The sequence below is a fragment of the Misgurnus anguillicaudatus genome, chromosome 5 (genome assembly GCF_027580225.2).
Source record: "Misgurnus anguillicaudatus chromosome 5, ASM2758022v2, whole genome shotgun sequence".
Lineage (NCBI taxonomy): Eukaryota > Metazoa > Chordata > Actinopteri > Cypriniformes > Cobitidae > Misgurnus > Misgurnus anguillicaudatus.
This window is the reverse complement of record NC_073341.2, coordinates 2044090-2315378: the sequence shown is the minus strand read 5'-3', so window position 1 is coordinate 2315378 and position 271289 is coordinate 2044090. Positions and strand designations below refer to the sequence as shown.

General features: G+C 38.3%; 3 protein-coding genes and 3 long non-coding RNA genes across 12 annotated transcripts; 1 reads left to right on the top strand and 5 right to left on the bottom strand.

The window, feature by feature from the left end:
• Nucleotides 1–6413: 6413 nt before the first annotated feature.
• Nucleotides 6414–7473, bottom strand: LOC129414395 (uncharacterized). The gene is made up of 3 exons (XR_012369381.1): nucleotides 7453–7473; nucleotides 6792–7072; nucleotides 6414–6538 (listed from the first exon to the last, which is right to left on the bottom strand). It is a non-coding gene; the product is annotated as an uncharacterized lncRNA (long non-coding RNA).
• A 19541-nt stretch (nucleotides 7474–27014) lies between these two features.
• Nucleotides 27015–30372, bottom strand: LOC129413401 (uncharacterized). Its single transcript, XM_055167108.2, has 2 exons — nucleotides 27892–30372; nucleotides 27015–27597 (listed from the first exon to the last, which is right to left on the bottom strand). Exons 1-2 carry the CDS (start codon nucleotides 28118–28120, stop codon nucleotides 27017–27019), a joined length of 810 nt encoding a protein of 269 aa, XP_055023083.2. The 5' UTR covers nucleotides 28121–30372; the 3' UTR covers nucleotides 27015–27016.
• Nucleotides 30373–58595: 28223 nt separating this feature from the next.
• Nucleotides 58596–63063, top strand: LOC129414772 (uncharacterized). The gene is made up of 4 exons (XR_012369483.1): nucleotides 58596–58806; nucleotides 58936–59004; nucleotides 59100–59212; nucleotides 62537–63063. It is a non-coding gene; the product is annotated as an uncharacterized lncRNA (long non-coding RNA).
• LOC129414773 (uncharacterized) lies at nucleotides 63054–65181 on the bottom strand. The gene is made up of 2 exons (XR_012369484.1): nucleotides 64177–65181; nucleotides 63054–63840 (listed from the first exon to the last, which is right to left on the bottom strand). It is a non-coding gene; the product is annotated as an uncharacterized lncRNA (long non-coding RNA).
• Nucleotides 65182–85642: 20461 nt separating this feature from the next.
• LOC129415025 (serine/threonine-protein kinase WNK2) lies at nucleotides 85643–205843 on the bottom strand. 7 transcript variants are annotated; one of them, XM_055169191.2, is made up of 31 exons: nucleotides 205416–205843; nucleotides 201890–202599; nucleotides 181978–182150; nucleotides 181550–181770; nucleotides 180664–180821; nucleotides 176020–176108; nucleotides 175441–175660; nucleotides 163280–163532; nucleotides 158788–158894; nucleotides 157218–157805; nucleotides 148689–148781; nucleotides 148232–148498; nucleotides 142054–142437; nucleotides 141690–141742; nucleotides 141439–141595; nucleotides 141087–141203; nucleotides 140348–140518; nucleotides 133716–133767; nucleotides 132134–132214; nucleotides 131362–131999; nucleotides 126133–126190; nucleotides 117665–117738; nucleotides 117378–117572; nucleotides 109358–109466; nucleotides 109075–109294; nucleotides 108763–108980; nucleotides 107674–107874; nucleotides 102467–102565; nucleotides 93130–93168; nucleotides 91334–91641; nucleotides 85643–88610 (listed from the first exon to the last, which is right to left on the bottom strand). In XM_055169191.2, the coding sequence occupies exons 2-31, from the start codon at nucleotides 202508–202510 to the stop codon at nucleotides 88257–88259; spliced, it is 6318 nt and encodes a 2105-aa protein (XP_055025166.2). In that variant the 5' UTR covers nucleotides 202511–202599; nucleotides 205416–205843; the 3' UTR covers nucleotides 85643–88256. The 7 variants fall into 7 exon arrangements, with proteins under 7 accessions (XP_055025166.2, XP_055025169.2, XP_055025165.2 ...); XM_055169194.2 differs by having other exon boundaries at nucleotides 85644–88610; nucleotides 109075–109466; nucleotides 157218–157385; nucleotides 157500–157805; XM_055169190.2 differs by having other exon boundaries at nucleotides 85644–88610; nucleotides 109075–109466.
• Nucleotides 205844–254446: 48603 nt separating this feature from the next.
• Nucleotides 254447–262651, bottom strand: LOC129414073 (T-cell-specific surface glycoprotein CD28 homolog). Its single transcript, XM_055167978.2, has 4 exons — nucleotides 262326–262651; nucleotides 260016–260360; nucleotides 259346–259452; nucleotides 254447–254989 (listed from the first exon to the last, which is right to left on the bottom strand). Exons 1-4 carry the CDS (start codon nucleotides 262408–262410, stop codon nucleotides 254807–254809), a joined length of 720 nt encoding a protein of 239 aa, XP_055023953.2. The 5' UTR covers nucleotides 262411–262651; the 3' UTR covers nucleotides 254447–254806.
• Between the last annotated feature and the right edge of the window lie 8638 nt (nucleotides 262652–271289).

Below are 271289 nucleotides of genomic sequence, written 5' to 3'. Positions count from 1 at the left end.
ACATATTATTTACCATTTTATTTGTAGTTGTTGACGCAATTTAATGTAAAGTGTAAGAGCTTAAGAGCTTAAAGACAACTATTAGGACTGAAACTAAAAACCCTCGTATTAGCTGTGTACATTATGAAACTGATTTTATTTCACGTGTTTTACAAGTTAAGAAAAATGTAAGCGTTCCAAATAAGAAGCAAGAATTCCTTTTCCTACGGGTGCGTAGAGCGGAGAGGATGATAGAGAAAATATGGGGAAAGACTTTTCCCACTGACACTTTAATATTCTATAGCTTCATAACTCACACCACTGACTACGTGATGAGGGGCGTGTGAATTGCTGTGTTTAGAGGGGACGGGTCAGGATTTTTAGGTTTCAAATCAGAGCCTGAAACTTGGAGCTCTCACTACTCAGACGACACTCTGGCATGTTCGTTTAGCGGCAAATTTGAAGGCTACTTTCAGGAATTCTCCAATAAATTGTTTAAAGCAAAGTTTTGAACACGGCATAGCTCAACTGTGCGGGATTCAAGGAGTTGCAGACGCTATTTTGAGGACGCTACAAGGACGACCGGAAGCTTAACAAAATTAGGGAGAGACTTGTAGACGTACATTGTGTAAAGTTGTCTACGACGCTGTGGATTCTTGAAAAGAGAGCACAAATGTCACTTGAGCGTGATCGCCAACGCAAGATGCCGTACGTGCGCGGTCCTCCAGTTTTTAAAGAAATGCTTTCAGAACACTGCAGAAGTGAGCTTGTTAATTTTTTGTGTGCGGTAATATCTGCAAATGCTGATGTGTGCTTGCCGCAAAATTACTGCGAAACTGATGCTGAGCGTGCAACCAACCCCAAGAAAAAAACAGACGTCGTGAAAAGTCCGGACAAGTCCCCCGACAAGAAGGCTCAAGTGTCTGCCAACGCAGATGAACCGATCAACGTGCCCATCAAAAAAGCTCCAGATGCTCTGCACGAATTTGGCGATGAGGAGTTTGAAATTGCTAACATCCTCCACATGTCTGCATATGTAATAGATGTATGTGTTGCCATAGCGACAAAGAAGGACCAAACCAATGTGTGTGAAATTGTTGAAGTTGCTGCTGACTTTATGATCGACAAGGGTCTTGGCACATGCACACACCCTCCACTGCATCCAGACAACATCACAACCTCCGGTGATGACCGAAAACAATGCGAGCCCCCGGGACACCCCGCACACCCGAAAACACATTCACTTTTTTTCACGACCGACCTTTAAACATTTGAACATGGTCTTTTAATTTTTCTTCACCATCTTTCCATCTATAGGCTGTTTATTGATAAGTTCTGGTTTCTGCTCTTAGAAAGTTTGTGATAAATGTTTGTCTGAAATGTTACCACTACATTCGATCATTTGGACATGTAGACATCTTGTTCATACAAAGTGTGACTCTTGTTATATTATGTAAAAATAAAAGTGAATTGCATCAGTATGAAAAGCTAAATCTGCATGCATGACCTGATACAAATTTGGTGATTTTGTTACTTAGAGATTTTTACATAGACAAGTCAGAAAACTATACTCTCAGTTAACTTATTCAGTAGGTTGCTTCAGAGGCATAATGTATTGAGAGAACTACGTACAAAAATGCTACATCGATTAAACATAACCGTTGTTAAAGGATTTTTTTCTCTAGAAAATAATAAAGTACAGATACCAAAACACGGCACTCACAGTAAGTACAGTACTCAAGTTAATGTGCAGCTTACCTCTAAAATGGCACTAAAACAACTCCAAAACATAGGGAAGTATATTTTAGATATCCTTACTAAATCTGTTATTGTGAAACAGTGGAGACGGTGAAAAGTAGAGTATAAATTGTTATGAAAATGTAAAATGTGTAAAATCAGTACCAAGTGATTAAAACATTACAACGTGTACTGAGTAATCTTTCAACATTAAGTGCAGTGCATGCTAAGTGTAACGATATCAATGCAAGACTAAACCAGACAGTGTTTGTTAAGTGCTTGTAAATTGTGATGCAAACATAGTGAATTGTAACTTTGAATTTGTTTGAAAATGTATTATGTGATATCAGTACCATGTGATTAAACACTTTAGTGCAGGGGTCACCAACGTGGTGCCCACGGGCACCAGGTAGCCCGCACAGAGTCTGTGAGGTGCCCGCCAAAGCACATTCTATTAATAGTCTCAACTGTAATATTTATTAATTACATATTTTTTTATATTAGCTTGGCTTGGTTTACGATTGTTACAATTTTAAACAATAGTCAAACATATAAACAAGTCAAATAAAATAAACAAGTAAAACAAAAAAGTTTTAAGTAGACTATATCAAAAAGTAGCCCTCCAGATTGTTTTATCCATTGTGGTAGCTTTTGCTCATAAAAAGGTTGGAGACCCCTGCTTTACAGCATCTTCAGTATATTGTGGTGAGGATGGTTTTGTATATTTTTTTATACATTTACAGTGCGGTGCTGTAGATTACATGCTTAATGTCGCTTCAGACAAAGACAAAAAACTTTTGTCATGTGTGGCTGATTAAAGATTGGAATAAAATACTTCAACAAACACTTGAAAGATGAAACATCATATCATCATCATCATATGACAAAACTATGAGTGACGATTGTACTAGTTAAACATTATTAGTTTTCTTACTACTGTTTTTATAATTTGAACTCGTCTGTACATCATTTTACAGTTTTTCAGTTAAACGAAATCCGTATGGTGTGAGGTGTTGAAGGACTCTTGTTTGACTTATAAACCTTCAGGATTGTGGCATGATAACAGTTCACCCCTGCCAAACCAGCACTCACTCCTGGAGACAATCAAAAGCAAAATGCACCACAATTCCATGCAAATGTGAGCCTCTGAAACTCCCTATAAAAACGAATGGCGCAAACCCAAAAATATGACATACAGCACAACAAACAATGGACAAGCAACAAATACATTGATGGCATCAAGACAAAGAAGGTTTCAAAGGTTTATGAAATCTGAGAAAACCCAAGGACAATGACCATATTTATCTTTAGAAGATATACAGAAGAAATTTAACATGAACAGATCAAAACTATGAAAACAAAAGATTGTCTAAATAAATACAACAAAGACATAGGATTGGTGAAAGTGTTGAGATGAATAATGTTCCTGGTTTGTTTGCAAGTAAAAATGTAAACTTTCGTAAACTAAAAAACTAGCAACGTTTTGACGATTCACTGTTGCTTTCTGTAAATCATGTCAGAAAATCAAAGTGCTTAACTACACTTGTTTGCAAACGTTGGTATTCCTGTTTGCCATTGTTAAGATACACTTAGGTGTAGTGTGTTGTCTGTAAATATAAGCAACCTTTGAGAAAAAAACACAGTCTAGAAATGTAAAGTCTAACTGAATGGTAGTGTTGCAACTACGCATGTTTTACGAATGATAAATAAATGAAGGTATATTGTAATGTGCTTAAAATGGTCCTGATAAGTATTGAAATTCTTGAGTAAAAATGTTGGCATGATTCAGTTATTGAAGCACAGGTTTCATAGAGTTATATAGGTTATGCAAAGTAACTGACATGTCTATGTAAAAATCACTAAGTAACAAAATCACCAAATTTGTATCAGGTCATGCATGCAGATTTAGCTTTTCATACTGATGCAAGTCACTTTTATTTTTACATAATATAACAAGGGTCACACTTTGTATGAACAAGATGTCTACATGTCCAAATGACCGAATGTAGTGGTAACATTTCCCACAAACATTTATCACAAACTTTCTAAGAGCAGAAACCAGACTGGCCGACCAGCCTGGGATGCTGGTTGCTGGTGTGCTGGCCGACCAGCCTGGGGTGCTGTAAGGTTTTGTCTTGTATTTTTTTGTATTTTGTGTGTTTTTGTTATTTGTACTTGTATTTTGATATCCTGCTCTGTTCTGACTTTTATTTTGAAAATCATCATGCCATGTCACGCTTCACACTTCCTGTTTGTTTTGTATATAAGTCACTTCCTGTTCACCTGTTCCTGGCTGATTAATGCTTAGCCCAACCATCCTGTTTACCTGTACTCTGTATCTGTTATTTGTTATCTGTATTCTGCCTGTATATCTGCCTGTGTTTTACCCGTGCCTGTTTACTTGGATTTTTGATTAAACTCTGCCTGCCTTGACCTTGTGCCTGATTTGGATTACGTTTTTGGATCACCCTTTATGGATATGTTTGCTGGCCCTTTTTGGGATTTTTCAAATAAACACCTTTTGCAAATGGATTCACTTTCTTCATCGCTTTCTTCAAAGCACCACCCGTTACAGGTGCTGGTTGCTGGTGTGCTGGCCGACCAGCCTGGGGTGCTGTGTGCTGGCCGACCAGCCTGGGGTGCTGGTTGCTGGCCGACCAGCCTGGAGTGCTGGTTGCTGGTGTGCTGGCCGACCAGCCTGGGGTGCTGTGTGCTGGCCGACCAGCCTGGGGTGCTGGTTGCTGGTGTGCTGGCCGACCAGCCTGGGGTGCTGGTTGCTGGTGTGCTGGCCGACCAGCCTGGGGTGCTGGTTGCTGGTGTGCTGGCCGACCAGCCTGGGGTCTAAATATTCCCCGCTTCACATGGCTTTCTTTTTTGTTTGTTAATGTCCATTATTTTTTCGGTTATGTAACGGCCAGACTTTGACACCCTGGCTTCCAGTTCCTCCTTTGGAATTTTTTTATTCTCTAGCCATTCACGAAAGGTGGCTGAAAAACAAAAACAAATATAACCATCACATACTTAACACAGTGTCCAAAAAAACAGCTTATTTATTTTTAAATTAACAAAAGACCCAACCTAACAATTTTTACTTCTGTAGTGTGACAGTTCTTGGTGATGTGGTTTGAATAGACAAAGAGAAATGAGATATTATGCTGACTAGAAAAGTGCCTCTGTTCACACGCAATTTTTGCAAACCACATATGACTTAAGTGCAATTAAAACATTTGAAAGATGTACATGCCATCACTACTGTCCACAATTTTTCATGCTGATTGACAATATTGTGTATAGTATTTCCTAGCTACAGTGACATATCTTTTACTATTTTCACTTTTTTTGGAGTCAGGGGCTGTCGACTAGATTTTGTGGTGGGACACTCCTTGCCTGTAAGACTGCGCTCCCCAAGGGTTTTGGTTCCCCAGACGGCCACTGCCAGTTCTTTAATGAATAAAGAGTCCCTGGTGCTGCTTCTTATTTTCTCCCAGACTTCCTTTCTTAAATGTATAGTCCCACCCAAGACAATCTGAGAACACCAAAAATAAGTAAAGAAAAAGTTAAACTGGACACAGCATTGAACTATACATGTGTTCATAGAAGGCAATAAAAGTTGGCAGCACATCTTGATATATTCAGGTGCATTTTTAATCATTTAAGCATTTTTCCTATTTAGATTATCTGTTAGTTTGAAAACAATTACTTAATTTTCCATTACCATCAATCAACTATTAGCTAGCGGCCTAGTAACACCTTAGAAACTGACCAATCATGAGACTACATGTCACTAAACTGTTTTACCAGTAGAGATGCATAACGATTAATCTATAGCAGAAAAAAGGTTTTTGTTTACACCATATATGTGTGTGTGAACTGTGTGTAACAACTTTGTATAGATAAATGCACACACATGCATGTATACATTTAAGAATGTTTACATGTATAAATATGCACACAGGCATTTATAATTTTAAGAAAAAACTATATTTATATATATATATATATATATATATATATATATATATATACACACATTCCTTCCACTGGAAAAAATTTTTTCCCTGACCGTGAACAACAAGGTTCCAATGTGTAATGCAATATGTAAAAAGCTCAAATAAAAAAAACTTCTCAAACTGATGTGTGTGGTTGCTAAGGGTGGAGTGATAAATAGAACCGTTGGGTGAAGCGGTCATAGCCGTGTTTTATCGTGAAAATCGTTATGCATCCTTATTTACCAGGCCTACTGTTGGAAATTCACCTTTTCATATTGAATAAAATAGTTATAAAAGGAACATTACAAAGAACAATTCCCGCACACTATCTGCTTGCTGAAAAAATTGTATTTAATGACAGTTGCGTTGCAACGTTTTAATCAACTGATCTTCATCAGGCAACGTTGACTGATGACGATCAGTTGATCGAAACGTTGCAACGCAACTGTCATTAAATACATTTTTTTCAGCAAGCAGATAGTGTGCGGGAATTGTTCTTTGTAATTTTGAGACTTTTTGTCGTCTTATCCTACGCGCCTATTGCCTTCAGGTGTGCGACGCTAATTTGTTTGAATAAAAGGAACATTACCTCATCTCTAACCACATTTATTATTGACTGCTCCACTGTAGATGACATGTATTTATTAGAAAAAAAAAAAAAACATTTAACCAAAGTTCATTAGTTCAGTGTAAAAATGCATGTTTTACCTAAAGAGGTCTCTCTGATTTCGCTGCATACAGGGGTTGAAGAGGACAAAGTCAGTAGTTTATTCTGGAGTTCAATGTTTAATTTTCTCAAGGCTGTTATTTCTGCCTTTTCAATCTCTTCCAGCCTACAAAGAAAAATAAATAATTTTGACAGTGTCCGTAGTTAAATTGAGTCTAATACAAGCATGCAGTTTACAGGTTTTGCAAAACACCTACACTCACACCAATAATCTCCCTAACCATTATCTTGTTGATAAAGGAACCGTTGGAGTATTTCATGATTAAGCACTTATGAAGTTTTGATCACTGGATGCATGTAAATTGCAACGTACAACTAATTACCTTATCAACATAGCATTTGTTGGCCTAATCTCTTACTTTGTTTGGGTTTTCTCAAGTTGGAGAGTAACATCATTCAGCTTTTCCTGGTAAAACTGGAGTTGCTTTTGTGACTCTTCGAATACTTTGCAGGGAACAACATCTGCACCAACGGCATCTTCTTCATCTGTTGCCAGATGTGATGATGGGGTCTGCTCCTTAGGCTTTTTAGTTTGTGCTGTTGAACAGAGTGGAGCCTGTCGTTTCTGGGCTTTGCGCTCATGTAATATATTGAGAAGCGATTGTTTTTTCCCTTCATCTGAGGCAGTTTTCTGGTTTGTCTGTTTTGATAAAAAACAGAGAACAGCAAAATCAATTCAGCATACTTTGAGCATTGTATCATTAATAAAACCAGACAGAGCAGTTCATGCGTTTCTAAATAGACGGGAGAAGTTTTAATAGAAAACATTTCTCCATACATACATAATACTGATATATTTAGTTTTAATATATATTTAATATTAATATATTATCATTTAAATATTACACTGTGTTTATCGTTTATTGTCACTGTCCAATAAATATATTTAACACACTAATATTGTATTATAATATACAGAAATTACTACATATATACACATAGGTTTGTTTAAAATATTTACTGGACAATATATACACACGCGCACAACTAACGTTACACAATATAACCTTTACAACATACATTTTTGGTCTTGGCTTCCGCCAAGTTTTAAGAGGTGCTACCCGGAGTCGTTTGCCCTTAGACAACTCCTCCTCTATGTCTTCTTTATTCTCTAAAAATTATAGAAACAAAATAGGAAGCAAAACTATATAGCACTTATTTGTTTACATTGTGCAATGAACGAGTTACTATAAAACAGCTACTGCTTACATACCTTTAAGCATCAGTATTTGTGCCTGAAGAAGTCTTGCTTCCATCGTACCCATACCCAATAAATCTGTGTTTGGTCAAACTTGTTAAAGTTAAAGTCCTTAATTTCGCATGTTGAAACAACCATAGATATGTATAAAGGCTAGATGGCGTACCGGCGCTGAGAGCCAATGGGACCCGACGACGTCACACGGCGGCCATCTTAGGACAGGACCGCTCGTCCAGTTATAACATTAAAGTCTTTTGTGCATGTAGTGCTGAAATAACTATATTTTGCTCAATTTTCAACCGATTTTCAAACGGCTTGGTGTGTCATAAACGTCAGGGATGCGACTATTTAACTGCATACTTGTGAAAAATTATACATCAAAACATCGGCATCAGCACAAATCATAGCCACGTAAATAAGGTTTGTAATACACCAAACTGTTTGTAAATCCGTCAAGAATTCAGCAAGTTACGAGCATTTTAGTTGGCATATGTCATTCACCTTCCGTCCACAGCAGCAGGGAGCAGCACTGACCTAAGATGGCCGCCAAGTGACGACACAGCTGACTCCGCCTTGAGCCATCTAGCCTTTATACATATCTATGGAAACAACTGCCGTGCAGCCGTCATCCAGGTACCTCACGTATGCAAACATTCTCATTCGCAGCGATCGGCAGATTCGTCGTGTAGAAGCTGAAACTTTTTATTTACCCCAAATCAAAATCGTAATTACGGTGGCGCAAACAAGATAATTTGGAACACGTGCACTTGTACTAATTTTGATAAACACTGTAAGGGATATAATGTAGTCGAAAACATTGCAAGATTTATTTTGGGAAAGTGCTGGAACTACATTTACTCTTCGTGAACATAGTTGCTTTAAAGGTTGCATAGCAACGCCGATGCTGGGTATATCCTACTGTCTATGGTAATATCTCTTCACATTACCGCTTTACTGAAAAATAAAACTGAACTACATCTTAATTGAGACAAAGGCATTTTAACATTGTTTGACTCCAAACTCCTGTTGGATTACACTGAAAAATATATATATATATATACATATGTGTGTAAAATTCCATTAAATTAATTGAATCATACTAAAGTATTTTAATTGAGTAATCTTTACATATTTTTTACAAAGAGATTATCAATTCAGTTTGACATAATTTTACTACTAAATGAAATAAATAAAATTTGAAAAAAAAAACGTTTGCAGTGTATCTATGCTGGGATAGAACCCATAATCTTTACTAAACCATCATCAGATAATTCATTTTAACTATCGCCTCATATAGCCTAACTATAATAAAAAAATATTTTGGAATCATGGCCCCCAAAAAATATAAATTGTATCTCGAGCCAGAAAGCACAGATGAAGTACCCCTTCCAAAACGCAGAACAAGCGGTGGATGCTCTACTGTATGTAATTACATTTAAGATTTTACATTGTACATATATTATGATTTGCTCAGTTGGTTGTTTAACTATATTGTTTATATTTTTTGGCTATACTCAAAATCAGATGTAAGCTTTTTTAACATTTATGCTGTTTCCTTTAAGAGGATCATTATGCAGTTATCTGTAAATTTTCAAATGGTTCTGTAATACATGTTAACATGCTATTACAGACCGTACCCATTTATGATGATTACACTGTGCATCACTACAACATTCAAGGTTCCAGTATTGCATATGTGGCGAGTTTACAGTCTATCACCACACTACAATTATGTAATGCAACATCAGACTATCACAACATGTTTTGAATGTTGTTTAAATAATGTTTTTTTTTAGACTACTTTAGTGGCTCTATCTTACACCCGGCGCAATGCAGCGCAATGTGCGACGCAAGTGTCTTTCGCTAGTTTCCAACCTAATTTTCACGTTTAGCGCCGCGTTGTTTAAATAGCAAATGCATTTGCGCCCCCTTTTGCGCCCATTGGCGTTCTGTTCTGTAAATGAGGTGTGTTCAGGCGCATTGTTGACGCGTTGCTATTTTGAGGCAACTAAAATAGACTACGCCATTGACCAACAAAAACCTGGTCTAAAGGCAATGGCGCAATGTGTTTTATGTTATTTAAAGAGCGCATTAGTAATATGCGCTTATAAACGGGAGGACAACGCTTGCTTATCACAAAGTACATGAATGCGCAGCATCACAAAAATGCTTTTAAATATGAAAGATTAAAGGATTGAATGTAAAAGATTATTATTATGTTGGCTTGACAAAGCCAACATACTGATATTGTATTTAAACTTATTATTATTATTCTTCTTCTTCTTCTTCTTCTTCTTCTTCTTCTGAGACTAAAATTTCTGCGGCTAACTCGTCCGACAGCTTTCAAGCTACATCCACGAAATTTTCCACGGACATTCTGACTGGTCTAAAGAAGTGTGCTATATCTTTTTGACGGGATCCGACTTACAGAATTCCTAAAACGGGACATAAAACTTCCGAAAAGTCCCATTTACTTAACATTGCAACAAACTTTGACAGGTCATAGCTCCGAGTGAGAAATTTGTAGAAACTTGTGGCTTACCATATTTAAGGAGGCTGACAGGCACTGTGAGAACATACCTCACATTGGGGTGTAAGTTTCACCCCTGGGGTGTAGGAGGCCCCCAAAATTCCTCATTGACTTATAACGGGGCAGGAAACACGCCCATATAAGGGAATAAAAACGTTCCAGATGGAATATCTTCGCTTTACAGTGTCATAGAGACATGGGGGTGGGCTCATTTTACTCAGGCATCCAATCAGTCTCTCTGGATCATCCCATAGCAATTAAGCCACGCCCCTAGCAACCATTTTTGGGCACCCTAGCAACATCTTCCATAGACTGCCCTTATAAAATGCCCAGATGGATATCTTTGCAGCACAGTGTCACAGAGACATGGGGGTGGGCTCATTTTACTCAGGCATCCAATCAGTCTCTAAGGATTCTTATTAAGCTATTAAGCCACGCCCCTAGCAACCAAATATGAGCACCCTAGCAACATAATAAACAAAGCCTTATATCTCTGGATCCGAACATCATAGAGACATGGGGGTTGGGTCTTTTGGTCATGTTAGCTTCATGTTAGCTGCAAGCTAAGTCATACTAGCTTCATGCTAGTTTCATGCTAGCTTTATGCTAATTTCATAATTAATCTTGCTAACTTCATGCTTATTCATGTTAGCATCATGCTAGCTTCATGCTAATTCATGTTAGCATCATGCTAGCTTCATGCTAATTCATGTTAGCATCATGCTAGCTTCATGCTAATTCATGTTAGCATCATGCTAGCTTCATGCTAATTCATGTTAGCTTCATGCTAATTCATGTTAGCTTCATGCTAGCTTCATGCTAATTCATGTTAGCATCATGCTAGCTTCATGCTAATTCATGTAAGCATCATGCTAGCTTCATGCTAATTCATGTTAGCATCATGCTAGCTTCATGCTAATTCATGTTAGCATCATGCTAGCTTCATGCTAATTCATGTTAGCTTCATGCTAATTCATGTTAGCTTCATGCTAGCTTCATGCTAATTCATGTTAGCATCATGCTAGTTTCATGCTAATTCATGTTAGCATCATGCTAGCTTCATGCTAATTCATGTTAGCATCATGCTAGCTTCATGCTAATTCATGTTAGCATCATGCTAGCTTCATGCTAATTCATGTTAGCATCATGTTAGCTTCATGCTAATTCATGTTAGCATCATGCTAGCTTCATGCTAATTCATGTTAGCATCATGCTAGCTTCATGCTAATTCATGTTAGCATCATGCTAGCTTCATGCTAATTCATGTTAGCATCATGCTAGCTTCATGCTAACTTCATGCTAATTCATGTTAGCATCATGCTAGCTTCATGCTAATTCATGTTAGCATCATGCTAGCTTCATGTTAATTCATGTTAGCATCATGCTAGCTTCATGCTAATTCATGTTAGCATCATGCTAGCTTCATGCTAGCTTCATGCTAATTCATGTTATCATCATGCTAGCTTCATGCTAATTCATGTTAGCATCATGCTAGCTTCATGCTAATTCATGTTAGCATCATGTTAGCTTCATGCTAATCATGCTAACTTGATGCTAGCTTCATGCTAATCATGTTAGCTTCATGCTAGCTTCATGCTAATTCATGTTAGCATCATGCTAGCTTCATGCTAATTCATGTTAGCATCATGCTAGCTTCATGCTAACTTCATGCTAATTCATGTTAGCATCATGCTAGCTTCATGCTTATCATGCTAACTTGATGCTAGCTTCATGCTAATCATGTTAGCTTCAGGCTAATCATGCTAACTTTATGTTAAATCAGGCTAGCTTCATACTTAAACATACTAACAGCCAGATAGCCTACTAAACTAAACTTCTGTCAAACCGTTTTTAACGTTCAGGCCAGGCTTTGTCAAGCCAACATAAAGTTTGTCAACAAACTTTTCTATCTAGTTGTTGATTATTATTTGTGAGGACACAAATGAGGACTAATTATGAGACGTTAGAAGGCGCAAAGAGCTGCTTCACCTGCAGCCTGGTAAGTAAATAAATGCTTTGCTTTGAACATATGCATCTGTTTTTAAATGTTTTTTTTTTAATGCTACCTCACGGATTTATTGTATATGATGACTCTGTACCTGCGGATATGTTGAGATGAGAAACATTTTTAAGTAATGCTTAAAAAAACTCTTAGCTAAAAAAACGCTGTCTAAAGTGCTGAAACGTGAGGAGAGCCGTTTGTAAATTCTTTATCTCCTGTTTGTTACAAATAAAGTATTTTTAGAGTACAAACCTTATCTTACATACTTGTAAATTATTTTTTGATGATATTGGATAGCCATACATTTAAAGCAATTACAAGCCTGCTTTTTACTTCCATGACTAAAAGAAAACGGGTTTTAAAGGTTTTAATAAAAAATAACAATTTCAATACAAGTGAAAAACAACACAATTATTTAACATTAATCTTAAACCGGGGATCGTCTTCCTCCACTTAGTTTTTCAGTTTACAAAATCCGTCATCTAAATAGGGATTAGACATAGCGCCGGCGCAACTTGCTTTTAAAGGGGATGAGAGCTGAGTCTCTCATTGGTTTACTGCACGTTATGCCCAAAATACTCCCATTACAATAAGACCAACCCTTTTCGACCATGCGCTCGGCGCACAAACCATTTGTCCCGTCGTTAAATTAGCAAAAGTGGATTCGGACACGCCCATTTAGACGTTGCGCTGTGCGCTTTAGACAATGTGCTTAGGACGTTAAAATAGGGCCCTAGATCATGAAACGGATGACTCTGATGACAACTACGATAGCGTTTCCATTTTTGCAAGTGACACAGAAAGTGAAGTTGACACTGAGGCATTTAGACAGACTGTCCCTGATGACCCTGACCCAGAAATGGACTCCATACTTACATCTGTAGGTACTACCACAAAAGCAGAGGCAGTGTTGATGATAATGACATATGCGCCTAGACTTAACATATCTGGGACTCAACTACACCATTTGTTAAAACTTATAAATACACTTTTTGGCAAAGAGGTGTACCTGTATCTAAATATCTGTTCAACAAAGCATTTAAAAATAATTCAGAAATGCTTGAATTTCACTTTTATTGTAAGTCATGAAGATCATACATTGGTACCCAACAAAATATTGAAGACAAAAATATTACACAGTGCCTCCAGTTTAGCGATCCCTTGGAAATCAGTACCCTGAACAGCGGTAGTTTTTTCATCAATGTACCAATTGCACCTCAAATCTAGGCACTACTACAAAATCCTGAAATTTCAAACAACATTGCCTACAGATATGAAAGGTCAAAAAATGAACACATTGGCCCTCATTTATCATTCTTGCGTATAAACGGGCGTATATGTTGGCGTAAGATTATGCTTACACTCCTCTCACCGCCTGATTTATGAAACTGTGTGTACCGTTGATATTCAGGTGTACGCAATATCTGCCCTTCATAAATGCCGCGGCTGAAAACGATCGTCATTAGAATAACAAGCCCATATAAATTCAAGTCTCCGCCTCCCCCATGCCCTCATTTTACGCCATTGACACACGAAAGACGGCAAAGAAGAGAATCCGGGGAAGTGAAAAGAAACAAAATTGTTTTATTTGGGAGTTTAAAGTGTGGGATTAAAGACACATTAATAATTGGATGACAATTTGTAATATTCTTATTATTATTTTTATTATTATTATTGATATTTAGAAGAATAATTATTTATTATTATTATTATTTACTGTTGCCTACATCTAAATTCTATGTCTGCTTAATGGTTAAGTTAATTTTTTTTAAATAATATTTTAAAATGATGTAGTAACTTTTGTAGTGTGTTGTTCTGTATTTACATACAGTTGTTTGTTAGCTGTATCTTAGATCCAGTTTGATACGGAGCTCCGGATATAATTCAAATTAACAATTTGTTTCCACGAAATCCACATGTTTTACTAAGCTAATTCATAATTTGAAGTAATAATAATTGTAATAGTAATTACGAAATATTATAATAATTAATTACAAGGAGCAAACTGTTGAATATTGGGAACAAATTCTAAATTTATGGCCATACTTTAGACTAAATAAGAAAAAATTGTGTCCATAATGTAGCATAAAAAATTATTCGTGGCCATAATTTTGTCCGCATGTCATCATGATTGGATTTACGGCTCCATTCAACACAAGCATTTTACCTTACCTCATATGTATTTATTTATCATCGAATGGTATGTAACTACCTTTTATTGCATTACCATGTTTTCGTAGCACATCCTTGTGCTTTCTTGCAATGTGCCGCTTCAGATTCCAGGATTACTAAACTTTTACAGTCTCTCCGCAGTCCCTTTCAATTTTTCTTCCTGCTCAATCTTAACTTTGATTTTTACTTTACATTTATGTATTAGGCTTGAATTCCATAACTTATTGCTAGACGTTTTTACAGATTCTCGAACTAGCAAATTATCAAAGGGCGTTCTGGGTTCAACGACCGGTGCTGAGGGAGCGGAATTTTCGGAAAAGCGCTTTTATGGTAATATTATCGCTCCGCTCCCACTAAGCTCCGTTCACATGCTCGCTGTTAAACGTCAGGCAAAGCGCACAGGCTCTCGACTGAAGGAATACATATGCATACAAATCAAATGCTTTGGTAAAGTATCACAAATTAAACATTGAACATTGTTGCATAAAAATAAACATTGAAGTTTATAATTACTTTTTTTTTACAGTGGGTCATAATATATCATATATTTTAGTTTGTCAGTGCGTTTTGTGGTGTTAGGAAGTGTTTGCGCATTTCTGCACTAACTCAAAATGTGCGTACACCACCTCCTGAGCTGGCGTAGGATTTGAGCGTGCTGTACGCCAACGTCCATATTGATAAATCTCAAATTCACCGTGGTTTTGGGTGTACTCAAGGTGTACGCTAGAAATTTGGTGCACGCACTTTTGATAAATGAGGGCCAATATCTCTGACATATATGATGGTGACATGTATGCACAACTTTCAAAAGCTGGTGAACTTCTGTCAGATCCAAACAATTTCTCATTTAATTTCAATTCTGATGGCTCACCCCTGTACAAATCCTCCAAATTTTCAATATGGCCTATACAACTCCACTTGAATGAGCTGCCTCCCAAAATTCGATTCCAGAATGTGATGTTGGCAGGGCTTTGGTTTGGTGCACGGGAACCAGTTATGCACATTTTTCTTAAACCATTTGTTGATCAGGCCAAAGATCTTGTGTACAAAGGTGTGACATGGAGAAAAAACAGAGAATGCATAACTAGTAAAATTGTGGGGCTATGTTGTTGTGTAGATTCAAAAGCCAGACCAGCCATTCAGAACACCACACAATTTAATGGATACTTTGGTTGTGGATTTTGTCTGCATCCTGTTACCCTAGTAGACCGCCAGGTGAAATATACAGTAACAACAACTGAATATGCAGACAGAGATGCTGAAGGAATGTTGTCTGATATGGAGCTTGCATTAGCTAACAACAGTAGTGTAAGAGGAGTAAAGGGTCCCTCTCCTCTTATAAACATGCCATACTTTGATATAGTTTGGGGCTTTGTTCCAGACTACATGCATGCGGTCTTAATTGGTGTCATTAGACAGCTCACAGAGCTTCTTTTGAATAATAGTGACCAACAATACTACATTGGAAGCCCCAACATTACGAGAGTCATAGAAAACAGATTAAGGAACATGAAACCACCACATCTCATTACACGACTACCCAGGCTCCTAACAGATCTGAAGTTTTGGAAAGCCTCAGAATGGCGAGCATGGCTTCTGTTCTACAGCCTCCCTGTCTTAAACGGACTGCTCCAAACATGCTACATAAAGCACCTTAGCCTTTTGGTGTCTGCTGTATTTCTTCTTCTTAAAGAGCAGGTCTCCTTTCAAGATGTCAACCTAGCAGATGAGATGCTTTTAGAATTTGTGGTATGATTTCAGTTGCTCTATGGGGAAGCATCAATGACATTTAATGTGCATCTCCTTACACATCTTGCTAAGTCTGTAAAATTGTGGGGTACATTGTGGGCACACTCGGCATTTGTATTTGAAAATGCAAATGGTGAGCTGTTAAAACTAGTCCACGGAACCAAATGTGTAGCTCTACAGATTGTTAACAGATTTCTATCACACAGTGCTATACCACACTTTACAGCAAACTATACCATCAGTGAGCATGTTCAGAAGTTCTGTTTAGAACTGACAGAACACCCCAAAGTGAAAAAATTCTCAACATGGCAAGACACAACTGTTCTGGATGGTGGCAGGGTGCAGGATGTAACTGATGCCATAAGAGTTACATTTCTTTCTGCCGAGAGGCATGTACCCGATGAAGTTGTTGTACACAGGAGAATGGTGCATACGGGTCTAATGTATACTAGCAGTAGCTACACCCTAAGTAAAAGAAGGAAAGATTGCTATGGTAAATTAAATGATGGATGTAATGGAGAAATCCTCCACATTATATCATTTACCTCTAATGGCAACAGAGAAATCGCTTTGATTTTCAGAAAGATTCATTCACAGCCATCTTTCCCACTTTCACAGGGCATAGCTTTTGTTCCACATATCAAACAAGCAGGAAATGATTTTGCACCAGTATGTCTAATTTCAGTGGACAGCTTAGAATAGAAATGCTTGATTTTGCACACCACTGATCATACTTTCATAAGTGAGTTCCCAAATGTGTATGAAAGGGACTAGTCTTTTATTAAGCATTTTTCTCTGATTTTGAATCTTTAATTGTTTTTGTTTTGCACAAGCTAATGATTTGTGTACAGTTTTTTTTTTAAACATTATGACATATTTATGTATAAAATATTGTATGATGTATGTATGTGCAGTAAAACAGAAACTGGTTGTATTGCACAGTAAGTACATAATTGACAACTGAGAATGGTATGTTAATGAGAAATTCAAGATAAAAATTGTAATAATATATTACTGATGTATATTATTTAGAAAAAAGTCAGCTTCATGTTTTACCAGTGTTATTTTTGTATTGTTTTTTATTCAAAGCTTTTTGAGCTTTGTTATTTCAGAAAGACGGAGCGAAAAAACAAACACACTTATAATTAAATATAATCCAATATATTATGTTTTAATCTTATATTAATGTGTTACATACAGACATACACAAGCAAAAATAAAGCTTGTTCCCCTTAAGCTCAATCCAGCAAAATCATACTGGTGAACCAGCTACACCAGCTCTGTTTTGCTTGAGAACACCGTGACTATGCTGGCCACCCAGCTATACCAGCACTATACCAGCACAAACCAGTAAAAAACAGCCTAGACCAGCATGAAATTCATGCTGGTTTATGCTGGATTTTTCAGCAGGGTTATCAATAAAAAGCCTATAGATGGAAAGAAGGTGAAGAAAAATTAAAAGACCATGTTCAAATGTTTAAAGAAGGTAGGTCGTGAAAAAAGTGAATGTGTTTTAAGGTGTACGAGGTGTCCCAGGAACTCGCATTGTTTTCAATCATCACCAAAGGTTATGATGTTGTCTAGATACAATAGAAAGTGTATGCATGCGCCAAGACCCTTGTCGATCATAAAGTCAGCAGCAACTTCAACAATTTCACGCACATTGGTTTGGTCCTTCTTTGTCGCTACGGCAACACATACATTTATTACATATGCAGACATGTGGAGGATGTTAGCAATTTCAAACTACTCATCACCACATTCGTACAAAGCATCTATAGCTTTTTTGATGAACACATTGATCGGTTCATCTGCGTTAACAGACACTTGAACCATCTTATCAAAAGACTTGTCCAGACTTTTCACGACATCTGTTTTTTTCTTGAGGTTGGTTACACGCTCAGCATCAGTTTCGCAGTAATTTTGCGGCAAGCACACATCAGCATTTGCAGATATTACCGCACACAAAAGATTAACAAGCTCACTTCTGCAGTGTTCTGAAAGCATTTCTTTAAAAACTGGAGGACCGTGCACGTACGGCATCTTGCGTTGGTGATCACGCTCAAGTGACATTTGTGCTCTCTTTTCAAGAACCCACAGCGTCGTAGACAACTTTACACAATGTACGTCCACAAATCTCTCCCTGATTTTGTTAAGCTTCCGGTCGTCCTTGTAGCGTCCTCAAAATAGCGTCTGCAACTCCTTGAATCCTGCACAGTTGTGCTATGCCGTGTTAAAAACTTTGCTTTAAACAATTTACTGGAGAATTCCTGAAAGTAGCCTTCAAATTTGCCGCTAAACGAACATGCCAGAGTGTCGTCTGAGTAGTGAGAGCTCCAAGTGTCAGGCTCTGATTTGAAACCTAAAAATCCTGTCCTGTCCCCTCTAAACACAGCAATTCACACACCCCGCATCACGTAGTCAGCGGTGTGAGTTATGAAGCTATAGAATATTAAAGGGATAGTTCGGCCAAAAACGATATTAAACCCATGATTTACTGACCCCCAAGCTGTCCGAGTTGCATATGTCCATCGTATTTCAGACAAACACATTTTCGGATATTTTAGAAAATATTTTAGATCTTTCAGTTGATTAAATGTAATATTACGGGGTCCAGCCATAGTCCACAACCTTCAAGTCCAAAAAAGTGCGTATAAAATTAAAATAAAAAAAATAAAATTTTTTAGTATGGATATTTCCACAACAACACCGCACGGACCACCCTCAGAAGACCTTAGTTTATCATCCTGGAGCCGTTTGGATTTAATTTGTGAAGGATGGACGCACTTTTTTTGGACTTGAAGGTCGTGAACTATGGCTGGACCCCGTGACATTGCATTTGATCAGCTGAAAGATCTAAAATGTTTTCTGGAATATCCGAGGATGTGTTTGTCTGAAAAACGATCGACATATGCAACTCGGACAGCTTGGGGGTGAGTAAATCATGGGTTTAATATCGTTTTTGGCGAACTATCCCTTTAAAGTGTCAGTGGGAAAAGTCTTTCCCCGTATTTTCTCTATCATCCTCTCCGCTCTACGCACCCGTAGGAAAAGGAATTCTTGCTTCTTATTTGGAACGCTTACATTTTTCCTAACTTGTAAAACACGTGAAATAAAATCAGTTTCATAATGTACACAGCTAATACGAGGGTTTTTAGTTTCAGTCCCAATTGTTGTCTTTAAGCTTTTATTTTGTATAAATGAATAAGATCTTACACTTTACATTAAATTGCGTCAACAACTACAAATAAAATGGTAAATAATATGTCTCACTATGTAGTCTCTCTCCCAGTGCGATGGCTTAGATCGTAATGGATCTTGGAAACAGTAACCAGTTAAAGGTGGTGTGTGTAGAATTTAGCAGTATCTAGTGGTGAGATTGCCACAGACAACTCACTTTTAAATTTTAAAACTCATATGGTAGCTGTCGCAGGACAAACATGTCATCGTCTGAGACAACGTAGGGAAGAAACGTGCTCTGTAGAGCAGTTTGTACGTTTAGGGCTACTGTAGAGATATGATGGCGACTTCCATATAAGGGGGTGTATGGAGATGAAAATGGGTCAATCTTAGGTAATAAAAACAATTCAGTTCATTATGTAAGGTCCTTATACACCACTGATAACATACTTATTTATATTATTGTCAAGGTCCCTTTTAAAAGTAACACAATGCACCTTTAACATATACAGCATTCGATTCGCCTTAAAAAATGACTACATTTCCCATAATGCCTCTAGTGCACTAAAGCAGAGGTCCCCAACCACCGGGTCGCGACCCAGTACTGGGTCGTGGACAAGTTGCCACTGGGTCACAAGAACGTCCCGATTTTTTTTTGTAATAGCTTAATCTGGTATTTTGTCCTTTAAGAGCCGACTTCAAATAACATCAATCATTTCCACTTTTGAACAGAGCCGCGCTCTCTCTCTCTTTTTCTCCGCCTCTCTCTCTCTCTACCAGTGCATCAGCATTGCTGTCATTAGAGTATGAGCATACAGTACTTCTAAAACACAATCGATCAAAGAATTGCGGAGGTATGACTTTATGAATCATTTGCAAATGTACGTCGCAAATGATGTACATACGCGGAGACGTTCAATTGTGTGACAGCGCAAATGACTGAAAAGTAATTATTTTATTCTTCTTTAAAACAACTTTAGAATTGTCCATCAATCGTAGCACCATGATCAAAATAAACTATTAGGCTAATAATATTTTAACGGCTACACTTTTAACGTAGGTTTGAAAGGAACCTAAACTTGTCAATCATCATTAATCATGATAAACGTGAGTCTCTGTGCCTCTGTGCCCAGCCGCAATTCTTCTGGCATCTCTCCTCCTTCACTGCATTTTTCTTCTCTTCTGTTACTTGGAAGTGGGTCTCGAGCCCGACCAAGATTCGAGCTGCCTTTGAGAACAGCAAGCCAAGTTCGTTTAGGTTCCATTAATTATTAAGACTAAATGGGCAAGCAAACTAGTAAAAAGAATGAAAGTAAAAAACAGTCCGCCAAAATATGGTTTTATATCTATAGAAAATATACTATAGCCTAAATAAAGCAATTATTATCCTAATAATTTTCCTAATGCATGGTTGTTATCTTTACTTCCGTTTAAAAAGTACATTTCGAAAAGGAGGATTTTCAGCACATTTGAACAGTAACTCAGCGACCCCCAAACCCCCCCCCATCTCACCCCCGGTCCGCGAAATTTTTTAAAGCATAACGGAAGCGAAGGAATGTCTCTCCTGACCTATGGAGACCTCCACTAATGACTTTAGGATGGAGGGTCTTGAGATGAAAAAAAGGTTGGGGACCTCTGCACTAAAGGATACGGAAGTCACGATAATCAAACTGCCGGTGTAACATGATGGACTACGTGAGATCTTTGATTTGTCTTGTGGAGCTGTATATAATAAAGTGAAGTATTTTTTATCTGAACTAACACTTAGATTTCACTCGTTGTTATACAACACACGATTTACCAGATTGTTTGTTTCTGTTTTCTGTGATGTCATTTTTTGTTTTTATGCTGTAAGTACTATTATATTCTCTGTTGTCATTTAAAGCTAAACATAACGGCTAGCATGCCGATTTACAGTGAACCAAGCATCATGTATAGGTAAGGGTTAAAAATCAACTAGGTATTGAAATCTTTCAAAATCAACTAGATGTTGGAATCTTTTAAAATAAATGAATAAGGTCAGATGTTTTGCGTACAACACAATAAATCAACATTAGTTGGTAATAATAGCAAAGTGTATCTTTATAGTATATACTGATTTATATGTCTTCTATTATGGTGCAACAAAACCAACTTCGCTTCAAGAATATACCTAGATGCTTCTGTGAGGGTATTTTATATGTAAGAATCATCAGTTATGTCTTTAGTGGTTGTCTTACTCTTCTATTTGACCATTTTACAATAAAAAGTTTACTTATGTTTTTATACATTGAAGAAATCATTTACCTCGCTTTGTCACCACAAAAGAAGTAGATGTTATTCTGGGTAAAGAGTACTGCAAGTTTAATACACTTTATAAAAATAAAATAAAAAATAACAGTTTACATAGCCGACAAATGTGTAACTGATTTGATTTTTTACTTCTGTCTTATAGACATTACTAACTGAAAACAGCAGAGACGGTAACATTAGGGCATCAAAGCATGTAATGAAGTAAGATTGTGTGTGTTCATTGAATGTATCTAATTTGTTTGTCTTAATTATTAAATATTAAATTAAATACAAAAGCACTAAAAGTTTCAGTGTTTCGGCTAAGGAGTGTGAGCATGTTTTAAAATGTTTTAGGTACTTGTATTTCAGGTACAATAATAAATACTAGAGTTAATAAGTTCTTTCTGGAAGTCTGAAAACTATACTAAACCTAATAACCTAAAGTTAAAAGTCTCAGTTTTTAGACAGGCAATGTTTTGTAATATGTGTCTTTTTGTCTTTACTTATGCTGTACTTATTAGTATGATGAAAGCAACGCTCCATGGAGCGACTGACTAAGGCATAACGGAAGCGAAGGAATGTCTCTCCTGACCTATGGAGACCTCCACTAATGACTTTAGGATGGAGGGTCTTGAGATAATCGTATTAAGACGCTAATGATTTGCGAGTTAAAACAAAAACATTTCATCTTTGTTCAAATAACCCCGGCCAACCAGCGGACATCTCTCTCTCAGGACTGCAGCTTGAAGGAAAGGACCACACTCTGGGTATGTATCAGTATTATCACAGAGTGTATTGAACAATTTATTTGAAAAACATAATTTCTGTTTTGAGAATCAGGTCATCTTCACAAAAATGCAGAATTGGACATTTAAAATGACGCATTGTTTTTTACTCTCTGGAGAAAATACACCAAAAATGTTTATCTTGACAGAATTCATTGTTCATTATTCTTCTAGATTGTATTTCATCTACCGCCGTGAAAAAACTTTTTTATTCTTTTGATACTTTTGAAAATGTTTTTTAATCAGACATAGTGCTAAGATTTTTAGAGGAATTTAATTTTAAACATCTTTTCTAGTCTTACTTTATTTAATTACAGTTTAATTTTACCATGAATATAGCTTAAGAAACCGGTATGGCTTTTTAAAGAAAAGAAGAACACTTTATTTCTTTGAACATTTTACCTAAAAATTTGTGTTTAATGAAACTATTCAATGAGAGGATTTCACAATATATATTGCGAGCCGCATTGGGCTATCCATGTTTGTGATTTTCGTAACTCTGATTTTCCCGGCTTTTATTATACATATTGGGGCCCCAACTTATATAATTTATGATGGGAGCACGGAATGTGGTTTTAATAATGGCCACTTGTGTAAACACTGTTTTTATTGTTTCAGCATAGGAGGACATGAAGGGGCCCCGGAGATAACCCAGGTCATAAAAATGTCAACGCTATGTGACCGTTCCGGTTAAAAGATCAACGCGTCGATTAACCCTGTCAGAGGCCGGAAGCTTTGTAATGTTCCAGCTTGGATTAATAGGGTAGGAGTACATGATTTAACGTGCCCCAGAGATAACCCCGGTCATAAACATGTCAATGCTATGTGACTGTTCCGGTTAAAAGTTCAACGCTTCGTGGGCGGTCCGGTCAAAAGTTCAACGCTTCGTGGGCGGTCCGGTCAAAAGTTCACGACATGGGCAGTCCGGTCAAAAGTTCATGACGTGGGTGGTCTGGTCAAAAGGTTAGCCCCTCCCTTAGAGGTCAAAGGTTAACCCCTCCCTCGCAGGTCAAAGGTTAGCCCCTCCCCTGAGGTCAAAGGTCATCATCAATCATTTTGACAGTATGTCCCCCATATTTACTACTGGGCACTTCTCTTAGGCCTAATTCTTTTTTAAACAAAAGATTAAATATATCGACACAACTTCCTTATTTTAATTCCTTCACACACACCCAACTGTTTCATACTGATTTCTACAAAATACAAAATAATCAGTTCACACAAAGTGTGTATCACAAGAACAGAAGACAGCAAATGATACTGCCAACAATGTGCATGTTTTCTGTTCTACTAGTTTCAAATATATTTAGAATAAATGACTGCGCCAAGGAGAGGGTACAGTTTCACTAATAATGTGTTTGTTTATTTTGCACGTGGTAGTAAATCTTTTTAATTCTTTTGGTGTTAAAATAACACATCTTTACACTAAACTAAAAAAGGAGGGTTGCTGCTATATTGTTAATTTCACAGGAAAAATGCTGCAAAAAAGTGGGGAAAAAAATACAGATAGATTGACAAAATAAAAATAAAGCAACTGAAACTGATTAAAAAAGTATTGAACTTTAAACTCAAACCTGTTGCTATTGGCTTATCTACACTTTAGAAAACGTATTATGAGTCATGTTAGCAAGACAACAATTGTTTTTTGGATGATGAGCTGTAAAACTGAGGTACTGGTAGTTATGTCATTTGATGTCCACTGACTTCCCCACAAGTCAAGAAAAACACAGCTGGAATACGACCTGTGTGAAGAGCTCCTGCCTACCTGTCTGTCTGTTGGCGATGTGTGTTTCACTGTTGCGCACAGATGCAGAAGAGGAAGGGCAATCTGGGCAAATACGACAAACTTTCCCCGTCTGTCTTTGTCGCGCGCGCGTTCCCGCGCAGCTTCCAAACCACGGACAATCGCGGACGGCTCCGTTCGACACATACGCAGTACAAATGATTTCTTATACAAATGATTACTTTACCAGGCTGTCAGAGCAGCACTGGTTCGCGTCATTTACAGGACATTCACATATTCAGGATAAATGAAGAAAAGTAATGGATTGTCTGATAAATCAACTGTGCACTGCTGCTTTTCTCACTCATTCCGAACTTAAACTTTGAAGACTACTGCCACCCACAGTCCGCTCGATTCAGCGCGGGATTATTTGCGCCTAAATAGTTAATCTAAATAATTAACAATTAGATTTTAGATTTTATTTTCTCCCGTCGCTTGGGCCCTGACTGCGCGTGGGCCCCTGGGCACGTGCCCATAATGCCCATTGGATAATCCGGCCCTGATTGTAGGTGACTTGCAATAAATCTAAATGCAAAATGGGCTCTAAGGCATAACAGGGTCATATTATCTTTGATTGTACTAAGAATCCCATGGCAACAGGTAAATCTAGACATTTACATTTGCATATACATGAATGAATAGGTGTGCAACTTAATGCAAGTCTAATTTTTACTCTCTCTCTCTCTCTCTCTCTGTACTTTGACGTCATCTGCCTAACAGTACTTACAGCGCTGCATTGAGTTACACCTATTAATTCAGTGGTTCTCAACTCCAGTCCTCAGGACCCACTGCTCTGCATATTGTGCATGTCTCCCTTATTTAACACACCTGATTCAGATCATCAGCTCGATAGGATAGATTCCATGAACTGAACTGAGTGTGTCAGATATGAGAGACATCCAAAATGTGCAGAGCAGTGGGTCCCGAACTCTGGAGTTGAGAACCACTGTATTAATTTATGTATATGCCGACTGCACATTTAGCTTTAAAAATAGCCTGACTCACAATAAACAACTTTATTCAGTGTTGTCCATTAATTCATCATTTACCAGACTTACATTTCTTTGTGATGTTTGTAGAACAAAGTATAGGAACAGATGAAATACAGCATGCTAAGGAAGGTTACGTTTTAACTTAACTCCAGAAATTCTACACCATATACACAGGGGTTAAAGCAAAAATAAATCCTGAGCCTGAACTTTTTTGTTGGGTTGCGAGGGTGGACACAAACTCAGGGTTTTTTGGCAAACAAAAAATAACATTAACTTAAAATGATTTTCCTTGAAACTATCCCTTTCATTGACAACTTCATTATTTTTATAATAATTTGCTATTTACATTATATTATTTTATTTTGGATATTTATAGAAAGAACATGGCATCCAGGTGCGCGTCAAAGAAAGTTATAAAACTTTTCAACTTTTCAAAGTAAAATCTATTAAAATGTTGACCGTAATAATCCAATTAGAATATCAAGATTTTTGTCATAATCATGCAGTCCTTCTAGGAAATTAATATGAAGTACAATAAGTCAGTTTATTAAAGAAAACTATGTTGCGTTATATTAACAACAAAAACATTACAATGCTCCGAGATCTTGTAACTTAAATAATGGGAAATAAATACAAAACAGAAAATACATAAATAGTTTACAAAAAACTACTGTTCCATTCAATAAACAAAAAACTAAAACAACATTAAAGTGCTTAGATCACTTTAAGATTCAGCTTAACAGTAACTTTATTTCTTCTTTCTTTTTTGTTTGGGTTTTGAGTCATCAGAAATCTGATGATGTCTTTTCAACATATTTGCAGATGCAGTTGATGAGGCTGGTGCAGTGGAGGTAGGTGAGGCATAAAAGAGAGGAAAGAACCTGGCTGGTCCAGAGGAGGAGGTGGCTGGACCAGAGATGGAAGTTAGTGGCCCAGAGGATGCTGTGGGTGGCCCACAGGAGGTAGAGGCTGGCTGAGACGAGGGTGGTTTTTTAGCTGGCCCAGATGAGCTGGTGGCTGGCTTAGAAGAAGGAGGTTTTCTTGCTGGCCCAGATGAGGTGGTGGCTGTGCCAAAAGAGTGAGGTTGTTTACTTGTCCCAGAGGAGGTAGAGGCTGGCATGGAAGGAGGTTTTCTGGCTGGCCCAGATGAGGTGGTGGCTGTCCCAAAAGAGTGAGGTTGTTTACCTGTCCAAGAGGAGGTAGAGGCTGGCATAGAAGGAGGTTTTCTGGCTGGCCCAGATGAGGTGGTGGCTGTCACAAAAGAGGGAGGTCGTTTGACTGTCCCAGAGGAGGTAGAGGCTGGTGTAGAAGAGGGAGGTTTTCTGGCTAGCCCAGATGATGTGGTGGCTGTCCCAAAAGAGGGAGGACGTTTGACTGTCCCAGAGGAGGTAGAACCTGGCTGAGAAGAGGGAGTTTTTCTAGCTGGCCCAGATGAGGTGGTGGCTGTCCCAAAAGAGGGAAGTTGTTTTACTGTCCCAGAGGAGGTAGAGGTGGCATTGGATGGTTCAGCAGAGGTGGCATTGGATGGTTCAGCAGAGGAGGCTTTGGCTGGCCTTTTGTTTTTTCTGGCCTGTTGCACTAGTTTGTTTGCTGCCTCAGATGACAGCATCTTTGTTGCATCACTTATCCTTTTCTGCTTTATTGCCTGTTCTCTATCATTCTTTTTTTTAAGTGTAATTGGTAGTTTTGGTATGATGACAGGCAGGACCGCCTCAAAGGCTGGTCTATGGTGATAGTTGAGGCTGTCCAGTCCCTGGCTTTCATTGTGGACTTAACAACTGCAAGGCTCTCATAAGTTTCCACATTCAATGAACACCTGTCTGTTTCGAGGATATCATCCATTAAATTGAATGATCCCTCTACCAGGGGGCCTGTGAAAATAGAAAGAAGGGCTTTAACCAGCTAAATCAGAGTGGGATACCTCACACCACTAGTTTCCACCAGTCAATATTGACTCTGCTGTCCTCTTCAACGTAGGTCTTGGCTTGAGGTATAAGGTCCGAATCAATCTGATATGCCCGAACTTCCTCCTCTAGTTGACCGACCTCTTCCGATGGAACAACATGAGGCAAAGCCTCTTCTAATGCCATAAAAGCTCCACAAACAGAGTCACATTGAATAAGACATGGAGTCAGAGCAGAGAGTGAGGTGATTGTTTTGTTGTCCAGGGGTAGATTTTTGAGTAGGAACTCAGCTGATTTGATGTACCCTTCTCTGAGTGACTTATAGAGATTCCCAACCCATATTTTCCTTTCCACACGGGCCTTGTTCATGGCAGAATAGCAGAACCTTCCAACACAAAGTCTCTTGTTTGAAAGCTGTAAATCTCTACTCTGGACATCAACCTTGAGGATCTCCTTAACACTTAAAGGGATAGCCTCTGGCTTCATAAATTTGCTAAGCAGCTCTCGCACAAGAGCCACCATTTCGACATGCAACAAGTGCACCATGGGCTTTTCATGTTGCAGTTTTTTGACAAACACTTGAAATGTTGGCAGGACACCTGTAAACACAAATAAAATAACTTTAGATTTTTTTCAAGAGCAATTTAAACCTCACAACGAGATGAGAGTTATTAACAAACAATACTGTGTTAGAAACTCTCAACGCTGCTTATTTTTGTTGTAAAAGAGACCTGACTGTTCCATTTGTACCTTATCTAAACAACAACTTTTGTCATCAGTCAGAAATGAACCATAACCACTGTTGTTACTCTTATTACATTTACATCAAAGGGAAAGTTCACCCAAAAATGAAAATTCTGTCATCATTTACTCACTCTCATGTTGTTACAAACCTGTATAAATTTCTTTGTTCTGATGAACACAAAGGATCATGACCTTCAGTCTTTCGAACTCTGTGAAGAGCACAGAGATCCGAGCCTTACGTTTCTGGTTAACTTGTGTTCTGGATGCTGTGGCCTGCTCTTGTTGAAGAACATCTAGTCTGGCCTTTTCCTCGGCTGTAACCTCATTTCTTTCAAGCACCTGATTAAGAAGCCATCTATTGCATGCACACGCACACATGCACACACATACACAGGTAAGCACCTACCCACACACATACATATTGTACTGTGCAGAAGTCTTAGGCACATAAGTATTTTCTATCCACATGGGATTAAGCTAGTTATTTACATCATTTGCTGCAGTGTGTCAAAAGGAAATATCAGTTTACATTTTTTGACATGTCTTTGCATTGTATTAATACAGTAAGATTTTATATGCCTAAAGAGTCTGACAGCAGTCAGTGCTACACACAGAGATCTGATCTCATCATCATCAAGTCTGTCGGTTATTACATAAAGAAAAAGGAGAAAATTGAGACAAACCAAATCCAAAAGAAATGTTGCAATTGCTGCAAAGCTGCAGTACTGTGAAAGTTTAGGCACTTGTGTAAAAAATCTGTGAAGTGGAAATTATTTGAAAAATAATATCATAAATAGATTTTCTTTATCAATTAATTTCTAAATTAATTAAACTAAATTAAAACAAATTAAATCAACATTTGGTGTGACTATCCTTTGCATTTAGGGTAGCCTTTGTCCTCAATGCACTTGCACCTAGTTTTTCAGGTAGCTGTGCATGTAGGTGTCTTCTGGCATCTTCGAGACATTGTTACAATTCTTTTGGATTTAGTTCGTCTCAGCCCTCTTCCCCTTCTTCATGTAATAATTCAATTCAATTCAATTTTATTTATATAGCGCTTTTCACAATTGGTGATTTGTTTCAAAGCAGCTTTACATTAATAGAAGCAGTGGAAAGCACAGAAAAACGACAGATAGCACAACATAATACACGATAGCACAAGCAGCTAAATTTGCTGCGGGTATGAATCAACATTATAAGCGTGGGTATTGCTAATGTAACGTAAAGAAGAGGGTGCTAAGTTAAGCCCAAGAAGGCTGCCTCCCCGGGTTGAAAAACCCCCTAGGAGAAAAAACCCCCCAGGCTCAGCCGGGGAAGTAAAAAAAAGTCATAGGAGGGAAAAACCCTTGGGAGATATATTTGAAGAGTTTGGTTCCAAAACGCAATAAACGCCATTTTTGAAAAAAATGAGTTACTGCCAGAATCAGTATTATATCAGGTCAGTATTATAAAGTAAATTCTTAATTTTATGCAAAATCCAATTTCCGCAGTGTTATTCTGTCATCTTTTCTCCCTTTTTTCCCAAAATGCAATAAACGCCACTCCCCCTTTTCTACAGAATGCCATAAATCCACTCCTCCACAGATTACAGCGCACCATTCACGCAATGTAAACAAAGAATGGCGGCGCGCTGAGTACACGGAATCCTAGTTTTCCTCATCTACTATGTACTTCGTGATCACCAAACAAACAAAAACAAAATAATACTTTAATAGCATTGATAAACCTGTGATGGTTTTCTGGGTCGGGAAAGAAACGTAAGCTATCAACATGTAATAATTTACGCAGAGGAACTCGGGAGACCGGTGCTTGTTTGGCCGGGCTGACAGCATCAAGTTACTGTTATGATAACATTGACCCCAGCGGATCTTATGAGAAACTTTCCATAATTTTACTCAAAGTCAACGAAAATCCAGCAGGACCAAAACATTTTACAGCTGATCGCTTTGAAAAACGTTAAGCGAGGACGTCAAGTATAACCGATGACTTCTTAATATCACAAAGTAAGTGTTTTGATTAATGACAATAATGTTTATATTTTTAATTAGTGTGTACAACTAGTCAACTAAATGAATATAACATGGCAAAGATGAATGCACATTTATATAGGCGATTGATTCATTAGATTTATAGCATTTTTAATAAAAACTTGTCATGGATTTATTGCATTTTGTGGAAAAAATAATCCGTTTTTATAATAAATCTTTGAAAATCAAGTTATGGATTTGAATTTTTTTATGTTTTTATAACCTAAAGATGCTATGTGAAAGTTTGAAACAGAAAATAGTGGTTTTCATCTTGTCACTTTCTTGGTATAGAAAACACGTTTTTACCGAAATTTGTCAAAATGGATTTATTGCGTTTTGGAACCAAACTCTTCATTTATATGTACATTGAAACGATTAAGGAGATTAGGCGGAGGTTAAGCGGGTTCTGCCGGTGGTCGTTGGTCATGCATCAGCTGGGCATCACGTTGAAGGTCTGCCGGTGGGTCAGAGGTGTGCCGACTTTCACATTTACCGGAACTGGGTCTGTTTGTCTCATTGTCCTCGGAGACAAGGACGAGACATGAAGAAAGAAAAACAAAACCCAATTAGCTTAGGGGCCATTCATATGTATACACATGTACATATACAAAAACATATATATATATATATATATATATATATATATATATATATATATATATATATATATATATATACACACACACATACACACACATGTACATATACGTATTGAAGATATAATGTCATGCCAGTGACAGACTCTGCACAGTTTGGTTTAGGGAGAACGAGAAAAATGCACGGGACGGCGAATGTTTTTTGGAAATGGATGCAGTGACACCCTTTTAAGGACTGAAGTCCCGCCCCCGACTAGTTGGCTTAACACCACAAATCTATACCCACCGAGCTTTATTGAAATCCGGACGAGCAAGGGAGTAAAGGGGAGACGGGGACGTGACTGCGCCAGCCATCTCCCTGATGCCTGTATGGGCTTCACAGTACTCCCCTACTCGACTCAGAAACCTCAGGACAGACTTGATGATGATGATGAGATCAGATCTCTGTGTGTAGCACCGCCTGTTGTCAGGCTCCTTGTGCATCCATAAATTACAAATAATGACAAAATAAATGTTTGGAAATGTAAACTGAAAATGACTGGCACAATACAGCAAAGGAAAAACTTACTAACTTAAAACCTCATCTGGGGGGTAAAATACTAGTGTGCCTAAGACTTTTACACAGTACCATACATACAGTCATGGCCAAAAGTGTTGGCACCCTTGGTAAATATGAGCAAAGAAAGTCACTTAAAAGAATCCACAATGCTTTCTTCCTTAAAGCTTTAATTAAAAATTAAATAAATAAATATGATGTTTCATTGAAGTAAGAAAATTGAAAGTGGGGGGAAATTACATTTTGAAATAAATATTTCTTTATAATACACACTGGACAGTGGACACAATTATTGGCACCCATAGAAATTTTTATGAGTAAAATATATATATAAGCTTACATTGATATTACCATTTTCTTAGCAAATCATGGTGAACCATGGTTTGCTAAGAACCATGGTTTGCAACGGAAACATGATGTTGTCCAGTCATGGGTTCCAGTTTCACAAGAGAATAAATATTAAGTAACACAAACACCAAGTCATCCAGTGTGTATAAGAGAAAAACATTTATTTCGTAATGTAATTCCCCCCACTTGTAATTGTTTTACTTCAAACAAATATCATATTTTTGCATTTTTTAAAAGCTTAAAAGAAGAAACATTGTAGATTCTTTTTTATAGCTTTCTTTGCTCATATTTACCATATTTACGTTTGGCCATGAATGTCATATAAGGCTGAATAATTAATTGAAAAACGATTTAGGATTACAATTACAGGTGAAACAATAAGACAATTGCCACAACCCTCATACCGCTGTCAATTGAGTGTGCTTTGGCAGTGTTTGGGCACTGAATACAGTGGCAAACCAGAGACTTTAAAATTAATATGTTGATGTGCAATTTAACCATTCGTTTTCATCATTATTAATTTTTTACATTAGATTTTTTAGTTTTGGATGTTTATAGAAAAAATTTGGTATGCGCTGCTTCAAAGAAAGTAATAAAACTTCAATGTAAAATCTATTAAATTATCGTTATTATTATTATTATTGCAATTACAAAGTAAATAATCAACAATTCAGATTTTTGTCATAATGGTTCAGCCCTGCATGCATGCATTGTTTCACTGCTGATCTGCTCCTTCTTAAATAAAACCTAACTATTCAAATTTGTGAATTGAAGGAAGCACATCATTACACATAGCATTATAGCCCACAACAATGTAAATTAACAAAGGCAGTACATTTAAAATAAGTAACAAATTAGTTTAAATTGCATGATTTGTATTACAGTACAGTACCTGTATTTATGTTCTTCACTCGGATCCAGCACATGATAATAGTGTACCACCAGTACATCCTGAAGTTCACTCAGCCTGATGCATACCTCCAGCATCTGAAGAAATCTGTTGCTGATCGGTCTGATCAAGCTCTTAGGAGGGAGATGGAGCAGACTCCGAAACTCTGCAAAAATCTCCTTCTGTTTTGGTGACTTCTCAATATCATAGTATACGTCAGAGCAGAAATCTTCAACTTCTGTGCTGAATGGGCTCATGAGGGCCTTGGCAGCATTGGACACCATATGGACAGTGTCTCTAGATACGTCTAAGAGGTAAGGGTTCTTCTTTCTAGCTTGCGTCTCAAGTCCAGTCTTTTTTCCTCTCATGACTGCACAATTGTCTAGAAGAATACTAATAACTTGTTTCCACTCAAGTCCATAAGACTGCAGAACATCTTTTAGTTCCACCATAAGGGCTGAGGCCTTGGCAATATTAACTTTTCAACTTGCCAGATGTTGAGTTGTTACTCTGGTCAAATCATCATCAAAAAATCGAACAAGGACATTTAGAATTTTGTCCATGTTTTGGCTAGTGGCTTCACTATATTCAGTGAAAACATGCATTTTTTTAGCTTCTCAGACAGACGTTTTTTAAACTCTGATGCTATACCATGTGTATTTAGATAACTGGCATGCTGATTTGAAACTGACAGTTTCGTCAAAGCATTTTTGTCTTCCGCTACTTTTTTACACAGATTTACTAGCAGTTGAGAGATTCTGAATGATATATCGTGTTCTGCGATGAACGTGCACACGCGTATTTTTAGGTCACAAACATGGTCAGTCATTGAGGCCTGGTTCCCTTATTGTTTTACACCAGCTAACAAAAGGCTTGCCATCTCTGCCTGTTTCTTCTATCCACGCAAAGCGCCATTTATTTTTAAGACCTTTGGTCGATTGTAACGGCTTCATAAATTTACTCTCCATCCTGTTGCCGGTTTACACATTCACGTCTCCGCTGCGACATACGGAGGAATCTGTTGCAGATGATCTCACCCACACTCCAAGACCCTCCCATTCAACTTCCGATTGGCTAGTAATGTTGTTTGGTTGTGACTGAAAGGTGTGTGGCTCTCATAGTATTGCTAGGCAAACCCACAAACTCGAATATGATATCAACAAGTTTTTTAATATATTTTTTTTGCGCAGCCAATTATGCTGCGCGCCGGAAATCCGGCACGGTGCCGGAAAACTTTAAGCCCTGTATACACTAAATTTAAACCCTTATCTCAAGAAAACATTAACTTATTTGACTTAATGCGCTGCTACAGGAACTGACATGGGGGTGACATCGAGAAATCAAATCAAGTTTACATTTGAATCGTTCCCGATGTAATCTGACGTCAACTGCCTGTCAGTTCCTGTGGCCCATCATTAAGTTAAGCGGCCATCTTGCATCTCATCTTGACATCTCGCATGGTTCTGTGTGATTTGGACAACTTAAAGTTACGCCCCCTACTATAAGTTACACCCCTTTGTGTTACGCCCCTCTCTTGCAGACTGCAGATAGACACTATTTTTTTATGAGGCAAGAGACATCATTACCGTCTATAGCCGCAAGAGTCCGCTATATGCTGGTCCTGTATTTATGTAATTCAATGAATTCAGTGATGCGGAATGACGAGTCTGCGAACTTCACGCTAGTTGGCTTGTTTGGTTAATTTAGACTATTCAACCTTCCAGGTAAGTTCTGTATGCTATGGTTTATCATTTAAATAACTGATAATATTACTTTAACTTACAGACATCTTTTCAACCTGCTTTTCTGTCTGCTATTGTTTATGTAACACTTCACACAACCTCTGGACTAATACATTTAGAAATATCTCTGATGCCCGAGAATTAACACAAATATATGTATAAGGTAAGTTAATGATAATGATAATAATAACCAAAAATGTATAATTATATCAGGTGAGTAAAACTCTATTTACAAGGCATCAATTATAACTCCTTTGGACTCTACAGGCCAATTGCACCTCAGAAAATTATAGGAACGGCTCTCTGGAGATGGGTAATCACTGGAAACGCTATCAAAGGAATATGGTAAGAAAACACTTTTAATACAATTTCCCCAGTTTAAGAAAAAGGCTTTGGATAAATAAAAAAATAAAAGCAAAAATACCAAATAACCCAATAAAATAAATCAATGAATAAAAGAAAATTAATAAAAGATCTCTTTAGAGTACTCAATCCTCACTGGTATACACCATCACAGTGAGCTATAACCCTTATGCATTGACTCAAATTCAAAGTACAAATTGAACAATGACATTCAAACGTTCACATTAGGATATGAATCACAGTTCAGGAATCATAACTCAGTGTTCAGTTCAAATCAGTTCAGTTCTGATATCAGATATTCGTTACTTATCTCAAGTCCAACGATGCAAATGAGCTGTTAGCCACAGTCCTTACTGAAATCCTCTCCTATATTTTAGAAAAAGTCTCAGTCTATATGAATCCTTGCATTAACTGGTTTCCTTTTCTCCTTTACAGAATTCACCTGGGTAGCTCGCCATCAAAGGAACATCCAATGGAATCCACAAAAAAACCTGACATATTTAAAATGAGCCAGAGATTCAATACAAATTTTTATCTTAAATTATTCATTAACAAAACCACCTCAATGTTAACAAACTTTTGGATAAGTATTTTTTTTTTCATCACAATAACCTTATTGTAACCAAAATGTAACATCATTATCATCCTTTAACTGATAAATGTTAATTTCTGTTCATTACAGGCTCACGTGTATAAGACCATATAGCCACGTGAGTCACAGGCTCACGTGCATTAAATATTGCATCCTCAAATAACACATATGGTACAAAATACATGACAAATATTACATACATACACCAAACATTTGACATTTAAACAATTGTTTTGTGATTATTTTTCAATAAACAGCAATTAAGCATTTACTCACCACATCCAATGCTTCAACACGGTAAAAAATGAAAATCCACTCAAATTAGGTCTCCCCTCATAGATTACAAAAGGATTTCAATTATATTTAACATTTTAAGTCTTATTTTCTCAAGTTATAAACAGACACACTCAAGTTCAGCGCTCTTCTCTCTGTATGACCCGGATTCTGCTGACTCACGCGACACAGAGCGTCTGAACTCGTCTGATTGGTCAATTCTCGGCTATGTCATATTAAACATTTTTTTCTTTTTATACAATTTTTCCCACTTTACAAATGTATTTACAACTTATTTAATGCAACGAACATTTATAAAACATGAACATATAAATAGAACAACCATATGAAAAAGAATTACTTAACTTGAGCTAAATTGGGTCAGGGTTACACTCTCCCCTACTAACAAGGTATACGTCCTCGTATCCTAAGTTAAGATATGTAAATCCTTACACAACTTTTATTTGAGACTCTTCAATTAACTCACTAGGATCTTTAATACCACTCAAGGCAGTAACAAATGCATTATTTAATCCTTGAAACAAACATTGTGCAACTTGAATTAAGGGATTTCCAAAACTTGGATAGGTAAGTATCTTAGGTTTAGTTTTTTCCCTAGTAGAACGTCTACACTTTTGAGTTTCAGTGAAAACATTATCATCTTCATCTGAAGCATGACTAACTTCATTACACTCTTTTCCAGGACAGTCTACCTCATTACCACTCACTGGAATTTCAGGAGAACAAGTCAACTCATCAGATTCTGCAACATCAGGTAAGTTTTCAACAGGAACTTCAACCGGTAAGTATTCTTTATTCTTTTCAGGTGAAAGTACTTCTTCTGGATTACTCACAGGTAAGGGTCTTTCTAAAGTTACATCAGGTAAGATACTGTCTGGTCTAGGCAAGTCATTATAAGTTATAAACCTCGTTTTCCTAACTGGACAAATTCTGAACACAGGATCAGAGGTTTCATCATCAATGTCTGGGTTAAGGGTCAGTTCTTCTGACTCTTGCATCTCAATTCTTGACCTAGTCTTAGATTTAGAAACGGTTCTTGGTTTGATTGAACTTTCAGCTTCAGATACTGGCAAAAAACCACAAGGAAGTAACAGGTCTCTATGAAGAGTACGAAGCGGACCGTCCTTAGTCTCTGGACGAACAATATAGACAGGCAAGTTGTCTATTCGCTTCACCACGACATAGACCTTAGACTCCCACTTATCAGCAAGTTTATGTTTCCCACGTATTCTGACATTTCACACCAACACATGATCTCCAACCTCTAGCACAGACTCACTCACACACTTGTCAAAGCGGGCTTTGTTTCTCTCTGCAAGTTTCTGTGCATTACGCATAGCAACATCATAGCTCTCTTTTAGGTGAGACTTCAGTTGTTGCACATACTGTGAGTGTGAGATCTGCAAATTACTCTCTGTAGGCAACCCAAATGCTAAATCAAATGGCAGTCGGGGTTGACGGCCAAACATCAGCTCATATGGGGAAAATCCTGTACTTTCATGCTTTGTACAGTTGTCCCCATGAACCAAGGGCCTAACAAACTCTCTCCAACAACTCTTATCTTTTTCCTCCAGGGTTCCCAGCATAGTTAGCAGTGTGCGATTAAATCGCTCCACTGGGTTTCCCTGGGGATGATAGGGTGTAGTACGGACTTTCTGGATGCCAGCTATCGCACAAAGCTCTTTAATCGTATGCGATTCAAAATCTGGTCCCTGATCAGAGTGTAAGCGTTCTGTGAAACCATAGTGCACAATAAACTGTTCCCATAAGCTTTTAGCAACTGTTTTAGCTTTTTGGTTGGCCATCGGTATAGCAAACGCGTATCTGGTAAAGTAATCGGTAATCACAAGGATATCCCGGGTGTTGCTCTTATCTGGCTCGAGAGATAGAAAATCCATACAGACAAGTCCAAGTGGCCTTGTTGCTTGGATATTTACCAACGGTGCTGCTTTTTGAGGTAAGGCTTTTCTCCGAACGCATCGGTTGCAAGTCTTTACTTTGTGTTCTACCTCAGAACTCATCCTCGGCCAGTAAAACCGCAACCGAACCAAATCCAGGGTCCTCTCTATGCCCATGTGTCCCATCTGGTCATGCAACTGGCTCATTACAAGGGATCTGAGCTCTTCAGGCTGGACCAGCTGGTAAGTAATACAGTCCCCATCTTGTCGTCTTCGGTACAGAATTCATTCTTTTATCAAGAGACGATCCCACTCCCTTAAGTAGAAAATGAAATCAGGCACTTCCTTTCTGACAACAGGTGGTGGTTTCTCTCCAGATTCCAAGTATATAAAAACTTCCCTGATAATTGGATCGGACTTCTGCTTTTCAGACAACTCTTCTTGTGTTAAGTGAGGTAAGACTGAAGATCCAGTTAAAATGTCTTCCTGCTCATAGTAGCTGGATATTGCATTTGGGTGAATGGAAAGAGACAAAACTAAAGAATCAGCAGGATCGTTGTTCTGCTGTACCAAGTGTCTTTCGCAGACAGCCTTCACCACGTCAGTATCAGTGATACCAGGAACATCAGTTTCAGATGTGTGATACTGCACAAATTTCTCAATCCTCTCCATTTCTTTTGTTGACAGATGGTCATCAGACAGCCCTTCTTGTGGCCTGCGTGACAAGCTGTCAGCATCTGTGTTCTGCTTTCCAGCTCTGTACTGTAGTTTAAACGAAAAAGTAGACAAAGCGGCAAGCCATCTGTAACTAACTGCATCCAGCTTGGCTGTTGTCAGCAGTACGTCAGGGGATTGCTATCAGAAACAACCGTGAAAGAAGTACCATAAAGGTAATCATGAAATTTTTCCGTTACAGCCCACTTGAGAGCTAAGAATTCGAGTTTGTGGGGTGGGTAACGGGATTCACTGTGCGATAACCCCCTGCTAGCATACGCAATTACACGCTGCTGCCCATCGTGTTCTTGGTACAGAGCAGCCCCCAGTCCAGAGGTGCTGGCATCTGTATGAAGAGTATAAGGCAGTTTTGGGTCAGCGAACCCCAAGACAGGAGCAGTAGAGAGATTGTTGATTAAGGTTCTACGCTTTTTGGCAAGATGACGTCCAACGTCCACCAAATGGCTCTTTGGGGTTGTGGTATTTACCTTCCTTCGCTGACTTTTTTTTCCCTTTTCTCAAAGGAGGATAACCAGAGGTCAATTCATTCAACGGTTTCACAATCTGAGCGTAGTCTTTTATAAATCTCCGGTAATAACCGGAAAACCCCAAGAATGATCTTAGTTCCTTAAGGTTTTTAGGACATGGCCAGGTTTTAATGGCTTCAATTTTCTCAGGATCGGTTTCGACTCCATGTTCGGACACTATATGTCCCAGATACTTCACAGAAGTTTGGAAAAAGCGACACTTTTCTGGTGAAAGTTTCAACCCGTATTCCTTCAACCGAGTGAGCACTTGCTATAACCGCCTTTCATGTTCTTCTATGTTTTGTGAAAACACGATCAAGTCATCAAGAAATACAAGTACTTCAGGTTGATGTCTCCCATACATCTCTCCATCAAACGTTGGAAAGTACTTGGTGCGTTGGTGACCCCCTGAGGCATACGGTTGAATTCCCAGAAGCCCAGGGGGCACACAAAGGCAGTTTTTGGTTTATCTGCCTCCTCTACTTCTATTTGGTAATACCCTGACTTTAAGTCAAGTACGGTGAACCATTTAGAACCATTCAGGGCTGCAAATGTCTCTTCAAGCTTAGGCAGGGCGTATGCATCCTTTATCGTCTGCAAATTCAATTTCCTGTAATCGATGCAAAGACAGACATCACCATTCTTTTTTCTAACCACCACAATGGGTGAAGAGAAAGGGGATTCTGATTCCCGGATAACACCACTTGACAGGAGTTCTTGGAGATGTTTACGTACGGCGCCAAGGTCTTGTGGGTGAATTGGTCTGGCTCTTTGCTTACAAGGGGTTTCATCTTTCAACTTGATACTATGCTTCACCTTTTGAGTCTGACCAAAGTCCAAGTCATGCTGAGCAAAGACTTCAGGCATTTCGTTAAGTAACTTTGTAATCCGATCTCTCCACTCTTGAGGAAATGGTGAATCACCAAAGTTCACAGTGACTCTTGATTCTCTAACCATTTTAGGTTCAACACTGAGGGAATCAGGTTTTGATGTACCTCCTTTAGTTGAAAGCAGAGACTCCATCGCATGAACCTCAGCAAGGACACATCTTCTTGGAATAATCACATCATGGTCAGTCTCGTTAGTGAGGACTACAGGAAGGCATCCTGATTTCTCAGTGAGAAGACTAAGTAAACAACTCTTCACTACCACTCCACCCAGTAAAGATGATACAGTAGGGTGTTCCACTACTACCCATTTGTCAAGTAAGGCTCTTGGTGCATGAAAAGTACCCTCTAAAACAACAGTTTGACCAGCGGCCATGACTTCAGGCACCTGGCTCTACATCTTGACAAAGCCAAGAGTACCTGTTTCACTCTGTCTGTGCCTCAGCTCAAGAGTACATAGTATAGCCCTATACCCATACAGTGCAGGTAAGAAGGACAAGGGTCTTGCTTTCAAATGTTCCTCGTACAAATTGTCCAGAGTATTCGTTCCAATAAGAATTAAGGGCTCTGTATGAGACTTGATGTCCGGCACAACCAAAGCAACGGTGGGAATTTCAGTTTCAGCACCAACGAATTCTGCTGGAAAAGTCATATTCAAATGCACGTACCCAAGATAGGGCACAGTAAGACCATTTGCTCCTTCTACCTCTAAAAGATCAGCAAGAGGATGAATGGGGTGCTCTGAAAGATACTGCTCGTGAAAAGAAAAGGGAATAGTAGTGACTTGCGAACCAGTATCGATTAAGCAGCGACATTCCTGCCCTGATATGCCAACTATTGCAATGGACTTAGCACCAATTAATCTTTTTGGCAGCTTAGTTTTTAAGTTTGAACATTTAGAATTCTGTCTGCAAGTAAAAACTCTAGTCTTTATGGGACTTTTCAGTTCCAATTCGTCCCTCAAAAGGAACTGGCTCTAGTTTAAAACCTCTTTTGCAGTGTTCTGAGACTCCCATTGGGACTGTCTTTCTCTTAGCAGCTTACGTTTCTCAGCCATAAGTTTTGGATTCGGCTCAGCAGTGCAAGAGGCTGCTATGTGGCAGTCTTCGCCGCACCTAAAACAGTACCAGGGTCTGGGTTTTCCAACTTGTTTGTTCATATCAGCTGCAGCGGCTTCAACATTTGAATTCTTAGGTTTGTTTTCTGCTACAGTGCTTTTACGAGCTTTGGTCTGCGAAATGGATTTCTTGGGAACCTCAGCTCTGGGAGTAAGTTTTGCCAGCTGACTCTGCAAAATGGCTATTTGTTTCCTTAACTCTTTGGTCTCCATTGCGATTGACAACATATCAGCATTTTTTGGCTGCATAGACTCATCAACGACCCAAGTTCTCTGTGTATGTACATGAACTCGTTGCTTTGTACCAGCTAAATGCTGTCTCATGCACTTTTCTTTGGCGGCAAATTTGTCTTTCTCTGTGCGCAACATCAATAACAACTGTGCAAAGGAAGGGGGATTGTCACGTTTCTGTTCTAAAGCCAAGTCTGCAATCAGATTATTATCCCAGCAGCCCCGACAAAACTGTTTTAATAGTTGACGGTCTGCCTCACTGGACAAGATACCACCTCTCTTAATTGCTACAGTCAAAGCAGCTTGAAATCTGGATAGATAAACTGAAGGCTTTTCACCTGCATTCTGTAAGGTATTCATGAACTTGACCAAAAGTTCATCACCATCCTCCATAGTGCCAAACGCTGAATCAAGCAACTGCAGGTATTCTGATGGAAGAGCTTCAGGACCTAAGTGCCTCACAATATCAGATGCTGGGGGTAGCAGGCTGTCAAGAATCTTTCGTGATCCATGAACCATTTAGTTGAATAACCATTTAGTTGAATAACTCGCCTTTCCAGATTAAATGTCTGTTCTTCGGCTTGGATTTTGTGAAATAATTTTCTAAATAAATGCAAAGTATGGTCCACTGCCACTTATATAAGTTATTTTGTCTTGATGCATTTTTGAAAGATGCGTCTTATACTCTGGTGCGGTTTATTTGTCCTCTTATAGACCTTAAAGCTAGACAAATAGTTTAAACTTATTCAGTTTATTAAAAGGATTTCTACTTTTTTTACTTAATAGTCGGCAATCCAGTGCGTATCAAATTCATTTCTTCATCTTTGTCAGTTACCCTTAGTAAAGACTGCAGTTAGTTTAAATCATAACAGGAGCATGGTTTCTCATGCAGAAACTCAGGTTTCTGCAACGTCCGGAAGTGATACCAAATTCCACTTGTTCATTCACACCACGTCGAAAGTGATATGACAAATATACTTTTCATTCACTCAAAGGACACCAGTTAGGTAAGTTTGGTTTAGTTACACTCAAATATTATCGTTTTCAAATGTACTTAATGCAACAGTGAGGGTTTCTTCACTCAAGTTAGGTGGCATAAAATAAGTTTAGTGAATATTAAATTATTTCTTTGCTTTTATAATGTCACTATTAACCCCCTGGGGTCCAAAAACGCGGGGCCGCGTTTTGATGCATTTTTTCCTGTTTCCTGTGACATCCGCTTAAAATACTCCGTCATTCATAATCATACACATACATGTAATACATCATTCGAAACTGTGAAGTCTCTACTTTAATGTGAGTGCCTTCATAATAACAACAAAACCGTGTTCTTTTGGCAAATAAAGAAAATAAACAGGGAGTGCATTCAGACATCTCTGTCTCATTGACCATCTTCCTCAAACACGTTACAAACATGAACTGATAACTCCGCCAATACTTGTCACACGAACATGATACATATGTCTAAAGAAAGCCTGAAATGTCTACTTTTACATGATGTAATTAAAATCTGAAGAAATCATTGTCTGTTTGTGTAATCGACATGTAAGTAAAGAGAGGTACAGTTTTTCGGGCTCGACCTCATTAGCGCTAATGTGATCCCACCTACCTTGTGCGCGCCATTCATATGGAAATTACCTGATGCGGGCTATGCAAACAAGGTCAACGCCCCCAAACAATGCTTTAAGAAGCAGCGAGTTTTGACAGTTTCATTCACTTATCAACGCGCGTGTCATGGGAAGATGACACGCTTTACAGGTGAGGAAGCTCTACAGATGCTCCTGGACAGCGAGGAAGAGTTCACCGTTTCTTCAGACGAAGAGCAGGACTCCGACGATGAACGTTTGTATTTTGAAGAGCGACTTGATCCAGCTGAGGATATAATTTCTGAAGAGTAAGTTTTACATACATTTGTTGAAATGTTGTGTGATGTAAACTTGTTTATATACTGTATACTGACTATTTGCACGCAGATATTCATAATGACTTTATAGAAACGTCTCGTAAATGGCAACTTGTATTTAGGCTACATTAAAATGATAGTTCTTACATTAAACAGTATGCTGATTAGTGTAATGTGAATATGTTATAAAGCAATATCACTAATATAACTACAGTGTTCATGCCGACTTATCAATTACACGATTATTTCCTCGGGTGTAACATTGTGCTGTAAATGAGCCCGGAGATATCATGCGTTAAACAGTATGATTGTATGGTGTAATGTAAATATACAATATATCATAAAACAATATCACTACTTAGAATATATTTTGACTAGTGTTTATGCCTCAACAAGTCTTGTTTACGCGACTATCTGTTCGGGTGTAAATGTATCGATGTAGTATCGATGTGCTGTAAATGTGTCCGGAGATATGTAATGTGTTAATGTTTAGCCATAAATATGTCCGGTAATGGCCCATTAACAAAGATATACAGCGCATCTCTGTGCCAAATTATGTTATCTCAACTATGCTTTCCTTTGTATTGCTTTATAAGTTTGTTACTGTGGAGAATACATGATATTAATTATTAAAAACTTTTGTAGGAATGCTGCATCATTGTCCTCTTCAGCGGGCATCTGCAGAAATGCGACGGACATTCATACAGGGTAAGTCACATTTGCGGGATTTTCTGTTTCATTAGTAGACTATTACTGATGTTTTGCTTAGTATTTTGGAAAGTACAAGATGGTAATAATGTTTTATGTATATATATAAAGTAAACATATCTGTATTTTCCGAAAATACATGATACAAATAATGTTTTTTTTTTTTTAGTAATGTGGCTTCGCCGTCATTTACTCGCACGGGGCATCCAGAAACGAACCCGAAATTCATAAAGTGCAAGTTACATTTACCGGCTTTTGTGTTCTCAATATTAGTATTACTGATGTGTTGCTTGATTTTTTTATGCATAAAACTATGATTGATTTTTTAGGAATGTTGCTGCATCACTTTCACCTTCGTTTGATACTCGCATTGGGAGGGCACACAGAAGCGCAATTGAGAACAAGAAAGGGTACGTCCACATGTAACCTTTTTTTTCTTTTATGCATTCACAATATTTGTATTACTGACATGTTGCTTATATGATAACAGTAAATGTTCATTATGCGCAAATATGCATGTATCTGTTCGGGTGTAAATGTTTCGATGTAGCCTAGTATTGATGTGCTGTAAATATGCCCGGAGATATGTAATGTGTTAATGTTTAGCCATAAATATGTCCGGTAATGCCCCGTTAACAAACATATACAACGCATCTCTGTACCCAATCTTATCTCAGCTCTTTACTGCCTTAGTTATTGCTTTTGTTACTGTGCAGAATACATTATTAAAAAAAGTTCTCAATATTAGTAATACTGATGTGTTGCTTTGTACTTTGAAAATACATTATATTAATTAAGATATGTTTTCAGGAATGTGTCTGCAACACCAACTTCGTCTGGTACTCGCACGAGGGCACGCAGCTGCGCAACTGGGAACAATAAAGAGTACGTCAACATGTACCCATTTTTCTGTTATGCCTGCACTATATTAGTATTACTGATTTGTTGCTTAGTACTTTGGAAAATACACGATGATACTAATTATGATGATTTTTTTTTTAGGAATATGGCTGCAACAATTTCGCTTTCATTTCCTCGCACGAGATCACACAGCAACGCGACCGATACTCATCCAATGTAAGCCACATTTACCAATGTTTCTGTTATGCGTGTACTATATTAGTATTAGTAATGTGCTGCTTTAGTGCTTTGGAAAATACATGATGATGATTTGTTTTGTTTTTTTTAGGAATGTTGCTGCATCACTTTCACTTTTACCCGGTACTCATAATACTCGTTGTAGAGCTCTGTGGCATAACACATAGAGCAGAACCAAAACAGACAATGAGTACCCATGTGCCAGTTCCAGTAGCTCAGCTGACCTCAGATGTAAGCAATACTGCCACTGATGGTCGCCGGAACTGTGTGCGCTGCAAGACAGTGCATGGTAAAAGACAGGACACACCTTGGAAATGCAAAACATAGAATAGAATAGAGAATAGAGCTTTATTGTCATTATATAAAAATACAATGAAATTTGTTTAGAAGCTCTCCGAAACAGCAGAAACATCAAAAACAACAAATACAAGATCCACGTAATATAGATAGCTACAAAATACTATCATCATCTGCAGTGGAATTAAATAGTGAAAATAACAGTGCAAAAAAACACACATATGGTCAAGTATCAGTACGTATAGCAGCAACATTTGGGTCATTTTGAGTCTACCACAACTATGTGTGTGTATGGGAAAAGGGTGTGATACATGCTACCGCTCTGGGAAAGAAACTATTTCTCAGTCTGTTTGTGCGAGTTATTATTGCTCTGTATCTTTTTCCTGATGGAAGTGGTTCAAACAGTCTATGACCTGGGTGAGTTGAATCCTTAATGATGTTACTGGCCCTTTTAAACAAATGGCTAGCATAAACCGTGTCCAGATTGGGAAGCTGGATCCCCACGATCCTTTGTGCGGTCTTGACTATCCGAGCCAGATCTCTTCGATTCTGTGTAGTGCAGCTGGTATACCACACTGTCACACAGTGGCAAAGAATGCTTTCTATTGTACTCCTGTAGAAATTTTCCAAAAGCTGAGAAGGTATTTTAGCTTTTTTAAGCTTCCTCAGGAAGAAAAGCCTCTGTTGAGCTTTTTTTATTACATACCGTGTGTTAACAGTCCATGTTAGATCATTTGTGATATACAGGCCCAGGAATTTGATGTTTGTAACTTGTCCAACCTCTGTTCCATTTATATAAAGAGGTGAGGGGGTTGTTTTCCTGGTTTTTCTGTAGTCTGTGATAATTTCCTTTGTTTTGGTGGTGTTCAAAACCAGTTCATTATCAAAGCACCACTCGACTAGATGTTGAACCTCTTCTCTATAGTGCTTCTCGTCATTTCCAGAAATCAACCCCACTATAGTGGTGTCTTCAGCAAACTTCACTATAGTGTTAGAGGAGTGGATGGGTGTACAGTCATGTGTAAACAGAGTGAAAAGGGCTGGGCTAAGAACACAACCCTGCGGAACTCCTGTATTCAGGGTGAGAGTGGATGATGTATAGTTACCCACCCTGACGTTCTGTGGTCTGTTTGTAAAAAAGTCCAGAATCCATGAACAAAGTGAATTAATCAGTCCAAGGTTGCGAAGTTTCTTCACTAGTTTATGAGGCGCTATCGTATTGAACGCAGAACTAAAATCAACAAATAACATCCTAACATATGTGTTGGGATGTTCCAGATGGGACAGGCTTGTGTGGAGCGTGATTGAAATTGCATCCTCTGTTGATCTGTTCTGGCAGTAAGCAAACTGATAGCTATCCAAATCAGCGGGAATATTGGTTTTGATGTAAGATAAAACCAGTCTCTCAAAACACTTCATAACAATTGGTGTCAAGGCAACAGGACGATAGTCGTTGAGACACTTAACTGCTTGCTTTTTGGGCACAGGAACAATAGTGGTGGATTTAAGACATGTGGGGACTACAGCCTGCTGCAGAGACAGATTGAAAATATTGGTGAAAACCTCCGCTAGTTGGTCAGCGCATGACTTCAGCGTACGACCCGACACCATGTCTGGTCCTGCTGCTTTGTTGCTTTCGATTTTCTTGAGGATGGATCTTACCTGATGACACTCAAAAGCAAGTACTGGCTCCTCCTTAGATGGTGGTACAGTCTTAGGTTCTACACCCCCATTCTGGTTATCAAAGCGTGCAAAAAACTGATTCAAGGTGTCAGGAAGTGTGGCATCGTAGCTGGTCTGTTTTACCCCGCTCTTATAATCCGTAACAGTTTTAATACCTTTCCACATGCTGCGTGAGTTATTATTTTTAAAGTGACCCTCTATGCGTTGCTGGTATCTTTGCTTGGCTTCTTTAATGCCCTTTCTCAGCTCCCTCCGGGCATTTCTATAAGCCAGCTTGTCCCCTGACTTATAGGCAATGTTTTTTGCCTTCAGTAAGGATCGCACATGGCTATTTAACCATGTAATGTTCCATTGTGTGTTCAGTTAAATAGGAACTGTTTTGAGCAATGGCACGACAACATTTAACTCCATTCTCAAAGATTTACAGATGGTTTACAAATTTATATCTTATTTTTTATATTGTTATATAAGTATTTTTAGAAGCACACCAAACTGTACATTCACAGCTGACATTTAGAATAATTTTCTTTTAATTAGAGCCATATTGTACTGGTCATATAAAATATTGTTATATGTATACATATTGTTACTTTATTGTTTATAATTACAATGAAGCTTCTTTTATTTATAATTACAATAAAGCTTCTTAACTCTATTGTATTGTTCATGTTTTTAGCATTTTTTGCAACCCTATAAGACTCTTATATTACTAATTTCAGATAAAAATAAAGTCTTAAGTTTTTTGTATTTTATTGTAACCTGTTTTTTTTTTAACTACAAGCAAAAGATTTTCTATTTAAGTCTCCCCACATTCATTCTTTTGTCCCAACATTCCTCACTGAGCCATTAGGGGGTTGGGTCTCCTCAGGTGTGAAACACATCAATATTCATGACCATTGACCCTCCCTTGCATATTGCCTTTACACAGCAAAAAGTGTCTTACAAAAGTTAAATCAATGTATTGTATCATGTGAATGAGTGGGTAAAATGGTTTTTACATCTTTTTGTAGCAAATTCTCTACTCTACAAGAGTAGACAACTTTTTTGCTTGTTCACAAATGTTTAGGATGTGTTCCTTGGCCTTATTTCAGCAACTTTTTGTTTTGATTTTTTTACTAACCACGCATAAACATCATTAACTTAAAAATACAAACATGTACCTACATTTAACTTACATATTATTATAGCACAGTTTGTGCTGAATACAGTGTTATGTGATACTAGCCATTAATGTGTTTTAAAGCCACTGAAAAAAGACCAAATGTGAGAACATGTCAGAACCTCTGACAGTGTCCAAAAAGGGTCCGACCCCAGAGGGTTAAAGTTATAAACTGCAGTTACTAAGTTTATTAACAATGACTGGGCCTTCTCAGTAAGAAGACTGAGGGATGTCAAAGGTGTGAAAAAGGGGGATGGTTCTACCTTTTCATTCACACAAAAGAAACCAGTTCAGTTGGTAACTTGGTTTAGTTGCAGGTAATCATACAGTCAGGAATGATGGGAAAATAACCCAAGCTCAGACATAGACGTAACAATGAAATTTTTATTAACAAAAACAGTAAAACAAAAACCCATGATGGGGCAAACAAGACAAAACTCTGACAGGTTAAACTATGGACTGATACAAAACTAGACTAAACCGAGTGCTTTAAGTGGGCCGGAACGCCCCGGTACTCAGTACCGCCACTTCTAAAAATAGCTCTTGAGCGTACCACCACCTCTACGTGCGCCCAGAACGTGCTTTTAGCGTACCGGAACGCTCATCTGTTTAAAAATCAGAGGTTTAATTTAATCATTTGGCTGCGCTGCCGCTTTTCAGAGCGCCCTTAATGTACGCTTCCTAATTCGTTCCACCGAGAGCAGAGACTACATTACCCATACACCCTTGCGTTTACAAGTTAAAAGCGCATGCGTCCTTCAGTCAGTGGTGTCAACGTGCTCTGGAGAGGTGTGTGTGTTTGTGTGTGAAACGCGCAACCATAGCTGCTCGGTTAAAATGAAAATACAATGAACACGTAATATGCCCTCCTTGTTTTAGACTCTGAGTAGTAAAAGAACGCCGTTAGAATCAGAGGACTCGCTGACATCCCACCAAGCCAGAATGATAGCTGCAGGTCAGACGCAAGCCTTGTAGGTACGTGATAATCTCCGCTGTCGCGGCTTTCAGTGTGGTTCCCCTCGACGCAACTTCGGATTTCCTCAGGCGATGTGCAGAAAACATTCTTGAAATTGTAATATACATTTAGTTTAATTGCTAAACTAAAAGTAAACGAAATTTCAATGAATTTGAACGACGTGCACAGTAGTTTTACCACCCGCAAAATGGAAAACAATGGGACAAAATAAATGACTTTAATAAGAGTTTCAAATGGCCAGTATTTTGTTATTCTTGACCCCATATACATGGTCTTGGTGTCATTTTAAAGTTTTTTTTCAAGCTTTTTCTATCTGAACCACTAGTTTTAGCATTTAACCATGCTGAAAATTTTACTCACATATCTACCTTTTGCACATTTTATTTATGTTCAAAAACTCTTTCTACAGTAGCTCTTTCTAATGGTATTTTTTCAAAATCCTTTTGCACATTTTATTTATGTTCAGTAGCTATTTCTAGCTCAAGCAAATCCACAAATTTATAAAAGGATTAATAATTTTTTAAAAGGTCGTCTGTTGACTGCTAAATATAAAACCCCTTCAATATAGGAGTCGAGTCAGCAAAAAAAAAAAAAAAAAAAAAAACAGAGTACCGGCACCTCTTTTGGGCCACTTAAAGCACTGACTAAACCTCACAATAAACAGATAACACTAAACTTTCACAATAAACAGAAAGTTTAGGCTAGACTTGATATATGTGACTCAGTACTCACGGGTAACATCCAAAACGAACCAGTACAGAACACCAACAGAGGTGGGTAGAGTACCCAAAATCTGTACTCAAGTAAAAGTACAAGTACTTATACAAAAATGTACTCAAGTAAAAGTAAAAGTATCAATCTAATTATTTACTTGAGTAAGAGTAAAAAAGTATCAGATGAAAAAACTACTCAAGTAGTTAGTTACTCGTTACTTCTGATCTGATAGAGAAGTAGCGCAAAAGCACTGAATTTCAGACTACTTGGAGGGTTTTCACAAACCTCTCCTTAAAAGTCTCATTGTTCTGCTTATATACAAGTAAAGCAGCCTATCTCAGTCCTGCAATGGGTACATTAATATCACATAAGGTGTCATTTGAGAAAAAAATCTCAAACACACACACACACACACACACACACACACACACACACACACACACACACAGATGTTTTTCTGACGGTTAACTCTGTATTTATTTTCATCTTCACAACACAAACTTGTCAGCGTCTGCCTTTAAACATGCAAACAGTAAACAAAAAAGAACGTGTGTGTCTGTTTGTTATGATGTTTTTATATGAATAGGTTATTTTCATTGCCATTAAAGTGCAATTACTGAACATAAACAGGAGCTTAATAACAATGATAATTTTAGAATTTCATATGGAACTTATCTGTTTGTGCAAATCAACTCTACATTTATTATAATATATAATACATGTTTCTTTAAAATCAAACTTTATTCTTTTATTTTTATTCATTCATTCTTTAGGAAGGATTTAAATAAAATACAATCCCGTTTTTATTTGAATCTATTTTCTACACATTAGTGAGGTGTCCGGATATGTGTATAAATGCAAGACGTCCTTACATTATGCTGTTCAGTTTGTTTAGTTGTGGGGAAATGATATGGAAATGTGTAGATGTGAACGTGCTGTTTGGTTTAACTTACACTTGTTTTGGTCATCGCTTGCACAAGAGTGCATATGGCAAAAAAACTCAGTGTGTGAAATGACCATTAATAGTGTTCAAATAGACATTACTGTGACTTACCACTTCAGGTTGGATCTTGAATTCCTGTACGCTGAGATGTCAGCTCGTGTATTGAACAAAGCATGCATCGCATTATGAAACTATTCTTTTTGACCTCTTGGAGTGAAAACATAGACCGAACTTGAAGCCGCCATGCATGATCTGCCTCCGATATCTCGCACACGTGCCCTCATTTGCTTCTCCTATCATCTACGCGCAGTCGCGCGGGCTAAAGCATGACGCAGCCTGTCTCGCGAAACTTTCGAACACGGCCTATAAACTTTTTTTAAATATACTCATTAATTAATACCATTTGACAGGAGCGCAGTAATGCGGCCGAATGTAGCGAAGTAAAAGTACAGTTTTTTCACTAGAAATGTACTTGAGTAAGAGTAAAAAGTACCCATCCTTAAATTTACTCTAAAAGTACTAGTTACTCAAAAAAATTACTCAAGTACATGTAACGAAGTAAATGTAATTCGTTACTACCCACCTCTGAACACCAAACACAAGGACTATAAATAGGTAAAACTAATGAGGGGAACAGGTGAAAATAATAACAAGCATGGGAATGGGTAAAAAGTGACGAGACAAGGAAAATATGTGGCTGGGTAAAAACAACTAAGGCCACATGTTCACACACAAAACATGGTACTCTCAGAACCCTGCCACAAAGAACTAGATATAATACAAGACAGATTCTGACAGGATCCTGACATATCAGAGTATGTGAACGGTGCGGAGTAGGAGCGGAGCGAGGAGTGGAGTGGGATGATTTTGCCAGGAGCGAGGAGCGGATTTTTTGAATGTCGGACATCGTGATTTTCTCTCGCTCTGAAAAAGCTCCACTATTGCTCAGTCACGAGCAAGAACCAAAAACACTGTTGGACAAGGGAGGGACACTAAAAATGTCTCTAAACATATATTTTGGCCTCAATTGCATTTGTTTTGTATTGTTTAACTACACAAAATTAATATAATATCATGTTATTTATTATGTTTTTAATTATGTCTTACTGACCCCCTTGCGATCTCCGCCTTTGCATTATATGATGGACGAATTCATAAGTTATTAATAAGCACAGTTTAAGAAAGACAGAAATAAAGAGTTTCTGAAATACTACAGTGCAATGAGGGCAAAATACAAATGTATTTTAAAAGGTAATGATGGCAAAGAAGAACACGAGTGCGGGGAGGTGATTACAACATCAAAAGATTCCTTGTGTAATCTTAAAAGGCCCGTGTCAAGAAAACACAAGTTTTCTGCTTACACTTGGAAAGAAAAAAGGTCGGTATTAATACAGCTTTAACAACCTAAATCACCAACACAGAATAAAAGAAAAAGCCATTTAAATTTGTAAATAATTTGCGGCATTTGCCTTGCTACAGCGTGGCCCGTGACACACTTATGCCAAATGCTTTATTAGAGTTGGACAATAAATTGCGCATTGCGCTACAGAACTGCAATGGACTCTGATATTTTAACGAGCCAACGAGGTTGGTGTTGTTTCAAAAGAGAATAAAAATTTACAATGGAGCGAACATGGAGCGAGGAGTTAATAAGGAGGGTGTGGGGAGGGAGCGAGGAGCGGAATATTGTACACCCAGAGCGTAGCTTGAGCGGAGTTATTATGAAATTCTTTCCACTTACATACTCTGTGACATATACATAATAAAATCCATGAATTTTAACAAAGTCTGATCAAACACAAAGTGTTAAACTTGCCCGTATTCCTAACACTATAATATGTAGCCATTTTAGTGGGGTTTAGAACAGTGTTGTTCAAAACAACTTTTATATCATTTTAATAATGATGAGTTAATAATTAATCATTACAATTATTAATTAAATATTATAAAACGGCTTGTTCTGGTTCTTCATTCTGATAGGTTGAAAAGCCTTGATAAAATACCCCGGTAACCCCACGGTTCAGACCGGTTTACAGAAGTATCACTGCGCCAATGTTGCTACATGTAATGTATTGTCATGTTGACAATGCTTCTTTAAGTGATGCACCGGCCTCCGTAGCTGATGCTGTGACTCCTCCTACCTTGTATATTGTGCACTGCAGTTCTAAGTAAACTCAGTCTCTCTCGTTACTGAAGCCCTGTGTCAGTCTCTTTATTTTACTGGGTGTCAGAAGTCTGTCAGGAACATATAATTAGCAAAGTATGGCATCATCAAAATTTGATTACCCCAAAATCGACTGGGATGCTCCAGATTTGTATCAAGAGTTCGAAAGATTTCGAAGCCACGTCCAATTCGTCTTTGACGGTCCGCTATCTGAGCAAACAGCGAAACAGCGTGCAGGTTGGCTGGGCACGTGGATCGGTGAGCAGGGCAGAGAGATATACAAGACGCTTCAGTGGGGTGAAGGTGAGAAAGATGACCCGTCTAAAGTCCTTGATAAGTTTGCCAACTATATAAGGCCAAGGAAAAATAAAAGAATAGCCAGACACCGCTTTAAGCAAAGAAAACAAGGAGTCACGGAAGGTTTCGATCATTTTGTGAAGGATTTGAGACTCCTTTTAATGGATTGCGAGTACGCAGATTCAGATGATATGTTGATCGACGCGATAATAGCGGGTGTAAGAGAAAAACGCGTCCAGGAGAGACTGTTAGACAAAGGGGAAGATCTAACACTACCCAAAGCAATTGAAATCGCCCAGCAGTTTGAACTGTCGCAGAAGCAAATTAAAATAGTCAGAGAGGAAGAGTCTCAAGTGCAAGCAGTACACGTAAAAACAAAATACCAAATTGAAAACAAGAAAACTTATCAGAAAAAACAGACGAAATTTGTGCAGAAAGAAAGGCATGAAAATCGACCAAAAACCTGTCCAAGTTGCGGTAAGGACCCACAACATAAATGGAATCAGGGGAAATGTCCAGCAAAAGGCTCAGTATGCTCATACTGTCACAAGCCAAACCACTGGGTGGCAGTATGCCACAAAAGATTAGTCAACACAGACAGTGTGCAGTTGCAATCTGAAACAGAAGATGAGGAAATGCTGAACATAAATGTCACACAAACAACTGAACAAAGTGATGATAAATGGACAGCAGACATTGAAATCCTGTGTCAGAAGGTGCCATTTAGAATAGATACAGGTGCAAAATGTAACACATTGACATTAAGTAGTTATCAAGCACTTCTTCATGATGGTGAGCTTAAATGTTCTAATAGAGTGCTGAAGTCTTACTCAAACCATAAGCTAAAGCCTGTAGCTGCGGTTGATCTTCTGACTAAATACAAGGATGCTAAGATGGTAACAGAATTTGAGATTGTGGACATTTCTCAAGAAAATGTGCTCAGTGGTGCAACATCTGAAGCCTTAGGCTTAGTTATGCGGCTTGATGCATTGCAGCCTACAAAGAAAGAAAATAAGACACATTCTGGTCACCTGACAAACAAACAAAATGTGCCAGCAGGACTAGATGGTTACCCAGAGCTGATTCACACTACTGTAACCTTACCAGGCAAATACACGATTAAAATCGACCTGGAAGCAAAAGGTGTAGTCCATCCTGTCCGCCGTCAACCAGCTGCACTGAAAAAGAAAATAATAGAGAAATTACATGAGATGATTAAAGATGGATACATCACAAAAGTCAGCCAACCGACAGAGTGGGTGAGTTCGATGGTAGCAGCTGTCCGCAATGGCAAGGTAAGGATCTGCATTGACCCGAGCGACTTGAATAAAGTCATAAAAAGGGAACATTACCCAATGCGCACCATCGAAGAGGTTGTCTCCACAATGCCTGGTGCTAAAGTCTTCTCAGTCTTGGATGCAAAATCTGGCTTCCTGCAAATAGAACTAGATGAAGCATCATCATTTTTGACAACCTTTAATACGCCTATTGGCAGATTTAGGTGGCTTAGGCTTCCTTTTGGTCTAAAATGCTCACCGGAAATCTTTCAGCGTATAATGGATGAGATGCTTGAAGGCATCAGCGGAGCGATAAGTGTCATGGATGACATTCTCATTGCAGCACCCTCAGTAAAGGAACATGATGAGATACTCCGAAAAGTAATTCAGAAAGCAACAAGCTACAATCTGAGCCTCAATTTCGACAAATGCCACATCAAGCAATCTTCTGTGCCCTACCTAGGACACCTGATAACATCAGATGGTCTGAAAGCAGACCCAGCATAAAATAGAGGCTGTCAAATCCATGCAAACGCCAACAGACAAGGACGGTGTTCGTCGTTTTCTTGGTTTCGTCACATATCTGTCAAAGTTTCTGCCAAACCTCAGTGAAGTCGATGCACCTCTAAGACAGCTCCTGAAAGCTGATGTTGAATTTGTATGGCAACCAGCCCAACAACAAGCCTTTGACAAACTTAAAGACTTGTGCACAAAGTCCCCAGTGCTGCAGTTTTTTGATCCATCCAAGCCGGTTGAGATCTTCTGTAATGCCAGCAGCAACGGCCTTGGCGCTGTCTTACTACAGGACAGTCATCCAATTGCTTTCTCATCCAGGTCACTAACAGATACAGAAATGCGCTATGCGCAAATTGAGAAAGAGATGCTCTCAATAGTGCATGCATGTGTCAAGTTCCATAATTACATACTTGGAAACCATGTCACAGTTTACAATGACCACAAACCTTTGGAAGACATTTTCAAAAAGCCACTGCTTTCTACTCCAATGCGCATACAGAGAATGCGCATCCGTCTCCAGTGGAATGACCTGACTGTTAAGTACAGATGAGGAAAGGACATGGAACTGCCTGACACACTATCTAGAGCTCAGTTACCAGAAAACAAGCCAGAGATGGAAGGCTTCGAGTGTGTCTCCATGCTAAATTTCGTTTCAGTCAGTGAGCATAAATATTCCGAGCTCCAGGACTGCACAAAGAAGGAGCTCAGCTGTCTTCAGCAAACAATCCGACAAGGCTGGCCAGACCACAAGCGTGAGGTGCCGGATGTTGTACAGCCATTTTGGGACTCACGAAGCCAACTTGTCATTTCTGATGGTATTGTCTATAAAGGCCTGCGTATAGTTGTACCCCCTTCCATGCAAGGTCATATGCTGAAACTTATACATCAGTCTCACTTAGGAATAGTGAAGAGCAAGCAGAGAGCTCGCGAGGTCCTATACTGGCCAGGCATGAGTGCGGAAATCGAGCAAATTGTGAAGAACTGCGGTAAGTGTGCAGACTTTCAGAATCGCTTACCAAGACAGCCACTCAGACCAACAGAAACCCCCGATTTTCCATTCGAAGAAGTAGCTTCTGACCTGTTTGAGTTTGAAGGAAACCATTATGTTCTGCTGGTGGATTACTACTCAAAATTTATTGAGGTGGATAAGCTGAAGGGCTTACATTGTCGTGCTATCATAGAAAAGCTCAAGGCTCAATTCAGTAGGCATGGAATCCCCACCATCCTTCGAACAGACAATGGTCCTCAATATTCAGCGGATGAGTTTAAGGTTTTCTGTCAAAGTTATGGAATCAATCACAAAACGTCGTCCCCGCATACGCCACACTCCAACGGTGAAGCAGAGTGCGCAGTCCAGACTGTCAAGAAACTTTGGTGTAAGGCACCAGACAAACACCTTGCACTGCTTGACTACAGAACAACGCCACTGGAGTCAGTAGGCCTTTCACCAGCTCAGCTGCTGTTGGGCAGGCGCCCCCGCAACAACCTGCCTGCTGCCCGTCTGCTGCTCACACCAACAGCGTATGACCCCTTTAAAGTTAAACGGCAACTAGATGAAAGTAAAAGCATTCAGAAGTTTTACTATGATCGCAAGAGGGCAAGCGGTACTCGTCCTGCGCTGAAGCCTGGAGATGAAGTAAGGATGCAGCCACATCCTGGCAGTCCCAAATGGTCTCCTGGAGTGGTTGTGAGATCACATTGTGCCCCAAGATCTTATGTTGTTGACTGTGGGAATAGAGAGTACCGTCGCAACATTCAGCATCTTCGCAAGAGTATGCCAATGCCAATGAGTCCCGTCACAGGCTTAATGATGATCAGTGGGCTGAGATATCTGAGACTGTGAGTATCGAGGAGCCAAAGACTGTGGAACATCCGGGCTCATCCCAAGCATCACCTGCAGAACTCGGATCTGCTAAGCAGACAACGTCATCGGGACAGTACACTACCAGACGAGGCAGAGTTGTGAAGCCTCCTGACAGGCTCTGCTTGTAGTCAGGGTCAGGCGTGGTAAAGACGCCTTGTGGAAGTGATGTGCTAGAAACCTCTCCTTCCTAGTTACACAAGTTTGTGTTCAGAAGTTTATTGTTGTGATAATTGATATCATTGATTAGGTTGCGTGTGAGTTGTGCCAACATCTCTTTAATATTTGTACATGCAAGTTTAAGGTGAATTCTTGAATTAAAGAGCAAATGCAGTAATGTTTATTAACTGTAATAATAATTTAATATGTATACAAAGTGATTTTGATAGCATGGTTTTTGTTTCATGCTTAGGAGGGGAGATATAATGTATTGTCATGTTGACAATGCTTCTTTAAGTGATGCACCGGCCTCCGTAGCTGATGCTGTGACTCCTCCTACCTTGTATATTGTGCACTGCAGTTCTAAGTAAACTCAGTCTCTCTCGTTACTGAAGCCCTGTGTCAGTCTCATTATTTTACACTACATACTGATTTATAAAAATAAACACCACAGTCTTTAATAATTTTTTTTATTTTTCTACATATGCACAATTATGGCGGTATCCGGATAAATGTCAATAAACATTGTTGAGTAATCTTGTCAATAAAGAGAAAACGTTCTCTGAGATGTTTTTGTCTTAAATTGATATTTCCGCTATTATCCACTAGATGGCCATCTTACCCAACTTAAACACTGACGCATTCACTCGACACAACAGCGTTGGAGTGGATTTAGCGTGACGTGTAAGTTTTGATGGCTCTGAATCTGATCTCTTACAAAAGTTCTTCACAAAAATGGAATTATCTCCGCTTTTAGCTGAAAATTTGAGAGGTGATAACTTATAAGAGAACAAATGAAGGTAGGATGAAACAGGTTTTTTTGTTTGTTGTTGTTTGAAAGCGGATGGTCTTTTCTTTCATTTGATATTTTATGTTTATTTAAAGAAGATAATTTTTCTGTAAGGCATTAAACTAAAACTGGGTGGAAAAAAAAACGCTGAAGGGGAAACATGCACGCACGCAGACACAGACACACACACACACATTAGGGTTTTATGTTTTTTTTTGTCGAAACACCAGATGGACGAATTCAATGTAACACAATATAAAACCTCACTCTATTCAAGGTTTTGAAAACAAACTAAGATATCATGTTGTTTTAATAAGTTTTTTTGCATGTAAGGTTTTTGCATTTAAAAATAGCATGAGCTATTTTTAAAATTATTATCATTGACTTTGACATTCTTCCCGTGAAACATTTTGCTTTGTTTTTTTTTAAGGAGCAAAACAATATTCACACTTTGATTTGATTTTATTACCTTTATTGTTTGTTCAGATTCACTGGACAGAAATGCATCTTTGACACTGGCTTCTACAACCACATTACACACCACATGAAGTTTTATTCTAACAAAGTTCTGGAGGCACATGTTCAGGGAATCAACCAATCAATAAAAGAGAAGGCCGGTATATAAAGCCGTCTCTCACCTCTATCCCGCGACAAGTTACACAGCATCCCTCCGCCACCCCCTCACCTCACTCTAGCCTGGGTTCTTCTCCCAGTGATTTGGGGGGGGGTTCTCTGGGTTCGGGCCATATTCCGAGCTCGGAGCCAGAGCGTCTGACATTAGATCCAAACTTAAAGTGCTGGCTAATGCTAACCGTAAGTTTTCTAAGATTGTTATTCACGCCGGCACGAATGACACCAGACTCCGCCAGTCGGAGATCACCAAAGATAATATTAAAGAGATATGTGAAATTGCTAAAACAATGTCAGACAATGTAATATGCTCTGGTCCCCTCCCCGCCTACCGGGGGGATGAAACTTACAGTAGATTATTCTCTTCACGACTGGATGTCAAAATGGTGCCCTCAGCATAACGTAGGGTTTATAGACAATTGGAAGCATTTTCGGGGGAGACCTGACCTGCTAAAGAGTGATGGCCTCCATCCATCTCAGAAAGGAAGGGCGATTCTCTCTATAAATCTGACCAATAGTCTTACTTCGAATACAGTCTGACTATCCAGGGTACAAGTCAGGCAACAGACGGATCAGCTTAACCGTCCATCTGTAAGCTGCCGTGATATGTCAAGATCACTTATATCACAGCACTTCGAGTCAATCTTATGGCTCGTACAGACTACATGACTTTGAAACGTAGGTCCGAACTGTGCGGTTCACACTACATGACTTGCTCTCTGTGAAATCAGGAGTGTTCACGTTGTTGAGCAGTTCACACCACACGACACAACGTGAATGCCCCACAACAGGATGTAACGCACTACACGAGATCAGAACAACTCTATTACCCAACGATTCTATCTATTCTACAAACCCCCTACTGTCACGAAAAATCACGCGATAAAACAAACCGGAAATGACGCGAAAGTACACGCGCGCCGGTAAAAACCCACAGAAGAAGAAACAGGACGCGCAAAACTTTTGTTTGTATATATAGACTTCAGACAGAAATAAGTGCTGCAAACCGTTTGCGCGATGCAAAGCCGCAAAAGAAAAAAATTATAGAGATGTGATGTGGAGCGGTGGATCAGAACCACACGCGGACAGCAGGGATTAAAGATTTGAGGTGAGTAACTGTTACAGCTTGTTTAATATAGCTGCATGCTTATGTTTGGCTATGATCACATTTAAATATCAAAGTGTTGTCTACTGTGCTTAAAAGCTGTGTTTCTTGATTTAATTATCGTTCAAATAGAATAGGACAGGCTTCGCAAAACATGATTTGGAGAGCGTTTGTCTTTGACCCTGCGATTCTATGCAACAGGTTTGTGTGATTTCATTTCAAACGAATATGAACGGAATATTTTCATAACGTTTTTTCTGTCTGGGTATGTTTTTGAACTTTTTTGTGTCTTACAGGTGACACGTTCAAGTTCATCAGGTTCAAGTCCAGGATGGGAGACCAGCACCATCTCACAAATAGTTTTGGATGTTCTGCTCTGTACCAGGTTATAAAGGACGATTTCTTGAAGGTAGGGTTATTACAAAATATAAAGATATATGTAAAATCTACTATTCAATTCAATTCAATTCAATTTTATTTATATAGCGCTTTTCACAATTGGTGATTGTTTCAAAGCAGCTTTACATCAATAGAAGCAGTGGAAAGCACAGAAAAACGACAGATAGCACAACATAATACACGATAGCACAAGCAGCTAAATTTGATGCGACTATGAATCAACATTATAAGCGTGCGTATTGCTAATGTAACGTAAAGAAGAGGGTGCTAAGTTAAGCCCAAGAGGGCTGCCTCCCCGGGTTGAAAAACCCCCTAGGAGAAAAAAAACCCCAGGCTCAGCCGGGGAAGTAAAAAAAAGTCATAGGAGGGAAAAACCCTTGGGAGATATATTTATATTGAAACGATTAAGGAGATTAGGCGGAGGTTAAGCGGGTTCTGCCGGTGGTCGTTGGTCATGCATCAGCTGGGCATCACGTTGAAGGTCTGCCGGTGGGTCAGAGATGTGCCGACTTTCACATTTACCGGAACTGGGTCTGTTTGTCTCATTGTCCTCGGAGAGGAGGACGAGACATAAAGAAAGAAAAACAAAACCCAATTAGCGTAGGGGCCATTCATATGTATACACCTGTATATATATACAAACATATATCCATATATATCCACACATATCTATATATACATATATACACATATATATACATACACATACACACACATACACATATACATATACACATATATATACACACACATACATACATATATATATATATATATATATATATATATATATATATATATATATATATATATATATATATATATATATATACATACATACATATACACATATATATACATACATATACATATACACATACACATACATACACACATATACACATACATACACACACATGTACATATACGTATTGAAGATACAATGTCATCCTAGTGAAAGACTCTGCACAGTTTGGCTTAGGGAGAATGAGAAAAATGCACGGGACGGCGAATGTTTTGGAAATGGGTGCAGTGACACCCTTTTAAGGACTGAAGTCCCGCCCCCGACTAGTGGGCTTAACACCACAAATCTATACCCATCGTGCTTTATTGAAGTCCGGACGAGCAAGGGAGTAAAGGGGAGACGGGGACGTGACTGCGCCAGCCATCTCCCTGATGCCTGTCTGGGCTTCACAGTACTCCCCTACTCGACTCAGAAACCTCAGGAGAAGGGCCAAGCAAGTGAACATAATTCCATACATAGCTTTCAATCACTCCTCTGCGCTTGGCAATTAATGGCCCGATTCGGGGATTTATTGGTGTAGTTTTGAAGTTTTGGCCTTGTATTGTGGTTTGTATGTGCACAGAGTAGCGTTTCTTTTCCTTGTATGTAGCCTTTTCTATTTTATACGTGACCTTTGTTTTTAAAAGTTTATGCCCGGCTCATGGTTTGCTGCACATATGTAAACGAGCAAGGAGAGATTAAACATTTTCTTAAGAATATTTAGTTTATTTATTTATTAGGTTGTTCAATCTATCTATTGTGAGATGAGTACCATTAATAAAACAATTATGTGAATGCCTTGTTGAAGAGAAAAGTTTTAAGTCTAGATTTAAAATTATCGACTGTGTCTGATTCTCGGACATCGGTTGGTAAATCATTCCAGAGCTTAGGGGCTAAGTAGGAAAATGACCTTCCACTTTTAGACACTTTTGATAGTCTAGGGATAATCAAGAGACCAGAATTTTGCGACCGTAGTGTGCGTGATGGATTGTATTCTGATAGTAATTCTCTAAGATATGAGGGTGCTAGGCCATTTAAAGCTTTGTAGGTGATTAGTGATATTTTAAATTGTATGCGATATTTAACTGGTAGCCAGTGTAAAGATGCCAGAATTGGGCTTATGTGGTCATACTTTTTAGATCGAGTAAGTACCCTTGCGGAAGCGTTTTGAACTAGCTGAAGCTTGTTTACTTGATTTGCATGGCATCCCCCGAGTAGCGAGTTACAATAGTCTATTCTAGAGGTCATAAAAGCATGGATAAGCTTCTCTGCGTCAGATGTAAACAGTATATGCCGTATTTTCGAGATATTTCTAAGATGGAAGAATGCTGTGCGGCAGACGTTGGCGATATGACTATCGAAGGATAAGTTGCTGTCGAACATCACACCTAAGTTCCTAACCGTGGAAGATGGCACCACAGCGCAGCCGTCTATGTGCAACTTGTAATCTGACATATTATGTTTGTAGCGATTCGGTTCAATAATAAGTATCTCTGTCTTATTGGAGTTCAGCTTAAGAAAGTTATGTGCCATCCAGTCACTAACATCGCTAAGGCAGTCTGTTAGCTTAGAAAACGTGTGTGTTTCGCTGGGATGTGAGGAGATGTAAAGCTGGGTATCATCCGCATAGCAGTGAAAACTTATGTTATGTTTCCTGATAATGTCTCCTAGAGGTAACATGTATAACGAGAACAGGATAGGACCTAAAACCGATCCCTGCGGTACACCGTATTTAACCAGGGAGTGATATGACTCTTCCTCGTTTACATAAACAAAGTGATAGCGATTGGTTAGATACGACCTACTTCATTTTAAAAAAAGAACACCCATAACATTGTGGACATCAGCAGTTGACTGTCTTTGATAAAAGTATTTTAGTAAAAAGTATTATTAGAAACAGGGATATAGTTCTGAAAAGCATAAGTAATTCTATTTTTATGTCTATACATACCTGTATACATTAATTTCATATTTTTATCTGAGCTTACACTATGTGTATAATAAAGTATTTTGTGTAGAAACATGAATTGTGGAACTAACACAACAATAAATATAAAATTACTTCTAAACCTAATATTGTAATATTTGTTATTCTACATGTTGTTTAGTTTATCGTTATACTTATTTATATGGATTAAGTAAGAGGGGGTCTCATTTATAAAGCATGCGTACGCACAAAACAGGTCTGGAAACATGCGTACGCCAGTTCCCACGCAAAGGTTGTGATCTATAAAAAAAACTTAATGGGAGAATGGGCTTGCATGGTGGGATCTGAAGATCATTCATGTACGCACACTTTCAGAAAGGGAACATTGCTTTGTCTGTCTTAATAATTTTTGGCATATGCCTTTTTGGCTTTTGTGCATACGTAGACTTTTAGTAAGGATCCTACGCACAGTTTTATAAATGAGACCCAAGGTGTTTGACTCACAAAAGCATGGCTATCCAACTTTGTTCTGCATATAACTATGCAAATAAATCCATTTTTTACTGTAGTCTTGAATATATAATAATTTAATCACTGACATTTGGTGTGTCCTATTGTTTTAGACACCATCAACGGAAGGAGAGTGGCATACAATAGCCATGGACTTCGAAAGGAAGTGGCAGTTTCCACATTGCTTTGGTGTACTTGCCACCACTCCAGCTGTAGCAGACTGCTGACCACAACATGGATGATGGGCAGTGGAAGATTCACGGGATGTGTGCTTTTCAACCGATGAAATACACCTCACATCGCAATTGTATGGCAATAGCAAAAGTGCAACGCAATCTGATGCATGACTACTTTGCCTCACCAGCGGGTAGTGTTTATTGGCAAGTTCATCACATTTTAAAAGGAACTGATGTAGAGTTATCCCTGCAAACAGCAGATTAAAGCCAGTTATTGTCAGTTTAGGACATTCGTTTTCTTGTGTGTTCTAAAGTCCTGTATTTGTAAAGAACACACACGTGGTTCACTTATTCACTGTTTTAAGGATTCTGTTTATTGTTGTGTTATTATTGAATACATTTTAATTGCATACAAATCAAAAGGTGCAGGAATGTAATAAAGGCAATCTGCATGTTGCAATTAAGTGCCTTATACAAACTTTATTTCTTGATCCACACTCATTATTCACAGAACATTAACAATGTTTCTATACTAGGGCGATTAAACATCAACATATCTGATCATGATAAAATTTATGGCGATTGTGATGATAAGCTCTGGGCATTTTTACTCAATGTGGATTAATCTAACAGCCAATCACACACAATTATATTATGATATTTATATATCACCCAGCCCTTAAAGGAGCTCTACACAGGGAGTTTTGTAATGTTTAATTGTGTTAATGTGGCGCACTGCATGTGTTCTAACAATGTATATTTTGTCTGTTCACATAATATCCATTCTAATGTACTACATTGCACTAAAGCACTATTCATATTGCCTGTTTTTGTAAAATATGACTCAATGTGTTTAATACTTTTATACTTTGTAGCATTAAATGTATTACTTTTGATAGACCATTTATTTCATGAAACACCACTGGGAAATTCAATCTAAACCCTTTAACAAGTTTAATCACCTTATTGATAAATGTAATACATAGTAAAGTCAATAGTTTGTAAACAAAAACACATCGGGACCGCACATGTCATGTATGATATATGCATAAGGTAGGTTGTTCAGGTGACAACATTGATCCACTTTTGTCAGTCTCCTGGGCGTTGTATATCATCACCATTATGCTTCTTTTGAGATGTGATGAAAGAACTGGGTCTACAATATCCCTCAATTCCAAAGCCATGGTTCCCAAATGAAGTTGATGTAGTTGTTTGTGAGTCCACTTGTGCAAAAGTAAAGTCTAAAATCAATAAAGAAATGCATTTTTTCAGTTAATATTTACATTCACACTTTCATTTATTTTATTTGTTTATTCAAACTAAATATGAGAATTTATTCCTTGGTTTAAGCTCTTTCGACTGGTACAAAAGGCAGATTGTAATGTAGCTGAATATCCTTTAATACACAATATATAACAATAAACAGAATTACAGTAAAAATAATTATACACTTTATAATGTTTTACAGACATCCCAAAAATAGGATTACAATAATATCCATGTATATGGAAATATGACCAATCAATTTACATTTGACCCTATAACATTTAGATAATGTAATAATAACATTTGCTCACCTGGCTGTTTTACAGCGTTTGCTATTTCTCTCCACCGTTTCTTTTTCTCAGCGCAGTTGTAGTACATATATGTGAAACGTCATACAGGCATTCATAACTGTGACATGCTACTCATCTTTCCGTGGACCTCAACCCCTGGTCGGATTGGCTGTAGCTCGTGACATCACAGGAGGTTGAGTCGCGCGACAGCTCCAGATATCTAGCATGCTAGATATTTTTCTGGTGTCGGCGACGCGTCTGCGAGCGTCTTTGATGCGTTGTTGGCTCTTTCATACCAACAGATTCGCGAACGTCGATCGCCCGCTAATCCCCCGCGATTTGCACCCGATCACACCTCGACCTGTCGGCGAGCGAACGACTTGCAAATCGGGCTTAAATCTGGCTTAAAATCATGTAGTGTGAACTTAACTTTACCAGAATATCAACACATTTCAACTGTATCTGTTCCCCGAACAAATAAATACAGAGCACCGCTTGCCACATCTGGTACAAATCTGATTAATATAAAATTAGAAAACAATACATTAACAGATGAACCTTGAATGTTAAAATTCGGCCTTCTTAACATTAGATCGCTTACCAATAAAGAACCTATTGTCAATGAAATAGTTACAGACCAAAACTTAGATGCACTCTGTTTAACAGAAACCTGGCTTAAAGCAGACGACTACATTAGTTTAAACGAATCCACCCCACAAGACTATTATTATAAACATGAACCTCGATTAAAGGGGAGAGGGGGTGGTGTAGCTACAATATACAACAACATTTTTAAAGTAAACCAAAAATCTGAAGTAAAATTTAAATCATTCGAACTAATGTTGTTAAATATGGAAATAACCGATCGTAACCACAAACAGCTCTCTTTTGCCTTAGCTAAAATCTATAGACCTCCGGGCCACCATGCAGATTTCCTTAAAGAAATAGCAGATTTCCTGTCTGAGCTTGTAGTCACTGTAGATAAAGCTCTTATCGTTGGTGATTTTAATATTCATGTGGATAACCCAAAAGATGCACTAGGACGTGCATTTATGGAGCTTCTAAATTCTCTCAATATTAGCCAAACGTGACACATACTCGTAAGCACACATTAGACTTAATTCTGTCACTCGGGCTCAATATTAATGACATCAAAATATCACCTCAGAGTGATGCAGTTTCTGACCATTACCTTGTGTCATACACTGTACTTCTAGATAGGATCACTCAATCCACAACATGCTACAGATTAGCCAGAACAATAATTTCCACCACTAAAGATAGATTTATTAGCACCCTTCCAGACCTGTCCCAAATTAAACATGTAGCAGATAACTGTGACGATCTAGATATTGTAATAGAAAACCTAAACAATGTCTGTTCTAACACATTGGATGCCGTTGCTCCCATTCGAAAAAAGAGAATCAAAGAAAAACAGCCAGCTCCATGGTATGATCATCACACCGCAGCACTCAAAAAGGCAACTAGGAAAATGGAAAGAAATAATAGAAGCACAAAGTTAGAGGTATGGCGTGCAGCATGGAAAGAGAGTGTTAAACAATACAGACAGGCTATTAAAACCGCCAGATCTACCTATCTTAGCAAGCTTATAAATGAGAATCATAATAACCCTCGTTTCCTCTTCAGCACCGTTGCAAAACTGACTAGAAATAAAGAACAAACAGAAACCAATAGTAAACTTCAACACAATAGTAACGACTTCATGAACTTCTTTTCTAACAAAATTACGGCTATAAGGGAAAACATCGTAGCTACCCAGGCAGCCACCACTCTACCCGTTAGTTCACTTAACACTAGACTACCATACGAACATCTTGATTCATTTAAACCTACTACAATAGATGAGCTCTCTAGACTAGTTACATCATCCAAATCATCATCCTGTATATTAGACCCCGTTCCCACAAAACTGCTTAAAGAGGTATTCCCTGTAGTGTCAACCCCGGTTCTAAATATCTTTAACTCATCGCTAGAAATAGGATACGTTCCAACAGCTTTCAAAATAGCAGTTATTAAACCGCTGATTAAAAAACCGCAGCTTGGTCAGGGAGAGCTTAATAACTTTAGACCAATCTCAAATCTCCCTTTTCTTTCGAAAATATTAGAAAAGGTAGTGGCAGGCCAGTTACGCACATTCTTGACAAATAATAGTACATATGAAAAGTTCCAATCAGGATTCAGGCCCCACCATAGCACAGAGACAGCGTTGCTTAGAGTTACAAATGACCTCCTATTAACATCCGATCGTGGTGAAATCTCAATTCTTATATTATTAGACCTTAGTGCAGCCTTTGACACAATAGATCATACAATCTTACTCAATAGACTAGAAAACTATGTTGGTATCAGTGGTCAGGCGCTAGCCTGGTTTAGGTCGTATCTAACCAATCGCTATCACTTTGTTTATGTAAACGAGGAAGAGTCATATCACTCCCTGGTTAAATACGGTGTACCGCAGGGTTCGGTTTTAGGTCCTATCCTGTTCTCGTTATACATGTTACCTCTAGGAGACATTTTCAGGAAACATCAAAAAATGAAGCAAACGCACTCCGTCCGAGGTGCAAGTCAAAAAGAATATATCTGAATTTATAGCAAAAAATAGTGACTGCACACTCACTTGTAAAATAATTTTATTATGACCAACGTTTCGGCAAATAGCCTTCCTCAAGGTATGTGTTCGTTCAAGGTAAGGCGAGCTTAAATACAGCCCTACACAGGTGCATACAATTATTCTTAATTTGAAACAATCAGTTAATCAAGCTAAAAACCACAGAATCAATTACAAATACATGATAAGAGTAAATACAAGAAAAACAACAGTATACAAACATCACCCACCATGAAATACAAAGCACGCTCATAAAAACAGCTCAGATCAAAGTCAACATTTAAACCATAAGGAACAAGAGTTCTTAATGTATGTATCCAATATGCTTCACGTCTAAGCAGGATACATTCAAGATCACCACCTCTCCTCGGAAAAGCAACTCGTTCAATTCCTACATATCGTAGGGAGGCAATAGAGTGGTTAAATTCAACAAAATGAGCAGCTAAGGGATAATTCATATTTCTGCATCGGATTGTACTGCGATGCTCTGAAATACGTGTTTTTAATTCACGCGATGTTTTGCCAACATAAGATTTACCGCAAGGACATGTTATGAGGTAGATAACTGCTTTTGTTTTACAACTTATAATCCCTTTAATAGGAATCGGTGTCCCAGTATGTGGATGTTTAAATGAAGTACAGCGGTAAGTGTAGCTGCATTGACTACATGAGCCACATCGGTAGTTACCTTCAGGAATTGGTGTTAATGTCATTTGTGTTGTGACAGGTGGAGGAGACAAATATGATCTCACCAGATGATCTTTCAGATTACGTCCGCGCTTGAACACCGTGAGCGGGGGATCCTGAAAAGATTCAAGCCTTCTATCAGTTTTTAAAATGTGCCAATGTTTGTTAATTGTTTTCTTGATTTGTTCCGATTTTTTGGTGTATTTGGTGGTAGAGACCACAGAGGGTCTTTTTTGATGTTTTTCTTTCTTTCTTAACAAATCAAGTCGAGATCGTCCCTCAATTTTTCCTCAGCTATTTGAATTTGCTTCTTAGTATAGCCTCTACAGTGAAAAGATTCTTTTAAAACGTTAAAATTCCTATTAAGATCGTCTGGTTTGCTGCAAATTCTCTTTATCCGACACATTTGGCTATAAGGTAGGCTGTTCTTTAAAGGTAAAGAATGATAGGAATCAGCTCTCAAAAAAGTGTTACGTGCTGTAGGTTTTCTGTAAAGATCTGTGTGCAAATAGTTGCCTTCTTTGATTATCCACAAATCCAGAAAACTAACCTTATTTGCATCAAACTCCATAGTAAATGTCAAAAACTTTGAACAGCCATTTAGATATTGAAAAAAGGAATGGAGTTGTGTAACATCACCTTTAAAGAGACAGAAACAATCATCCAAATATCTCTTCCAAATCAATATATTGGTAGAAAACACATGGTTGGAGTAAATAAATTTCTCCTCAAAAAGAGCCATATAGAGATTCGCAAAAGAGGGTGCAAATGTACTACCCATTGCCACGCCTCTCTTTTGAATATAAAAGTCATTCTGAAATATAAAATAATTATAGGAAAGTACAATTTCCGATAGTGTCTTAATACATTCATTAGAAGGAATTAAATCAGTACGCTCAGATATAAAGTGGACCATAGCCTCAACACCCTCGACTTGATTTGTTAAGAAAGAAAGAAAAACATCAAAAAAGATTTTCTGTGGTTTTTACTACAAAATATACTAAAAAATCGGAACAAATTAAGAAAATAATTAACAAACATTGGCACATTTTAAAAACTGATAGAAGGCTTGAATCTTTTCAGGATCCCCCGCTCACGGTGTTCAAGCGCGGACGTAATCTGAAAGATCATCTGGTGAGATCATATTTGTCTCCTCCACCTGTCACAACACAAATGACAATATAGCTGCAAGCAGCAATTGCGGGGCCAAGCACCTTCAGCGCAATGAGCACCCAAAGCACAGCAAAAACCACACGATGCAGCAAATGTGCAAAGCGCAGAAAGCGCGCAATACAGAGGCCGAACCCAAAGCAAAGCAAATGCAGAGCAGAACCACTGCAGTGCGGAGCAACAACAGTAAAGATGGCAAAAATATAACACGTGTGGAAAACCAGACAGGTCGAGAAGAACGTGTTAAAGTGAACACAAAAGGAAATCTCAATAAGTGAAAGTAAGAGTTGGGATTTGAACCCACGACCTCAGGTTCCCAAAGCACAGCAGTTACCGCATGCACCACTGAGTAAACAATTAAACCACTGAGTTGGTGTGTCCAAGCTATAGAATAGAGATTTAGAGCTGTAAACATTGATATCCAGCAATTACCAAAAGTGCAGAAATGACAACAGAGAGCACAAATAACTGAAATACAATGTATAGTATGAGATTCACAAAACTTAAGTGAGAAAAAAGTTAAGACAAAATATCACTGCACATGGGATTCGAACCCATGACCTCAGAATCTCATGGCATGTGGTTAACCAGATGCACAATTCAGGTAACACAGCTCAAAGGGCAGCAAAAAAACAGCTTAGGTGCTGCAAGGATTGACATGTGCCAATCAACACAGATGCAGAACTGACAGTGCAGAGCAGAACTAACAGAAATACAATGTATATGAGAATCAAAAAGCTCAAGTGAGATTGAAGACAAGAAGATCATTCTGTATAGTAATGCTATACAATAATAATATACAGTCACATTAATTTACTATGACAAATAGACAATGTCACAGGCACGGTCAACTTTGGAGTGGTATTTCTAAGAAAGAGAACAGAATATCAAAAATCTGTTCGGTCATTTCTGTGTGGATTGCTCCAAACATTATACGAGCAGTACCTGGCATAAAATAAACAAAATTTGTAAAAGGAGTAGCGAAAAAATCATCTACCATATGCTTTACAATAACACATGAACAGAATGTTGGAAAATGACAAACGAGGTATCGTTGCAATCGGCAGAAACCAGTGAATACAATTTCACAAATAAATTAATATCAGACAAAGTATTCAGAAGTTATAAGCAGTTCCATAAGAACTGTTATAGTTTATAAACCCTAGGTGGCGCTGTACTCTGACTTCCCAGGTACCTTCAGGACATCATGTCGAAGCTCCTTACTAATTTTTACGCGGATATGTCCAATAGTTCAAAAAATATAACAAATTATGTGAAATTTCAAAATGGCGGACAGGCGGTTCGGTCAAACCCGGCATAATACACATCGGCAGATGCGGCATGAGGTAAGCAATCCATAGACATCAAGATCATAATTTTCTGACAAACAGTTCAGAAGTTATGGGCAAAAATAGCCTATTTTCATATCTCATGACCCATAGGTGGCGCTGTCACCAAATTTGGCATGAACCCCAAGTTCATGGTCCACATGAAGTGTACCAAATTTCATTTCAATTGATCAAAGAATGACCGAGTTACAGCTTCAGAACCATTTTTGCGTCAACCTCGTTAAGTTTGCGCATTTATTACTTTTGAACAAAGATAAATATCAAAATTCTGTTCGGTCATTTCTGTGCGGCTCACTCCAAAGTTCACCTGTGCCAAATTTCATAACAATTGAACCAAATTTGAAGGAGGAGTAGCGAATAAACGGAATACTGTACATTTCAAAATGGCCGCTACTGTAATGGATGGAGTTTTACTGTAAGGTATTAAAAACAACAAGCATGAGGAGAGCAATCACGTGTACTAAGTAGAATTTTCATAGATCAAGCGGATCAGCAGTTATAACCATTTGAACATTGAATTTTTGCACTGCTGGTGGCGCTATAGAGTTAGGACTAGAGACCCCATTTTTGGTCACATGACTTTTTAAGACCACCACTACAACTGTGCCAAATTTCATCATTTTCCTACGTACGGTTCATAGGGCTGCCATAGACTCCCATTGGGGAAGAAGATGAAGAATAATATACCGACAGTTCCAATAGGTGCCTCAGCACCTTCGGTGCTTGGCCCCTAATTAACACCAATTCCTGAAGGTAACTACCGATGTGGCTCATGTAGTCAATGCAGCTACACTTACCGCTGTACTTCATTTAAACATCCACATACTGGGACACCGATTCCTATTAAAGGGATTATAAGTTGTAAAACAAAAGCAGTTATCTACCTCATAACATGTCCTTGCGGTAAATCTTATGTTGGCAAAACATTGCGTGAATTAAAAACACGTGTTTCGGAGCGTCGCGGTGCAATCCGATGCAGAGGTGTGAGTTGTCCCTTGGCTGCCCATTTTGTTGAGTTTGACCACTCTGTTGCCTCCCTGCGATGTGTGGGAGTTGAACGGGTTGCTTTTCCGAGGAGAGGTGGTGATCTTGAATGTATCCTGCTTAGACGTGAAGCATATTGGATACATACATTAAGAACTCTTGTTCCTTGTGGTTTGAATGTTGGCTTTGATCTGGGCTGTTTTTTGTGAGTGTGCTTTGTATTCAATGGTGGGTGATGTTTGTGTGCTGTTGTTTTTCTTGTATTTGCTCTTGTCGTGTGTTTGTGGTTGATTCTGTGGTTTTTAGCTTGATTAACTGATTGTTTCAAATTAAGAATAATTGTATGCACCTGTGTAGGGCTGTATTTAAGCTCGCCTTACCTTGAACGAACACATACCTTGACGAAGGCTATTTGCCGAAACGTTGGTCATAATAAAATTATTTTGCAAGTGAGTGTGCAGTCACTATTTTTTGCTCTATATTATCAGGAAACATAACATAAGTTTTCACTGCTATGCGGATGATACCCAGCTTTACATCTCCTCACATCCCAGCGAAACACACACGTTTTCTAAGCTAACAGACTGCCATAGCGATGTTAGTGACTGGATGGCACATAACTTTCTTAAGCTGAACTCCAATAAGACAGAGATACTTATTATTGAACCGAATCGCTACAAACATAATATGTCAGATTACAAGTTGCACATAGATGGCTGCACTGTGGTGCCATCTTCCACGGTTAGGAACTTAGGTGTGATGTTCGACAGCAACTTATCCTTCGATAGTCATATCGCCAACGTCTGCCTCACAGCATTCTTCCATCTTAGAAATATCTCGAAAATACGGCATATACTGTCTACATCTGACGCAGAGAAGCTTATCCATGCTTTTATGACCTCTAGAATAGACTATTGTAACTCGCTACTCGGGGGATGCCATGCAAATCAAGTAAACAAGCTTCAGCTAGTTCAAAACGCTTCCGCAAGGGTACTTACTCGATCTAAAAAGTATGACCACATAAGCCCAATTCTGGCATCTTTACACTGGCTACCAGTTAAATATCGCATACAATTTAAAATATCACTAATCACCTACAAAGCTTTAAATGGCCTAGCACCCTCATATCTTAGAGAATTACTATCAGAATACAATCCATCACGCACACTACGGTCGCAAAATTCTGGTCTCTTGATTATCCCTAGACTATCAAAAGTGTCTAAAAGTGGAAGGTCATTTTCCTACTTAGCCCCTAAGCTCTGGAATGATTTACCAACCGATGTCCGAGAATCAGACACAGTCGATAATTTTAAATCTAGACTTAAAACTTTTCTCTTCAACAAAGCATTCGCATAATTTGTCTAGTAAAAGTACTTAACTCGAAATAGTTATCTGTACGGAACAAAGCACTCGCGGTCATAACACAGACCAACCAAATAAATAAATAAAAACCTTATCTTAACCTATAGTCGGATTGCGATTTTGGAACTTTCGTGTTCATGTGAATAGTATGCCATACAAACCCGTTTGCCACTGAACCTGCATTAACGACGACAGTGGGGCTTTTGGCCTTAGTCAAACGGGTTGGCACGTATGGTTGGGTTGTGATTTTGGCGCTTTCTTTGTATTGCAAATAGTATGCCATACAGACCCGTTTGCCACTGAACCTGCATTAACGACGACAGTGGGGCTTTTGCCCTTAGTCAAACGGGTTGACACGTATGGTCAGGTTGCGATGTTGGCGTTTTTTTCGTGATCTTGTAAATAGTATGCAATATAGACCCATTTGCCACTGAACCTGCATTAACGACGACAGTGGGGTTACAGGCCTTAGTCAAACGGGTCGACAGGTTTCATTTTCTCTTAAAAATCGGAAGGTGACCCTTAGTTACCTATATACCGTCGCAGTGGGCCCCCAATTTGCAAAATCCTCAACTGTGGATAAAAAAATTATGCCTCAATAGTTAGTCTGTCTGAAACTAAGCTGATTAAACCACATCACTGTGTGACACTTGCATTACATGTGAACGGCCCCTACGCTAATATGATTTTGTTTTTCTCTCCCTGTCTCGTCCCTGGGTCCCATTGACCCTGAGGACAATGGGACAAACAGACCCAGTTCCGGTAGATGTGAAAGTCGGCACACCTCTGATCTACTGATCGTCCTTCAATGTGATGCCCAGTTGATGCCTGACCAACGACCACCGGCAGGACCCGCTTAATATCCGCTTAATCTCTGCTTAATCTCTGCTTAATCTCCGCTTAAGCTCCTTATCCGTTTATATGTGTGTGTATATACATGTATATCTCCCAAGGGTTTTTCCCTCCTAGGACTTTTATTTTTATTTCCTCGGCTAAACAACCCGGGGTTTTGTTTTTTTTCTCCTAGGGGGTTTTTTATCCCGGGGAGGTAGCCTGCTTTGGCTTAACTTAGCTTCTTCTTCTAGACGTTACATTAGTAATATGCTCGCTCATAATGTTGCGTCATAGCCGCAGCAAATTTGACTGCTTATGCTATTGTGTATTATGTTATGCTTTCTGTCGTTTTTCTGTGCTTTTACTGCTTCTATTAATGTAAAGCTGCTTTGAAACAATTGAGTATTGTGAAAAGCGCTATATAAATAAAATTGAATTTAATTTAGGCCTATGTTTTATTACTCTGAGTTTGGGAAATAGAATTTGTGGAATTATATGAAAAATATTAAAATATATTTCAATAATAAATATATAATATATAAGTTTACTATATTTAAAAAAATTGTTATTATTCGAAGGTTTATGGAGAAATATAAAAAGGTTGGCCTACTCTCTATTATATCTGCAAGAGTCATATTTGCAGGGGTGGAAATACTGAAAAATCTACTTACGTAAAAGCATTGTTACTTCCCAAACATGCGTGACTGTCCTCAATACAAACATGTGACTAAAAACAAGCCATTTTAGTCATGTACTCATACAGCCAGTAGCAAATATTGCACTGTGAATATTATTCTGCCTTGCTAAAAACTAGAGATCTGCCCGAAGCCGAATACGTTAATATATAGGTTATTATATAGGCTATAATATAAAATAGATAAAGAGCTTAAATAGATAAAAAATATTAAAATGTACATTTTTATGAGCAAAAATTTAAACTGTAGGCAGTTACTATAGCCCTATTTCAACGAAATTGTTTTCATGAGGATGTCTGTGGAAATATGTATGCATCCTGCATCCTTCGTGATAAATCTAGTACGTTTGGATGAAGATTTCGCGGTGGATATGGGAGTTTATAATTCGAAACACGCAAATTTTGCGCTGCACATTCATGTTGTTAATGATCATTCACATTGCTTAAAAAAAAGAAAGACACTTCACTGTTTCAGTGTAAACGCAAAGCCCGTGACCATACGCTGTTGATCTAAAAGGATGCGCTCTGTACCAACAAAAATCCTGCAATGTTCGACGGTATGAGCTTGATAAATTTAGCCAAGCCAATGCGGGTGATCTCCGACAATAAAAAAACGTGAAGCTCAATCAGGAGCAATTCCGCAGAACTGTTTCGGTCTGGATATTTTAAGTTTCTCGGTTTTTAGAAATTGGTTAGTTATTATTTACTATCAGGTCCAAATTATTTTCTTTGTGTGTTTATTAAATTTGTGTACTGTATATGGTAAGAGACGGTAAGATTATGTACACATCAATTATTTATCACATCAAATATAATAAATAAATCCGGACAATCCTGTATTTTATGTGATATGTGGCAACGCTAGCTGCTGCTGCAAGCATCCATAAAACTTTTCACTTTTACCTCCGTGGTTTTAAGAAGTTTAAGAAATAACATAATAACATTAAACAGTCCAGGTGCAGATTAATATTTCTGAAATAAATATTTATTCAAAACTTAGGTTACACAGAAGATAGCTCAATCTAGGACCTGTACAGCAGCGGAGGACTTTTATTTTGTTGAACAGACTTGAGGAACAACGGATGATGTCATATATTCACATTTTGGTTGACCAATTGGCGGAGAGGTGCGTCTAGCGACCGCCCACATGTCACAACGAATTTAAGAGTGGTTTATTCGTTTTGTACCAAAAAACAAAAAAAAAAACGAAAAATCAACCCGAAATCTCGTTTTTCGTCTTTCGGTAAAAACCAAAAAAAGGGGCCGTTTTCTCGTTTCTGCTTATTTCATTTGAAGTTGAAAAACAAACTATCAAAAGGTACACGGACCGACCTTACATCATCAATCTCCTCCGTTAGCCATGTTTCAGTGATGCAAAGCAGATTCATTTTTTATAGTCTCTATTATATTTAATTAATGCTTCAAGTTCAGGCATTTTGTTCTTAAGTGATCGAGCATTAGTTCGAGTAATAGAGTAGTACATTTTAAAATATCAGCCTTTGAAACATGACACAAAACCACAGTAGTTTTTCAGCAAAAAAATATTTATTTTTAATTCAACTTGTACACATTGTCTTTGTGTTTGAGTGCAGATTAGTTGGAGTAATGCAGATCATTCAGCAGTCATTCACATATGCCAAGGGAGGAAAAACCAAATCAACACATTAGGCCACGAGGTCAAGATAAAACATTACACCGTGTGCAGAATTATTAGGCAAGTTGTATTTTTGAGGATTACTTTTGTTATTGTACAACTACAGTGCTCTTGCTCAATTCAAAATGTTAACAAACCCTCAAACCTGAACATTTAAGTAGTAAAAGTGAAATTTTGGCTTTCTTAAGAGAACACTTCCATGTGCATCACCACCAGGCAACCACTAGTGTGCAGAACCACCAGGCAACCAAACTAAAAACAAAGATTTTACCATCTCCCCTGCTTTCTCTCACCTGCTAAAGTGAGAACAACAAACAAACTCTACATCCACAAATAAACATGTAATAAAAAAAATTAAAAATAAAAAAATATATAAACTCAGTGACCAACACAGCCACCCTTCTTTTCGATAACAGTCACAAGCCTTCCATTCACGGATTCAGTCAGTTTCTTGATCTGAACCAACATTTTGTGCAGACGCAACCACAGCCTCCCAGACACTGTCCAGAGACGCGCACTGCCCACCCCCAATACAAATGTCCCGATCAAGAAGGGCTCAAAAGTTCTCAATAGGGTCCAAGTCAGGTGAAGAAGGGGGCCACGGCACCAGTCCCCCATCTCCAAGGCCTCCACTGGCCAGCCACGCAGCGGAGCACCCCGATGCATGCGATGGAGCGCCGTCCTGCAAATTAATCAGTCTTCATGAAAGATGCAAACCCCCCCCCGCACCACTGCTTGAAGAAAGTGCCCTCTACACTATACAGGCAGGCAGGCACAGGCAGGTATTATTAAAGATGAGCTAGTTGGACCTTTTTGGGTTGAAAATGGAAATAAAAAACAACTCTCAGACTTACTGACAATTTTTAGAATACACTTTCTTCAAGCAGTGGCACAGGAAAAAGTCTGCATCCCCCATGAAGACTTTTTTATGCAAGACAACGCTCCATCACATGCACCACAGCACTCCACCGCATGGCCGGCCAGCAAAGGCCCCAGAGACGAAAAACCAATGCCATGGCCCCCCTCCTCACCCGACCCAAACCCCACCGAGAACCCCCGAGCCCCTCCCAAGCAGGACACCCACAGTGAAGGCAAACAGCACACATCTCCGAACAGTGTCCGGGAGGCCGCGGCCGCGTCCGCACAAAATCAAGAAACTGACCGAATCCGCGAATGGAAGGCCCGCGACTGCCACCGAAAAGAAGGGCGGCCACATCGGTCACCGAGTTCATACACTTCTCCACTTTTTATCTTTTTAGTACATGTTTATTTGTAAATGGAGAGCCCGTCTACCACTCTCACCTCAACAGGTGAAAAAAAAACAAGTGAGATGGCAAATCCCCGCTCCCCATTCAGTTGCCCAACAATTCTGCACACCAACAGCTGCCCAACAATGATGCACATAGAAACACTCTCCCCAGAAAGCACACTGTGTATTGCCAGATACAGCATTTAACAGAAACAACAGAATATCACAAACATCTTCCTACTAGAAGGCATAACATTCAACATAACATCATGTGTAAATATCCTGTTCAAACTGAAATGAAGTGTAGGGTAGATAATGCACCAAAACAAAGCATTCAGAAAACACGATGACTGTACAATTCACAACTTAGCAGTTCTGTGGGTCACAACCTTTTCCAAAGATTAAAATAAACTCTTTTTAGAATAAAAAAATTGTTTTTCGAATAATCAGCATATGGGGAGTAATAGCCTTATAGTTTAGAGACTTCCCTTAAACCTTAAATATAAATTGACCTGATTTTAAATTAGAAAAAAATGTCAATGCTGTGCAAGAAGTCATTACCACACAGTACAAAAAAATGTTATTTGTACATTTTCTTATCTTTCACATCTACGGAAGGGTAGCCATAGCGGCTGCAGTTTGTTAAGGAGGTCGAATTGCAAGTTCAGTATGTAACATCCTGCCGTGGCATTTACACCACTCACGATTAATGTGTTATGGTATCTGGGACACTTCCATTGCATGCATTGTATAAGATCCCTTTGTAAACACGTCAATCATTTTGGCAAATATAATACTTTAATTGACTCAGTAGTACAGTACAGTATTGCTTTTTAAAGGAGTTACAATGTTCATAACAAAAACCAAAAGGCTAAAAGTTCAAACCACATTACTTTTTATTGATATATAAAATATGAACTTTTGTTCAATTTAGTATAAGCAAACATTGTTTTTCATCAAGGCACTACAAAACTGATCTCTGCTGTGAATTTCTTAATTTTTTTGAATACAAAATTAACACCATCTATAGGCAACTTCAATTGCACCCCACATCTGATGTACTCAGTGATACCTCCATCACCCCTGTATTACCAGTCCAGTCCTTCTCTGCTTTTACACCTGTGGATGAGCACTATGTCCTTGACCTTGCCACTAAGGCTAAGTCCTCTACATGCCTCCTGGACCCTATGCCTACCCCATTGGTCAAGGCCTGCCTACCGGTGCTGTGTCCCCTCATTGTTCACATTCTATCACTCCTGTACTCAAAAAGTCTGAAACAGCTAATTATGAACTTCAAAATTATCATCCCATCTCAAATCTGCCATTTATTTCTAAACTCCTTGAGCGCACTGTAGCCACACAACTTCAAGAGCACTTGACTGTTTATGGCTTATGGGCTCAGCACAGCACAGAGACTGCCCTAGTCAAGGTCATAAATGACCTATTCGTTGCGGCTGATACAGGCCATGTTAGCATTTTATTACTACTGGACCTCACAGCTGCTTTCGACACGGTCTGTCACAACACACTGCTCACCCGGTTGGAAACACTTTTGGGTATCACTAGCATTCCACTCTCCTGGTATAAGTCATATCTCACAGCCAGGGAACAGTTTGTCTCCATAGGTAATTTTAGGTCCCCCAGTTCACCCCTATCACATGGTGTTCCCCAGGGTTCTGTCCTAGGTCCCCTGCTCTTTGTCATCTACATCCTACTCCTTGGTCATATTCTGCGTCAGTATGGTTTAACCCCCTGTGGTCCAAAAACGCGGCGTCGCGTTTTGACATGTTTTCTCCTTATCATGGCAGAATCAACTTAAAATACTCCATCATTAATAATCATACACTTACGTGTTTGACATAATTTGAAACTGTAAAGGGTCTTCTTTAATATGTATACATTCACAATAACAACAGATCTTTGTGTTTTTGTCAAATAAAGAAAATAAACAGGGTGTGCATCCAGACATTTCTGTCTCCGTCAGTTGTCTCTCAAAACACGTTACAAAAATCAATTGAAACTCTGTGAATACTCGTCATACAAACATGATACACATATCCAAAGAAAGCTTGAAATGTCTACTTTTAAACAAGCTAATTATAATCGAAAAGAAATAATGGCTGTTTATATAATCTGCATTGAAGTAAAGAGAGCACCGTTTTTCCTGGCTGACTTCATTATCTTTAATATGGTCACGCCCACAGGCGGTACACGCTGTTGACATGGTAATGAAGAGCAGCTCAAACATTACAAAGTAAAGTTTGATTTAAGTTCAGATTTAAAGACTTTACCGCATGTCTGGATTATAAACTTTATACACACACACGTGAAGATCTTCATTTATGTCTGGACATTGAGGAAGAGAAGCATTTATCTTTAACGTTACCTAAGAAGAAGAACAATGGAGGACGCACTGCAGGAGGATATTGGAAGTAAGTAACAGTTAATTTATACTATTTATATTTGCTATCATGTAATATGCTCATGGCTTGTGCAGTTCAGCCTACACACAGTAAGCATCAGCAGACTGCACGCTTCGGATGGAAAAAGTTTTGCATTGTTTACAAACGAGGACGCGATCTCACGTAATGGCGGATTTCACTGTTGCATGCTGTACAGTGTTAAACACAGTTATTCACTTATATCCTCCATGGCAACTTTCAGTAAGCCTGCACTGCTGTATCTTTTAAGTGTGTGCTATAATATGATTCCATGTTTACATGCTTATTTACAAAAGAGGACGCGATCTCACGTAATGGCGGATTTCACTGTTGCATGCTGTACAGTGTTAAACACAGTTATTCACTTATAACCTTCATGGCAACTTTCAGTAAGGATGCACTGTATCTTTTAAGTGTATGCTGTAATATGATTCCATGTTTACATGCTTATTTACAAACGAGTACGCGTGACCTCCTGTAATGGCGGATATCTGTTACATGTTGTACAGTGTTAGACACAGTTATTCACTTTCGTATCCTTCATGGCAACTTTGAGTAATGCTGCACTGCGGGATTTGCTGTAAAATGATTCCATATTGTTTACATGCAAGGCAATTCCATACAGACACCGTTTTTATGAGCGCCGTGTTACACGGAGACGCGAGCTCGCCCACATGGACGCCATATGCGATGTGTTTTTAAAGTTCATACATGCTTACAGAAACGCGTTTAAAACAGAAGCTAGACGATAAGAGGATGTGCATCTGAAAACAGCTTTTTAGATATGAGATGTTCTGAATTTAGTTTATGTACATCAGTGGTTCTTAACCAGTGGGGTGCTGACACTATCGCGGGGGGGGGGGGGGGGGGGCGAGTGACTACAGGATGGGAGGCAAAAAATAAAATCTGAAAAAAATTCATCTTTTATCACTAAACTACTGTCATCAAAAGTTATCATTTTGTATATACATAACTCCTGAAAAAAAAATTAAAATGTGTTTGCACTGGTGAGCGCGAAAATACAGGCCAATTCATCAAGAATAAGACGGATATTTGTGAATGGGACATTGAATCTTTGACTCAACCGATTCGTTCAAATCACTGAATCATTCAAACCACGATTGAGTGTTCTTATGAAGTTATTTACTATGTTTGCTGTCTTGTAACCATATCGAAATGTGACTGAAAAGACAAGATCAGGGGCCTATACCATGAAGCCGGTTTAAGTGGATAGCCAGGTAAGTTTAAGATTAGTTTGCGCCAACCCTGGGTTTTAGGTACCATGAAAGTAGCGCGGCTTTAATCGGTGTTCGTCGCCATGGTATCTTACGCTGCACAGCTAACCTGCCCCGGGGCAGGTTATGTTCTGGATTCGAGATCTGAGACTGCAGTTTGACCAATCAGCTGCTAGCAAAGAAATATATAGGTGACGTAACTACTAGCGTCTCCGCGCAAATTTTATTTATTTGTATTTTTTTATTGAACATATTAAAATACAAACATTAAGGCATATTCAACAATCACTATTTCCGTGTTGATACCACATTTTTAAAAAAAAAGAAGAAAAAAAAGAAAAGGAGGGTGAGAGTCTTAATCTTAAACAGAGAGAAAGAAGCAGAAAGAAGTCTCAGGGGTCTCCGCGCAAATTGTTAGAAGAGCACTTCGTAGAGAGAGTTTTTAGTTTTCCCTTGCCCAGTCATTTGTATGAAATATATAGATTTTCCACGGAAGGAATCTCTTATCTTTGCAAACTTCTTGCCTCACATAAGAAATGTATCACGTTAAATCTGTGCCCTTACTGTACCGTAAATGATGTGTATTGCGTTGCGCTTTTTTGGAAGTGGTACATACTTGTATATGCGGTCGGTGGGGAAAACACGGTTTGTCAAACCATGTGCAAGGTGGTCCTCACACTGTAGGGCTACATTAACAGCTTCATAGTGTTCCACGGACATTTCCTGACCATGTCTTTAAAAGAGGGCTTTTATAAAATTCCCTGTAAGATTATTAACAAATTTAACAATGTAAATTAACTTAAAAAAACATGTTTCACTTTGGGTACCTAAATAAATTATACAATGAAGTACATGTTAATGCACATGTTATATTAAAAAGCGTAGAGGCAGTATTATTTCACTCTTGAAAAACATTTTTATAATCTTCATAATTTTGTATAATTAGCTCATGCTCCCCCGCTAAAAAAATACACTGCTCGTACGTGCTCTCTCTATTTTCTATTCCGATTGGTTGTTTCGGTGCCGACGTCACTCTTTTATGTGCACGCGCGGGTGGAGTAAGATCAAAGCCTGAGTTGACAGAGAAAGTTGATAACCCGCTTCATGGGACCACTAAAGCCTGATTGCATCGGTTTGGTTTTGTCAACTCAAAACCAATCCTGTAACCCCGAGTTTGTTCAGCTACCTTCATGGTATAGGCCCCAGGGCTGTTTTCTTGGTTGTTTAACATCTAGATGCAATTGTTGTACACCATCTTAACAAACTTCAAGACTATTAAGTTTATTAAAGACCAACTTCTAAAAAGAAAATGTCTTTGTAAAGAATACGCACGCACGCAGCCGCGCCCACACAAACATGTTTAACAACGGCCTGTTTACATTTTTAACAGAACCATCAAGCCATTGCTTTGTATATGCATTTTCCTTTAAGAAGAATTTTCTTTCTACATTTTTATTTGATGCTGCATCATTTGTGACATGTGCTGTCAAATTTAGTCGAAATTAGCAAATTTTCAAAAAAATAGTTGTTCATATTTTGACATTCTCTATTAAAACATAGAACAATGCATGATTTGGTGGAATATAACAAAATATGACAGAACTACACCTGTTTGAAGTTGAAAGAGTCAGCAAAGTTAAATTACCACATCCATACATTAAATTACCCATCAATACCTTAAAATCACTGATAAAACTATAAGATTTAGCACACACAAAGCAAAAACATCATCAATATATGTTAAACTTTTTTTCTTTTGTTTGATTGACATTGTGACAGACTGCTTAAAATCTAAGTGATCTAATATAATGTTACACATCAGATATTTTTACCCAACATTTAACCAAACATTTACTTAAGACATAACAGATTATAGATCCTACCTGCGTGAATTCTTATGAAAGCAGATATTTGTAAAACTTTAATTTTGTTTAGATGTCTATATATCTGGGTCGCGCACTCGCGCGTCTGTGTGCACGCGCTTCAGATGTCAGTCAGTCAGCGTGAGGAGATCGCTTTTGAGTCTTGTCGCTCTTAATAACTCTTTAACAATAATCAGGTACCGAACTTTATCTCTCTTAATGACTCTTTTAACATCAAGCAAGTCGTGCAGTCTATTTTCTAAGTCATGCATAAAAGCGAAACCAAAATGAATTGAGACGCATCTTTGCATTAGATTAAGCATTAGGAGGACGGGAACGTTACACCTCAGACGTATAAATATTCATTTCAGATGTCCAACAAGCATTTAGAGCATTGGATTTGCTAGACGATTTGGTTAATGTTCTTATTTCTATGAAAACCTTTGAATCATTTAGACATGATCCCATTTGTTTGCGTCTCTGTTCATTCAACTATGGGCTGGACCAAGGGTCAAACAGAAATTACGCGTTGCGTTAATCGGCGTTAATGAAATTAGTTGCGTTAAAATGAATTTGCGTTAACGCGTTATTTACGCATTAATTTTGACAGCCCTATTAAATACATTTATATTGTTAATTAATAACAATAAAGTTGTTGTTTTTCACTGTAAAAATGTCATGATTTGACAATGCAAAGAGAGTACCTCCACCTTTTCCCCCCATTTCAAGCACTGATTATAACACAAACATAACCTTTTTTTGTCAAAATTGAGACAAATCCAGCGACTTTTACTGGTGTTTTTGAGACATTTGTGGTGTTTGGATACTTGAAAGCCTAAATCACTCTGCAGTTAGACCTGCGAGTGCCGTGAGCCCCTCCGTCCAAAACTCGCAGGCGGCCGCGTCAGTTTCTCAATGTACTGTAAATGTCGCCAAACCAGTGCTGCCCTGACAGCCTGTTAGACTAATAATTTGAATAAGAAATAATTTGTATTGCTTATATTGGCGAACTTGGCCATCCACGTGTAGCCGCGGGGAGTATACTTGAAAAGCTGCAATCAGAGCAGAGAGGAGACACACACCCCTCCGCGTCCAGGCAGCAAATAAAGATTTTGCTGGCCGCCGCCGTTCCCGTCCTTTACAACAAAACCCGAACAGTCTTTTTAAAGACTAATCCCACATTTTTTTTTAAGATTAGATCAAATCTCAGCCCTAGCCAGCATTTTTTTTAAAGTGCTACACGAAAGACTACAATCGTTATGTATTAAAATAAAATCTGAATTGTCTGCAAAATAATTATTTTGTTGGTTTTATTATAGATTGTGCCTAAGTCCCGCTGATTAGCCCCTGTCCCCCGATACGTCTCTCAACATAGCCACACACACAAACACTTACATAATGCCTAAACTTTAATATTGAAAACACATAACAAAAATGGATGAGGCATTCCTGCAGTTTAGGTTTACAGTCACGGCTGAAATGAGACCTCAGTGTGCCGTGTGTGCCGAGGTGCTGGCAAACAACAGTATGAAGCTCTATCTATCTATCTATCTATCTATCTATCTATCTATAAAAGGTTGAGAACCCCTGATGTACATGATAGTTTATATGAATGTACTATCAGCGATATTTACCCATCAGTTATATATGTAAGGGTATTTCTGTGGACAATTTATGCTAACAGCTGTCCATAACTCTCTTACAGGTCTGCATCCCTCTCATCAGTACAAAACTATGAAGTGGAAAAACACTTTTTTGACATAAAGTTATATGGTAACATGAGCCACATGAGCAGCACTGTTGTGTATCAGTTTCTTATACAAGTTAAGTTTTTGAATTGAGTTTGTTTCTTAATAAACTGAAAATGTCCTACTGACCTTCATCTCTATTTTTATTATATTGGTAACTTCTTAATAAACCCCAAACAAACATGTATAGATTTGTCCTCACATTCTTTACTGTAGTTCCCAACATTCCTCCCTCATTATGCAGCTCATTATGCGAGCCTTTGTTTGCTAGCTGTCAATCAATCCTTCTCGCATACGGCCCCTCTAAACAAAAACTGTCTTACAATTTCTAAATCAATATATTGGTTTATGTGAATGAGTAAGCAGAATGATTTTCACATCATTTTAAAGAAAAAACTCTAGACTACTAGATTCTGTTTAGAAAAGTCTTGTTAAAACATGTTTAGTATGGGTTTTGTGAACTTATATCAGTGACTTTTAAAGTTTGCTTTTTTTAAAATCACGCATAAACATTTTTCTCTCAAAAATACAAAAATGTACATACATGTAGCTCATATAATATTTTAGCCCAGTTTGTGCTGAACACAGTGGTATGAGACACTTGCCATTAATTTGTTTAAAGCAACTGAAAAAAGACCAAATGTAAGAGCATGTCAGAACCTCTGACAGTGTCCCAAAATGGTCGGACCCCAGAGGGTTAAATTTTCACTGCTATGCTTGACGACACACAAATCTATATTCATACTAAGCCCTCCCATACACTCCCCCCCCCCCCTCCAATCTGGTCGCTTGTCTCGATGCCATAAGTAACTGGATGACACAGAACTTTCTTAGATTAAATCCAGTGCTTTAAGTGGGCCGGAACGCCCTGGTACTCAGTACTGCCACTTCCAAAAATAGCTCTTGAGCGTACCACCACCTCTCCATGCGCCCAGAACGTGCTTTTAGCGTACCGGAACGCTCATTTGCACATCTGTTTAAAAATCAGAGGTTTAATTTAATCCTTTGGCTGCGCTGCGGCTTTTCAGAGCGCCTTAATGTACCTTTCCTAATTCGTCCCACCGAGAGCAAAGACTGCATTACCCATACACCCTTGCGTTTACAAGTTAAAAGCGCACGCGTCGGTCAGTCAGTGTCAACGTGCTCTGGACTGGAGAGGTGTGTGTTTGTGTGTGAAACGCGCAACCATAGCCAACCCGGTCTCACCCCATGGCGTCAGTGTTTGACGGCACTTGACCATGCGTCGGTGTGTTGGCGCGGGGGGTATGCCTTTCGCGTCATTTTTTGACGAGCTGGGGACTTCAATACTATTAGGTCCGTTGCATTCTCTTTCCTATTTTCTTACCATTTTCTACCATTTTCGCGTCGGTTTAGGGTTAGATTTACATAATGACATCCCTACCCAACCCTTTCCCTAACCCCAATGCCAGGCGACAACTGTTTAATTTCGCGTACCTGGTAGTGTTGAGGTCCCCAGTTCGTCGGGGAATGGCGCGAGGGGTATGCCCTCCGCGTCAGCGTGTTGGCGCATGGTCGGGTGTCGTCAAGTGTTGACGCCATGGGTGTGAGACCGTGTTACCATAGCTGCTCGGTTAAAATGAAAATACAATAAACACTTAATATGCCCTCCTTGTTTTAGACTCTAGGACTAGCTGGCTGACATCCCACCCAGCCAGAATGATCGCAGGTCAGACACAAGCTTTATTCAATACCCTTTGGTAGGTACGTAATAATCTCCACTGTCGCGGCTGTCAGTTTGGTTCCTCTTGACGCAACTTCGGATTTCCTCAGGCGATGTGCAAAAAACATTCTTGAAATTGTAATATACATTTAGTTTAATTGCTAAACTACAAGTGAACGAAATTTCAATTAATTTGAACGACGTGCACAGTAGTTTTACCACCCGCAAAATGGAAAACAATGGGACAAAATAAATGACTTTCGAGTTTCAAATGGCCAGTATTTTGTACCGGCACCTCTTTTGGGCCACTTAAAGCACTGATTAAATCATGACAAAACCGAAGCCATACTCATTGCCACCCCATCTGTTCTGAAAAAGCTAAAACAATCTCAGTTATCCATCCCTGGCTATTTCACCACCACAACCTCTGAAGTCAAAAACCTAGGTGTCATAATTGACTTTACCCTTTCCTTTGACTCCCATATCAAATACATCACTAAAACGGCTTTCTTCCACCTCAAAAACATTTCGAAACTTCGCCCATCCCTAAATCATTCCACTGCTGAAACTCTCATACATGCCTTCATAACCTCCAGACTTGACTACTGTAATGCCCTGCTTTTTGGTGTCTCAGCTAAGAGATTAGACCGGTTACAATACATACAAAATTCCGCTGCAAGAGTTCTTACCCATACCAGGCCCTGGCAACATATCACTCCCATCCTCCATCAATTACATTGGCTCCCTGTAAACTACCGTATTCAATTCAAAATCATCCTTCTTGTTTTCAAAGCCCAACATAATCTTGCACCCTGTTATCTTTCAAACCTCTTGACCCCTTACCAACCAACACGTAACCTACGCTCTGCTGATGCCCATCTCCTATCCACTCCTACTTCCCACCTCCGTTCCATGGGTGACGGGGCTTTTAGTGTGGCTGGTCCCAAACTCTGGAATTCCCTCCCACTGGCATTACGGCAAAGCACTTCATTGTCCACATTTAAATCCATGCTAAAACATCATCTTTTCACTCTTGCTTTTTCTACATACTCATAGTGGCACCACTACCTTCTTTCTTGTTCCTCTAATTCACATCTTAATATCTATATTTTATTTTTATTTCATTACCAAGCTTGTCTCTTTTTGTATGTATTAGTTATGTTACTAAGTGTATAGTATACATGTACTGTCTCTGTATTCTGCTTTCTTTGTTGAATCTATCACTTATGTTATTGTCATTTTATCTGCTTTTATAATTTTCTCATGTTGTTTTATGTCTTAATTTTATCTTACTGTACAGTGTCCTTGGGTGACTTTAAAGGCGCTTTAAATAAAATGTATTAAAACTCCAGAATGAATTTTTACTATGCAGGGCATTTGCATTTGTCTTGTCGTCTAAAAGTTATTCAATAATAGCAAATGAACATAAAAAGTTACTGGGCTGCAGTTTTTGAAAGTAGGATCTACACTGTATATTTCAGACTTCAAATGCTGATGACAATCTAATTCTTGTTTGTGCAGATAGCCCATTGATACATAAGTTGCCCATTGAATGCAACAATTTATGGATTCATGTACACAGATTTGTCCTGATAGGCCTGAGAGCCTCCTGTTCATTGTTTGCATGCTAAGTCAATCAGGGGCAAACTGAATTATGGGTAAATCATTCTGGTTTATGGCAGTAACATTTAAAAAAGTCACAAACTTGGATCATTTACAACCACACTTCCACACCGATTTATAGACTAAGAGCTGACAGGTCTCTTTTTTTGGAAAAAGAAATGTGCAAGCAGTGGCCACAGGACTGATCTGCGACATAAAAACACACTCCTCATGCTCAGTGTTATGCTCAGTTTAAACCCACTCCTCATGCTTACACACACACACACACACACACACACACACACACACACATTCTGGTTTCCATGTTTTGTGGGGACATTCCATAGACTTAATGCGTTTTATACTGTACAAACTGTATATTCTATTCCCCTAACCTACCCCATTCCCTAACCCCAACCATCACAGAAACCCTTCTACTACTTCACATTTTCAAGAAACATCATTTTGTTTAATTTATAAGCTTGTTTCCTCATGGGGACATCAAAATGTCCCCACAAGGTCACAAAAACACTTGTATTCCTATCTTTGTGGGGACAATTGGTCCCCACAACGTGATAATTACCAGGTACACACACACACACACACACACACACACACACACACACACACACACACACACACACACACACACACACACACACACACACACATTATATTTATTGGCGTACGTGTGTCAATAATCAAGCTACAATCAAGAGGACACCTGGATGTGACACTTCATTGTAGTTTCAGCTTGAAGCTAAAATCTTTGTAAACGTGGGAGACAATCCAGGGGCAGCTAGGTGACAGTGTCCTGTTTGTGTCAATAAGTAGTTGTGATAGGGCTAGCGTGATAATCTGGTTGCACATGTGCATTGATTAGCCCCACACAAAAAAAATTTAAATGTAGGGTGGCGCTCTCATGCAGTCCTTGTTTTACTGGGGCTTTTATCTGGGCTTTTTACCACCGAAGGAAAAGCCTGAAGTGCTGGGTTCACCATGGCAGTGTATGGTACAAAACCAGCTGTGGCAAACATGCCCAATGAATTGATCATGCCAACTGGACTGGGTATAGTAGACCACTGGTTTGGATACAGAGGGACTGGCATCATGCCAGCGAAGGGGGCGGTGGGCATCAGGTAACTACCCCGCTGGAAGATGGGTGATGGAGTGCTGGCAATGCCATGAGGCATAATTGGACCCAAAGCTGCTGTGAGTGGACAGGAGAGTGGCAGATGGATCTTGACACCTGCATGAGGGACGGAGCTCCTTATCTAAAAGAAGAGCAATTTTGAGGAAGTCAAGTTAGGATTGTAGAAAGGTACAGAAAAATAAATTAAAAGAGAGCAGAAAAAGGGTTCTTGTTAAATCCTATATATATATATCCAGGGATTAAAACAAAAAACAGAACCTAATCAAAAGTAGGAACAAAATCCATTTCAACTGATTTTCAAACTTATTTTTATAAAGGCTTAAACTATGAAGATTACATACAGCAGCACTTTTTAATTATAACTTCATATATATATATATTTCAGTATATATATATATATATATATATATATATATATATATATATATATATATATATATATATATATATATATATATATATATATATATATATAGACCACCTGCCTAATATAGTGTAGCTCCCCCATTTGCCACCAAAACAGTCCTGACCCATCGAGGCATGGACTCCACTAGACTTTTAATCAAAACCAGCATTCACATTTTCAGTAAGTTCAGCTACAGTAGCTTGTCTGTTGGATGGGACTACATGGGCCAGCCTTCGCTCCCCATGTGCATCAATGAGCCTTGGCCACCTATGACCCTGTCAAAGTATCACAACCTGTAATATTAATATTGGTTCGTTTTAAGTTTAAACTCAGCTTTAAGCTAAGCGGCTAACTCGCGTTTATCGTTCTGCTAATCTGCAATCGGCCCACTATAGTCTACAAATGTGTTGATTAATATAGAATGTCTGGAGTTTTTATTACTTGAAGTCACAATGAAATATGGAAAGAGCAATATGTTGGTTTACTGCAAGACATACTCAAGTCCACTTCATTTATGCTTTTAGTCCTTACATAATTCCAGCATCCATCAAAATGCATAAAAATGTATCTACTGATAAACTTCTCCCAGTCCCCACCAATGCATGCTTTTAGACTGGTTATACTGGCTGTTCTCCATACAGGTCTTCATTTACATGTACAGTTTTGAAATGACACGAGGGAGAGGAAATAAAGACGATTTCATATACTTTAGCATATACTTTAGAGCAGTGGTTCCCAACCTTTTTAGCCCTAAGTACCCCCACGGCCCTATCAGTAAGTCTCAAGTACCCCTTCATCGAAACTAAACCAAAGTTCTGTTTTAAAGTCAAATAATTAGTAATATTAATTAGAGTAAAAAACACTGACTGATGAAGCATGTTTATTTCAACAAACCACAATCATTGCGATCAGTGTTTGCATTTTATCAGCTCATTTGCATTTTAAAAGACACACCCATATGGCACATTTTTGCTCAGGCCTACAAAATGGCAATTTTGACATGCTATAATCAATTATCTGTAGGGTGTTTTGAAATAAAACTTCACATACAGACTCTGGGAACGCCAAATACTTATTTTACAAATTAAAAAATTTCATCATATGACCCCTTTAAGGGCCAGCTTTACTAACAGCTGCGCAAACCATCAATTTGGCGTTAAATAACGACTGAACTTACTGAGACACGCAGTATATTTAGCTCTGAAAAGGTGATATTTTTGCAAGCTTATTGCATATGCATTTGTAGAAGTTTGATTTTTAGAAGCAACATTAATGGAAGGAGAGTATTAAATTTTGACAGAGGAACATACTTTTAAAAAAATATATATAGTTTGCCAAGCCATGCGATGTCGAAGTTGCTGGAGAATAGAGGAGGAGAAGTCACAAGGAGATGTCAAATCAGGTGTTTTAAAACTTCTTTTACCTTTCATCTTTCGTCCTCCGGTTCTTCTTAGTTTACATAGCTGGAATTTCACACTCCGCAGTCCGCATTTTCATTGCGATGTCCTGCTGAGGTCTCTTATTTGCGACCCTGTACTAATTTGCGTTGCTCTTAATAGATTGCAATGGTCATTATGGAAATGTGCTTATGTCATTATTGTGCTTGTGTATTTTATTTGCGCCTTTGTAGTATATTCCACTCGGCGCTTGTTTGGAATTGAGCTCTAACGTCCTTTTTAGTAAATGCCCTAAATTTAGTAAAATCTCAATTTAAGTTACTGATAATTAAAGTGTGCAAATAAGGTAAATTATTCTGTTCAAATATAAAGAGAAACAAAATGTGTTAAGACATTCACTTTAAATACAAAATACATCATACGGGACAAAATATGTTAGCCAAAAACAATGTAAATCGTTTTGTTTGCGTCATCTGAAAATGCAATGGCAGGCAGCAGGAATGAATATCATTAGGCCTATTTAAACATTATTTATAGTTAATAAAATTTGTGTCTTTAGAAACTATTCAGGTTCATTGAAAATAGTCAGATCGTTTGTGAGTTGGACATCGTTATTGCGTTTTGGAGCATGCAGCGCATTTACTCACGACGGCCAATAATATTAATGATAGGATTAAAATTACATTTAAAGTAGTCCTTTTTACAATGCTTTCCTCACAAAAATCAATCTTAGGTCAGTGACTGGACAAACGAAATACATTTTTATTAAAAGTAAATGAGATCAAAGCAAAATCTAAATCTTTTCGCGCACCCCCTGAAAACTCTTCACGTTCCCCCTGGGGTACGCGTACCCCCGGTTGGGAATCACTGCTTTAGAGTATATATATATATATATATATATATATATATATATATATATATATATATATATATATATATATATATATATATATATATATATATATATATATATATATATATATATATATATAGGTATATACAGTACATGTAGGTATATAGTAGGAGAATGTAAGACTGTACCTGATTAGAGACTCTTCTTATTGGAGTGGGGTTGGTCTGGAAGTTCTGATGAAATCTCTGCTGTCTGATCCGACCCGGAGAGGGGCGGCACTGAGAGCCAGAGGCAAGTGTTTCTTTTGCCCAATCATCAACCAGCTTGTGCAGGTCATCAGTAAACGTACCGGTCTTATTGTTGCTGTTGTTGGCCTGAGCCTGAACGAGTTTTGTGATTGGCAGAGGGGATGGAGAGGGTGTGGATGCAGGAGGCAAATGCTGACTGGAATGTGGGCAGGTTGAAGTTATGTAAGCAGCATTAGTATTGTGAGACCCTGAGAAAGACAAAGAGAACCAAGTCAGAAATCAACTCACTCTGGTAAAATCTTATGTAATCATTCCGCTGCTTACAGTCACAGAATTACATGAAAGCCAATTGTATTAGGTAATTGTAAAGACAATTGGGGCGTTTTCCCCGACAGGGTCTATATTAATCCAGGACTAGGCCTTAGTTATATTAGGACACTTAAGTAGTTTTTCCAAACAAACCTAACAAAAACAATGCAGGTGTGCATCTTGAGAAAAAGCAATGGCACGGATATATGTTAAGATATGTAAGTACAAGGTGTTTTTAAATTAAGGCAGCTCAAGCATGCATTTTAGTCTGGGACTAGGGTAAGCTCTGTCCAGACAACTGCCCCATAGAGTTTTAGAAATCCAGACCTAAAGGGGATAGTTCACCCCAAAATAAAAATTCTCATAATTTGCTCACCCTCATGTTGTCGTAAACCTGTATGAGTTTTTTTATTCTGTTGTACACAAAAAAGATATTTTGATACATGATACATAAGCACACAGTCTACTGTATTTACTTCAATAGTATTTGTTTTCCTACTATTATGTCAATGGGTACCGTCAACTGAGTGATTCCCACTGTATTCATAGAGGTTTAGAACCACATGAAGGTGAGTAAATGATGAGAGAATTTCATCATTGTCAATGCTTCATAAAATTTCTAATTTGGTTGCGAAATTATTTTAAATATTATGCTGGAGATATAAAATATGCAGAATGTACAGTAGCTGAAAAGACAATTACACCTAGGGTGGAAATAGATTATATATATCTACATTTAGTGCTGTAATTTTATAATAACTGTAACAGATTGTGAAATTATTCTGTTAAATAATAAAAATAAATGGTCTGTAATAATAATAATAATAATAATAATAATAATAATTAAAAAATTTGGTCTGAATTAAAAAAAATTAATATGAGGACAACAACCTCCCTGTTCTTGTTCTCAAAAAGGCTAGATTTGGAAGCTTGATTGTAATTTGTTCCACTTTGTGCAATTTCTGGTGAATTATAAGGTTTGTATCGGTAATCTATTTGCTCCTTGAGTCCTGAGGTTTCTTACGGCCCCAGTAAGGCACAATACTGTACGCATGTACCAGTACAATAAGACATTGTGATTTCAATGGTTTGGCCAGTTGTTCACATCTGCATTTGCGTGGGTATCCTTCTGGCCTTAGATTATGCAGCTAGAGGATTATACATATACACACACACACACAGTAATCTGAACTGCAGAAAATTAAAAAAGAAAAGGTTTGGAAAGAGCATTACATTGTATTGTACATTTTTATCACCATGCACTAGGCAATTTTTTTACAAACATTTAAAAATATATATATACAAGGTGCTATATAAGGTAATAATTACAAAGATGTTCATGCAAAACAACAAAAATGAAAATTAATAGCAAAACGAGCAAGTGGAGAAAGGAGAGGGACAAGATAAGAAAGAAATGGGATAGTTACTGCGCTCTTTGCCTAGACATAGTCGTTTCAGAGTGGACCCTACAGGAGCAAAACAACACAAAAACGTTAGGGGGTACAGAAATACGCAGTACAGCCCATTGGACAAGCTGCTGGACAACAAAACACAGAGACCGATTAGTGAATAGATAAAGGATCAGAAGGTGTGAGGAGGCTTCATCTGTGATATGATGAGATGGGTGGCTGGGTGGTGTTACGGTTGAATGGCTTGTGAACTAAAAAGCAACCTTTATATAAAGGCCCCTTCCTATTTCTACCCTGTAGACCAGGGGTTCTCAAAGTTTACATTCAAAGGTCCAAATCTGAATTCTCATAATTTTCATAGGTCCGAAAAAACTTTATGTAAATCATTTGTTTACATAACAAATCAACACAAATAGTTTGGGAAAAACATAAGTGTATTTTGCATTTAAAGTAAAAACATTAGATGCATAAACCATGGCAAAAAAGGTGTGGTTGGTAGGCAGAGACACTGACCAAAATTAGGGGTGCACCTATAAATTGGCTGATGATGCTTGCTATGCTTCTCAATGAAGTACGGTGAAATGCCGCTACATCCAAAAGCCAGGGGGCGCTCTCGGGCAGAAACTTAATATGCGCTGCAGACGAAGAACCAGAAACACGCAGCTCCAGGAAATGTCTTAAGGATATATTTATATTGCTGTTCTTCAAACCTTTTCAGGTATTTTCATGATAATAAAGAATATATATAATGATTATGTTTGACGAGTGTTTTTAAATGCATGTTTTAAACGAATCAAACCAACAGTGATTTCAAATTGATAAGGACTTACTGATCAAAAGCCGTAGTGCATGAAGTAGCTGTGTATAATATCTGGGTGTGATGGCTACAGCGTCACACAGGAAATGTTTAAATAACTCGTTTTATATTCGGACCAGGAATACTCTTAAATCTAAAAAAAAAACGAATGGTTTACAAGATTAATATGAATTTGTAAAGTAGCAAATGCACACATTTAATCAATCACATAGGAATTAATGCACTTGTAATATGAAGTGGACGCTGGTCCGGGTCAAGTTCCCGTCGGGTCCGGATCCGGACCGGAGTCCGGACTTTGAGAACCCCTGCTGTAGACCTACACTTTCCCATCGTTATTTTAGTTAGGAGAATGGCCAGATAGTCCTTCAAACAAGTATATTTCGGATCCTCATTTCAAACTAAGGGGTAAGAAATTTTCCAATATGGCTGCTCATGCGAGTATAATTCAAGTATTTTTTTGCATTAAAGAGCACCTATTGTCCGATTCACGTTTTTGTGTATTAGTACATGTTAATGATATGCAAAAGGTACAAACCCCAAAGTAAACGATGATGCGAGTTATCAATGTAAATCTCTTTTCTTGGACTACAAACATTGTTGGCAACAGTTTACTTCTTGGGATTGGTGATGTAGACAAGGCAGACATTATCATAATTTCTCCCTTTTCAGACTTACAGTCTATAAGTTAACTCCTGTTAGCAACTGAATCTTTCAAACATGGTAAGGAGTGTCATGTACAGATTAGCTGGCCAATCAGAGACATAGAGCTTTTCAAATCCGTGCGTTTCAGGAAGAAAGTGAAATCTGGAGCTACAAAAATGTATAGTATGTGGAAAATAATGTATTTTTTAAACATAAACCACACAAAAACACTATTCGGACGGGATTAGTTCTCCAGACGACGTTTAAATTTCAACGTGTCCCCCACAACGTCTGTGATTTTATGTACCGATTCGGACGGGATTAAAATTTTCAGGCTATTCCAGAGACGGGAGTGTCTGCTTCATGCATTTGGCCATTGCAGAAGATCACGTGCTCTGGATACGCGTGTTTGTAATGTTTGATATTTTGCTAAATTATTGCAGAACATGTAATTCATTAATTTAACTTTAACAAATCAAATTAATTTATACAAATCCTACTGAAGTAGTCTACGTTTTTGCATTAACGGACTGCTTATAATAAACCCAAAGAAATGAAGAAATAATGATTAATAACAATTTATTATGTTTATTAATTAACATTATTATTCCGGTTTGAGTTTACTTTATACTGATATTACAGTGGCCAGTCTTAACACCAGTGTTTAATATTTAGCTCGTCTTGATTCAATTATTTTATTTCTGCAAATGGAAAAAAAAACATCCATATCTGAATGAATGGGACTCAGTCAGGAAGTACAATATAAGCGCGTTAGTAAGACCTTACGGCAGACCGCGTTGGCCAAAACACGACAAGAACCGCGTTTTCAAAAGATATTGTGGGCAAACACAGACATTCGCATCCGGAAGGGATTACATTTCTCAGAGGACCTCTGAGTTCGGCGAAAAACAGTAAGTAAATTGCTCTGGAATTCTTACGGAGGTCGTCAGAGAAAAACACAGACATGGCCGATTCGTACGGGATTAAAAACACAGACGACCTTCGAGAAGCAGGATTTTCTCAGAGGTCCCCCTGTAAAACTAATCCCATCCGAATAGGGCTAAGAATGAGCAGTTTCTATCTACAGTACATACACCGTGGGGTCCTCTTACATGGAAGTTGCCATTTCACACGGCCATGTTTCTACAGTAGCCTTAAACAGTAGTGTTGTAGTTCTCAAGACCACTTTTTAAAGGTCTTGGTCTCGTCTTGGAATCGACCACATTTTTACTCTGTCTCGTCTCGGTCTCAGACAAAGAGGACTCTGATTTCAAGACCGGTCAAGACCACAACTGATGGCACACCACAAATTCATTTTTTATCATTAATTTTATGCAGTTTATTCAGGTTTGGCATATGATGTTGACATTGTTTAAGCATTGTTTAAGTTTCTCCCAATGACAATTTTTCTAATTTTATTACTAAAAACACCTGCATTGTGTTAAGTGGATGGCAAGTCATGGAAAGACAGTTCAGAATAAATGATTAAGTTGATTTCAGCCCTTTTTGTCTGTTTACTTTTATTTGCTTATAGACAAGAATAAATTCCCACATATCTGCAATGCCTTTGATTATTTTATCACACACACGCACACACAGACAAGAAGTGCCTAATCATATGCATATTTCACTTTTATCATAAGAGTTTTAATGCAGTGACTTGCACTTGTCTTGACTTGACTTGACTTGGTCTCGACCCTTTAAAGTCTTGGTCTTGTCTCAGTCTTGGCCATGACTTGGTCTCGATTTAGGTGGTCTTGACTACAACACTACTAAACAGCCAAACTGCTCTATAAAGCATGTTTTGTCACTACGTTGTCTCAGACGATGATGTGTTTGTACCGTAGCTTCCCTATGCATTTAGAATGGAAAAGTGAGTTGTGGGCTGAGCCATTGATTGGAATTCACAATATCAATGCTAGATACAGCTAAAAATCTACACAGTGGACCTTAAAAACAAAGCAAGCTCAAAATAATTAAATCCCTTTGTTGAATTATTCTGTTAGTGGTGGTGTTGAGTGGAAATATTGAACTACGAAACTATAGAACTAGAAAATCTTTTTAAATGGGTCATGAACTGGCTTATTTTATTATTTTGTACATTTCTTTGAGGTCCATTAATAGCGTTAGAAAGATTTTTACCTAAAAACATCATAACTAGTAAGTAATAGGCTTTTTTCTACCCTGGTTTTGAGCCTCTATTATGAAACACTGAAACCATATGCGTTTTGAGATTCAGGGGTGAGCTGTTGGTTGTAATTCGCAATCTTGCGACTAGATGCCGCTAAAATTAACACACACCACCCTTAACTTTAATAAAAATTATGGAAAATTAGAAATCTCAGTTTACGACTCCTTTAAAGGATGTACGTTACATTTTTTTCTCTGGCTGATATGACCACAGGTTAAATTGTTGGTGGTTAGCATGGTCGGGATGCTAGATCCTGCGGGTAGATGCCACAACTACTTCTTTCTTCAAAGGGCAGTGGTCATTTTTTGTCACCACAATTTTCTTAACATTTATATACAGGGCCCTGGTTAATTTTAGACCCAGATGATGGGGGTGATATCCCAGAAAACATTTCTATAACTCGTTCCTTACAAGCAAAACAGCAAGATGCTGGCTGTGTGCGCTAGGTGGGAAGGTACCATTTAATAAATGAGACAAAGTTAAAACAACAGACAGCTGTCTCCAGGTATTGTTGACTTTCTGTTGGAAGTCTTTAAATGTGTTTAAAGAAAGTGAGGAGCATTTGGCTCAAGGTGTCATGTCAACTTGTCAATCAATATAAAAGCTTTTTTCTGCTGATATGCACTGATATGACTGGAGCCCTTATAACCTATACAGTGGCAAGAAAAAGTATGTGAACCTTTTTATTTGTAATGTGATCTGATCGTCATCCAAGTCAATGGTATTGACAAACACAATGCGTCCAAAAATAATAACAGAAAAAAATCTGATCTTTCATGTCTTTATTGAGAACAACCAAAAAACCCCATAGTGCTTGTGGAAAAAGTATGTGAACTCAAAAAAGCTAATTGGAGTCAGGTTTAAGCACACCTGGAGTCTGGTTTAGATAATAAGTTTGGAGATGTGGACCACAGCTACTTTAACTAATATAAACCCCTCAAACTTTTGGAGTTTAAAAGGCACAAGAAGATCACACTTATGTGAGCCATGTCTCCCCAAAAGGGGAGCTATGATCAAGAATTGTTTCTTTACATAAAGCTAGAAAGGGTTACAAAGTTATTTCAAAGAAATTCACCAGTCTACAGTTATGCTAACAATCTAAAAATATAGACTCTTTGGGACTGTTGCTACTCTACCAAGAAGTTGCCGCCCAGTCAAAACGACACCAAGAGCACAACGGAGACTCATCAATGAGGTAAAGAAACAACCCGAATAACAGCCAAAGATTTACAGGCATCATTGGAACTTGCTAACATCTCGGTTCATGAGTCTACAATATGTAAAACACTGAACACGCAGGGTATCTACGGCAAGGGCCGCAACAGAAAAACAAAATCCGCCTTTTGGAGTGGCCAAGTCAGATCCAGACCTCAACCTAATAGAGATGCTATGGATTGACTTGAGGAGGGCCATACACATGAGACATCCAAAGAACATGACATCAGGTCTGATCCACAGCTACAGGAAGAACCTGGTTGAGGTTATTGCTGCCAAGGGGTCAACCAGTTATTAAATCTGAGGGTTCACTTACTTTTTCCACTGCCTGGCTGCCATTTTAAATATTAAATGAGTGTGTTCAATAAAGACATGAAAGATCTAAATTTCTGTAATTATTTTTAGACACATTATGTTTGTCAATACCCTTGACTTAAAACGTGATTTGATCTTCATCTATGACAAATTTATTCAGAAAACCATGAAATTCCAAATGGTTCACATACTTTATCCTGCCACTGTAAGTGGTAGTCATTTTAAAACATGCGTCAAAAATACCATCCATTAATTACTTACAGAAGGAGGAAAAAATTAATGAAACCCAAGGGTAAGCCTAATAAAATAAAAAGTCTGGAAGAGTATAATTTAAGACTCGTGCCCAACCAAGGACAACCAAAAAAGAGAAAGTGAGGTAAAAATTTTAAATACAGCCCTGATGGTCTCCACGGTGAGCCGCTCGTGCCCTTGGCATACTCATCTTCCGATCCCAAACAGTCACTCATTGTTTCATTCTGCGCTTGACATGGAGTGGTTCAGGGACATTTTAAAAGAAAACCACAGATAGAGATGGTACAAAAGCTTTGGCAGACACATCCATACACGCTCGCTCTGCTTTAGGTTAAAAACTGATAATGGCCATGTTGGGGAAAGACTGATCATAGCTACAGCCCAGCACAAAAAGTGTGTACAAAGAAATGTAAAAGAAATACCTCTGGACTACACATCCAGCACTTTCCACAAATAGGGTTGAAGCTTTATTATTAAGTGCATGAGAAGCACTAATACCATGTCATGATTGTATAAAGTGTTAAAGATATATTCAGTTTATTACAGCAAAAACAGTTTTTGACAAGCTAATCTTTAGCTTTAATGTCGCACATTTTTAACATCTGTTGCCATGCAAGTAAATGCCTTATGAGTGCATGGTAAAATAAACTCAAAACAATTTCACCCCCATTTTTTATGAAAATGCACTATACAGGAAGTGCAGAATTATTAGGCAAGTTGTATTCCCGAGGACCACCCCCGCCACTGCACAACTACAGTGCTCCTGGTCAACTCAAAATGCCAACAAACCCCCAAACCCGAACATTTAAGTAGTAAAAGTGAAATTTTGGCTTTATTAAGAGAATATTTCTATGTGCATCATTATTAGGCAACTATTAGTGTGCAGAATTATTAGGCAACTAAATGAAAAACACAGATTTTACCATCTCACTTGTTTTTTTTCAACTGTTAAAGTAAGAATAATAAACAAACTCTACATTTACACAAAAATAAAAAACTATATAGACTCAGTGACCAATATAGCCACCCTTCTTTTCGATAACAGTCACAAGCCTGTGCAGGTGAAGAAGGGGGCCATGTCATTAGTTTTTCATCTCTAAGGCCTTTACTGGCCAGCCACTCAGTGGAGTACTTGTGATGCATGTGATGGAGCGCCGTCTTACAAAATAATCAGTCTCCCTGAAAGATGCAAACATTTTCCTGTACCACTGCTTGAAGAAAGTCTCTTCTACATTACAGGCAGGCAGGCACAGGCAGGTATTATTAAACATGAGCTTGTTGGACCTTTTTGGGTTGAAAATGGAAATAAAAAACAAATCTCAGACCTACTGCCAATTTTTAGAAGACACTTTCTTCAAGCAGTGGCACAGGAAAAAATCAGCATCCCCCAACAAGACCTTTCTATGCAAGACAACGCTTCATCACACGCATCAAAGCACTCCACTGCATGGCCGGCCAGCAAAGGCCCCAAAGGTGAAAAACCAATGACACGGCCCCTTCTTCACCTGACTTAAACCCTATTGAGACCTTTTGATCCCTTCTTAAGCAGGACATTTACAGTGAAGGTAAACCGTACACCTCTCTGAACAGTGTCTGGGAGGCTGTGATTGTGGCTGCACAAAATGTTGGTTCAGATCAGATCAAGAAACTGACTGAATCCGTGAATGGAAGGCTTGTGACTGTTATCGAAAAGAAGGGCGGCCACACTGGTCACCGAGTCCACATATATATATATATTTTTCTTTACTGTTTTATCATTCCTCCTTTTGTAAATGTAGAGTTTGTTTATTATTCTCACTTTAACAGGTGAAAAAAACCAAATGAGATGGTAAAATCTTTGTTTTTCATTTAGTTGCCTAATAATTCTGCACACTAATAGTTGCCTAATAATGATGTACACAGAAATATTCTCTTAAGAAAGCCAAAATGTCACTTTTACTACTTAAATGTTCAGGTTTGAGGGTTTGTTAACATTTTGAATTGACCAAGAGCACTGCAGCTGCACAACAACAAAAGCAATCCTCAAAAACACAACCCGCCCAACAACTCTGCACTCCCTGTACAAACTGAAATAGCTGTAATTCATGAACACTTTGGAATTTAAACATAAGGTAATTTGCAAGAAGACACTTAGAAGATTATGGCTGAATTGGAATAATAAAAAAAGTTTTGTCTAAAGTTTAACAGTTTAAATGTCACCATCTGTCATCGTCCCATATATGGGACATCTGAGTTTACCTCAATAATTTTGATGTAAATTTTAACCGGGTCATGATAAACTATGTATCATTGGAAATGTCTAAGCCTCTAGATATTTCAACAGTGTTTTATAAATGAATTATGTAGGGAGAGTAAGGGATTCATTTTTAAAAAGTGTGTGTCGCAAGATATTGATAATCCTGCTAAATGTCACAGTTCCGCCAGTGGGACGCCTACTGTTTCTTTAGTGTTTTGCATGTGAACTCTTTCATGTCTCTTCTTTCATTAACTCTTTCTTATCATGACAAACTATATATCGTTGGAAAGCTATAGTTCTCCTATTTAATCACAATTTTGGGAGAATTATTATATAGTGAGTGATTTAATATTTATTCTTAACACTATATCCTATTATAAATCTTCAAAAATGTTTGCAAACTATATATCACTGGAATGCCCTAAGAATGTATTTTTCATATTTCAAAACCATTTAGCAGTAATAATAATGCAGTGACAGTTATTTTTTAATTTGTGACGAGTATGCAGCAAACCGTTGACGCCTACTGGCCTTTGCTGGTAAACCACTAAAAGTGTGACAGAAACCTTGCAATTTTAACGTAAAATTCTACTAGAACTAGAAGTAGTTGAGACTTGTGGGTTTATGTTTTTAGCATTTTGGCTGTAAAACATTTTCATTTTTAAAATATAAAATACATACTTCATTGCAGAGTCCCGCAACGGGTCAGGTACCCGCGGATATCTGCATAAAAGTGTCTAAAACGGGTGGATTGTGACATTCCTAAAATTCAAGGGCAGGGATGCGGGCGGATAATTATCTCTGTGCGGGCGGGTAGTAGCGAGAATGAAAATATGAGCAATAAATTACCATTACACGTGCAACATATGACATTTGACCCTTCACGTCACCACCACTGTGACAGTGTGACCTTTGTTGATTCTTCTCATAGCCTAGTTGGAGCGAGCGTTGCAGGAGTTGAATAAAGTTTTGTCGTTGATAGCCGGAACCTGGGAACGTCTTATCTTAGAAAGCATTTCGAGACAAGACTTAGGAGCACAGCAGGGGTTCTGTAGGTAGGTTGTTTTTTTCTTGTTTATTTATTCATTAATAGGTCTATTTGTGTATAGTAATCAGGTTCCATTTGTGCTGATGATAGGCTACTTAAATGACGCAAAACAAAGCGCACTTTAGCCTGTTTCATTAGCCCATTCATGACGCTGTTGTAATGTTGAGAGAGATACAAGGTAAAAAATAAAGTGTCTTTTTTAAAACAAGACCAAGGTTAGGCTTCTAAACCAAAAAATATAGTTATTTTCATTTGAAGGTGCACATCGACTTTTCACCCCACACTCATAAAAGGGTTACAGTTAAAGGGTAAAACAACTTAATTTAAGTAACTTTTTTAATTTAAAGCTGTTTATTAAAAAGTAACAAAATCAAACAAAGATGAAGCAACATACTACTGGTTAAGCTTATTAATTCACTGACCATTCAATAAAAAAAGCAAATAAAATTGACATTATCAGGCGTCCTTTTTGTTCCCTATTCATGGAAAGTGGCTGATATGAACATCAAATGTACTGGAGATGAGAGTGACTAATGACCACTGACTGAGTGCGTTAGTGAATGTAAAAGTAATACAGTACAAAAAAACAAGAGAAAACAGAATGATGGATAATAGAAGAAAAGTAGAACAAATACAAACAGATGGACAAAGACACAGGTCCACTGAGGAATCTAGTGCGTGGTTTGCTACTAGATTTATAGGTGACTCGCTCGGATGTTTGGTGGTAAACGGTCCAGCCTGTGGAGAATTGAATATAAAAGAGAGAGAGAGAGAGAGAGAGAGAGAGAGAGAGAGAGAGAGAGAAAGAGAAGAGAGACCGGTGTAACAGCCAAACACAGGCAGCGATCAGATCAAATCCCATCAACAGGTATTATATAAGCAACAACATCACAACATGGGTTAAGCATTTCAGAAAACAGAGGTTAATTTGGCTGTGAAAGTGTGTAAATGTCAGTGTTTTTTTTATGATGGGAATGCTTCTCTGCAGTCAGTAACAATCCTATCATTAACCACTTTCACACATGAACTGGAAAATATGGCAGTTTTATAACAATCATTTCCAGACATTGATTAACAATATGTTTTTGCAGACACAATGGTAAATCTGGGGCCAAATCTGTCCTAATAGCTGTACTAGGCATGTTGCGATAGTCGGTGTAGCCTCTCACTGATTAGATCACTTGCGGCACCGTCTTCCATTACCATTTTGATTTTTTCTTGTAATCATTTAAATTTCGTTAGTGAGAGGAGACACTAAAAACTGAATATGTCTTCTGCCTGAATTCAGTGCGAGGTGAATGTTTGTCACATCACAAAGCAGCAGGTGTCAGATTTAATTTATTACTTTCAGAGTGTGTGAGACGAGCTAACTGACAATGACGATAGCAGAGCTGCGTGTTTACTCGTTTTGATGTTGTGTTTTTCATTAAGAATAATAATAAACCCATCATTTAAGCAGCACTGGGATTGGCTGGCCTCCGTCACATGTACCGGCACACACTGACTCAAGCACTTAATTAAAACAATTGTTGCCCTTGCATTGCACGCGGATTCAATGCAGCGTACACAAGCACTGTATTTATTATTATTATTAAAACTACCTCTAATTCAAAAGTGAAAGTGAAATGCGCACAGGTGCACATGGCCGCGGGAAGTGGGGGTGCTGCGGGTGCTGCAGCACCCCCTGTTGGCAAGAGGGAGATTTTTTTAAGAAAAAAATTTTGCACAATTTATAGATGGGTTGCTCGGCGACGTCATTAACTGGTTGCGAGAGGCAGAAAGAAGAGACTTGCCTTGTGTTGTAGGCTAGCTGTGTCTGTAAGTCAAAATGCAAAGGAGTTGCTGCGTGGATAATAGTACCAACAGAGTCAGTGCTGGGTGCCTGATGTTAACATACCAGTAAATGCGACTATTACATTACTAGCCTAACATTATAATTCATACACGTATCACAGTAACACTGCAAAAATAAAGACAGAAAAACAGTTCCAACTAAAACCAAGTTTTATTTATATACAAACAATAAAGGACGCTTCAATAATTAAGGTTGTTGCAGTAGCGGATCAGCTCACCAATCGGGCTTTCTGCCTCCTGGATGCTCGCGCACCCTGTAATGTTTGTAAACCGGCAACCCCGTCTATATTTTACTTATGAATATTTTAGGAAATTATTTTTGACACACGTAGGTTATTACGTGTATTTTGGATTTTAATTTCATGTGCCTACCCATCTCCGTGGCCTCATCCGAGCGCACTTCTCTGCCTTGCATCTTTTGTATGGGTACGCACTCACCAGGACCCAGAAAAGACTCACACACCTTTGGTTGATGCATGCCCACAAAGAAATTCTGAACTCCATGGGCATTAGTCCCCTCATGAGAGACTTTGGACTCTATTATACAACCGGCGCAATGCGCGACGCGAGTGTCTTTTGCTAGAGTAAAGAGCGCGTTGATAATATGCGCATACAGTATTAACGGGATGACAACGCGGGTTTGTTATCACATACATGGATGCGAAGCAGCACAAACACGCCTTTTTAAAGGATTAAAATGTAAAAGATTATTATTGAGTCTCTTGAACATAAATGATGACCGATTATGAGACCGTAGAAGGCGCAAAGTAGCTGCTTCATCTAAATAAATGCTTTGCTTTTAAACAAATACATCTATTTTTAAATGTTTTTTATAAAACGGTTAGTTCCAATCCTTGATTTTGATTGGTCAATAGGTGTGCTTTATTCACGATAAAACACTGCTATGACCGCTTCACCCAACGGTTCTATTTAATATCACTGCGCCCTTAGCAACACCCTTAGCAACACATAAACGTATAATGAGACAAAGTCTGAGAACAGTTTGTTGTTTTTATTTGAGCTTTCATGTTGTTGTTCGCAGTCAGGGACTATTTTTTCTAGCGGAAGGAATGCTTTTATTGATTTAACTTCATGAAAGTTGCACTAATATTTTTTTTACTTTAATATTGTGTGGTAATCGTTCTATAAAAGCAGTGAGGTACTCGAGGCAAGTGCTGTAAGCAATAAGGTACTCGAGGCAAGTGCTGTATCGTGAATAAGTAACGGCTGAAGGGGTTGCTGGCACTCCGCTTCGCGTCGTGCCTAACAACGCCCTTCGGCCGTTGCTTGTTCACGATGCAGCACAGCCTCTCGTACATTATTGCTTACTTAAATGCTTCCCCACGAATTTATTGTTTAATGACTCTTCACCTGTGGATATGGTGAAATGAGAACGTTTGTAAATTCTTTATCTCTTGTTTGTAACAAATAAAGTATTTTCAGAGTACAAACCTTATATAAAGCCTAATATATTCTAAAAATGTAATAATACAGCATGTATTTCTTTATAAAAGTATACAATATCAGAACTAAACCAATTATTATTTTTGTTCAATGTATGAATTATTTATAAGTTAAAAAAGCCAGCAATAGTACTATTTAGTAAAAAAAAGATCTAAGGTATGTAATTGTGAGAATATTTTACCTACTTGATCTCAGAATTATTTAAACCATTATACCAAATAAAAATTATTATTATGTTTAATGAAAACAAGACGCTATAATTAAATTTTTTGCAAACTTCCGAATTTATGCGGGTTTTTAAAAATACTTAATGATTTCTTTAATCACTGATATGTGACTCTGACAACATGCAGGTCGTTTCTCAATCCGAAGGCTGCAGCCTTCAGATAACACATTTGTAGGCTGCATATGCGTCATAAAAACGTATTTCAGAATATTAACAATTATAATGTTGACTATTATTCTTAGTTAATGGTTAATTTTTATAATATGCTTATGACTTGCAAATGAAATGCTCATTTAACTTAAATAAATCAGGCTTGATGACGTATGCAGCGCGCATATGCCACCTCCGGAGGCTGCAGCCTTCAAATCCAGAAACGGTCGCGTGCATGACGCAGGAAAGTGATGTGCTAACGATGCGCATATTATATGCTTTAAAACTATGCTATCCGTCTGGGGCACAATAAAGGGAAAAAAACGTGAAGCAAGGTAACAAGAGAAAGGTATGGGTTTGTAATATTTTTAACGTCTTGTTAGTAGCCTACTGCCAAACAAAGCTGTGTAATCTTTTTTTTTAATAATACTCCAGAACAGATTTCCAAATTGTTTCGTTTGCCCTTTATAAGTAATTTTCAGTAATTAATATGTCAGTAAAAAAACTTAACCAAATCTATGCACTTTAATGTGTTTGTCTTTCAGTTTGTTTATTTGGTAAATGGGTAATGCTTTAAGCGGTTATTTTTTACTGTATTCCCAGTATGTATTCATATTTAATTTAATTTGATTCATTACATTAATTTAAATTTAAATCATGTTGATTTTTTTAGTGATTCTCAACACATTTTAAATCAAAACAACTTTACAGCAAATACATGTTTCATGTTATAATCAGCAAGTTTATCAGTCAGGGTTTCAAAGTCATGTGCATATGGGAATAATATACAGCTATAAGATAATACACTATGTGGTTAGTTAACAACTAACTAAGAGCAACATTGAATGGATTTAACCCAGATAGCACAGGTACCTCTGTAAGAGGTCTGGTAAAGATTTGGAATACATCTGGTGTGTAAAACATCTTATAAAGGTCTTAGAAAAGAGCTGCTTTACATACATTCTCAATCAAAAACGTCTTGCAGACATCTTCAATATGTCTATATGACATCTTTTAGGAGATGAGAAAACAATCTAAATAAGACGTCTTGCAGATGTAAACGCAGACATCAAATAGATGTCTCCGAGATGTATGTGTGCTATCAGGGTATAAATGCATGTACAGAGGGCACCTAACAAAGGTTTGCTTCCCTAAGCTGTACATAAATGGTTGATTCCATAGTTTCGGTCCTCAAGGGGTATAATGAACAATATAGACCGTATAATACCCATTTGTTTTTGTTTTTTTAGTTCACTGTTTTGTTTAAGATAGATGTAAGAAAGTTGACTTTATTTTATTTCCGTCCCCAGAAATTGGGGATGTCAGGGTGAGACATTCAGTGTACACATACAGTGAGGTAGGACAACCAGTGTAGCAAGAGTTAACCCACGCTGACACAGGAGAAAATGGCATACTCCACATAGAAAGACCTTCTGACCCAGCCGGGGTTTGAACCGGGCAAACTTCTTGCTGTGAGGCAAAATTGCAACCCACTGAACCACAGTGACCTCCTCAAAGGGTCTAATTTACACGCAATCACTAAACAAAAACTTTAAGTCAGATGTGTGAAAGTGCCTAGTGACAAGTAGGAATGAGTCAGATAGTTTGATGGACATGTAAGCTTTTTCATGTCATCAAATCAGATTAAACAGAGCAGTTACATTTCACTCCTCGAGTGACTCAATTAAAATGAATACAAAAAAAGGTATGGCATAGTTGTGAGGGAAGACTCTGAAACAGTTATCAATAACATCATCCCATGCATGTACATGAGTGAGATGTGTGTGAGTGAAACAAAATGAATCAAAGTGCAGTCTATAGCATCAGTGAAGCACCTCTGACACCTGTCTGTTTGTTATATCCTAACCAGCCATTGCAAAACAGCACTTATCAAAGGTACAACATATCTTTTCTCTGTTAACTTCTTAGTTTTTGATTTTGGAAATTTGGTTTGCCTTTGCTCTATAGCTCTGCCCACTGTGAAATTTCATTGACCCAAAGTCTGTTTCTACACAAAACACCATATATTGTGTGCTGTGATTTTGTCCCAGCAACCAAGCGTTTTATTTTTAATGAGGTCTGAAAATTACACTCTGACTTACAGTTTCAGCACCATGCACTTGTGTACATGTGTATGTGTGTGAATGTGTACCTTGTATGGCTTGTGTGTGTGTGGTGGGACCATAGATGTTGTCTGAGGAGAGAGAGCCTTTCAGTGAGCAGGGCTGTTGAGTTTGGACTGGCTCCAGTGGTTCTGCTACTGGACCCAACGTGGGTGTGCTAGAACTCACAGAGCCATTATCCAGAACCGAGCTCTTGACCGGAGAAGCTGAAACACTGGAACACGCCTCACCTACAGGAGATGGACAGAATATTATTCAATTATGTCATACTGGACTACAGCAGAGCTCAGCAAACCTTTATGTCATGAAGTGCCTTTTAATTCATTGGGTACGACAAGCATGTAGGTGAATGATAATGACACCTATTGAATCAGAGGCTTTGAAGGCTGCAACACAAGTTAGCGCAACGTCATCAGCATGTGCTAGTGGTAAACAAATACTGATACACAGATCGTAGCAACAAACACACTGCATATTGACCATGCTGAATTTCTGACACTGTCAGAAAACTATCATAGTCTATCTTTAGACACAGGACCGCCTGAAATCGTGCAGTGTATCTCAGGCTTTAGCGTTCATGTGTATGTAACAAATGTTTGTGTTAAAATGTTTGGTTAATTCTCCCAAGCAAAGAAAAAACTGATTAGTGTCAAATTGCCCTGCTGAACAAAACAGCATCAAACCAATAGACCCTGACAGATAGTAGCATATCAGTAGTCAAAAAGACTGCAATACATTTACACTTTAGAAGACCAAGCAAAGTGCAAAAATATGGAGAAGAAGAAAGCAATTCATCCTAAAGAGGCAACAGCATGAAAGGACGGGCGCAATCGCGAGTCTTTTCGAGGTCGGGGCACAACTTTTTAGACCTGTGAAGACCTCCACTTTAAAATGATAAAGGCTTTCAGCAATCTAAGTTATGAACACTATGAATAGCTGTTCTAACAAAATCAATATTTACATAGTGCTAAAAAGTTAAGTTCTTTCTCTCCCATGTCTCGCAAAATCACTTCTGCTAACAAATACTGTCTGTAGCAATGTAGATTTAAGCAGTGGTGTTTGAAAGCAGAGTGTCTGAAAGCATCAAAATCATTGTTTTTAAAAATGTATATACTTACCAGAGTTGTTGTTTCGATTGTTCTTCAGGTGTTGCACCATGGGGTTGAGCAGTCGACTTCCTCTTAGCTTGTGTTTGGAGGCTCTGCGGCGGCGCCCTGTAGGGGGCACTGCGTGCAGAAAACCCAAGTTGGGTGGAACAGGCCGACCTAACCGAGAATACAAAACCTCGATTTCTTCTCTCTGATGAGCCTGCAGCTCTGAGATTTCCTTCATATGCCTGCAGAGATACGGGAGCTTTAATTTCACCCGCGTGACTGTCAGGGAGGTCAATAGAACTGAACCAATTTCTGGGCAAATCTGGTTTTACTTACTTCTCTCTTAGTTTCTGTAGCTCTCGCTTTATATCAGCATCTTCAAGTTCAGAGTCATTATCACTACTTATGTATGCAGAGTAGGTTTGGCTGCCAACCGTTGGGGTGTGTCCATTTGCAAGAGGATAGCTGGGCGAATCAGAGCTCTGGACATTACTACTATTACCCGAACGACGAAGGAAGGCCACTGCTCGCTTCATGAAGTCACTGCCACCGTGTTCTGATGGGGCAGGAGCAGATGAAAAGGGTTTAATGGATAAAGTCTGGGTCTGATCCTCCTCACCTGTGTCAGAGGACAAAGAGTACCCCTGATGCACTGTCCCATCAGCTGACAATGAGCTCTGAACACGAGGTGATGTGGGTCCAGCCTCTGAAAAAGAAGCAGGCATCTCCTAAAAAAATCAACATGGAAAACAATAGATTATAATGACATCAATCAATACAGCCAAAACCAAACAAACATCATTTTAAAAGACACATTAAAAAACTAACTTAGAATGAAATTGATTACTGCCATATTTTTTGTATGCAAAATAGCAAGCAACAATTAAAATTTTAGGGACAGATCACACAGAATGCATTTATGGCAGCTTTTTTAAATGATTTTCTATGGGCAGACATCAGTAATGCGCGGGTCAATGTATAAACAACCCGCACCCGACCGACATTTTCAACTAACTGGCAGTGCTTTAAGTGGCACGGTAAGCACCGGTATTCAGTACCGCCACTTCCAAATATAGCTCTTGAGCGTACCACCACCTCTCCGTGCGCCCAGAACGTGCTTTTAGTGTACCGGAATGCTCATTTGCACATCTGTTTAAATCAGAGGTTTAATTTAATCATTTGGCAGTGCTGGTGCTTATCAGAGCGCTCTTCACAATACACGCTTCCTAATTTGTCCCACCGAAAGCAGAGACTACATTACCCATGAACCCTTAAATTTTACGAGTTAAAAGCGCATGCGTCGCTTTTGCAGCTGTCAGTGTCAACAACTCAACGTGGTCTGGAGGCCCCACCATAGCACAGAGACAGCATTGCTTAGAGTTACAAATGACAACCTTTTAACATCCGATTGTGGTGAAATCTCAATCCTAATATTACTAGACCTTAGTGCAGCCTTTTACACAATAGATCACAGAATCTTACTCAATAGACTAGAAAACTATGTTGGCATCAGTGGTCAGGCGTTAGCCTGGTTTAGATTGTATCTAACCAATTGATATCACTTTGTTTATGTAAATGAGAAAGAGTCATTTCACTCCCCGGTTAAATACGGCGTACCACAGGGATCAGTTTTAGGCCCTATCCTATTCTTGTTATATATGTTACCTCTAGGAGACATTATCAGGAAATATAACATAAGTTTTCACTGCTATGCAGATGATACCCAGCTTTACATCTCGACACATCCTAGCGAAACCCACCAGTTTGCTAAGCTAACAGACTGCATTAGTGATATTAGGGACTGGATGGCACATAACTTTCTTATGCTAAACTCCAATAAGACAGAGATACTTATTATTGAACCAAATCACTTCAAACTTAATATGTCAGATTACAAGTTGCCCATAGATGGCTGTACCACGCCATCTTCCACGGTTAAGAACTTAGGCGTGATGTTCGACAGCAATCTATTTTTCGATAGTCATATCTCCAACGTCTGCCGCACAGCATTCTTCTATCTTAGAAATATCTAAAAAATACGCCATATGCTGTCTGCATCAGATGCAGAAAAGCTTATCCATGCTTTTATGACCTCTAGAATAGACTATTGTAACTAGTTACTCAGGGGATGTCACGCTAATCAGGTAAACAAGCTACAGCTGGTTCAAAACGCCGCCGCAAGAGTACTTACTCGATCTAAGAAGTATGACCACATAAGTCCAATTCTGGCATCTTTACACTGGCTACCAGTTAAATATCGCATACAATTTAAAATATTACTAATCACCTATAAAGCCTTAAATGGCCTAGCACCCTCGTATATTAAAAAATTACTATCAGAATACAATCCATCACATACACTGCGATCACAAAATTCTGGCCACTTAATTATCCCTAGAATATCAAAAGTGTTTAAAGGTGGTAGATCCTTTTCCTACTTAGCACCTAAGCTCTGGAATGATTTACCAAATAATGTACGTGTATCAGACACAGTCGATCAATTTAAATCTAAACTAAAAACATTCTTCTTTAACAAAGCATTCACATAAAATGTCCAGTAAATGTACTTATCCCGCAATAGTTAGTTTGTCTAGAACAAAGCACTCACATAACTCATCTGGGTAATTTACGTATGCCGCAATAGTTAGCCTGTCTGGAACCAAGCTGACTTAAACCACAATACTGTATGACACTTGCATTACATGTGATCTACTGACCTTCCTTCAACGAGATGCCCAGCCGATGCCTGACTAGTGACCACCGGCGGAACCAGTTTAATTCACTTACCCGTTCACATCCCGATAGTATTTATATATATAAATATATATGTATCTCTCTCAGGGGTTTTCTCCTCCTAGGAGTTTTCCCCCTAGACTAGCCAGGAGGGTTTTTCTCCTAGGGGTTTTTTCATCCCCTGGAGAGTCCGCCACCTTTGGCTTAACTTACTACTTTACTGTATACGTTACATTATAACTATGCTTGCTTTTCTATGCTTTTCCTACATCTATTAATGTAAAGCTGCATTGAAACAATTAACAATTGTGAAAAGCGCTATATAAATAAAATTTAATTGAAATTGAATTGAATGGAGAGGTGTGTGTTTGTGTGTGAAACACGCAACCATAGCTGCTAAGTTAAAATGAAAGTCAGTTAAAGTGAACACTTAATATGCCCTCCTGGTTTTAGTAGTAAAAGAACAAGGAATCAGAATCAGAGGACTCGCTGGCTGACATCCCACAAAGCCAGAATGATATCGTTGCAGGTCAGATGCAAGTTTTTTCCAATAGCCTTTTGTAGGTACAAATACCCTTTTTGTAGGCACCCTTTTGTAGGTACTGTCAGTTTGATTCCCCTTGACACAACTTCGGATTTCCTCAGGCGATGTGCAGAGTAAAAACATTATTGAAATTGTAATATACATTTAGTTTAATTGCTAAACTACAAGTAAACGAAATTTCAATGAATTTAAACGACGTGCACAGGAGTTTTACCACCCGCAAAATGGAAAACAATGGGACAAAATAAAGTGATGATTTTTGAGTTTTAATTGAGTTTCAAAACTGTATATACCCGACCCGCTTCCTGGCCCGCATTTCTTAAAAGTAGTATTTTTTTTAAAATATGGCTTAATTTGAGCCAGATCCTGCCGGAACAGGATCTGGGACTTCTTGGGTTTTGACTGTCTGTGTTCCGGTACCTATCCCCAGAGGCGTCATGCCCATTCAAACTGCACGTGCCCCCTCGGTTTTTTTGAGCCAAATGGATTTTGCATGCAACCTCAAAATCAAAGCGTCCATTACTTGTCTTTAAATCTGTTTATTAATATGCACAATATTATAAATTCTTTGCTGCATGTCACTTTTCAGAGATTTTTGCCGTTTTGATATTGTTTTGATCATGTTATATTACTTTATTCTGGCGGCAGGCGCTGCAGTCAGCACAGTCGCAGATGTCATCAGTGTCGCGCTCACAAGCTCTTTGCTGTTGCTGCTGCATTTTGCTATCTGAGGAATTAAAACAACACTCACAACATTTCCAAACCCCAGTACGGTAATTAACCTCCTCTGTGTAGAAAATGTATGGTTTAAAATGTGACCGTCTCGACGTTATATTAGTAGATTTCTAGTTTCATCATATTGGAACAATTCCAAAGTTCGCCAGAGTTCACAGGAGCGCGGAATCACACGTTCACATATGGGGTAAAATTTCGTGAAAAAATCCGTTCCACTAATACTTTTATCTAAACATGTTTTTTTTTATTATTATTGAACATTAAAATCAATTAAAAGCTTATGTCATTTTTGTTGTTTATATACTTTATGGATTTAAAATAACAAATTTTATAGGATAATGCAGTTGTTGTGCAAAATGCATTAATGACACAATTAAACAAGTCATTAAACAAAACCTTAATAAACAAAGCATGCCGTTTTAGATGTAAATATGATGCCAATATGTCATTATTCCGACTGAATAGTATTTGATTTAAAAGTTAGTCAACACTTTTGGAGGTTTTTGCATGAAGGCAAGGGCGCTCAGATTGCTAGAAATGTAAGTGCCTGTGTATGCACACATTTCTGTGAGCTGTGCATTCTGTGTCCCCTTAAAAAACATTGGTGCATGACACCCCTGCCTATCCCCCACCTCACGTGGTATACAAAACAACAAAACAGTTATATTTATCTAAGTGGGACTCGGATGTAAAAAGCGCTGCATAATGTACGCGCTTTAGTCTAACTGTTAAAACGTAACTAAACTAAAGCATGAGAAGCATTTATGTAGGCTAAAGCTATACATCACCTATTGCTTTAAATGTTACGAGTTCCTCTTCAGCCATTTCATGCTGTTATGTTTATAATAGTTAATTGTTTAGAGTTCATATTGATGATCTTATAATCCATTAGAATTTTTTTTCAGAAAAACACCATTTAACTTATTTTTCCTTTACCTGCCGTCACTGTTCTCTGTGCGTGTGTGTTCCCTCACGTACGTCCTCCATCAAAAAAGCATGGCTGGCTAAAGTAGCCTATTAAAAATTAATATAACGTTAATTTTTAAAAGTCGTAATATTCTGCATAATTATGCTCTGAATGCACGTGTAAATTTAATATCTGGGTACTGCAAGGCTGGTTTTTGAAAAGTAAGTGATATACTCACTGCATGTTTTGGCATTCGGTAGCATATGCATCAATGAGATGCACGGTGTTGCTTTTAATGTTCTTATTAACTTATATTCACAAAACCTAACAAAACATCGATTAAAATTAAAGCGACACCATGTAATTTTTCAACCTTCATAATACATTTTCAAGACCCTTGTGATAGTACATCGACTTTAAATAGGTTGAATGACATGTCTACCATAGCCTGACGGGGTCTGTATCGCTTTTCCTCGTACTTTAAAACTTAGGGTTTCGGGTAGTAACCAGAGCACAAAAAAAACCTACAAAATTCAACTGCTTTATGGCATACGTCACTTCCTCCACACAATTTTTTTGAACGTGAATTTTGCTGGAGGCTACTTAAGGAGTGTAGAGAGCAACTTCTATTATGTGACTCTGTGGCACGGTGTTATTGTCACGGACCTATGACAATGTTTCCCCGGTTACGATTCCCCTTTAAGGCAATTTTTTATATAAACTCACGATCTTGATTCATACATAAATGCGATCTTCTTCATAAATGACGGCGATTATCATGCATATAGTTCCCTGTATTCAGATGCTGCATTCACGTGTTCACGTATTTACATTTCTTTTACTCTCTATGGTATTTACATTACAATCCAGGATGCTATAACAGTCAAACTTGCTCAAACTCACACAGTGTAAAACCAAACCCCATTCATTACCCAATCAGATTCGAGCGTTTCTCTCTTCTCTCTTCCTCATTTGCTGCGTTCCGCTGTCACTCGCGTGACGTATTACAAAGCGGCAGACCTAAACTCATCGCTTTATTTGGATTTGGAGCGACAATTTTCACACAAAAGATAGGAAACACAAGCGCCATTGCGGAAAATCCTGGTGGCGAGGGAGAGAGAGACGATGCAACAATATGTGTTTCGAAAAAGACAAGGAAATACTTCTGGTCGTTTCTCAATTGGAAGGCTGCAGTCTCCGGAGGTCAAATATGCAGGCTGCATACGTCATCAAGCCTGGTTTAATTAAGGTAAACCGAGCATTACATACGCAAGTCATAAGCATATTGCAACAATATATGATTAACTAAGTATAATAGTTAACTTTATAATTGTTAATATTCTGAAATAAGACAGTCTTTATGACGTATGCAGCTTAGAAATACGACATCCGGAGGCTGCAACCTTCAGATTGAGAAATGGCTTCTGCCACGAGTTCCTCATCAGAAAGTTGTAACATGACTGCGTTTCTCCCTGTTGTCTCAAAATGTTGCTCGTTTAGCGTTTTAAAGGTTTAGTTTTTAGTTTGGTTTTAAGGTTGGCCAGTTATTTTCCTTTGCGACAGTGCTGCGGCGCTTGTGGCCTCTAGGGGCGCTAGGCATGAAAAATACATGTCTAGCGCCCCCTAGTGGCCAAAATGTTCTGCGGTGTGCCTTTAAGAGACAAATTATAGCAAACAAAACTTAAATTAAACTCGTAATTAGCTAATTAAATTTAAACAAAACATTATTCAATGACCCGACCGACTGGGACACCAATATCATTTTGGATCAACCCGCGCATCACTGGTAAGGTTTATCCGTGCTGAATGCCTCACGTTTTTGGCCGCCTCCTGTGTCAAATGCGTTTTTTCACTGTCCAATCATATAAGGGGAGAGGTGAGCCTATGGTTGTGGTGACAGAAGTTACAGTTGCTTGGAAAAACAGCAGACTGTTGTCACTCAGTGTCTCCTGCCTGTTTTTGTACCTCTCACCCTTGATCGAGGTCAGAGCAAGCATCCCATTTTTAAAATCTCTGCTAATATGTCAGTTAAAAAAAGTGACCAAAAATAGGCAGTGCGGCGTGCCTTGTGTTTATAGGCATTTAAAACGCATTTGGTGTGATCGCCCCCTTAAGCAGTTGTTCTCTAAAATGCTGCATGCATAGTTTGTAAATTACATTTAGTACAGTTTCTTATCTTTAAAATATGTATTTTGCATTTTTTATTTACTTTCGTTTTAAAATCATTTGATCATTAGAGTGCACACAGCATATTTACTCAGTGTGCACTACAGTATATATTACAAGCTGCAAAAGTAATATTGTGGTACTTCACCAATTAAAGGTAGGGTAACACATTTTGAAAAATGCTAACAGTAGCCGCCTAGCAATGAAATCCCGATCCCACCCTCAAGTCAAATGTTACCGATGTTCATTTGGTTTTTGCTCTTGCTGATCCAGGCAGTTTTTGCTGTTGTTGTTATAAAAGATGTCTTTCATTGTGTGCCTCCTGTGTAGGTTGTCAATTCAGCAGAAAAGCTTGCTGTTCTCACTGTTTACAGACAGGAGGTGAGCGCACGTGAACGTGCCGATGACGTATGGTGTCTGCGTGGACTCGCTGCGCGGTGGGCATTCAAATTACGCTTACGTATGAGGGACAAAAATGGAAACGTCCGTTCGGACCGAAATCTATGATTTGTTGAAAATGTTTTGGTCCTACGCCTTTCACAGATGACATACATTTCTACAAATACATTTAAACAACTTAACACAGTGATTGCTATCAGGATGTGAGGAGACTTTTAACCAGCATAACAAAAAATGTTTCAGGATCAAATCTGTTACCCTACCTTTAATTTCACCAGGTTTGTGCACAATTCAGAATTTCAGAATTGGCCTCCATTCAATTCATGAATTGGAATTTGAATTGAATTGACTCCGCACTACAGGAAGTTGAATTTGAATTGGAATGACAGGAAGTGGAATTAAATTCATGGCAATTCAAAGAAATTCCACAAACAAAACAGAAAGAATCTCACATACATTCAGTGTTAGGAAAGTTACTTTGGAAAATTGTTTGGAAACCACTTTAAATACTTGGTTAAAGTAAAGCATTCTGGGAAATGAAGTCATGTTACATTGTGTTCCACAAAATTACAATTACAAAAAATCAAACTTAATTATTTGTTATGTGACTAGAGTTTTAAATATTAATTGCAGGGGGAAAACATTTTCTGTTAATGTAATCTGTACAAGTAGTTCAAACTAATATCATTTATAGATTACGTAATGCAATCATATCTGACATATACTGAAAGCTTCGTTTTAACACTTTACTTACTGTATAATATGTATATGAATTTCTTTGAATTTCTATTGAATTGCAATTCTGCTTCCTTTAATTCAAATTCGAATTGTAATTCTAGATCCTGTTTTTGACATCAATTCAAATTCAAGAATTGAATTGGAATTTAGGAGTCATTCTTAATTCAATTCTGAATTGTGCACAAGCCTGAATTACACATGTTATTTAGTAGTTTGTCACTCACTATACATACATTAATACTGTATTATGTAATGCAAACACTAAAAACTAAGGTCTCAGCTTATATTTGTTTCATGGTTAAATAAAAGTGATTAGCATTTTTACTTTAATTATAAATAACTCAACATCATTACAGCTACATTTACAACTACATCATGTTATACTGACTAAGTTGCATATCTCCTTGAAGTTCAAACCTGATACAAGTCAGGAGGTGCCGAGTATCGGTTGCTGTGTGATTTTGATGTGGACCTCTGTCTGTTCACTTTCAGGGGGTCAGCTGGAGATTCGACATCCAACACATGATCTCCTCCATGATATAAACTGCTGAAGCCACAACTCTTTTTGCTCAACTCTACATGGGAAGACACATCTAAATCTGTGGGCACAATCTACAGAACACACAAACAAAAAGTAATATGAAACTGTGTATATTTAATTCAGAAAAACATATCAAATTTGTAAATAAGCATTGTGCTATTACCTGAAAGTGGCTCTTGGATGTGTGTGTATCAGAACTGCATGAAGTGTCTTTTCTGGCAAAAATTCTTTTAAAGGCTGAAGGATATTACAACAAAAAGAAATGTTTTACATTTTGCAGGCTACTTAAAGGTGCACTTTGTAAAATATTTGCAGTAAAATGTCCAAAAACCACTAGGCCAGTGTTATATATTTTGTCCAGCTGATTACTATCAATATCTGTAATGTTTTCAACTACTTGTAGATCGTGAGAAAATTGCCGTTCTAAACATTGACATGGGGCAGTGCAGTCGCCTGTCAATGACGTTAATATCCATGTGACCCTTTGTTACCGCCTTTACTGACGTAACCCACATGACAAAAGTGGTCGAGTTCAAAAAAATAAAATGGCGGCCAAGGAAGCAATTGGAGCACCAATTTAGTGTAAATAAATGTATATTTTCATTTTTTAAACATTTTAATTGCATTTCTAGCGAGAAATTAGTATTGTAGTTTTCAAATATGTGATTAGTTATCACAAAGGCGCTCTCTGTTTATATTTCAAACACGCTGCCTTCATGCCTCCGAAGTCATGGCCTCATGAGGCAGCGAGGCAACAAGGCTTTCGGACGTAGCCAGTGTCGTGGACAAATGCGGAAGTATGCGTTAGTGCCTGTCGGGCTACGCGCTTGCTTATGGACTTATGGATTACTTTTTACCGTCTGCCGCTGGTTGTGTCAGCAAAGACAGCTCCCGTAAATGTACGAGCCAACCAAATGACCCAAAAAGAGTTTGGAATAAAACGAGAGAAAGAATGAGGATCAATTTGGTGTTGCATTATCTGGATGGCGAGAGCTTCGCGACAACATTTAACTAGACAGAGATTCCAATCCTGCTTGTGTTTTACGCGATGGGTGAGTTGTTTTGATTCGTAACCCTTCAAAAAACGTATGCTATTATATTGATCACAACATTAGTGTGTAGATTGTAATCAGCGCGTCTTCCCGCGGACGATATGCACATCAAAAGGTATTGTACAGCAATATAAATGGTCATTTTAAGACACTTCACAATAAGATTTGTACTGTCAATACATTATGTGAAAAATCATTGTAGATTGTAAATTGAAAACTTAATTCTGTGCTGTGTTAACCATCAAATTTGGACTAATACTGTGATAATGAAATAAACGATGTCATCAAACGCAACATTTATAAGACTTGATTTCCTTATCCATCAACGTGATTTCTCGTTCGTGTCTGATTGATAGCCATCAGCGGTTGAGTTAAAGACTACAAATCCCATAATTCCACGCTGCTTCAGAGCATCATTGAACAACGTCATTTGATGTTATTGTGTTTTGGTGCCATCTACTGGTAAAAATTCTACATATTCGACCTTTAAACAGTTAAACAATAAAAAATGTCTTAAAAGCATATTAAAGGTAGGGTAACAGATTTGATCCTGAAACATTTTTTGTTATGCTGGTTAAAAGTCTCCTCACATCCTGATAGCAATCACTGTGTTAAGTTGTTTAAATGTATTTGTAGAAATGTATGTCATCTGTGAAAGGCGTAGGAACAAAAAATGTTCAACAAATCATAGATTTCGGTCCGAACGGACGTTTCCATTTTTGTCCCTCATACGTAAGCGTAATTTGAATGCCAACCGCGCAGCGAGTCCACGCAGACACCATACGTCATCGGCGCGTTCACGTGCGCTCACCTCCTGTCTGTAAACAGTGAGAACAGCACACTTTTCTGCTGAATTGACAGCCTACACAGGAGGCACAAAACGAAAGACATCTTTTATAACAACAACAGCAAAAACTGCCTGGATCAGCAAGAGCAAAAACCAAAATGAACATCGGTAACTTTACTGCTTTACCACGAGATGCAAACAGGTGCAGGAGGCAAAGGGTCTGAAAGAGTCGTTGCACTGTTTATTTTGGTAAGGTAGGTACGCGATATGTTTGTATTGAGATGGATTCAGATATTCTACTTTAATGAAACATTGTGTTGCTTATGAAATTTGTGTTCGTTTACGGATTAGCGTAACGATATAGTTACTACGTCTACACAACCGAACGTGTGCTTAAACTAATTCTGATGTAAACCAGTTGTTTGGTTATTTTGGAAGTGTTATTCGACTTTGTACTGCAAAGTTTTCTCACTGCTGAATGAGACATGAGATGTGACCGTGTGATCTGTGCGTGTTCATGTGTTTTGAAAGAGGCGTGACTTTGGATGGCGATTTGACTTAAGGGTGGGATCGGGATTTCATTGCTAGGCGGCTACCGTTAGCATTTTTCAAAATGTGTTACCCTACCTTTAAAGGGCCAATATTATGCCAATTTTTACAAGATGTTAGTGATGGGAAATTCGGATCATTTTTCTGATTCGGATCTTTGAATCTCGTTCATCAAAATGAACAAATCTTTTTTTGAGTCATTTCGTTCTTTTCGTTCATACCTATAATTTCACAAATTACCCCAAAATAACCACTTATGCAAACAATTATGACATTTCTAACAAGTTATGAGAAATAAAAATCCTTATTTCATTATTTTTTGACACAAGCTCTGACACCTGCACAAGAGATAGAAATGATTAGCTTACCTCCTGTCAGTCCTCGTGTACAAGTCAGGGTAATGCAGCCAAATTATAAGAAACTGAACTTCATATTTATCACATTTGTACGCCTCCTTTTGTTCTTCCTGTCAGTCCCATAGAGGCTATGCTGTCAGTATCAAAGAAATGATTAGATCATTCAAGTCTTGAGTTCGGGTTCGGCCGGGTCCGAGTCCTTATGTCACGTGACCGCTGGTATATCGCATTAAATACAACATTAGATTCGTATTATTGATTGCGTCTGAATGTATCCTATATTGTTTTATATTTAGTAATTAAAATACAAAATATATGCAAAAACATTATTTGAAAAATAAAAGTTCCATCTTATTGAAGAACGAAAGACTCGGACCCGACCGAACCCGAACTCGAAAGGTGAACTAATAATTTCTCTTTCCGGTACTGGTAGCATGCCTCTATGGGACTGACAGGAAGAACAAAAGACTTGAACCTGTCCCGAACTCGAGACTCAAGAGAATGATGAACTAATAATTTCTGTTTCAGATTCAGAACCCATATGTTGCGCAATGCGCATGCGCGGTCAACACAAAATGAACGAATCACTCTCTGAGACAACTCGGTAGTCCCGAGTCATATTAAAGATTCGTTCAAAATGAACAAATCGTTCATGAACGACACACCACTACAAGATGTACAAGTCTCAGGTGTGCCTAGAATGTGTCTGTGAAGTTTTAGTTTAAAATACAGCACATTTGTTATAGCATGTCCAAATTGCCCCTATTTTCATTTTCACAGTTTTCATGTGTGTATCTTTTAATGCCAATAAGCTGCTTTCAGTTAAAAATAGATCGGATTCCCGTGGATACAGTCTGGGACAATAGTTTTTTTAACAATGTGCAATGGATTTTGCACACTGTAAAAAATACTTTGCTGCCTTAAATTTAGTTGAATCAACTCGGATTTACAAGTCATTTCAACTTCATATTATTTATCTTGACTAGAGATGAGTTGTTATAACTACAGGTGAGTTGTTATAACTTATACTGTTCGGACGCTCTTGCTTACTGCTCTGCGCTTTGCTCTATCGCTTTTTGTATTTTATCTTATAATTTTTACTTGAGCAAATCAGCATAGTGCTCAAACAACAAAGCTTGGCATCAACATTAAATTACAAACTTTCGGGACTGGACGATTACAAAAAAGTGGAACCGCCATCAGCTTACATTCCAGAAGGAAAAACACAGCTGCCTTCATTCAACAGGATAAGAAAAAGAAATGCCTCATCAAAAATCTACTTTCTGCACAAACTGCCACAGACTTTTACAAAGGATTGCTGTTCTTGAAACAAAGTTACTTACAGGACTACCAAACCAGACGGAACACACAACAGAGCTTCGTCATCATGGACGCCCTCAGCATACAGCCGGTGAGTCCCATGAATCTAATGATCAACACACTAATCAATGGTACAAACAGGGAGCAAGACCCAAAATCACTCGAGAAATCAGACTGTCACAAGCATCACAGTTTGCCGCAGTAGCTTCCTCTACCCCAGATACAGCTATGACAAGGATTGCAAACACTGACTTTCTACCACCACCTATACATCTTGAGAACAGATTTGAAGTATTAATGAATATGAGTGAGGATTCTCCAAATGTGATAAATGTGATTGAACACCGATCAAATCAGTCAGCAGCAAACACTGATGCTAACTGCCGCTCAAGATCGAGCAGACAGCGGCACTCAGCGCAGAGCGCATCCGAGCCCAGAACTCTGATCTTGGGTGACTCAGTTATCAGAAACATTAGCAACAGGGACTCAACTACGTGCTGCCTTCCACAAGCAACTGTTTCTGATGTAAACAGGGAACTTCAGAACATTCTGATGAAACATAAGACTGTAAATCGAGTTGTCATCCATGTGGGGAAGAATGATATTCACAAAGAGCAATCTGAACTCCTTAAGAGGGATTTCAACAAACTTTCTGAAACACTCAGAACAGTGGAAGTTCAGCTGTTCATCAGTGGACCACTTCCAGCAAGAGGAACTAATAGGCTTTCACGGTTGCTTGGACTTAATACATGGCTGCAAAAAACCTGCAACATAAAGGGACTGAACTTTATCAACAACTTCAATCTTTTCTGGAGTCAGAGACAACTATTTAAACAGGATGGCATCCACCCAAACAGACTGGGTGCAAGAGTGCTAAAGGACAATATTTACTTCTCCCTTCATCATCCTTCAGCAGTGTGTGCCAATCCACTCAACCTGAATGGCACACACATACCTGGACAGAGTATGAATGACCACAGGACTTCTTTTCAACACCTGAATGGATATGCCGTCGACATATCCCACAAGGACAGAGATAACACCACGCAGCCACAACAACCACTGCTCATGGACACAATCTCAGCTGAGTCCTGCCCACAGAGCTCACCACAGTCAGAGTGTGTCAGATTAGAACGGTTCCAAGATTCAGCACCCAAGGAGGACTCTCTGGAAAACAGCCAGGGAAACCAGGACAACATATCACAGCCTCCGGTCACATCAGAGCAACAGGACTCCTCCTCACTAGATATGTCATTCCTCTCTCCAGCATCCCCGCTTTTGACCTTTTCCGGAAAAATGGAGGAACTGGTTTATGCTGGAACTAAACTATCCCACTCTATTGCTGCAAGCCCCCAGCTTTCAACCAGAAAACGGCAAGCCCCACAACCACCAAAGCCAGTGGGCCCAGCTCCCCCTCCTCGTCCTGTGAGTGCTCTTCGGTCTCTGACACAACGCCAAGGCACACACCCTCCTCCATCTGCTGTAGGTGAACCAAAAACAACTGATAACGGCTCTCATTGATATGTGTCGGGTTCCTGCTATGAAAATATGAATACTTTTATCAAATGTTTACAAAAGCATGAACTCAGTGTGCCTATATCTTTCTCTATTTCTGTTTTATTACATGATAGAAAGCCCAAGGCCTTATCAAACCGTAGAGCAAATCAATCTAATCTGCTGCCTGTTACATATCAAACTAAGTTTTCTGTTAGGGAAAAAATTTGTACTGTTAAGTTAGCACTTTTAAACATCTGTTCACTTAAAAATAAATCACTTCTAGTCAACGACTTAATAACTACAAACAACCTGGATTTTATGTTTCTAAATGAAACATGGCTAGAAGAAAGCTACAGTGCAACAGTCCTTAATGAAACAGCCCCTCCTAACTTTACTGCTAGGAGAGGTGGAGGTGTAGCTGCTCTTTTTAAAGATGTCTATCAATGTAAGCAAGTGTCATTTGGGAATTACCCATCTTTTGAATATCTAGGCATTGTGTTGAAAGGTACTCCACGCATTCTACTTATCATTATTTACAGGCCCCCAAAATACTCTCCAGCATTTGTTGAGGACTTTACAGAACTGTTATCAAGATTTCCTTAGAGTTTGACTGTTTTGCTATTGCTGGAGATTTTAACATTCACATAGATAAGCCAGAAAGCATTATGGCAAAAGAGGTCACAGCTGTTTTAAATACTTTTGTTGATCTGACTCAACATGTACATGGACCCACACACAATCGTGGACACACTCTAGATTTAATTATCAGTAAGGGTGTAAACATTTCACCAATTGTTATTAGGGATGTAGCACTGTCTGATCATTTCTGTATTTTCTTTGATATATTGATCTCTCCTACTATTGAAACTAGATCTGTGTCGGTCAAAAAGAGATGCTTAAATGAGAACACCAGTGTGCTATTTATGAAGGCTATATCTTTAACACCAAGTATATCTGCAGACTCTGTTGATTTTCTCCTTGATTCCTTTAATTCGAAAGTTAAGAGTGCAATCGATGATATTGCTCCTGTAAAAGTCAGGAAGAAGAATGGCAGGCAAAAATCACCTTGGAGAAACTCAAGAGCAGTGCAGAATATGAAGAGACAATGCTCTCAGACAGCAAATGCAGTGAGTTTGCTTACTTCTTCTCTGAGAAAATCAATAATATCAGAAAGGTGATCAGCACATCCTTGAGCTGCGCCAGGGTCAGACAAATCAGACCACAACATCAGAAAGTAGTTATGATGTCTGATTTCGAAGCAGTTGATGGTAAAATTTTGGAAGAAACAGTACAGCATCTTAAAACATCAACCTGGGCCCTTGACACACTCCCCACATCTTTTTTCAAAAGTGTCTTTAACTGTTTAGAAGCAGATCTCCTAGAAGTGGTAAATTCATCACTTATATCTAGGACTTTTCCAATATCCCTTAAAACTGCAGTTGTTAAGCCCCTCCTGAAAAAGAGCAACTTGGATAACACTGTGTTGAGCAACTAAAGACCAACCTCAAATCTTCCTTTCATAGGCAAGATCATTGAAAAAGTTGTTTTCAATCAGCTGAACAAATTCTTAATTTCTAATGGTTACTTTGACATTTTCAATCTGGTTTCCGACCACACCACAGTACAGAGACAGCGCTCATAATGATAGTAAATGATATTCGCCTCTATACAGACACAGGCAAACTATCAGTGCTGGTGCTACTCGACCTCAGTGCTGCTTTTGACACTTCTTGACAGGCTGGAAAACAGTTAAACAAAGAGAAAACTGAAGTCTTTGCGTTTGGAAACAAAGATGAAGTTCTCAAGGTGAATGCATACCTTGACGCTAGAGGTCAAACAACTAAAAATCAAGTCAGGAATCTTGGTGTGATTCTGGAGTCTGACCTTAGTTTCAGTAGTCATGTCAAAGCAATAACTAAATCAGCATATTATCATCTCAAAAATATCGCAAGAATTAGATGCTTTGTTTCCAGACAAGACTTAGAGAAACTTGTGCAAGCTTTCATCACCAGTAGGGTGGATTATTGTAATGGCCTCCTCACTGGCCTTCCCAAAAAGACCATAAGACAGCTCCAGCTCATTCAGAACGCTGCTGCCAGGATTCTGAGCAGAACCAGAAAATATGAACATATCACACCAGTCCTCAGGTCTCTACACTGGCTACCAGTTACATTTAGGATTGATTTTAAAGTATTATTAATGGTATATAAATCACTCAGTGGACTAGGACCTCAATACATTGCTGATATGCTCATTGAATATAAACCCAACAGATCACTCAGATCATTAGGATCACATCAGCTAGAAATACCAAGGGTTCACTCAAAGCAAGGAGAGTCAGCTTTTAGCTATTATGCCAGTCGCATCTGGAACCAGCTTCCAGAAGAGATCAAATGTGCTCCAACAGTAGTCACATTCAAATCCAGACTCAAAACACATCTGTTTAGCTATGCATTTTCTGAATGAGCACTATGCTGCGTCCGAACTGATTGCACTATATTTTATATGCACTATTTTAATTCTTTTTTATTTCTCTTGATGTTATTCTTATTTTTAATGGTTTTATACTTTTATTCTTGTTTTATTCTTTTTCACACATTTAAACCGTTTTTATTAAAATCACATTTATTTAGTTTTAATTGATATTTTAAATTCTTATGTATCTTTGATTTTTTTGTTTTCTCATTTCTATGTAAAGCACTTTGAATGACCTCTGTGTATAAAATGTGCTATACAAATAAACTTGCCTTGCTTTATAAAATTAAGTTGACTTTTCTCAACTATATTTTATAAGTTGTGACAACTCATCTCTCTTGACATGACTTGTAAAACTGAGTTGATTTAACAAAAAATGTTAAGGCAGCAAAGTATTTTTTACAGTGCATTATATGTGCCCTTTAAATAAATATTGCATAGTTTCCTGAAACAACCACATTTCTTTTATGTGCATTTTCATTAATGCACATAATGCATTGATACTTAATGCATAATGCACATAACATAACATAACGCACATAACTTGATCTTGATGAGATCTTCTTGCACACGGACAAACAAACATTTTACTTACGGGCAACAGCAGAGTCGCTCAAGGTGCCCAAACTATCAGACCTCTCTGGCATCTGAGGCTGAAAGAGTCGATCAAAAGAAAATCAACAGTGTACATAACACACACAGAGACATATACAGTACTATGCAAAAGTCTATACAGCTACCATGCCACCATTAGATTTGTTGTTTTTGCAATGGTGTAGTGATCATATATAATTATTTATTTATAATTGTCTTTTTATAAGAATACAATCGGGAAAAAATGACATGTAGAATTAAACACTGTATAAAAGTACAAGCTAAAATGTCAAGTATTTAGGATAAACTCTGCACAATCTCTTAAACTGAAATAAAATTAAAATCCTAATTACTAATTCTAATCAAATGACTCCAGTCTCCTCAAAAAAGCTCAAGTGCCGAGTGTGTTTAGTGCAAAGACTTGTTTAGTTTTTTATTCATTTAATTTAATTTCATTTATTTGAAGGATAGCCCCTTGAGATGCGACATCTCATTTTCAAGGGGTCCTAGACAAAAAACTATTATAATGAATATGCAAATGCCAAGAGAGTTCACCTTAAATACTGACTGATGCCTGAAGAAGACATTTAGTTCTGAAAATTGTTTTGTTTTTAATTCTGTGTACATATTTTCTGTTTGTATCTTAATAAAAAGAGTGTAAAATAAATATGGATTTATTTGAACAACAAAGCTGGTGGTGGTGGCCTAAAACTTTTGCCCAGTACTGTATATCAGTGGCGACCGGTGCCTCCACAAAATGCAAAGTATGTGTTCGGGGTGTCGTGTGTGTGGCTCATAATTTCAAAATGCAGGTGAATGTTAGGTAAACCTATGTCCATTGCGTGTCATGTCAAAACACGAGCCTGCTCTATACACGTCAAAAGGTTTATGATAAAAGAGACACTCGCAAGACACTTACTAAACTCTGATTACACATGAGATTAGACAAGTACCTAGCAAATGTAAGCGTGTCTTTAATCATAAACCCATATGAAGCATCTACAGCAGGCACTTATTTTGACATTACATGTAATGCACATGGATTCACATGACGCACCAAATAGATATTTTGACATGACGAGCCACACACGACACATTACATATATACATATGTATATTTGTATATATCATGTATACAGTTGTAAGTTTACATACCCTGAAAGAAATTATGATTTCTTGGCCATTTTTCTGAGAATATAAATAATAACACAAACTTTCTTTCACTCATGGTTAATGCTTGGCTGAAGCCATTTATTATCAATCAACTGTGTTTTCTCTTTTTAAATCATTATTACAACAGAAACTACTAAAATGACCTTGAAAAAAGTTTACATACCCCAGTGATTTTGGCCTGATAACCTGCACACAAACGGGTTTGAATAGCTATTAAAGGTAACCATCCTCACCGGTGATCTGTTTGCTTGTACCGTAATTAGTGTGTGCATGTATAAAAGGTCAATGAGTTTCTGGACTCCTGCCAGACCCTTGCTTCTTTCATCCAGTGCTGCACTAACATTTCTGGATTCTAGGTCATGGGCAGAGCCAAGGATTTATCAAAGGATCTGCGGGAAAAGGTAGTTGAACTGTATAAAATAGGAAAGAAATATGAAAAGATTTCCAAGGAATTGAGAATGCCAATGAAGCAGTGTTCGAACTGTGATTAAGAAGTGGAAAATAAGGGGTTCTGTTGAAACCAAACCACGGTTAGGTAGACCAACTAAAATTTCAGCCCCAATTGCCACCAAAAAACCAACAAATAACTTCAGGTGAAATACAGGAATTCAGGTGTGGCTGTTTTAAGATGCACAATAAGGAGGCACTTGAAGAATATGGGCTGCATGGTCGAGTCGCCAGAAGAAAGCCATTAATATGCAAATGCTACAAAGTATCCCACTTATGGCAAAACCATAAACGCTAGATTAGGAGAGGAGTCAACAAGGCCTATTATAAAAGGTACAGCATTCCTACTGTGAAACACAGAGGTGGATCATTGATGTTATGGGGATGTGTACTGTAAGCTACAAAGGCAGGAACTTTGGTCAAAATTAATGGCAAGATAACTGCAGTATGTTATCAAAAAATACTGGAGGATAATTTGCACTCATCAGCCCGGAAGCTGCTACTTGGGCATTGCAACATGACAATGATCTAAAACGTAAGCCCAAGCCGACCTGTCATTGGCTACAGCAGAATAAATTGAAGGTTTTGGAGTCTTCTGACCTCAATATCATTCAGCTCGTTTACATGCACACCAATAATGCGATTATTTCCAATAATGCGAGTAAGGACTTAATCGCAGTAAGATGTTTACATGACTGGAGCTAACCTCTTCACTCCAGTTTACATGCAGTTTTTATTTTCGGATTATCACACATAGCCCAATGCAGAGCACAAATGATGAACTCACATATATGGTCCACTGTTTGAATTTACTTACGTTAAATGACAAACACGTTGTTATAGATGTATTTCATTATCTGGTGCCGTGATGAAGATATAAATATGACACTGCCTGTAAAGGGCGTTCACATTAAAACGATAGAAAAATATAGTTTTAAAAATTGTTTTATATTAAAGATAATAGCAGAGTTCACACAACAACTATAACGATAGGGATTTTGGCACATGATGAACGATGAACCATTGACAGCCAATCAAATCTATTTTAACTTGAAGTGCACGCGCACTTAAATGCAGTAAAGCTCATTCATTGCTGAGGTCTATAACACAAAATAACCTCAGGTATCCAGAGCTGATGCAGTTGCTGTGAAAGAAATTCACTACTTAATGCTTTTTCTACCACACTGGCTACTACGCCAAAAGGTAAAATATTATTACACACTACTACATTCATTGTTTAGTTACGCGAAACGCAGCGAGTTGAGGACATCTGCTGGTTTCCCGCAGTGTAAATGCAACAAGAACAGCAAATTCAGTGACATGTAAACAATTGCAAAAAAGTTTTTATTACAAGAAATATCCAATATTAGGTAATGCCGCGCTGGTTGAGCGAATTAGCATGAAATTATCATTATGATGTGGTCATTAATATATTTATCATTGTAATTATTGTTATAATGTTCCTTAATGGTTTAATACACTGATGTCGTGTTATTTGAGCTATTTCTGAATGAAGACAGATTGCTGACAGCAAGTCGTGTTGGCAGAGTTCACATTAAACTTCCTAATGTAAAGTTTAAAACAAATTTGTGGTTAAGGTGCGTGATTAAAACACACGCGCACTTCAGTTAGTGCGGTATAAATGCGATTAAAGCGTTTACATGGACGCATACTGCAACATTATAAACGGCATACGCCACCTCTTTTAATGTGATTATACTTACTGCGATTATGAGCTTAATCACATTATTTTTTATCGAATTATTGTGTTTACATAAGGTAAAGTATAATCGCAGTATTGACAAAATCCCATTATAATCGCATTATTGGTGTGCATGTAAACGAGCTCATTGATCCACTCTGGGGAGATCTCACACATGCAGTTTATGCAAGATAGCCCAAGAATTTACAGGAACTGAAGGCTTTTTGCCAAAAAGAGCAGGCAGCTTTTCCATCTGAGAAGATAAAAAGCATAATCCAAAACTGCCACAAAAGACAACCTATCATTGATTTTAAAGGGGGCAATACACGGTATTAAGAACTGGGTATCGTAAACTTTTGATCAGAGTCATTTGGGTAGTTTCTATTGTCATTATGATTTAAACACAATCGATTGATAATGAACAGTGATGGTAATAATGGCGTTAGAAATAAACTGCATTACTAACGGCGTTATTTTTTTCAGTAACGAGTAATCAAATAAATGACTGTTTCCCCCGTTATAACCCCATTACCGTTACTGACAATAAATGCTGCGCGTTACTATAATTAATATCACTAAAGCGATTTTCACCAGAGTAGGTTCTTTCATCCAGAAAGGCAATGTTTGTCTCTTGTGTGTGTGTGTGTGTGTGTGTGTGTGTGTGTGTGTGTGTGTTGGGGGCTGAGAGACACATAACTGATGATGATTGGTGTGTGTGTGTGTGTGTGTGTGTGTGTGTGTGTGTGTGTGTGTGTGTGTGTTAGAGGGGGTGGGACAACCACATAACCGTTGATTGGCTTAATTTCCATCGTTAGCCAACCAGAGGCAGGCAGAGTTCATACACAAACACATGCACAGTCCGGGAAGTGCAGTGCAGTGTTGCCAACTTGGTGACATTTTCACTAGATTTAGCAACTTTCTAAACCCCGTTAGCGACTTTATTTACAAAAAGCGACTAGGACAAATCTAGCAATCTTTTCTGGCGTGATTAGAGACTGACACGAGAGCATGTATCGCTCTCTCTCCTCAACGAGCGAGATAGGACCAACTGCAACGAGCAGCGGGTACTGCTGCTAGACACTGACAGGCAGCCCGGTCCTCGCGCTGCAGTCCGTGAGTCCCACACACCCGCAACGACAGCGCGATGACAAGTACAACAAACTCAAAGGTAGCAGTCGCAAACACAAAGTGTAATAAGCACTACTTTCCCATTGTTGAGGTGAAAGGCAAGAATGTTTATGTAATGTGCAACTTATGCAGAGTAAGAAAGAGCCTCTTCACGTCTGTAATTCTGATCTAATAAAGCACCCCACATCATCACATGCTGCCACCCTTTAAAAAAATTAACCCTGTTTTTTGTGGTAAAAGTGAAGTAACCATGTTTTTTGGTGTATTGATTGCTATCAGCAAAACCATGGTTTTACTACAGTAAACCATGGTTGTCAAAACCTTACATGGTTTTAAGGGACAAAATTAGTGGTTTTCTTTAGTGTCTAATTCATTCATTTAACAAATTTTACATTGAGGGCATCCAAGTTATTTGAAATATTTGAACTTTTTTAAAGTAACGCAATAGTTACTTTGCCTGGTAATTAGTTACTTTTATAATGATGTAATGCAGTTACTAACTCAGTTACTATTTTTGAGAAGTAATTAGTAACTATAACTAATTACTTTTTTAAAGTAACGTTGCCAACACTGATAATGAATGGCTTCAGCAGCCAAACACTAACCATGAGTTACAGGAAAAATTTTGTTATCATTCATATTCTCTGAAAAATTACCAAGAACTCAAAAATTCTGCCAGGGTATGTAAACTTATGAGCACAACTGTATATTTTCCAAAGTCAATCTTTGAATGTTGAATCAAATCTGAAAAATAAGAAAGCGAACGTAGCAAAATTTTACCAGTTTTTCTGCTCTTCTTAAAGTGTCACTGCCCTGGCTGTCTGACAGTGGCGGTGAACCAGGTGGGTCAGACGCAGAGCTTGTGATTTGAGAAGGATGATATTCCTGATACAAAAGGTTACGGAGTTTCTCGTCAAGAGTCTTTATAGTTCGATCTGCGAACTCCAGTCGTGGTGGGCCTTCCCCATCTGATTCACCCGGCCCACCCCCTGACAGAACCTGAGACGCAGAACTTCCCGACGTTGACAGCATGGCTTGTTGGGACTGATGGGTGGGGCTTTGAGGCTGTGATTGGCCACTAATAACAGAAGATTGTGGAGTGGGAGTGGCAAAGGGCTGCTGCAGTACCACTGGCTGTGTCTGGCTCATAGGTAGCTCTGCGCTGGGGCTGGTGTTATGAGTTACTGGCTGTTGTGGAGTCTCATCTGCTTTCTGAGCAGTGACATCCAGGGATACTGGTGGCACAATGGGGCAGCAAGGAATGTCAGAAACCATAGAAACACCCACTGTACATGCAGCCTGAGGGCCTTTAACTGACTGAGCAGATCCAGTAAGAGACCGCCGTGGCACTGACGAGCATTCTGCACTTGCTGAATTGACATTATCTTGTGTCTGAGATGTGGAGGATCCTTCTGGATCTGGTAGAAAAAGTTAGAAACAAGAAAGACTAAGAGTAAACCTTGAAGAATAAAGTAAACCTTTAAGGTTATTGTCTGTTGACAGATAATTGGGTATTTCAGCATTGTTTCATGTGTACACGCGTTTAAATTACTCTTGGCTGTCTCTTCCTGGTCAGGTGTGGGTGTCTCAGCCACAGGACAAATGATGAACCAGCGTTTTCCTGTGTGAAGCACTGTAAATGACAGATTATATAACGTTGTATTAAAAATATTATACTGTAACATAGTAAGACATGTCATCTAGGGCATAATCTTAATTGAAAAGTGACCACATAAGTGACAGGTTATTTAAAGCAGCATACATGTGAAACTAGGGTTGTCCTGCTACTGTACGCTCATCTAACCAATGACTGATCCGCCTTCATGTGGCACCACAAAAACCGAGAGGCATATGACATCAAAATCCCACGAGAGTGATTCGAGAAATTATACAGAGGAGACTGCTATCGAAATGCTCTTATGGTACCTTGATGTCATCCACCTATCAGTTCTTGCGGTGCCACAAGCAGCAACAGCAGCAGTGGGTTTCACAAAGGGAATCACACGTGTTTTGTTTTAGACAGATAATAAAGGTAATAATTCAATTAATGGACTGTGTTATTAACAAATCTACCGTATGTTGCCAAGGCATACGAGTTATAAATTAATATTTAATTAGGAGATTAGCTATTATTTTGTCAAGTGGCTTAAATACATGGTATACACAAAAACATATCCGCACTGCTGCGGCAGGCCATCTTTAGTACCATATTTCAGAGTGAGAAAGTTGGCAACCCTATATGAAACAAGTGCATGTTGCTAAGCTATTTTAAGTTTTGAAAATTTGATAATGTATTCAAATGTTTGTCTACTTTTAAAAATAATTCATAATGGTGATGCTCCTCCACTAAAAAAAAGTATTGCACTCAACTCAGAAAAAAAGAGCTACTCGATCAGCCACTAGAGGAGAGTGCAATATTCCAAATCGTAAATTTTTTTTGGGTAAATCATCTTTTTCTTTTGTGGCTATAACTCAGTGGAATACTCTCCCTACACACCTTATTACGTGTAAAAATCCTTTTATCTTCTCGGGTTTGATAAAAGCTTGGTTACTGTCACAACAAAACTGTACACACTTGTGATGTGTGTGTGTGTGTGTGTGTGTGTGTGTGTGTGTGTGTGTGTGTGTGTGTGTGTGTGTGTGTGTGTGTGTGTGTGTGTGTGATTGAAATTGGGATAGGTAAGGATTTATTGCATATTTGTGTTTGGGTGGGATTAATTTTTGGAAGGATGGATTAATTGAGGAAATGAAAGTCTTAATTGTAAGTTAAGAGCGATTGTGATGTAAAATTTTAAATTTAAATGTTCTTGTATTTTATTTGTATGGAATTTTATATTACTGTGTTGTTGACCTGTCAAGGGACTACAGGCGGAAAATAGCACTTGTGCTACAACCTGGGCACATCTTTCCTTGTTTTTATACAAGGTTAATGTTAATTTTGTGCATTGTCCCTGCTTAAATAAAATGAAACTGAATGATGCTGAAATGAACATAAAAACGTGTAAAAATCATCAATTTTTATTTATATTCTATGATATTTTTATCATTAAAATGGCCACATTCTTTAGATGTACGACACTGGATTTGAGCCTAGACGAGGTATTTTATGAACGAACACAGCAACAGTCTCTTACCATTCTGTTTATACACCAACAGGTTGGACAGTTTTTCCTCAGACTTTACTCTCTGCAAAGTGAACAAAGAACAACACAGAAGTGATTATATGATATAATCCTGGATCAGATGCAGTGACATATAAACAACTGAAAGGGCTGCTTATTTCAGTTGAATAATAATGTTTTTAAGAGCGATCTCTTGCGTTGTTGTAGAAAAAGCCATATAATTAGCAAAATACGAATTTTGACCAAAGAAAAACTTAATGAAAAATGCATAAAAAATTGTATGCTGTGCTATAGACAGTTTCAGCAGTAACAACATAAAAAAACATCTTTCGTGGAACTTCCGGTCCTTTTAGAGTAGTTTCTTTCTGATAACAAGCTAAATAAACAAGGTATTTTCGACAAGGTATTTGTTCGAGAGTTCAATTTAGCCATCTGACCATAAAACAAAGACGCGTAACCTCAACAACAAACATACGTCCGATGAAGCTGGTTATAGAATGAATATTGCTTGATAGGCTACAGGAATATACTGGAACAACTGACAACCAATTTGGATTTAAAAACAAACATGGCACTGATTTGTGTGTTTATGCTTTAAAAGAACTTGTCTCTAAATTTAAGGGGCACAATACATCAATGTTTATGTGTTTTTTGGATGCGTCCAAAGCCTTTGACCGTATTAATCATGGTAAATTGTTTACTAAATTGCAAGAGCGAGGGGTGCCTCCATATTTAATATGAATTTTGCACTATTGGTATTCAAATCAAACCATGCAGGTTAGATGGGGGAAAGCAACATCAACCCCGTTCCCTGTAACTAATGGGGTCAGGCAAGGTGGAATAATGTCACCTATTCTTTTTAACTTGTATATTGATGACTTATCCAGAGAGTTAGAGGAGTGTAAGACTAGATGTATGGTGGGGAATCAGCTCATTAATCACCTAATGTATGCAGATGACCTAATTGTTATGTCACCTTATAGTGCTGGGTTACAACAATTGCTTAGAGTGTGTGAAAAATATGGTATGCAATATGACATGCATATCACATTTAATTCTAAAAAGAGTGTCATCATGATAATACGAACTAAGGAGGACTAGCAGCTAAAGGTTCCCTCCTTTTATTTGTCTGAGAAAGAACTGGATATCGTTACTAAAGTAAAATACTTGGGGCACATTATTAGGGATGACCTAAGTGACGATGATGATATTCAGCGTCAGTGCTATAAATTATATGCTCAGGCAAATATGGTGGCACGGAAATTTCATATGTGCACTGATGACGTTAAAATAGCTCTTTTTAGAGCTTACTGTACTCCACTTTACACAGCACATCTATGGTGTCGCCATAGTAAAGGAAAGGTGAATAAAATAAAGGTGGCATATAATGATGCTCTTAGAATTTTGTTGAAGTACCCAAGGTGGGAAAGTGCAAGCAAGATGTTTGTGAATTGTAATGTTCCCACTTTCCAAGCTTTGCTTAGAAAACTTATACTTAAATTTATGTGCAGGCTTACTGAGTCTAGGAATGTCATTATAAGGTCTTTGACGGACCCTAACATGAGTGTGACAAGATACTCTTCGAGTCTCTGGAAATATTGGAATCAACATTTGTATGTTTTTTTAATGTGCTATTTATGTTATGTTTGTTGTGGTTGTTTGTGGATGTTTGTATATTGTGTGTTATGGATTTTTATATGTTGTGTATGCTTTTTTATATACTATGGACGCTTGTACAGTGCCCTCCACAATTATTGGCACCCCTGTTTAAGATGTGTTAAAAGCGATTCAATTAATTATTTCTTTTTTTGCAGAAGCATAATCTCTAACAGGAAATTTTTGAAAAATATACCCTGTAGCACAAGACAATAAGAATTTTTAAAAAGTCCACGAATTAGGGGAAAAAAAATATTATAAAATCACCTGTTCCACAATTATTGGCACCCCTAACAATTCCTATGAGAAAGAATTTTAAGAAGTTTGAAATATATTTTTCTGTAGTTGCTAAAGTTGGTCAGGGCATCTAGGAAGTTTTAATTAGTAATTCATGACTTCCTGTTTCCCTGGAGTATAAATATGACGTGACAAAGAGGTCTAATTCTCTTACCCATTTGTCATCATGGCAAAGACAATAAAACACACCATTCAAGTAAGGCAGATGCGTGTCGACCTTCATAAGTCAGGCAATGGCTACAAGAAAATAGCCACTCGCCTTAACTTGCCCGTATTTACAATCAGAGGAATCATTAAGAAGTTTAAAACAACTGGAACAGTGACAAACAAGGCTGGAAGAGGTCCCAAGTTTATCTTGCCACAACGCACAGTGAGGAGTATGGTCAGAGAAGTAAAAAATTGTCCTAAGCTTACTGTCACAGAATTGCATCAAAGAGTGGCATCTTGGGGTTACAAAGTCTCCATAACAATTATCAGAACCTCTATACATGCCAACAAGCTGTTTGGGAGGCATGCACGGAAAAAGCCTTTTCTCACAAACGTGAACATCTGGAGTTTGCTAAGCGGTACTGGAACTTCAACTGGGATCATGTGCTTTGGTCAGATGAAACTAAGATTGAGCTTTTTGGCAACAAACACTCTAAGTGGGTCTGGCGTAAAACAAAAGATGAGTATGCCGAAAAGCACCTCATGCCCACTGTGAAGTATGGTGGAGGATCTGTGATCCTGTTTCTCTTCCAAAGGCCCTCAGAACCTTGTTAGGGTGCATGGCATTATGAACGCTTTGAATTACCAGTACATTTTAAATAAAAACCCGAGGGCTTCTGCCAGAAAGCTGAAGGTGGGTTGTCAATGGGGCTTTCAGCAGGATAATGATCCAAAATATGTGGCAAAATCTACACAAAAATGGTTCAGCAGTCACAAACTCAAGGTCCTCCCATGGCCATCTCAGTCCCCAGACCTCAACCCAATCGAAAACCTGTGGGGCGAGCTAAAGAAGAGAGGACCCAGGACACTGGATGATCTAGAAAGATTGTGCAAAGAAGAATGGTCAAAGATCCCTCTCTCTGTGTTCTCCAATCTTGTGAAATGTTATAGGAGGAGATTAAGTGCTGTCGTGTTGGCAAAAGGGAGTTGTACAAAGTATTAATATCAGGGTGCCAATAAGTTTGGAACGCATGATTTCAAGTTTTTTTTTCTAGACGTGTGAATTCTTTACCACCAGGGTGGTCAACTTGAATCAAGGGTTGGATTTTTGTCTTTTTTTGCATTTGGGTTCTGTGTTGTTTAAATAAAAAGGAGAATTTTTAGAAGTCCACGACCACATATTAAACAGGGGTGCCAATAATTGTGGGGGGCACTGTATGTTGTATGTGTTTTTATATTTGGACTTCGAGTCTGTTAATAAAGAATAATTTATTATATTTATAGAGCTGCATGCACGGCATATTTCTGTAGGCCAACATGGAAGTTCAAATGGGTTCCCTCAGCAAAAAATCTATGGGATTTTACCATAGGGTAAAAGCTTTTGGATTATCTCAAAAATAAGCTCTGTGATAAACAAAAGATTATGATATTTAGATGTTTTGTTAGGGTGACCATATGTGCCATTTCTCCGGGACACTACCTGGCCAGGGTTTCATTTCAAGGTAAGAATAAAACTAGGGGAGACTGGGGTTGGTTGTCACGATTTTTACTCATGCATGAATTGCTCATCTTCAAAAAATCTTTCAGCAGTAATTCCTACATGAAATGAAACTTTGGGGTCTTGGCTTTAAATGTGTATACTTTTTATTTTTCGAATGTATTGTAACAGGAAGTAATTAACCATCAAAGACACTCTGACACAATGTGACACGGGGTTGGTTGTCACAGGGTATGGGGTTGGTTGTCCCTATAGGATTCAATAGGATTTCAGTGATAAATTGGGATCTGAAAAGATAATGTGTAACTTTTAAGTTTTTTAAGATAGAAACTGCAAATAAGTTTTAATATGAATCCACCCCTATGATAGTTGTTATTAATGCCCCTTATGTTTAAACAATGGGATTAAAGTGGGTGATCAGTTACTCGAATAGGCTTTATGCCCAGCTGCACTATGAACTTCCGCCAGCTCCTTGTTTCCTGTCTGGCATTATTGGACAAACTGATTAATCCAGGTATGTCTGATTATTGTTGTTGTGACTACTGAGGTCAGGCACACCTGGATTAATCAGCTTTCCAATAATGGCAGACAGGAAACAAGAAGCTGGCTGAAGTTCAGGAAGTAGTGCAGCTGGGCATAAAGCCTATTGTCTACTGTGTTGAGAAATAAAATGAATTTTTTTTTGTGTTAAAACCTCTTTATTTAATGCTTTATTTTATTTTAACACCAAACAAAAACAGACAAACAGTCTTAAAAGGTCTACATGTCCAATATTCTTATGTGACAACCAACCCCGCAAGCTATGTGACAACCATCCCCAACTGACTTCTTGACAAACATGCTAAGCTAGCTGCCACACGGCTGTAACTTGATCGCTAAAAGATGACTCAAAATAAAGCTACTACTTTTAGCTTTTTAATGAGTGTTTTGTTTTTGAATGACTAATATCCTACAAGATCTCAACACAAAAACAACACCAAAATGAAAATTTACTCTGACCCATAAAAATAAAAAAATTTCTCCTAACCTCAATGTTTTGTGTCTGCTCGGCAAAATTTCAAGTGCAAATGAGTAAGCTATTAAAGGCTAACAAATTTATATCAAAATTGTACCACAGTGCCATGTAGTATGTCTGGAATAAGCAGTGTGACAACCAACCCGTGAGACAACCAGCCCCGGTCTCCCCTACTCAATGATTGTATATGTTTTTAATGAAAATGTGAGAACCTCGATGATGTATGCGGTCGACCAATGTGTTGTGTTAACCCAAAATCTTATTTAAAGGAATAATCAATTTTCATAAAAAAATAATTATGATAACTTAATGTCATCCAAGATGTTTATCACTGTCTTTCGTCAATATTATGTTTTTTGGGGAAAACATTCCAGGATTTTTCTCCATATAGTGGACTTTAGTGAACCTTAACGGTTGCAATTTCAATGCAGTTTAAAATTGCAGTTTCAATGCAGTTTCAAAGGTCACTAAATGATCCCAACCAAGGCATAAGGGTCTTATCTAGCAAAACAATTGTCATTTTTGCAAAAGAAAAGTACTTTTTAACCACCACTTCTCATCTTGCACTAGCCTTGTGATGCACCACTGTTACCTTACATATTACATAATCACGTTGAAAGGTCACGCATGATGAATTGAATTGAAAAAAATTGATGTATGCAACACTACCGCTGCAGTGTTTACACCAATATGCCAATTTTGTGCCCATGGACGTCAGAGGTGGACACTAATTGAGTATGTATTTTAGTTACATTTTCCAAGGATCGGTGCTTTAGCAGAGTGTTTGTCTTGGGAAAATTTTTACTTTACTGTAAATACTGTAAATACCCAATTACATAAAAATTGTGTACTTTTACTTTTCTTGAGTAAAAATACAAAAGTACTTTTTACTTAAATAAAAGTAAAAAAAATATGATTAGATGTTTAATGTACTTAAATATTAAATATAAACCAAAAACTTGAAATTATGAAATGTAGTGAAGTAAAAATTATGATAATATGCTTTGGAATGTATGTGTTCCGAAGAAAAACACTGAAAAAATATGAATATTTGAAAATTTACTTTTATGTAGAAAGTAAAAATACTTAAGTAGTGTCTGCCTCTGATGGGCTTTCTGGTCTGAAAACGAGGTGTGTTCAGGCGCATTGTTGGCGCGTTGCTATCTTGAGGCCACTAAAATAGATTACACCATTGACCAACTAAAACCTGGTCAAAAGTCAATGGCGCAATATTGTTTTTTGTTATTTAATAAGCGCATTACTAATATGCGTCTATAAACGGGACAACAACGTGATTTGCTTATCACATACATAGATGTGCGGTAGCACACAAATGGTTTTAAATATAAAAAATTAAAGGATTGAAATGTAAAAGATTATTATTGAGTCTCTTGGACATAAATGAGGACTGATTACAAGACGTTAGAAGGCGTAAAGAGCTGCTTCACATGTAGCCTGGTAATGCTACCCCAGATGACACAGATTTATCGTATATGATGACTTTGTAACTTCGGATATGATGAGAACCTTTTTAAAGCAATGTTTTTTTTTAAACATTTAAAAACATTTCTTTATACTCCTGCTATTTTTTACTCCCGTGTCTAAAAGAAAATGGCTTTAATAAAAAAATAAAAAGTTCAATACAAATGAAAACAACGCAATTTTTTACATCAATCTTAAATTGGTTTAGTTTTTCAGTTTACAAATTCCACCATCTAAATAGGCAATCGGCATGGCACCAGCGCAACTGGCTTTTAAAGAGGAAGAGAGATGAGACTCTCATTGGTGTATTGCAATGCGCTTAGATCATTAAAATGTGTATAGAATGAATAGAAAATAGAATGTGCAGTTATGCTTTTTAAGATGTATCACCAAAACTCCAGTTAAAAACTCATTGACTTTGGTACGAGAGAACTGGAAGTGCTAAAATGTTAATTCGTTTCTGGGTTTTAGCCTTTTTAAAATTTGTCATGCCTGCAGCTCTCTAAAGAGATCCCCTGATCTGGAGTCAGTGCTCCTGCAGAAGCTCACCTGGTGGTCAGATTCTCTTGTGACATGTGTATGATGGAGGGGTGACGTCTGGACGGAGCCCTTCTCTCCCTTTGGATCCTCACTCAAAATGTCTTCTGCTTTATCCATGATGTCCTTCAGCTGCTCAATGAACATCTCCCTCTCTACCAACAGAATAAACTCATTCTCAACCTACAGAAATCAAATACAAAAATCACATTACTCTTGATTAAGTGCCAAATTAGACATGTAATCTGTATATCAAATATACCAACAATCAAGAAACTACATAAATAACACCTATTGAGGTGTGACCCAAAAATGCATTGTAAAACAATGCTAAAAGCAAATAATAAAATTCAACTAACTATGATTAGGAAACCAAAACAAAGCTTGTTCATCTGTTTAAAAGGTGGAGAAAACATTCCTTGTGCTTAACAACATCATCTTATCATCAAAAACAAGATGTCTGGATTGGCTATAACAAAGACAGATTTCTTTAACGTCTCTGTAGTTCTCTAGTAATTCCTGAGCTCCACCAAATGTGACCATCCAGGTCCACGGTCAATGGGGTGTACCCAGAAAGGCACACAACCTATACAAATTCTACCCCTGCAAATTCTACATTCTTAAATTTGAAAAGCAACTCTGGTTAGTTTGGAGTATGAAAACCTCACGTCTGGGGAAAAACGGTCTGGTAGATTACTACATACAGAAAAGGTGAAAGGGTTGTACATAGGTGGAGTAATGGTGATCTCACCATATAGGTTGCGATTTCTTCTGGAGCATCTCCATCCAGGTCGAACTTAAACGTCACCATCTTATGGTTATGAGTCTCCAGTTGGCACTCCACCATCTTGTCTCCTGTGTCAAACACCTACAACAGAGCTTAGAGCATGTCAACACATCATGTGACCTAAAACTATTTTAAAGAATATTCTTGAGATCAGACAATGGAACAGGGTTCAATTTATTAGGGCATTCCTCAAGTGGAATGGATTTCTCTGACAAGTGAACAGATATATGCACTAAATTAGAGAAAATATATAATTGGTCTTAGAAACCCAAGCTTTTAAAGACAATTAATATACAGATGTCTAGTCTAGACTTACTTTAATCATGGTGAGTTTAGGTTTGTTCTTGTCTTGGCGGCAACGGGTGTTTGAGGATTTTCTATGGTGTTTTCGGACACGTGATTCACTTCGAGCTCTGTTTGAGCCTTCATTCCCATCACTCATCTCTTTACCGGATGTGGCATCTGAGTTCACTCTGGGGATCAGAGACACAATCACTGAGCTTTTATATGAATTAAGCATGTTGCTCCAAAGGAGGATATGTAAGATCTAGGAACAGAGAATCAGACCTGTCATAAGTTGACCCAGAAGGTTGTGCTTGTTTATCAGGAGGAGCAAATTCCTAACAGGACAGCAAAGAAAACTAATGTTCAGTTAACTACAATATAAAATGTGCAAGAAAACTGAATCACCACAACATTTAAACAATGACTGACACAAACTCCTGATTGTGTTTTCAAGTTAACACTATGGCTCTGTTCCAAAACCTTTTAAACAACCTGTATTTAAAAAAAGGCTACCTGTACTATACAGTAAATGAATAATGCATAGCATACAAAAAATCGGATCACATGTCTTCAATCAAATTTCATTCCTTTATTCATTCACTTTTCTTCAGGTACTGCAGGGAGTTATATGATAGACATGCTTTACCTCAGCGGACATTTCAGAAGCCATTTCTATTTCACTGGTGTCATGTTGTTGTAGGGGTTGAGTAATACTGCTGCTCGGCTGGTTTTGCTGACTCAGGATGGCACCAGCACTGGCACCAGAATATTGTACATTAAGTACAGGCACAGGCACGAGGCTTGCATGCTGAAGAACCTGGTTCAGGTCCAGAGGTTCTGCTGGACAGAATCTGTCTACGATGGGTCTAATGGGCTGGAAATGCAGTTTTGTGGGCTGCTGAGGTGCAGCAGAGTTTTGGAGGGCAGCTGAAGTAAAGTGTGGTATCATATGAGATGCATCACCATGATCCGAGCCATTTGAAATATTTCGGTCAACATAAACAGTCTGGTGCTTGACGGACGAGGTCCCCTAAAAAAAAAATCTCAACATCAAAAGATACAGATACAATGTTTCATAATATTTAAAATGTAATAAAAATGACAAGAATAAGAAAGTGTAATACATTTTTACGTTTAATAGTAATGTTTGCCAAATTGGTTTGTCCGGTTACAGATAGTTCGAAATGTACTGAGCATTTATATGTTTTTAACAAAATTAGTGACACATATTGTTTTCAGAGTACACCATAGCAACCATCACTGCAAAAAATGACTTTCTTACTTAGTATTTTTGTCTTGTTTTCAGTAGAAATATCTAAAATTTCTTAAATCAAGATGTATTTTCTTGATGAGCAAAATGACCTAAGAAAATAATACTAGTTTTTAGACAAAAAATTATACAAAATTAAGTGTTTAAGAAAAAAATAAATCTTATTTCACAATTTTTTTTCTCACCCCATTGGCAGATAAATTAGCTTGTTTTAAGTACAATTTCACTTAAATTGTACATTATTTGTCTTAAAACTAGTATTATATTCTTAGGTCATTTTGCTCATCAAGAAAAAGCATCTTAATTTAAGAATTTTTTGATATTTCTACTGAAAACAAGACAAAAATACTAAGTGAGAAAGACATTTTTTGAAGTGTAGCAGTGGGCATTTATGTAATAGGTAAAAGAGGCATAAACATGCACAATTAACACGCACCAATTAATATTAAAATGGCTAATGATGGTACATATAGATCAGTTTTTCACTTCCATTAGTTTAAGTAATCCTCCTGCACAGACTGCATAATGAAATCTTATTTTATGAGTTGCATTTACTGCTACAGGCCTTAATTTGCCAAGGAAATTGAGCTCTCCTCAGTACACAATAGGCAGACTTATGCCACGGTCAGACTAGACTTTCAGCTAAATTTCTGTGCAGGTCTATGCGTATATATCATGTGCTAAGTGTTTTTATTCACACATTATGGATTTCGACATGCCTGCACTGTTATTGTTGCTTTTCTTATTATTGTACAAAATGCAATTGTGCTTTTATTTTAAGTTCTTCTTCACACCTAAAAAGTCCAGCTGTGACGTATCAATCATCTTTTGGTCACGTCTTCACGTGATACAAATTTGCAAGTCAAAGTTTACCAAACTTGAACTTTAAAACATGCTGGTGTTGTGCAGAAATCTGTGACCTATCGAAAAGTGTGAACAGGGGTTGCTGTTCAGCTGTTCAGGAGTGTGCAGACATGGAATCAAGAACGTACACTCGTCAGATGAGCCGAGCGGTGTTGTAAAAGGGGTTTCATGTCTTATATGTCAAGAAAAACATCCATTGGACATGTTAAAATGCAACATTAATGCTGCCCTGTTCTCATATGATGATAGGCTGTGTTATTATTACAGTATATTCTCATTAACTGGGTTTCCATCACCCTGTTTTTATGCAAATTATGAAGTATCGCATACGAAACACATGATGGAAATGCCGCATTTCCAATAAAACCCCTAATAAGTTTTTAAGCTCGCTTGGTTTTTGACGTATACGATAAAGAGTAAATGCGAATAATGATGCGAATGCAGATGATAACACATTTGCCAAAAAAATTAAAAATCTAACGTAGTGAACAAACCCAGGAGACTAAGCGTCTAGCTGTTTCCACTGACATTGTCTTTATCATATATGGGGCTCGATGTCGTCGTAATGCACTTGCTGCTAGTGCCCCTGCATCAAAAATGTTCTATTTCTTTTTCTGTGAACAGCATTCAGTTTGACAATTACAAAGCTTCACTGCTAGTAAATTTATAACTTGCCCAATAGTAACTAAATGCAATCCTGTCTCCATTTTCTAAGTGTGACATCATTTGCTCTAACAACTTGATGGGACGCACCTAATTCGCATTTGTTTGTTTTTCTGTTTTTTGTGAATTTTGAAAATATTTGCTTCATGTTTCGATGGAAACCCAGCTAGTGTCTGATACATAGGCTTATCTTATTACTATTAACTATAATAACTCAATAACGTGGGAGATCCTGTATAGCAGGGGTGTCAAACTCAAGGCCCGCGGGCCAAATCCGGCCCGCCCCCTCATTTCATCTGGCCAGCCAGAGTTTACAAATTATGTTAATTATGTGACCCGCGAGAGTTTACAGATTATTTTATTGTTATTATAAGTTTTATTTTTTGCAGGTTATTTCCTATATTGATTTTTTTAGCAGCCACCAAAACAAATTTTTGTCCCGCCAAAGTATTTTTGTAATGTAATAATAGTGATAATGTTGATGATTGCATGAGAAAGAACGAGCTGTGCCCCGCACGCGCGCACTACTAGAGTGGGCCTTTCTGAATGCGAACGCTGCAGCTTCCGTAGGTCGCATTTCCAGGCTGCATACGTCATCAAGACTGTCTTGTTTCAGAATATTAACAATTATAAAGTTAAATATCTTTGTTTATAGTAAATAGTTGTAATATGCGTATGACTTGCGAATGTGATGGTCAGTTAACTTAAATAAACCAGGCTTGATGACGCTGTTTATGCGACCTCCGCATATGGAAACGGACAGTATCTGCTCGTTCTTTCTCTCCCTCTCTCGCGCACGCGGGTCCAGCGAAAAAATGTTTTCTGTCTCGTGTACAGAAATGTTTCGCGATGTCCAGCTGGGATTAGTTTACAACGCGTCTATTCCCCCTAAATACGCGAACTAATGACTCATCTGACCAATTACTTTTAATAAACGATTGAAACTATTGATCTGTAGCATACAACGCTGAACTCATGAGACGTCAGTCAATCAGACACTCAAAGCCAGGTAAAAAAATCACAGCTTTTTTGTAAAGAGGGCAAGAAATGACAAGCGAGAGTAGATGTGTCTATTGTGGTGGAGATTGTACAACTCTTTATTAGTATCTAAAATGCCTCTCATTTTCTGACCTGCATAATGAAGGATAACATTGAGTGTACTGTACTCACATACAACATGTGTTTTTGTCACCACAATTATTTTAAAAATAATCTGTAGAATAGTTGTACTCTGTACACTTTGTCATTATTTGCCTGGGCTTCTACTTTCAAAGCTAGGTATTAATTGAGTTATTAACAAAACCAATAGTAATCAAATGCAGAGAAAATTATGCAATGTACAGTAATAAAAGAGTTGAAACATTCATACAGTCCTTCAAATACAACCGGCCCTTTGAGATTAACCGTAATGCTGATGTGGCCCGGGATGAAATTGAGTTTGACACCCCTGCTGTATAGTGTATACTTTGTTCCTTACAAATGACAAAGTATTTTATAAAACATATTAATCAGATATTCATAAAACTAATACAATTCAACGACACATTTTAATCAGGAGGCTCTTAGATCAGTTTGAGCTAAGCAATAATATGATGGGTTGGATTTTAGATTTCTTAACTAACAGAACACTGAGTTAATGGTGTCTTATCTGAACAGAGGAGTTCCTCTGGGGTCTCCTCAGGGATGTGTGATGTCTCCACTTTTATTTATTGTACACACAAATATATGTCAAAGCATGTATGATAACAGAATTATCATAAAGTATGGGGATGACGAAGTTATTGTGAGTTTACTTAAGGAGTAGACCTCACATGGCTCACTTATTGAGGATTTTGTCAACTGGTGTAGTGAATCTTATTTACAGCTTTATATATCAAAGTCTAAAGACATGCTCATTGATTTTAGAAAAAGTACTCATCAAAGTGAGCCTACCTCAATTAAAGGTCAAGCATTGGAGTATGTTCAATTATACAAATACTTTGGAACTATTTTTGATGAAAAACGGAACTTTGTATTGCCTGTTTCCCAAAAGCACCGTTAGCTAACTATTGTCATTGTTACCATTGAACCCTATTGGTAATGACAGAACTTGCGACCATAGTTGCTTTCAAGAAACGCACCCCTGGTCATTTGATGGGGAGTCTAAACTAGGAGTGGCATCCCTGTACACCAAACAGTTACAAAGGATGGCCATCTCAATCTTTGTAACACAGTCTCACCCCATGGCGTCAATATTTGATGACACTTGACCATTCGTCAATATGTGACGCGGAGGGTATAGGCTACCTTTCGCGTCATTTTTTGACGAACTGGGGACTTCAATACTATTACGTCCATGCATTCTCTTCTCCTATTTTCTTACCATTTTCGCGTCGGTTTAGGGTTATATTACGCAAAATTAAACAGTGTACGCGAAAATAAACAGTGTACGCGAAATTAAACAGTTGTCACCTGGCGTTGGGGTTAGAAACAGTTGTCACCTGGCGTTGGGGTTAGAGTTAGGTTTGGGTAGGGATGTCATTATGTAGATCTAACCCTAAACCGACGCGAAAATGGCAAGAAAATAGGAGAAGAGAATGCAACGGACGTAATAGTATTGAAGTCCCCAGTTCGTCAAAAAATGACCCTATACCCTCCGCGTCACATATTGACGAATGGTCAAGTGTCGTCAAATATTGACGACATGGGGTGAGACTGGGTTGATCTTTGATGATGACTTTCACTCCCTGCACACTGAAGGTGCGTTCCATTCGACCGTAAGTGGACTGTGAAGTGGACTTCACAGGGTATTCCCCCATCTTAAGTGAGATTCCAATCCGAAGGGAGCGAACATGTTCAGTTTGAAGGGCACTGCGCACGGCATTGGGAATCAGGGAACATCGATACATCACTTCACAGGAAGTGGAGAGCGAATCACTCAACTGTCATTGCGCGCATCACGTGATCACCAGTCAGAGCAGTCAGACTGCTATGCAATTATATGACAATCGTTTAAAAACACATAAATACACATAGTTAACAAAATAAAAGTTTACTTTCATATATTTGCATGACAGTTACAGCAGGGCTTCAATCCTGTTAATAGTCAAGTAATAGCAGCAATAGTCAATGAAAGTGTATAATAAACATACGTTTTTCATTACGTAGTACTCAATGTTTTTTTATTGTATAGTGTACATATTTTAAATGTGATAGTAAATAAAAATTAAAATATGAATGTAGTCCTATATATGTTTATGTTATATCAATCTGCTCGACCCCGTCGTTGACTTTCTTTGATGACGTTTGCAGGTCGTTCCAAATGAGCGGTTATTGTCCGTGAAGTCCACTTCAACTGATATACCGTGCTCAGGGAGTAGGGAGCAGTGAACACTCCGTAGGGACCCGGTCGAATGGAACGCACCTTAAGTTTCAGTTATTGCCTTCTGCGAGGAGGTATAAAATCCCAAGGTGTAGAACGAAATTATATAAGAGCAGCTTTGTATCAAATGCAGTTAATATGATGAACAAACTGTAGAGATGGTTTTCAGAAATGTTGTATTAGTGTTTTTATGATTTTATTTTTTGTTTTTTAGTAGTTTTTTATTGATTTTTAAGTTGGTTTTTAGGTTCTTTTATAAAGTCCATATGTATTGTCTTGAGAGCACTTTACTTAGTATGAGAATTCATGTATTTGTCCCCGTGTGTTGTGGAGTGTTCTGTGTTGTGTGTTTTTGTACTGGATGCCATAGAATGTCATTGCACTGTAAAACAAATTTACCTATACAAGTAAAATAACAGTAACCTAACCTAACACAGAAAAGTCTTAGAACCTGACAGGTCAAATTCATAGCTACTGAAATACGTGACCTCTCTTTATGTCACAATACCTCACTGTATTGTTCAGTAATTGTTTTCGCATCCGCTTGCATTTCCGGTTTGCCATATTTGTATGTGTACAAAGAAGTCCCATGTGACTGTGCCAATACAACCGTTAAAGCAAATTCACAAATAGACACACCCAGTCAAACATGGTGATACACTGTACCTGTGGGGGTGGAGCTTGTGAAGCAGAAGGAGCACCAACAGACATAGAGGCAGGATTTTGGAAAGGGTGGAGGCTTTGGTGCAATGTGTCTATGGCCTGACTGTGAGGATGCTGGGTCATGCAGTTTACAGTGGGTTGCTGAGCAACAGGGTAGCCTGGGAACTGTGTTAGTAGAGAGGTCTCAACCTGTGAACATGGCAATTGCGAGATGTCAGGATAGCTTGAGACTGACAGGCTGGTAGATGGTAATAGTGGAGTGAGAGATGACTGCACAGAAGAAAGGAAATAGGAAGAAAATAGGATGAAAATTACATCTAGAAAGAGGGGTTTCAACTAAATGAACTGTCTTAAGGGATTAACTGTTACCAGCCAATCATGACTCTATAATCTAGTGGACTTTTGGGGCCAAAATCTACATGTTAAATCAAGCATCTGAAAACAAGGGCAGTCGCAGTACCTGTGAAGGATAAACTGGCGGCTGTTGTGTGGGTGCTGGCAGACTACATGAAGACTGTACTGCTTGTTGCCAGCTGTCCATCAGTAAACAGTTCTAGATAACAGAAAAAAACACAAGTGAAAAATAAGTAAATGCAAGAGAATTCTGAGAATGTCCATTCTGTTATGTTAATTTTATACCACGGGTCTGTTAAATGCTGTATTCTGATTGGTTGAAAAATGTTCTATGGGTATGCATTATTTTGATAACCGCACACCTAACCAAAATGTTGATGTCTTTCTTGGTTCAGTCCAGAAGAAGTTATGTTTTTTGAGGAAAACATTGCAGGATTTTTCTAATTTTAATGGACTTTAATGGACACCAACACTTAACGCTTAACAGTTTTTTTCAACGGAGTTTCAAAGGACTATAAACGCATAAGGGTCTTATCTAGCAAAACGATTGTCATTTTTGACAATAAAAATAAAAATATGCACTTTTAAACCACAACTTTTCGTCTAGGTCCGGTCCAGCACGACCTAACGTAAATGTGTAGTGACGTAGGGAGGTCATGTGTTACAATATAAAATGCACATTTGCGGATAATTGTAAACAATAAACTTACACAAAGACATTAATTAGTATCATTCCACATACAACAATGTAGGAACGGTCCTCTTTCTCAACACTTGTAAACACTGGGGCGGAGTTTCGCGTTCGTCCTCTGTGACCTCTTGATGTGATGACGTATTGCGTCGGGTCACGCTAGCGCATCACGACCGGATCTAGACGAGAAGTTGTGCTTTAAAAGTGTATATTTGTTATTTTTATTGTCAAAAATGACAATCGTTTCGCTGGATAAGGCCCTTATGCCTCGTTTGGGATCGTTTATAGTCCTTTGAAACTCCGTTGAAAAAACTGTTAGTGTTGAGTTAAGTATTAATTGTTGGTGTCCATTAAAGTCCATTAAAATGAGAAAAATCCTGCAATGCTTTCCTCAAAAAACATAATTTTTTCTGGACTGAACAAAGAAAGACATCAACGTTTTGGATGACATGATGGTGAGTAAATTATCTGGATTTTTCTTTTAAGAAAATGGACTATTCCTTTAAGCTTTTTAGAGTCCTCTCAGAAAGCTCCTAATTTAGCTTAAAATTTTTTATGAAGGAGTCTTAGCTTAAGAGCAATTCAGGACCCATCTGAAAGGAATTCAAGAAAAAAAACTTTTTTCTTAGTGATGAGGCGGGGCTGAACCCGTTGCTAGGAATGACAAAGTCTTTTGAAGACTGTGATTGGTTGGTTGTCCAAGAAAGAAGAAAAAACTGCTTTTAAGTATGGGGTCTATTGTAAGCCTTCGGTTTGAAATTACAGGTATACTTTTCCTGTTTTTACCGTACTCACGCACACACGCTATATATCCCCTAAGTTCTGGAATGATTTCCCCAAATTTTTTTTGAGAATCAGAAAAAAACAGAAACTAAAAACTTGAAGTACTTTAAGAACTAAAGACTCTTGAAGAGTTTGGTTCCAAAACGTGATAAACGCCATTTTTGAAAAAAATGAGTTACTGCCAAAATCAGTATTATATCAGGTCAGTAGATAAAAGTAAAGTCTTAATTTTACGCAAAATCCAATATCCGCCGTGTTATTCTGTCATCTTTTCTCCCTTTTTCCCCAAAATGGATAAACGCCACTGCTCCTTTTTTACAGAACGAAATAAATCCATTTCTGATATTACAGCCCACCAGTCACGCAATGTAAACAAACAATGGCGGACGCGCTGAGTCCACGGAGTCCTAGTTTTCCTCATCTACTTTGTACTTCGTGATCAACAAACAAAACAAAATAATACTTTAATTGCATCGCTAAACCTGTGATGGTTTTCTGTGATGGGAAAGAAACGTAAGCCATCAGCATCTAATATTTTCCCTGAGAGGCACTCGGGAGACGGGTGCTTGTTCTCCCGACAGCAAGCTTCTCATGCTAACACATTGACCCCAGAGGATCTTATGAAAAACTTTCCATACTTTTACTCAAAGTCAACGAAAATCGAGCAGGACCAAAAACATTTTACAGCTAATCTCTGTGAAAGACGTTAAGCGAGGACGTCAAGTAACCGCAATGACAGTGATCTTAATATGACAAAGTAAGTGTTTTGATTAATGACATTAATGTTTATTTTTTTAATTAGTGTGTACAACTAGTCAACTAAATGAATATAACATGGCAAAGATGAATGCACATTTATATAGGCTATTGATTCAATAGATTTATAGCATTTTGAATAAAAACTTGTCATGGATTTATTGCATTTTGTGGAAAAAATTATCAGTTTTTATAATAAATCTTTGAAAATCAACTTATGGATTTGAATTTTTTATGTTTTTATAACCTAAAGATGCTATGTGAAAGTTTGTAACAGAAAATAGTTGTTTTCATCTTGTCACTTTCTTTGTATAGAAAACACGTTTTTACCAAAATATGTCAAAATGGATTTATTGCGTTTTGGAACCAAACTCTTCACTTCTCTTTAACAAATCTGATCTACTGGCCTTCCTGCAATGTGATGCCCAACCTGTCTGACCAACGACCACTGGCCGCCCCATTTAATCCATCTATTCGTATATATATTTTCGTATACTTATTAAAAAATAAAAGGACTTTTTCCTTCTAATAAACTTAGGGTTTCCTCCTAGGGGTTTTTTCATTCCCCAGGGAATCAGCTGGAAATATAACTTAGAGCTCTCTTCTATACATAACGTTATTACTACGCTCGCTAGTACGGTTTAAATTTTGCTGCTGTACTCTGCTACAGATTTTTCTGTGTTTTCTCCTGCTTTTATTAATGTAAAGCTGCTTTGAAACAATTAAACAATTGAGAAAAGCCCTACATAAATAAAAATAATATGAATACTTAACGTACTTGATAGAAAATAAACACCAACAAGAGTTTCTGTGATCACTTTGCTTATAGAAGTCTGTAACAGACAAAAAAAATTCCAGCTGCCTAATATGTTACTGTAGTTAATGTAGTGGTTACTTTTATTTCTGGCGCTATGGCATTTCTGTGCTGTGTTAGAGATTTTAGCAAGTCTCTAATAAGATCTAATAACAATCATGATTCTTGCACGATGTAACATGTTGCGTCTTATAAATGCACGGTCATGAATTGTGTGCAACACTTTTTGTCTCCCTCTTTCCGTGTTGATAAGCTTTATACTGTTTTAAATTATATATTTAGGAGACTCCACTTTCACAAAGTATTTCTCCCTGCTTTTCCTTCTTAAGTCTCTGGTTAAGATCTGAATTTCTTCTTTCTTTAATAGGATCTTTAATTGTAACGGGAAACGTCCACATTTCTAAGAATTTTCCTAGAAATGTGTCACTAGGAGCAACTCTTTGTGCTAAGATTTTTCATGAATACGGGCCCTGTAAGCTTCTAGCTTCTTCTTTGAATGTACCATGCTGTTAATGTCATACTTAATGTATCTGACAGGAAATAAACAGACACACGAGGTTCTGTAAGTTTGTGTGTTCAATTTGCTTATAGAAGTCTGTAACAAACCCAAATCATCTCTGCTGCACCATTGCATTTTTTTCCCAGTTGGTGAACATATTACTGTACTTAAATTGAGTGAGTACTTTATTTCTGGCGCTATGGCATGTCTGCGCTGTGTCAGAGATGTTAGCATGTCTCTAATAAGATCGGTCACAAACATGATTCCGGCACATCTAATGTGTTGCGTGTTATTAACTTACTTTCATGCGTTGTGTGCAACACTTTTTGTCTCCCTCGTCACGTTTTGTTCACTTTCCCTGCTGCTAAAGAAACTCTTAAGCCTCTTAAATGTCTTTGTTGATACTTTTAATAATTTTGGACCTTAAGACCTCTTTTAAGGGTTAAGATGTTTCTGAATGACTTCCTTTACTGGGATCTTTTCTTTAAAGGGGGGGTTTAATGGTATTTCAGGCATTCTGACTTATTAACACCTTTATAGAGTTGTTTCCTCATGCTAAACGTAGGCAAAGTGTCAAAACAGCAGTTGGACGTGTTACAGAGTATTTCTGTGCCGAACGCACTTCGCCAGGGTTCGTACAAGTTTCGGCAAGTTTTTTTCGATTACAGTTCTAAATGACGTTTCAGGGGTTTTCGATATGTATCACTTCTTTATGTGGGCTTCCACCGGAAAACTTCCCCCGGAAAACCCCGCCCACCCGTCAATCAGCAGGAGACGCTAGAGCTTGCTAACAGCTTATCACGCCACTCAGTTTTGTTTAATTTCAAAAGTCAACAATGGCACGAAAGAAGAAGTGTGTTTTTGGATGTAAGGAGAAGACATCCAGCCTTATGGAAACAATGGATATAGTTTATTATCCGGGGTAGCAGCGGAGTTTTGCGTTTGTGTTTGATGCGCTGGATTTTCCCAACCGGGTCATGACGAGTTGCATGCGGTATAGGGTGGATGAAAAAGTCTAAAAGCAGAGAGTCTGTTTTTTAATTTAATATTGTATGTTTAAATACACTCTTCTAAAGGATTATTAGGAACACCATACTAATACTGTGTTTGACCCCCTTTCGCCTTCAGAACTGCCTTAATTATATGTGGCATTGATTCAACAAGGTGCTGAAAACATTCTTTAGAAATGTTGGCCCATATTGATAGAATAGCATCTTGCAGTTGATTTGTGGGATGCACATCCAGGGCACGAAGCTCCTGTTCCACCACATCCCAAAGATGCTCTATCTGGTGACTGTGGGGACCATTTTAGAACAATAAACTCATTGTCATGTTCAAGAAACCAATTTAAAATGATTCAAGCTTTGTGACATGGTGCATTATCCTGCTGGAAGTAGCCATCAGAGGATGAGTACATGGTGGTTATAAAGGGATGGGCATGGTCAGAAACAATGCTCAGGTAGGTCATGGCATTTAAACGATGCCCAATTGGCACTAAGGGGCCTAAAGTGTGCCAAGAAAACATCCCCCACACCATTACACCACCACCAGCCTGCACAGTGGGAACAAGGCATGATTGATCCATGTTCTCATTCTGTTTACGCCAAATTCTGACTCTACCATCTGAATGTCTCAACAGAAATCAAGACTCATTAGACCAGGCAACATTTCTCCAGTGTTCAACTGTCCAATTTTGGTGAGCTTGTGCAAATTATAGCCTCTTTTTCCTATTTTTAGTGGACATGAGTGCTACCGGTGGGGTCTTCTGCTGTTGTAGCCCATGTAGACATATTGGCCAACTGAACAGTATGAACATGAAAAGTACAGCAATCAATATTTAGTTGGTGCTCCTTTTGCCTAAATTACTGCAGCAATGCGGCGTTGCATGGAGTCGATCAGTCTGTGGCACTGCTCAGGTGTTATGAGAGCCCAGGTTGTTCTGATAGTGGCCTTCAGCTGGTCTGCATTGTTGGGTCTGGCATATCACATCTTCCTCTTCACAATACCCCATAGAGTTTTTACAGGTTTAAGGTCAAGCGAGTTTACTGGCCAATTAAGAACAGGTATACCACGGTCCTTAAACCAGGTACTGGTAGCTTTGGCACTGTGTGTAGGTGCCAAGTCCTGTTGGAAAATGAAATCTGCATCTCCATAAAGTTGGTCAGCAGCAAGCATGAAGTGCTCTAAAACTTCATGGTATACGGTTGCGTTGACCTTAGACCCTTAGAAAACACAGTTGACCAACACCAGCAGATGACATGGCACCCCAAACCATCACTGACTGTGAAAACTTTACACTGGACCTCAAGCAACGTGGACTATGTGCCTCTCCTCTCTTCCTCCAGACTCTGAGACCCTGATTTCCAAAGGAAATGCAAATTTTACTTTCATCAGAGAACATAACTTTGGACCACTCATCAGCAGTCAAGTCATTATTGTCTTTTGAACAACAGACAGCGTCTCTTCTGGGCTAGAGTCGCTTGTGCGACAGCTGATTGTGTAGCCTACAAAACAATACTGAGAGACCATTTAAAGGTATTTGCAGGTGATTTTGGTTTAATAAGCTGATTACAGTGTGGCACCAGGTGTCTTCAATATTCAACCTTTTCACAATATTTAGTTTTCTGAGATACTGATTTGGGTATTTTCCTTAGTTATCATTTATAATCAGGCCCGTCGCGACAAGGCAAGCAAACCAAGCAATTGCTTGGGGCCCCGGAATTTTCTGGGGCCCCAAGACAACGACTGGTTGAGAATAAATGCAACGACAAACTGTGTCCCTTTGATAGTCAATGCGATGCAGTAAAGTGCAATGACACTGTTATTATCGGAATCCCCCTCAAGGGGGCCCCCTCTCAGTACTAGTCGCTGAAAACAGGCAGCCAGCCAACCACGTGATCTCTGCTGCCGGCAAAATACAAAACCTCTGCAGTCATGAAGCGGATTTATGCTTCTGGAAGCCAGAAAAGAAAGAAGAGAAAGGAAGAGGAGTAAAAGAAAAAACAAGATAGTGGTAAGTAATAATTTACATTGGATGAAATAGCTCTACTTGTCTTGTGCAAATGATGTAATTTTGCAGCAGGTAGGCAGTAGCAAAAATCTGTTTATGTTAGCTATACCTGCCTGACGGCAAATGCTGCTTGTAATGAACAGTTAGTCCAACTTTTTTCTCGAACAAACGGAATATGGTTATATACTGTAATATGTTTTTTAACGAGATAAGGAAGACGCAGATCTGTTTCAAAATCGCTGTTTAATTCCATGACGTTGCTGTAGCTTTGTAATAGGTTTAAATGAAAGTGCTATTGAAACGAACTATTCCACACCGTGATAATCTATTTAACAAAATAATGTATCTACCAAATGGGGTTAGGAAAACGACACGATAAATTCTGTGCATCAAACAATAGCTTGGGAAGTTTTTAAGCATTGGTGGTTGTGAAAGCAGCCGCATCTCTTATAAATATCAAAATATGGAAATGCTATTGCTAACATATCTTTTCGGTAACACTTTATAATAACCATCATTAATAGATGGTAAATTATTAGTTATTTAATCTTTAGTTATTGTCATTTAACTGTTAGCAAACCGATCGTTTTACTTAATAAATACTTTGTAAACAATCTATACGTTATTTACCAGAAAGAGGCAGAGGAACATTATTTTTTCATAGCTTATTTTAATGTGCTAGTGTCAGGATATACAGTAGTGACAGTTTATGGAAATATGACATAAGTTACCAACAGATCTTGAACAGTTACTTTATTCTGTGTAGCAATGTTTACACTGTTACAAGTACAGTATCAGGACAACTCACGTGTTTCACTTGTACTGTTTATTAACTATTTAACAAAGTATTATAGTCATTTGTTGCAACTTTGTCTATGTTTATAGACAGTTTACAAACCAACTAAGTTAGTAACCCTTAACAAAGATGTTTTAAAAATGGTTTCTTAAAGATCTACAAGCATTTTTAATCATTACCCGAATATATTACCTAATATATTATATGATAGATGTGTGTTACAATAATCTGTTAATTTACAACACTACTAATAATTAGTCATTTAATTATAATTTCATTGTTTGTTAACAGTAAAAAGACTGTTTGCTAACAGCTAAATGACAATTAAAGATTAATTAACTATCAATTTACCATCTTTATATGATTGTTATTATAAAGTGTTACCATCTTTTCCTTCTCTCTCAAGGTGCTTTGCTTAAATTTCTCAGCGCGCCGGCTCTTCCTAAAGATACATCCACTGATGAAGGTAGAGTGAATTTCTCTCACTGAGCTGAGCTGTTTTTAGTGACCTCTTTCAATATGCTAACAGTGAAATGGTGAAATGTACTTAACAGGTAATTTCAGATTTTTTTTCCCAATTATTTTCCCAGCTACACCATCAACGTCATCCTCAACATCAACATCAACAGATGCATCACTTCTCAGTGCTGATGTTTCTTCTATAGCACAAGGTACCACAAGCTCTATAATTATAGCTGATATCATGCACAGCCCAGAGTTTAAACTGATAAGTGTGTGCTGTCATATTGTTAGAAAAAAATCACTATTGAATTCCCACCAAACTGTGTAAATAAACATTAAACTGTAAACCTTAAACTGTATGGCTATGCTGTGGTTCCTGTAGGCTTTGCGTGCGTGTGGGGGGGCCTCCATGTCCATTTTGCTTGGGGCCCCCAAATTCCTTCAAACGGCCCTGTTTATAATCATCAAAATTAAAAGAAATAAACATTTGAAATATATTGGTCTGTGTGTGATGAATGCATATAATATACAAGATTCACTTTTTGAATGGAATTAGTGAAATAAATACACTTTTTGATGATATTCTAATTATATGACCAGCACCTGTACTTCATACCGTATCTCCCAAAACACAGCATCTTGAGGTCTTAAAACTATTGGCCTCTGCTGAAAATCAGAAAAGCCACATTTTATGTCAAAATTGTAGTAAGTCAGGGTACTCTAACTACTGACTCACACTGAAACGACCAGAAGGAATTCCTGCTCTTTGCCTAATCTTACACATTCATTTAACACAATATAAATATCTACTGAACCAACCTTACCTGTTGGGGAAGTGCTGTAACACCTGTCTGGTTTAGCTGTACAGGACCAGATTGTTGCATATTTGAAACATCTGAGAGGTGCTTATCTGTCACATCTGTAGGTTTGCTCTGTAAATGTTGTAACACGGGTATCTGTTGAGGCTGTGCTGGTGGTATGAATGCTCCACTCTGGAAATCAGTAGTCAGCAATACATCCGTTTTAGATGGCAAACTGTCCGTAGCTGTAACCTGTTGTGCAGCTACAGTTTTCTGCCCAGCTAAAAATGTTTGTGGATTGACTACCTCTGCTATATCAAGTTGATAATTCTGAGTAGTGCCACTCTGTGGCATAGATGCATGCTGATAGGACAATGCATGTTGTGCATTTATCTGTGTGGTTGACTCTTGAGTCTGACTTGTCGATGTGAGGTTCTGGGTAGTCATCACTGCAGTTGCTGTGGATAGACCTTGTATATTTACACGTTGGCCAGGGGGCATACAGCAAGGCTGTGTGGAGGTCTCTGAGGGAAGAGGAGAGTAACTCTGAGAGGACTGCACATGTGGAACAGCAGAAGGTACTGCCTGGCTTTGGAGCCTTGAAATACCCGACTGCAGAACAAGAAAACATAATGAAAAGCCTCATGAACATCCATTCAATTAGACATTCAGACAAAACAAGCTATTCCTAAAAATGTTTAGTGATTCCACAGGCATCGAATCGCAGGGAAATATCGTGTTCATAAACACGGATGAATCGCCTGCGATTATGAATGCGATATTTCCTCGCTTGTCAGTGAACTACGGCTCTGTGTAATAAAGCTGATGCCGATTTATTACTAATCAAGGAACCGGCATTACTGACGAGATGCGCAGGACAATCACATGCAATTCATTGTACAGCCCTAATTCACAACTTCTGTGGTAGGTGTTGGCAGGCCAACATCTTCATGACATGACCTACCATTGGAAGCAGAGAGGGTTCAACAACACAAACACTTGCTCTATGATGTGATGTCAACTCATAAGATAACTCCATCATACCCCTCGTCATTGACCAAGGATGTTTTAAAGAGATTTGATAAGTTGGGATAAGACAGATGTCTATTGAAATGAGGAATGCGGCTGCAAGGTGTGGGGTTTAAAAAAAGCTGATGCCCAGAACATCACCGAAGAAGATTTAAGTTTTGCTGGCATATGCAGAAGTTGCTGCCATGATGGTTTTGAGTGGATTTAGGCCCATAGCTGGGTAGTTGCTAAGGTATTGCTAGGGTGTTCTAAGTGTTTTAGCTCACATATACTGTACAGTAGGTGGTTGATAAAGTGTTTTGTTAGTTTTTCACATAAGTAGTTTTAACCATGAATGCATGAAAGAAAACAATAAAACTCTTAGAATAAACCAAACTGGATTATGATCTGATGGAAAAAATGTCTAGACAAACCTGCAGCACAATTAATCATGACCAAATAATAGGTAATGAAAATATGAGTACCGGTAATGAATACAGTATTCATAAAAGGCTCACTGTTATGGTGGTTACCACATCATCTTATATGCAAGCAAGAATAACATTAACAGGTCAGTGATACAAACCTCCTGGTTTGCCATATAGACAGATTCTTGTAATGATTGATGTATAACACTGTGCAGACTGCTGCTGTGTGAGTCCGAGTACACTGTTGAGCCAATGCCACTATCAGCTGGAGGGAGAAAAGGAGATTGATCAAATGAACATCTAAACTCAAGTTTATATGAATAGTCCAGGTTGTATACAATTCAAACCTTTTAGACAGCATGTGTAGCATGCTTACAATTACCAGTTTTCTCATAGTTCGGTCTGTCCCGCAGTTCCGTTTCTAAATTTCAGCCTGATATTGACCATAACTAACGCTGATTTGTACCAATTAGATTGTCAACATCTATTTTTCAAAGAATCACACTTACTTTACATGAAAAAGGTCAAAAGATGTAGCAAAATGCAGCATACTGTAAATTACAGAAATGTAAGCAATATCAAACTTGTCTGCATTTCATGAAAAGGAAATTTAACTCCCAATTTGAAATACATTTAAGAGACAGGCGCCTTACAAGTTAAAGATCATGGGCGGCCTCGCGATTGTAATCTGATCATTGTTGTTTACTTATTTAATGTAAATGATTTTACCAAAAAAAAAAAAAAAAAAACATCATTAGAAAGGTCTAAGAATCAAATAGTTGTATTTGACATTTATTTTATTCAGAAAATCTAAAAGTGACAGTAATGTCTTAATTTGTGTCTCAAGTTATAAAAATTTAAATCGGACCTGTAAAATTAAATATGACCCTTACATGTTAACTTTAAATTTCTATAGAAAGGAGTAATATTTAATCAATTTTTATTCCAAACTCAGCGATATGAGCCAACGAGGCTAACATGCACCTGCAGTCAATGGGATTGATTTGGAGATTTGAAAAATGGGTTTTAGGAATGTTTTGGAATGGTAAAGCTCATTGAAATGTTTCTTTTTGTAAGAAAGGCATTTGACACAAAGTCAAAGAAGGTGATAAAAATAATATTATAAAACGGCCAGTTCTGGTTCTTCATTCTGATTGGTTGAAACGCGTTCTCAGCTGTGATAAAACTCACCGGTAAACCCACGGCTCAAACCGTATTACATAACTTGTATCACTGCGCCACTGTTGTTGTGTACTGTAGAAAATAACTGTCAAAATGTCGGATTTTGTTGTCAATTTTGATTTATTGGGTGGGCTAATTATATTATATTGTATTAATTATAATCCTCAACAATTGAACAATTAATGGCGATATCCAGATAAGTGTCAATAAATATTGTTGAGTTTTCTTAATGATTAATGCTTCCGTGAGGAGTAGTTGTACCGTATATTATCCACTGGGTGGCGATCTTACACAACAACATAAACACTGATGCTTTCACTCAACACTTTAAAACTCAAGTGTATTTTTTGATCAGCGATCTGAATCGGATCTCTAACAAAAGTCATTCACAGAAATGGAATTATCCCAACATTTTGCTCAAAATTTGAGAGGATAAAAGAACATTTGAAGGTAGGGTGAAACGTTTTTATTTTGTTGTTTGAAAGCAGAGGGTCTGTTCTTTCATTTGATATATTGTATGTTTATATATCTAAAGAAGAACATTTTTCTGGAAGGCATTAATGTTTAACTAAAGCTGGGTGGCAACTCTTTTAAAAAACGCTGGCAGGGAAAGTGTTAAGCATGCTTCCAAGCATATTTGATCCACACGTCAACAGTTGCACGGTATAAATGTTAATGTATAAATTAGATGAATGTTAATTTATGAAAATAAACACCACAGTCTTAATGAATCATATTTTCATTGTGTCTTTGCTCCGTCTGTTTTGCTTGGGAACCGCTCTGTTGCAGACACACTTGAGTCTGAGGAACTACTTTGTTTGGCGGAAGACTAATATCTGTACTAATATAATTACAACTTATTTGCTGTGTTTTATTATATGAAATCCTGCTATACATAATTTGAAGCAACCGTTTTATAAACGCAGTGGGCCCCGCGAAGCAGTGGGTTGCCAGTGCATTTTATAACGGCTAAGGGGGTTTTAGGCACTCCGCTTCGCGTCGTGCCTAACAACGCCCCTTAGCCGTTATAAAATGCACTGGTAACCCACTGCTTCTTGGGGCTTATTGCTTTAATTTAATCAAAAAGAGGGCTTAAAATACTGAATAGGGTAATTATAATAATAACAAAAGAATGATAATTAGATGCCATAACCTGTCTAAAGAGGTGAATGTGTTCCATACCCGTCAACCCCAAACGGATTCTCCCGTATTTTAACATTCCTTCACGCCATCATCCGTTAAAACATTTCCCGTATTTCTCCCATATTTTTGTCTATCTATAAAAAATTCCACTGCCCGTATTTGATGTTTGCCACATTCACCTCCGGTAAAGCAGGCGGCAGTATATCTGTTACATATCACTCAAAGGACACCTGCCAATGAAACAAGAAAGAGAAGAAAAGCTTCCTGAGGATGGGTGGAGGATGATGAACTGCGTGCAAAGCTACAACCGTCACGCGCATTTAGTTTAACATGTCCGCCCGCCAGCATAGTAAGCGTATGCAAACTCACAAATTTGGATGTGCTGGCTAATGCGGACGGACGGGTGTGCATTTATTTGTAATTTTGCGTCTAAAGAAACTTTGCTGTTTGTGCTTTAATACTTAACTCAAAAGGTGTTAAGGAATGCAATATTTGTGACCTATGTGTATAACAAGTTACTTGCAGATGCCAGAGAGACAAACAATGATACAAGATATACACTGCAAAAAAAGTGTGTGTGTTTTTGTCTTGTTTTCAGTATAATAAGTATCTAAAAATTCTTAAAATAAGATGTATTGTCTTGATGAGCAAAATTACCTAAGAAAATAAGTCAAAAAATATCATATTTAAGTGAATTTGAGCTTAACACAAGCAAAAAAATCTGCCAGTGGGGTGAAATTTTTTTTTTGAAATAAGTTCATAAATCTGTCATAAACATGACATAGCAGAATAATGATCAAACTTAAGAAACTACCTAGCTTTATGGGTTAACATTACATTAAACTTTAATTTAAATGTCATTAAGTGTTAATACTCTTTTAAATAGTTTTAGAACAACATCATAAATATTTTTCTTGACCTTAACAAAATGCAACAGACATGTCAAAAGATTATACTTAACTTTATGTATGTGCACAATACATAAAAAACTGACAACTAACAGAACTTGTTCTTCCTCACACAGAGGGTTCTGAAATTTTCTGACAGAGAAGAAAAAACGAAAATATTTAATTCATTTAATTCATACATTTTATGTAAATCAACTGTTTTTGCAGCGATATGAACACAGCGTTGCATGGCTTAACCCAGGGGTTTTCAAACCTGTCCTGGAGGACCACTAGTACTGCACAATTTGCATGTCTCCCTCATTAGACACACCTGGTTTAAATCTTCACCTCATTAGTTGAGACTGCAAGAACTGAACTGGGTGTGTAAGGTAACTGAATGGGCTGTGTCACAAATGGGAAACATGCAAAATGTGCAGTACTAGTGGTCCTCCAGGACAGGTTTGAAAACCCCTGGCTTAACCCACTATTGTACTGTTTTCATTTCATTTTAGGTGAGTCAGTCTCCAAATGCAATGAAATATAATTTATATTTATTAACATTTAATGACATTTTAAGGACAAATAAATTTTGTATCACTAGTAAAAAATGATCAGTTATGTTGTCTTGGTTTAAGTCAAGTTGTCATAAAGACATCTCAAACAATGTTATCTTTGCATTAAAAATGACATAATTGAACAAATGACACTTAATGAATGTTGTCATAAACGTGCATACAATCTCCTTCATGTGTCATGTCATGATTATGAAGGTGTCATGATAGTCTTATGAACACCCCTTTAAGTAAAGTGTTACCCAATAAACTTCCAAGTGTCTGCTTACAAATGAGACCAAACTTGTTGTTCTTAGAGCAAAGGCTTGATGAAAATGTGTTTATTTTAGTTTGGGTAGGACATTTTTGTTTTTCAAAATGAGGGTAAATGCAGAAGACGCTAACAGATTTTACCACATAAATTAGTGCTTAATGAAGTCTGCAGCTAGATTGTGTTACATTAGTGTTTGGCATCTTTGCATAATTGAACTGACCATAACATGACTTTTATTACTTTTTAGTTTTTTGGCACACACAGGGTTAAAAATAGAGTTCATCAGACCAGTTACATGCTAATGAGCTAAAGTTCTTGATATCTTTTTTTGTAATAGTCAGTAGTCCCTCAGGTACTTCCGCTTTCTCAACGAATTTACCGGTATTTTGATACTGATGTGTGAATGATGTCTTACTGGTAAAATAACGGAACGCCACTGCGTGTGTGAACAGCACATTTTTGTATTTACTGGTAAATTCATTCTGGTAAATTCATGGTAATTTACCAGAATTACTGTGTGAAAGAGGCTAGTAACTTACTCAGGAACAGATGCTGTCACTGACCACAAAACATGATGTGAAAGGGGGCTAACAAGCACAAAACACACTCTTACATGTGGTGGATGTGGTCCTGGCACTAAGTTGGCACACTCTGGCATGCTGGTCCGCTTCTGTGTCTTCAGGCTCTGCTAGACAAGCTGGTTCACAGAGGATGGGTTTTATCCCATCTGGCATCAACTGGCCAGTGCCACACTGTGAGGCACTAGGCACAGTCCTCTCCCTACGCCACTTGATCAAAGCCACCCTGTCCCGAATAGACTTGCCCACAATCTTAGCATCGCTCTCGTGGAAAAAGCCAGACTCAACCTGATAGAAAGCCAAGAGGGGGTGGTGTTAACAAGAATTTTTAGAGCAAAAAAGAAAGAAGTGAGAAATCTATTTTTGGAAATTTCAAAAAGACAAGCAAGGGCGGGCTTTTGGCCAAACACTGCACACAGAGAGGGTAAACTGCAACGTATACAGCATCTGAAGTTAATCAGTTATGTACATTTCTTGCCTTGCATGAAAATTTGTTGATGAATCCCTAATGATGGTGCCTCTTTACAGCAGATTAATGGCTAGCATGGTAACTTGCAGATTTTCAGAGCATTTGCTAGTTGTATTTGTTTGTTTATGCACATAAAGAAGTGTAAAACTAAATCAGGTAGATTAATGTCACACTAAAAGGTGGTGTAAGCAACATTTTGCTAATAAATAATATAAGTGCATTTCCAATTAGGGCTGGGCAGTATGACGGTATATTTCGTTACCACGGAATAAAATGTCAAACGTAACAGATTTTTCTATTCCGTCTATTCCACGGAATGCAAATAAGTGGGCGTGGGCATTTCTTTCCGTGTTAAGCATGAGGGAAGAGCGTATATGGTGTATGCAACAACTGGTAACTTAAAGTGTTTTGAATGCGGTGATGTTGGACATAAGCGTGATGTTTGTCCACATAAGGATCGTAGAGTAGAAAGTGTCACTTCGGGAAAAGAAACTGCTGTTACAGTACATCTCAGTCAGCGCCTGTCCAAGAAGCACAGCATGTGGATCAGATAACTGAGGTAAGGGCTTTGGATATTGATGTTTGTGTACCTGTGAATGCCCAACAAAATGATGTATTGAAAACAAAGGTGATTGTTTACAAAGGCGTGACTGAAACTCCGCCGATAGAAAGTGCTAATGACATGTCTGTTGTGCCTAGCACTAGTGGAGCTTTGGTTACTGTTACTGAGTCTATGGTGGAAAAGGTAGAGTCAGAAGATTTTTGTAATACAGCATGCAGTGGTTTGGGTGTTGTAGATGAAACTCTATCATCAGATGAGACTGAATCTATGTGTGATAATGATGCGTGTTCACAGGGAGATAGTCTGCGTAGCGGCAATGTGGCTTCTCAAGACCATTCTCAAAATGATCCAGTTTTATATTCTCTAGAAGAGATTAATACTTTTCTAGATGAGACATTTGGGAAACAGGTCAATGTCAAAGAGTTTTTCCCTGATGTTGAGAGGTTTGAAAAGTCTGTTGCTGTTTATCAAAAAAAGGTAGGCCCCAAACTCTTAAGTGAGAAGAAACGTTTTCGTTTAACATTCGGACGGTCTTCTCTTTAATGAACTCACTCCTGCTGGTTATGGTTTATTGGATCTCCTGCGATCCACTGGCACTAGAGGTGGTGGCATTATTGTTCTGTACAATCAGAAATACAATCTAAGACCTGTTGCTGTTCCAGTGTTCTCCTCATTTGAATGTCTTGTTTTAACTGTTTCTGACTGTCACTCAACTGCCATAGCTACAGTCTACCGGCCACCTAAAGCAAACAAAGACTTTTTAACTGAGTTTGCGGATCTGCTGTCGTATGTGTGCCTTAAATTTCAGAAACATTTTAACATCCATATGGACAAAAAAGATTGTGCATTAACAAAGGATTTCTCGTCCTTGCTGGAGTGCTTCGATTTAAATCAATTTGTTGACTGTACTACACATAACAAAAGGACATATTTTAGACCTAGTGATATCTAATGGGTCTTTTGTGTCTTGGTTGTCTACTATTGACTTAGGATTGTCTGGCAGTCTTTTTTGATATGCATATACCTGTCACAAACACTGTTTCTTCTCGTATTATGACTTACCGGAAATGGAGATCAGTTGATGCTTATGATTTCTCTGTTTTTATTGAGTCTTCATTAAGTTGTTTTACTCCATCTGACCCTCTGGAGAAAAGGGTTTCTATGTTAAACTCGGCTCTCCTATCTGGCCTGGATTTATTTGCTCCTCTAAAATCACGCTCTGTTTCATTCATCCGCCCTGCTCCATGGTATAATGATGACTTGCATATGATGAAAACATCTTGTAAAATGGAGCGTAGGTGGCGTCTCTCAGGTCTGACTGTTCATTACGAGACATGGAAAGACTGCCTACAAGACTACAAGGCTGGAATTTTCTGCCAGATCTGACTACTTTTCTAAGATGATCAATGACAGTCAGAGTAATCCTAGACAACTTTTTAACTCCATTAACAAATTACTGAATCACAAAACTGTAACTCATATTACTGCTTCTGATCATCTCTGTAACAGGTTTCTGGATTCTTTTGTCACAAAAGTTGAAAACATTCGTAGAGGTTTTTGTAATTCTACTTTAATGTCTTCTTCTGATTTTATTCCTTCCTTCTCTTGTACTAAGTGGTCTAAATTCTGTACAATTGATTCAGACTCTCTGTTAGCAGAGGTTTCAAAAATGAAAGCAGCCACCTCTCTTAGATCCCATACCATTTGGTATGTTTCAGTCATGTTTTGATTCACTGTGTCCCTTTCTTTTGAGTATTATAAATGACTCCCTGTGTACGGGGGTTGTACCTGCGGGAACTATGAGAACTTCACAAATTTTCGTCCCATATCTAATCTCCCTTTTTTTGCTAAACTTATGGACTGAGTAGTTTCTTCTCAGTTGATTTCTCATTTAACTGAGAACAATCTCTTTGAGCCTTTGCAATCAGGTTTTCGAAAATCACATGGTACAGAAACAGCTCTGGTAAGGGTGACTAATGACTTGTTAATCGCCTCAGACTCTGGCTGTCTTTCAGTTTTGATCGGAAGCAGTTTGTAGCCATGGGTGGTTTTAGATCTGAGGTTAATGTTGTGCAGTCTGGTGTCCCTCAGGGGTCAATTTTGGGCCCTCTTCTTTTTAATATTGACGTCTATCCTCTAGGCCAACTTTTGAGATCACTTGGTCTAAAATTTCACTTCTATGCAGATGATACACAGATCTACATTCATTTTAGACCTAATGAAATTGTGGCAGTCAATTTTCTTTCCGAGTGTATTTTTAAGATGAAAGAATGGATGACTGAAAACTCTCTTTGTCTTAACAGTGAAAAGACTGAGATTATGCTTGTTGGTTCACCCCACCAACTACGCAAAGTAGAGCCAAGTACATTAACTCTTGATGGTTCAAATGTGGAGTTTCGGACTAGGTTGAGGAATCTAGGAGTGATTTTTGATGCCAATCTAACGTTTGAACCTCATGTTCTGAATACTGTAAAAATGTCCTTCTTTCATCTTAGAAATATTGCCAGGTTGCGTCCTATGCTGTCTTTTAATACTGCTGAGAAATTGATTAACAGTTTGTGTTTTCTCGTATTGATTACTGTAATGCCTTGTTAGCTGGAGTGTCAAAAGCTACCCTAAACAGAATGCAGGTTTTGCAAAATTCGGCTGCGAGAATCCTGAGTAGAACTAATATACGAGAACATATTACTCCTGTTTTAGAGTCTTTGCACTGGTTACCCATTAGGTTTAGGGTGGACTTCAAGATTTTGATGCTTACTTATAAGGCATTGCATGGTTTGGCGCCTCAATACTTGACAGAGCTTTTAATTCCATACACTCCAAAACGTGATCTTCGTTCCTCAGAAACTGGTCTTTTAACTGTTCCCTCAACTCGTTTAAAACTAATGGGGCTTTTTCCTCATTAGCTCCTAAACTCTGGAATTCTCTGCCGATTGAGATTAGGCAAGCAAATTCTTTTGGTATTTTTAAATCTCAGCTAAAAACTCATTTTTTTATGTTAGCTTTTAATTGATTGATTGCTTTTATCTTTGATTTACATTGTATAATGTCTCTTTAATCTTAATCTTTATTATGTGTTGTATATCTGTTGTTTTAATTGTTTTTGTACAGCGCTTTGAGATGTGCACTTTAAAGGTGCTATAGAAAATAAAGTTTATTATTATTATTATTATTATAAGGAAACACCTAACAGCAATTAGAAAGTCTAAAAAGGGAGTGAAAGAGAGATTTTCAAAGACATTGGTTAACTGATCATCTCATGCTTCACATGGTGTCTTTTTCTTTAATGCTGTTTCTATTTCTTCTTCTTTTCTCTCTCCTTTATCCATCAATTAAGGTTTTAAGGGTGGGCTCTCTTAATATTAATGGAGGGAGGGATATGCATAAACGAGCACTTGTTTCAGAAGTAATAGAACAGAGGAATTTAGATGTCAATATATAAATTAAGCCACAAAACTAATTTAAGTGCTGGAGTGGCAATCCTTTTTTCACCTGGCCTAAAAGTTAATATTTTGAGTGTCAAAGAAATAATAAATGGTTGCCTGCTTGAAGTTAAGGCTGATATTGAGGGAAGCATTTTTTAAAACAAGGGTATAATGATGGCAGTGTCATTATTGGTGGGGACTGGAATTGTACTGAACATTTTACTGTTGATCGCAATACTGAAGAACCCCATTTTCAATCATCCTCTCTTTTATCAAAGTTAATAAAAACAGCTGACCTTCTGGATATATGGAGAGGTAAAAATCCTAATGTGAGACAATACACTTGGGTCAAAGTAAATAATAATAGAGTGAGTGCTGCTCGTTTGGATAGGGTGTATGTGTCCAAACATCTCAATAGCCAAGTTAGTCACTGTTTCATCACTCCAATGGTTTTTACGGATCACAAATTGGTCACAATAGAAATATGTATTTGTCAGATTTTAAATAAGTCATCTTTTTGGCACTTTAACACTAAACTGCTGCAAGACAAAACATTTTGCAAGTATTTTGAGTTGTTTTGGAAGCAGTGGAGGGAAAAGAAAAATATGTTTGACAATTTGAGACAATGGTGGGATATAGGGAAGGTTAATATCAAAATGTTTTGTTTGCAGTATACTGCCAATGCCACAAAAAAGCTGAAGGAAACAGTTAAGGCTGTTGAGGAGGAGATAACAACTATAGAAATGGATTTCATTAATGGGTGTGATCCTGTATTAAACAATAATTTACAAAAGAAAAAACAGAGCTGAGATCTTACCTAAATGAAAGAGTTAAAGGGGCTTTGGTTAGATCTCGATTTTTTCTATAACACATATGGATGCTCCAAGTGCTTATTTTTTCAGTTTAGAGCACAAAGTAGCAATGAAAAACAAATGGTGCGTTTACGTCTTCCTGATGGGAGAATTACTTTTGATGTTAAAGATATGCATCATCATGCAGTGAATTTTTATTCCAATCTTTACACTGCAGAGCAATGTGATGCAAATAGTTTGGAACAATTATTACAGGACTTACCCCAAATAGACTGTGACTCAAAGATGGCCTTGGATTTGGATATATCCTACCAAGAATTAACTGACGCTCTAGGACAGCTTAATCCCCGGGTATCGATGGTTTACAACCCGAATTTTACAAGTGTTTTTGGAATCTAATCGGACAAGATCTTTACGAGGTTTGTCGAGTGTGTAATAAGGACGGACTGTTGCCTGTTTCTTGTCAATGCGCAGTTTTGTCACTGCTGCCAAAAAAAGGGGATTTGACCCTCTTGAAGAACTGGAGACCAGTCGCCTTACTGACCACAGAATATAAAATGCTATCTAAATGCCTTGCTAATAGGCTTAAAGACTATTTGCATTTGATGATACATAAGGATCAAACATACTGTGTTCCAAAAAGAACAATATCTGATCATTTGTTTTTAATCCGGGACATCTTGGACACATGCAGGGTTTTAAAGTTAAAACTGGTATAATCTCCCTGGATCAAGAAAAAGCTTTTGATCGTGTTGATCACAACTATCTTTTTAATGTGTTGGAGGCTTTTGGTCTAGGTGAAGGTATCTTAAAATGGGTCAAATTATTGTAGGCTGGTGCTACTTGTATGGTTAAATTGGGAGGAGGATTAAGTCGTCCTATCCCTGTAGCCAGAGGTATAAGACAGGGTTGCCCCTTATCGGGACAACTATATAGCCTAGCGATTGAACCCTTACTCTGCAAATTACGTAAAAAAGTCTGGTTTTCATGTACCTGGGTTTCTTAACAAAACAGGATTTGTCTTAAGTGCCTATGCGGATGACATCACAGTATTTGTAAACGATATGAATGATGTCAAAGTCTTGTCTGATGCTCTTGATGTTTACGGAAAAGCCTCATCAGCTAAGGTGAATTGGGATAAGAGCGAGGCTCTGTGGGTAGGGCAGGATTTTGAAAATCTTCCATCGTTACCTGGTAACCTTAGTTGGGCATCAGAGGGTTTAAAAATTTTAGGTATACATTTTGGTACTAAGGATTTTCAGAACAAAAATTGGGAGGGCTTAGAGGAGAAAGTGTGTGCTCGATTGTCTAAGTGGAACTGGTTGCTACCCCAGGGGAAGAGTCTTGATTACAAACAACCTGGTGGCATCTATACGGTGACATAGATTTAGTGTGCTACAACCACCAGCAGGACTTGTTCAAGCAATCCAGAGACACTTGGTTTCCTTTTTTTGGTCAGGACAACATTGGGTGCGTTCTGCGGCACTGTATCTTCCGAAAGAAGAAGGGGGACAAGGCTTGGTAGATATTAAGGTAAGAATAATGACTTTTCGCTTACAAGCCTCTCAGAGACTGATATACAACAGCGATCTTGCTTGGACCAATGTTGCTACAGTCCTCCTGCGGAGGGTAGGCAGGCTGGGTTTAGATAAACATCTATTCCTAATGAACCTACAAGAGGTGCATCTAGCAGATCTTACCCCTTTTTACAAGTCCTTATTTGAGGCTTGGAAAGTGTTTGCAATATCTAGACCACCAGAATTGGCACCTGGTCTTTGGTTCTTGGAAGACCATTGCTCCAAACCCTTTTCTTCCAAGTGCATTACCATCTGCACATCTATGGTCACGATTGACGAATGCTGGATATACAAAGCTGGGTCATGTGTTAAGCAGCAGTGTGGAAGAAATAAGTCGAAAGAGTGGAGTTAAATCTGTGAGACTGATACAGCAGCTCTATACTGAAACATGTGGTGGTTTGAGAGGTGACTATAAAACCTTTCTAGAGAACACCAATGTGCTTTAACAATGGACCGAGGGATACGATTACACCTTCCCTGCAATCACTGTTTCTGCTGCTGTAGAAAACTGGGAAAAAGATAATCAGTATTTGTTGACTTTTAAAATCCCCGTTTTGGACGTTTTTGAACTGGTTGGAAAAAAGGCACTGTATTTGACTTGTGTAAAAGTGTCCAATGCCAGTATGCTCACTGGTGTTCTTTCAACAAAATGGAAAGACTTTCTTGGACTTGACTCTTCCCCTAAAGGGTGTTGGCGTGCTCTGTACAAATGTCTGATTGACAAGAGGACAGGTGACCTCCAGTGGAGGATTGTACATGGAGCTATAGCTACGAACAGACTCTATTTCATCTGTTGGCACAGTGTTTACGAGATCTTTTTTCTCTTTTAAGTGAATGGTATTTGTCCCTAGGTGAAGAGTTTTCTTTACTATTATTCATTTACGGTCCCAAATACACTGCTCAAAGGAAAAAAACTTTGGTGTTAATCAACTTTTTGTCAGGCACCACAAAACTTGCCATCTGGAAAACAAGGAAAAACAACTTATTGGGGCAGGGTGCAATAAATGTGATTCCTATGTTTTTAGGTTTGATGGCAGCAAGATTGAAAGTTGAATTTGCCTACTATAAGTTAGTAGATTGTATACCAATGTTTGTAGAGATTTGGGGTGTGAATGAGGTATTATGTTCTGTGTTTGAGGAAGGTGAATTGGCATTGTCCTTTTAAATAGGTTTTATGTGAAGGAGTGTTGGTTGTGCTGTTTTTTTGTCCCCTGTGCTTCTGATATATAATTGTTAAAATAAAGTTGAATTGAAAATTCAAAAAATTCTCTCTCTCTCTCTCTCTCTGTGCACATGCAGCAGCCGGCCGATCTCTCGCGTGCAGAGGTCTCTAGGCACACAGAAGGAGCTGCGACGCCAAATAAAGAGTTCTTCTCGCACATAATGCTAATAGTTGTGAAGTTTTCTGAACTTTAAGCTAGCTAAGACAAAACTCGCGTTTATATCAGTGACACGTGCGCTGCTGGAGTGATGAAGTTTGACGTGCCATTTGCTTATAGTACAAACATATTTGATCGAAAAGACGAGAAAGAGACGCAAATGTTAAGGTCTAATAGAAAGTAAAGGTAGTCAAGACCTTAAAACAGACTTCATGATCATTACATCACAGCACCTGTCATATTTATAGCTAGAGCTTCGTCTCTCATATACAGGTGTTTATCCTGTCTGTAGGTTTTTGCATATATTTATACCTGTTCATTTTACATATTGCATATGTTTAATATCAGTGACACGTATGCATAAATACAAAATACAATGAAGGCATACTATAGCTTCAATAGTCTATAAAATTAATAACTCAAACCAGATTCTGTCTTGTCAAGACTTAATCTGGTGTTATTTCCTGTGCATTTTCACTTTAACATTATTAAAGGAAAATTATGTAGGATTGTGGCCAAAACTGGTATTGCAATCACAAAACTTGTGGCCAAAACTGGTATTGCAATCACACAACTAGTGGCCAATACACAAAATGACAACATAAGCATCAGTTGAGGGCTGCAACTCCAGTTTTTAAATGGCAATATCCTGGCCAGATCACTGTTGTCAGTGTTATAAGTATTTGAAATGAAAATGATTTCTTAATGTCTAGTGACATATCAGGGCTATTTTATGATTAATTGATATACATTTCTTACATATTGTTCCGTTAACTTTAAATTGCTCATATTTAAAAAATGCGGTGAGCATTTAGTTAAAAGCTATAGTGAGTGGTGAATTTCTGTACATTTTTATAATCAAAAAACAATGTAAACTGAAAAACATGTATAACGTGAAATATTCCGTTCCGTGAAATAAAATGACTCATTCCGTGAAATAGATTTTTGGTCATTCCGCCCACCCCTATTTCCAATTATAATCGGCACTAGACATTTAAAGCTAAAATCTGTGAATTTCTTAAGTTAAAACTAAACAGAAATTAGCTGTTGGGTAAATAAATTCAAGTTTATATGGGTATCCTAAAGAAAAAAAAAACAGCCAAGATGCTCTGGGGTCTAGGGTTTATAATAGTCCATCAAACAAAAAGCGTTTACGCTGGCCCCCGGTCATCAGGCTATCTATAGATAGATAGATAGATAGATAGATAGATAGATAGATGTTAATGAATGTAGAATGTTTAATGTGAAATGTTAAACATCTGTAACTTATTATAAAAGCTACAAATATTTCTGTATCACTATATGACCAGTAATTTTAGGAGGGGGCAAAATCACACCAAAAATAGCTTTAAGCATTCAAATATGCACTGTAATCATTACTGTTTTCAAATGTTACAAGAAACATTTTGACATTAACACTGCGTTTGGGTTTATCCGTCCTTGTTTCTGACAGTTTCACTTTGTAGTTTTTTACATTTGATGTTGTCAAAGTAACTTAAAAGTAAAGTAATTAGATTACTTTTTGCATGTAGTAATCAGTAATGTAATCAAATTACAATTTTAAAGTAGTAATTAGTAATTTGTAGTGGATTACTTTTTTTGAGTAACTTACCCAACACTGATGAACAGTATCATTAGGTATAAGTTCAGTCATAGATTGCATGTTAAAATCTCTAGTCTATTTCTGGGTATGATTTTTATCATGGAAGGCTTCCATGAGATGGTACAATCCTTCATGGTTTACACCTCTCTCCAAGGCCCACTTTACTAAGCTAATGTAAAAGAAAACTTAGAAGACTCTGAGAGAAAGAAGACTCTTAAAGGGACATTTCACCTGTAGATACATTAATCTTTATTGAAAGTGGGTCATATTTTTAGTCCAAATGTAACATAAATTTTGAATTTGGTCCCTATTTGACCGAGAAAAGACAGAACGTGACTTTAGGGCACATTTGTGTGGAAAACTACAACTCCCACAATGCACAGCTCTGCAAGCCACTCCTACTAATCCAGAACACCGCTCAGCTGTATGCTATTGTGTACATAAATGCCATATACGGTATGAAGCTTGGGTGGTTGGTTCACCACACAAACGAATTGTGTCATAAGAGCAGGCTTCGACAAGAAAATGTCGCACCCTGCACACAAACACGTCCACCGCACATTGGTCTCGTACACTGCAAACTTTCGGGAGTGACAACCGCATTAAAATGCGGGAGTGAATCCCCTAAATGTTCGTTTCATGTCTGTACGGAACAAGACTCACTCCCGAAAATGTGATGATTGACACAGAAATAACAATAGCAACGTTCTGCCGTCTCGCGTGCTTATCACTCACAGCTTTGACCAAAATAATAACAGCATTGTGTTTTGCAATAAACCTCCGTCTTGGCATTGTGCATTTTACGCTTTTGTGAGGCTGCTTCACAGCGCATACAGAAGACATTTCCCCTTTCTAGGCATTTATTTTTTCAGAAGAGAGACCTGTCCTGTTTATGATGAACGTTTAAACACTTGATTAACTACTAGTTGTTCAGTTTGGTTATGTACACACTGTGCAGAGTTTTTGTAAATTCGGTTGTCACTACCTGCATTTTGCCGGAGTTAATTCGGTTGTAGAATTATGCGGTTGTGAATCCCGTAAATTACTGAACTGTGTGTGTACAGAACAGGATTAAGCATTAAAAGGTGAAGTGACAACGAATTAATATGCAGTATGTACGGGACCAATATGTTTACTCCTCAAACAACCATGCCCGTACGCAAAGTACCTCTCTTCCCTGGGACCATTCATCAAACAAACGTCCATATACTGATCTGATGCAGAAATTTCGTACAGAAGGCACACAGCGAGAGTACAGGCACTACTAGTCCGCCCAAGCTCTAGCCAGTCTGGGCTCCTCTACGCAGCAGAGGCCGAGGCTGCGGCCTCCTCCCCAGGCTTCTCTGCCTTCTGTTCCTCCATCTGCCTCAGCTCTTCACTGTATTGTGGCTTGCGAAATCACCCTCTTCCATATCATATCGATTACCTTCCGCTATTATTGTAACATGAAGTCTGGCTCGCTCCACATCCTCTGTTAGCTAAGCTTAGCATAAAGATGACGGCTGAATGTTTCTTTTCGTGTATTTTCGTAAGTCCCACCCACTGATCTGTAATAGGTCTGTAGCATGAGGGGGTCCCACCCATAGCCCCCCCATTGGAAAAATGAAGATTGAGTGTCTGTAGCCTTACACTGTCGACAAAGATACAGCACTTCCTTCTTTCAATGATGCAAAATGACAATTTTTACATAATTGAAAGAAGGAAGTGCAACACTAAAATCTGATCTGTATTTCTCCTGTCTGAGGAAACTGAGGGAATAATGCACGACCATTTAAAAACATAACTGGGGTTTCTAACGATGCGAAGCTTAATGCAAATGGGTGAAGTGTCCCTTTAAGTTTAAGAAAGCTTCCCTTAAAGAGGTCAAAACAAAAACGTCATACTAAACATGCTGGAGAAATGGGGTAACTTCTCTCAGGTGGGCTGGTTGTACACTATTGTTAGTTATCAACAAATGAATACATATGGCTGATTGGCCCAATTATCTGTGATTTTACCAATCATGTAAAAAAACTTTTTTATTTTATTAAGTTGATACAGTATATATTTCTCTTAGTTTTCTATTTAATATATCCAAATTGTTGTTTTACTATTAGTTAAACAAACTGTTACAATAAATGCTTCAGTTTAAAACACCTCTCTGCTTGTTCTTACTACAATGTTTTTAAAATCATGTAATAGGCTGCTGGTAGATTCTGAAAGAGAATGACCATGTCTTTCAATCAAAGAGTTATCAACCAATGTCACATTTATTTGTTTCTTTCAATAAATACGTTTGGGGAACATTAATCTAAATTTGCCTTTAAATTATGGCCAATGATTGGACCATCATCAGAAGAATCATAAGTATTAACTGCTGTGTCACGCACCATCTCCTGTGCCACAGCCTCAGGAACCTCCTTCTCCAGGTCAAAGGTGAACTCAATGGCACCTCCATCTCTGTACTTTCCCTTCAACTTCCGTGGGTCCTCCACCCACAGCTTCAGTGCAATGGATGTCTTCCTTCCGTCATCTTCTTCAGCTAACTCTACCCTTACTCCTGTGTCCTCTGCAAAAAATGCGTGGTTCAAAAGGTCCTTGATGGAGTAACTGGGTAAAGAACATTGCCATACCAGTTACTTTATTTACATGCAATCATACTTGGAATTAATTCATTATCAAAAACTTTAAATAAAAAAGTTAAATCAGTGCTTACTGAAATCAACTGCTGCGAGGAATTGGCTGACTATATACATATACTTTATGTTGTACATTGAAATACCAGTGCATACTCAATTCACACACTACCAAAAAATAAAATATAAAAATAATTTAATAGTTTTAGTCACTTATTAGTTCATTCTCTACTGAACTGGCTGCTGGTGATAACATGCTACTGAATGGATATTTGGTCGTGGGCATCTTAAGCAATGGGCAGTGCCAACAGATATAACAGTAGGCCTACTCACCGATCCTCCTTTTTCTGACAAATACACTCGCCAATAATCTCTTTCACCTCAGGATCCATCACCTTGTTATAACTAGCAGGTTTCACCCCCTGAAAGACAAAAAGATATTTTTAAACTAATTTTTAGATTCAGATTTCATGCATTGTGACATTTTCATGATGATTAAATATAATTAAATTCAATAATTATTATATCGTATTATTGCAATGCCTTAAAAGTTTTCTGTACTTTTTATTATCACCCGTAATTTTTATGGGGAAATGTTTACTAAATCTCAGAAAACTACCTCTAGATCTCAATTCATTTTCAAATTGCTGTAAACCACCTAATCTTCCCTGTCTATATGACAATTTTTCTGATTTTACATTTCTATCAATCAATATGTAACCACATTTACACTCAGGGGCATCATAAGTAAGGGGGGAAATGGTGCCTATACACAGGGCCCTGGCATGTAAGGGGCCCTTTAAGTACTAAATTATGGATGCAAATATTAATTTGCCAGCAATAGGCTTTATGTGCAGCTGCACTACTTCCTGAACTTCAGCCAGCTCCTTGTTTCCTCTCAGCCATTATTGGACAAACTGATTAATCCAGGTGTGCCTGACCTCAGTAGTCACAACCAAACTGATTAATCCAGGTGTGCCTGACCTCAGTAGTCATAACAACAATAATCAGACACACCTGGATTAATCGGTTTGTACAATAATGGCAGACAGGAAATAAGGAGCTGGCTGAAGTTCAGGAAGTGTAATGGTTTTGTTCTGTGTTTTTTTGTATTCTGTGTATTTTTGTATTTTGGACTTTTATTTTGACATCCTGTTCTGTTCTGGCTTTTATTTTGATATACATCCTGCCATGTTTCACTTCACACTTCCTGTTTGTTCTTGTATATAAGTCACATGCTGTTCACCTGCCCCTGCTGATTATTACATCGCCCCAACCTGTCTGTATATCTGCCTGTTATCTGTTTATCTGTATCTGTTACTAGTGATGGGGAAATGAAGCTTCGAATGAAGCACCGATACTTCTCTTACTGTTTCGAACCATGATTCGAAGCCTCAACGAGGGTGTCGAAAACAGCGCCATCTTTTGGTTAATAAAACATATAGCAGTTGCTTCTGGAAAAAGCTCCGTCAATGAAGCAACAAGCTGATGAAATTCAGATGAATATTAATATTATGTGTACAAATAAAGCTCAGACAACATGTCTGTGAATGGTCAATATAATACATTTATTTACTGATTAAAGTGTGGCAATAAATTCCAGTATGAGTTAATATTCATATGATTCAATACTGTATTGTACAGAATAATGTTCACAGGCATATAATAACAGACGCGCACACAAGTATAAATAAATACAATATTATATATACAGTAATATGTGGGACCAAAATGTGAATAAGGCAAATAACTCATAAAAAACCTCTAGGGTTCGAACCTTCTGACACGCAAAGCGAATCGCGCACGTGACTAAGCAGAAAGTGAAGCTTCGTTTGTCATTGGTCACGTGATTTCAACGTTAACAACACAAGCTTCGAATCAAAGCTTCATCTGGCACGCCCACTTTTGCTCGACACAAGCTCCGAAGCCTCGCTTCAAATGTAACATCAGTGTTTCCCACAGGATTTTGAGGAGACTGTGGTGGTGATGACGTAACCCGCTAATTAGCATATATGTGATGTCATCATGTCCTGTTTGCCTTTGATCTAGTGTTGGCACCTGTTTCACTTCTACTCTTTGATCTGTATCTGTATTTGATCTATATTATATATCAAATTATATTTTAAGCCGAATTAAGCTGTTTTAAAAAGTGAAATAAAAATGTAAATGGGAATCATGAAAATTCTATTTGTGGGGGCCAGTGTTGATTCTGTGGTGGGCCACCACAAATAAATCAATGTATGGGAAACACTGAACATCACTATCTGTTACCTGCATCTGCCTGTGTTTGACCATTGCCTGTTTATTTGGATTTATTGCCTGTTTGCCGCCTGCCCTGATATATCGCCTGTTATTTGGATTCTGATTGTGGATTACCCTGACTGGATTTGTTTGCTGGCCCTTATTGGGATTTTACTAATAAACACCTTTAGCACATGGATTCTCCTCTTCATCGCTTTCTTTAAAGCACCCTGTTACAGAATAATCAGCCTCAACCGGAATCCAGCATAGGATTGTAATCTCCCACCAGCACCATGAAACCTGTTTTTGCCCTGCTTGCACTACGCCAAAACCACTGTGCCATCGAGGATTACGTGAGTGACTTTCTGGAATTGTCTAATCGAGTGCATTATGATGAGGACACTTTGAAACCGATATTTTATAATGCTTTAGATGAATGGTTGCGCTTGTGTATGCCACGTGATATGTCTGTCTGGTCCCTGGAGAGTTATATTGACTTTGCCCTGTTATTGTGTGGCTCACCATTCACTGTGGGTGTTGCAGATACACCTTCAGAGAATATACACAACACAACCAGCCATGTCATGCCTGTTCTGCCCAAGCCTGTACAAGTCATGCCTGTTAACAAAATGGCCGCCACCATGCTTGCTCCCAAAATGGCCGCCATCCTGCCTGTCCCTAAAATGGCTGCCATCCCGCCTGTTCCCAAAATGGCCGCCATCCTCCCTGTTTCTGCACCTGTACCTGTTTTTGAGAAAACCACCACCATTCCTGCACCTGTACTTCAGAGAGCCATCATCACCACCACACCTGCACTCATGAGGGCTATTGTTCACCCAGCACCTGACGTCAAGATGGCCCCCATGCCTGAACCAACGACCACAGAGGTATGTCCCACTGACTTGCTAATCCCTGAATTTGCCATAGCCCTGTGGTGCGTTTGGTCTGCCTTCTGCTCGTTTGTCCCCTGTGTTTCTCAAGGCCCTAAATCTGAACCACCGGAATCATCTGATCTGCCCGACTCATCTGATCTGCCCGACTCATCTGATCTGCCCGACTCATCTGATCTGCCCGACTCATCTGATCTGCCCGACTCATCTGATCTGCCCGACTCATCTGATCTGCCCGACTCATCTGATCTGCCCGACTCATCTGATCTGCCCGACTCATCTGATCTGCCCGTCCTGCCTGATTTGTCTGTCCTCCCTGATTTGTCTGTCCCGTCTGGTTCGTCTGTCCCGTCTGGTTCGTCTGTCCCCTCTGGTTCGTCTGTCCCGTCTGGTTCGTCTGGCTTACCTGGCTCATCTGATTCACCTGGTGCACCATCTGAAATATCGCCACCTTGGACAGTGGAAGCTTTCCCAAGTTTTTTTTTTTGGGGGGGGGTAGTACCCGGACACAGGAAGGAGGCAGAGGACACCAAGGCGGAGGCCGAAGTGTGCTCGTACCCTTCCTCTCCTTGTGTTCCAGGCCTATTCCTGCTCCATAATATAGGTCCAAGCCTGCCCCATGACCCAGGTCCAAGCCTGCCCCATGACCCAGGTCCAAGCCTGCCCCATGACCCAGGTCCAAGCCTGCCCCATGACCCAGGTCCAAGCCTGCCCCATGACCCAGGTCCAAGCCTGCCCCATGACCCAGGTCCAAGCCTGCCCCATGACCCAGGTCCAAGCCTGCCCCATGACCCAGGTCCAAGCCTGCCCCATGACCCTGGCCCGCATCTGCCCCATGACCCTGGCCCGCATCTGCCCCATGATCCTGGACCATCCTGGCCACATGACCCAGGACCTCTCCTGAACTGCCCTGCCATTGCCAAGAGGTCCTGGCCCGCCCACTCACCCTCTATTGGACTTTATGATTTGTTTGTTGGGCTCCGGGAGTCGCCCTTTAGAGGGGGGGTTCTGTAATGGTTTTGTTCTGTGTTTTCTTGTATTCTGTGTATTTTGGACTTTTATTTTGACATCCTGTTCTGTTCTGGCTTTTATTTTGATATACATCCTGCCATGTTTCACTTCACACTTCCTGTTTGTTCTTGTATATAAGTCACATCCTGTTCACCTGCCCCTGCTGATTATTACATCGCCCCAACCTGTCTGTATATCTGCCTGTTATCTGTTTATCTGTTTATCTGTTACCTGCATCTGCCTGTGTTTGACCATTGCCTGTTTATTTGGATTTATTGCCTGTTTGCCGCCTGCCCTGATATATCGCCTGTTATTTGGATTCTGATTGTGGATTACCCTGACTGGATTTGTTTGCTGGCCCTTATTGGGATTTTACTAATAAACACCTTTAGCACATGGATTCTCCTCTTCATCGCTTTCTTTAAAGCACCCTGTTACAGGAAGTAACGCAGCTGGGCATAACGCCTATTAGTCTGTGAGAGGTACCTGTACACACTGAAAAAAAGTGGATGCAAGTGGATGCAATAAATTTATTTAAGCTACATTAAAAAAAAGATTAGTAAAATAAAGTAAAAAAATCTTTTGTTTAAGTGTAGCTTAAATAAATGTATTGCAACCACTTACCTTAAAACTTAATAAATAAATTGAGTAAATTGAATCATTTTTTTCAGTGCAGTAACATACAGCACATAGTGTATATAGACTAATATTAAAAAAGCTGTGATCATTAGTGTGGTTAGGGGTCCCTACACACCATCTTCGCATAGGTCCCAAGATTCAGTGCCCTTGAAACATTTAACATGTTTACACTTGAAAATGCACAGGTGTGACTTACACTGGTGACTTTGCGATAGATCTGAGCAGCATTCTGGCACTCAGAGTAAGGATATTCAGAAGTGGCCATCTCCAGCATACACATGCCAAAAGCGTAAACATCCACGGACTCATCGTAATGCTCTTCGTACATCTCTGGTGCCATGAACTCAGGAGTACCTGGAGTTAAACAAATAAATCAATTAGATTCAAGTTTATCAAATTAAAAATCATCTCTGGGTCTTCACTTTTTAATATTCAGTATCAGACATATAAATCAGGTCGATCTCTGTCTATCTAATTGTGCTTTCATATAGATTGCACATAGATCCAGACCACTATTTTGTTTGCTTTTGCATTTCCTTATCTGATTTTTAGGGGAGATTATTTAAAACGTGATAAAAACCTGAGCTGGGAGTACTACACACTTTAGGAGCTTAAAAAACGACTAACACCAGGTATTGGGGTTAGGGGATGAAGATGAAGTATGAATTATTAAATGTAGTTCTAAACGTAGGTTCGGGAGGAGCCTAGCCATTCAGGCCTGTCAATCATCATTATGGGCGTATATAAGGCAGCCTTCAGGCCACTGTGTCCAGCTATAAATCTCCCGGCATCCCTCCTCCTCCTCATCTCCTCCTACACTGCTCTCTTTCTTCCTCCACGCAGTTCTGTGGTAGGGGGGTTGAACTTGGGGCTTGAGCCCCGTACTCAGGTTCGCTCTCTCTGAAGGTGCAGAGCTCCCTTTAAGGACAGCAAGCCAAGTTCGTTTACCATTAATCATTAAGATCTTAATGCGCATGCGAACTAGTGAATTCAGTAAACAATTGAGAACTGTGAGGCCTAAGGATTTGTACCTGATCAAACCTAGTTTCTTTAAATGAGATCTTATCTGATCATTGTCTCACCAATCACACTCTTAGCAAAGGAGGTTCTCTTGAGCGTAGCCAGACCCAGGTCTCCAATCTTTACACTGCCTGTGGGGCCTGTGATGAAGATGTTGTCACACTTGAGGTCACGGTGGATGACGGGCGGTGTGCGTGTGTGAAGGAAATGCAGGCCTTTGAGAATCTGACGACACCAGCTCCTCAAAACTTTGGGTTTCATCACCTTAAAGCGTTTTAGATAGCTATGGAAACAACCATTACTTTATATATTTATATGTATATAGGACTCATTTAAGAATTGTGTTACTTTTAAAGATAATGTTTAAACAGTATATGCCTATGGTATTGTATATTCATTGCATGAAAAAGTCACACACATAAAATTTCCAGACACTGTAAGATATTTGTATCTGTATATCCAGATTAAATGGTTTGTGGTGGTATCTCACGTTTTTAGCGTGCCTGATGTCATGAGCTCTGTCACCAGAACAATGCATTTCTTTCCCTTTAGTGGAGACTCCCAAAAGTCATAGAAGCGCACAATGTTTGGGTGCTGAAGACCCTTTAACATCTCTGCCTCCTCTTTAAACCTTTGCCTCTCCACCTTTGACAGCTTCCGGTCCTGACAGAGAAAGAAATAAGTTTGTGAAATGTGAGGAAAAACAGATAATGATGTTACAGATGTTCATGTCTGGACTGGATTAGATTTCTCAGAAGAGTCGAATTAGCTGAACAACATTAGATGATTTACACTACGCTTTCACAAGGTTGTGTGTCATTTAAGTTTTTTTAAGTGTGTGTGTGTGTGTGTGTGTGTGTGTGTGTGTGTGTGTGTGTGTAAGAGATATACTTTCACAGTTATAGCACCCTCATCTATTATGTAGCGGTTCAGTGAGTGTATTTTGTTTTGTCATCACATGCACTAAACTCCAGTCGCCTGCACCATCGCAAACAACTGTTTCAAATTGTAACCATGACACTTTAATATTACTCAATGTCGAGTTTGCGCACAGCTGATGGCTTGGAATGGAACTGATAACAAATTTTTAGCATTAATTACAGTAAATGATTTATGTAATGTAAACCTGATTTGAAAAGGCATGCTGAGTAAAATGTACATGTGCCCACATTTCTGTATCACTTTCTCTATGGCTTAGGCTGCACAAGGCTACGTGGTTATAATTTATAACTATAAATAATTTTAAAACAAATTCAAATCTTCCCCTTTCCCCATAACAGTTTCAAATAATGTAAACATATTGTGACGAGATATCGCTTGCTCCCCACCTGTCAACGTGAATTATGAGAAACACCTGGCAATCCCAGGTGATGGGAATGAGACAATCACCCAGAGGGAGATCCAAGATGAAGAGAGAGACGTGCGGACTCTTACTGGGTACGTGGCTAACCTCTGGCTGTTTCTCAATGTCAAGGATCATCTGTCGAAGTACTGTTTCAATGTCGAGGATCCTCGGAATTGCAACCAAGAACTAAGTTCTTGGTTCTAAAAATATACCATATACAAGAAAGGATACTCTTCGCACTCTCAAATCCCCCACAATAGTATGCGCAGTGCCGAAAGCACGCCTTTTTACTGACGTAATGACGCAATGACATGCACTTGCTAGCCTGTTCCATTTACGTGTTCTCCAAATTCTAAAGAGGAGTCTCGCCTAGCCTCTGAAAAAGTCCCTGACTTGGAAAGACCAGTCCTGCCAAGCAAGTATCCTTGACATTGAGAAACAGCCACTGTTTCTTTTCTTTAGCTAGAGAGTGACTGACTTCCCCAAGAAAGTGTGACTAACCCAGCTGGTTGGCTAGACTACTCTCGCTATGCTGGGCAAGAAGGAACTGCACATCTCCCCACAGAGTCTGATTGCACCTAATTTTGCACTACTGGAATAAAATGAAGATGCCCTTTGGTATGACATTTCCCTACATTTTGTGCTGGTTCTCCTCTTTTCCCGTAGTGGAGCAATCCAACATATTGCAAAGTTCTTAAAATGATTTTGCTCCATATGACGTTTTTTGTAGTATTGTATTTAGAAATGTGTTAACACATTTTGTTTGTCTTTATATTTTACATTTATATTTATATATTTTCACTTCGCTGCACACTTGAATTATTAGTAACGTCATTTGGGATTAATATATTGATGTTTTTGATAGTGTAAAGATTTGTTTGTTGTTACGATCAGTTATTTCCATATTTAACAGTATTATTTCAAACGAATTAAATTTTAGTTTGGATTTATGGTTTACTTTAAATATTTTGTTGTATATTGTAGCTACACCACCCCCTCTCCCTTTTAGACGAGGAACGTGTTTATAGTAATAGTCTTGTGGGGTGGATTCGTTTAAACTGATATAATCGTCTGCTTTAAGCCAGGTCTCTGTTAAACAGAGTGCATCTAAGTTTTGGTCAGTAAGAAACTACCGAAGCACAAAGTTAGAGGTATGGCATTCAGCATGGAAAGAGAGTGTTCAACACTACAGACAGGCTATTAAAACCGCCAGATCTACCTATCTCAGTACGCTTATTAAAGAAAATCATAACAACCCTCGTTTCCTCTTTAGCACAGTTGCGAAACTGACTAGAAACAAAGAACAAACAGAAACCAATAGTAACAACTTCATGAACTTCTTTACTAACAAAATTATGTTTATTAGGGAAAACATAGAAACTACGCAAGCAGCCACCACTCTACCCAATAGTACATTTAATACTAGATTACCATACGAACATCTTGAGTCATTTAAACCTACTACAATAGAAGAGCTCTCTAAACTAGTAACGTCATCCAAATCATGGGCCTGTATACTAGACCCCATTCCCACAAAATTACTAAAAGAGGTATTTCATGTAGTGTCAGACACGGTACTAAATATCGTTAACTCATCTCTAGAATTAGGATACGTTCCAACATCTTTCAAACTAGCAGTTATTAGACCGCTCATTAAAAAACCAAACCTTGACCGGGAGATCTTAATAACTTTAGACCAATCTCAAATCTACCTTTTCTTTCTAAAATATTAGAAAAAGTAGTGGCAAGCCAGCTACGCACATTCATAGCGAATAATAATACATATGAAAAGTTACAATCAGGATTCAGGCCCCACCATAGCACAGAGACAGCGCTGCTTAGAGTTACAAATTACCTCCTATTAACATCCGATCGTGGTGAAATCTCAATCCTTATATTACTAGACCTTAGTGCAGCCTTTGACACAATAGATCACACAATCTTACCCCGTCCCTCCACACTTTTTTAAGGATGTATGGAAAACGATTGGCTCTCATGTTGAGGAAATAATAAATAGTAGCCTGTCTTTCGGAGTTGTGCCTGCTTTTTGTAAAAAAGCTGTGATTGAGCCACTGATTAAGAAAGCTGGACTTGACTCAACAAATGTTTCAAATTATCGTCCTATTTCAAAGCTTCCTTTTTTATCAAAAATTTTGGAAAAATTTGTATTTTTGCAGTTACAGTCTTTTCTGGATTTACATGGCATCCTAGATATTTTTCAGTCAGGTTTTGATATTCTCAATGTCAAGGATATTAAGAAAGCTGGACTTGACTCAACAAATGTTTCAAATTATCGTCCTATTTCAAAGCTAGAATATCACTTTATACGAGGGTTGTTATGATTTTCTTTAATAAGCGTACTGAGATAGGTAGATCTGGCGGTTTTAATAGCCTGTCTGTAGTGTTGAACACTCTCTTTCCATGCTGAACGCCATACCTCTAACTTTGTGCTTCGGTAGTTTCTTACTGACCAAAACTTAGATGCACTCTGTTTAACAGAGACCTGGCTTAAAGCAGACGATTATATCAGTTTAAACGAATCCACCCCACAAGACTATTACTATAAACACGTTCCTCGTCTAAAAGGGAGAGGGGGTGGTGTAGCTACAATATACAACAAAATATTTAAAGTAAACCATAAATCCGAACTAAAATTTAATTCGTTTGAAATAATACTGTTAAATATGGAAATAACTGATCGTAACAACAAACAAATCTTTACACTATCAAAAACATCAATATATTAATCCCAAATGACGTTACTAATAATTCAAGTGTGCAGCGAAGTGAAAATATATAAATATAAATGTAAAATATAAAGACAAACAAAATGTGTTAACACATTTCTAAATACAATACTACAAAAAACTTCATATGGAGCAAAATCATTTTAAGAACTTTGCAATATGTTGGATTGCTCCACTACGGGAAAAGAGGAGAACAAACACAAAATGTAGGGAAATGTCATACCAAAGGGCATCTTCATTTTATTCCAGTAGTGCAAAATTAGGTGCAATCAGACTCTGTGGGGAGATGTAGTTCCTTCTTGCCCAGCGTAGCGAGAGTAGTCAAAAAGTGTCTAAAGGTGGTAGATCCTTTTCCTACTTAGCCCCTAAGCTCTGGAATGATTTACCAAATAATGTTCGAGTATCAGACACAGTCGATCAATTTAAATCTAAACTTAAGACATTCTTCTTTAACAAAGCATTCACATAAAATGTCCAGTAAATGTACATTTCCCGCAGTAGTTAGTTTGTCTAGAACAAAGCACTCACATACCTCATATGGGTAATATACTATTGCCGCAATAGTTAGCCTGTCTGGAACCGAGCCGACTTGAACCACTATAATGTTTGACACTTGCATTGCATGCGAACGGCCCCTACGCTAATAGAATTCTGTTTTTCTCTCCCTGTCTCGTCCTCAACCACGAGGACCATGAGACAAACAGACCCAGTTCCGGTTGCTGTGAAGATCATTGCATCACTGATCCACTGGCTGTCCTTCAACGTGATGACCAGCCGATGCCCGACCAACGACCACCGGCTAAACCAGTTTAATTCGCTTACCCGCCTCCTATCCCTACCGTTTTTATATATATATAAATATATATTAATTCCTCCCAAGGGTTTTTGTCCTTCTAGGACTTTTTCCCATTGGGTTTTTTTTCCTAGAGGGTTTTTAATCCCAGGGAGAGTCAGCCAACTTTGGCTTAACTTAGCACTTTACTGTATACGTTACATTATTAATATGCTCGCTTGTACGGTTTAACCGCTATCTCTACTTCTTATATTATCTATTGATTTTCTGTGTTCTCCTCTACATCTTCTCATGTAAAGCTGCTTTGCAACAATTAACACTTGTGAAAAGCGCTATATAAATAAAATTGACTTGAATTGAATTAAAGTATATCATAGCACTGAGTCTGCACTTTTAAAGGTTTTTAATGACCTGTTTTTAATGACAGATTCTGGTGATTCAGCCATTTTAGTGATTTTAGATCTCACTGCTGCTTTTGACACAGTTGACCACAAAATTCTTTTATCACATTTGGAAAACTGTGTGGGAGTCAGGGGGACTGCCTAAAGTGGTTTCAGTCTTATCTTTCAGGGAGATGCTTTTTTGTTAAAATGGGGGACTATACGTCATCAACTGCACCTTTAAATTGTGGGGTTCCCCAGGGATCAATTCTTGGTCCTATTCTCTTTTCATTTTACCTTCTTCCACTTGGAATGATTTTTAAAAAGCATGGCATCTCCTATCATTTGTATGCTGATGATTGTCAAATTTACATGCCAATCAGAAAGCATGAAGGCAGCCCCCGACACCCATTCTTGAATGTTTAAATGATGTCAAAGCATGGTTGGCCCAATTTTTTTTTAAACTAAATGAGAGTAAAACAGAGATTATGCAGATTGGCCCCACTGATAGATTTGGGCTCCCTAAATGATTTTGTTCATCCTATTGTAACTAACCTTGGGGTAAAAATAGAATGATTTTAAACTAAACAAACAAATAAATGCAGTAGTGAAATCTGGTTTTTATCATCTTCGACTTTTAGCCAAAGTTAAACCGTTTTTGTCTTTTAACAATGTTGAACAAGTTACTCATGCCTTTATTTCTTCTGGTTTAGACTAATTTAATGCAATTTATACTGGCATAAATCAAAACGCACTTTCACCCTTACAGTTTCAAAATTCTGCAGCACGTCTTTTAACAGGAACTAAAAAGCGCACCCATATAACTCCAATCCTTGCCTCATTGCACTGGCTTCCTGTTCATTTTAGAATTGATTTTAAGATTTTATTGTTTGTTTTTAAAGCTGTACATGGACTTGCCCCAACCTATATCTCGGACCTCGTTCAAATTTATACGCCAGCGCGGACACTGAGGTCAGAGGGCCAGCTACAGCTTGCAGTCCCTAAGACAAGACTTAAAACTCGGGGTGACAGGGCTTTTTCTGTCATAGGACCTAAACTATGGAATGCTCTGCCCCTCCATGTCCGAACAGCTCCTTCAGTTGAGTGTTTTAAGTCTAATCTAAAGACTCACTTTTATTCCTTATCTTTTAACTGCGCTTGAGTCGTATGGTCCTTTTTGTGGTATTTATTATTTTTATCTTCTGTACTTTATATTTATAAATTGTTTCGTATGTTCTGAGTCTTTTGTGCAGCACTTTGGAAACTTTGTGTTTATAAAATGTGCTATAGAAATAAAGTCGATTTGGATTTGAAGATGATGAGGCTGCCTTTTAATTAATTGTGAGGCATAGCAGTTTGCCTGAAGGTGGTAGCCAGTGTGCGATTTGTGTAGTGCGGAGGTGGGGCCCTCTTGGTTAGCCTTGCAGGCAAACCCGGGTTGCCCAGACTCAGATTTAACTTGTACGTCTGGCAAAGTTTTAATTTCAGACCCTGTTGGATCTCGCAACTTCCGGACCAACCTGGGCAGCCCTTCTGCCATGGCCCTATCGACTTGTGGGGCCTGTTTTGTATGGCATGTATGTAGTGTATATTTGTACATAGTTCATTGATCACACATGGTGATGGGCTTAGATGATGCAATCTCATTGGGTGTCTTAAAGAGCTACCCCATAGTATGTATTGTACAGTTGCAGGATCCAAGTTTTGTCAAATACCCGCATTGCTTTTTCATCCAGAAATGCATTCAGCCTAACAAAGATGCATTGTTTATCCAAAAAGCAATTTTGAATCTTTAAAAGTGTCAGAAGGGGATTCAGCCTCACTAAACCCTGTAAACAATGCATCAACATTCACAACAGCACTCATGATTCTGAAATGTAAGATTATTTTATTTACCATAAAATGACCAAAAATTATGACTGAAAGTAATAAAATTTTGACTAAATAAATCAAAATAAGTAATAAAATTAGCTCTTTGAAATCTGAAAATGCCAGAAATTAAATCAGCATCCTCTAAAACCTCTAAAACCACTCACATATTGTAGAAATTGGCCATTCAGTGCAAAATATGTGGTTAAAATAGACGATTATGCTAATATTGCAAGTTATGCAAATTGCTCAACATATGCTAATTTGCATACGGTAGTTTCTGTATGCTGGGCACCAATCCTTCACATTTCTGCAATAAAATGTCTCGGTTACGTATGTAACCACGGTTCCCTGATGGAGGGAACAAGATGTTGTGTCGATGACAACAGTATGGGGTGTGCTCTTGAGATCTGGTCTGACTTGTGTGAAAAACGTCAATGAAATTGCAATGAAACTGAGCGAATGGTATTTCAATACCGGTCTCCGCCCATTCTTTTGCTTGTGTCTGAGGAGCTCGATGAGGCTGAGCGGAATGAGAAGTGTTGTGGCAGGGAGGACACTGTTGTAAACCTTTTTAGCGAAGACCAGGAGACTTGGATTTCCTTGAGCAGTAGTCTTTATTGCAGAAAGCGATCTTCAAATCAGAGCATAGAGCTCTGGGCGCTGCAGTCACCAAGTCTGACTTACAGTAGCCCTACGTTGCATTTATACACATTTTAAGGGGCAGTCCCCTAAATGGAATACAAAGCACTGAACTTTAAACAAAGCATGTAAATTCAGTCAAGGAATCAGCCCGATACCAGGAATTGCTTCAGTCCTGATCTCATCAGCATAACAGTGTCATTCAAATGCATAGGTGCTAATCCAATCATTCTAACAGTATCACCCATACCTTCAAATGCATAGAGACAAAGGCACAGTTGCGCCTTGAGCTTAGCAATCACCTTTAACTTGGTACCCTTCCCAATGATCAGGAAGAGCATAAAGACAAGATGTCTTAATGTCTTAGCAACCTGGGCTGCCTGACTTGATTGTAGAATGTCATAATCTTTACCTCAAGATGTAAAACACAATGTACATCACTTTTTCAGTTTATATGCTATTACATTGGAACCTAGATATAACATTTTTATAAATGTGTAATCCTACAACACGTTCCCTTTTGTGTTGTTCACTCAACGTTGTGTCAATGTTGTCGACAGTATGGGGGGCCTAAGTGCAGCTTTCGACACAATTTCACATGGTATTCTTTTAAACCGTTTAACTGACATTGGTATCACTGGTGTTCCTTATGCTTGGTTTTTATCATACCTTTCTGATCGCACACAGTTCGTACAACTGAAAAAATGTAACTCCCAACCTTCCCCTGTTAGCTGTGGTGTTCCCCAAGGCTCTGTCCTAGGACCCCTATTGTTCCTAATTTACCTTCTCCCACTCGGCAATATCTTTTCAAAATTCTGTATTAAATTCCACTGTTACGCTGATGATACGCAGCTTTATATATCCACCAACCCTGACTCCATCCTTCCCCCTCCCTGTCTTACCATCTGCCTTCATGAAATAAATGTCTGGTTTTCTGCAAATTTCCTTAAACTTAATGGCAGTAAGACTGAAGTGCTTCTCATTGGCACTAATTCTACTCTCTCCAAGTCAAGCAGTTTTTCTTTACCTATTGACGGTTCCTCTATTTCTCCTTCTCACCAGATTAGGAACTTGGGGGTTATCTTTGACAGCACCCTTTCATTTGAAGCCCATATTAATAATATAACCAGGTCTTGTTATTTCCATCTCCGCAATATCACTCGTCTCCGGCCATTTCTCACTACACATAGCTCTTCTATTCTTGTTCATTCGCTTGTAACCTCTCGTATTGATTACTGTAATTCTTTATTATTTGGTTTACCACACAAATCTCTTCGTAAACTTCAGTTGATTCAGAATTCTGCAGCTCGCATCATAACCCGGACCTCACTTACTCAACATATTACCCCATCACTCCAACAATTACACTGGCTTCCAATCAAATTCCAAATTGCATTTAAAATTCTCCTCCTCACATACAAATCTCTTCATAGCCTCGCTCCACCTTACCTTTCCGACCTTTTACAGCCCCACACCCCCTCCTGAACTCTTCGCTCCTCTTCATTGGGTCTCCTTCATACTCCTCCTGCTCGCCTAACCACCATGGGCCATAGGGCCTTTAGCCGTGTTTCTCCTCGTCTTTGGAATTCTCTCCCAGCTAACATCCGTATATCAGATTCATTAGACCAATTCAAAGTCAAACTTAAAACTCATTTATTTAGACTTGCTTATCTTTCTTGATTACTTTGTACACTCAAGTCTAGTTTTTTTTTAATTGATTTTTTTTTGTTGTTACTTCTGATATTATTGTTACTGTTGCTTCTTGTTGTACGGTGACCTTGAGTGGTTTGAAAGGCGCCTAAATAAAATGCATTATTATTATTATTATTATTATTACTATGTGAAACACAACTCTGTTTCATGTCTTGACCTCAAAAAGCAATCATAGGCAAGTACAACGTGCCGTACTGTAGCTAAAAGACATCAAAACCTTCCAGAAAGTAAAAGGGGGTCCTCATCCGAGGAGGAGGAACAAACCCCTCACCAGTAACACCAGCGGGGCTTTTTAAAGCACCCAGATATAGGAAGTTTGGCCAGAAGGGTGGCCACCTCCGCCCGAAGCACCGCAATGTTCTAGCCTCTGACTGAGGTGAACAGAACGCCGCAAAACTTGGAGGGGGGGCATCTGGCAAATTTTATTGCATAGCTGAGACGGATTGTGCATACCAACCAACGCAACGGGCTGGGTAGCAATAGCCACACTGCCAGATACCGTGCAAGAGGTACGAGGGGAACAATCTGGTTCATAGTGCCAGGGGGTTTGTAGCTGTATGGTGGAGCGTGGGAGGAAGGCATGCGTTCCCTACCATTGTTCATCTTACCCAAGAAAAAATTTTGTTGGAGGAGACAAGATGTGTTTAATCGCCTCCGTCTGCTTCTTTACCGTAGAGAACTGAAGAGCCTTTACCGTGTCACCAAACAGCCCTGCTTGCGAGATGGGGGCATCGAGAAAGCAAACGTTCTCGGACTCCTTTATCTGCGCAAGGTTATGCCAGAGATCACTCGTCAAAGAAACATGATACACATATCCAAATAAAGTCTGAAATGTCTACTTTTAAACAAACTAATTATAATCAAAAACAAATATTGCCCGTTTATATAATTTGCATTGAACTAAAGAGAGTACAGTTTTTCCTGGCTGAGCTCATTATCTCTAATGTGGTCACGCCCACAGGCGGTACCCGCTGTTCACATGGTAATGAACAGATGAACAGTTCAAACTATGACACACAAAGGGTAAAGATTGATCAGATTTAAAGACTTTACTTTTGTTTGGATGATAAAAATTATACACACACGTGAGGAAGATCTTCAGTTATGTCTGGACAATGAGGAACAGCAAAGATACAGTCATTGTTAACTTTAACCTACATAAGAAGAACAATGGAGGAGGATAATATTCCTAAGTAAGTAGTTTATCCTTATTTATATTTGTTATCATGTAATATGCTTCTGGCTTGTGCTGTTCAGCCTACATAAGCGACCTCAGCAGACTGCACGCTTCGAATTGAAAAACTTTTGCATAGTTTACAAACAAGAACGTGTTTACTCACATAAGTAATGGCGATTAACTGTTTCACCAAGTATTTAGTGTAAATGCAGATGTCGGATAGGAGTCGCTGTTAAATGATGACGTAAGCGGTCGTAAAAATACAGGATAAAGTCAACTAATCAGATTTCATTATCAAGATCTGCAGTGTATATCCAGAGTATGTGACCATACATTACAGTTTTTTTCGATTGCTAAACGACAGTGGGCACAACTGGAGTCACATGTGCAAAACTCTAACTACAGTCTGCACAGCAGCAGTTCATGTGGACCAAACTCTAGTTCATTTTTCATTGGTTAAACACAGTTTTCAAAACTCTACACACTTATCTCATGACTTAAACCACAACCTGCACAACACTGTGGATTTACAACAATTTGTTCAAATGCTAACACACTGCTGTCAAAACTGTGAACCACACATTCAAAACAGAATTGATTTCACACTTGTGCCTTTCAAACACTGCTAACTGCAATTTCATATAAATATAAATTCCAATGTCATATATATATATTTCATATACATATAATATTACTTTATATATGATAGGTAGAGCTTAGAAAGACTAATTTTGGAAATGGAACAAAGGAAGATAGGTTTGTGGAGGGAGAAGGGTGGCATGTAGTGGCCTGATGCTAGAGAGAGGCAGTATTAGCTCCTTAATTATTTGTTTGAATTACAGTATGTACTTTTAGTTTCTACATTTTTTCCCTCATTACTATAATTCCATAAATTACTCCAGACTATTGAAGGAAACTGCAAATTTTCATTTACCATAAAGAATTGTCCTGGTCTAAAAATTTCAATAAATCATGTGACAAATCAATATATAAATACATTATTCTTTGAAGAAAATATTACTTTGACAGGCATCAGAGAGATGGCTGGCGCAGTCACGTCCCCGTCTCCCCTTTACTCCCTTGCTCGTCCGGATTTCAATAAAGCACGATGGGTATAGATTTGTGGTGTTAAGCCCACTAGTCGGGGGCGGGACTTCAGTCCTTAAAAGGGTGTCACTGCACCCATTTCCAAAACATTCGCCGTCCCGTGCATTTTTCTCATTCTCCCTAAACCAAACTGTGCAGAGTCTTTCACTAGGATGACGTTGTATCTTCAATACGTATATGTACATGTGTGTGTATGTATGTGTATATGTGTGTATGTGTATATATGTATATGTGTATATATATGTGTATGTGTGTGTATGTGTATGTATATATATGTGTATATATGTATATATAGATATGTGTGGATATATATGGATATATGTTTGTGTATATGTACAGGTGTATACATATGAATGGCCCCTACGCTAATTGGGTTTTGTTTTTCTTTCTTTATGTCTCGTCCTCCTCTCTGAGGACAATGAGACAAACAGACCCAGTTCCGGTAAATGTGAAAGTCGGCACACCTCTGACCCACCGGCAGACCTTCAACGTGATGCCCAGCTGATGCATGACCAACGACCACCGGCAGAACCCGCTTAACCTCCGCCGAATCTCCTTAATCGTTTCAATATAAATATATCTCCCAAGGGTTTTTCCCTCCTATGACTTTTTTTTACTTCCCCGGCTGAGCCTGGGGTTTTTTTTCTCCTAGGGGGTTTTTCAACCCGGGGAGGCAGCCCTCTTGGGCTTAACTTAGCACCCTCTTCTTTACGTTACATTAGCAATACGCACGCTTATAATGTTGATTCATAGCCGCATCAAATTTAGCTGCTTGTGCTATCGTGTATTATGTTGTGCTATCTGTCGTTTTTCTGTGCTTTCCACTGCTTCTATTAATGTAAAGCTGCTTTGAAACAATAACCCAATGTTAAAAGCGCTATATAAAAAAAATTGAATTGAATTGAAATTGAATTTGTATGAAGTCACTGAAATTGTTCAAACTGTAGAGATAAAAAGTTAGTATTTTCTTTATTGGTGTTTGATGTTAGTGTTTTTACTCTCAGTGTGTTCTGAGTGACATTGTGTGTTATCTCATTGAGGGTTGTTTATAGTGTTTGGCTGCACTGAGCTGTTTTGAGCCATGTTTTAAGAGTTGTGCTCAGGTGACTTTTGGTATTGCAGGTTGTAGTTAGAGTTTTGCACATGTAGCTCCAGTTGTGCTCACTGTCGTTTAGCAATCGAAAAAAAAGCCTGTAAGAACGATTATTGCTTAATTGTGGTATAAATATAACAGCCAAATTACAATCCATCAACTCTTCTCTGAACCCTATAGATTCTTTCTGTGTAATTCTTAAGGGTGTAATGGTTTAAATTACTCACGGTTCAGTGCGTGTCACGGTTTAGGGTCACATTTTCGGTATGTTTCGGTGTGTGTGTGTGTGTGTGTGTGTGTGTGTGTGTACCTGGTAATTATCAAGTTGTGGGGACCAATTGTCCACATAAAGATAGGTGCACCAGTGTTTTTGTGACCTTGTAGGGACATTTTGATGTCCCCATGAGGAAACATGCTTATAAATCAAACAGAATGATGTTTATTGAAAACGTGAAGTAGCAGAAAGTTTTCTGTGATGGTTGGGGTTAGGAAATGGGGTAGGTAAGGAGAATAGAATATACAGTTTGTGTGGTATAAAATGCTTTACGTCTATGGAATGTCCTCACAAAACATGAAAACCAGAATGTTTGTGGGTGTGGGTGTGTGTGTTTGTGGGGACAAAAAGCTAATGCCAAATTCAAATGAAAAATTCAATTATTTATTTGGTTACAAACACCTAACACTTTGGTCACAACAGGTCTTTACAAAAATAAAAGCTCAATCAGGTTAACCTCTGCCAAAATCAACATTTTCACTTAAGAGCACTTGCATTATTATACTACATGTGCCAACATTAGGGGCCAGTCATACCAAAAGCCCTTTAAACGCTTGCAAACGCAAGGCGCGACGCATTGCCTTTTTTAAAAAAAGAGCAGGCCGACGCCGCTTTTCTTATTGCTAAGCAACCACCGAGTCAGCTGTCTTGTCAATCAAATATTGACGCGTGAGCGCTCTTTTGCTGTTAACTGTCATATTAGCAGAAACTTTAAAAAGAGGGTGCTTGCTCTGACCTTGTTTGAGGATGAGAGGTGCACAAACACGCAGGAGAGAGTGAGCGAGTGGAGTCCGGTTCTTCAAAGCAACTGTAAACTTCACTCACCACAACATAAGGCCCGCCTCTCCTCTCATTCGATTGGACAATGGAAAGACGCGAACGCAAACGCACCCTGCCCATAGAATATCATTCAAGAAAGGCGCCTGCAACTGCCATAAACGCTTTTGGTGTGACTGGCCCCTTACTGTGCACTTCAAAATAACATAAAAGAGCTTACAACACTTACTTTTTATATTCTATGCCACTATCTTCAAGTTTTTTCGCAAGAAGATCAGTTTGTTAACATTCAACATGTCCTTGAGCAAGACACCTAACCCGAGCTGCTCCCGACGAGCTGAATGGTGCCTTGTATGGCTGACACCACTGTCGGTGTATGAATGTGTGATTGAATGTGTGAATGTAAGGCAATATGTAAAGCCCTTTGAATGGCCATTGGTCTATAAAAGCCCTATATAAATGCAGTCCATTTACAATTTACCATCTTGAGCATCGCTGCTGCAGTAGACTTAAAGCAGGGGTGGGCATCAAGGGCCACAGTCCTGCAGAGTTTAGCTTCAACCTTAATTGAACACACTTGAATATCATTTCCAAACAGTCCTGCAGACTTCAATTAGATTTTTCAGCTGTGTTTGATTAGGGTTGAAGCTAAACTCTGCAGGGCTGTGGCCCTCAGGACCAGGAGTTGCCCACCCCTGACTTAAAGGGATAGTTCACTTTAAAATGAAAATTCTGGTCATCATTTACTCATCCTCATGTTGTTTTAAACCTGTATGAATTTATTTTTTCTGATGAACACAAAAGAAGATTTTGAGAAATTATGGTAAATACAGCAGTAAGTGACCATTGACTTCCATAGTAGGAATAAAAAAATATGATGGAATTTAATGGGTACCGTCAACTGTGCTTACCATCATTTATCACAATACTTACAAAATATTTTTTTCCTACTATGGAAGTCAATGGTCACTTACTGCTGTGTGTTACTAGGGGTGTCACGATTCTCAAAATCCTCGATTCGATTACATCTTCCATTCCAAGGTTTTTTACTTTTTTTGAAAGAAAAAAAATGCTATGCCATTATTATTTATTATTATTATTATAGTTTCACATTATCATGCACATTGCGTGATTTTCCTCGATTGGGGGTTTGTGGGCTTCACTTTACGCAAGAAAGCTTGTAGAGAGAGAATTCCTTCTTGCACGCACATGGACTTAATGTGCGTGTCTTGGACTCCTAGCATCTGAAATAAATCCAGCGCGTCATAAGCAGCTGTGCTTCTCTTTGTCTCACGTGTCTTCTGTCTGAAGTCTAAACATAAACTTGTAAAAACTTATTTCTGGGTTTTTTTGGTTTGTTAGCTGTACACCTTGTCACACAGCAGCTTTTATGCATTATTCTGTTTTTAAGTTTTACCTGTAAATAAGTTTTTATAATCTGTCGACCCCAAAAAACGAGCGTTTAAAGACACAAAAGTGGAAACAGGCAACTTTTCATCGTACTCCTATTAGTAGAACTGCGTCCACTAGGGGGAAACGTAGTCGGCGATACACTTTTTTCTCAGGCTGGGTTTTACGGCTCGACAGTTTATAAAAACGTATTTCTGGGTTTTTTTGGCTTGCAGCAGCTTTTAGGCATTATTCTGTTTTTGTTATAAGCCAGAAATGACAAGCAGGCGGCCTCTCGCAATACAAAGTCAATGGAGACAGTTGGATTGTTCCCCTCCGGTGGGCGTGGTTTTCAAATTTGCATAACTGCGCTCTGTCTCTATTGCTGCGCTAAACGGTACCCAACACACACACCAACACGTGAGGAGGAACTGTGAGGTTGGCAACGGATTTGCTTACTATGAGTTGATTGGACAGGTACTCTCACATAAACACACCCACAGCTTATTTAGAACCCCACATAGCACCAAACTATATGCGTGGTAGAATCAAACACAGTGCACCACGGTGCACGTGCGTGCCGAACCATGGGAGGATAACGGGACGATTTGATTCTTTACCAAGAACCATTACACCCCTAGTAATTCTATAGCTTGGATGTTTTCTGTCAAGTATGTTAATAACTAAAACTGGACCCCCAGTTGTACCAGTTTTTTCTTAATAGACAATTAAATGGGGGAAAAAAACCTTTACACATTAAAGCAAGCATGGATGTCATGTTAGAGATTGGGGCTCTTCTGAATTTCGGGCACTATTATATAAATGACCTATAAAGCCTGGTAAGATCTACTTCTCTATTTGACATTTAAGCCATTTGACAGACACCAATATAGTATCTAAAGTGATAAAAAAATTTTTATCTGTATGTGTGTTTCCTGAGAATCAAACCCACGACCTAAGCACTGCAAACACAGTTGAGCTAAAGGAACAGTCTAGAGCAGTGATTCCCAACCGGGGGTACGCGTACCCCAGGGGGTACGTGAAGAGTTTCCAGGGGGTGCGCGAAAAGATTTAGATTTTGTTTTGATCTCATTTACTTTTAATAAAAATGTATTTCGTTTGTCCAGTCACTCACCTAAGATTGATTTTTGTGCGGAAAGCATTGTAAAAAGGACTTCTTTAAATGTAATTTTAATCCTATCATTAATATTATTGGCCGTCGTGAGTAAATGCGCTGCATGCTCCAGAACGCAATGAACCTGAATAGTTTCTAAAGACACAAAGTTTATTAACTATAAATAATGTTCAAATAGGCCTAATGATATTCATTCCTGCTGCCTGCCATTGCATTTTCTGATGATGCAAAAAAAAAAAAAAAACATTTGCATTGTTTTTGGCTAACATATTTTGTCCCGTATGATGTATTTTGTATTTAAAGTGAATGTCTTAACACATTTTGTTTCTCTTTATATTTGAACAGAATAATTTACCTTATATGCACACTTTTATTATCAGTAACTTAAATTGAGATTTTACTAAATTTAGGGCATTTACTAAAAAGGAGGTGAGAGCTCAATTCCAAACAAGCGCCGAGTGGAATATACTACAAAGGCGCAAATAAAATACACAGGCACAATAATGACATAAGCACATTTCCATAATGACCATTGCAATCTATTAAGAGCAAAGCAAATTAGTACAGGTTAGCATATAAGAGACCTCAGCAGGACATCGCAATGAAAATTCGTACTGTTGAGTGTGAAATTCCAGCTATGTAAACTAAGAAGAACCGGAGGATGAAAGATGAAAGGTAAAAGAAGTTGTAAAACACCTGATTTGACTTCTCCTTGAGGCTGTTTACACTTGGTTGGCATTAACATGTGTTTTCGTCGATCGGATCACAGGTGGACGACGTTAATGCCAGGTGTAAACGGTGTTCAAAACGTTTTGAGCTCGTCCACTTTCGGCCACTTTCAACCACATCCAGAGGTGGTCGAAACCACTTTCGATCGGATCGCTTTGGAGTTGCGGAACGCACATGTGGTTGAATGCGTTCGAACAGCCACACGCGACCGCCTTCTCTCCGCCCATTTATCTAATCTGAGGTATTAAACACAAGTTTGACATCTTTTTTGACTTCTGGCGTAAACATTCGGTGAACAGCGCTATTTTTAGCCTTTCATTGATAAAACTAAGCGGCTGATCTCCGTAGTTTCGTTTTGAAAGCGTCTGAAAGTTGCGCGATCCTATTTCATCAATTGCGCTGAAAATTCCAAGAAAGCTCTTACATACTCATGTACAAAACACTGTGCAGCATGTTTACTTGCTAAACAAGCAGTGCACTCCGACATTATATTAGTTTGCGTCCATATAAACTCATAATTACTCCCGCTCGGGTTTGAATGACAGCAGAGAGACTCGCCCACCGTCTCACAGACCACCCCCTCATAGTATTCAGCACAGAAGCGGTCGAAAGTGGACAAAAGAGACGTATTTAAATACCAGGTGTAAACGTCATGTGTCTCTCTCGTCCACTTGTGATCCGATCGATGAAAACACATCTTAATACCAAGTGTAAACAGCCCCCTTGTGACTTCTCCTCCTCTTTTCTCCAGCAACTTCGACATGGTCAATGGGTCATGAGATATGGAAAATAGTTATTTTTGCAAATAACTACCCAACTGTTTGTCAGAAGATCTTTGTGTCTACGGATTCCTTGGCTCCTGCCGAATCTGTCAATATGTATTATGTCGGGTTTGACCATACCGCCTTTAGGTAATTTTGAAATTTGTCATAAATTGTTATATCTTTTGAACTATTGGACATATCCACGCAAAAATTAATAGGGAGCTTCGGCATGATGTCCTGAAGGTACCTGGGAAATCACTGTACAGTGCCACCTAGGGGTTATGAACTATAACAGTTCTTATAGAACTGCTTATAACTTCTAAATACTTTGTCTATTATTTTTTTTTGGTGAAACTGGATTCACTGGTTTATGCCAATTGCAACGATGCCTCATTTGTCATTCTCCGTCATTCTGTTTATGTGTTATTGTAAGGCATATGGTAAATGATTTTTTCGCTACTCCTTTTACAAATTTTGTTTATTTTATGCCAGTTTCTGCTTGTATAATGTTTGGAGCAATCCGCACAGACGTGACTGAACAGATTTTTCCGCTGCCTGTCAAATTTTTGAGAAATACCTCTGTAAAGCGGACCGTGCTTGTGCAGTTGTATTTTGTTTTGTGATTCTCATACTATACATTGTATTTCAGTTATTTGTGCTCTCGGTTGTCATTTCTGCACTTTTGGTAATTGCTGGATATCAATGTTTATAGCTCTAAAGCTCTATTCTATAGCTTGGACACACCAACTCAGTGGTTTAATTGTTTACTCAGTTGCGCATGCGGTAAGTGCCATGCTTTGGGAACCTGAAGTCATGGGTTCAAATCCCATGTGCAGTGGTATTTTGCCTTAACTTTTTTCTCACTTAAGTTTTGTGATTTTCAAACTATACATTGTATTTCAGTTATTTTTGCTCTCTGTTGTCATATCTGCACTTTTGGTAATTGCTGGATATAAATGTTTATAGCTCTAAAGCTCTATTCTATAGCTTGGACACACCAACTCAGTGGTTTAATTGTTTTCTCAGTGGTGCATGCAGTAAGTACCATGCTTTGGGAACCTGAAGTCATGGGTTCGAATCCTAGCTCTTACTTTCACTTATAGAGATTTCCTTTTGTGTTCACTTTAACACGTTCTTCTCGACCTGTCTGGTTTTTCACACGTGTTATATTTTTGCCATCTTTACTGTTGTCGCTACGCACTGCAGTGGTTCTGCTCTGCATTTGCTTTGCTTCGGCTTCGAGCTCTGTATTGTGCGCTTTGCGCATTTGCTGCGTCGTATGGTGTTTGCTGTGCTTTGGGTGCTCATTGCGCTGAAGGTGCTTGGCCCCGCAATTGCTGCTTGCAGCTTTATTTGACTGTGCAATCAGTTGTTGCAGCTCTAGAACAGTTAGTATCTGCTAGGCAGAGTTTTTGTCAAGCTTAGTGCGCTGTTGATGCAGCAGAAATTCAAGTAATCCATCAGTCGGTTAGGCAGAATGCCAGATACACATTAACAAATTTGATCCAGGATGCAGTAATGAACAGCATGAAGTATGTGTTCACAACAACAACCCTATCACCCTATAAAAGCAGATATCTAAAATAACCATTTAACTCTTGCATAACATAAACACGCTATAAAAGATAAGCTTGCACATAAACACACAGGCTAAGAGATTATCCAAATACACACAGCAAAATCACCGGTGTTAAATGTACACTGCTGGTGTATATATGGGTGTCACCAGACCTGGTGGTACCCATATATACACCAACAGTGTACATTTGAAGGTCCTGTTTTTCCTGATCCTATTTTTAAAACTTTAGTTAGTATGTAATGCTGATGAAACATTGGGAGTTCCAACCAATCCAACCGGAACTCACAAATCATGTTCATAGATAATGTATTGAAATAAAGTTTTATAACTGTTGACTTGATGAACACAGTAAAAGCAATGTGTGCTAGACGTTGCTACTTCAACATTCTACGTACTTCTGTATACAAACCACTACTACTCATGTGCGTGTTTTTGAAGCCAGCTTCTGCACCTGACGCACAGCACGAGGACTCAACTTCTATGATTGACCCTTGAAAAACCTCTGTATGCCCCTGGACACTGTACTATGATTCAGTTTCAGGTTGATCTGATCTTCCTATAGCCTATTGATCTGATCTTCTAATAGGCTATTTAAAAAAATGCTCCAAAAGCATTTATTTCACACAAGTTAGTGCTGAAGTAACTTAACAGTAATCATTTGACTTGACCATGACACTATTGTTTAACTGTTAAATTCATTAAAATTTGTTTAAACAGATACATACATAACTATAAAAGCAATAACAGAACTTTAGGCATTGATTATTTGGTTAAACGATATACCTGTCGTTCTGTCTATACGTTCAAATTCATTAGCCATGATACAGCAAATATTGCCATCGCCAGCCACAGCAGACAAAACAACATGTGAGCACATATGGATACACACCTGAAGTTCACACCAGGCCACCTCCACCCACGTGTCTGTGTCCAGGCCCTTGTAGACCGTCTTGAAGGAACCACGACCAATCTCAATGTCAAACTTGAGAAAGCGTCCACCTGGAGAGGTAGCGACAGCCTTGATCTCAGCCTCCTCCTCATTCTCCTCACTGGCTGTTTTGATGGTGGTCTTAATGCCACCCACCAAGTCAGTTTTTGGGTTGATTTTCTCTTTTTCCTCATCTGCGCTGGTGCTGTCTGGGTCTTTTTGACCTTTTTGGCTCTCAGTGCTTGATCCTTCTTGTAAGCTGGATCGGACCCCCAAACTCCGGTCCACTATGGTCCTTAGGTCAATGCTAAGCATTTTATTGCGCTCATCACATTCCAGAGTGCAGTCCTCCAACTGATGCTCATCGTTATCTGTAAACCAAAGGCTCCTGCGGATGAACCTGTTCCGGATACCCGGCAGGGGTTTGGATGGGTATGAGCTTGGGTCACTGCCAGCGCGAATCAGGGCCAAACTCTCCAATTTATTTACATTTCCTTCACTGATAGTCTCATAGATATTCACCTGAAGTTCACACTGTGAGTTGGGCATCGATGAGGGGTAGGACTCATTTTTAGGCTCCATAGCATTGGGTTTAAATTATCACACGTATATCTGTGCTGTTTCGGACTGACCTACAGGCATCAGTCACAGTATATCTAATCTCCTCTCACCTGCAGCAAAACAAGATATTCTCAAATGAATGCCATTATGCAATAAAACATCTTGGTTTTGTCACAGTGAACCAAGAGGTCAACAAACTGTCAAGAAGTAACTTGTTATAACATAAATTTGTTTAGTTAAAAGTTATATTGTGTCTGATATAGACACAGTGTAACCAACAGTCTAAACATTTTTAATTCCTTCAATTTCTAACTACATGCCATAAAAAGCAAGCATTTTTACTGTGGTGTCTTTACACCATGTAAATTGGTAAAAATCTTATAAAATATTCAAACAGCTCCATATTACATTTGCAGTAGGCTATACATGGATACAGATATAATGTGATCACAAACTGAAGTTGTTTTTATCCAAAGGTTAACTATTAAAAAATTGTATATGCAAAGTTTTATTCTCACTGCCATATGACTGTAAGAAATTAAATCTGAAATTAGGGCCCTCTATCCCACCACACTATGCAAGTCGCTTTAAGAATGTGACTTTTGAAACATGCTCTCCCTACTCAGGCACGTGCACAGATAGGGCTCAACCTATGTGCAGAACACATGCCCTTTTTGTCCTTACACTCCGAAGTGCCCTTTTTTGGAGATGTTTTATTTAATTTTTTTTATATATAAATTAATGCTATTGGTAACATTTACGTCTGTCTGTCTGTTTTACAAGTATATTTATCAAATGAAATGTATTTAAAAAAACTAATCTTTTTGGATCCCCTCAAACTGTCAGTTAAACCTCTTAACTCCGCCCCCCGAGTGCAGCGAGCTGAAGTTCCACAGCAGTCAGAGCAGCTGAACATCTTGCAACGGTAAATAAATATCTTGTTGTTTGAGTACAATGCTGTCTCATTAAGAAAGTAACACTAGTTTGTCTATAACGGCGCATGTTTTATAAATTTGAGCAGAGCCGAATTATCCATTGACGGGATTGGGCTAGTGGGCAATCAGGCACCAAGGGCTCCAAACTGCGACCAAATGGAATTTTTGACAAAGCGCGAGCAGTTTTTGTAACAAGTGTTCACCCGTGACAACAATACGGAATACAGGGTCGGGTTTTTACTGCTTTTTTGCATGACGCGTCTCAATCGTTTAACTACGAAGCCCAGAGAAACTCAACACATCTCACTCAGAGAAGTTGCGAGAAGACGCGCCCGCACGCCTTTAAATTTAAACATTGCAGAGATGAGAGATAGAGAGAACTTCTCTAGCCTACATTAACACCAAAACCATTACAGATGGGAAAGGTCTTAGACATCAGATGCCCAGTTAAGGAAAACTGGATATAAGACGAGAAACGTGTAAAGGATACAAGTATGTACAGTATTATATTGCCCTGCCACTCATTACAATATGCTATCTGGATATAACTTATTCAAGTCAAGGGAGTTGTATGATTATTTGGTTCATAACTTTTTATCAACTGCATAGAGTTAAATCTATTTAGTATTTAGTATATTTTTCAGTTATGCAGTTATTTGCACCTTCTAAAGACCAAGGTTCATGGTCCTCAGCACAGTTTTTGCCAGGTAGGCAGATACATGTTGGATATGCTAATGGTATGGCTAGTATAATCTCATATTTTGATATTTAATCTCCTATTTTCCCCTCTTCTCAATGACATACATAAACATGTTACCAAATTATAAAAATATTAGCTTATAAAACCAAACAGAATAGCTTTCTTTTCTTCAAACATATTTTTATTAAACTTTATGTATGTAAGCAGAGGAAAAAATTAAAATTAATATATTCTACAATTAAATAAGAGCGAGTACACGAGCGGTTTACAAACACATAATACAGACAACCAATCAGGAGGTAAATTGTTAAAGCCAACTTAGGCTACAAGGCCAGCAATCCTTTGTTTGCACTGTATAATGCCAAGATATCATAAAATGTAATTTTTCATTTATTAATAGTGATTTTTTTTTCAATCATTAATAGGGAATAAATATAAAGCTTTTAAGACCATTATTATGTGATAGATATTTGGAGGTGGTGCCCTTTTTCAGTTTCAGCACATGCCCCTCAAAAGGTCTGTGCACGGCCTGTCCCTACTATTAGGCCTATAAGCAAAGGCAATGGCCGTAAAGAATATTTCATGTTTGTCATATATTTTCATGTTGATGTCATTCTACTTTTGATGACAGTGAAAAGGCTTACCTTAAGGTAAATGTTTTCTTAACTTTAATTTTAAATGTTTATATTACAATGAATGCACATTGAAATAAGCTTTTTCTATTGTGACACAATTAACATCATATTAAAATCGTCATTAATATGCACTTCGCGCACCAGACCGCAGATAAAATTTTCTACATTAACATCATCAATTGAATGTTCATTGTCATGTGTCAAATTTTGGTTGTTGATATATTTTGTCAATCATCCAAATATAGGCCAACATTCTTTGCATGTAAAATTTTATGCGTTTTTGCATTCACCGTTTTTAAAAAGCCTACTATTACAATCGTTTAAAATTCCACTCCTAAAACATCATACAACATATTCACATAATGAGTTAAATATCACACATATAAAATGTTAACCAAAGCGATATAAAAACACAAAACATATATATTTCTAAACAACGCTGGTTATTTTTGGTTGTGCTGTCGTCATTGCGTAAAGTCAAAACTGTAAAATTATCGTTTCATGTTTTTTTCTCACGGCTGTAAATGACAAGACTGAATAAACGCGTTTAATGGTGATGATGACCACCTGCAGGTGCGAGACGATCTCGAATAACATTTACCTCAAACATCCTCCATCATATCCAACAAGCTTAAACCAATGCACAAGAAACTCACATGTCGCAGTGCTGCTACGGTTGATAATGCAGTGTCAATCTCAAGTGTCGTATTTATTTTAATGAAGGAAGAGGACTCGGGGAGAGCAGCAGTATTTAACCCGACAGAAACACGACAGCGAGCGGTGAAGTGTGAGGAACAGACCACCCTGTTCTCCAGCAGCACACAACATAATCAATCACGCGCTCATACGCGGCGTTCACTTTAAAACGCGCATGTGAGCGCAATTGCACTCTCCTTAAAAAAAAAAAAAAAAACATCCGCAACAATCAGGCTTTAAATGGACGATGTCGTCGCGCATGCATCTTAGCTCGGCATGCCTGGAAATGTCTCTTTAGCAAAATGATTGCTGAATGCTGCTCCACGCCCATACTGAACAGTGAGATCAGCTCTAATGAAATGGAACATTCCCCTGCTTCCCTCTTTACAGGAATAAATATGGAGTTTCTCACCCTTTACATTATAAGACATCATTATCAGGCTACCCCTTTAAAGGGAAAGTTTACCATTATGTCATCATTTATGTTCCAGAGATAACATGATATGTAGGATGTCTGCAAGGATCTGGAAAACATCTGCTGTTTAAAAAAAGCACTTTTACATGCATTCTAGTTATCTTATCATAAACATTTTCTAAATGTCTATATGACTTCTGAAAGAAAACATCTCGGAGACATAATGCAGATGAGCAAACAATCAAAAAATTGCCTACACCTTGCAGATGTAAATGCAGATATGAACTTTCCAAACCTGTATGAGCGGTCTGGTTATGTGAACCACAAAACGAGCTGTTAATGTTATCTCAAGACAATAATGATTAAAGACATCTGTAACCAGAATTCATAAGTTGCATTATTCATGTAAAACCTTGCGTGTCTTATACACATATATCCCCCCTTCCAATAACATGAAATACAAAGACATGAACATTAAGTCCATAAAGTGCTTGATGCAGATACCCATAAAGCATATGGATTAAGATTAAGGAAGGTAAGGGTGAGTGGTGGTGAGGGAAACATGTGAAATGTTCTGGCTTCAGACCATATTTAAATAGTGTATTGCCTGGGGATAGGTGCTATCTCTGAAGCGTGATGTTCTGCTGATGATACTTCTGTACCTCTCCTGATGGAAGAAGGGTGAACAGGTAATTTGCCGGGTGATATGGGTCGGTGATGATATTCCTCGCCGCCTTAATAATAATAATTCTGATGTTGTAGTGTGAGGCAATGGTAGACAACCTGCAGCCAATGATCTTAGAGGCTCTGCTTACTACTTTCTCCAGCTGTTGCTTACTCTGACTGTTCGCATTACCATACCAAGACAGGATAGAAAAGGTCAGCACGGTTTCTATGGCGGCTCTGTAAAAATGAGACTTTCTTGCTGACCCCAATTTTCTATAGGAAGAAGTGATAAAATAACTTTCAGTACTTAGTTAAATACTTTAAATCTTCATTCAGTTGTATAATATGTAAAGATAAAAAAAATTCCAAAAATCTGAAAAAATTTAAAAGGCTATAAACAATCCATATATTACATTTTTCTGTGGTATAGCTGAATAAAACCTTACAAAAATGTATGTGTTCTTTCTTGTGTAACAAAATCTCCTGCCGGACAATACAAGATTTCAATTTTCACTGTGACATTTGAGTAATGGCTTTCTCTTTATACATTAAAGGCGGAGTCCACGATGTTTGAAAAACGCTTTGGACAAGGAGACGGGCCGACTACCAAAACACACTTATAGCCAATCAAATCAAATCAAATGGCGGGTTGCGTATGTGTGGGGCGGGTCTATCAACAGAAGGTCCAGATTCTATTGGGGTAGGGGCGTGTTTGTTTAGGTGATTTCAAATATCAACATTTGCTTTCAAACATCATGGACTCCGCCTTTAACTGTACCTATTATGGCTTTGGAAAAAGGTTGTGAAATACATTTGTATCCAGACTTTTAAATTAGTTCAATTTTTTCTGCAAAATCATTGTCATTTTATTCAGTTTAATTGTTTTTATTTATTTAATTCTAATTCTTCTCATAAAAGAGGTGTAATGCTGCGTTTACACCAGCCATGGTAGAGGCGGCAAGCGCGGATGATTTACATGTTAAGTCGCGCGAGTTGAAAAATCGGAACTTCTGCGGATTTCCGCACCACGTTAACCAATCAGGACCTTGCTTAGTGAAGTGATTACAGGAAGCGAGCGGAGTGGCAGGGTCTCAGCGAAGTCGCAGAAGCCCCTCCCATGGCGCAAATTTCTGCGTGAATGTCTCAAATTACTAGAATTTCACGTGTGAATGAAGCGAGTGAACTCAAATGTTCAAGCGTTTTTGCCGCCTATACCGCGGCTGGTGGGAATGCACCATTAGAGAAGTAAATAACTGAAAAATAAAAATAGCAGAGAGTACTGAATACAATGTATTGTAAGTTCAGTCAGTGAATACATTAAAGGGGCCATAACTATAACATACATTACATACCACAGTTATATGATAAAAAAGCTTTGTTGAGTGTTGGACCTTTAAAACGCAACTTGCCTAAATGACCATAAGCGGATGTCAGAATTTAAATTGCGGCTGGTAAGTGCTTACTTAAAGCAACACCAAAGAGTTTTTTTTTAATCTTAAAATAACGTTTCCAAAAAAGTTTCAGTGGTTCATCCACTCCAAACAGGGTGAACGGCACTTTCACATTCGCTTTGCAGCCCTCTATCGGCCAAAACCACACTAAAGAAGTTTTCAACCGTCGGGTCGCGTTCCTGTAGTTCGAGTGAAAACTACAAAAACTTGCTTTACGGGAGCCTACAATCCAATCAGAGCCAGCTATGCTGCAGTATTTACGACAGTGGTAATGAACAATTATGCTTCTAACCTGTAAGGGGAAGCAAAGAGCAAAAAGTCTTTAGTGTTGCTTTAAGGGACACACCCATTTGCATTAAGCTTTGTATAGTTAGAACCCCAGTCATGTTTTTGAATGGTCGTGCATCATTTCCTCAGTTGCCGCTGAGACATGAGAAATACAGATTTCAGTGTTGCACTTCTTTGTTGAGGGGGTGAGACTACAAACACTTCTTTTCTCTGTCAAATAGGCACCAAATTCGAAATGTATGTTACATTTTGACTACAAATATGACGCACTTTCAAATAAAGATGAATGTTTCTAGGGGTAAAATGCTCCTTTATCACTAACTTTGTTTATTCCTATTGTTATATTACAGTTGTACTGTTAAGTGTTGCACCTTTATTAATCGTTTAAGTTAAGTAAATTAAAACAGTCAAACATACATGTTTAGACACAGATGTTACAATCAGGACACATCAAGCGATGTCTAACAAAGCAATAGTGAAACGTAGTAATTTACTAAAATGTTTTACTCACATAATACTGCTGTGCCATTTCTGTCAGATCCAATATTAATGGTGCTTTTAATCACAGTCTCTCTGCAAATCCAGCATCGACTTGTGGCTTCTTTGCAAATGAATCCGTGGTACACAAAGTAAACAAAACTTTAACCACACATTCCTAATGTTAAGTCCTGAGCCTCCAAGGTAATGTTATACAGAGACTGTGTTCTTCCACAACTGAACACTCCAGGTGTTTCTCAATGTCAAGGATACTTCCTTGACAGGACTGGTCTTTCCAAGTCACTTCTTTCAGAGGCTAGACGAGGCTCCTCTTTAGCATTCAGAGAACACATAAATGGAACAGGCTATAGTGAGGGCACGTCATTACATCAGTGAAAAAGTGTTCTTTTGGCGCTGCGCGCATAGATTGTGGGTGATTTCAGAGCGCGAAGGCTACACATATGCATCATTTCCTGTATATGGGATATTTTTTGAATGAAGGGCTCAGTCCTTGGTTCAAATTCAGAGGATCCTCGACATTGGAACAGTCCTTCGATGGATGTCAATGACGTAGCATCCTTGACACACTCTGTGTCTCTCGCACACTTTGGTTCTCTCTTCGTTTCACATTTGTCCACAACTGCGGCTCATATTTGTGAGGGAGAGGGAGGGAGGGGTCCCCCTTCGTTACATATGGCAATCTTTAAAGACATGTTTACTGATTGTTGAGGCAATGCATACCTTTGCTTTGCCCCTGGACCACACGTGTGTCACACAAACATGTGGGCGGGGCTACAAAAGTGGTTGTTGCCTTTTGGGTTTGGAGAAGGTGTTTAAATTCTAATCTGACGTCACATATCGGCACATTCAATGACCTCTTATATAACAAATTATCAAGTTAAAATTGATTTTTTGATTCTCCTTTAACTGACAGTGACTAAAAATGACATAAATAGTGGCTTAAAATAAGTCATCAGTCAGTAGGTTGCATAACCAGCCTGAAAACTAAAATGTTTTTTGTCTGTCCCTGCATAAGAATTACTGCTGTTTGTGCTCTTGAATCTTTACTGTAACTGAAACTTGAACACGGTCTATTCCAGCATCAGCAAGAGGAAAACATCCTGTGTGTGACTGATGGCTGCAGACAGTATTGAATTAAATAGAAACGCAGAGCTGGAGGCACTGAAGGTCAGAGTGCTGTGCTTAAACCTGTTATCATGAAACGTATGCAGAAACTAATGAAAAAAATATATTTTGTACTAAACACAAGGTGTTGAATTTTCATAGTATTAATGGGTGTGTTATAATGAAAGATTCAGATTCAAATCACAGAATGACAGGTAACCCTTTCAGACGTTTGTGGCGATAAATGCCCTATTTAGGTGCAAGTCCAGTGAAACGGGGTTGATGATGCGCTGTAAGTTAAACTGCTGATCCAATAGAAGAGAGCGCCATGCAAGCAAGCCTATGATAGCCCATTATTGGCTCGCCTTAGGGCCCCCAACAGGCTGACAGTGCAGAGCCCCTCATTGTAGTATTTTATGTTTGCACACTGGCTAAACTATTAATACTCTGGAATAACTACAACACACGAGATACACTGAACTTGTGTTTATTCGGCCATCTTAGAATGAATACACTCTCGCGAGATTACTGGGATCTTACAGAGAGTACGGTGTTAGGACACGCAATAAGGATGTTACATCTCCCTTCTCAAAAGAAAAACATATCATTGGCTAGACACACATAACATGAACTTGTGCATGAACACTTTTACTGACTGTACGATAAAAGTCTGAAAAATACAATCTGTAGTAATTAGTTTCATCATTGTGATGTAAGCAAATATTGGCATCAGGTAAGTGACGTGACAGTCAGTCAAAATGATTTCACATTGTATTAGAGGTAACAGGTAAGTAAACAACATGTAAGTAAACTAGTTTCCTTTTTGTTGCCCTTTTTTATGCATGCTTTCTACATATCCCTGCTATTTTCTTACAAAAGGCAAGTAATCAAAATACAACAAATGAACATTTTTTTTCCAGGGCAGCGATCCGCCTACATCCTTTACATTACAAGTCGAGGACTTGTCTTGGCCTGGATATACGGCCAGACCTTGTTGTATAGTTGGGTTGTTGTTGGTTTGCTGGTCGTGGGTGGTCTGCAGGTTCAGGGTGTGGTGATTGTGTGTCGTTGGTGTTTGTGTCTGCATGTTGTGTGTCTTTGGCGCCTTGGATGTCTCTGCTTTCGCGGAGATGCCAGCGGTTCCGTCGGAGGGTCTGTCCATCATCTGTTTGGATGTGGTAGCTCCTGTGTGTTTGTGCATGTTGTGTTACCGTTGCAGGCTTCCATGAGCCATCCTCCTGACGGAAACGAATGTGTGTGCCAATAGGTAGGTGAGGTAGTGGCTTAGTACCCCTGTTGAAGTAGGTTTGTTGGCGGTGTTGGCATGCCTTTCGTCTGTCCTGCACAACTTCCTGTGGCTGCAGATGTCTGCTAGTCGCTGGAAGTATGGAGCATAGTCGTCGGCTCATCAGAAGTTGGGCAGGTGACTGGTAGTTGTCCACTGGAGTATTTCTATATTCCAACAGAGCTAGGTAGGGGTCTGTGTTTCCAGCTTTTGCCTTGTCCAGGATGCGCTTCGCTGTCTGGACGGTTTTCTCAGCGAGGCCGTTGCTTTGTGGGTAACGCGGACTTGTGGTGGTGTGGGTGAAGTGCCACGCGTTTGCAAAACGACGGAACTCCTCCGAGCTGTAGCATGGTCCGTTGTCACTGATGACTGTCTCTGCGATGCCGTGACGAGCAAATGCAGACTTGAGTTTGGTGATTACTGCCAACGAGGTGCAGCCTGTAAGCCGCTCTATTTCAAAGAGTCTGCTGTAATAGTCCACAATGACAATGAAGTTTTGTGTGTCCCATGTGAAGAGGTCTGTGCCTACTACTTGCCATGGTCTCTCAGGTATGTCATGTGACCACAGGAGTTCTTTGGAGTTGGCCTCACGTCGCTCCTGGCATATTTTGCATTGCTCTACGGTCGCTTCTATCTGCTTGCCCATCCCGGGCCAGAACAGAAAGTATTGCGCTCTGTGCTTGCTTTTCTCCACGCCCATGTGCCCTGCATGTATGCGCTGGATCATGTCTCCTCTAAGGCTCTGGGGGACTATGATTTTCTCACCTTTGAACAGTATTCCTTCCATCTCGGAAATCTCGTCTTGGTGATTCCAGTATCCCTGGATGTTAGGCGGGCATTTCCTTCTTTCGTCAGGCCATCCGTTCTGTGTTGCTCTTCTGAGATTAGTGAGCTGTATATCTTGAGCTGTCACGTCTTTGATCTCCATCAGCTTGCTGTCACTCACTGGAATGGTACTAATGAGTGTATGTACCTGTGCTTCCATGCTCTCCATAAGGCTGCTGTCTTGGTGCTCGATAGATTTCCGTGACAAAGTGTCGGCCACTGGGATGTCCTTTCCGGGGCGGTGGATGATGTCGATGTTGTACTTTTGTAGCTGTAGTATCATCCTCTGTAGCCGCGGTGGTGCTGCAGCCAGCGGTTTCCGGATGATTGCTTTTAGGGGCTTGTGGTCGGATTCTACGATCACTTTCCGGCCGTACATGTATTCGTGGAAGCGCTTATATCCAAACAAAACTGCGTACAGTTCCTTTTCTATTTGGGCGTAGTTCACTTCGGTGCTGTTAAGTGACTTGGATGCATAGGCAATGGGTTTCTCATCTTGGAGCATGACAGCACCAAGGCCACATTTTGAGGCATCTACTTGGAGTCTTAGCTCTTTCTGGGGGTCAAAGTACGCGAGCACAGGGTGGTGTGTTATCAGGTTTTTCGTCTGCGCGAATGCTTTGTCATGGTTTTTGTCCCATAGGAACTCACTGTCCTGCTTCAGTAGTTGGTGTAGTGGTGCATTAATCTCGGAGAGGCGTGGTGCAAATCTGGCCAAATAGTTAATCATCCCGAGGATGGTTTCTAGCTCCCCTCTACTCGTTGGTGGCTGCATTTCTTGTATTGCTTTCACTTTCGCCGGGTCTGGCTTGACGCCTTCACTCGACAGCGTGTGGCCAAAGTAGCTGACTTCTGAGACACATATTTGGCATTTATCTGGATTAAGCTTCCCACCTCTTTCTCTTGTGCGTTTCAGCATGGCCCTGAGGTTGTTGTCATGTTCGAGCTTGGTTTTGCCGAAAACAAGGATGTCGTCGACAATGGCGGCAACCCCTGGAAGGCCTTCGTAAGTCTCGTTGACGCGCCTTTGGAATTCATCTTGAGCTGAATCGGTTCCGAACGGCAGCCTCAGGAACCGGTATCTGCCGAAGGGGGTGTTAAATGTTGTCAACATGGATGACTCTGTACTCAGCTTGATGGCCCAATAGCCTGACCTGGCGTCGAGAACCCTGAAGTACTTTGCTCCGGCAAGCTTTGTGGTGACATCTTCCAGAGTTGGTAAGGGGTAGTGGGGTCTTTGTATCGCCTTATTGAGGTCCCTGGGGTCCAGGCAGACTCTCAGCTTTCCGGTCTGGGGTTTTTCTACGACTACGAGGGCATTAACCCATTCCGTGGGCTCTGTCACTTTGCAGATCACGTTACTCTCTTCCATCTTATGGAGCTCCTTTTTCAATCTGTCTCGCAGAGCGATTGGTACTCGACGTGGGGGGTATACTACCGGTGTGGCGTACGGGTCGATGTGGATATTGCACTCGCCCGGGAACTCTCCTATGCCCTGGAAGACGTCTGTGTATTCTCTGAGAAGGCTGTCGGTGTCTGTGCATGGCTTCACTTCATCTTCAGCCACAGCCAATATCAGCTTGATTAGCTTTAGGTCTAGACTGGCTCTCATTCCTAGAATAGGTGGTACTTTGGTGTCTACTATGTAAAATTCAAGCACAGTGGAGGTGTTCTTGTATTTGCACTTTAAATCACAGGTACCCTTTACTCTCAGGAACTCACCACCATAGCCAGAGATTTTTTGAGTAGCTTTTTTATGGCTGTGTCTCTAAACAGTTTTTCAAATATGTATACAGGAATTGCATTCGTCTGTGCTCCAGTGTCAATTTTAAAATTAATTTTCTGAGTTCCAATTTCAATTTCAGCATACGCCTGTTCATTGCATTTACCTGTGTTTTCAGTTGTGAGTCCATCAATAAAAAGTTCTACCTGTTCATCTTCTGTGTCTTCATCCACAGTGTGTATCACTTTTCTTGTATGGGTGTTTGTGTGTTGCTTTGACTTGCAGACTTTCGCGAAGTGATTTAATTTCCTGCACTTCATGCACTGTTTGCCTTTTGCTGGACAGGCGCCGTCTTTGGTGGTGTGCGGGCCTCCACACCGGCCACATTCACGGTGTGATGTAACAGATTCTCTCGATCTGGCTTTGTAGTTCGTATGTGCTCTTCTGTGCTCCGGTTTTCGACTTATGGCGTGTACCGTGTCGGTGTTGAGGTCTCTGCCTGCAACCATATCTTTAAGCTGGGCTTGAACTAGTTCATGAGATCGCGCGATATCGATTGCTTGATCTAGCGTTAAATCCGCGCCGTGGCTAAGCAACTTCTCTCGTACTCGCGGTGAGTTCGTAGCAAACACGATGCGGTCTCGCACCATCTCGTCGCTGTTGGGGTATCCACAGTCTTTAACTAACAGCTTTAGCTCCGTGACAAAGTGTTCAAAAGTTTCCCCATCTCCTTGTGTTTTCTCATGGAAACGATATCTTGCGTAAATCGGGTTGGACTTTGGTGTGAGATATGCAGTGTACTTATCATAGTATGTTTGCAGTTTCTTCGCGTCTTCATCTGTTAGTGTCCATGTGTTGAAAATGTCTCATCCTTTCTCCCCGATCCATAATAGGAGATAGCTGCATTTTTCTTGTTTACGTTTTTCCCGTAGGGGTCCGGAAAATATTAGCTCGGCATGCTGCTTGAAACGTCGCCACGCTTCCGGTAAATTAGCTGAATCCCAATCCATCTTGGATACTGTAATGCCGAAACTGTCCATATCTAGTTATCAAAGCCTCTACTCTGACACCATGTAGTATTTTATGTTTGCACACTGGCTAAACTAGTTAATATTCTGTAATAACTAGAACACACACGAGATACACTGAACTTGTGTTTATTCGGCCATCTTAGAATGAATACACTCTCGCGAGATTACTGGGATCTTGCAGAGAGTACGGTGTCCCTTTTAGGACATGCAATAAGGATGTTATACTCAGATTTTGCTCATGGACAAAACTTTGGCCCCTTAGCGCTGGCCCTGCACAGACAGCCCTCACTTAACCACCAGAAAGCCCTCATCAGCAGGCTTGTGCACAATTCAGAATTTCAGAATTGGCCTCCATTCAATTCATGAATTGGAATTTTAATTGAATTGACTCCGCCCTAAAGGAAGTTGAATTGGAATTGGAATTGGAATGACAGGAAGTGGAATTAAATTCATGGCAATTCAAAGAAATTCCACAGTCACAAAACAGAAAGAATCTCACATACATCAGTGTTAGGAAAATTACTTTGGAAAATTGTTTGGCAACCATTTTAAATACTTGGTCAAATTAAAGCATTCTGGGAAATGAAGTCATGTTACATGTGTTCCATAAAATTACAATTGCAAAAAAAAATCAAACTTAATTATTTGTTATGTGATTAGAGTTTTTAAAATTAATTGCTGGGGGAAAACATTTCCTGTAAATGTAATCTGTACAAACGAATATATTTATAGAATATGTAATGCAATCATATCTGACATATACTGAAAGCTTCATTTTTAACACTTCACTTACTGTATAATATGTATAAGAATTTCTTTGAATTTCTATTGAATTGCAATTCTGCTTCCTTTAATTCAAATTCGAATTGTAATTCTACATCCTGTTTTTGACATAAATTCAATTCAAATTCAAGAATTGAATTGGAATTTAGGAGTCATTCTCAATTAAATTCTGAATTCTGCACAAGCCTGCTCATCAGGCCCACACTGTCATGTGCTTGCCAGACCTTTTGTACTAGACTCAGGTCTGAGTGTATCGGGCAAGACCATGACAGTACTGTGTTCTGTGTGGGGACACGGGGAGTCATATTGTGTGTGTGGCTTCCACGTGTTCCCAGTGTCTTGTCGCTGTCATGGTCTTGCCAGACCTTGGTGTAAGATTCAGGTCTGATTTCTGAGGGCAAGGTCATGGCAGCATTGTGTTTTGTGTGGGGACACGTGTGTTCACATTATGTATTTGTGTCACGTGTTCCCAGTGTCTCGTCACTTTTACCCTACTCCCTTATGTACTCGTGTCTTACGTAATTAATTATGTTCACCTGTTCCCCATTGATGTGGTGTCTTTATAATGCCCTCTCGTTCTCTGTCGTGTGCGCATTCGTTGTCTAAAGTCAGTGTGTTCATGTCTTCCGTGTTCCTGACTTATATTTTGGTTCCAGTGTTTCGTGTCCCATCACTGTGTTTATTTATCTTCTGTTTTACCCCCTCGTGGGTTTTTGTGTTTAGTACTTTAATAAACCCTCAATTATTTATATATCTTGTCTGCGTTTGGGTTCTCCCTCTTTTGTGTAAAAGCCAGTCGTGACAAACACAGGCAGCTCTCACGCCAACACATCGGCCTATGATTTTTAGGTAGCCCTAAACAAGTTAATTAGCAGGTTTATATGTTTGATTGGGGTTGGAGCTGAAATCTGCAGGACAGGTGCCCTCCAGGAACAGGATTGGATTGATCTACAACGTTTTCACTATAAATACTTTTAGGCTACTACAACTTCAGTCTTTGTGGAAAACAATTATCATACATCTGAAATGTATGCTGTCACCACATTACTAATGTATTTATTGTCAAAAATGTACAGTCAATGGGATTTCAAGCCAATGGATTTATTATATTATATATTCATGTTTATGCATTTGGCAGATGCTTTTATTCAAAGCGACTTTACAAGCTATAGATTTTTATCAGTATTTGTGTTCCCTGGGTTCAAACCCATGATCTTTTGTGCTGCAAACATAATGCTCTACCACGGAGCTATACAGGAACACAAAACAAAAAGTAATTCAATTTAATTCAATTTTAACACCCTGAAAGGTACTACAAATTATATATACAGATATAAAATAATACAAATTAACAAAAAAAACCCAACAAATTATAACTTTGAGCTTTGCCATTGAATACTTTATAACACCAAGACATATTTTTAACAGAGGTCACTCTTCCCCCGAGGTCTTGAATTTTGCAACCACATCTTTATCTCACTCTCAACTTTAGAATCAGGAGGACTCGGCTGAAAGAAGCATTGTCTTACAGCAGTGATGTCCAAACTCGGCCCTGGAGGGCCAATGTGCTGCAGAGTTTTACTAAAACTTTCCCTCAATATACTTGCCTTAAAGTATCTAGTCTGCCTAGGAAGACCTTGATTAGCTTGATCAGCTGTGTTCGAGTAGGGTTGGGGCAGAGACACCGGTCCTCCAGAAGCAGGATTAGACACCCATGTCCTACCCTTACGAAAATTAACCATGGTTTTACTACAGTTAAGACCAAAAAACCATGGTTACTGTAGTAAAACCATGGTTACCACAAAATAACCATGATTTTGACAACCATGGTTTTCAAAAACCATAGTTAAACCATGGTTAGTGTAGTAAAACCATGGTTTTGCTCGTAGTAATCAATTGACCAAAAAACCATGGTTACTACACTTTTACCACAATAAAACCATGGTTAATTTTCGTAAGGTAGTGGCAACTTGGGCTTTACACCCACCAATGGTTTCTGGATAGGCAGTCTAACAGGAAGGCAAAAACCAAAAAAATTACAAAATATCACATTTGCAATTATTCTTAAGTAATCTGTATTCTTGTAACATTTCTGAAACATTTATGAAAGGATTATTAGGAACACCATACTAATACTGTGTTTGACCCCCTTTCCCCTTTAGAACTGCCTTAATTCTATGTGGCATTGATTCAACAAGGTGCTGAAAGGATTCTTTAGAAATGTTGGCCCATATTGATAGGATGGAGATCCTCCATCATATTGCATTTGATGGAGATTTGTGGGAAGCACATCCAGGGCACGAAGCTCCCGTTCCACCACATCCCAAAGATGCTCTATTAGGTTGAGATCTCGTGACTGTGGGGGCCATTTTAGTATAGTGAACTCATTGTCATGTTCAAGAAACCAATTTGAAATGATTTGAGCTTTGTGACATGGTACATTATCCTGCTGGAAGTAGCCATCAGAGGATGAGTACATGGTGGACATAAAGGGATGGACATGGTCAGAAACAATGCTCTGGTAGGCCGTGGCATTTAAACAATGCCCAATTGGCTAAAGTGTGCCAAGAAAACATCCCCCACACCATTACACCACCACCAGCAGCCTGCACAGTGGTAACAAGGCATGATGGATCCATGTTCTCATTCTGTTTACGCCAAATTTTGACTCTATCATCTGAATGTCTCAGCAGAAATCGAGACTCATCAGACCAGGCAACATTTTTCCAGTTTTCAACTGTTCAATATTGCTGAGCTCTTGCAAATTGTAGCCTCTTTTTCCTTTTTGTAGTGGAGATGAGTGGTACCCGGTGTGGTCTTTTGCTGTTGTAGGCCATCCGCCTCAAGGTTGTGCGTGTTGTGGCTTCACAAATGCCTTGCTGCATACCTCGGTTGCAACGAGTTGGGTAACACTTTAATTTAAGGATCAGAAATTAGTTAGTAATTAATGACTAATAAGTTTATGTGTAACTGACTAGTTAGTGACCTGTAAGCAGTTACAATCTATTTATAAGCCATTTATTGGTTGTTGTCTTGTTGTTGTCTTATAGCCCCTTAACACTTGATTTTGTCCTAACAATGAACTTATTAACTAAAAACAAAAGATACTAATAGCTTGTATTGTGTACAATACACACTTTATAGGTTCTTAGTACACTGTTTGAGTTTGTAGCTTATAAGTGTGAAATAAATATAGAATGGGCATTTCAAAACAAACATTTAAATGAGCAGAAAAAGTACTTTCATGTTACATAGAAGCAGTTTTTTTAGAAGTTGTACTACACTAACAAACTATTTACAACTCAACTATTCCCTGAGGTATATTAAAGGCCGAGTCCACAATATTTGAAAGCCAATGTTGACATTTAAAATCACCTAAACAAACATGCCCCTACCCCAATAGAATCTGGACCTTCTGTTGATAGACCCGCCCCACACATACGCAACCCAGGCAACGATGTCGGTTAGTAGACACGCTCCTTACTGCTGATTGGCTATAAGTGTGTTTTGGGAGTCAGCCCGTCTCCTTTTCCAAAGCGTTTTTCAAACATTGTGGACTCCGCCTTCAGAAGAGACAATACATATTGCAGTAAAGAACTTGTTCTTTATTGTTTCAAGTTTCAACAAAAGAACCAACTGCAGGTGAGAGACATCCCAAAATATTACAATCAATTGCCAAACAATTGACATGTTAAGTTATCACTATAACAATCTTACATATTAAAGGTCTCCTTCAGGTCCTTTTATATAAGCACCGAAAAACAATTAACATTAAGTTATCACTATAACAATCTTACATATTAAAGGACTCCTTCAGCTCCTTTTATGTAAGCACCGCTCAAAAAGTCAGTAACAACCTCTTTATCAACATTTACAATATAAAAACAAGAACAAGTTTAAACATCCAGTAATATAATTTCTACAACAATAACATTTTTGGGATAGTTCACAAAAAATGAAAATTCAGTCATTATTTTCTCACTCTCATGTTGTTACAAACCTGTATAAATGTCTTTGTTCTGATGAACACAAAAATATATTTTGAGGAATGTTTGTACCCAAACTGATCATGAGCACCATTCACACCATAGTGTAGGAATAAGAAGGAAAAAAGAAACTATGCAAGTGATAGGGCTCATGATTGGTTAGGTTACAAAAATATCTTCCTCCATGTTCACAACATGAGAGTGAGTAAATGATGACTGAATTTTCATTTTTGGGTGAACTATCCCTTTAAACTTAACTTTTACTTAACAGTCTTTCTAGAAAAAATCAAGCATACCACTTCAGTACTTGATCAAAATGGGCAATAGATGCCCTCGAGTCTTGAGATCTTCAATAGATCTTTTAATTTCTAGACTTACAGTACCAGCACATCGTTTCGCAAAAGCTAGTAATGTTTCCATAGCTGGATTAAACACCAAGGTGCTATAGATCTTGGGGTCTGCAACCTAAAGCTCCGCTATTGGTGCAGTTGCCACAATGGTGCCCCTGTCAACATTGTGTCGATGGAATGCTTCAGACATTGTGCGAACTTTCTTAAATGTTCTGAGGACTTGCTGGTAGCGTCCAGGGGCGGAGTGGGACCAAAAAATCTACCGGGAAATTTCGTATATGTCATGACTTTGGTCTTTTCGACTGTTCTGTTTCTTTTGTTGTGTTCTGTGTGTGTGTTTTGTGTTTTGACAGCTCTCACGTGCGCGTCTGCCACCGGAGTGATCTCATCAGCACTGATTTCTTTCACCTGCGACATCACCTGTTTCTCATTTGTCTCCCCATTCGTTTGGTATTTAAGCTCTCTGTGTTTAGTTGCTCCTTTCGAGTTCGTCAATGTTATGTTCATTCAGTCTTGTCATGTCGTGTTTGCCGCCTGTGTTGGATTTATATATTTTTTGACCCTTTTGTATTTTTGTCATTTTTGCTCTCCCTGCTCTGTCTGCTTTCTGTCATTCACCTCTCATTAGGACATCAGCACCTCCGCTCCTCTCCGCTTCAGTGGATTATTAGATCTCTCTCTGCCCTGCCGGTCTTTTACCCTGCTGTCTCTCGTGTGTGGCCGTGGCTGTGTTGCACTGTGTGAGCTCCTCTACGCTGCTCTGCTGTATCTACCGGACTACATGCTGTGCGCTGTCCAGAGTACTGGTATTTCCTGCTGTCCAGTAGTACTGTGACGGATCGTTTGGTGTCCAGCCTTCAGCCGGCTGTATTGCCGGGTTGTCATCACTCATCTCCTCGATTCGAATCGGTGGTTCCCCTACATCGAGCTGGGGACGTGATCTCCAGTGCACGTCTGTGACTTCTATCATCAACTCCTCTCAGCGGCAGAGAGCTTTGGACTGTTTCTTGCACTATTGTGACCGGCAGAGCAGTGGATTGAGTCCCCGAGTGTTTTCCAGTATTTTTGCTCCCTGGCTTGCCCAGTGGTTTTCTCTGTCTATAATTTTGTCTTTATTAAACTTTAAGTTATCTGCAATTGGATCCTTGCTTCAGTGAGTTATTCATCCAGTCCTGACAGTATACCACCGGCCCTCCATGGTAAAAAAAAGGTCTTGTATTTGTAGTAAAACTACGATAATACAAATCGTAATCAATCTGCAAAAAAAACATTTCATAATAAAATCATCAAATCATGGATAATTTTCCTAAATGAGTAACTATACAAAATGATACCTATTTGAAAGACGGAGATGCGCACCTGTCAATCAGCTATTACATAACAGAGCGAGACCAGAGATGAATGTGTTCATAAATGGGAGTAATATGGAATACTTTCTTTAAATCTTTGAAAATCTGTAAGAATTGTTCCTTAAATATCATTTTTGTCATATAAAGTTTTGATAGATAATAATGTTTTTTTTCCACTGCTATTGCTCATTTATTTTAACGTGTTTGGCGCATTAACCTCAGAGTTTATTTCAGTTATTTTGCTGTTTTCCGGTAATAATAATATAATTTACATGCCAATCCTGCTTCCTTGTCTTTTTATTCATTTCATTATGCTGTTATATGTAATATGAAAATCACATAGTAGGAAATATATAATTTGATACTGCAAAGTTACCCTTCTTATTTTTATTTATTATATAGCCATATGGAGACAAACATTTGCAAATGTGCTGATTTGATCCATTCATGTACTGACCACCAAGCTAGAGATTTTAAACATCCTTAATCCACACTTAATATCAAATAGTCTATCTGCTTGATGGATCAATCCGACCGCATATGTACTCCAATAAACAGGCATTCGGCGGCGCGGCTTTTTACATCAAAGGCCGACAGGCTATACCATTTGGGGAGCGCCGTTCAATGATCCCCCTATATTTTTAAAAATCCTAAACATGGTTGGACCTGTCGAACAGGTTGAGCACTTTTATGTTGAGCAAAGAGGCTGCACAGTTTGACCAGCGGGAAGTGGCCGCACATCAAGCCACCAGACGGGGTTGCTTTAACTCGCAATGTATAACTATTATCAGACCGACCCTTGCAGCCTCAAAACACTACTGGCCCACCGGGAAATGTCCCGACTCTCCCGATGGCCACTCCGCCACTGGTAGCGTCTGATCACCTCCTCTGGACCTTTAACTTTGTATAAACAGAAAAATGTATTAAATACAACATACAGGAAACAGCACAAGTTAGCATACCGGGAAACAACAGCAGTATACCTTTACATGGTGTAATGTTAACATTATAATTGATGTAGAAAAGCCATTTACCTCTTATGTGATGTCGAAGAGAATGGTGTGCTGCCTTCTTCCTTTTCTTCTGTTTGTCCTCTATTATTTTGGGCTCATCTGATTCACTTAGACTTGGGGATGAGGAAGTAGTGTCTTCATTGTAGTCATGGTGGACTTCTTGTTTCACATTCAAAGGTGCTAAAATAAAAGTGTAGCATAGCATTTTTAAATTATTAGAAGCTGGCATTAACACAGGCCTACAGATTTTAAAGGCAGGCAGCATTTTCCTCTATCCTGATGCTGCTTTAGACAATCAACAGAAATTATTTGCTAATCATCAGTAGCTAATCATTGACTGAATGACACTTTTTGGAATATTTGAATTATAGAGTTTACACATCTTAATAAAGGTAACTCCCTGTATGCTTTTGCAAAACATGTCAAACAGGTATCTACAGGTACAGTAGGTACAATTCACTACAGTTTCCTTCCTGACCAACACATGATCATAATGAAAACGACAGTGTGGTTTGAAATCTAACAAATAATTATCTCTGTATATGGGTGTTACGTGTCTTAACTTTCCAGTGTTGTTTAAAATGTATTGTTTGGAACAAGTTGTGTGGAGTGCTTTCTTCTTGTCCCTCCCTCTCTCTCTCTCTCTGTCTCTCGAGCTCTGTGCTCATTTGTGTGAAAGCAGGTGCAGCTGATTTCGTTGGGCGGAGCTAAGGATCAGCGGCTTGCTATATAAGCTTTGCGGAAAGCCTGGCTGGCAAGTTCTCTCTCCTGCTTCCTTGGGTGTAGCACGCGTGTGAGTGAGCGTGCACTGCAGACATTGTGTGTAGCCGGAGTGCCGGCTTACTATTAGTATCTCCTTGTGTGGAGTAAAACTGTTAGCGGTATAGGCCGGTATATGTCATTTATGTAAACTCTTGTTATTCTTTTGTGGACCAAGTATGAGAAGTGGGAGGCCTTTTTGTTTATAACTTTTTCTCTTGTTTTAAGGTTTAGAGGGGAGGTAAGACGCTTGTATTTTGTTTTTGGTTATTTCGTTTAGGTAAGCCCTTTTAAAATTAGACAGAATATTCCCCTTTTTGTTTATTGTGTTGGCCGACTCGCCCACTGACTCTGAGCCACCTTTCTTTCACATTAAAAGAAATATCCTTCCCATAAAAGAGAGAAATAAACTTCCTCTATTTTATTTAAATACGTTGTGGTGTGTTTGTGGGAGCAGGAGACGGGACTCCGGGCGGCACACGTTCTCGGGTGCCGTCCTATGTGTTATGTTCTAACGTTGTTGGCACAGTTCATAACATAATGGGGGCTTGTCAAACTTCATAACGACGTTGTGTAATCAGAACAAGTCTGGTGAGTAACTTTAAATTTATCCTCTCATCTAATTTTGTATAATTTAAATTTTGGAAAATGACAAGTATGGAGGCTGATATTAAAGCTTTCATTGAATCTCCGACTGTGCAGCAATTGAATCGCTTTCGAAAAAAGAATTACTACAAGTAGCTAAACATTTTAAAGTGTCACTTTCACCCACGGCAGTAAAGGCAGACATTGAAGCAGGTGTTTTGGCAGAATTGGTTTCCCTCTGTCTTTTAACAGAAGGTGCTAAGGGTACCCCTGTGTCCGAAATTGATCCTAATATAGCACTAAAATTAAAAGAACTAGAATTGAAAATTAAATGCCAAGAATACGATACAGGTATGTTACGTTTACGTGAGTTGGAGTTAATTCGTTTAACTAAAGAAGAGGAACGAACGCGACCTGTCGGTGCTGAACCATCTGACAAGTCAAACCAATTTGATCCCACCAGATATATGAAACTTGTTCCTCACTTTCGTGAATCAGAGGTAGATGCATATTTCACTGCTTTTGAAAGGGTGGCGGGGAAATTGTGCTGGCCAAAAGATATGTGGGCAGTAATGTTACAGAGTAGCTTCGTCGGCAAAGCACAAGAGGTTTGCTCTGCGTTGCCCATCAAAGACTCTCTTGATTATGATATAGTGAAGGCCACAGTTCTAAAGGCGTATGAACTTGTGCCAGAGGCATATAGGCAAAAGTTTAGGAACCATACAAAAACGTCCAAACAAACTTTTGTGGAGTTTGCGCATGAGAAAAAAGCTATGCTAGAAAAATGGTGTCATGCGTCAGAAGTTACATCATTCGAGCGCCTTCAAGAATTAATATTGTTGGAAGATTTCAAAAACTGCCTTCCTGAAAATTTAGTCAATTTAATGAACAAAAGGTTACAACTTTATCGGAGGCAGCAGTATTTGCTGATGAGTATGTGTTAACTCACCGTATCGTTTTTTATACGGCACGTCAGAGTCAGAACTCGAAAGGATATGCAGAAAGAAACGCAAGTGTGCGCGTCTCGAAACCTGATGCTCGCATAAGCATATCCGGGGCAAATGCGTTAAACCGTACGGAGTCTAAACGCGTGTGTTTCTACTGTCTAGATCCCGGTCATCTTATTGCAGACTGCAAGGCGTGGAAACAAAAGAATGCAGCTTCTAAAGCAAAAAGCGTGGCACATCTGGTAACAGAACCACTGACTAAGATAGTAGATAATAAAGTATCTCCGGGTACTGACGTGTTTAAGCCTTTTCTTATGAGTGGTTCTGTATATATTTCTCCGGGTGATATGCCAAAAACTGTGTCTATTCTGCGCGACACCGGCGCTGCCCACTCACTTACTTGTAAAGACACACTGCCTTTGTCATTGGAGACGTATACAGGCACTGATATTTTACTTCGCGGAGTTGAGATGAGATGCATTAAAGTTCCCGTTCACTCCGTGTTCTTAAAGTCGGAGTTAGTCTCGGGGCTAGTAGATGTAGGAGTGTGTGCTAAACTCCCAGTTGAGGATGTAAATTTTATTCTCGGAAACGATTTGGCAGGGGGTAATGTGTTTCCTTTCCCTCTGGTGTCCGAGTGCCCTATACAAGTGTCGGCTCTGCCATCCAGCTCCTTGTCGTTTCCAGCGTGGGCTGTTACACGTTCTCAATCACAAAAAAATGCAGACATAAGTGATCTCTCTGATTCTTTCTTGTTGCGCTCTGACCCTACAGAGCTGTCTCTGTCGGTGGATGACAGTCTGTTAAAGACAAACTCTAATGTGCCTGTTAAAGACAATCTAACGGTTGGCATCGGACGAAAGCAGCTCAGTATCGCCCAGAAATCTGACCCAACCTTGTCTCACTGTATTGATACCGCTGTGAAAATGAAAGATGACCTTGCGCGTGTAAAAATTGGCTATTTCTGGGATGAAGATGTTTTGATGCGCAAGTGGCTCCCGGTATCGGCGGACGAAACGGAAGTTGACCCTATCTATCAAATTGTGTTGCCCATATCTTATCGTGCAGTAGTGCTCGAGCTGGCTCATGATCACGCAATGGGAGGGCATTTTGGTATCAATAAAACCTTTCAGCGTGTGACAAGGTATTTTTATTGGCCGGGCATAAGAGCTAGTGTGGCGAAATACTGTCGGTCCTGTCATGCATGTCAGGTCGCTGGGAAGCCTAACCAAGTCGTGCGACCGGTACCTTTGCATCCAATTCCCGTGGTGGGGGAGCCTTTCGAACGTTTAATTTTAGATTGCGTAGGCCCGCTTCCAAAATCAAAAAGTGGATACCTATACATCCTTACGCTGATGTGCGCGACTACTCGGTTTCCCGAAGCTGTACCACTGCGTAATTTAAAAGCAAAAACTATAATCAAAGAACTCATCAAATTCTGTTCTCTCTTCGGTCTGCCTCGTATTATCCAAACAGACAGAGGAACAAATTTTACGTCCAAGATGTTTAAGCAGGTATTGGCTGGAATTTCGGTAACACACAAGATGTCTAGCGCTTATCACCCGCAGTCCCAAGGTGCGTTAGAACGTTTCCACCAAACGCTTAAAACGTTGTTGCGTATTCAAAGTCTAATTCAACTTTCCGATTTTGTACGGACTATCGGAAGGTAAACGCCGTGACAAAAGCAGACTGTTACCCGTTGCCAAGGATCGACGACTGTATTGATAGGGTCGGTCCTGCCAAGTTCGTCACAAAACTTGATTTATTAAAGGGGTACTGGCAAGTACCCCTTACTGCCCGCGCTGCTGAAATTTCAGCATTCGTCACCCCTGACTACTTTTGTCAACATTACGTGATGGCATTCGGGATGCGGAATGCGCCTTCGACGTTTCAACATCTAATGCAATTGGTATTACGAGGGATACAAAATTGTGAGGCATATCTAGATGACATCGTTGTATATTCTTCCACGTGGGAAGAACATGTTGAAACATTGTCTGAAGTTTTTTCTCGTTTGGCTGCTGCATCATTGACGGTAAACCTAACAAAATGTGAATTCGCTAAGGCATTTGTCACCTACCTTGGTAAGCGTGTGGGTCAGGGTCAAGTTTGCCCAGTAGATGCTAAGGTGTTAGCTATATCTAAATTCCCTGTGCCCACAAATAAACGCGAACTACGTTGCTTCATCGGCATGACCGGCTATTATAGGGGATTTTGTCTGAACTTTGCCAGCCTGATTGCACCGCTAACCGATCTCCTCCGACCGGCCAAGACTTTTAACTGGTCTCCTGCATGTCAAAGCGCCTTTGCAGGAGCAAAAGACCTTTTGTGTAATGCTCCAGTCCTAACCGCCCCTTGTTTCAACCGGCCTTTCCAATTGGAAGTTGACGCTAGTGCTGTTGGCGCAGGTGCTGTCCTTCTACAAGCTTCAGAGATGGACATTAAAAAGCCGGTGTGTTATTTTTCAAAGAAGTTCAGTCGCAGTCAGTGCAACTATAGCACTATTGAAAAAGAGGCTCTAGCCTTGTTGATGGCATTAAAACATTTCGAGGTTTACCTGGGTGGTTCTATGTTTCCAATCAAAGTTTATACAGACCATAATCCCCTGGTTTTCTTTAACCGGATGTACAATACAAATCAACGTTTAATGGGTTGGTCGCTCGCTTTGCAAGAGTTTAATATTGAAATTGTTCATAAACGCGGCACAGACAACGTAATCACAGATGCGCTGTCCAGAGCTCATAGTGCTGAAATTACTGATTGAAAGTTCTAAAGATTAAAGTCTTAATCTTTTTGGGGGAGGGGAAGAGTGTTACGTGTCTTAATTTTCTAGTGTTGTTTAAAATTTGTTTGGAACAAGTTGTGTGGACTGCTTTCTTCTTGTCCCTCCCTCTCTCTCTCTCTCTCTCTCTCTCTCTCTCTCTCTCTCTCTGTCTCTCGAGCTACGTGCTCGTTTGTAGGAAAGCAGGTGCAGCTGATTTCGTTGGGCGGACCTAAGGATCAGCGGCTTGCTATATAAGCTTTGCGGAAAGCCTGGCTGGAGAGTTCTCTCTTCTGCTTCCCTGGGTGTAGCACGCGTGTGAGCGTGCCCTTCAGACAGTGTGTGTAGCCGGAGTGCCGGCTTACTATTAGTATCTCCTTGTGTGGAGTAAAACTGTTAGCAGTATAGGCCGGTATATGTCATTTATGTAAACTTTTGTTATTCTTTTGTGGACCAAGTGTGAGAAGTGGGAGGCCTTTTTGTTTATAACTTTTTCTCTTGTTTTAAGGTTTAGAGGGGAGGTAAGACGCTTGTATTTTGTTTTTGGTTATTTCGTTTAGGTAAGCCCTTTTAAAATTAGACAGAATATTCCCCTTTTTGTTTATTGTGTTGGCCGACTAGCCCACTGACTCAGAGCCACTTTTCTTTCATAATAAAAGAAATATCCTTCCCATAAAAGAGAAATAAACTTCCTCTATTTTATTTAAATACGTTGTGGTGTGTTTGTGGGAGCAGGAGACGGGACTCCGGGCGGCACTGGTTCTCGGGTGCCGTCCTATGTGTTATGTTCTAACATTGTTGGCACAGTTCATAACAATGGGTCTCTACAGTACAATAATGGCAACTAGGACAAAAACAAGTGTTAAGGGGCTATAAGACAAAAACAAGACAACAACCAATAAATGGCTTATAAATAGCTTGTAACTGCTTACAGGTCACTAACTAGTCAGTTACACATACACTTATTAGTCATTAATTACTAACTAATTTCTGATCCTTAAAATATAGTGTTACCACTTGTTGTTATATTTAGTCAATGTTGCTCTTCTATCAGCTTGAATCAGTCGACCCATTCTCCTCTGACCGCTAGCATCAACAAGGCATTTTCACCCACAGGACTGTCGCATACTGGATGTTTTTCCCTTTTCACACCATTCTTTGTAAACCCTAGAAATGGTTGTGCGTGAAAATCCCAGTAAGTGAGCAGATTGTGAAATACTCAGACCAGCCCGTCTGGCACCAACAACTATGCGACGCTCAAAATTGCTTAAATCACCTTTCTTTCCCATTCTGACATTCAGTTTGGAGGCCTCATTTATCAACTGTGCGTAGAAAATGTTCTATATTTTGTCCTACAAATGATCGTGCACGTTCATGGTCATTTGCATTCTGAAACGTCTCCAATGAACCATATATGGTGAAAACACCTCCCTTTTTAAGTCACGTGGTTGTGTTTTTTCCCTCTTGCAATAATGGCAAAGAGAGCGAAAAAGAGGATCTTTACAAACATAGAAATGAGTTGCTGGTGGATGAGGTTAAATCCAAATAACACATACTGATTGGTTCACTTTGTGCTGGAGGAATGACTAACAACAGAAAAAAATCAGCATGGGAACATGTTACCTGTGCTGTTCATTCCGTTGGGTATGAGGAGAGAACACTTACAGAAATAAAAAAAGTGGTTTGACATGAAATTATCGGTCAAAAAAAAACGCATCACAGCACACCAACGTGAAATAAGTGCAACTGGAGGAGAACAAACAACGACAGTACTTTCCACATTTGACAGCTGCATATAGCCAGCATCATCTGCGCAATCTTGAAAACGCGCTTCCGGCAGAATGGTTGATTTGCCAAGTCTTCTAATAACGCAAGATAAGCCATTACACTGCCTGTCAAGCATTTGTCTGAGCTTTCTTTTATAGAGGTAGACCCCAATTTGACGACAAATCACAAAAAAATAATTAACTTTAACACGGGTTTGCTGTTACTATATTAACACTAATCGTTTTTAAAACCTGCTTGTGGATAATAAATACACACTTCTTTACTGTTCCTGTGTAGGAATATATTTACACATTTCTACGTATAAATGCAATTTGATTAATTCCACACTTTGCGTAAAACTGTTCCTACACACACTTTACACACACTTCTGTTTGTACGCACACTTGATAAATGAGGCCCCAAGAGATTGTCTTGACCAGGATCACACCCCCAGTGCTTTAAGTGGGCCGGAACGCGCCGGTACTCAGTACCGCCACTTCTAAATATGTGTGGAGAGGTGTGTGTTTGTGTGTGAAACGCGCAAACATAGCTGCACGGTAAAAATGAAAATACAATGAACACTTAATATGCCCTCCTTGTTTTAGACTCTGAGTAGTAAAAGAACAAGGTCAGAATCAGAGGACTCGCTGGCTGACATCCCACCAAGCCAGAATGATAGCAGGTCAGACACAAGCTTTTTTCAATACCCTTTTGTAGGTACGTGACAATCTACGCTATCGCGGCTGTCAGTTTGGTTCCCCTTGAAGAAACTTCGGATTTCCTCAGGTGATGTGCAGAGTAAAAACATTCTTGAAATTGTAAAAGACATTTAGTTTAATTGCTAAACTACAAGTGAACGAAATTTCAATGAATTTGAATGACGCGCACAGTAGTTTTACCACCCGCAAAATGGAAAACAATGGGAAAAAATAAAGTGATGACTTTCTAGTTTTAAATGGCCAGTATTTTGTTATTCTTGAACCCATAGACATGTTCTTGGTGTCATTTTAAAGTTTTTGTTTTTAAGCTCTTTCTATCTGAACAACTAGTTTTAGCATTTAACCATACAGAAAATTTTACTTACATATCTACCTTTTGCACATTTTATGTATGTTCAATAGCTATTTCTAGCTCAAGCAAATCCACAAACTTATATAAGGATTTATTATTTTTTACAAGGTCATCTGTTGACTGCTGAATATAAAACCCCTTCAATTTAGGAGTCCAGTCAGCAAAAAAAAAAAAAAAAAAAGGGGTACCAGCACTTCTTTTGGGCCACTTAAAGCACTGCACACCCCTAAATGCATTGAAGCAACTGCCATGTGATTGGTTGATTAGATAATTGCATTAAAGGAATACTTCACCAATTTAGCATTCAGCTTTGTATCAGTAGAAACCTGGCAGTATTTCTGAATGAACGTGTTTCCCTCCCTCATGTCCCCGTGAGAGGAGAGATATCTGTATTCTGGTTGTCCAAAAAAGTCCTCCGATGACTCAAAATGACGATTTTTGCGTCATCGGACGAGTTTTTGGCCAGAGGCAAAGACTACAGCCAGTATTAGGAGCTACTTCCGCATGTTTTCTCCCTGCCCATAGGGGTTGGACTGCGAGTCCATTCGGAAAAGCCCGAATCAAAACGAGAGTCAGCCATCTTTAATCTTCGCTAAGCTAAGCTAGCCTGGGTCTTGCTTTGTGGAGAAAGCCGAGTAAACAAACCACGACGGCAGAGTGTTGTTTTGAAAACGGATGGCAGAAGGGGATTTTGATGACCTGTTGCCCGAATCTGATGGTCGTGGTACCTGTACGAGCCGCAATACAATGAGGATCAGTTACGGATGATTGAGGAACAAGAGGCTGCCACCGCGGCTGCTGTAGCCGAGGTGGGTCCGGTCTGGTGGTTTACGTGCTCTCGCTGTGCGCCTCGCTGTTGCTCAAATCTGATGGTCGTGGTACCTGTACGAGCCGCAATACAACGAGCAACAGTTACGGATGATCGAGAAACAGTTACGGATGAACGAGGAACAAGAGGCTGCAACCGCGGCTGCTGTAGCCGAGGTGGGGCCGGTCTGGTGGTTTACGTGCTCTCGTGTGCGCCTATGGACACCGAAAGAGAGTCATATTGCTGTCGCGAATTTCAGCTATAGCATTTTCTTCTTGAAGCCCGCAGGGAGAAACGGAGGCATGGGTATAAAGTGAGTATTTTGTTTTTCATGTCCGTCAGCTGAGCTATGGTTGTTATATTTACACCTATGTTAGCCTATTGTATGTGAAAATAGCTTGCATTGCTAACGTCGTGCTTACTGTTTTTCCTTACATCCTCGTCATTTCATGGAATGGGTTTTGCAAGGCGAAAGACTGGGGAAAGGACATCGACTTGTTTTACCTGCCTGTGTTCGTTGTTCAGGACATCAGACGTAGATATCCAGCTCCTCACGGACATTATAGCGGCTATAAAGAAACGGATGAGGCTCTGGATCAGCTATGAGTGGGAGTTGTTTATGTTTTTTAATAAAAAGTTAAAACTCACATTTGTTGTGGTTCGTGTTATAGTCCTTATGTTGCTACATTAGAGTTTATAAAGAAACAGTGACTGCAATTTGAGGAAAGCATTCTTTTTTTAAAGTTTAGGTCTAAATTGTTTAACACACATAATATTTGGCTTTATTTTTTAACCCAAATGATTTTGTAAAGTAAGTAATGACAGCTAAATCACAGTAACAGTAATCATTGCGCCTCCACAAGTCTATAATGTAGGCCTATAACTTTGGTGTACAAAAGACAGGGTTAGATGAAGAAATTTATTTTTTATTATTCAAAAAGGAAAAATATTGTGCCACCAGTGAAAAGAACACATTAAAATAAACAAGGACATAATTTACATCTAAAAATGTCCTGCACAAAATAAAAACAAAGCAAAACATAATAATAATTATGTGTGTATATACACACAGTATATAATAATATAAATATAAAGAATCTGATTATACACAGCAATAGAACTCAGGGAAGAGGTTATTGTTATTATTATTATTATTATTAGAAAGTGTCAGTCTCAGAAGTGACTTTTGAAAGAAGTCGTGGCAGCCTCCTTTGATGGTTTAGGCACTGGTGCAATGTTGGGTGGCAGTGGGGAGGTTGGCACGTTGAACACAATGTTTGGATTGAGTCTTTTGTCAATGGCCTTCTGGATGAGTTCGTCTACAAACTGTGTGGTATGAAGCTTTTCTTCAAGACCCACTGCTGGTTCTCTTGCAGAACATTTGGTTGAACCGTGCTTCTCCTGTAAAGGGTAGAAAATTAGATTAGATTCAACTTTACTGTCATTATGCAGAGTACAAGTACAAAATTTGTGTCCAACCAGAACTGCAAAAAATATAGTGCAGTGTAGACAGTAGTATACTGTTTGTTTACAGAAGGTGGTTAGAGTAATATAAACAAAATATAAATGTTTCAGTTTATTAGCTGTTACCTTGTAAGAGCAGAATAAATATGGATATGTAATATGAAGCATGTATGTATGTGCGATGTAGTAGCAGTAACCTAATAGTAGTATAAATAATATTGATTTATGCAGTGTATAAACAAATATATTATAAGAAAAACACAATAAATATTCATATTCAGCAAGAACCATATAGATAAGATATGTACAGCTATGGGCAGTGTGGTACCATTGTAGTGCAGGAACTAACATTGGGGAGGTATTTCAAAAGTGCGCTGTGAAAGACTTCCAGCGGCCCTGTGTGCAATTATATAAAGAGAAAGAAAGAGGGGATATAACAAATTAAAACATGATCATTAGGATTTGGAAAAACAATGAAGTGTACAAGCGCAACTTCTCACCAGTATGTTTGAACAGGGCCATCTTTTCCATGTCTCTCAGAAGCCTTTTATCAAGGACCAGCGATGACAGGTCTTGAAATGCCACAGGATGTCCTCCGTCATCATCTGTACACTCATGCTCATTACACACATTGTGTGTACGGGAATTTCGGTACCTGCATGAAAATATGATTATTATCAATAAGTCTAGAAAAATCGTTTTTCCTAAAAATGAATCAAATTAGAATCAAATGTCTTACCTCAACGTCCCCTTACTGGTTGCACAGAAAAACCACATATGATTTAGGACAGACCTATAAAAGATAATACAATTAGTAACTTTTAACCTTGCAAACAAATGTAAAGTCTCCCACATTACAAACAAACACTGACCTGGTCCATGCAAGGAGGATTTCATTGTTCTTTTTCCCCCTTCTTCTGCATCTTTTTCTGGAAACCTGTGAGTAAATGCAGAACAATACTTTTGCATTTCTTTCACCAAAATAACAGCAGAAGTTTGACTTTGCAGGTAGTTTTTGAATTTCACCACCGGATCAATAAAGTCTGAATATGAATATGCAAAGTAACTAAAGCTATTAAAATGATATGCAATACAGTAATATGCAATGATAAATTGCATATTACTATATTTTACAGTTTTACAGATAAAGTGCAATGTTATTTACGTGTAGCATACATAAATATTATTTAATTAATCATGTACATCTGGCAAATGTATCTGCGGTTATCTCAACCATCGAATAACTTTACAGTAACAGGCTATCGTGCTTACGCAACTCCAGAAGTAGCTCGGTAGCTAACAGTTGTTTTATTTTGAGAACAGCCAACTTATGTGTCATTATCTATCTAGCGTTACTTTGCTAACAACTGTATCACTATGTAAAGGCTACTGTGTGATCAGAAACGAGTATTAGCAAGAGTCTTACCTCAAACGTAGACGGATGCGTTTGATACCAGATGGCTCCGGCTGTTCGTCGTGTCTGTGAAGGTAAACATGAACGGAATTGCAGTGTCCTTTCGCGTGTTTCGCTTCATTCCGAGTACATTGGGTTCGATGTCTTCATGCTTGAAATGGAGACTGCAAACACTCTGTTTTTTTAATTTTACCGCATCGTTGTCTTCTCAACACTTTGCGTGGTTGATAGCCCGCAGCCATTGTTTACACCGCAGCAAACGATGAAAACTTACTGCTTGTCCTTTTCCCGGTTTTGGTTGAACATCCCGGTACAACGCAACTTATCATAATTTCGATGTGGAAAAGGTAGTATTTATAATAATATATCAACTAAATCGTCGCAGACTTGTCTGTAAAAGTTGTATTTAGTCTAGTTGAATCTCCCTCCCTCCTGCCGTCTCGAACCAGTAGGCGCGACCAGGGAGTGGCCTCGTAGAGCAGCGAAGCAATGCATTCTGGGACTTGGTGTTTTTCATCCACATAAGCCAAAAAACACATTTTCTGGCTTTTCTCGGCCTAGAGGGCACCAATTTCTAAAATAACTTCACACTTCTACTACATAGGTGACCCAATTTAATAATATATTCAAATTTAAATGGTCTGAAGTTTTCCTTTAATGAGAAATTGAACAGGTGTTCCTAATAATCCTTTAGGGGAGTGTATAAAAATATATAAATATATTTTCTGTCCCCTATCTAAATGCATTTGAATAGACTGAATCATCCAGTGAAAGATGTACTCTGTCTCAAAGAGAACACTTGGTTATGTTTTTTTAAGGAATTATGCATTGTAGAATGTATGCTGCCGACACAAAACCTGCATGGGCCCAAAGGCCCAAAAGTTGCTCTGGGCCCGAATGGGCTGGCCATCTCTGGGCCATCATGGGATTAATGAGGGCAGTCCACTAGTGTGGGCTGCTCACAGAAAGCCAGAGCTGAGCCCAAAGCTTTGGGCTTTACCCGAGCAAGCCCACACTGGGCCTGTTTAGTTTTGGTGTGGGCTGGCCCTAGCCCACTGTGCCTACAAACAGCCAGCATGGGCCCGGCAGTGACATGTTTGGAGGGCAGTGTTAGCGATCACTAATAATTTGTTGTCATTTATCATAGTACTCATGTGCTTGTTCTAAGTGTCTTGTGACATGAATGAACACACAAAGGGGACAAGGTCTAAATATAGGACTAGGCCTTAGTTTTATTTGAGCATTTAAGTAGTTTTAAGTAGCCAGTACAAGGTGTTTCCAAATTAAGGCTGCTCAAACATGCATTTTAGTCTGGGACTAAGACAAGCTCTGTCCAGGAACGTTTAAAAAGAGCGTTTTTGAAGGTGTGTGTGTGACCGTCCACTCTGGTTGCAGCCTTTTGCATATGTGACCTGGTTACAAGTCTCTCTTCCTAATTAAATTATACAAACAGTGAATCAGTTCCCGTGATGATACAGGTAGAATATTGCACGGCAAGAAAAGCCTCTCAGCCATTCACATTCAAGAACCAGAAAGAATTGTTGTTTGTTTGTTTGTTTGTTTTTAACAACATTCAAGCATCTATGCTATAATCATAGCGAGAACTGGTTAGTTAATACACACAAGTAGAACCATACACATGTTTGGGGTGTTGGAAGGAGGCTATTTGGGTTTTCCAATTCACCTAACATGAAAAAATCCACACAGAAAGGTCGCCTGAAGGTATGTGTACTTCTGACAATTAACAACTCTGTTCTCTGTTCTTATAAAAAAAATTATGTTCAATAAATATATGCAATATTTAAGCAATATCGCTCGAGTAGGAGTGTGATAAAGCTCTATATATCACACTCTATATATAGCTCTATATATCACCTACGGCTAGGGTGGCCATTTCCATAACACCAAAAAGGACGACACTTTGCGGCATTTAGTGAGGCAAGAATAATTGCATAGGACTCTGGTGTACTCGCAACTACAATGTACTCGTAATACAATTTTGTCCATTATATCTATGGTATCATGATACAGTGATTCTGAAAAAGCCTACTCTATAATTGCCGGACAATTTGATGTAGACCTATGTGTAAAAGAAGAGGCAAAAAAGTGTTTGTTCAAAGAATTTGTATTGTTTCAAAAAAAGTCTTGCAAAGTGCACAGTGCCTGAAAACACAAAATTTCTGGACTTCTTGAAAAAAAAAATAATCTGGCAGACTGGCACATTAGATGAATGGGCTATATGAAAATGCTGCATTAGAGATCAATTTGGCTTAAGAGGAAACGAGTGTAGCCTATATATATTTGCTTCATTAAATACAATACACAGTAAACTAGCTGCATCAGATTTGTGAACACACATAAGACTACATAGAACACATAAGACTAATGTACTCACCAAATAGTTGATTGTCTATCTGCAATACTTCTGCCCTTTCCTGGCAGCATCCAAGAGTTTTTTGTTTCCAATAAAACTTCTTGTACTTTTTTTTATTTTGCAATAAATTCATGCTCTTTTGTCCATTCCGGATTAAACGAGGTCTGGCGTTTCGGCATGTTAACGTGATGATATGACGTAGCCAGCACATGGAGGCTTGTTTACGTTTTTAACCAATGATATTTCAGATATTTATTTGACACCGTTTTCAGCCAATCGTTTGTTTGACTAGAGATCTTACGGCATTACGCTCTGCTGCTGCGTGCGACGTCCTAATAAAGTTTTTAGAGCGGGTTTTATGCTGATTAAGCCATAGACAGTAAAGGATTAAGCAGCGCAACCCCAAAAAGGAGGACAAATAAGCGTCCGGCTTGAAGCTGCGCCGGACGCCGGACAGCGTGCTTAAAATCCGGACTGTCCGGCCAAAATCCGGACGAATGGCCACCCTACCTACGGCCTCGTGCCTCTGGCCTAATCACAGCCGTGATGATATAGAGCAGGGGTGTCCAGTACGTCGATCGCGATCGACCAGTCGATCACAAAGGCAATGCCAGGAGATCGCATATAAGTTAACTGTATATGATGCTCCATGAGCATCGGAAAACAGAGGGCGAAATAGGAATCACACCAAAAGCTTTTATGGCAGTTGCAGGCGCCTTTTTTGAATTATATTCTATGGACAGGGAGCGTTTGCGCGCTATTTAAGCTATGTTTATGCGCGTTGAGCGCCTTGCGGTTTTTGCCGCCGGCCGCAGCACACGCCTTTGAAGGAACGCTGAGAGCGGAGAAGCGCCCAACGTCATTCGCGTCTTTCCATTGTCCAATCGAATGAGGGGAGAGGCGGGCCTTACGTTGTGGTTAGGGAAGTTTACAGTTGCTTTGAAGAACCGGACTCCACTGGTCAAAATAGTGTAAAGCAGATATTTCCAAACATTTTACACTTTTTTTTACAAAATAATAGCAAGATTTTTATTAAAATATGTTAAAAAAATTATTTAACTTCATTAAGACATACCGTGTGTCTCAATTCGTTCCCTAGCTCCCGAGGTCGTGAATCAGTATATCGTGTACACAGGTTCGGGCACTGGTAAGGACCCTAGCTCACTTCACATTGGGACGATGTTCACTTATTTTTCTGTCACGGCTGCTTAAGCGCGTTGTAATCACTCACAGCTGTTACTCATCAACAACCGGCAAAACCAACATCTTTCTGACTTAATTTTAAAAACAGTACATTGTGAAAAATGCTGTCATTATTCCCTTACATATCTGTGCATAAAATTGGAGGCATATAATTACATTTTAAATGTAATAAATATATTTACAATTTTAAATAAATATTATTCTTTTAAATATTGAGTAGATTGTGGTCCCTTACTGTGTAGCAATGTGTGTTTATATTTACAACTAAAACAAACGTTTGTCTTTATAAAATTTCTGTAACATTTCATAAAGTTTATTGAGTTGGATCACCTGATGTTCGGTTGGCGAGCTTCAGAAAAGGTCACGTGATTTCCGGTTAGGGAACATAGGGATCATCGATGCTCACTGGTTTTTGCGTTGCATTGTGGGAATTTTTAGGGAACGAACGTTCCAGTGCACTGAATGGATTTTGCGATTGAGACAGCCCTTAAAATGGCCGACTCCCTGATCAGTGCCCTGACTACTGAACAAGGGAGCTGATTGAGACACACGGATAGTTAAAAGTCTATTATGTGTTATTAGTTTTATTTAGGGCAAACAAATGGTTAAAACTAACTACCCTTTTAATTATGCACATTTTTGTTATTAAATCTGTCTATAAACAAAAAGTAGACAAAATGGCAGCGTTATTAGTCAGAAGGATAAATGTTTTATGAACTTTCATAATAAAACTGACCCGAGTTCACCTAAACATATAAGACACTGGTCATGTGATCAACTCCCCCTAGTGGTGAACCATCGGATTTTCGAAACGTTTCGAAACAGTTATGACGTAATGAAGCCTCGTTTGCTAAAATCACATGACTTGGGCCAGTTTGAAACAAGCTCTGAACCCACTGATTCGAAACAAAAGATTCGTAAATGTTTCGAAGCCTCATGAAGCAGTGCTTCGAAAACGACCATCACTAGTTTGTGCACCTCTCATCCTCAAACAAGATCAGAGCAAGCGCCCTCTTTTTAAAGTTTCTGCTAATATGACAGTTAACAGCAAAAGAGCGCTCACGCTTCAATATTTGATTGACAAGACAGCTGACTCGGTGGTTGCCTAGCAATAGAAAGCCACGTCACACTGCTCTTTTTTTTTAAACAGAGGCTTCTGATACTGTTGTCTTTTTCTAGTTTGTTTCACTAAACTGCATCTCCGCTATTTTAAGCAGTACTTGACATGTACTCAATGACTTTTTAACTCCTCAAAAAGAATGGAGTAGCCTAATGGCGACAGCCTTAAATTCAATGTAGAGATATGCAGTATAGTCCTAATACGCTTTTAAATTGTCATAAAAAAATGTAACTGTGTTTTTTAGCAGGTAGGTCTTGTCGGCTTTATCATTTTAAAAGTAGATCACCACACAAAAAAGTCTGGACACCCCTGATATAGAGCTATATCACACGACTCCGAGAGCGATATTGCTTTTATACAACAGTTCGACGGCACACGTTTGAAAAATGAAAACTAGAAAACAACAACGGAGTTATTTTAAAAGCCTCTTTGTTTGAGAACTACTTCTTCCGCCACGGATTTAAGGGCGGCCAGAATGACAGGTAACACTTTCGGCTGCTTTGAACCTCATAATAACTCAATGGACAGATAGGCGTTTCTTTATATTAACGTTTATTGTTCACAAAGTGTAGTTTTAAGATTAGTTCCGTCAAGAATATATGTATTATATTTAAATCTTAAGTCGATTAGTAAAGATAGCGCCTGTTTGAACGTTTGCTTAGTGAGATTCGGTACGTATGAGAACCAAAGCATGAGCGGACGTCAGTGTTCACTCGCCCCGCTGACCACCGCCCTCTCTGGGCTACATCTCTGACAGGGATTCCCTGGCTCTGATATTCGCCTTGTTTGTTTTTGATGGTCAAAATGAGATCAAATCAGCAGTATTTGGTGTCATGATAAAACTATTACTTGTTTTCTTATTCATATTTAGTGTCTTTTGTGTTGTTATTGTTTTGGCGCGAGGTAAAAGTTAATAAAACTAAACTTCTATAATGTTACTATTGGTTTACCATTTCATCTTAACGCGATACGAGCACTAGTTATTATTAGACTTCGTTCTTGTCAGTACTATATAAAACTGTTTTTTATAAGTGTCAGAGAGGTGTTTTTGCATGCTGCTTATAAATATACCAGTGGCGATATCTCATAACATGTTTTAATAGTCACGTCGCGATTAAATAAATGATCAATATCCACATTTAAAAGCTGCGGTGCTTACCTGCAGTTCCACAGTGTTTTCGCGTTCTGATAAGAGATATAGCTCCAGAAAAAAATGAGTGTTTACATTCCTCTTTCCAAGTGTCAATCGTCCACACGATGTGACAAGACATTACTCCCATTAAAGGGATAGTTCGGCCAAAAACGATATTAAACCCATTATTTACTCACCCTCAAGCTGTCCAAGTTGCATATGTCCATCGTTTTTCAGACAAACACATTTTCGGATATTTTAGAAAATATTTTAGATCTTTCTGTTGATTAAATGTAATGTTACGGGGTCCAGCAATAGTCCACGACCTTCAAGTCCAAAAAAAGTGCGTCCATCCTTCACAAATTAAATCCAAACGGCTCCAGGATGATAAACAAAGGTCTTCTGAGGGTAATCCGTGCGGTGTTGTTGAGGAAATGTCCATATTTAAGATGTTATTGGCGTTGTTGGCTAGCTTCCGGTAGCGCCGCCATCTTAGACTCAGGAGAGAGTATTAGCGTAGTGTACGCACTTTTCTTAGTGACGTATGACAAATTCGGAGGGCGGGGGACAGAGCAGCAACAGAGAAACCGCTGTATGCTGCGTAAGCGCTCATCCTGAATGCGGATGACTCTAGAGTGGCGGCGCTACCGGAAGGTGGTTGATGGCGTTGATAATATTTTAAATGTGGATATTTCTACAACAACACCGCACGGATTACCCTCAGAAGACCTTTGTTTATCATCCTGGAGCCGTTTGGATTTAATTTGTGAAGGATGGACGCACTTTTTTTGGACTTGAGGGTCGTGGACTGTTGCTGGACCCCGTAACATTACATTTAATCAACAGAAAGATCTAAAATATTTTCTAAAATATCCTAAAATGTGTTTGTCTGAAAAACGATGGACATATGCAACTCGGACAGCTTGGGGGTGAGTAAATCATGGGTTTAATATCGTTTTTGGCCGAACTATCCCTTTAACTTCAACGTAACATCCAAGCGCGCTGATCTTTGACGGAATAATAACTTCCGATTGGGGATTCACAGACTGATTTACGAGCTAGTGAACTAATGAGACACACGGAGAGTGATTCAAAACAACGCGGTTGTGTGTGTCCGTGTGTGTGTGTGCAGTTTTTCCATTCAGAGATGAGCCTGTTTAGAGGACCTCCATTCACTAGGTGGCGAAATGATACGAAAGGTGAAGCGGTTACTGTGCCGTTATCAGTAGATTATTGCACGCCTCTTAGCCAATCAGATTCGAGAACCAGAAAGAACTGTTGTATAATTTACCATAATGAACAATAATAACTTTAAGTATTATTAATTGAAACATTGTTTAGAAAGCAACATTTTTTTGTGTTTCCACACAGATTGTATTTGAGCTGTGGGGAGATCAGAGAGCTGTAGGGACCTTAAGTATCCATTGATTTATTCTGTGTATACACATGTAAGTGGTGTAACTAAAAGCTCTGCAGAGAATCAGGTAAATGTAATTACCTTTTAGTGGATCGATCAGATTCTGGATCACAGCCATTATGACAGCAACAAAGTGAGAGACAGAAAGTGAGAGAGAGATAGATAGAGAGAGAGAGAGAGAGAGAGAGAGAGAGAGAGAGAGAGAGAGAGAGAGAGAGAGAGAGAGAGAGAGAGAGAGAGAGAGAGAGAGAGAGAGGTGCATCTATGAAAGACAGGAGTGTCTATAGATACACAGCAAAGGACTACTGATAGAAGGTAAACAATAAAATATGTAAACATATTTGTGTGTTAAATGTTATTTTATATGATTTTTTCAAAATGTAAAATGCTGAGGGTATATTAAATATATTATAAGGTTTTCTATTTAAAATACATTTCAATGAATATAACAGTTTTTTTCGATTGCTAAACGACAGTGGGCACAACTGGAACTACATGTGCAAAACTCTAACTACAGTCTGCACTACCAAAAGTCACCTGAGCTAAACTGTACATATCACCTGCAAAACTCACTTAAAGCAACACAACTCTTAACACATGACTCAAAACAGCTTAGTGCAGCCAAACACTAAACACAACCCTCACTGAGATAACACACACTGTCACTCACAACACACTGAGAGGAAAAACACTAACATCAAACACCAATACACAAAATACTAACTTTTTATCTTTACAGATTGAACAATTTCAGTGACTTCATAAAGTAATGTTTTATTCAAATAATTATTTATTTATTGATTGATTTATCACATGATTTTTTGAAATTTTTAGAACAGAACAATTCTTTAAGGTAAATGAAAATTAGCAGTTTGCTGGAGTAGTCTGTAGTAATTTATGGAATTACAGTAATGAGAAAAAAGGTAGAAACTAAAAGTACATACTGTAATTCAAACAAATAAATGAGGGGCTAACCCTGCCTCTCTCTAGCATCAGGCCATTACCTGCCACCCTTCTCCCTCCACAAACCTATCTTCCTTTGTTCCATTTCCAAAATTTGTCTTTCTGAGCTCTACCTATCATATTTATATAAAAAGTAATATTATATATATATATATATATATATATATATATATATATATATATATATATATATATATATATATATATATATATATATGAAATTGGAATTTTTATTTATTTGAAATTGCAATCAGCTGTGTTTGAAAGGCACAAGGCTGAAATCAATTCTGTTTTGAATGTGTGGTTCACAGTTTTGACAGCAGTGTGTTAGCATTTGAACAAATTGCTGTAAATCCACAGTGCTGTGCAGGTTGTGGTTAAAGTCATGGGATAAGTGTGTAAAGTTTTGAAAACTGTGTTCAAGCAATGAAACACGAACTAGAGTTTGGTCCACATGAACTGCTGCTGTGCGGACTGTAGTTGGAGTTTTGCACATGTGACTCCAGTTGTGCCCACTGTCGTTTGGCAATCGAAAGAAACTGTAATGCAAGATTCTACACATTACATACACATATTTACAATTACATGTAAGTATGCATGTTAAAAATAAACATAAAAAATATAATACATTTTTCTTCGATTGCTAAACTACAGTGGGCACAACTGGAGTCACATGTGCAAAACTCTAACTATACAGTCTGCACAGCAGCAGTTCATGTGGACCAAACTCTAGTTCGTTTTTTCATTGCTTGAACACAGTTTTCAAAACTTTACACACTTATCCCATGACTTTAACCACAACCTGCACAACACTGTGGATTTACAGCACTTTGTTCAAACGCTAACACACTGCTGTCAAAACTGTCAACCACACATTCAAAACAGAATAGATTTCAGCCTTGTGCCTTTCAAACACTGCTGATTGCAATTTCATATAAATAAAAATTTCAATTTCATATATATATATATATATATATATATATATATATATATATATATATATATATATATATATATATATATATATATATATATATGAAATATTACTTTTTATATAAATATGATAGAGCTCAGAAAAACTCATATTGGAAATGGAACAAGGAAGAAGGGTTCATGGAGGGAGAAGGGTGGCATGTAGTGGCCTGATGCTAGAGAGAGGCAGGATTAGCCCTTCATTTATTTGTTTGAATTACAGTATGTACTTTTAGTTTCTACCTTTTTTCTCATTACTGTAATTCCATAAATTACTACAGACTACTTTAGGAAACTGCTAATTTTCATTTTCCTTAAAGAATTGTTCTGTTCAATAAATTTCAATAAATCATGTGATAAATCAATCAATAAATAAATCATTATTTGAAGAAAACATTACTTTGTATGAAGTCACTGAAATTGTTGAAACTGTAAAGATAAAAAGTTAGTATTTTGTGTATTGGTGTTTGATGTTAGTGTTTTTAGTGACAGTGTGTGTGTTATCTCAGTGAGAGTTGTGTTTAGTGTTTGGCTGCACTTAGCTGTTTTGAGTCATGTGTTTAGAGTTGTGTTGCTTTAAGTGAGTTTTGCAGGTGATATGTACAGTTTAGCTCAGGTGACTTTTGGTAGTGCAGACTGTAGTTAGAGTTTTGCACATGTAGCTCCAGTTGTGGCCACTGTCGTTTAGCAATCGAAAAAAACTGTAATACAAATCTTTAAAATAAACCGTCATGTCACTTTTTGCATGGCAAAACAATGTTTTGATTATTTTCTGCTTGTGGTTCTGTTCCATTAAGTTAGTTTTCCCTGTTTGTGGTTTCAAAGTCTGCGTGATGGACTGCGTAAAATGTTGACGCATTTGAGCTGGCATTGCATGGACATGATAAGAGCGAGAGCTCAGATAATCCAGTATATTTCGTGGCTTGGTTGACTTGCTTCCCTTGATGGAGTTTAAAAAACTACCCCGAGAACCACTTCGAGCTATTGGACGGTTTGTTGTCTGTTGTAAGGGAACATGTGCTTTTGCTGCGCTATTGAAACAAAAAGATACAGGCCTGTGAATAGGCTACCCGTTCTCACCAAGATGCGTACAAATGACACGCAGTGTGATTATCGTGCAATAGATACGCCAAATTCCGATTTTGCGTGCATATGATACGCCAGTCCTTCCCATTCACTTATATGGCGAATCGTTTCGTGACGTTTTATTTATTGTTTTCTCATTTGTTTTCTGTTTTTTAAACCATTTTCTCTTGGGTTTGGGGTTAGATTTCACATTTGTTTAAGCAGGTTATTTAATATACAGGTTTCTCTATGTTTTTATCTATATTTAAGCCATGGTCGCTTGGAGTTGGGGTTAGAGTTGGGGTTTGGATGTCATTTTTATATAACAAAAAGTTGTTCTAACCCTAAACCCAAGCGAAAATGGTAAAAAAAACAGAAAACAAATGAAGAAAACAAGACATTTTGTGATTGTTACTGTAAGGGATAAAAACTAAGCTTTATATACAATTCATTAAATGTTAATTTATAACAAGAAAAACAGTGAAATGTACTGTTTTATAGACACTACGCGTTATTATTTAGCACAGAAATACCTGCTTGCTTGCTTTGATCATCTCTATTCACTTTAGGTACAGAAACAACTGATGATTCTTATATTATTTATTTCAGGAATCTCTTTTCTATCATTTGAAAGTGAACACCGACCATAATATTAAAATCACAAAAAAGACAAGCGTGTCTGGCATAAATTAGGTTCTGTGCAGATATTTTCCGTGTCATAACCGAAATTTAAAGAAAAGGCTTACCTGTTTTGTAGTTTAAATTTTGACAAGAAAACCCTGTTTTAAATACATTTTAAAAACGTATACCCGTCGAAAAACATCCGTTTTTTATGTTTAGTTTGATGAACTCCTAAATATGAGACGCAGAGCACCTAGCACGTTCGGCTAGATTGCATGCGCCAGCCTCATGGCCAGAACGCAAACAGCGCAATATCAATGCAACGAGAAGCAATCCAAAATGTACAGACTTAAATTAGATCAGAATTTACGTTTATAATGAATCATTTTTTAAAAATAAAATAAGGTCAGAAGTAACAAGGTGCAGAACAAATTATGTGCAGAATGCCTGAAGTGCACGGAAACAAAACACGAGCCAAATCGTTAAATCAGATAACCCAGAGTGATTTATAAATAAAATAAAATAAATTATTAAAAGAACGAAAGTATAACCCGAATTGCCAGCTTTGTCTTTTAAATGTAGAAACAAAGAGGCAATGGTTCCTTAACATAGAAACCTCTTATGGACGTGTAGCCCCGTCACAGGGGTTGTCGGATTTATTAACGCATTTTAAAAATATTTATTTAAAGCTACTTCTTCACATATTAGTTGCATGGCATTATCATAATATGCTGTATATTAATATATTGGGAGAAAGCTGTTATATGTGAAATCAGATAAAGTGTGCACCCAAATACGGCCAAATTTGAATGATTATCTTTTCATAACACATCTGCGACTCATATATATATGAGTTGCACCCTCATTTTAGGATAGGACCCCCCAAAAATAAAAAACCTGGCTATGCCCCTGGTATGGGGGTGTGCAAGAGATCTGCAAGGTGGAAAGCAACATCAATAGTCTAAAATACCAAGATCTCTTAGCTACCTCTTATATTCCCAACCATAAAAGAGGCCAAATTCTGCAGCAGGATGAAGCTGCATCGCAAACTTCCATCTCCACATCAAAGTTCTTCAAGGCGAAGAAGATCAAGATGCTCCAGGATTGGCCAGCCCAGTCATCAGACATGAAGATCACTGAGCATATGTGGGGTAGGATGAAAGAGGAAGCATGGAAGATGAAACCAAAAATATTGATGAACTCTGGGAGGCATGCAAAACTGCTTTCTTTGCTATTCCTGATGACTTCATCAATACATTGTATGAATCCTTGCCAAACCGCATGGATGCAGTCCTTAAAGCTCATGGAAGTCATACAAGATATTAAATTTGGATCTCACAGCACCACTACTGAATTTGCTAAAAATATTTTTGTATTTGCAGTAAATTTTTTCAATTTCTGTATAGGAAACAAAACTTTTGTCTTGCCAACATTTGACCTCTCTGTCTTTATTAAATGATAAAAAATATTTTAGTGAAACTAATTCATTTCAGTGCATTAAACATCATTTTTGGGAGGGTTTTAGCTTTTCATATGAGCTTTTTCTAACACCAATTGATTAATTAAAAGTCAGGTTAATAGCAGGTGTTTCTACAAAATAGATAAGCGACAAGACTTTTGTCAGGTAGTGTATATATTTCTTCTCACATATTTAAGTTACAAAACTCAAGAAGAGAAAAAAAGAAACGCTAAAATAATGTTACTCTCTGGTAAAAACTATATGATCGTTATTTTTATAAATTATGTGAATTACGTTCAACAACCTCAACAAGGATAGGCTTGAAATGGCTTAAAGAAATAATATATTAAAGTACATCAAATATTCTGATCCCACTTTAGGGTCCAATTCTCTCTATTAACTAACTATTAACTAATTTTGCCTCAATATACTCCAACTACTGCTTATTAATATTAAAGAAAATGTTAATTTTAAGTATTGGTAGAAATGGGGAGGGTTAAGGATGTAGAACAAGGTATTGCAGAATCAGGCATTAATATGTCCTATTAAGTATTAATAAACAGCCAACATCTCATTAAAATTAATAATCAACCAGTTAATAGTGTATTTGTAAACTAAAACCATGTTAAATCCACTATTGTATTGTAATCTAATTACAGTTCCTTCTAATGTAACTAAATACTATGTATGGACTGTAAAATAATTATGTATACTATAAGTAAAATAAGAGTAATGCCTTACTTTACTTTTTCAAGGAAAAAAAATTAAATTACATTAACTAACTAGAAAATGCATTTCCGGAGGAACCGCGAAAGTGTGCTTGCTCTGGTGCCGCCGATGTATTTTTTTTTAGATTTAGTTCATGTACAAAGATTGGTTTCAATTCGTGAAAGCATTCCTGAGATATGAACGACTTACTGTTTGGCAGTATTTTTTTATGTTGTGCACTGGAGACACAAGTTCATGTAGAAAGTTTGGTTTCAATATGTGACAGTGTTCCTATCATATCAATTATAGCACTAATGGTGGCTATAAAAATTGTTTTAGTGTCATTTCATATGGTGCCCTGAATTTATCACTTTCTAGCCACAGATGTGTGACTTTCCTACTTATTGTACTGCAAAGCCTTTTTAGCCATGTCCCGATGTCCCTATGTTTACATAATTTTAAACAGCCAAAATGCATAACGAAAATGATGTCGTTGTAATTTCAGTTAATACATCACTGCACTGGCACTCCAGAGGTTTAACATTTTGTAGCACCTGCCAAAAAGTTGTAGCACATGTATAAAACAACAACCACAAGTGAAGTTCAATGTAATATATAGTTGAATATCTTATGGTCATATGTAATCAGTTTTATTTTTCATAAATTCTGCTTTAGTTTATTGCCCAAATTAAATAATATGATGGCATAATAAAAGTGTAGTTTATTTATTTAAATTCCTAGTGTTTTTATATTAAGTATGTTTAACTGTTTAATTTAGTAGTAATATGCTAATACTACAGAACACTAGATTTTAATAGTATACTTTATTAAATATTAGTGTTTTTTTCTTCGGATGTTTAAGTTAGACAGACTTTTATTTTGGCACTTTGACGTATAGAATAGACAACTGATTTCTAGAGCCTGTGCTTTTATCAAAATAAACTCGTGAAATAAACTCTTAGAGCAGCTCTGGAGGTTATGTTCACCTGCTCATATGTTAAATCCACAAGAGTCACACGTGTAGTATGTAAAACCGCAAAACTTATTTACTGAAGAGACACGCAGAACAAGCGGCCTCTTGTCTCACGCGCGATAACGCTTTGTGCGTCAGTAATAATGTTACATGGGGAAACAGAACTCCGTCTGTAATTAAACAAAGCCTCAAGGCAAATAATTTTTGACTGACTCAAGTGACTCGCACAACCCAGATTAGTTTAGTAAGTGACTTAGAATAACCTGAATCCTTAAAAAGATCCGGGTTGACCATCAATAGAACCCTTATCCATCATCCTTACATTGGAGACCCAAGTACATGTACAAAGTTTGATTTCAATACGTGAAAGCATTCCTGATATATGAACTACTTCCTGTTTTGGCGGCTTCAATGCACATTTTGTTTGGACTGTGATGGGCAAATGCTTCCGAAAATCAAAATCCTTCTAGTAACTTTTGTGAGTCTTGGTCCAAGGATCATGTATGTCCAGTTTTGTGAAGTTCGGACAAAATTTGTGACCTGTGAATCAGTTTTTTTATCTGTTTTCTGTTCAATTCAATATGGTGGAAGAACAACATGGATTTGTGATGTCTTGTCCTCAAGAAACTTAGACCGGCACTGCCTGAACGATTTAAAGTTTGAACGTGGTCTCTGTGTCAAACGGCCTAGTCGCAGGAGCTGGCCAAAAATTAGGGCGGAATAATAATAATAAGAAAATTTATGAAGAACAATAAGGGCTCTATCTTACACCCGGCGCAATGCAGCGCAATGCGCGACACAAGTGTCATTTGCTAGTTTCCACCCTGCGCAATTATAATTTTCACGTTTAGCGTCGCGTTGTTTAAATAGCAAATGTATTTGCGCCCCCTTTTGCGCCCATGGGCGTTCTGTTGTAAAAACAAGGTGTGTCCAGGTGCATTGTTGGCGCGTTACTATTTTGAGGCAACTAAAATAGACTACGCCATTGACCAACAAAAACCTGCTCTAAAGTCTAAAGTCAATGGCGCAATATGTTTTTTTGTTATTTAAAGAGCGCATTAGTAATATGCGCCTAAACGGGACGACAACGCGGGTTTGCTTATCACATACATAAAAACGCTTTTAATTATGAAATATTAAAGGATTGAATGTAAAAGATTATTATTGAGTCTCTTGGACATAAATGAGAACTAATTATGAGACGTTAGAAGGCGCAAAGAGCTGCTTCACCTGTAGCCTGGTAAGAAAATAAATGCTTTGCTTTAAACAAATGCATCTGTTTTTAAATGTTTTTTTTTAATGCTACCTCACGGATTTATTGTATATGATGACTCTGTACCTGTGGATATGGTGAGATGAGAAACATTTTTAAGTAATGCTTAAAAAATCTTGTGACGCTGTCCAAGTGCTGAAAGGAGAGCCGTTTGTAAATTCTTTATCTCCTGTTTGTTACAAATAAAGTATTTTTAGAGTAGAAACCTTTTATTACATACTTGTAAATTATTTTTTGATGATATTGGATAGCCATACATTTAAAGCAACACTGAAAAAAATGTTATGTTGAATTTACTTAATTTTATGATGACAAGAAGATGCACACAATTAATTTATCTAACTCCAGATATATTTTTTAAGTTGAGTGTACTTATAATTTATCAAGTGAGTGTACTTATATTTTATAATTAATTTCAGCTTAATTAAATTCATAATTATTTTGAGTAGAATTTACTCAATTTTTTATGTTCAGTACACTAAAATAATTATGTGCAACCAAATCAATTCAATGGTTTAATTTCTACATACTAAAATGAAGTTAATCCAATCGTTTTTTAATCTCTTATTCTATTTAACTTTCCACATTTAACTGCCACATTATGTTGAGCAAGTAAGAAGAGACTCAATAGGTCTCAGTATTGGCATAAGCACAGTTACTGTTTACATCATGATTTTCATCGTGTCACCTATTGTCTATACACAAGCACCCCTCTTCTGAATGATGGTAACCACAAAACTCAAAACAGAAACAGAAACTCTTCTAAATCTCAAAGATAATTTAACCTGAAACACTAACAAGTCTTTCTTTTTTGTTAAAAACACAAAAATAGCGTTTTACTCTCCAAATGCAGTCCCATGCAAAGCATGCTGGGAAGTACAAGCCCACTGCCTAGTTTGTTATATTTACTTAAATAATTCAAGTAGTTTCAACTCGAAATTTCCTTCTTACAAATTTGGGTGGATTTTACATAATAAAAATTAAGTGAAATTTACTAAATTTGTTAATTTAGAATTAACTTACATTTTTTGTGTTATTTTTCCTTTTTACATTTTTTTAATACAATGTAATAATATAAATAAGTGAAAACAACACAATTATTTAACATTAATCTTAAACTGGGGATCTTCTTCCTCCGCTTAGTTTTTCAGTTTACAAAGTCCATCATCTAAATAGGGATTAGACATAGCACCAGCGCAACAGACTTTTAAAGGGGATGAGAGCTGAGACTCTCATTGGTTTATTGCACGTTACGCCCGAAATACTCCCATTTCTCATTAAAAAATTGTACCAACCCTTTTCGACCAAAAGTTCTTCACAAAAATGGAATTATCAAATTTAAATTTGAGATAAGAGAACAAATGAAGGTAGGATGAAAAATATTTTTTAAATTGGAGCGTCTGTTCTTTCATTTGATATTTTATGTTTATTTAAAGAAGATAATTTTTCTGGAAGCCATTAAACTAAAACTGGGTGGTAACTTTAAAAAAAAATGCAGACAGGGAACAAGAAGTTAAGCATGCTTCCACGCATATTTGATTATCACTTCAACGGTTGCACAATATAAATGTTAATGTATAAATTTGATGAATGTTGATTTATAAAAATAAACACCACAGTCTTTAATCATATTTTCATTGTGTCTTTGCTGTGTCTGTGTTGGTTGGGAACTGCGCTCTGTTTCAGCCACACTTGATTCTGAGGAACTACTTTGTTTGGCGGAAGAGTAATATTTGTACTAATATAATTACAACTTATTTGTGTTTTATTTTATGAAATCCTGCTAACTGTAAGGGTTTTGTTATGTGTTTTCTCGTATTCTGTGTATTTTTGTATTTTGGACTTTTATTTTGACATCCTGTTCTGTTCTGGCTTTTATTTTGAAATACATCGCCAACCTATCTGTACATCTGCCTGTTATCTGTTTAATCTGTATTTGTATCTGTTCCTGTTTTTGACCTGTGCCTGTATATTTGGATTTTGGATTGTACTCTGCCTGCCCCTGAACATTTGCCTGATTCTGGATTACGATTAGTGGATTACCCTTTGGATTTGTTTGCTGGCCCTTATTGGGATTTTACATAATAAACACCTTTTGCACATGGATTCTCCTCTTCATCGCTTTCTTTAAAGCATCCGTTACAGAATAATCAGCCATAACCCGGAATCCAGCGAAGGTTTGTAATCTCCCACCAGCACCATGAAACCTGTTTTTGCACTACTTGCACTCCGTCAGAATCACCGGCCCATTGAGGATTTTGTAAGTGACTTTTTGGATTTAAGTAATCAAGTGCATTATGATGAGGACACTTTGAAACCGATATTTTATAATGCTTTGGATGAATGGTTGCGGTTGTGTATGCCACATGATATGTCTGCCTGGTCCCTGGAACGTTATATTGACTTTGCGTTGTTGTTGTGTGGTTCTCCGTTCACTGTGGGTGTGGTGGATAATGAACCAGGGAATATTCACCACACACCTAGACATGTTCTGCCCAAACCTGTTAAAGTCTTGCCTGATCCTAAAATGGCTGCCACCATGCTTACTCCCAAAATGGCCGCCATCCTGCCTGTCCCAAAAATGGCCGCCATCCTGCCTGTCCCTAAAATGGCTGCCATCCTGCCTGTTCCCAAAATGGCCGCCATCCTGCCTGTTTCTGCACCCACACCTGTTTTCGAGAGAGCTACCATCATCCCTGCACCTGAACTTCAGAGAGCCATCATCACAACCACACCTGCACTCATGAGGGCTGTTATTCACCCAGCACCTAAGGTCAAGATGGCCGCCCTGCCTGAACCGACGACCACAGAGGTTCCTCAAGGCCCTGCATCTGAACCATCAAAATCATCTGATCTGCCCGACTCATCTGATCTGCCCGACTCATCTGATCTGCCCGACTCATCTTATCTGCCCTACTCATCTGATCTGCCCGACTCATCTGTTTTGTCTGTCCTGCCTGATTCACCAGTCCCGTCTAACTCATCTGATTTGTCTGGTCCACCACCTGGGACATCGCCACCCTGGGCTTTGGAAGCTTTTCCAAGTTTTTTTTTTGGGGGGGTAGTACCCGGACACAGGAAGGAGGCAGAGGACACCGAGGCGGAGACCGAAGTGGACTCTGATCCTTCCTCTCCTTGTGTTCCAGGGCTATTCCTACCCAATGCTCAAGCTCCATGTCTGCCCAATGATCAAGCTCCATGTCTGCCCAATAATTCTGCTCCTAGCCTGCCCCATGACCCAGGTCCAAGCCTGTCCCATGACCCAGGTCCAAGCCTGTCCCATGACCCAGGTCCAAGCCTGTCCCATGACCCAGGTCCAAGCCTGCCCCATGACCCAGGTCCAAGCCTGCCCCATGACCCAGGTCCAAGCCTGCCCCATGACCCAGGTCCAAGCCTGCCCCATGACCCAGGTCCAAGCCTGCCCCATGACCCAGGTCCAAGCCTGCCCCATGACCCGCATCTGCCCCATGACCGAGGCCCGCATCTGCCCCATGACCCAGGCCCGCATCTGCCCCATGACCCAGGCCCGCATCTGCCTCATGACCCAGGCCCGCATCCGCCCCATGTTCCTGGACCATCCTGGCCATATGACCCAGGACCTCTCCTGAACTGCCCTGCCTTCGCCAAGAGGTCCTGGTCTAGTGTAGTCTGTCTATTTGTGAATGTTCTTTTGCCCCCACATGGGCTTGTTTTCCTGTGTCCTTAAATAAAGTGTTTTCTGTTTACCCCAACATCATCTGCATTTGGGTTTATCCGTCCCAAACCTTGACAACAGGTAGATGTGCCAGAGTCAGCACTTCTCTCTTTATTATTTGTCATGATACTTTGACTTCAGAAATGCTTCAGGCATGATGACAGTCAATTTGTCATGAGCACTTAAGGTGAGATCCAACAGCAGAAAAAAAGTATTTGTTCAGTCAACATAACATTGTGACCCCAATCAACATTTCATTAGTTAAAAAAGTGGTTCCCTTCATCTCAGAGAAATACAATTTTGTGACTTTCCTACATTATTCATCTATACATATACAAACAATGGGCTTGATTCAGTTGTTCTGAAGGTATGTACATTTTTAGTATAAATCTGGTCTTTGGGGTCAATATGAATGGCTTACTATGCACATGCACACACACACACACACACACACACACACACACACACACACACACACACACACACACACACACACACACACACACACACACACACACACACACACACACATTCTGGTTTCCATGTTTTGTGGGGACATTCCATAGACGTAATGCATTTTATACTGTACAAACTGTATATTCTATTCCCCTTACCTACCCCATTCCCTAACCCCAACCATCACAGAAACCCTTCTACTACTTCACATTTTCAAGAAACATCATTTTGTTTTATTTATAAGCTTGTTTCCTCATGGGGACATCAAAATGTCCCCACAAGGTCACAAAAACACTGGTATTCCTGGTCCCCACAACGTGATAATTACCAGGTACACACACACACACACACACACACACACACACACACACACACACACACACACACACACACACACTAATATATGAAGTTATACTCCATATAACTCAATGTAAAAGAAATTAAGTTCTGCTTTTGAACAAGCCTACTAAAGGGTTAATAGTGCCACATGATGATCAACAGTAAAAATGAGAAATGTGACCTCTTTGCAAAAGGAAAAAAACCCAACATTCAAAAATGCATGATAATAAGGTGTTATAGCTCTGCAATCAAAAAATGTTGTCATAATGGAAGAAATGGGGCAAAAAAGCCACTAACAATAAATGAGGGAGAAAAAAACTGATGCTACACAAAACTAACAATTCATCAAAGCCAATGTTTTTACTAATCTTTGACATGCCCAAGACTGTGAAAAAGGTAAAAAAAAATCCAGTCCACAATTACTTTTTATATTAAAAATCAGTCATTTTGTGTTTTTCCCAAATCACTGACACCACTTATGAACTTGGCCACTAAAGAGTTAAAATCATGGAATTTTTAAAGATTTGGTAGTTTTGATCATTACTGAGGTTGATTAACAGATTTAGGCAAAAAAAAAAAAAGATGAAAAAAATTAATTTGATACATCTTATACATTTTTACAGCCGTTTAATTTAGTGGATTTTTTCATCCACTAACAACACGAAAGGGTAGTAAATTTCCCCACGTGTGTTTTTGAGGTTTTTTTTTTTATTCAAAGCATTTTCTCAAAATATGTGTAAATATAAGATTGTCACCAAAAATCATTCCATTTGCTGAAACAGAGAAAGTTGTGGGCAAATTAAGACTTAAAAAACTCTGTGGATTAAAACATCCCCAACAACACATAAGGGTTAAAAATGACATCATAGGATGCAAACGAATTGTCATGAGCCAAGGATGTAGACTCACAGATCAAAAGTTAAATGTAAAAACATAACTTCAAATTTGGAATTAATAAATGGAGCAAAAACTATCGGGTTCAGCTGCCCTGCTCCTCTGTGCTCGGGCCCTAATAATAATCCTACAGAATACAATAGTGCTGTGCTCAGACCCTAATAAAGGACATGACACCAATAAAACGCACAACTCTGGCGGTTTATTTGAATGTTTATATTAAAATGTATGTTATGTGAGATTTAAAGCAAATCAGCCAATATTTGACGTGAAATTATAAAATAGTCAAATGAAATGATTTAACTCTAAAAAATACAATGTAGATGGCTTATCTCAGAATGCCATTTAAACAGTAGGCTCTTTTTTAAACATTGCTTTCTGATTTGATGATTTGAATGGTGCTTGTTGTGCTATAGTTTCTATGTAGAAACCCTTCTGTACTGGGTGTTGAACTCCTTGCCATTTTTGCCTGCATTCTCTGAACTTTATGTTCTTCAAGCCATTACAGTCCACTTGACTCAACTTGATCTAATGGGTAGAAGAAACAGAAAGGTCCATCATCCACCCACTGCTATATCAAAGTTAGTATATATCACAACATTTAAGGATCTGTAATTATGTAAGTATGTACAATACAAATAAATACATAAATAGTTTGTATTTTTGGTATAATAAAGTATATGGTAACACTTTACAATAAATTTGTATTTGTTTACAGTTAAATAGCATGAACTAACAATGAACAATACTTTTACAGCGTACTCTTAAAGGGATAGTTCACCCAAAAATGAAAATAACGTCATTAATGACTTACCCTTATGTCCTTCCAAACTCGTAAAACCTCCGTTCTTGGGTGAGCTAACCCTTTAATTCATGTTAATATCAGCATTTACCAATACATTTATAAAATCAAGTGTTTTAACTGTTAAGATTAATTAATGCACCATGAACTAACATGAATAACTGTATTAACATTAAAGGTCACGCATTTCCTGATCCCATTTTTCAAACTTTAGTTAGTGTGTAATGTTGCTGTTAGACCAAACAATACCTGCAAAATTATAAAGCTCAAAGTTCAATGCCAAGCAATATATTTTCTTTAACAAAATTCGCTTTTCAAAGCCTATAGCAAACGGCCGGTTTGGACTACAGCCCTCTATTAAATGACATCAATACTGAACCAGAATTTTTCCCAATTGGTTCGTTCCGAACAGAAACAGTATTTTAACGTTTCTGGTTTTCGGTTCAACCCTAGAATTGACATTCCTGAACCGATTAGAACAAAAAAATTAAGTTCCCGAACCGGTTAATAACATTCCATGTCAGCTGTGGGACATACAAATAAGTAGGCTGATCATTAGCACAAACTTAAATTATTAGTCTACATAATTTTCCTTAAGTCTCTATCTTGTCATCAAACATTAAAAAAGGCTACATTATGTAACTGTAATTCTGACATGCATACATTTGTTGAGTGCACTTAAACACGCCCGCACACACAGATGGAGGACGAATTCCATATGGCGCTTCGGGAAGAAGATGCAGCATAAACAGTCGCTCCACATTAAGTGAAAATTACATTGTTTTCAGTGCTTTATTCACCAAATGTATTTTAATGGACTACAGTATGAGACACAGTAGCGCAACTATCTCTCAAGTTTATACATCAAGAGTTCTGATCTTTGAAGGACAGAGTTGGACTGGACACATTCAACCGCATGTGCGTACAGAAAATTGCTCACTTTAGTGCCTTTTAGCGGTTTAATTGTTTAAAATCACTTAAGTTTAACATTTGCAAGCCTTTGAAACACGTGCAAATGATCAACTTTCACCCTATTTAAATGTGCATATTAATCCGGTAATTACATGCGAGCCGCACCGTGGGTCATGATCTGTATGGATCATGGATCAACTGCGATCCGTTACACCACAAATTTGTAAAAATCAAACATCTAATATTGAGATATTTGGTAGCCTACAATATTTACTGCTTATGATTGAGCATTAGAGACTAGAGAACAAAAAACGAAACGGTATTAACCGGTTACCATTATTTTAAATAAACGTTTCTGTTCCAGAACATATGAAGAGTTTGGTTCCAAAACGCAATAAATCCATTTTGACAAATTTCGGTAAAAACGTGTTTTCTATACCAAGAAAGTGACAAGATGAACATCACTATTTTCTGTTACAAACTTTCCCATAGCATCTTTAGGTTATAAAAACATAAAAAATTCAAATCCATAACTTGATTTTCAAAGATTTATTATAAAAACGAATTATTTTTTCCACAAAATGCGATAAATCCATGACGTTTTTTTCAAAATGCTATAAATCTATTCAATCAATGTATAAATGTGCATTCATCTTTGCCATTTTATATTAATTTAGTTGAACAGTGATATACACTGATAAAAAATTAACATTAATGTCATTAATCAAAACACTTAGCTACTTACTGTCAAATTAAGATCACTGTCATATTCCTGCGGTTATACTACTTGACGCCGTTGCTTAGCATTTTTCACAGCGATCAGCTGTAAAATGTTTTGGTCCTGCTCGATTTTCGTTGACTTTGAGTAAAATAATGTAAAGTTATTCATAAGATCCCTTGGGGTCAATGTGTCAGCATGAGAAACTTGATGCTGTCGGGAGATAAGCACCAGTCTCCCGAGTGCTTCGTGTAAATTATTAGATGTTGATGACAATCTTTCCCGTCACAGAAAACAACCACAGGTTTATCAATGCCATTAACCCAGTCTCACCCCATGTCGTCAATATTTGACGACACTTGACCATTCGTCAATATGTGACGCGGAGGGTATACCTTTCGCGTCATTTTTTGACGAACTGGGGACTTCAATACTATTACGTCCGTTGCATTCTCTTCTCCTATTTTCTTACCATTTTCGCGTCGGTTTAGGGTTAGATTTACATAATGACATCCCTACCCAAACCTAACTCTAACCCCAACGCCAGGTGACAACTGTTTCTAACCCCAACGCCAGGTGACAACTGTTTAATTTCGCGTACACTGTTTAATTTTGCGTAATCTAACCCTAAACCGAAGCGAAAATGGTAAGAAAATAGGAGAAGAGAATGCAACGGACGTAATAGTATTGAAGTCCCCAGTTCGTCAAAAAATGACGCGAAAGGTATACCCTCCGCGTCACATATTGACGAATGGTCAAGTGTCGTCAAATATTGACGACATGGGGTGAGACTGTGTTACCATTAAAGTATTATTTTGTTTTGTTTGTTGATCACGAAGTACAAAGTAGATGAGGAAAACTAGGACTCCGTGTACTCAGCGCACCGCCATGTTTGTTTACATTGCGTGAATGGTGCGCTGTAATATGTGGAACGGATTTATTGCGTTCTGTAAAAAAGGAGGAGTGGCGTTTATCGCATTTTGGGAAAAAAAGGGAGAAAAGATGACAGAATAACACGGCGGATATTGGATTTTGCGTAAAATTAATTATTTACTTTTAAATACTGACCTGATATAATACTGATTCTGGCAGTAACTCGTTTTTTTCAAAAATGGCGTTTATTGCGTTTTGGAACCAAACTCTTCATATGTTTTTTTTAAAGTTTTTGGTTTCGTTTCTGTTCCTTGCAAAACATCAAAAGTTTCTGGGTTTCATTTTTGTTCCATGAACCGGTTCAAAGCCTTGTTTTTTGACTAAACTCCACCCACAGGAATATATCAGTCGCCAGCTACAGTAAGCTCAAGCTGTTCTGCTAAGCTAAGCTGCAGTCGCATCACAACACACTAAACAATCAGAACAGATTGACATCAGCCCGTTTTTAGGACAGTGAAAACAACGCTATAGAGCTTTCTTACACACAAAACATAAACACATGTTATAATACTGCGCACCGTAAACACAATCAAGGCTTCGAAAACACAGGACCTTTAACTAACATTAACAAGAATTAATACATGTTGAAAAACTATACTGTTCATTGTTTGTTTATGTTAGTTAATGCATTTACTAATGTTTACTAATACAACCTTACTGTAAAGTATTACCAAGTATATTGTCATTTACTAACAGTTTAATGTTTTACTGTTTATCACCTCATAAGTGGAGATAAGAAGTGTGCAACTTATCGTATATGTTGGTAATAACTGTATGTAAATGCAATGACATACTATATAACATATTTCAAAACCAAAGATTATAATGATTTGAATCAATGATGTAAAGATTATAACAGGCATCTACTCTAACAAACTGTAATACCAACCCATTCTCACCAAGGGGCGTGCGGGTGACGCGCGGTGTCATTGTCGTGCAGTGGATGCGCCAAATTCCGATTTTGCGTGCATGTGGTGCGCCGGTCCTTCCCATTCACTTGTGTGGCGAGTCGTTTCGTGACGTTTTGTTTGTTGTTTTCTCATTTGTTTTCTGTTTTTTTTACCATTTTCGCTTGGGTTTAGGGTTAGAACAACTTTTTGTTATATAAAAATGACATCCTAACCCAAACCCCAACTCTAACCCCAACTCCAAGCGACCATGGCTTAAATATAGATAAAAACATAGAGAAACCTTTATATTAAATAACCTGCTTAAACAAATGTGAAATCTAACCCTAAACCCAAGCGAAAATGGTTTAAAAAACAGAAAACAAATGAGAAAACAATAAATAAAACGTCACGAAACGATTCGCCATATAAGTGAATGGGAAGGACTGGCGTATCATATGCACGCAAAATCGGAATTTGGCGTATCTATTGCACGATAATGACACTGCGTGTCATTTGTACGCATCTTGGTGAGAACGGGTAGGTAATACACTTATATAAAATATGTAAATACACTGCAGTGTTGACCACTTTGTAATAATTGTAATACCACTTTGTGTTAATGTATTTACCCTAAGTATGATGACTATGGAAGATGCTACCAGTCCATATATGCCTCCAAATACTAGGAACAGAACCAGGTAACTGACATGTTGACAGAGCTGTTGACTTGAAGTTTCTGTTGACACACATGCACAAACAAATCACTTTACATCTTCTTAAATCTTCTTGTTTAATACATACATAACATATTGGGTAACACTTTATTTCGATAGTCCACCCTAGACATTCCACTAACTACAAGTAACCTTACAACTACTTATCAACCAACAATCTTTAGAGACTTAGTAGACTGTTTGCTTAATATCTACTAACACTTTATTGTGATGATATCACAACAGACATTCAACTGTCTATAAGTATCTTTGCAGGTGCATGTCAACTTATTCCACTTACCCAAACCTCTTCCCTAACCCCAACCCTTACAGTTTACTAATACACCAATGACAGTTAGTTGACGTATAGTTGCAAAGTTATCCATAGCCAGTAGAATGTCCAAAGTGGACCATCAAAACAAAGTGCAACCACATATGGAACTAAGGAATTAGTGATGCAAAAGAGATTGTTGGTATGTTACACTAATAAAGATTTCCTGTATTCTATGTAAGGCAGCTTTCTTAATTAACTACACAATGTTTGAACATTAATTTAAACTTGTTGTAACAACTAAAGCAAACATACCTTCAACAAACACAATAGTTTGTGGCACCTGTTCCACTTTTTCAAATGGAGGAGGAAAGTTTTTCTCTGCCTCACACTTGTACAGGGCAGTCATATTAACTGTCACGTTAAATAGGACGAAGCTGGTACTGTTATCTGTAAAGTTAACACTTATATGGGCAGGAAAGTATCTATTTGGGCTGTTGCTATGTTCAGTAAACAATGTGTTATTTATTTTTATATAAATGGAGGTAACCAAATCTGGGCCCTTATATAAACTGTACCCCATTTCCGATCCCCTGAGTGTTGGGCAATGCACAGTAACATTGCTCCTTTGTGCCACATACTTAACTGGTGGGAGATTGCCTATAGGGGAGACAAAAAAAAAACTTTTAGCATGCAGTATCATAAGTCTATAGACCATTTCAGCAGTAACAACATAAACAAGCGGCTGCATGTAACTTCTGGTAAACTCCGCTAAGAATAAATAACAACAAAGTTCTTTAAACGTAGTTTATTTATATAACAAGCAAAAAAACAACACATAGATTACCTAGGAAACCAATACATTTGTTATTTTCGACGAGGCATTTATTCAAGAGATCAGTTTAGCAACTAGTCAGACCTTAAAAAAAAGGTAACCGGAAGTAAAGTTCGGATCCAGACGTGTATCACGTGCGTCCGATGAAACCGTCTATACAGCATTTGAACTTTTCTCAGAGAGATACATTGTAAACAACTACAATGTAAAACATGAGGAAAAAACTGCCTCTTGTTGCATCTGCAGTTTTTGCACAACCCACAAACCACGACAGACATCCAAATTCTACTCGCCGGATTACTCCCTTACTTAGGAGTGCTTATAAACTACCTTGTACTTTTACATGCATTTGGCAGATATTATCTAATGTGACTTACAGTGCAATCAACATAAACATTTTATCAGCAAGTGTGGATGGACTTTATAATTGTTATGCTTATGAAGGTTTTTAATACTATATGTTTTAACAGGCATTCACCCGATGGGTGTTTATAATAAAAAATATATTATTTTATAGAATAAAAACTAAGAGAACTAGTCAAATAAATAAGCAATAAACATTTAAATGACAGGGTTTAGGGTTCCAATACATTAAAATTGAATAACAGTGCTATTCAACATTTGCCTCTTAGAGTGCACAACAAAAATAATTTCCTTTTTTTGCTTTGTTTTCAAATACCTAAACATTTCTAAAATGAGATGGAAATTTACAAAAAAGATGTAGTCTTGTTTTCTGAAAATGCATCAAAATTGATGGTTAAAACAAGATAAAATAGAAATTTAATCTTGCTTTCTTTTTGAATACATTTTCTTACCCCACTGGAAGATATTATCTTGTTTGTCACCTAAACTCTTTACACTTATTACAGATAAACTCAGAATTTTGAAACACAAGGTTACATAAAGTAAACAAGGTTTAATATCATTTTCTAAAATAATTGATCTTGATTTAAATAATTAAATATTTGTACAGATAAACCATACAAAAAATTTGCAGCTTGGAGAAACACTTAAACAGACTTTAAGTGTTAACTTATTAAAAAGTGTAAATAATTTTTATGCAGAATAATGAAACATTGCTGTTACTCTCTTAGCATGGCTGTTATAATATATGGCAAACTTTTTAGCATTGCTGTTTGTTATTCTATAAAAGTATCAGCAACGCAAACATCGATTTCTTTGTGTAAACAGACAACCAGCTAACCTCAATTAAAGGAACAATATAAGAATTATAAAAATTTCATTCAACTAAATAAAGGTGCTGAATAAAACTCCCTTAAGTGCCTTCAACATAATTTGTGTAAAATGAAATCGTTAAAGGAAGTATTATTAACAATAATGCAAAAGCAGCCTAGGAAAAAAATGACACTGTAAAGGTTATAGTAATTTTGAGTAAAATTTGTGGCAATAGTGATGTTGCAAAAAATAAATTACATAACCTTCAGTACATCCCCTATCCTATTTATTCAATCACTTTCCTTAATATCTGAAAAGTGTTTTTAACAAATCTACTATTCTTTATACACAGAATATTATTCTGCTTTTGTGTGAACCTAAAGTATAATGGTTTTTAAGCCCATTTTTTTAATCAATATGAATTGTGAATCTTCAATGTGCAAATCTTTTGCAAGGATTGTGGAGGCCCAGGAACATGTAAGGAAATGTTGATAGTCTAAGCCGTGTTTCATTTATCAATCTTCATAATCCATTGTTTAACAACATGCAAGTTGGTTAGCTATTATTGTACACAATTAAAGGGTGAAATCATTGTAATAAAGTTTTAATCTTACCTTTGCACATGCTCCCGGTTTCGGTTAGGGTGCTATGGAACATACAGAGACTAAAGAGGATCACAGACTTCTTAAAAATTGCCATCTGATGTACTGTTATTCTTCACTTAAGCTGCTGTCTTTCGTTGTCTTTGGTTTTTGGAATTATTTTGCAAGTAAAAGCTTTCAAAATTTGCGATGCTATCTACATGTGTGTTACAAAAAATTTTCACAATTCTAGGCTTACCCGTTTCTGCTAAACAAATGGATACAGTACGTCAGTGTAACAAAAGAGCAGTTACATACTCATGAACCAAACAGGAAGTTTTCAATCTTTCTTTGCACCATTTGTGGGTGTTATTTGAATTTTAGGGTTTCATATACACTCTAAAGAATGGCTAGGTAAAAACAACATATAACTGGCAATTCAGCCCGGGGTAGCACATTTGTGTTGAAAAATATTAAAGACAGGTGGCAAAAGTTAAACACAAGTACAACACATTTACTACTGTGTAAACACAAAACTCAAAATTATTCACACTTTTGCTGTTTTTTTTTACCAATTGTGGACAATATAAACCAGCTCAAAGTATACAGGTCTGTTGTGTGTTCTGAGAGGCAGATGAGAAGTAGAGGTGAAGTTTTTCTATAAGCAGATGTCCTGGATGCTGTGTTTTCAATTTTGGATGTTAGCGTCTAAGGAATGGTCTGTAGTGTTTTATATATTGACTGGCTGTGTGTCATCATCTGAAAGCATTGTTTGATTTTGCCGGTAAAGTCAGAGGTTCTGTGAATGTAGTTTGAAGATTTGATTTTGTGATTAAGGTTTTGAGAAAGTGGGCAATGGTTTGAAGAAATGTGTTTTAGCAATTGTGAAAAACTGTAAAATGCCTAACATGCAAATTAGTAAAAATATGAAATTATTAGAAATTAGCAAAAACATTTAAAGTTTCTAAACTGACATAAACTATAATGAAATTGGTAGTGAATTTAAAAGTAAACTAGATGAGGGTTTCACCTCATCTATTTTATCTCATCTAGTTTACTTGTTTGATGGTTTGACCTCATCTAGTTTACTTTTAAATTGTGAACAAACTTTATGTTGGTTTGAAATAGATAGAATATACAGTTTGTACAGTGTAAAAACCATTGCGTCTATACACTCTCAGAAATAAAGGTACAAAAGTTGTCACTGGGACAGTACCCTTTCAAAAAGGTACACATTTGTACCCAAAGAGGGCATATTAGTACTTTGAACTGCCAAAATGTACCTTTAAAGGTACATATTTGTACCAATATAGTACATATTAGGACCTTTTTTAAAGGGTACTGCCCCAGTGACAGCCTCGTACCTTTATTTTTGACAGTGTAGAATTGTCCCCACATATGCCTGATTGTTTGTGGTTGTGTGTGTGAGCCAGAAAGAGAGAGACTGAGAGAGAATTACATTTTAAGACTTATTGCAAAAAGAAACACTTACTTACAATACACCCTTACATTACATTTTACAAGAAATAATAAAAAAAGAAAAAGAAAAAAAGAAAAAGTCACCAAAAAATAAAATCAATCCACCCTCAAAAACGGAGGACAGAGCTTCTTCAAAACACCACAACAATTAAAAAGTAACAATGTTATCTATTTATAATAGTAAAAATCAACCAGTACGGTTCTATTCTGATTTACATTTTGCTCTACCTTATTTTCCTGCTTGTGCAAGTGGCAATTTTTACTTGGCCTAAAACAAAATTCAGTAGCTGACAAATAAATATATTTTGTTATGACAATCCCAAAATAAAAGCATCCAAAGAAAAGGGCTCATTACGGCTCTTAAAGACATTTTCAACAACTAAAAATAATGGTTGCAATCTAAAACAATTCATAAAAGCATGAAAAATTATTTCTGTGTCACCATAAAAGAGGTACTTCCCACACTCACTAGTGATCTCATGCTACGTCCGAAACTGCCTACTTCCATACTATATAGTAGGCAAAAAGCAGTAGGCGATGCAAGTAGTAAGGCTGTCACGGTTATGAAATTTAGCTGACAGTTAATTGCCTAATAAATTGTGATGATTATGACAATAAATTGTCTGTTTTATTGCTTCGACAATAATGACGATTAATTGACTGTTTTAGTGCTTTGACATTTAATTCTCTCTTTTTTTTATTAAATAATTTTCACGCATTGTTGTGATTATTTAAATTAAATGCATGGTTGCAATGTTTACCTGGCAGTAAATATTAATAAACATAACACATATTTAAAAGTAATTATTTAATGAATATATCTTTAAAAAACTAAAAATTCTTCATAAAAAATAAACCTAATAAAGGGTTTAAATGCAATCAAAGTTTTGCAGCATTTCTTTAAATGCTGTTTTTTCCACTGTATTAAATGGCTTTGCAATGTATAGCGTTACACTGTCAGTTAAGGAGCGCCATCTGATACGGTCTCATTTATACATGTGCTGCAGCTCCCCCTTGTGTTTTTAAAGAAATGTGCAATCATTGCAGTGATCTGAAATCATTGCGGTGATCTGAAATCATTGCGATGAGAGGATTATTTAATCATCGTGACAGCCCTAGCAAGTAGTATGTCCGAATTCATAATATTCCTAAAAACAGTAGGCGAAAAGTACCCGGTAAGGACCTAGTACTTCAAGTTAGATTTTGGAGTGTGCATACGACGGACACTACACCATCCCATGATGTCCCAGGAGAGGAGTTATCCAACGTAGAAGAAGAGGCTTCGTCATATTAGGAAATAGCGGAAAGCTGGGATGCTTTTTTTTTTTTTTTTGACTTACGTTTTTTATTGCAAGAGTCAGTTCCAAACATTCATGGATGACATAAATACAATAAAAGTATAAAGTAGGGAAGTAAGGCAACTATTAAAACAATGAACAAAAAGCAAAGAAAAATGAAGCGATTTATGTAACATTCATCAGGTCATTATACAGATTCACAAATTTGACACATTTTGGGTTATTAATCTTCTTTAGTGTCATAATTAAATAATTAAGGTCATAAATATATATATTTTTTTAATTTTGGGAACTGTTGATGAAAATTTACATTTATTTTTTTTATTTATTTTTTTTTTTTTATTAAGAAAATATAAACAAAACAATTGGTGTAAATACAACACAATGAAACTGCTCAAGTAACAATTCAAGTGCTAGGGGGTGGTATCAAATACAAACAATATTATAAAAAGACTTTGAAGAGAGCACATACTTCTATAATATGGATAGCTTTGCGCTTTTTTGAGGGCAATATAGAATCAATATAACACTTTACTTCATTTTTAAAAGCAATAAAACATGGTTTTTTTCCTGACATTTTACACTTGTGAATGTGAAATTTTGCCATGAAAATAAAGAAATTGTTAAAATAAGTGTGGGTCTGTTTATCAGTAATACCTAAAAGAACATCTTTCCATTGTAAAGTAAAACTTTCTTCAATATTGTCAATAATAAAATTAAGTACATTTTGCCAGAAAAGGGATACATGAGGACAATGCCAAAATAAATGAATAGCTGTCTCTGGTTTCTGCTTACAAAAGCTACATCTTTCATCTATATCTTTTTTAAACTTGGTTAAATAATGTTTAGCTGGATATATTCTGTGAAGGAGTTTAAAAGATACTTCTTTAACTTTGTTTGTTAAGAGATAGCGATTGGGCAGAAGCCAGACTTTTTTCCAGTCAACATCACTTACAAATTGATTCCAAAACGAAATTACGTTTGGTCTCGAAACAATATCCTTCTGGAAAAGGGCTCTAATTGATCTATTATAATTATTATAATGACCAGAGAAACAAATTTTACCTACCAAGGTGTGAATTGGAGAGAGGGGTGAGAGTTGCTGGTAATCTAATCTTTTTTGCTGTTTGAACAGCATGCATATCTTGGAAGAAATTGCTCCAAAAACAGTTGCAAATTCCTTTGGTGGTATGGGTATATTATATTTTGCCATAAATTCTTCATAAGTAAAAAGAAGGCCATCTGAATTAAATAATTGGTCTACCAAAAAAATATTATTTCGAAACCAATTTTCAAAGAAAAGAGTCTTTTGTTTAAATAAAATGTCCTTATTATTCCAGATAAAGTAGTGATGGGGTGAGAAGTTGTGCTTGTAAATTAAATTCCATGTTAGAAAAGCTTGACGATGAAATGCAGAAAGTTTCACAGGTATTTTGTTAACATCAAAATTGCAAACAAGGAAAAAATTAACACCACCCAGACTGGATAAAACATGAACGGGAATAATATTCCAAATAGAGGCTGGATACTTAACCATTTGTCTAATCCAGTTAATTTTAAACGTGTTGTTTAATGTAGTGAAGTTTAGAAAATTGAGACCACCATTTTCATACGAGTTCATTAAAACCGTTTTTCTTATATAATGTATCCTATTTTTCCAAATAAAGTTAAGAAGCATTTTATCAATCTCCCTCGATACTTTATCATCAACCTGAAGAGCCATAGCTGTGTAAGTTAATCGGGATAAGCCTTCTGCTTTGGAAATCAGAGTTCTCCCTCTTAATGATAAGTCTCGTAAGAGCCACTGATTAAACCTCCTTTGAGTTGTTTGAATTATAGGATTAAAATTTAATGAACTTCTACTCTGCTGATTCTTATTTATTGTAATTCCTAGATATTTGACTTCTGTTTTGATTGGAATGTTACAGTAAGATGCCATTGTGCATTCTTTAACCGCCATAAGTTCACATTTCTTTATATTCAGATAAACACCAGATGCTTTAGAAAACTCTTCTATTACTTTAATTGCAGTGGGTACTTGGTTTACATTTTTGAGAAAGAGGGTTGTATCATCTGCTAATTGTGTTATAATTAATTCTTTATCAATGATAGTCATACCTTTAATCGTACTAGCTTTAACATGATAGGCTAGGAGCTGGCTTATTATCAGAAATAAATATGGAGAGACAGGGCAACCTTGCCTAATGCCTCTTGACAAATTAAATCGACTAGAAGTGCCACCCATCAATTTAATTGAACTATTGCTATTCTTATAAAGGGTTTTAATTGCGCTAGTGAAAAAATTCCCAAAGCCAAATTTTATAAGTGAATCAAAAATAAATTGATGTTCCACAGAGTCAAAGGCCTTGCGGAAATCCAGAAAAAGAATAAACCCATTATCTTCATTAAATTCAGGATAATCCAAAATATCTAAAACTAATCTTATGTTGTTTGTGATATGTCTATTTCTCATTAAGCCAGATTGTGTTTCTTCAATAATTGAGTCAAGTACTGTTTTAAGTCTTTTAGCAAAAATTAGGGCAAACAATTTATAATCGTTATTTAACAAACTAATTGGGCGCCAATTATCCAGACAAAGTAAATCTTTTTTTGGTTTGGGTATTAGTGTGATTAACCCTTGAGTCAAAGTTGGTGGGAGGTATTGATTACTGATACTTTCATTAAACATCTTGAGCAAAAAAGGTGCCAAGTCTTTAGTAAATTCCTTATAAAATTCTGCGGTTAAACCATCTGTACCTGGTGATTTATTATTTTTTAAATGATTAATTGCCTTAATCACCTCCTCAACAGAAATTGGCATATCACAAAGTTCATTTTCATTTCTGTTAATAGTTTTCACCTCTATAGAATTTAGGAAAGCATCAGATACTTCTTGAGAATAAGTGGATGTATATATTTTCTTATAAAATTCAGAACAGTAATTGGAAATTAATTTATGGTCCTTTGTTACAACCCCATTCACATTTAATTTACTAATGTTGTTATTGATATGGTGTCTCTCTAAATTAAAGAAGTACTGTGAATTTTGCTCGCCTTCTTCAAGCCATCGCCTCCTTGATCGCACAAATGCACCTTCGGCTTTCTTTCTATACATTTCATCCAGTTTAATTTGCAAGTCTGATAATAATAGTTTTTCTTCATCCAATAAATTGTCAGGGCATTCATTTGTTAATTTTGTTATTTTACCAACAATATCGGCTTCTTCTGTTTTTTTACGTTCGGCTATCCGACTGCCAAATTTTCTTAAATATTTAGTCATCTCAAATTTCAAAAGTTCCCAGTTTGAGCAAAAAGCATTCTCCTTATTGGCTTTATCCCAGAAACTACATATCAATTTTGTGATTTCTTGTTTAGCTTCATCATATAGTAGCAATGAATTGTTAAGTTTCCAATACGATCCATTTATAGAACAATTTGTATTAGAAAATTTAATATTAATGCTAATGGCTTTGTGATCTGTCAGTGGAGTAGCAATAATGTCAACTTCTGCATCATCTTTGTTAAATCTCTCAGACAATAGCCAGAAGTCAATTCTGGATTTACTAGACCCTGTTTTATTACTCCAGGTAAAAGATTTATTATGTGGAAATCTTGCTCTCCAAATATCTGTGAGACTGAATTTAACCATGAAGTTTTTTAAATTTTTGTTATTTATGTTGGGTCGACCTGGTGGCCATTTGTCCACTGTTCCATTTAGTATTATATTAAAATCCCCTCCAACTAGTAAAATGGCATTTGGATATTTATTTAACCATTCAACAAATATATTTTCTATAGATTCAAATAAATTGTTATTTTCCAAGCTGTTGTTGTACCCATATACATTTCCCAGAATTAATATATAATCAATATATTTAATTACATGGCAAATAAAGTGGCCTGCAGGATCACATTTTGTATGTAAAATATCTCCATTAAACCTATTTTTTAAAGTAATAACTCCCGCTGAGTGTTCAGACCCATGAGCAAACCATGTAGAATTACCCCACTGTGAAGTCCAAAACTTTGTTTCTCCTTCAGTACAGTGAGCTTCTTGTACAAAGCAAAAATCAGCCCTAAACTGTTTGGCATAAAGAAATAAAGCTTTCCTTTTAATATTATTTCGTAACCCCCTAGCATTAAACGAAATAAATGATAACTGTGTCAGATTAATAAGAGAATAACACAACTAAAATGTCTGGTCAATCTGGTAAACGTTGAAATCAACATGGTATTGAGATCGATACCTACTATATAATTAAAGTAATTAGAAATTAGGAAAAACAGTCTTTTTTAACCCTTGGTTGTAGCTATCTAAGCGTTACATCACTTTTGTGAATTTCCAATTAACATGAAGATAAAGAGACAAATAAATTAAAGTATCTTAAATCATAGTCATTTTTACAAACTAGCCATAGCTTTCTGAACACAAATTGTGACCCGAACTTAAAAACTCCATATAACAGTAGTCCATACTAAAGTTAACAGCAACAGATCAACATACTGGTTGGATATAAACGATACAGTAAAACATTTTTACGAACTGGTCATACCTTTTGAACACAAGTTGTGACCCGGATTTGAAACTACATATAGTAGTTACTAAAGTGCAATGCAGGGGCATCGTAGTTTTTTTTTTTTTTTTTAGAAACTTTGAGTAGCCAAAAGTAGCCCCTTTACTCCGCTCACCCCGTAACCTCAGTTCCTTCAATGAATCCTCGACCTCCGACAAAGTACGCAGATTTGCCATCATCGCGTGCTTTTTTGATCAGGGGCCACAGTTTCTGTCTACAATCTCTGTCCTCCTTCGTCAGGTCCTCCTTAAATTGCATGCGATGATTCCGGAGAAACTCGCTCCCTTTAGCCGCTTTCCATACTGCATCTCTAATTCTTCTAGCAGTGAACCGAATGATTGTTGCGCGGGACCTCGTCTCATTAACACGCTTGGTTCCCAGTCGATGAGCGACATCAATGGCATCTGGTAGTTTCGTCGCTTCGTGTGGTAACATCTCCTGACATACGCGGATTACCTCCTCTCGAACATTCTCCTTGGTTGTTTCTGGCAGTCCATGGAGCCGCAGATTCCAGCGCCTACCATACCGTTCCAAATCCATTACCCGGTCCATACATATCTTGGTTGTTTGTTCGCCCCTGTCCAGTCGTTTCTCCATGTAGAGCATTTTGCTTTTTATCTCTTTAATTTCTGCACAGGCTGTTTGCACCATCGTTTCCAATGCATCACTTCTTGTATTGATAAGATTAGCGAGCTTTGTCACAATCTCATCAGAGTTGGATATATTTCCAGCATTAACTCTGGCTAATGTCGGTTTTTTTGCAAGTGGAGGTTTGTTTGGAGTTATAGGGCATGGTGGAAACTCATCTTCATCCAGATCCTGAGTCATCCCGCTTTCGTATTGATGATCGTCTACAGCAGGTACCATGAATCAAGTTTCCCGGATTCACTAACCCGTTTTTGTGCTGATTTAGGCATGTTTTCGGATGAAATATGTCTTCCGAGTGATACAAAATACTTTACTATTTAAACCAAATAGAAATTTCGCTGGTAGCTGCGTTAACTGTTTTCCTATTAAAACTTTGGTATCGAGAGCTCAAAAATTGACTGTTCACGCCGCCATCTTGCCGGAACCCCCGGAAAGCTGGGATGCTGCTGTATTCGCACTATTATGACATGACGCAATGACGACGTATGTCACGTGATGTATCAACATGGCGGATATAGTACATCCGAATCTCATTCATACTACCAGGATTCACACTATACAGTAGGCTACATACTGTTTTAACGGTCAGTAGGTACTTCATCTCATTCAGTACGAACTGTCACAGTATGCCGTTTCGGACACACACCTGAATTCTAATCAGCTGCACCTGTCCCGCACTCATCACCACATGTGCTTGAGTTGTTCGGGATGAAAATTAAACCTCTGTAAAAATGTATCATATCTTTTTTTCTAAATCTTTTAATCAAAACTACTAAATGTTTACAAAATTCCAGGGATTTTAACTCTTTAATTGCCAAGTTCATAAATGATGTCACAGATTTGGGGAAAAAACACACAAAATGACTCAAATAATTATCAAAATAAAAAGTGATTGTGAACTGGATTTTTTTTAACATTTTATCAGTTTTTGGCATGTCAAAGATTAGTAAAAACATTGGCTTTGATGCATTGTTAGTTTTTGTGCAGCATCAGATTTT

Coding starts and splice junctions, on each gene's coding strand:
- LOC129413401 (XM_055167108.2), bottom strand. CDS start 28,120: ATGTGTGCGTGTGCATGCAATAGATGGCTTCTTAATCAGGTGCTTGAA. Junction 27,598..27,891: donor GAACAAAGAAATTTATACAG/GTTTGTAACAAC, acceptor TTGTGTTTACAG/GTGTCCTGCCAACATTTCAA.
- LOC129415025 (XM_055169190.2), bottom strand. CDS start 202,510: ATGGAGCCTAAAAATGAGTCCTACCCCTCATCGATGCCCAACTCACAG. Junction 175,661..176,019: donor TGTCAGAAAAAGGAGGATCG/GTGAGTAGGCCT, acceptor TTCTTTACCCAG/TTACTCCATCAAGGACCTTT. Junction 158,895..163,279: donor CAGGACCACATCCACCACAT/GTAAGAGTGTGT, acceptor TTCTCCCTCCAG/CTGATAGTGGCATTGGCTCA.
- LOC129414073 (XM_055167978.2), bottom strand. CDS start 262,410: ATGGCAATTTTTAAGAAGTCTGTGATCCTCTTTAGTCTCTGTATGTTC. Junction 260,361..262,325: donor AACCGGGAGCATGTGCAAAG/GTAAGATTAAAA, acceptor TCTCCCCTATAG/GCAATCTCCCACCAGTTAAG. Junction 259,453..260,015: donor AACTATTGTGTTTGTTGAAG/GTATGTTTGCTT, acceptor GTGTGTCAACAG/AAACTTCAAGTCAACAGCTC.